Source organism: Indicator indicator, chromosome 1 (assembly GCF_027791375.1).
Source record: "Indicator indicator isolate 239-I01 chromosome 1, UM_Iind_1.1, whole genome shotgun sequence".
Lineage (NCBI taxonomy): Eukaryota > Metazoa > Chordata > Aves > Piciformes > Indicatoridae > Indicator > Indicator indicator.
The window spans coordinates 30,280,511-30,509,526 of record NC_072010.1 but is presented as its reverse complement, the minus strand read 5'-3'; the positions used below and the strand labels follow the sequence as shown (position 1 = coordinate 30,509,526).

Sequence of the window (229,016 nt, the reverse complement as noted above, 5' to 3'; positions counted from 1 at the left end):
GATGGGCTGGGAGCTTCTGCAGTGGCAGCCGAGGTCGGTCGCCGAGAAAAGGGCCAGGCCAGGCCCATCCTCCTCCTGCGCCTCCCACCTGCTGCCAGGGAGAAAAGAGAGAAAAGGGAGAAAAGAGAGAAAAGGGAGGTGGAGGACAAGCATCAGCAAGTGCTGCTGCACCTTCTCAGCACTGTCCCCCGGCCACCAGGGAAGTCCACAGGAGAGTCATTGTTGGGAAGAGGGGGCCCTGGGGGCTCAGCTCTCTGCCACCCAAGAGCGCTGGGGACAGAGCCGCAGCAGCCCCAGAGCAGCACAAGTGCTCGCCAGTGAGAGGAGGAGAGAAGGGCCCTCCTGCCCCTATCTTCTCCAAACTCACCATCCAAGCGGCCAAGGTCTCCTTCGCCACCGCTGGGGACAGGAGGGAGCCGCTGCTCTGTGCCGTCCTGCAAGCAATGAGCTGTGCTCAGCCAGCAGCCCCACAGCACAAAGGGCTCACTGCCAGCTGCATCGGCCCCTGGCCATGTGTGAGAGGTGGGCACAGCTGAGAGAGCAGCCCAAGCGCTCCTCACCTTTGCCTCGACCCCAATCAGCCTCTCCAGGCTGCTGCTGTGCAGTGTCAGGGCCTGTGCAAAGGGAAAAGGGCAGCAGGTGAGAAGCGATGCAGCTGAGGCTGGGCTGCAGCAGCCTCTGGGGACAGAGTGCAGACGGGAGGGACACTCACAGCATTGCGGCTGCTCAGCTCTTTCAGCAGCAGCTTGAGGGAGGGCAGCTGGGTGACCTGGGCTCCCTCCACTCCTTCTGGTGACCTGTGCATGGGGAAGGGGTAGAGAAAGAGCTGCGTGAGACACAAGCTGCCTCTTGGCTCTCCTGCCAGCCCGGGGAGCTCTTCCAAGCTGCCCTGAAGCAGCCTGCTACCACCCGCCAGTGGCAGTGCGGAGGCTGGAGCTGGCCACCAGTTGCTTGCACACAGCTGGCAAAAACCTCTCCACCAGAGCTGCCCATAGGCGTGGTGGCAGCTGTCCCAAAATGAGGTGCAGTATTGCTCCATGCCACAGCCGTGCCTGGAGCTTCCCCCCATGATGTGAGCACGAGTGCCCCGGGCTGCGGTGCCAGGCACAGCTTACCCACGCAGCGCGCTGACCCAGAGCTCCTTCACTGCCCGCGAGCTGCAGAAAGAGAGGAGAAACAGCCTGAGTGCCCAAGCCTCCCCAGCCTGAGGGCAGAGGCAGGCACTGGCACAGCTCTGCCCTGTGGGGACAGCCAGAGAGGCAGGATGAAGCCCCGTGGGGCAGGACAGAGGAGTACTCTGCCGAGCCCTGCCAGCTGGCATGGCACCCCAACCGACCTGAACGAGATGACACAGGAGCCAGAGGGCCAGACGAGGACAAGGCACTTGGTGGAATCATCTTCCTCCTCCTCGGCAGCATCTCCAGTCTCTGCCCCCTTGCCACTGCTCAGCACCATCAACTGGCCCAGGGCCAGGCAGAGCTGTGGGTGCAAGATGCTGCTACGTCTGTAGAGAGGAGAATCTGGCAGTGACCTGGAGCTGCCTGAGCCCGCTGGCTCCCCTCTAGCAGCCAGCTGCCATGGCTGCAGCCTTGAGTGCGTCCAGCACCAGGGGCCAAAGCAAGGCTGTCCCTGCCCTGCTGCCAGGGCCAGGGCTTGGGGAGAAAGGGAGCTGGGCTCTACGAGTCTTACTTGGCCTTGGCGATGAGCAAGGAGTCAGCGAAGAGGAGGAGCTCCCTTGTCCTCATCTTACGGCCCTGGCTCAGCCGCACACGCTGGCGGAGCAGTGGCTCGGGCAGTCCTGGGACAGGTGGGCACTGCTGCACGGGCTCAGGGTCATCCCTACAGAGCAGATGGCACGGGGCATCAGAAAGGTGGCTGCTGTGGGTCCCACTTGTGTCGACATGTCCCTGAGCCATGGGTGAAGCCTACCTGCAGCCACGACAGCAGTTTAACTGACCCATCCTGCCGACTCAAGGGGTGAAAGGGGCGGACTCCTGAGAGAGCACAGCTGCCCCAGGGAGGCTGCCAAGACGATCAGGGCGATGGGTAGTGGTGCTGGGCAAGAGCTTGGCTCTGCCAGTGCCACTCCAGTGCCGTCCCTGCAGGCACTGGACCGTTGCCAGGCAGCACTTTGTCAAGTCAACATACCCCAACGGTCACTGGCTGGGGGGAGGGGAGGAGGGTGGGCAGGGGGACAGAGGGGCACTGGAGGGCTCTCCCCACAATTCCCATGTCTCTCTCCTGCTGCTCTTAGCAGCACTGAGAGGTGAGAAGGGTCACCTTCATTCAGTTGCTTCACCCAAGGCACCGCTTCCTGCCTTTGGCCAAGGGCACCTTCTAGCTCCTGCTGAACCCAGACCCCCAGGGCCTTTCCTGCCCCCCTACTTTCCTGCAAGCTTCCCAAGCTGCTTTTGCTCACAAGCCTGGGTGGCTGTGATCCACGATGCTTCGTGCCAGTACCAGTGGCACCCACAGTCAGTTGCACTCTCTCTCCACAGCTCTCCTGCCTCCACTGCCATCAGGGCGACAAAGGCACGTTTGCTGCAGCCCAAGCAGAGGTCTGAGAGCAAAAGCTCTCTCTTCTCATGGGATGTTAGCGTTTGAGACTCAGCCATGGGCCCAGTTCCAACAGCCACAGAATCACAGAAACATTCAGGTTGGAAAAGACCCTCAGGATCACCGAGTCCAACTGAGAACCCTACCCTACAAAGTTCACCCCTAAACCATATCCCCAAGCACCATGTCTAAACGAGGGTTGGTGACTCAACCACCTCCCTGGGCAGCACATTCCAAAGCCTGACCTCTCTTTCTGTGAGTATTTTTTCCTAATGTCCTGTCTAAACCTACCCAGCCTCAGCTTGAGGTCATTCCCTCTTCTTCTATCACTAATTACCTGGGAGAAGGGACCAGCACCAGCCTTTCCACAACGTCCTTTCAGGCAGTTGTAGAGAGCAATGAGGTCCCCCCTCAGCCTCCTCTTTTCCAAACTAAACAGCCCAAGCTCCTTCAGTCTCTCTTCATAAGATTTATTCTCCAGGCCCTTCACAGCTTCGCTGCCCTCCTCTGCACTCTCCAGCACCTCCACATCTCTCTTGTGCTGAGGTGCCCAAACCTGGGCACAATACTCGAGGTGTGACCTCCCCAGAGCTGAGTACAAGGGGACTATCACCTCCCTACTCCTGCTGGACACAGCATTTTTGATACAAGCCAGGATGCCATTGGCTTTTTTGGCCACCTGGGCACACTGCTTGCACATAGAATCATAGAATCATAGAATCAAGAAGGTTGGAAGAGACCTCAAAGATGATCGATTCGCTTGCCCATCAATTAGAACCCCCAGGTCCCATTCTGCCAGACAGCTTTCCAGCCACGCTTCCACAAGCCTGTCGCATAACTTGAGGTTGTTGTGACCCAAGTGCAGGACCTGGCATTTGTCCTTCTTGAAGCTCATCCCATTAACATTGGCCCATCAAGCCAATCTATCCAAGTCCCTCTCTAGAGCCTCCCAGCCCTCGTGCAGATCAACACTCCAGGCCAACTTGGTGTCATCTGCAAACTTACTGATGACACACTCAATGTCTTCATCAAGGTTGTCAATCAAGATGTTAAAGAGAAGTGGTCCCAACACTGAGCCCTGAGGAGCACCACTTGTGACCGGCCGCCAGCTGGATGTAACTCCGTTGAGCACCACTCTTTGGGCCTGTTCCCCCAGCCAGTGCTTTATCCAGCAGAGTGTGCGCTCATCCAAGCCACGAGCAGCCAGTTTGCCCACGAGAGTTCTGTGGGAAACGGTGTCAAAGGTGTTTCAAGGAGAGAGATGGGGAGCAGACCACAAGAGTGTAGCCCATGGGGCTACCGCCTTGTGCTGCCCACTTGCCGCTCTCCCGGGATGCTATAGAAAGTTAGCAGAGAGAAGCAAGCTGTACAGGAGCCTGCTTGAGCCAGACCTGGTGTGCCTTTGGCTGCAACTGTGTGAGCAGACGATGGAAACGTTAAACCGGGCCCCCAGTCTGCTGTGGTGTGCCTGCCTGGGGTTTTGTGCAAGGAGAAGATGGAAAGTGCACGAGAGGGGCAGGAAGGGAAGAAGAGAAAAGAAAAGGGAGAGGAAGAGGGAGAGGGAGAGGGAGAGGGAGAGGGAGAGGGAGAGGGAAAGGGAAAGGGAAGGGAAGGGAAAGGGAAGGGAGAGGGAAGGGAAGGGAAAGGGAAAGGGAAAGGGAGAGGGAGAGGGAGAGGGAAAGGGAAAGGGAAAGGGAAAGGGAGAGGGAGAGGGAAAGGGAAAGGGAAAGGGAAAGGGAAAGGGAAAGGGAAAGGGAAAGGGAAAGGGAAAGGGAAAGGGAAAGGGAAAAGGAGCTGGCCCTAGAGTCAAGCCCCAAGGAACATTGCTGCTAACTGGCTGCCAGTCACATGGAGCCCTGTCCTCCATGAGAGCCCTTTGAGGCCTGCGGTTCAGCCAGGCCATCACCCAATGCACTCTGCACCTGCTCCTCTCACAGATGGACAGAGTTTCCTTAACTCCAAGTATTTATTGCCAACTCTTTTCTTCTTGCCATCCTGTCCAGCTAGATGGCGCTCTCCTGGAAAGCTTGAAAGGGGTTTGGCATTACCAGCTGCAGTGGATAGCACAGCTGTATAGCTGCCTTCTTGAGGCAGCAGCTGTCTGCATAACACCAGTGAAATGAACAATCACAGAGAAGAACTCCTTGTGGCTTTCCTGATAAAATGTTTATTGAAATAAATGATAATACTTGAACCACACAACATCTCGTAACGACCACAAAGTCTGTTGGGTTACATTAGACATAATGACGTGAGAGAAAATTAATTACCTAACATCCTGTGATAGAACATTCTCTGTGTGTGTATATATATGTATATGTATATGTATATATATGTAGGTATGTGTACATATATATAAAACCAGAAGTTACAAATTGTGGTTGTTATGTCCATTTGTTAAATTTCTCAGTGAAAGAGAAACCACAGTTCAAGGTGTTTGTTACCTTGCCATGTGAATATCGTACCTGTAACATTGTAAATGCAACTAAGTATGGAAGGCGTGGTCAGAGTTGCTTCTAGTCTGATAGAAACTACACGAATGATGTAGCAAAGGACCTTTCAAACTCTGTGGAAAATACAAGTATCCTTCTTTGTTGTGGGTGTTCGGTCCTGTTGGCACCTCACGCCGCCTCCGTTCCTCTGCCCTGCGCCAATGCCGCTGTTGCCATTGGGTGGGCGAGTGCTGCGGATGCCTCTCCTCCCCTCAGGGTGCTTCCCTTGGGCAGGGGGGGTGGTGGGTGCGAAGCAGCCCCCTCCTTGCAGCCCCCACCACATGGAGGGACGAGGCCAGAGATGCAGTGCAAGTCGTGACCGCCCTGCCACGAGCGGCCGTGCCTGGCGCTGCCGGTGTGTGGCCGCTGGTTCCCATCATGGCCATCAGCCTGGGCTGCCACTTCTCCATGGCTGCCAGAACATGAGACCACCACCAACCTCTGCCTGCCCAGCCTGACCAGCTCGCACTTCTTTGTGCTCCTGGGGCTGCCCTTCAGTCTCCACTGCCTCTGCTGCTCCTGGACTCGCATCTTTTGGCAGCTGCTGTGCCACCTCTCCAACGACTACCGCAGCAAGGCTGCACCTGCTGCACCATCTGCCACATAGCACCCTCAGGGGTTAGCACCACTTCACCTGGGCCTTCCCCCTCAACGACAACGTGGTTGTGATCAGCATCCCCTGGGCCTTCACCTTCCTCTCTCCTGCCTCCTTCTTCATTTCTGTAACTAGAACCAGAACAAGAACAACTCCAACTGGAACAGCTACAACTAGAACCTTAACAACTCGAACTCTTAACAACAGCTATCACTTGAACAGCAACTCTAAGAACTGGAACTGGAACACCTATCACTCAAACTGGAACAACTATCACTACGACCTTAACAACTCGAACTCTAACAACAACTACCACTTGAACAGCAACTCTAAGAACTGGAACTGGAACACCTATCACTCAAACTGGAACAACTATCACTACGACCTTAACAACTCGAACTCTAACAACAACTACCACTTGAACAGCAACTCTAAGAACTGGAACTGGAACAACTATCACTACAACCTTAACAACTAGAACTGTAACAAGTTGAACAGCGACTCTAATAACTAGAACTGGAACAACTATCACTACAACCTTAACATCTAGAACCGTAATAACAATACTCACTCAAACAGGAACTCTAATAACTAGAACTGGAACAACCACTCTAACTCTAATGTAGCAAGTAGAACTCTTAACACCTCTAGGAATAACTATAACTAACCCTAAAAACTATCAGTATAAAGCTAGAGAGAAACAACTCCCTTTGTGCTCAGAAGAATGTCCCGTGTGCCATTCAGATATTTGGGAACTGAGTCCAAGAGGTGACGTTTCTGCAGGAATCTCTTCAAGCTGCCCTCAGAAAGATGGGAAGAAGAAAAATGACAGCAGTTAGGGACAAGGGTGAGGGGAGGACGACAAGCAGCTTGTGCTTTGCTGTGAGATCCAGTGCCCATTTGTAGTAGTGCTCTGCAGAATTCCTTCTAGCTGGGGATTAGGCATTGGCCCTCTCTTCTAACAAGTGCTGAATGGAAATTCCCCATGCTGGGGTGATATTTCTCTCCTGACAGACATGTTCTCCCAAGGGCAGGTACATACGTCCTCTCGGGGGCCACCTCTGAGCACCTCACGAATGTTTCCTCTACCCCCAGCAGGCACCAAACTGGGCAGCAGGGCACCTGGGACTCTTACACAGCTGGCCTCCTTGTTGTTTTGCTCTACCTGGAACTGCTTAGTATCTCACCTTGGGATCTCCTTCCAGCTTTTGCCTTTTGTTGCCGGGCTGGCTGTCCCTCTCCTCTTTACAGCTCAGCTTTCTCTTCCTGCAGGAGCACTGCCGCGTGTCCCCAGAAGCTTTGGGTGACCTTTCCATTCAAAAGCATTGTTAGACAGGTAAAGGCATCATCAACGTGGAGCAGTTCTGCTCTTAATCAAAGCCAGCTCATTTTACCTTCTGTGCCCAGATGAGCTCTTTGGCTCTGTGCTTGCGGGAGCCACTGGAGGCACCTGCAGTGGAAATGGGGAAGTGAAGAGGTGGCAAGGACCTCCCTGCCCACTTGCTAGCTCAGAGCTGACAGGCAGATCCCATCAGCCTTCCTCTGCACTTCTGCAGAGCTGCAGCTTGGAGAATGACCTTGCTTGCCCTCTGGCAGCAATCCCACCTTGCGAGGGGGGAGCTTTTGTCCTCGTGCTCTTGGTGGACCTCACATACCTCTCCAGCTTCTAGTTCTCCTGGCCTCGCTGCTGCCACCTCCTCAGCCTCTGCAGCCTCGAGCCCAGTCACCTGCTCCTCTTCAAAGAGTTCCCCCTGATGGTCGATGAGGAACTCCACCAGCCGTGTCACCTGCACACAGAGAGCCATTGCTTCCTACTTAGGTGGCTGCAGCTGGGTCAAACAGCCTTCCCCGCTGCTAGCCCTGGCTTCTGCACACAGCGCTGCAGCTCTGGGGCTGCTCTTCCTGGCAGCTCCGCCACAAGGCTTTGCTGAAGAGAGGAGGCAGCCAGGTCCCTCTCAAGAGCAAAGCTCTGCTGGGCCCACAAGGCTGTAGCTGGCAAGCACAGCGTACCTGCTCTGTCACCTGCAACAGCATGTCCAGGGGCAGCGTGTGCTCCTCGGCTGGGCTCAGGAGATTTGGCCCCACGCAAATGGCCAGGTTGGCAGCAGTCATCCTGCTGGCGGCTGCATTGCTGCTGATGTTGTGCAGCAGGGCCAACAAGCGCTTCAGGAGGAGGAGGTTGGCCTGGGGCAATTTGCTGGCCACCCTGAAGCAAGAGGAACACAAGCTTACTAGAGTAGACGTGGCCGACACAGGTGTCCCAGCCTGACCTCACCCAAGCCCACACACAGGGGAGGCTCCCTAGCAAAGCCTGCTCTACAGCACAGGGACCATCTTCACTGGCATACGGCCAGCTGCCTCCCTCCCTGCCCTTCTGCCAACAGGCCCTTGCTGGAGCAACCCCCAAGGTCTGCAGCAAGTGCTCCCAGGCCAGCAATGCTTTGCTGTGCCTCTCACACCAACCCCCCACCCCACAGCAGCTAGAGGTGGCTGGCAGCAAACAGCTTTGCCAAGGAGGCCATTGCTTTGCAGGCAGCTCCTAACCTCTAGCAGTCCCTGAGGAGCAGGCAGGCTGCTCACCACACTTACTCTTTCAGCCCTGCCAGCCTCTCCTGCCTGCTGCTCTTCTGCAGGGCACTCATCCACTCCCCGTACAGCTCTGCTTGGAGGAGCTTGGAGGGGATCTTCCGCAGGAAGTCCTGCAAGGCCGAGGGCTGTGGGTGAGCCTTGGAGCACTGCTGCTGCCAGCAGCACAGGCAGTGTGCCTGGCACTCTGGCTCCCCAGCAGGCAGCTGCCTTTCAGCTCCTGCTCTCACAGGTGCCCCTCAGCACCGAGAGAGCCCACAGCTGCTGGGCTGCAGGGCAGCAGGCTTCACCTTCAAGACGGCAGCCAGCAGGTGCACAGGCTGGCTTTCCAGCTGGACCTCCACTCCCCTGTCCAGCGCCTCCCGCACCTCCCGCCAGGCATGCTCGCCGGCTGCCAGGCGGAAGATCCCCTCCGTGGATGGCCCTTGTGCATGCAGCAGAGCCAGCAGGTCCTGCAGGGGACAGAGCAAACCCGTTGCCTGCCTGAAGAATGTCTATGGGGCAGGTGAGCCTTCCTCAGGGGCTAGAGTGAGGGTGCCCCTCTCCAAAGCTCTCACTGGGGCATGAGGGAGGGCTGGCTGGAGGGTGGTGATAAGAGGAGGAGCTGGCTTTCTCCCCAAGCCACACCCACGCTCCCTGCGCTGGGTCCACCACCTCTCCACAGGAGCTGGTGGGCTGGACACCCTCTGGCCAGCCTTGCTTACCTGGATGGGCTGAGGCAGGGTGCCATCCTGGCTGCACACAGCTGCCAGGGGCTGGCCAAAGAGAAGCCCTTGGTCGCCACGGCCTGATGGGCTGGGAGCTTCTGCAGTGGCAGCCGAGGTCGGTCGCCGAGAAAAGGGCCAGGCCAGGCCCATCCTCCTCCTGCGCCTCCCACCTGCTGCCAGGGAGAAAAGAGAGAAAAGGGAGAAAAGAGAGAAAAGGGAGGTGGAGGACAAGCATCAGCAAGTGCTGCTGCACCTTCTCAGCACTGTCCCCCGGCCACCAGGGAAGTCCACAGGAGAGTCATTGTTGGGAAGAGGGGGCCCTGGGGGCTCAGCTCTCTGCCACCCAAGAGCGCTGGGGACAGAGCCGCAGCAGCCCCAGAGCAGCACAAGTGCTCGCCAGTGAGAGGAGGAGAGAAGGGCCCTCCTGCCCCTATCTTCTCCAAACTCACCATCCAAGCGGCCAAGGTCTCCTTCGCCACCGCTGGGGACAGGAGGGAGCCGCTGCTCTGTGCCGTCCTGCAAGCAATGAGCTGTGCTCAGCCAGCAGCCCCACAGCACAAAGGGCTCACTGCCAGCTGCATCGGCCCCTGGCCATGTGTGAGAGGTGGGCACAGCTGAGAGAGCAGCCCAAGCGCTCCTCACCTTTGCCTCGACCCCAATCAGCCTCTCCAGGCTGCTGCTGTGCAGTGTCAGGGCCTGTGCAAAGGGAAAAGGGCAGCAGGTGAGAAGCGATGCAGCTGAGGCTGGGCTGCAGCAGCCTCTGGGGACAGAGTGCAGACGGGAGGGACACTCACAGCATTGCGGCTGCTCAGCTCTTTCAGCAGCAGCTTGAGGGAGGGCAGCTGGGTGACCTGGGCTCCCTCCACTCCTTCTGGTGACCTGTGCATGGGGAAGGGGTAGAGAAAGAGCTGCGTGAGACACAAGCTGCCTCTTGGCTCTCCTGCCAGCCCGGGGAGCTCTTCCAAGCTGCCCTGAAGCAGCCTGCTACCACCCGCCAGTGGCAGTGCGGAGGCTGGAGCTGGCCACCAGTTGCTTGCACACAGCTGGCAAAAACCTCTCCACCAGAGCTGCCCATAGGCGTGGTGGCAGCTGTCCCAAAATGAGGTGCAGTATTGCTCCATGCCACAGCCGTGCCTGGAGCTTCCCCCCATGATGTGAGCACGAGTGCCCCGGGCTGCGGTGCCAGGCACAGCTTACCCACGCAGCGCGCTGACCCAGAGCTCCTTCACTGCCCGCGAGCTGCAGAAAGAGAGGAGAAACAGCCTGAGTGCCCAAGCCTCCCCAGCCTGAGGGCAGAGGCAGGCACTGGCACAGCTCTGCCCTGTGGGGACAGCCAGAGAGGCAGGATGAAGCCCCGTGGGGCAGGACAGAGGAGTACTCTGCCGAGCCCTGCCAGCTGGCATGGCACCCCAACCGACCTGAACGAGATGACACAGGAGCCAGAGGGCCAGACGAGGACAAGGCACTTGGTGGAATCATCTTCCTCCTCCTCGGCAGCATCTCCAGTCTCTGCCCCCTTGCCACTGCTCAGCACCATCAACTGGCCCAGGGCCAGGCAGAGCTGTGGGTGCAAGATGCTGCTACGTCTGTAGAGAGGAGAATCTGGCAGTGACCTGGAGCTGCCTGAGCCCGCTGGCTCCCCTCTAGCAGCCAGCTGCCATGGCTGCAGCCTTGAGTGCGTCCAGCACCAGGGGCCAAAGCATGGGGCTGCCGCGTGGCTGTCCCTGCCCTGCTGCCAGGGCCAGGGCTTGGGGAGAAAGGGAGCTGGGCTCTACGAGTCTTACTTGGCCTTGGCGATGAGCAAGGAGTCAGCGAAGAGGAGGAGCTCCCTTGTCCTCATCTTACGGCCCTGGCTCAGCCGCACACGCTGGCGGAGCAGTGGCTCGGGCAGTCCTGGGACAGGTGGGCACTGCTGCACGGGCTCAGGGTCATCCCTACAGAGCAGATGGCACGGGGCATCAGAAAGGTGGCTGCTGTGGGTCCCACTTGTGCCGACATGTCCCTGAGCCATGGGTGAAGCCTACCTGCAGCCACGACAGCAGTTTAACTGACCCATCCTGCCGACTCAAGGGGTGAAAGGGGTGGACTCCTGAGAGAGCACAGCTGCCCCAGGGAGGCTGCCAAGACGATCAGGGCGATGGGTAGTGGTGCTGGGCAAGAGCTTGGCTCTGCCAGTGCCACTCCAGTGCCGTCCCTGCAGGCACTGGACCGTTGCCAGGCAGCACTTTGTCAAGTCAACATACCCCAACGGTCACTGGCTGGGGGGAGGGGAGGAGGGTGGGCAGGGGGACAGAGGGGCACTGGAGGGCTCTCCCCACAATTCCCATGTCTCTCTCCTGCTGCTCTTAGCAGCACTGAGAGGTGAGAAGGGTCACCTTCATTCAGTTGCTTCACCCAAGGCACCGCTTCCTGCCTTTGGCCAAGGGCACCTTCTAGCTCCTGCTGAACCCAGACCCCCAGGGCCTTTCCTGCCCCCCTACTTTCCTGCAAGCTTCCCAAGCTGCTTTTGCTCACAAGCCTGGGTGGCTGTGATCCACGATGCTTCGTGCCAGTACCAGTGGCACCCACAGTCAGTTGCACTCTCTCTCCACAGCTCTCCTGCCTCCACTGCCATCAGGGCGACAAAGGCACGTTTGCTGCAGCCCAAGCAGAGGTCTGAGAGCAAAAGCTCTCTCTTCTCATGGGATGTTAGCGTTTGAGACTCAGCCATGGGCCCAGTTCCAACAGCCACAGAATCACAGAAACATTCAGGTTGGAAAAGACCCTCAGGATCACCGAGTCCAACTGAGAACCCTACCCTACAAAGTTCACCCCTAAACCATATCCCCAAGCACCATGTCTAAACGAGGGTTGGTGACTCAACCACCTCCCTGGGCAGCACATTCCAAAGCCTGACCTCTCTTTCTGTGAGTATTTTTTCCTAATGTCCTGTCTAAACCTACCCAGCCTCAGCTTGAGGTCATTCCCTCTTCTTCTATCACTAATTACCTGGGAGAAGGGACCAGCACCAGCCTTTCCACAACGTCCTTTCAGGCAGTTGTAGAGAGCAATGAGGTCCCCCCTCAGCCTCCTCTTTTCCAAACTAAACAGCCCAAGCTCCTTCAGTCTCTCTTCATAAGATTTATTCTCCAGGCCCTTCACAGCTTCGCTGCCCTCCTCTGCACTCTCCAGCACCTCCACATCTCTCTTGTGCTGAGGTGCCCAAACCTGGGCACAATACTCGAGGTGTGACCTCCCCAGAGCTGAGTACAAGGGGACTATCACCTCCCTACTCCTGCTGGACACAGCATTTTTGATACAAGCCAGGATGCCATTGGCTTTTTTGGCCACCTGGGCACACTGCTTGCACATAGAATCATAGAATCATAGAATCAAGAAGGTTGGAAGAGACCTCAAAGATGATCGATTCGCTTGCCCATCAATTAGAACCCCCAGGTCCCATTCTGCCAGACAGCTTTCCAGCCACGCTTCCACAAGCCTGTCGCATAACTTGAGGTTGTTGTGACCCAAGTGCAGGACCTGGCATTTGTCCTTCTTGAAGCTCATCCCATTAACATTGGCCCATCAAGCCAATCTATCCAAGTCCCTCTCTAGAGCCTCCCAGCCCTCGTGCAGATCAACACTCCAGGCCAACTTGGTGTCATCTGCAAACTTACTGATGACACACTCAATGTCTTCATCAAGGTTGTCAATCAAGATGTTAAAGAGAAGTGGTCCCAACACTGAGCCCTGAGGAGCACCACTTGTGACCGGCCGCCAGCTGGATGTAACTCCGTTGAGCACCACTCTTTGGGCCTGTTCCCCCAGCCAGTGCTTTATCCAGCAGAGTGTGCGCTCATCCAAGCCACGAGCAGCCAGTTTGCCCACGAGAGTTCTGTGGGAAACGGTGTCAAAGGTGTTTCAAGGAGAGAGATGGGGAGCAGACCACAAGAGTGTAGCCCATGGGGCTACCGCCTTGTGCTGCCCACTTGCCGCTCTCCCGGGATGCTATAGAAAGTTAGCAGAGAGAAGCAAGCTGTACAGGAGCCTGCTTGAGCCAGACCTGGTGTGCCTTTGGCTGCAACTGTGTGAGCAGACGATGGAAACGTTAAACCGGGCCCCCAGTCTGTTGTGGTGTGCCTGCCTGGGGTTTTGTGCAAGGAGAAGATGGAAAGTGCACGAGAGGGGCAGGAAGGGAAGAAGAGAAAAGAAAAGGGAGAGGGAGAGGGAGAGGGAGAGGGAGAGGGAGAGGGAGAGGGAGAGGGAGAGGGAGAGGGAGAGGGAGACGGAGAGGGAGAGGGAGAGGGAAGGGAAAGGGAAAGGGAAGGGAAGGGAGAGGGAAGGAAAGGGAAAGGGAAAGGGAAAGGGAAAGGGAAAGGGAAAGGGAAAGGGAAAGGGAAAGGAAAGGGAAAGGGAAAGGGAAAGGGAAAGGGAAAGGGAAAGGGAAAGGGAAAAGGAGCTGGCCCTAGAGTCAAGCCCCAAGGAACATTGCTGCTAACTGGCTGCCAGTCACATGGAGCCCTGTCCTCCATGAGAGCCCTTTGAGGCCTGCGGTTCAGCCAGGCCATCACCCAATGCACTCTGCACCTGCTCCTCTCACAGATGGACAGAGTTTCCTTAACTCCAAGTATTTATTGCCAACTCTTTTCTTCTTGCCATCCTGTCCAGCTAGATGGCGCTCTCCTGGAAAGCTTGAAAGGGGTTTGGCATTACCAGCTGCAGTGGATAGCACAGCTGTATAGCTGCCTTCTTGAGGCAGCAGCTGTCTGCATAACACCAGTGAAATGAACAATCACAGAGAAGAACTCCTTGTGGCTTTCCTGATAAAATGTTTATTGAAATAAATGATAATACTTGAACCACACAACATCTCGTAACGACCACAAAGTCTGTTGGGTTACATTAGACATAATGACGTGAGAGAAAATTAATTACCTAACATCCTGTGATAGAACATTCTCTGTGTGTGTATATATATGTATATGTATATGTATATATATGTAGGTATGTGTACATATATATAAAACCAGAAGTTACAAATTGTGGTTGTTATGTCCATTTGTTAAATTTCTCAGTGAAAGAGAAACCACAGTTCAAGGTGTTTGTTACCTTGCCATGTGAATATCGTACCTGTAACATTGTAAATGCAACTAAGTATGGAAGGCGTGGTCAGAGTTGCTTCTAGTCTGATAGAAACTACACGAATGATGTAGCAAAGGACCTTTCAAACTCTGTGGAAAATACAAGTATCCTTCTTTGTTGTGGGTGTTCGGTCCTGTTGGCACCTCACGCCGCCTCCGTTCCTCTGCCCTGCGCCAATGCCGCTGTTGCCATTGGGTGGGCGAGTGCTGCGGATGCCTCTCCTCCCCTCAGGGTGCTTCCCTTGGGCAGGGGGGGTGGTGGGTGCGAAGCAGCCCCCTCCTTGCAGCCCCCACCACATGGAGGGACGAGGCCAGAGATGCAGTGCAAGTCGTGACCGCCCTGCCACGAGCGGCCGTGCCTGGCGCTGCCGGTGTGTGGCCGCTGGTTCCCATCATGGCCATCAGCCTGGGCTGCCACTTCTCCATGGCTGCCAGAACATGAGACCACCACCAACCTCTGCCTGCCCAGCCTGACCAGCTCGCACTTCTTTGTGCTCCTGGGGCTGCCCTTCAGTCTCCACTGCCTCTGCTGCTCCTGGACTCGCATCTTTTGGCAGCTGCTGTGCCACCTCTCCAACGACTACCGCAGCAAGGCTGCACCTGCTGCACCATCTGCCACATAGCACCCTCAGGGGTTAGCACCACTTCACCTGGGCCTTCCCCCTCAACGACAACGTGGTTGTGATCAGCATCCCCTGGGCCTTCACCTTCCTCTCTCCTGCCTCCTTCTTCATTTCTGTAACTAGAACCAGAACAAGAACAACTCCAACTGGAACAGCTACAACTAGAACCTTAACAACTCGAACTCTTAACAACAGCTATCACTTGAACAGCAACTCTAAGAACTGGAACTGGAACACCTATCACTCAAACTGGAACAACTATCACTACGACCTTAACAACTCGAACTCTAACAACAACTACCACTTGAACAGCAACTCTAAGAACTGGAACTGGAACAACTATCACTACAACCTTAACAACTAGAACTGTAACAAGTTGAACAGCGACTCTAATAACTAGAACTGGAACAACTATCACTACAACCTTAACATCTAGAACCGTAACAACAATACTCACTCAAACAGGAACTCTAATAACTAGAACTGGAACAACCACTCTAACTCTAATGTAGCAAGTAGAACTCTTAACACCTCTAGGAATAACTATAACTAACCCTAAAAACTATCAGTATAAAGCTAGAGAGAAACAACTCCCTTTGTGCTCAGAAGAATGTCCCGTGTGCCATTCAGATATTTGGGAACTGAGTCCAAGAGGTGACGTTTCTGCAGGAATCTCTTCAAGCTGCCCTCAGAAAGATGGGAAGAAGAAAAATGACAGCAGTTAGGGACAAGGGTGAGGGGAGGACGACAAGCAGCTTGTGCTTTGCTGTGAGATCCAGTGCCCATTTGTAGTAGTGCTCTGCAGAATTCCTTCTAGCTGGGGATTAGGCATTGGCCCTCTCTTCTAACAAGTGCTGAATGGAAATTCCCCATGCTGGGGTGATATTTCTCTCCTGACAGACATGTTCTCCCAAGGGCAGGTACATACGTCCTCTCGGGGGCCACCTCTGAGCACCTCACGAATGTTTCCTCTACCCCCAGCAGGCACCAAACTGGGCAGCAGGGCACCTGGGACTCTTACACAGCTGGCCTCCTTGTTGTTTTGCTCTACCTGGAACTGCTTAGTATCTCACCTTGGGATCTCCTTCCAGCTTTTGCCTTTTGTTGCCGGGCTGGCTGTCCCTCTCCTCTTTACAGCTCAGCTTTCTCTTCCTGCAGGAGCACTGCCGCGTGTCCCCAGAAGCTTTGGGTGACCTTTCCATTCAAAAGCATTGTTAGACAGGTAAAGGCATCATCAACGTGGAGCAGTTCTGCTCTTAATCAAAGCCAGCTCATTTTACCTTCTGTGCCCAGATGAGCTCTTTGGCTCTGTGCTTGCGGGAGCCACTGGAGGCACCTGCAGTGGAAATGGGGAAGTGAAGAGGTGGCAAGGACCTCCCTGCCCACTTGCTAGCTCAGAGCTGACAGGCAGATCCCATCAGCCTTCCTCTGCACTTCTGCAGAGCTGCAGCTTGGAGAATGACCTTGCTTGCCCTCTGGCAGCAATCCCACCTTGCGAGGGGGGAGCTTTTGTCCTCGTGCTCTTGGTGGACCTCACATACCTCTCCAGCTTCTAGTTCTCCTGGCCTCGCTGCTGCCACCTCCTCAGCCTCTGCAGCCTCGAGCCCAGTCACCTGCTCCTCTTCAAAGAGTTCCCCCTGATGGTCGATGAGGAACTCCACCAGCCGTGTCACCTGCACACAGAGAGCCATTGCTTCCTACTTAGGTGGCTGCAGCTGGGTCAAACAGCCTTCCCCGCTGCTAGCCCTGGCTTCTGCACACAGCGCTGCAGCTCTGGGGCTGCTCTTCCTGGCAGCTCCGCCACAAGGCTTTGCTGAAGAGAGGAGGCAGCCAGGTCCCTCTCAAGAGCAAAGCTCTGCTGGGCCCACAAGGCTGTAGCTGGCAAGCACAGCGTACCTGCTCTGTCACCTGCAACAGCATGTCCAGGGGCAGCGTGTGCTCCTCGGCTGGGCTCAGGAGATTTGGCCCCACGCAAATGGCCAGGTTGGCAGCAGTCATCCTGCTGGCGGCTGCATTGCTGCTGATGTTGTGCAGCAGGGCCAACAAGCGCTTCAGGAGGAGGAGGTTGGCCTGGGGCAATTTGCTGGCCACCCTGAAGCAAGAGGAACACAAGCTTACTAGAGTAGACGTGGCCGACACAGGTGTCCCAGCCTGACCTCACCCAAGCCCACACACAGGGGAGGCTCCCTAGCAAAGCCTGCTCTACAGCACAGGGACCATCTTCACTGGCATACGGCCAGCTGCCTCCCTCCCTGCCCTTCTGCCAACAGGCCCTTGCTGGAGCAACCCCCAAGGCCTGCAGCAAGTGCTCCCAGGCCAGCAATGCTTTGCTGTGCCTCTCACACCAACCCCCCACCCCACAGCAGCTAGAGGTGGCTGGCAGCAAACAGCTTTGCCAAGGAGGCCATTGCTTTGCAGGCAGCTCCTAACCTCTAGCAGTCCCTGAGGAGCAGGCAGGCTGCTCACCACACTTACTCTTTCAGCCCTGCCAGCCTCTCCTGCCTGCTGCTCTTCTGCAGGGCACTCATCCACTCCCCGTACAGCTCTGCTTGGAGGAGCTTGGAGGGGATCTTCCGCAGGAAGTCCTGCAAGGCCGAGGGCTGTGGGTGAGCCTTGGAGCACTGCTGCTGCCAGCAGCACAGGCAGTGTGCCTGGCACTCTGGCTCCCCAGCAGGCAGCTGCCTTTCAGCTCCTGCTCTCACAGGTGCCCCTCAGCACCGAGAGAGCCCACAGCTGCTGGGCTGCAGGGCAGCAGGCTTCACCTTCAAGACGGCAGCCAGCAGGTGCACAGGCTGGCTTTCCAGCTGGACCTCCACTCCCCTGTCCAGCGCCTCCCGCACCTCCCGCCAGGCATGCTCGCCGGCTGCCAGGCGGAAGATCCCCTCCGTGGATGGCCCTTGTGCATGCAGCAGAGCCAGCAGGTCCTGCAGGGGACAGAGCAAACCCGTTGCCTGCCTGAAGAATGTCTATGGGGCAGGTGAGCCTTCCTCAGGGGCTAGAGTGAGGGTGCCCCTCTCCAAAGCTCTCACTGGGGCATGAGGGAGGGCTGGCTGGAGGGTGGTGATAAGAGGAGGAGCTGGCTTTCTCCCCAAGCCACACCCACGCTCCCTGCGCTGGGTCCACCACCTCTCCACAGGAGCTGGTGGGCTGGACACCCTCTGGCCAGCCTTGCTTACCTGGATGGGCTGAGGCAGGGTGCCATCCTGGCTGCACACAGCTGCCAGGGGCTGGCCAAAGAGAAGCCCTTGGTCGCCACAGCCTGATGGGCTGGGAGCTTCTGCAGTGGCAGCCGAGGTCGGTCGCCGAGAAAAGGGCCAGGCCAGGCCCATCCTCCTCCTGCGCCTCCCACCTGCTGCCAGGGAGAAAAGGGAGAAAAGAGAGAAAAGGGAGGTGGAGGACAAGCATCAGCAAGTGCTGCTGCACCTTCTCAGCACTGTCCCCCGGCCACCAGGGAAGTCCACAGGAGAGTCATTGTTGGGAAGAGGGGGCCCTGGGGGCTCAGCTCTCTGCCACCCAAGAGCGCTGGGGACAGAGCCGCAGCAGCCCCAGAGCAGCACAAGTGCTCGCCAGTGAGAGGAGGAGAGAAGGGCCCTCCTGCCCCTATCTTCTCCAAACTCACCATCCAAGCGGCCAAGGTCTCCTTCGCCACCGCTGGGGACAGGAGGGAGCCGCTGCTCTGTGCCGTCCTGCAAGCAATGAGCTGTGCTCAGCCAGCAGCCCCACAGCACAAAGGGCTCACTGCCAGCTGCATCGGCCCCTGGCCATGTGTGAGAGGTGGGCACAGCTGAGAGAGCAGCCCAAGCGCTCCTCACCTTTGCCTCGACCCCAATCAGCCTCTCCAGGCTGCTGCTGTGCAGTGTCAGGGCCTGTGCAAAGGGAAAAGGGCAGCAGGTGAGAAGCGATGCAGCTGAGGCTGGGCTGCAGCAGCCTCTGGGGACAGAGTGCAGACGGGAGGGACACTCACAGCATTGCGGCTGCTCAGCTCTTTCAGCAGCAGCTTGAGGGAGGGCAGCTGGGTGACCTGGGCTCCCTCCACTCCTTCTGGTGACCTGTGCATGGGGAAGGGGTAGAGAAAGAGCTGCGTGAGACACAAGCTGCCTCTTGGCTCTCCTGCCAGCCCGGGGAGCTCTTCCAAGCTGCCCTGAAGCAGCCTGCTACCACCCGCCAGTGGCAGTGCGGAGGCTGGAGCTGGCCACCAGTTGCTTGCACACAGCTGGCAAAAACCTCTCCACCAGAGCTGCCCATAGGCGTGGTGGCAGCTGTCCCAAAATGAGGTGCAGTATTGCTCCATGCCACAGCCGTGCCTGGAGCTTCCCCCCATGATGTGAGCACGAGTGCCCCGGGCTGCGGTGCCAGGCACAGCTTACCCACGCAGCGCGCTGACCCAGAGCTCCTTCACTGCCCGCGAGCTGCAGAAAGAGAGGAGAAACAGCCTGAGTGCCCAAGCCTCCCCAGCCTGAGGGCAGAGGCAGGCACTGGCACAGCTCTGCCCTGTGGGGACAGCCAGAGAGGCAGGATGAAGCCCCGTGGGGCAGGACAGAGGAGTACTCTGCCGAGCCCTGCCAGCTGGCATGGCACCCCAACCGACCTGAACGAGATGACACAGGAGCCAGAGGGCCAGACGAGGACAAGGCACTTGGTGGAATCATCTTCCTCCTCCTCGGCAGCATCTCCAGTCTCTGCCCCCTTGCCACTGCTCAGCACCATCAACTGGCCCAGGGCCAGGCAGAGCTGTGGGTGCAAGATGCTGCTACGTCTGTAGAGAGGAGAATCTGGCAGTGACCTGGAGCTGCCTGAGCCCGCTGGCTCCCCTCTAGCAGCCAGCTGCCATGGCTGCAGCCTTGAGTGCGTCCAGCACCAGGGGCCAAAGCATGGGGCTGCCGCGTGGCTGTCCCTGCCCTGCTGCCAGGGCCAGGGCTTGGGGAGAAAGGGAGCTGGGCTCTACGAGTCTTACTTGGCCTTGGCGATGAGCAAGGAGTCAGCGAAGAGGAGGAGCTCCCTTGTCCTCATCTTACGGCCCTGGCTCAGCCGCACACGCTGGCGGAGCAGTGGCTCGGGCAGTCCTGGGACAGGTGGGCACTGCTGCACGGGCTCAGGGTCATCCCTACAGAGCAGATGGCACGGGGCATCAGAAAGGTGGCTGCTGTGGGTCCCACTTGTGTCGACATGTCCCTGAGCCATGGGTGAAGCCTACCTGCAGCCACGACAGCAGTTTAACTGACCCATCCTGCCGACTCAAGGGGTGAAAGGGGTGGACTCCTGAGAGAGCACAGCTGCCCCAGGGAGGCTGCCAAGACGATCAGGGCGATGGGTAGTGGTGCTGGGCAAGAGCTTGGCTCTGCCAGTGCCACTCCAGTGCCGTCCCTGCAGGCACTGGACCGTTGCCAGGCAGCACTTTGTCAAGTCAACATACCCCAACGGTCACTGGCTGGGGGGAGGGGAGGAGGGTGGGCAGGGGGACAGAGGGGCACTGGAGGGCTCTCCCCACAATTCCCATGTCTCTCTCCTGCTGCTCTTAGCAGCACTGAGAGGTGAGAAGGGTCACCTTCATTCAGTTGCTTCACCCAAGGCACCGCTTCCTGCCTTTGGCCAAGGGCACCTTCTAGCTCCTGCTGAACCCAGACCCCCAGGGCCTTTCCTGCCCCCCTACTTTCCTGCAAGCTTCCCAAGCTGCTTTTGCTCACAAGCCTGGGTGGCTGTGATCCACGATGCTTCGTGCCAGTACCAGTGGCACCCACAGTCAGTTGCACTCTCTCTCCACAGCTCTCCTGCCTCCACTGCCATCAGGGCGACAAAGGCACGTTTGCTGCAGCCCAAGCAGAGGTCTGAGAGCAAAAGCTCTCTCTTCTCATGGGATGTTAGCGTTTGAGACTCAGCCATGGGCCCAGTTCCAACAGCCACAGAATCACAGAAACATTCAGGTTGGAAAAGACCCTCAGGATCACCGAGTCCAACTGAGAACCCTACCCTACAAAGTTCACCCCTAAACCATATCCCCAAGCACCATGTCTAAACGAGGGTTGGTGACTCAACCACCTCCCTGGGCAGCACATTCCAAAGCCTGACCTCTCTTTCTGTGAGTATTTTTTCCTAATGTCCTGTCTAAACCTACCCAGCCTCAGCTTGAGGTCATTCCCTCTTCTTCTATCACTAATTACCTGGGAGAAGGGACCAGCACCAGCCTTTCCACAACGTCCTTTCAGGCAGTTGTAGAGAGCAATGAGGTCCCCCCTCAGCCTCCTCTTTTCCAAACTAAACAGCCCAAGCTCCTTCAGTCTCTCTTCATAAGATTTATTCTCCAGGCCCTTCACAGCTTCGCTGCCCTCCTCTGCACTCTCCAGCACCTCCACATCTCTCTTGTGCTGAGGTGCCCAAACCTGGGCACAATACTCGAGGTGTGACCTCCCCAGAGCTGAGTACAAGGGGACTATCACCTCCCTACTCCTGCTGGACACAGCATTTTTGATACAAGCCAGGATGCCATTGGCTTTTTTGGCCACCTGGGCACACTGCTTGCACATAGAATCATAGAATCATAGAATCAAGAAGGTTGGAAGAGACCTCAAAGATGATCGATTCGCTTGCTCATCAATAAGGGAAAGGGAAAGGGAAAGGGAAAGGGAAAGGGAAAGGGAAAGGGAAAGGGAAAGGGAAAGGGAAAGGGAAAGGGAAAGGGAAAGGGAAAGGGAAAGGGAAAGGGAAAGGGAAAGGGAAAGGGAAAGGGAAAGGAGGTAGCCCTAGAGTTGACCCCAATGAACATTGCTGCTAACTGGTTGCCAGCCACATGGAGCCCTGTTCTCTGCATCTGGTCATCTCACAGCTGGACAACTTTTCCAAAATGCTACTGTGAGAGACAGTATTAAAAGCCTTACTAAAATCCGGAACAACTCTGTTCCCTGCTCCTTCAGATTTGCATAAATTGTGGTTAGACTAGGAGGTCTGTCACTGTTTCTGGTTCTTCCCTCATGTCCTGATAAGCTGCAATAAGATTGATTAGCTTCCAGGTAGCAGGGACCTCCACAGACTCCTAAGAACTTTGGTAGATGATTGAGAGGGGTTCTGTCATGACATTTGCCAACTCCTTCGGAACTCTGGGATGAATGTCACCGGGCCCCATGGACTTAGGAACATTCAGATGATACTTAAACTGCTCCCTTAGCATTTCAGAACTTTGGTGCTGACAGTAACAAACTCTTGAAGGTACCTTTAATAGCAGAGCAATGCTTTGTAACCCTCTGCTGTCACCTTCTATGTTTGAAGGCCTGCAGATCACTGCCATAGCTTTCCCCATAGTAGCCTCAACAGCTGTGCTCTGAGATGTTAGAAGGCGCAACACAAATTTCCTCCAGTTACTCTGTCACCTTGAACACAGAAACCAGCACAGTTTGATATGAAGAATCTCACTTTTTCACACAGAAACCAACACAGTTTTATATGAAGAATCTCACTTTTCCACATATAAACAGCCTTTTATATATTACACATTTTCATTCTGTAACCAGCATGCCTCTCTATAGGAATTACGTATTTATACACCAAAACTGCCAATGGAATACAAGGGGTTTCAACCTCACTGTCATATTTCAGACAAGTGCATTACAGACCCTTCCCCACCTTCATCTCACTTGTTCTTCTCTTCCAGTGAAGCCTGTATAAGTTTACCACAGAGGGTCCTCAGGACTTCAGCTTTTATAATTTTATTGCTGCTGTTGTTGGGTTTTGTGGAGATCTTAGGGCTCAAAGCCAACAGCTCTTGAGCACTGTCAGGTTAAGAAGTGATATTGCAATATACTTAACACCTAATAGGCATCTCATCATTCCAGAATCCCTGTCAAACAGGGAAGATCTCACAGCTTCCCTGTGACACATAGCTACACATACACCTTTTTTCCAGTGGAGTAAGGTAGACACCAATGACCAGCACTTCAGTAGTGATATATGCCCCATCCCTTGGATATTAATGCTGTGTGGCAACCATGTTAGTGTTTTCTATCAAGTTTCTCCAACCTGGAGAAAAATCACTTCAGACAAATGCAGCCCAGTTTACTACCTACATACTCACAGGAGGATCTTGCAAATCAATAGGTGCCTTTTACAGCATGTGTTATTTGGTGCAGTGATTGGAGCCTTTTTCGTGAAGGTCACGTTCTTGGTAGCAGCAGCATTCCAGGCTTTGGAATAAACAAGGTGCAGTCACAAAAAGGTGTGTTTGCACAGCATCACCTCATGTGGCTGGCATCACCCTTGGTGAGCCTCAGTACAGCAGCACCGCTTCTTCCCATTGGCTGGAATATAAGCCACTTGGTCAGCAGCTCAGAAGTGATATGTGGCACCAAAGTATTTTTCATGTCAGAAAGCAGTAATCAGAGTCAGAAAATACGACTGCTTTGGAAAGGTTGTACACAAGATCCTACCAATATACTGAAAGGGTTCTCAAAGACTGCAACAGGCTGCACAGGGAAGTGGTTGTATCACCATCCCTGGATGTATTGAAAAGCTATCTAGATATGGTGCTTAAGAGTATGGGATAGTAGTGACCCTGTAGAGTTAGATAATGGTTGGACTTGATGATCTTAGAGGTCTTTTCCACCCACAGTGATTCTATGTGTCATTCTGTGACTACTGGTCAGAATACTTGCCACTTGTTCACATGGAATTGATTCTAAGCTTTTGAGGGAAGGCGTCTCAGCTTTCTCCAGACTGCGTATTTACATACTGCTTCAAAGGAACAGGGAAGCATCTTGGAGAAATGCAGCTTCTGTTCATCCTCTACCTGAAAAAATGTCTGATTTTCTTAGCAGTCTTTTTAGCTCTCCGAGAAGTAAAGCCACTGTTTGCCCAAGCAGGCTGAAAACCAGCAGCTACACTCTTATGAGCCATTTGCAGACAAATCACATAATACCAAAGTGCTTCCTCCTGATGTAGGATGCTGTTAATTTTAGTCACACATTCATTAACCTAGTGTCAGCTATGAAAAGTTAGAGCTCACAGTCTGCCCTAGTGACTGATAAGAAAAAAAATTTTTAAAAATAAAAAAAAGAGGGGAAACAAAGAAAAAAACTAAACTACTGATTAAGGAGCATAAACTAAAATGCCCTGGTTATTTTTTTTCCTCTATCTTTAAAAATTATTTTTTTCATTCTACATGGGAGATTTCTTTCACTAAGGATGTAATCAGCTGGATGGAAATAGCATAGCACAAAAGAAATTAACTGGTAAGACCCAGAGAGTACATTTTGCCAACTTACTTGAGAAAGGTATTTACACTGGAGTAAGCACAAGGTTTTCCAAAAGAGACACCCATGGCTATGATCTCCTCAGAACCCAGACCAACTCCCCCTTATCTCTAAGAACCAGCAGCACTATGCTGGTGATATATTTCAGGCGTAAACATGCTTCGCCTATATCCCTTTCTTTTGAGCTCTGAGAAACACAAAGGATGCCCCATAAATGATTATTTATTTTACTTACATGCATTTATAGACATAAATATGACTACAATAACATGCTTATTGAATTGTTCCTCATCTAATTCTGCTAAGTCTCACCTGCAAGAGTATTTGTATTTGTTTGTATTGTCACAGATGTGACAAAAGACTAGAAGAGATGGAATCACCCAAGCTACACATCCATCCAGTCAAGTACCTTTCTTCAGCAGTAACTGTCTGGCAATACATGTAGGAGCTTCAACAGAAAAAAAAATCAGCAGACCAACTACACTGTAAGCCTTTATGTTAGCAACCATCCCTGGTGGTAAGCAACCAGACTGCAGAAAATGGTTACCTGCTGCACCAGGAGAAGCTTAGACCTTCACTGAAAGGGTTCTCAAACATTGGAATGGTCCTCCAGGGCAGTGGTAGAGTTACCATCCCTAGAGGTGTTTAAACAGCATGTGGACCCGGTACTTAGGGACACGGTTTAGTGTTGACATTGCAGTGGCTGGGTCGAAGGTTGGACTAGATGATCTTAAAGATCTCTTCCAACCAAAGATACTCTGTGATTCTGAGAATTCAGTAGGAGTCTGGGTGGCTGAGGTTCAGGCCTGATGTCTTGCAGCCCTTACATTCAGTAAGGTAAACACATTTAAGGAACAGCTTTGTTGAAAATGGAGCTGCTATGGGCTTCCACAGAAACACCTTTTCATATGCTGACATCTGGTTTCATATCACACACATGGCATTACAGATGCTGCAAGGAGAATATTTTGTTGTGTTTGATGTTATTAGTTGTTTGCATTTTTATCAGTAAACTGACCTCATGGTTTAGATGAAGATCTTCTCAGTAACCTTTCAGTCCAAAGACTTCACACTCAGACTTGATGTTATTCCCATTTTCATGGGTTTCCAACAATCCAATGCCATTATTTCTATATGGAACTTGCATTAGTTAGAAGAACTTGCAAAATCAGCCATGTAAAAATGAATTTACTGCACAACTGGAAAAGGTTAACTCTCTTAAGTATTGCATGTGTTATTTTGCCTTGTGGCTGTAGAGGTTCTGGTCTTTGTAATTTTCTGGTTGCTTTTCCACATTGGCATCATCATATTTATAAGCACCCAGGACAATGCTGTTCTCCCACTATTTAAATATATTCAGTCTGCAGCTTCTCTACCTGAGCACATCTATCAATCTAGTCCTGCATAGCCTTGTTTCAAGTAAGTACAGGAAAGTAGCCTAAAAGCTGCTGTTGCCACACAAACTGGAGAAAGGGCTTTCACAGTAAAAAAAGATGCTGGTGGCTACATAAAGACCAGTGCTAGCATAAGAAATTAGTACAGCACCAGCTTCCAAGACTGCAGCCCACACTTCTCCAGCTGTTGCCTGCAACAGAAGGGAACTTCCCTTACACAAGAGAGTCACAAAAGGATGGACATTTGTCAGGGCATGTTGTATTTTGTAACCATTTGTATTTTGAAATACCTTTATTTTTGTTGACAGAGCAAGCCTGCTAGTAGTGAGGAAGACATGTTATGTGTCAAAGATAATAGGAAATGCTGGAGTAAAGTGCCAGCGAAACTGTGGCTTTGGTTTATTACATGCTTTTCACTGCCTGTGTCCTGGGCAATTTCTATTATTTTCTCAAATCCATAATGTCAAGGACTGCAAAGGAGGAGGAAGTTTGAGGTTGTAGCTCTTCTTGGGTACAACTCCCAGCCAGCCTTTGCCATTTAAAAATGGGGGGGGACATGATGGTGTTTTTATTTTGTTTCAGTTGTGTGGGGTGTTTTGTTGTTGTTAATGGTTGTTTGTTTTTTTAAATAGGATTTTACAACAGTTTGTGTATTTATCTCAAATACATTTCACCACAGAGAACATTTCACACACCCTGATATTAAAAAAAAAAGTGGCAGAGACATTAAACACTTCACCACAGAGGCTCTAGTCAAACACCCATAGGTCATAGGAAGAGGTCTTGGTTTATATAGACGATGAAGCCCATCAGAACTAATTAATGAAGGCTGGTCCCTCTAGCTGCCAATGGTTAAAGTTGAATAAACTGCCTTAGTACAAACCCCAAATCCCTCAAAATCAGAAAGTAAAGTACAGTAGCTGAGACTCTGGTTCTTTCCCCAGCTACACCACTAGCAGCAGAACCACCTGTTGCAGAAAATAACTTCTTGGGACCACCTTCCAAGATAGCTGGCTTATCCACTAAATAGCTGCAACCTCATTGCTGAATTCTGAGGTTATATTTTGGCCACTATATGAGACAGTCAGAATTGCTTCCCAGTTAACAGTTGTTCAGAGAGCCAACACAACTCAAATGTCACAGTTTTACAGCAGTTCCTAGGAGTGAAGAGATAAGCAGCAGACAAACCATTAATTTTGCAGAGGCACAAAGTGGTACGTCAGTCTTGCGCTTCTACATGCTTCTGTCACACTTCCATTGCAGCACACAAATACTGAATCCTCCTCAGAGGGTAGAATATCATGTACAATTAAAGCTGTATCTGAGATAAGTGCAAAGAAATTAAATTATATTAAACATGGCATTTGAAAACTCACAACCATAACTTTCAGGGGAAAATTACTTTCACAAGCATATTTTTCCCCACACTGTTTCGCAGGCAAAGAGTCCAAACTTCAGGCCCAGCAGTTCTGAGACAGGGTGATACCACCCCTGCATTGATGCCCAGCTACTTCAGGAGCACCATCAAATGCATCCTGATCCAATCTTCTTGTAAACCTCACATGGGCAATTTAAGCGGCATTTTCAGATTTTCCTCCAGAGAGTCATTTTTAGCAGAGTTCCCAGAGAGGAGGGAAAAAAACCCTTCTGCCCTTGAATCCCACATGCATCACTTTAGGAAAACAATCTCTTCCCAGAGTAAAAGGAGAAACACAAGCAGCAAGACAAGTAGGGCTGTGCAGCAGATTTGCCTGCCAGTACCTCCTGTGTTCATCTCTCCACAGCATTAAGAAATTCAAGCAATGAAAACAAGACAAAAAGTTTGAGTGTCCTTCTGTGGGCACTGGGCTCATTCTGAGCACCTTCTCTAAGAGAATTACTTCCTAGAAAATTATTTGGACATTTTTCTTTTAATGGCTGCAACAAACAAGCGATTCTCCTCTTTTTCCTTCCACTGTCAAGAGCTCTTCTGGGACCATAAGACATCATGTACTTCCAACTAACACCTCAACCATTTTCAGGGCAGTATCACATACATACAGTTTGTGGATGAAGCAAATTCCTTGTATTAAGTTTCAAAATCTTAAATCTACTGCATATGCAGCCCCCTTTGTAATCAATACTTACCCCGTCAATTACAAGTTCTTCTCTTCATAGAAGAAAGCATATTTAATATCAAGTCTGGGTATATGCTAGTTTAACTTCCATTGACCAGTTAGCCCATGAACAGAGGCAGTCAAATTCTACCAAACTAGCTCATCTTGCAGGACCCCAATGTCTTGATATCCAAGAGACAAATATACCCTTAATTACTTATTCATATCAGGATTTAAAAACAAAACAAGAAATCATACAAACAACAAACCACCCCAAACAACAACAAAACGAAACCACAGAAAGAACCAAACAAAACTCAATCTTTTTCTGCTCTCTCCCGACCTTTCTCTCACCATGACCTTAGATAGTCAAAGTAGCAAATTCCAGAGCGTCTTTCCGAGTCTGAGCGTTGATTCATAAATGATGAAGAGTTCTGGTCTAGTCACAGCAGCCATAACACGTCAATAGAAGAAAAAAAAAATCATTTTCATAGCCCCCTCTGATACTCACAAGGCCTTGCTCATTCTCCTACAGAGATGTAATCACCATACGGCCAATGTCCACTGGAATAACAGAATTTCTACTAAGGAAACACCACCTGGGGAAGCTCTGCTCCTGTTCACCAGAGGAAGCAAGGTGCAGGGGTGGAAGGGTTAGCTTTGCCGGTGTAGTTTTTCTCTTGAAGAATAATTGTGCTGCAGCAATGACAGAAAAGAAGACAATTTTTTTCCACACTTAACCAAGGTACCTTAGCAAAACATTTAACAGGGCGGCACAAGAGAGATGATCTCAATCAAGAGAAAATCCAAGTGCTTTGCAAGCCGGCTACCGAAGAAATTTCCCTCCTGTGGAACAGAACGCTAACCCAGACCCGGGGTGCCCCTCTGATCCCTTTTTTGCCCACAGGCTTGGATTTTCCCCAGGAGGCCAGCGAGGACCAGGCCGGGATGAGGTCCCGAGCTGGAGTGCAGGGGACTAACTCACCCCCGACAGACGCCGCACCTCGGCGGGAAGGGGTCAGCACACCAGCAAGCATCGCCGTTACTCCCGCAGAGCGAAAAGCACTCAGAACAACGCCAGAGGCAGGCTGAGTTTCAGCGTTATAAGCCCGCTGCGGAGGGGTGGGCCGCTCCCAGCCCCGCACCGCCCCGTCAGGGAAAGCCCCACCCCCTGCTTCCCCTCCGCTTCCTATTGGTGGAGGCGCCCGCCCGTTAGAGGTAGTTGCTCCGCGGTCGTCCCCGCCGCGGCGACGCCCTGAGGGAGGAGCGGGTACGCCGTGGGGGCGGAGCCGGAGGGGCGGGGGGCAACGGCACCCGCACCCGGCAACCGGCACCCGGCACCCGGCACCCGCTCTGGCACCCATGCACGGCGCAGAGGAGGCGACAGCGGCGGCAGGGCCGCGGGTGAGCGCGGCGAGCACGCAGACCGACAGCATGGCCGGTGAGCGCCGCCCTTTGCCCGCCGTGGGGGTCTGGCAGCGGCGGGGCCGGCCCGTGCCCGGGCCTGCCAGGACCGTGAGGGGAACTGCGACCCCGCCGCGGCTGGGAGCGGGCGCTAGAGGCAGGCGGGGAGGCAGGAGGCGTTGCCGGCTTTTTCGCGGGTTTTTCCTCGCCCACCGGGTGCTCCGAGGTGTTTAACGAAGTGTCCGGAACGGTCCGGTTTGTCCTTTCCCCAGGGCGCTTCTGAGGCTGGTCCCGCCCGGGGTTGTTCAGGGAGCTCCTGCCTTATCCCTTCTGAACTGCTGTGTCTCGGAGTGCTCCTGCCCATTATGGGCAATGCAATAAAGTATCCCCCCTCCCCCTGCTTGCCTGCGCTCTTACTCGTACTGGCCTTTTAATAACATACACTTGTATTCTGCATCTCCCCCCTGTCAAAATGATCTCTTTTCCAGTTGTATACAATGTATATTTAAGGTGTACCCTAGAATAGCTTGAGTTGTAAGGGACCTAGATGATCTAGTTCCAACCCCTCTGCCATGGGCCAGGACACCTTCCACTAGACCAGATTGCCCAAAGCCCCATCCAATCTGGCCTTGAACACTTCCAGGGACGGGGCACCCACAACTTCTCTGGGCAACCTGTTCCAGTGTCTCACCACCTCCATAGTGAAGAACTTCTTCCTAATTTCTAATTTAAATCTACCCTCTTCCAGTTTGAAACTGTTATCCCTCATCCTATTCCTACACTGCCTGATAAAGAGTCCCTCTCTATCCTTCCTGTAGGTTCCTTTTAAGTACTGAAAGGCTGCTGTAAGGTCTCCCTGAGGCCTTCTCTTCTCCAGGCTAAATGACCCAACTCTTGCAGCCTCCCTCTTAGGAGAGGTACTGCAGCCCCTTGATCATTTTCCTCTCTATAAAATGTCATGTCCATAAAAATGCTTACCTTCTAAGGAGTGTTCTTCCTAACCCATGTAGCAGAGCCCATGTATGAATTTAGTAAAAGCAACTTTCTTGCAAGGCTGGGGATGCCCAGATGAAACACATTTTGATCAATTTTATATAGCCCATTGCTGCACTCCTAGGGGAGTGGTGTGTATATCCCATGGGCTGTATTTGCAGCTCTTAGTCTGAGGATCACAACAGAGCTGGCAGGTCTCCTTGATGAGTGAATGAGTTTTGTTTCATCCTAGTTTTACAAAAATCTTTCTTGAAAATACATGAAAATCCAATCTGAAAATGGTTTCTAGTTTCATTTTCCAAACAGGAGATTGATGTTGCTGTTCTCCTCCTCCTTGATGATGTCAAAGCTGGTTGGTTCCATGCCTATAAGACAACTTCATCCAAGCCTTTTAGACTTTGACCTAGGGACTCATACATTTCAACCATTCCATAATCCTGTATCTAAGCTATATCTGGATGGACAATGCCCTGATCCTTTTTGCTTGCAGATGCAAGAACAGCACGGTATTCAACACTGGCCTTCACAGCATGCTTTCCCTGAGCATACTGTACCTCTCTGGAGTGAGATCCCTAACCTGGTGGAAAAAAAAGTCTTACCTTTTAGTGAAGTAAAGAACCTGTGAGGACTTGGTGCACCTAAAAACAATGCTCTTTTCATATGCAGTTTTGGTCTCAGTAGCAAAGAACCTGATTCCTTTTCTTTCTCAGTCTGCTGTGGTTGCTTTAAGTTCTCTAAGATGTCTTATACCTTTCTTCCAAGCCACTTTAATGAGTATTCTCTTCACTGTGTTGAACCTAGGGGTGCATTTAAGTACCTAAGTAAATAAAGACGCAGATACATAGATATGGTAACTATGGCTACAGGTCTTTCCTTTTAAATCATAATATTCTGCTTCTCATTGTAAATTGATGTCAATTCGTAACAGCATTGTGAACCAAGACATTCTTCAGTTTTTCTGTGTGTTTCCCAGGTCACATTTGGGTTAGTTCCAAGAAAACAAACAGTGATTCAGACTTGTTTCTGGTGTGTCCTGTTTCAAGTCTACTCTGTGTGCCAAAGTAATCTATTTTAGAAAACATGGTGGCATACGTGTGAGTTGATATAAGGTGCATGGTTTATTTCAGCTTGCCTTTTGGGAAATGCATGTGTGAGTGCAGGGGGGTGAACAGGGGCCATAGTGTGAATGAACTCAGTGCTCATTTAAGAAAACAAATTCTATGTCTTTGGATGTGGCTTGTAGAATTACTTTTGCAGTTTAGTACAGGCGACAGCCACGTGCATTTCTAGCACATCTATCTGTGCTAGCCAGGTGCCCTTTGGCAGTGCTGGCAGTGGGGTAGTGTAGCAGGGCAGCGTAACAATTAGTGGACAGTGTGGCATCAGATGGTGCTTCTGAGAGATCTGTAGTTGCTTTCCAAAATTGTGCTTCTGTGTCAAAAAATCTGCTAAAATAAATTCCAGTTATGGATTGCACATGTTTATCTGCTATCCTAATTGAGTTCACAGACATGTCAGTAAACTAACCCTCTGCCCCACCAAAGCAACCTTAGTATTTGATTATATCTCTTCCAAACAGCTGGAACTACTTAAAGAAAGGTTTTCCTCTATGCTAATCTTGCCTCTTTCTGCTTCGCAAAAACTTTAATATTTGCAGGAAGGGATAAAACCAGATATAGTACTATTGTCAGACAGTAGATGTGAGACCTGCAGAGGAATCTGTGTTCATTACAGCTCTCTGTAAGCACCCCTGAAATAGGCACTGGAGCTTTCTTTCAGACTTCATTAACTTCCCGTCAAGTGTGAAGCAATACTGCTGTTCACTGGAATGGTTCAAGCATTATTGAGCAAAGGCAGTACCTCCTCTTTCATTTGTGGGACTCTCAGTAATGCTTGAGAGCTGGCCCTTGTAGGACAATGTCCAGATTTTGAGTAGAAGGGCAACACAGCACAGAGTGGTGGTCCAAGAAGGGGTTCTTTGCTATCTCTTTGCTTATTCAGTCAGAAGTGACAGCCTGAGCAACAGGTTTTTGTAAAAATCTAACCAAAATTTAAGCAGACTGTAAGAATGCAGAAGCAGGTTTCTTCAGAACTGATGTAACTGGACAGTTTCACAATGGCTCATCTACTTTTGCTGCAGGTGGCAATGTAAGATCATCGTACGTGCCTAGATATTTTTGCTCTCTTCTGTGGTGGGCCTGAAGCTGAATCACAAGATATGTCTCAAATTTCTGTGAATAATCTGAGTGCATTAAGTTATGTGGGATCTGATCTGTGACTTCCGCTCTTCATCTCTGAGTAGAATTAACTGACTGAATTTCAGTGACAGTGTCACAATTTCTTCTTCTTGCACAAATCTGATCTCTGCAACCAGATGTGAGCATTCTGAGTTGACAGCTACTGCCCTGAAGAGGACAGTGTGAATTTAGCTGCAGTAATAGCAATGTGGATGAACCGTCTATAGCAGTTGTGATATAAATCCAAAGACTTGGAAAATACTGTTCAACAATGTGAGGTTTTTTGTAAATATCCATTAATTGTTTTTGGTTTTGTTTTTGTTTTTCTTTCAATGACAGGTCAAATGCCAAGGCTTTCTAAGGTCAATCTTTTTACTTTGTTCAGTCTATGGATGGAGCTCTTTCCCTCGTCTGAGCAACAGAAAAAATCCCAGGTAAAAATGTCTACATTTACCATTAATTGGTTTTTCTGAACAGATGCTTATAGCTCCTGCAGTGAACTTAACCTAACTGCTCTTTACATGGCAGGTAGTCCAGAGAGAAGGGAAAAAAAAAAAGGCACCAGCTAAACATTTAAAAAATATTTCTTTGAAGTAGACAAAAGTCCACTGTTGGGGTAAAAAAAAATGCTTAAAATACTATGCTATTTCTGAAAAACTTTGAAAGGCAATTTATGCCCCCCACATGTGAATCACACAGTGAAAAATGGTGATGGGTATTTTAAAGAACATAACAAAGCAGGTATGGTGTATACTGTGCACGTCTCATACTAATTGTATATTAATTCTGTTTTTAAAACCAGTGTGTTTGATGGTGTAGAGATATTCTTTAAAATGTTGATGTTGATGGTTATAGAAGAGTTCTCTTATAGATTAGAAGTGCACAGAGTAACTTGAAACATTTGCTGATCAAGAAAGCATAGATAATTACCTTAGTGACAGTGAAAATAAAATGTCTTTGAGAATGGGTCTTCTAAATAGCTGCCAGTTGTCCCTTAATTAAGAGGAGCATTTTCGGAGTGTCCTGGAATGGGATGTCTCCTTTTTGATCAGAGTTCTTACTGTGCTCTTTGAAATGATCACGACTTTGTGCAGTGCATACCCATATGCCAACGTTCATGGCACCTGTATCAGCCTGGACAAGAAAAGATAGGAAAGCTGTGTCCAGTTGTGGGCTCCCCAGTTCAGGAGAGACAAGAATCTGCTGGAGAAAGTCTAACAGAGAGCTACAAGAGTGATTGCAGGACTTGAACATCTTTCCTATGAAGAAAGACTCAGAGAACTGAAGCTATTTAGTCTTGAGAGGAGAAGGCTGAGAGGGCATCTTATCAATGCCTATCTGGGAGGTGGGTGTCAAGATGAAGGTGATAGTCTCTTTTCTGTGGTTCCCAGTGATTGGACAAGGAACAAGCTAGAACACAGGAGTTTCCACTTCAAAAGAAGAGACGCTTCGTTACGGTGAGGGTGACAGAACATTGGAAGAGGCTATGCAGAGAGGTTGTGGAGTCTCCTTCTCTGGAGACGTGCACAACCGCCTGGGTACATTCCTGTGTGGCTTGCCCTAGGTGATCCTGCTTTGGCAGGGGGATTGGACTTGATGAGCTCTGGAGGTCCCTTCCAATCCCTAACATTCTGTGATTCTGTGTGGTTCTGAGTGACAATTAGGTCTAATTTTTAAAGCTTGGTATGTCCCAGATTAGATCTGAAAGACAGATGGGTGACTATTCACTATTAAGACTTCAAAAGTAGCTTTGAATTTAGTAATTCAGTTTAGAATGGCACCTGGGTTATACATAGGGCTTAGTGCAGCCTCCTTTCTGTAGCCAAAAAGAAACTGAATAATTTACACATCTAAGGCAGTAGTATTCTGGTAGCAGCTGGATTGCATAATGAGATTGGTTTCAGCAGCTTCATCAAACTAGCCTGAATCCAGTTTCCTCACAATACATGGGAATCCAGATGTGACAGCTCTTGTCCGTGATAAGCAGACTTGTTCCATGGAAGATTCTTTAGAACAGGATTCATTTCTATAAATGAAAAGACAGAAATAAAGCTACAGAAGCTGTTGCCTCCCAGGATAGCCAAATTTAAGATGGAAATTAAATCCATGAGCACTTCCAGATGTTGGATGATTCAGAGGGCTTTTAAGCTATAATTGACAGAATTTCCATGCTGCTTCTGGATTTTGTTATGGGCAAAACAATGATCAGAAATTTGGGACAAGTGCCTATAAGCAGGGACATGTAGAAAACACCAAAAAAAGCCCAACAAAAACATTTAGGGAAAACATAAGAGAGATTGTTTAATGATTCCTGCCTGACAAACCTGGTGGCCTTCTATAACAAGGTCACAACATTAATAGATGAAGGCCGAGCAACCGATATCATTTACCTGGACCTGAGCAAAGCCTTTGACACTGTCCCACACGACATCCTGGTCTCCACGCTGGTAAAGTCTGAGTTTGATGGATGGACCATTCAGTGGATAAAAAACTGGCTTGATGGATGCACCCAAAGAGTGTCTGTCAATGGCTCCATGTCCAAGTGAAGGCCAGTGACAAGTGGAGTCCCTCAGGGATCAGTCCTGGGACCAGTCTTGTTCAGCATCTTTGTTGGCCACATGGACAGTGCCATTGAGTGAACCCTCAGCAAGTTTGCTGATGACACCAAGCTGTGTGGTGCAACAGACACACTGGAGGGAAGGGATGGCATCCAGAGGGACCTTGACAGGCTCAGAGGTGGACCCATGACAACCTCATGAAGTTCAACAAGACCAAATGCAAGGTCCTGCATCTGGGTCAGGGCAATCCCAAGCACTGATAAAGGCTGGGCAGCGACTGGCTTGAGAGCAGCCCTGAAGCACCACTGACTTGGGGGTGCTGGTGGATGAGAAGCTCAAACTGAGCCACCAGTGTGCACCTGCAGCCCGGAAAGCCAACCACATCCTGGGCTGCATCAAGAGAAGCATAGCCAGCAGGTCAAGGGAGGTGATTCTCCCCCTCTACTCAGCTCTGGTGAGACCCCCCCTGGAGTACTGCGTCCAGTTCTGGAGCCCCTATTACACGAGGGATATGGACATGCTGGAAGGTGTCCAGAGAAGGGCCACCAGGATGATCAGAGGGCTGGAGCACCTCTCCTATGAGGACAGACTGAAAGAGTTGGGGCTGTTCAGTCTGGAGAAAAGGCGGCTCCAAGGTGACCTTCTTGTGGCCTTCCAGTATCTTAAGAGGGCCTACAAGAAAGCTGGGGAGGGACTTTTTAGGATGTCAGGTAGTGACAGGACTAGGGGGAATGGAGCAAAACTAGAAGTGGGTAGATTCAAATTGGATGCTAGGAAAAAGTTTTTCACCAGGAGGGTGGTGAGACACTGGAACAGGTTGCCCAGGGAGGTAGTAAAAGCCCCATCCCTGGAGGTTTTTAAGGCCAGGCTGGATGTGGCTCTGAGCAACCTGATCTAGTGTGAGGTGACCCTGCCCACGGCAGGGGTGTTGGAACTAGATGATCCTTGAGGTTCTTCCAACCCTAACAATTCTATAATTCATATCATGATTTGTACTGAAGATCTATATGCTCTGATCCTGGCTGATTACTGTTACCTGAGGAATAGCTTTAATATCTCTGTGGACTTGCTGTTGAAAAAGAAAGTAAAATAGTAAGTAACAAGAATGCATTTTTCTGTAGGTGAAGAAGAGTGGTCTAGTTGTGGTGAAAAACATGAAGATTATCGGTCTTCATTGTTCGAGTACAGACTTGCATGCTGGCCAGATTGCACTCATTAAACACGGATCGAGACTTAAAAACTGTGACCTGTATTTTTCCAGAAAGCCATGCTCAACTTGTTTAAAAATGATTGTAAACGGTAAGCAATGACTGTGGTAGAGCAAATGCTTGTGATCGATGGTGTCAGAAAGCCTCTGTTCTCTTTGGACTGTCCCATTGGTGAATAGCAGTCCCCAACTTGTGCATAGCCTGCACTGATACTCTCCACAAGGCTGAAAACAGTATTTAAGTGTGCATTTCCCAGAGCTGATGATTAAGAAACTAGAGTTCATTGCTGAGACTCTGTGCCACTGGCTGGGATGTGCTGCTGAGATTCTGACATACCTGTTGCACTTTGCAAGAGCAATCTTAAGCCTGATGACTAGGCCTAGACTGCTACAATTTTCCTTGCCCTCCCATTGCTTGTCTGTGGCATCAAAGGAAGGGTGTTTTTTATGCACAAGGAGTTACTTTATGGTCCCCTTTTCACAAATGAGTTGAAGGCAAGTTAGATTGTTCACTTCTTGAAATGCAATCTGTTGGTGCAACCTTTCTGCAAATACTGATTTTTTAATCTCAGCATCATCTTCTATTTGGGCTAATTTTTTGTCTGTGGTGGTAGTGTTATCTGTTTTAGGTGAGATGCAAAATTAGGCTGCCACAAATATAGTAGAACTTAGGAAGTTCCACATTTTTATGTAGGCTGATTATAAAGTCTGATAAGCTCTTGATACTCATATCTGCCAGCATTTTTGTCATACAGATGCCCCTTAAGTAGCAGTCAGGATGTTAAAGGAGTCAAACCAGAGTTAATCAATAGTGTGTTGATTATGAAGCTTATATTACATGATTCCTTTTGCTGCATCATCTTCTTTTCCAGCTGGGGTAAACAGAATTTCTTACTGGCCTGCAGATCCTGAAATCAGCTTGCAGAATGAGGCATCCAATCCCATGACTACTGAAGATGCAAAGCTAGATGCCAAAGCAGTAGAAAGACTGAAGTCAAATAGTCGTGCTCGTGTGTGTGTGTTGCTTCAGCCCTTGGTGTGCTATATGGTGCAATTTGTGGAAGAAACTTCCACCAAGTTTGATTTTATTCAAAAAATAGCAAAAACTCAACCAGACTCAAATACTGACTTTTATACTGCATGTAGACAAGAGAAAATAAAAGAGTATGAAAGTTTATTCCTAATTTCAAATGAGGAAACACACAAGCAAATATTGATGACAATAGGACTGGAGAACCTCTGTGAAAACCCATACTTCAGCAACCTTAGGCAAAATATGAAAGATCTTGTCTTGGTTTTGGCAACAGTGGCTGCCAGTGTCCCTGTCTTTGGGTGCTTTGGATTTTACAACAGTGAACCATGGGGAGCAAATGAAACAGACCATCAGTGTTTGCCCCAAGAAATTGCAAGGCACTGTATGATACAAGCCAGACTGCTTGAATATCGGACAGGTGAGTTGTTACAGTAGTAGAGAAAGAATGGGTCTCATGAATAGAACAAGTTCCTGATTTCAGTCTTACTTCTTCCAAATATTTCCTTCAGCAAGCTGCTGAATTCTGTTCTTGTATCTGTGACGTGGGAGAAGCAGTAGTAGGAGCAACTCGATGGTGGTGTAGAGTGAAAGCGCTGAGCTTTCCAAGAGAAAACCAGGGCAGGTATTTTACATACAGTGCTAGCAAAGTCTGCCCTGACAATGGGCTAACACCTATATGAAAACAGAATATGATGACATTTAAATTCTTCAAGCTAGTCTGAGGCACTTCTTTTTTCCTATGGAGGTTTCACAAGATATTCCTATTAGTAGGTAAGTGCCAGCATTTTATTATGTACACTTCTTCAGAAAGAGCAGTGAATAAATGCCTTTCCAGCAAAGCATTAGGTACAGTTATATTAAGTTCCCTAGTTCAAATCTTACTAGTAAAAGTGATTATATATCTGATGGTTTAGGGTTTGGTTTTGGTTTTGTTTTTTTTTGCAAAGATGGTGGTATTTTGATGTACAGGCTTTCAGGGTGGAAGAGCAGTTATTGACAATCTTTTGATACAGATGGCTTCTGTTAACTAATTTGTTCTGAGTAGCTATGCAATAAGCTGCTAAGTTCTTCCAGAGGACACAATACAAAGATTTTAAACTTGGCAGTACTCCCGAGTGATGTTCTTTTTATCTAGACAGGATAGTTGCTTTTTTAAAACCTTGTAAATAAAGATATAGTATGTATTTAAAGCTTGAAATAAAACTAATCCCCCAACACACACACAAAACCAACCTGTCGAGTCAGGTGCTGAATGTGCCTTTTGAGTTACTCAGTTTGTTATTTGTGAAGGTGAATCTTCATCTTTTATAACCTTTTAGTTTTTTGAATCAGGTTTGGGGGATATTTTTTGGGTGCCTTCTGCAGATTTGGTCACCAAAAGCTGCAGAGGAGTTTGCTTCTTTTAGAAGTAATGCAGAGATTTGCTGGAACCATTTGTGAGTTTTTTGTACAACTGTTGTTGTACAGAGCAAAATAGAATGACCAAGCTTAAGTACTCATTCTTGGAGCACCAAAATTTAGTTTTATTTGTGCTGTTCAGCTTGGACTCAGGTCTGGTTTTCGAGAAAATTCTTGTTCCTCTTTAGTGGAATTTAGTCCTCTAATGAAATTAAAATAAATAGCAGCTCTCTTGCATGCATTAAGATGCTTTACATTATTATATAGGCAGATATAAGGGCAGAAAGACCATAGGATGTTTTCTGTGGTGGCTTAATATACATCAGTGACTAGTAAATACACAGAATATAGTCAGCCCTCATAAAAAATACCTGTGGCAAGAAAGACCCTCTTTGAGTGATTGAATATGGTAATGAAACTTTGGATTATGGAAATTATTAAGTGAAACAGCATCTTTTGCAATACTAATCACTGGAAGCCTAGAACATTTTTTTTCTCATTTATATACTCTGTTTTAACTGGTAAAGACTCTCATCAGTAGCTACTGGGGAAGATTTCAAAGTTTCATAGAAATCTTCTAAGTCACACAATGAAAGTTCTCTTCCAGTTTTCCTGTGGTGGTGAAATGAAACACCCCCCAAAATATGACCACAGAACTATAAATTTAAGGAGTGTCAGAAATGAAGTAATTAAGTAATAAGCAATTAGAAAGTTTTTTAGCAGTTTGCAATCTCACATCAGCAAACTTGTCCACATGTATTCTTGGCACACACTTTCTTATCTGATGTACGTATTGGTAGCTTGTTAGCACCTATTAACGAATGTATGTAGCAAAGTCTTAGAACAGGTGGCCTTGCAATTAAGGAACACCCAGCTTTTGCAATAGACTCATAGGACTTCATAGTTCTTGATAGAACTTGAAGTTCCTGATCTTTCTGCAGTTCTTTGTTCCTATCCACAAAGCAGTAACAAATGTTATTCCATCCATAGGATGTCATATCTTAATGTATGGGTAACCCAGAAATACTTTGTTTGTTACTTACTGATAAAATATTATGTATTTCAGAGGATCATAAAACAGGAGTTGGAGCTATTATTTGGGCAGAAGAAAAATCAGTAAGTATTGGGAAAAGTTACATTTTCTTGCACTCAAAATTGACACACTTGTATCTGCATTGAGCTTGTTACTTTGCTTTAAGGTTGCATGCGTGTGTTTTTCATGCACATGCACAGCACTCTAAAAATCTTGTGCTGCTCACCCTTTAAGTCACTGAGTTAATGACTGCTTCATTCTTATGTTGTCACTGTGAAGGGGAAGCGTCAGTTTAGTACAAGTGAGTTTAGTAAGTGCTGCAGTGTTTCTGCCTAGCTTTTCAGCGTGCCTGCTTCCCTAATCATTGTCAGTTATTCCAGGTGTCCTGGCTACAGTTTTGCCACAGCTGCTGCTTCAGCAGCATGTGCCTACACTGCATGGTTCCCTTTGCAGCTCTTTTTGGAGAGGTCTCAGTGCAGTCATAGTCCGACAATCTCTTGAGGATGTTTTTGTGTGTGATTGAAAGGCTCTGTACTGGCTTTAGCACATTCCTTTTGGGATCAAAATGATTTTTTTTCTAAAATGCTGTTACTGTGCTTTTTCCCATCCAAGCATAAAGGCTTTATTTCTTTATGTCTCTGATTATGCATATTACCAATCGCAGGAAGCCTCACTCTTCATGCAGCTGCCACATACTCTTAATTTGTTTTTAGCACTTCAATCACCAGCTGCTTATTGATGTTTTGTTTCTCATCGAGGTTTCAATTGCAGATTGCTACTTGGTCAACCCACTGGTCGCTGGGTCTGTTGAGACAGATGAAACACGGTCTCTGGCACATCATAGGCTAACTCCAGCTGTCTTTTAATTTTGTGCATTGCAGAAAGGCTCAAGGACTAAATCCTCCAGAGTTTTTGTTCCTGCTGTCAGTGTTACTTGCTAAAAGGAAAGAAACTAAAGCCCTGTGCAGTGTGTCCTCTGTAGTTGTAATAATTTATTAATTTATAATTAAGATATGACAAATATGAATATTAATTAAAATATTATTAACTTTTTCTTAAAATGAAAAGTTGCCCAAAACTTGTTAAACAGGTTTGATGTACGGTTAGAATATATCTTTACAGTGGGAATGTACAGTATTTAGGCAAATATAACAATTTTAACAATTTCAAGAAACCAGGAGGAAATAACGGAAAGAGAGAATCCCCAGGAGCAATATGGCACTTGACCACAGCAGGGGGAGACTCGACAAGAACTGTTCAGCCAGAGAGGCAATGAATTAATTACTCACAGTTGATTCCACCCAAGTGGGGAGTGCTGCTGCTGTGTATTAGCCGTTGAGGCTTTTTGGGGTGCTCTCCCGCACTAGGCACGGCAAGCTGCCAGCAGGAATGCCACACGGTCTCAGGGCTGGTCTGGCTTCAGCAGACGGTGGGCTGTATGATGCTATTACCGTGATGGGCTCTTGCTTTGTCCTGGGTAAACTGAGGCATAGCAAAATTCTAGTTGCAAGGGGAAACGAGGCTTGGCTCCGGCTCCTAAAGCTTGTGGCTTCTATCCCAAGCTCTGGACCAGGCAACTTGAGGCAAGGCAGGTTCAAGCAAGGCAAGAGTGACTAGCAATCAGCCTGCTTATATATCTTGCCCAAGATTCAATTGGGCCAATAGAGCAACTGAAGCCAGCAAACAGTTACCCAATGAAAAGGGATTCTGCCAGGCTGTGGCCATAAAAGGTGGAAACACAGGCCTGGTTGGGGAGAAGCAGTGGTCAGTACACATGCTCTTACCCCAAAAGGAGACTTGTTTAGCAGACACATTAGGTCCTGTCCCTTTGTTCCTTTTCCCATGTTACCCTGACTTCTGCAAGAAGGAGGGGGGGAGAGGGGTACCATGTCTAGACACATCACGGCCTGTCTGGGTTTGTGCTGGGCCCATTTGGCCCTACCTCCACAGTAGTGCTACTGTTTGCCTGTGTGGCCCCTATGGAGCTTGGTGGAAAAGCTTCAGACAGGCATGGAACAGTTAGCAAGATCAGAGTTCTCTTTTAACAGCTGTAACTTGACACAAACTGATATTGTGAAAAGTATCCATTGTACAGCACTCTTAGTCTTCAGTTTAAATGTCTCCAAATGTGATGCTTTGCTTTCTGTTGCAGAGAAGCTGTGATGGAACAGGAGCAATGTATTTTGTAGGCTGTGGTTACAATGCCTTTCCTGTTGGATCTGAATATGCTGATTTTCCACACATGGATGATAAGCAAAAGGATCGGGAAATCAGAAAGTTCAGGTACATCATCCATGCAGAGCAGAATGCCTTGACATTCAGGTAATGGATTTATGTTTATCACAGGAAATAATGAGACAGTTCAGAAACAATCATATGACAGAGGCATGGGGTCACTGTGATGAAGTATGGATTGCAGTCACAGTCTTGTTTATGCCTATGACGCAGAACTTGAACACGTATGGACATAGTTGGCTCTTGGGATTTCTTCAGACTTCTTAAGTAAGCTCTGTTTTTAAAGGATATTCCAATATGGCTCCAATACATGGCAGCTATCCTTCAGAAACAAGCCACTGCCTCTGCTTCCTGCTAGGACCATGCTATAACCTGAAATGTGGAAGTGTGGTAATTGTTGAGGCTTCCAACAGTGATTTTGTGGGGTGTTGGGATGAGTATTTTGTTCACAGACAGTAAAGCCAAACCAGGTGTCATTGTGTACTTGTGTACTTGAGTAGGAATAAGTTGCTTCTGAGAGCAGATAATACAGCACTTCTTTGCTTGCTCTTGTGAGATACCAGGTTTGTCACCATTCAAAACTATCACGTTATAAACTCTGAAACTCTGCTGTCTGACTCCTTGTAGGTGCCGAGAAATAAAGCCTGATGAGAGAAGTATGATCTTTGTCACGAAATGTCCATGTGATGAATGTGTGCCTTTAATCAAAGGGGCTGGGATCAAACAGATCTATGCAGGAGATGTTGATGCTGGAAAAAAGAAAGCAGACATATCCTATATGAAGTTTGGTGAACTTGAGGGTGTAAGCAAATTTACAGTAAGTGTCAAAATATATGCTAAAAACTCTGGGCAGGACTGGAGGGGAGGAAAGTGAGCAGTTGTTTGCAGCCAGCCTTACAGGAGTGTTTTCCTATGCTATTGAGTCATGTGAGTGGAATTGAGGGGTTGCTTTGTCACAACACTGAGGACAAGTGCTGTGTCATATTCCAGGTGGTAGGGGCAAATCATTTCATTGCAGATTTCCCTCTAATTCGTTGCTGTTGTTTGAGGTGGTCTCTTCCCACTCTGAAGTTCTCTCCAAGCCTCCCTGTCACAGTATGGCAGCTGATGTAGGAGATGAGTATGTGGTTTTGAAGGTGGCCAAGTGCATTTGTGCTCAGATTGCTCACTGTGGCAAACTGCATCACTGTTGGTTTGAGTGGGCTCGTTTCTTCTTCTCAAGGGAGTAAATGGCCACACATCCCTTAACAGCTTCTTGTCCTCAAAGCAAACATGTGTTGGAGGGGAGCCCTTCATTTCCCATCTCACCGCTAGTCATGCCTTGCAGTGAAGGACTGTAGGGTACTTTTTCTTTCTCCTTCTGATCTGTTTTCTGCAATAAGTGAAGCTTTTTTCTTCTTTTCCAGTGGCAACTAAATCCATTGCACATTAATGCCCTCGAATTCCATGACCCAACAGCCAGGGAAAGTAAGTATTTTCTCATTAGTTCATTTTATGGCTGAAGAAGTAAGTGAGATCACATTTCAAACACACCTGAATATCTCTGGGATTTATTAGTCTTGATTAATCTGGACTAGTTAAATTTTGCTATGAAAACTTCTCTGAGTTTTTTTAATAGATGAACTATTGTTAAGTTAAAAACTTGAGCTTGTTTAGCACATGCTTGGCATCGCAAACATTACAAAATCTAGTAGTGCTTTTAACGAGGTCAACAATGTGATAGTTTGCACATGGATTATTTCAGGCTATTGTGTCTTAAATTTTGCTCTATAAAGACTTCTTATATTGTGTTCTATAAAGGGTGCTGTTCTTTTTCTAGAAAAATGGGACTCCCTCCATGCCATTTAAATATGTTCTGCAGAATGTTTTGGTTCTTCTTTTATGAAGTAGAATCTATGCCAATGCTTTTCAACTGACATTTTTATTTGTGTGTCCATAATATAAAGACCACAAAATCCTTGTCAACCTGCACCCTTGTAGAAAGAGAGCTGTCAAAATCATAGATTCACAGATTCACAGAATGATTTGGATTGGAAGGGAACTGGAAGTTCATCTGCTCCCAACCCCCTGCTGTGGGCACAGGGACACCCTCCCCTAGACCAGATTGCTCAAGGCCTCATCCAACCTGGCCTTGAACACCTCCAGGGAGAGGGCATCCATGACATCCCTGGGCAACCTGTTCCACTGTCTCACCAGCCACACTGTAAAGAATTTCTTCCTATTATCTGGTCTAAATCTGTCCTGCTCAAGCTTCAGTCCATTCCCTCTCATCTTCCACTACAATCCCTTTAAATTCCTGGCTTTCTTGTAGGCCCTTTTCAGGCATTGGAAGGCTACTGTAAAGTCTACCCAGAGCCTTCTTTTCTCCAGGCTGAAAACAGAGTTTTATGTTTTATGAGTCTTATGTTGAACATTTTATTAGAGATGACATGCTTGCCTTTTCCACACTGAACTGTTTTAAATTGCTGAGTTTCCTTACTGTGTTTCTTTCCTATGGTTATTGCATGTTCCTCTGAATGGAGAGAAGACAAGTTCCCTACCTCAAACCCCTACCCAGTGTTATTCCAGTATGCCTGTATGTGTTGAGTACTTAAAACTCTGCTTTACTACTGTATTAATGTTTCACACCTTTTTTTTTTTCTCTCCTTAGATGGGGTTCAGAAAACAAAATCATTAGATGACCAGCAGCACCAAAACAAGAAACTGTGTCTGGGTCACTGCTGAATAATGAAGCACTACTGCAGTCTTGCTTTGTACTTTTTATAATGCAGCCTCTTTGCACTTTCAACTAAGGGAGAGTTTTATTTATTGTTTGGAAAGTGATTTTTAGAATAAGTTTATTTATGATGTCTTAAATGTTTTCCAGAATTACCTGCAGGTCTTTTTAATTTAGAAGTTCCTGGGGGAAAAAAATGCTGCTTGTATTTTCTATGAAAGTAACCGGGTGGCTAAATATTAACATATTTTTAAAAACACTGAAAGTTTATTGCTGATAGATCAGCAATAATAAAATGGTACCTGGCTTGCTTTATGGATTGAGGGAATGGACTTCCAAATTCTGGGCTGTCAGAATGCAGAAATAAACTCTGCTTCTGAAAGTTACTATCGTTAAGGGAATCTTCTAGAAAATGGTAGATAAATAATCACGACCGATTATTCCTGCTCCTGGAAGTGGCTTTTGCTTCTCAGTCTGCTTGTATAAAAGAGTCAAAGCCATTGAGATGCCAGTCGTTGCTAAGTGAGTGATTTGGAGATCAAGCTTGTCTCTCTTAGATAACCTCTTCCAACTACCGCAGCAGCAGAGCTGTTTTGTTTCATGATAACTTGCATTGGTGCTCTGTGTGCTTCCTCAAGTGCAGACCATCTGAATTAATGTAGACAAAGACTAGCTTTGTTTTTTCTCAGCTTCTGGATGCAGGCCTAAAAGAATCTGGCTGTGTACATCTTACTGGCACCTAGATACTATGTGAAGGTAGTGATAGCTAACATTTAGGTTCTGTTAGGAATAGGCTTCTAGGGCTACAGAAGCTAATAAAGTACCAGGTGCCCTGTTGTTTCTTAGACAGGATGACCTGTACCAGTGGAATAGCCCAAATCTTTTTGGGTGCCCATCTATGGGGTAACTACACATGAAGCAAGGGTGACATTAAAACCACCAGTGAAACTGCAGTCTAATGTGGTAGCTAGTTTTGAGGAAGTGCTGTGTAGGTAACACATAACTGGAACAGAGAGTTGTACCCAGCATCTTTTGAGAGGTCACTCTGCTTACTTCTGTTGGTTTGCTGCTTTGTATATGACCTCAAGATCTTTGTTTTAGCAGAACTTCCAAGATTCATGCTCACTCTTCTACTGAGCTCTCAAGTGCAAACACCTTAAACCTTTTCCTGCTGCAGCTGGTAAGATATATAAATGGCCTTTCCCCAGTTCTTTCATGCATCTTGTCTTTGCTGCCCTACTTAAGGCCTGGAAGGGGAATTAAGTCTTAAGATGCTGCTGTAGGTTCTGTTTGTTTATTTCAGGCTTTGGAAAAGGTTGAAACTAGACAGCAAAGCTGTGATTAGATAGCATCCAAATCATCCTTAACATGGCATTAATTACATGGAGTCTGTTCTCACCCAGTTTGGTTACTGGTCCTGTAACTCACGGTACAGTTCTTGATGCTTAGAGCTGCAACAATGGGCTGTGACTTCCCCATGGCACACAGTATAATTTCATTCTTGAGAAGCTGGACTTTAGAACTGGAGAATGCTCATATCCTCTTACCAGCATGAAAATTCACTTGAGCTGGAGCTGGGGAAGCTGCTGTTTCTCTGAGCCTAGTTAGACTGAAGGTTACTCTAGGGCTGCTGGTTGAGTGCGGTACATGCAGTTAGCAGCAGAAATCTTATCAGGCCTCCTGCACCACTGCTGTCTTGCTAAGCAGGGTGCATACATCATTTCAGAGGACCAGGTAGTGAATGAAAATCTGACCCTGTTTTGTCAGCTCTGGGAAGGACAGTGAAATCCATTTCTGTGTCACACCACAGAAGAGAGCTGTTTCACAGTAGCTCATGAGAAAATGGCTGATCTGACACTTCACCAGGTCTTGTAGTGTGGGGGAACCAGGGTCCTGAAGTTAGGACCAGCTGAAGGAGCTATATGCTTCACCTGTCAGACTGAGTCCAGGGCCTGGAGATTACGTTAGTGGTCCAGATGCTGTACAAACCTCAGAAAGACCTTTTTTTTCCCTCTCACCAAGGATTAGAGAATTTTCACTGTTTGTAACTTCCGTATGAAGTTAAAGTCAAATGTTGGTATTTCATAAACAAGATTATAATCTGGTTTTAAAGCATAAATATTTGGCATATTTTCCCTCCACATCTTGTAAGCATCTTGTGTTAGACTAATTGGTCTTGGCTTTTTCTATAGATCAGAAAGAGACTCTTCAGAACAGAGCAAAAAATCTGCCCCACTCCACCCACTGAAACCTTGTTTCCATAATCCTTTGCAATGCTCTTCCATTTGAAGTAGAAGCAGAGGAAAAAACAGGGGCAGACCTCTTGAAGATTTATACTGATCAATCAGCTGGTACCAAAATCAGTAAAGAAGTCTATGTCTTTGTAGCAACAGCTGAAATATCCTGAAATGTCCCTGAAACATCCTAGATGGCCTGGGTACATGGAAAAGTAAATCAAAAAAGAAGTCAAATATCACACACATTAAGTAACTGTATTGCAGCAAATGCTGCTGGTAACCTGCACTTCATAAGGAGTTAAGATTTTACTTTTACTTTTTATAATTTCTTTTAAAAAGAGAATTTTGGAATTGCTTGTAAGGCATTCCTGTAGAGGCTCACAAATTTCTGTAGAGTCTGATTATCACTATAACCCTACTCCTTTAATTGTTCCTGGGATTACAAAATAGGGTCCTTATCCAGGACAACAGGAATGTTAATTTTCTGCCTTGCAGCAAAACATGTTTTCTGCTAATAAATCAGTCTAACAGTAAGTACTAGAGTGTATTTTTAAGTGCTTTGGTTATTAGAAACATTACAGAGTGCTTTGAAATGCTTTACCAGCCCAGTGCTGTCCTTGCTTCTACAGTCCCCACTGTTGCTGAGCTACATCACCTCCCTCTGCTCAGTCTGAAGAATTTGTGCTTCCTGCCAGCCCCAGGGAAGGAAGGGCTGGGATCCGCTCCCTCTGCCCTACAAGGAGCATTAAGGAACACTAATTCTCTCTTCCTGGGAGAGTAAGGACTGCCTCAGGGACCACTGCATGAGCTGCCACCTGTGCAGCCTGTTTCTTGATTGGATGGGATAGAAGTGGGCAAAGCTTTGACCTTCAAGCCCTAGAAGTGGTCCTTCTTCTGCCTGCTGCCTGGATTGCCTGTACAGGCATGCACAGGCATCATGATTCATAGTCACCACAGAGGGGAGCGATTGGAGCCAACATCTAGGCTGGTCAGCAGTGTGGCTGAAGAGGAGTGAGTCTGTAGCTTGACCAGGTGATGCTGAAGGCCTGACCCATCAAGGGTTTTACATCCACCTGTCTCTAGCCTGGGCATGTGGACTGAAGGCCTGTTTGCCAGCAGAGTGCATTAGGGCTATGCCTATAGATTGTTTTCTTGTTTAACTTCATCTGGATGGAATCTGATCAATGCACTCCAAGACCAGCTTGTGTCACGGAGCCACGCACAGCAAGCAGGGACAGGTGAGAGGTGCATTTCAGAAGTGCTGTTGTACTGAAATGTCATTGTAGACACAGTGTGCAGCCAGTGGGACATAGCCAGCCAGCCTGGCAATGGGACAGGCTTCCCAGAGCCATGTTTAATGTGGGGATTACTCTGAAGAGCTTTGAAGTCCTCTAAACAGATTTGTTTTGTTTTGTTTTGGCCATTGTGCCTGCGAACCAGACTTCAAATATTTGTTTGGCTTTAATTTGTTAGAATCAGTAAGTTACATTGCTTAGAGACTAGAAAAGCAAAGAAGGCAGTTTTGTAATCAATCTGGATTTCCATATCACTAATGAAGATGGACACAGTGCCAAACAGGTGGAGCTGAATTCCATTCCACACAGAAAGGTAATTGCAGAGAACTGTTGTTGACCACTTTGCCGATCTTCCTGGGGAGCCTTCCGTTTTCCAGGCCTGCATAACTGTCCACTGACATGCCAGCTTTGTGTGCTGCGCACATACACACAGGCAACACCTAGTCTTAAACTTTTTAAAGTATCGGGCAGAATGTGCTGCTCAGTGCTTTGCAGCTTTGTTCCCTTTCTGAAGGGGAAAGGGGCTTGCAAGCACAGGACATCTTAGAATCATAGAATTGATCTTTTCCAACCCAAACCATTCTATGACTATGAATCTAATATCCCATCTGAATCTTCCCTGGTGCAACTTGAAGCCATTATTTCCTCTTCTGTCACTTGTTACTAGGGAGAAGGGACCGAACCCCACCTCGCTACAACTTCATTTCAGGTAGTTGTAGAGAGCAAGACAGTCTCAGCTTCCTTTTCTCTGTCTCCTGGGATAATGGGGTGGATACAAGTAGAGCCAAGATAGGAGTCGTTACCTTTGTGACATACCAAACCAGTCGCTTGAAATTCAGAGCAGTGATGTGCCTTGGTGACACTGAGTGCTGATGACTCCAGCAGCTAGGAACTGATCCTAAGACAAGGAACAATTGGTTCAAAGTAGAACATAGAAGGTTTCACCTCAACATGAGGAGAAACTTCTTTACACTGAAGGTGGCAGAGCACTGGAACAGGCTGCCCAGGGGGCTTGTGGAGTCTCCTTCAAAACCCACCTGGATGCATCCCTGTGTGGACTACACTAAGTGATCCTGCTCTGGCAGGGGGGTTGGACCTAATGATCTCTTGAGGTCCCTTCCAACCTCTGATATACTGTGATCCTGCAGCCCCTGGGTGAGCAGGTAGGGTGCAGCACTGCTGCTGGGAGAGAAGAGGCAAGAATCTGCTGTGCTGGTTCTGAGTCTGCCTTTTGGCAGTGAGAGCAGACTCCTCAGTATGAGTCCTTAGCTATAAACAGAGGCTATTCTGCCTTGGCTGCGGCAGGAAAGAATCAAAACCAAGCTCCCGTCCGTGATCAGCGGTAAGAAAGGGGCTGCGGGGTGCAGGGCTGGAGTGCGGTCGTTGGGGGGCGCTGTTCGCAGGGAAATGAACCCCGCTGGAGGACCCCACGTACATACCCCGGTCTCAGCAAGCCTCCTGCATTCTAGGCCCGGGCGGCGGCGGCCGTGTCTGTACCTCTGCCACGGCAGGGATGTGCTTTACCATAAATACCACACGGGGCACACCAAGACTCCTGCTGCTGCCGCAGAGACCAAAAAGCCAAGGTGTGCTGATGTGCACTGTAAGCACCTCAAAAAAACTCTTAACAGCAAGGGAGACAAAATGAGGTTGGCATGACTGTCACCGAGGTGCCCGGCACTGCCTGCCTCCCAACGGCACCGGCTGGGCAAGGAGTAGGCATGCAGCAGAAAGCGCTGAGCACAGCCTTTTCCCTGGAGTATTTTGCAGCGTGACATTTATTTTCTGCTCTCCAAATATAATCTGTTTGTACCTGAAATTTTCCACTTGGCTTTTCTGAGGAGCCAGGCTCTGCCTCGGCACTGAGTGTCTTCCTGAAGCTACAGGACCACTGTCTGTTCCTGCCACTGCTGAAAGGATGAGTCTGTTCCAGCTTTAATGTAGATGTTACTTGGGCAATGTGTTAATCCCTGGCACTAAAGTGGTATAGTAACAGCAATGAAGCCTTTGCAGCCTTTTTTCCTCCTGTGCCTCCATTGCTCAACTGTCTTTACTTTGGTGAGATCACCTCACTGCTTTGCCAGTAGATTTTTCTCCCAGGGCAGCTAAATCTCTAACTTGGAAGAAAAATAAAGGGTTTAAGAGGCCTGGGGAAACCATGAAGTATTTGAACAATAACTTCAGCAAGAGCCAGGCCTTATGGACAAATGCCATCATAGATACATTGCTCCCCTCCCCAGTGTCCTTTCAGAAACACCTGAAAGATGTATGTGAGATAGTATGAATGCCAGTACAACCACCTGCAGTTAGTCTTTCATTCCCATTGTGGAGCAAGACAGATTTAGCTAAAGAAAACAAAACCCAGTAGAAGGAGAGGAGCTTAGCTGCATGGATAGGAGTGGTATGTATTAGCAGGAGAGATGGATCTTTTGTTGGAATGAACAAATGTCTCTCCTCCCATTGCAGTGCCTGCCACCCCTGGGACATACTGCTTTCTTGCCTGCCAGCAGGCCTGTCCCCAGTGTCACTTTCCTTTGAGCCTTTGACAGGAAGCATGAGCCATTGCTGTCAGCCCACATTGTGAGTGTGCTGTATCCCATGAGCTAATTGTGGCTCTGCTCTTGACACTCCTTGGGGCACAAGGCATGCTTGTCTATGAATATAATTTTTTTCCCCCACACCCAGCTTTAAGATGGGGAGGAGGTACCTTTCTCCACTTCTTTCTTCATGAGAGATTTTGAGCTCTGCTCCCTGCAGGTTCCTGCTTGTCCTATGCACACAGAGCCTGTTGGGCATCTGACCATCTGCCTGAGTAAATGAGGGGCTGGTTTGCTCCCTGCCAGGTCGGGGCTGTGTCTGGGTGTGCCACCTGCTGAGAAGCTAGCCCTGATGGTGTGTTCACACAAAGCTCTGAGCAGATGCAATGGGCTCTGCTCTGACACAGGTATTTTTAAATCATCTCCAAACCCTTGTCAAGCTGGCTGTTCTGCAAGCAAGTTGAAGGGCATTACCAAAGCTGTGTGTTAGTAGACAGAATGTACCAGGAATATGGAACTAAAAGGTCTCTATTCATAAGAGTCAAGCAAGGCACTTCACGGTCCCACAGACACTGTCCTGTCTTCTCTGTGCCCACAGAAGAAATAATTGCATTCATTAGCAGACCAGTATTGGGGAGTTGGGTGAGTTTTCCCACCAGAGTCAGCTGCAAGGAGCTAGGCTACAGTGCCATGACTGGGCTCGTGCCTGGAAAGCAGCCAAAAGACTCTTTTGGTACCTGTCACCTTGGTGGTCAGGTGCTTGTTGTGCCCAAATACTTGCAAAAATCTCACCATGCTGGAGGTGCCTGCTGGAACAGTGTGACAGTTAAAACACATGCTACAAGTTTAGCCATAGGACAACGAGGCTTCATTCCCAAATCTGCACTTGGGGGAGAGGATCAGAAGAAGAACAGACACCATCTCATAGCCCTCTGAGCATCACCACCAAGGAGCAAAACATGCACACCAGGGGAGGGAGGTGGTTGAGGTGGCATGGGACACACAGTGGGCCATGCCTCATGTGCTGCATCACAGCAGGTATCTGCAGTCTCACGGATGTTCAGAGCAGTGTGATGCTTTCCTGAGGCCAAGGCTCAGTAGCAAAGCTCCCCCCAGCTGTGGCCAGTGCTGCACAGTGACGAAAACCAGCCATGGGGTTCTTGTAGGCAGTGGCCAACTACAGTGTTCAGCTGCATTCTGCAAGGCAGGCTGCTACATGATCTGCTGGGGCAACTCCTGTCCCCATACCCAGTACAGCAGTCAACAGTATGCCAGATGGGTGTGGGTGTTTGGGGGTGGCAGGAGCCACCTCCCTACTGTGGTATGGCTGGGCATGGGCATGGCTGAGCTGGTGCTGCACTCCGGTCGCAGGCTTTCCCCTGGCTGCCACGTGCTGTGACACAGCCTGAGGAGGAGAAGGCTACTTTTACTGTGGTTTTGCAAAGCCACTCACAAGTGGTGCCATAGGAAGAGGGTTGGTTAATTGGTTGGTTGATTGTTTTTCCTACTTTCACATTCCTGGAAAGGGGAGCCAGCCCAAGGCAGGCGCTGGGGAGCAGGAACATGAGTCAGGAGGGTTGGGCTCACTGCCTGCCTCTCCCTGGGGCTCTCTGGGAAGCCAGGCCAAGTCATAGCCCTGTGAGATGCTTGGCTTACAACCACACAGCCAAAACTGCAGACCTTGTCCTGGGTTTTTCCTTAGTCTTCTCCCGCATTGCTTGTCCAGCACCAACCATGCTGAGAGGTGGCTTGGACCGCTGCTACTTTGTGGCCTCACACACCACAAACTGAGGGACTGGAGCCTTTGCTGGAGGCAAGGCTCCTCTTCAGCATGGGCTGGGGCGGCCAGGACGTTAGCTCTTGCTCTTCCTCAGGCCACACCAGTTCTTGACAGCAGGACTGGCTCGCTCTCTCTCTCTCCTTCTGGGGTTGGACTTCCAAGTAGAGGTTCTGGGACACCTCACACCCAGACTTAATAGCTTGTGCTGCTGCACTGTATGGAATACAGTGTGTGCAGCAGACCTAAGTTTGTCACTCAGTGAGAGAAGAGCTCTGGGTTTGCTTTGAACAGAACAAAAAACTGGCTGAGCTCTGTTAAGGTGCTGGCTTGGAAAAGGGAACATGTCAGTTCCAGAGGCTGGGCCTGCATTTACACCAAAAACTGATATATACCAACAGCTCCAGGACTTGGGTTGCAGCAGTGAAGATCCTTAAAAGCCTGCATCTTTCACTGGGCATCGGTGAGTGCTGGGTATCTCCTGCTCAGACCCCCAGGAGCCCTGCAGGTTGGCAGGATTTCCACCACCTCTCTGCTCTGACAGGAAAACAAGTGGCCACTTCAGGTCCGTCAGTGCGAGAGCTATGAAGTGGGCTTTCATTTCTTGGTAGCAAATGCCACAAATCCTAGTGGTCTATATAATCCCTCACTTGCTTGGTGCTGCTCAGCTGCCAGGCAGAGTGTAAAAGTCCAGTGGGTGATGCTCAAGGCAAATGCAGCATGATCTCCACGTAGGTAAAGTGACAGGTGCCAAAATGCAAGTCCAAGACCAATGGAAGGCCATAGATTTTTACACAAGAGTCTTTCATCAGGAAGAGGGAGAGCTGGGTGCAATTCTCTTTAGTGCCATATCTCCTCTGACTCATAATGACCTTCACTGCCAGCCATAAGATGTTCTGCAGGGAGGTGCTTCTAGCCAAAATGAAATGCTTCTACTTCAGAGAAAAAGAATGAAGCACTTGCTGGCCCGGAGAAAAAAAAAAAAAAAAACCCTCTCCACTGACCAAACATCACAGCAGCCTTTGGAAAGAAGCCTGGGCCCTCTTAGCCCTGCTCCAATTTCACAGACTAGGGCAAAGCACGCAGTAGAGAATAAATGGGATTCACATCTCCTCTCCCTCATGCAACTGCTTTTATCATTAGATTACAAGGTCCAAGTCATCCTTTCCTTCTCATCTGATCTTGTCCCAGGAGCAGGCAGATTAAGAGGCTCAAGTGGTTTTAATGCCTACATTTCTTGAAGGCCAGAGTCCTACATCCTCCTCCTGGGCTCACACCTGCTGGCATGCCTGCCACCATTACAGACCAGGGAGTCTGTTGATGCCTCTCATCAAACCTTTTCCTTAGTAGCACAAGCTGCCAAAATCCTAGGACAGAAGCTTATGGTTCAAAGATTCCTGGCACTCTGCTGTATCAAACAAGGTTTTACGTACGGGATCGTACATTGCATGGCCACCCTGAATGCTGGGTGGGGATTGGAACAGACAGGCTGCAGCCCAAGCATCCTCCAGCTTTGTTCTTCCCTCAGACTACAATCTTCTCCCCTGTCCTCGCTCTGATGAACTGTGTCCTGTACTCACATAGCCTCCCAGATATTAATTCCAGAGAAATCGTGAGCTTCTGGTGGGAACAGTTGCTCAGGCAGGACAACCATCTTGACAGAATGCACCAAAGAAAATTAGGAGTTCCATCATTATGTCCAAGTTGCATTAGAAAAGACCAAATTTTCATTTAATTAGGGATGTGTGTGTGCCCTGTCATGAAATGTTATTATGGTGCTTAATTTAACTTAACTTTTTTTTTTTTTTTTTACTTTTTCTTCTAGATGGGGCTGGATGTGGCTCTGAGCAACCTGATCTGGTGTGAGATGTCCCTGCCCATAGCAGGGCGGTTGTGAGCAGATGATCCTTGAAGTCCTTTCCAACCCTGACAAATCCATGATTCTTTCAGAGAGCTAAGCAAGTTCAGTTTAGAGAAGACTCAATTACTTCGAGGTGGCAACATCTACTCAGGACTGCATTCTTGGTCCTGATCAGCTGCAAGGGGCCTGGCACACATCATTTTACTCTAAGTCTACTCCTCTTTGTTCCACCTCTCTGGCATTACAGAAGCATGCACACAGACCCCTTTTTCACAGGCCCTCCTTACCACTTAGTGTGTGGTCTGATGTGTGCTGGGAAAGGCAGCCTCCACAGGGATGGGGCCCATTGCTCTGTTCCCTGTTGGCCTCCCACATCTCTGCCTGCACAAGCACTGCAGCGTGGGTGGAACCTTGGCCCTCAGGTTTTGATGTCTTGAAGCACTACTCTGTGCCTGGATCACACAGACAAGAGCAGCTCACAGTGCTGAGCAGCCTCAGAGATGCAGTGGGCACCTGCGCCTGGGTTACACTCAGGTTGTCAAGGGCAGGCATTCCCCAGCCACACAGCATTAGGCACTTTTTCCAAGGGCAGGCGGGGAGCCCAGGGTTCTCATGTGACTCGAGAGGCTGAGGCAACGGACATGTGGCCCTGTGTTAATCGAGCCCTGGAGACCAGCCCCACCCCAAGAACTCATAGCACAGCCAAGTGCCCTTTGGTTTCAGGCTTCAAATCTCAAGGGAGCAGACTTAAATGATTAGCTTTGAGGACTGCAATTCTGAAGATGGTCCTTCATCGACCCACAAGCTTCTACAGATAGTGTGAGTGCTACCCATGGGGCTGAAGGTGAAGAACACAGTCAGGCTATGCTGGGCTGCAGCCTGGGTTGCCAGATGCCCCCACTGCCAGCCTGGGCTGCAAATGTGATGCTCGCAGTGTGTTAGCTCTAAAGGCAATGCTTGTTTCTCTCCACCTGCTGAAAATGATTGACAAAGGACAGGAAGAATTTAGCACCATGCAGAGTCCAGTCATCCAGATGGGCAAGAGGCAAAAAACAGTGACAGAAATAAAGTGTTCAGTAATCATGCCTTTAATAGCTTGTAAATATATAATTATTTTCTTTTAATCCCAGGCAACTAAGAAGTACATTTGTTGTGTATATCTGACATCTGAAAAAACCACGAGTCCACAATCTGTTCTGTTTCATCCCTTTTCTAAAGCACATGAAGTATCAGTCACCCCAATATATAACATTTTAATGAAGGAAAAGATCTTGTTCTGTTTTTACAATTCAGTGTCACCTTTTAATCTGAGGCATTGGCTAGAGTTTTAGCTAGACAACTCTCTTACAACAAATAAGAAAACTCAGAACTTAGGCTGTTCAGAAAAATTCAGGAAATTTCCACTCCCTGCACTCAAACTCCACTTCCTATTAAAGCATCAGTGTAACATTTTCATTTCCCAATAGAAAATGAAAAGACCCCAAAACCACTTCAAACACACCTAGGAAACGCTTTTTGGACCACAGCTTATTAAATCTAAATCATTAACGGTGCAACAATTTCCCCTTCTACAACTTCTGCACAAAACCTGAACTCACACTGGGATGAACAAGGCTAGAAAACACCAGACTAGACTACAAGTAGCCTCTCGTGCCTGGGGCTGCTAAATGGCCTCCCATGTTTGACTTAGGAATCCATTAAATGCTCTCAGCTTTGGGAGCACCTGCAGACTGAAGAACCCCAGGCCACTCAGGGGTTCAGGCTGAGGCCATTTCAGCATCCCCTTGCTGAACTCAGCTCAACCCCATCTTGCACAGCCGGGATTTAAAACCAGGTGGGAAGACACTCAGGACCCTCCTCTTGCACTAGTGCTGGGGCTCAGCACTTGACACAATTCAGCCATGTAGCTCTGGCCACCACCCAATATTATTTCTGATGAAACTGGGAACAGACTTCTTACTGATTTTGATAGGTGCAGGATGACTTTATCAGCAATGTGGCATGAGCCTTGACAGAGAGGGGTTGCTCTTGCTTCCTTCCCATTGAGGGGTTCGTGGGCACTGTGTACCTGGGGCAGCTCCTCATCACTCTGCTTGAGAGCTGGTGGGGACAGCCTGTGCTCTAGCACAAAGGTTGATCACATACAGGAAAATGGGAGGCAGGCAGAAACAGCTCATCTAGCTGATGTCTTCATCCATTCCCTAGCACTGAACAGAAAACCTCTAATCTAGCAGAAACAAAAACTTAAGGTGATAGAACACAGAAATAAAGCAAAAATGTGACCTTTACTGCTTTTTCATCTCCTGCTGCTTTAACTAAAGAACCCTGTCTGTAAGTGCAGCTAACTCCAGAGACAAATGTTCTCTTTCACAGTCTTGTGTGTGTGCAGCACTGGAACAAAGTCACAATTACAGGTGCAAAGGAGCAATGTTACAGTCCTCAGAAGACCTGCTCTGTGCACTCACCACCAGCTTGAGTTTGCTGATAAAGTTAGGCAAAGAGGCTCATTCCTCTTGAGCACAAATTAAAATCCATCAAACCAGCTTCTATTACAGATTCTAAACTGACATAAATAAGTATAGTCTTGATTAAAACCAATATATTATTCTAGATTTTTGTGGGTTTGTTTTTGTTTTTTAGTTTTCATGTAAAACCCCTATACTCTTGACATCTAGAAACAAAGACAAAATAAAACCCAGGCACTTGCTGTGCCTTCTCAAGCACTATTGTGGTGTTTAAGGGACACAGAGGAACTTAACAGATGAGATTAATGCCTACAGTGGAAAACGAAAGGAGCTCTTCATGCTGTTGGCTTTTTCAAGTCTCGGATTTGCTTAATCAGGTAGTTCTTCTCATCAGTGAATTGTTCATCATCTGTCCTCTCTTTCTGGAAATTGCTCAGAAACTCAATTAGCTTGGGTTGGTTTTTCAACAGGATCTCCACAATTGGCTGTGTTTTGTTTGGACTGGCCACAAAAACCTAGCATGCAAACAAACCAAGGGAGACGGAGAAAGAAAAAGAGAGAGAGAGAGAGAACAAGCAATATCAGTCACAATATCACTGGAAGTTATTTCCTAACAGGTCAGCTGAAGAAGGCTGGCAGGCAGATACTCTGCCACTAGACACCTTGTCCGAAGGCACAGAGAGACAGAAGTTATAAACAGGCTGTTGGGACAGCAAATTGAAGCAAAGCCATGGCTGTGTGCATTGCTTCCCTTTAATTTTGTCCCTTGTTGATAAACGTGTTTGATTGTAAACCCAGCTGTTGAGAGGGAGCCATCAACTCTCAGCCTCTTCCATGTGCAAGACTTAAATACACAGAAATTAATTATCAGGAGAACGGAAAAGCTTTGTGTCAGTATTGATATCATTTCCATACTAAACCAGGCCTAAAATTAGACTTGCCAGCTTTGTTTTGGTTTGGAAAAATATGTCAGAGGCTCCACTTCCCTCTGCCTAATCCATTCATGAGAGCGTGGAAATTTCCAGCAGCAGGAACAGGAGTGCCATGGCAAACCCAGCACCTTTGCTGCCCTCACGGAGCAGAGGAGGGTGACAGGGCAGGGAGGAACAGGAGAGACAGATACTCACCTGGCACAGGCAGCCAAGCACTGCGGTCTTCTCAAACAGGCGTTTTAAGAAATAAATTTAACCACACTCTGGTATTTCCTCCTGCAGTGCCTAAAAGCTGCAGAGTTTTCCAGCTCTGTACATGACCCCCCAGGCCACAACACTGTTTCTTTAACATTTTCTCTGCCTTGAGCACCGTCTGACAACAGGAAACTTAAGGCTGGTTGTAAAGGCCAGAGGTGACAAGCTCCTCCCAGGGACCGCAGGACGGCGCAGGGATGCAGGCTCTGCAGATGTCAGTCACAGGGGGCAGACGGGCGGGGGGCTGCAGTGGGAACACAGGAGCAGCACACCCCTGGCCACCCTGGGAGGAGCTCTCCCATCTGGCCCGCTCCGAGGTTACCATGGCTGGTCAACAAAACACTGCCCAAGTGCTTGTGCAGCAACATAAATAGCTCGAGTTATTCTCTACCCGATGAGAAGAAATTAAGGATGGACAGGACTGGAAAATGTGCAGTTTTCCTCTAAGCTTGTTCAAATCACACTGAAAACAAACATTTGCTGATAGTACAGAATGGCATGTTGCAGGTGGCACCACCACTTGCCTGGCCCCCAGAGCTGCTGGCTCCAGACCTGGGGCTCTTCTGCAGGTTCATTTATCTCCACTGAGATTGTGCCCACACGGAAATTGAGGCCAACTGTGCAGGGAGCTGCATGTCATATGATGGGGAACATGTGCATCGACCTGGAGGGCTGCATTACAGCCTCTTGCCCCAGAAATAACACCTGGTAAAGCCTGGGACAGGATCTGCCTGCAGGTCAGACCCTTTGTTAAGCTTCATACTCCCCAGTTAGGGGATGTTATACAGGTGGTGTGGGAATTGCAACACATGGGGAACAGAGGGAAGGCATAGGGCTCAGCACACATGAACAATGCCACATTAAGTTCTTCTGCCCAGACAAGGAGGAAAGACTTGTTTTTAATGATTATTACTCCCTAAAGGTGAGGCAAAGCAGCTCATGTTAAACCCTGGTGTCGTGATGCAGTAAGAGCCCTATAATCCCTGCCTATGCTTTTGTCTCCTCCAGATCCCTCTTCCTCAGGTTACTCCTAGGAGTTCCTGCTTCAAGATACTTTTCTCTTTGCTCTGGGTAAACAGCTGTGGCCTCTGCCATGCTGGGTGAATGCTCCCAGACCTGAAGTCTCTTACAAAGTTTTCCTTGATCTAGTGGCCAGGCTGTGGTCCCTGTGACATAATAGTATCTGCAGTTATTCACAGCATCTTTGCACAGGCCTCCACATCACCTTTCTCTGCTTTACTAAATTCTTTTTTTGTCTACTTGCCACCTAGAACTTCTTGAGAGTAGCACCAACAGCCCCAACTCTCAAGGATCCCTTCAGAGCAGCCACTCTAAAATAGTATCTTGCTTGAATGATTCTCCAAGCACTCAAAGTGCAACCTCTGACCAGGGACACATCAATCAGTGGGTCAGACAGTTCACAGCTCTCACTACACTACATGGACTGTTGATAGCTGATTGTTCTCTCACTACCTGCACCATCTGAAAGCAACATCCCCTCCTTTGCAATAACTGTCATATGCTGCCATGGATGCACTGGTTTCCCTCAGACCAGGAAATAAAGGGTTTGGGGATGTAAATCACTACTGAATGTATTTTACAGCTTTCCAGTCTCTGCCTTATCTAGGGAACAGAAATCTTGAAATCTCAAGAGTATGAATGTTTAGCCCTGTCTGAGACTGCAGCAATTCATGGTCTCTATGCCAGCAGCCCCACATTGCAGCTTCCCATGTGTTGACCTATGGCAGGTCACCACACTGATGGAGGCTGGATACTTCCAGGATTTGGACTGTGCTAAGTCCCCAGTCACCTGGACAAACTTTAAGAAAAGCAGTAAGTAAGGCTACTGGCAGCAATGAGGAAAGTAATCATGACAGATCTTCATTGGAAACTTTGGAGTGTGGTTTCCTCTTTGTGAACAAGAGATGAAAACCATCAAGTACACTTGCAGGACCTGCATTTTCAGAAATAATCTGATTATGGTGCACATGGGAGCCATTAGAGAAGGCCTGACCCTGAAGTGCTGAAGGCCACCTTATAAAGATAGGCAAAGGCTTCCTCTCAAAATGGAGAGAATTGAATCATTCTTGTAATAGCCACCTGGTCTGCAAACAGAACTGGAAGGTTTTAGTGGTAAACCTAGTAAAAACAACAGCATTTCGTTTTGGCCCTACCACTGGTATTGCCATAGCAAATCACTAAAAAACTCAGTTTAATAGAAGACATTGCATCCTGTTTAACTTCCTGCTCCATTATTTATAGATTATAATATTTGCCTTGCGAAACTGTTGAGCTGAACATTCAAACAGAGATCATCTTGACTGCCAGTCTTGCTCAGTGTCAACTGGAGCTTGTAAGGAAAGAATGGTAAAGGAACAGAAAATTCTTGAAATGTCATCCAATGCTTTGCATTAAGCAAAGCAAACAAAATCAATTCTGCCAGTATCAACTAATCAGCTTCACAAAGCCCAGGATTAGGATCACTGTAAGATTTTACTTTTAAAAGAGCTCCCTTCATTTAGAACTCTGCTAGTTTCATAAAGGAGGAGATAAATCCCTGAGAACAGAAATAATTTTACCACTATGTGGAACATTTCTACTAAAATTAAGCTGAACTGAAGCTAACTTCATGACAAGTGCTTCAGTGAAGTATTTTGTTTCACCTGTGGTTTCATTATGAAAGGCTCCATGTTCTAGAGCACTTAATTCAGATAGATGAGAGAGACTCAAAATCAAGAGAGGATTCATATTAAAATTCCAATTCCAAAAATAGCCTTTTCAGTAGTTTCATTTTGTGAATATTTGTGAAATGCTTGGAATGAAAATCAACTCTGAAGCTTCAGAAGTTGTCCAAAGTAGAACTGTGGCTCTCTTCTCTATTTGTCTCTTGACACAAATATCAACATCATTTGATTAGAGAATCTGACCTTGTTTCCTTGCAATTAATAACCAGGTATCACCACTGTCTGGGACTACAGCAGAGGAAAAGCAGTTACAGAGGTTGGATACCCTGGATTTGGTCACACACAATCTTACTGTGTCAGGAAACTGTACATGGAAGTGCCTTATGGTTCATCTTGCTTATAGTGCAGTGCTTCATATAACACCCATTAAACTCTCCAGCTAAGAAGCAGAGCGCCCCACAGATGTGGTTTCAGCTTTGTACCAAAAGGAAAGTGTCAGTATGGTCAAATTACGTGAGACCATTTTCAGAGCAAGGTGCTGGAGGTAGCTCTGTAATGTGCATGAAAGAGAATGGAAAAATGAAACTAAGGTCACAAAACACAGTGTACCCATGCTATTTTTAGATTTAAACAGTAAAATTTATCTTGCAAAATGTCTGCTTCAGAACAAGAAAGTTGCATAACCCAAATTCACCACTACAGGATGTTTTCCTCAAAATAATCTGTTTACATGAAAGCCAAGAGAGCTTGTTACTAGCCTTTATTTGCAAATGTGTAAGGTCACCACATCAAAGTACATCTGAGAGTCTCCCCTACAGGCAAACTCAAAGCAAGTTGCACAGCTAACTGTCACCTTGAGTATTGCATCCAGTTCTGGAGCCCCTATTACAAGAGGGATATGGACATGCTGGAACATGTCCAGAGAAGGGTCACCAGGATGATCAGAGGGCTGGAGCACCTCTCCTATGAGGACAGACTGAAAGAGTTGGGGCTGTTCAGTCTGGAGAAAAGAAGGCTCTGAGGTGACCTTCCTGTGGCCTTCCAGTATCTGAAGGGGGCCTACAAGAAAGCTGGGGAGGCACTTTTTAGGATGTCAGGTAGTGACAGGACTAGGGGGAATGGAACAAAGCTGAAAGTAGGGAGATTCAGACTGGATGTTAGGAAGAAGTTCTTCACCATGAGGGTGGTGAGACACTGGAACAGGTTGCCCAGGGAGGTGGCAGAAGCCCCATCCCTGGAGGTTTTTAAGGCCAGGCTGGATGTGGCTCTGAGCAACCTGATCTAGTGTGAGGTGACCCTGCCCATGGCAGGGGAGTTGGAACTAGATGTCTTCAATATCCCACCCAAAGTGTCCTGGATGAGTGAAATCTTCTTAGAGCTTGTAGAGCTACTGGCATTTTAAGCCACAAAATGTCCCTGCAAAGGATTTTCACAGCAGAGGTGTTCATCATTTGCATCTCTACTTTACAGTTTTGAATCTTTAGTAATGAGAAATTGCCTCAGGGAGGTAGGAGTCATATGTCTTTTTTTTGGGGGGGGGGTCACCTGGAGCATGGGAGTGTTGGAATCTGGATGCTTACAAAACAAGCACTTTTTTCATTTCAACTGTGTCTAACTAATGAAACATCTAAATCAGGTAATTTAAACCCAAATCTTTTGGCAGCTCAGGCAGAGCAACAAATATCCACTTTTCAGCAAACCTTTGATTTCAAGTCTCTCTAGTTAGTCTACTGTAATTTCAACCAAGACTGTGGGGGTATTTTGCAAGCACAATTTCAAAATGCAGGCACAATTTAAAATTTATGAGATTAAAAGCTGAGGAGAAGATCCCCCTCCCAGTTACATTCGCATGAAATTATGATAGCTGGACAAAAGGACCAGGCTGAAGGACACAAACCCAGAAACAGGAGGTGGGAACACAGCAGAACAGGGCACAAAAACCCAGTAGTGTTTTCCCTCATTCTCTTAAATATGTAAGGACTTGGAGTGAAAGCAGAGGAAAATGATCTTCTGTGACTCACTCTACACAAAGATAATTCACAATGCAATTTTATGTAACACACCCTATAGCTGCCCTCCCCACTGGGGAGAAGCTGAACATTAGGAAAAATTTTTTTGCAGAAAGAGTGGTCAGGCATTGGAGTGTGGGAGGTGGTCGAGTCACCAACCCTGGATGTGTTTAAGGGTTGTTTGGATGTGGTGCTTGGGGATATGGTTTAGGGGTGAACCTTGTAGAGTAGGGTTATGAGTTGGACTTGGTGATCCTGAGGGGCTTTCCCAACCTGAATGTTTCTGTGATTCTGTGAAGGTTTCTACGTTCAGCTAACCCAGATCCTCACTGAGGGCCCAAAAGAGGAGCTCTGCTGCACCTCTAATTACTACAGTGTGCTGCTGGTCGTTATTAAAAAACCAAGCTGTTTCCAGCTGATCAGTTTCTGCTCTGAGTCTGCAATTTCCTGACAATAAGCACTATGTTTGAGTGACAGCATGAAGAATGCTATGGGACTGCTTAAATGCTGCTGACTGGGTACCACTGGAACAAAACCAACATCCCATGGAGGTTAGTACCTAAGGACAGAGTCTGCATTACCACCATGCAGTGTTTGCTTTGCTGGAATCCTCAAGGCCTCAGCATTACACCCACATGGCAGCAATTTCAAGTGGTCAAGCAAGGCTTAGCCCACAGTATCTTCACTCTCACTGGAAATGGGACACAAAATATTGGAAAAGGAAAGGAAGAGAGGCATGGGAAAGCAGAACAGGAGCCATAGCAAAGTGTTACATTGCTATATAACACCAGAATCCTCTTGAGTTATTCCAAATCCTTTCAAATATCTCTTAAATGAAGTGAAATCAGCTGTTCCCCAGGTCTGGCCTAAGTCTGTCATTCATTTAGTAACAGCAGCTTGTGTTTCATACAGAAAAATCTGGCATTTATTCACAGAATGGCTAAGAAAGCCCAGTCTTCTGATCCCTTCCACCCATAGGCATCTCAAAGGCTGCAAGTGTTTGCAGCCTGACTGCTCTCTTATCTTGGAGCCACATACCTCCTGATAAGGAGGAGGAATAGAAGTTACTCATATTGCTTCAGCTGGCTATGGAGGAAGTCAAGAAGGGAACAGCTACCAAGCTGCTTATTTCAGGAAGGACTTTTTAAAATCCTTCTTGAAGCTTTTTTTTTTTTTTTTTTTTAACTAAAAGCTTTTTGGAGAAGCTTCACACCCTCTGGGACTCCACAATGAAAATCTAAAATCTTCTTTCCAAATCTGAAATGGCAGAAGTACAAAACTCAACAAGCCACCCTGAATTTGTGCAGGGTGATGTAACCTTTTTCAAATAGCATTTTGATGTGATCTGGTATCTTTCTTAACCATCTTGGGGAAGGATATCCTTACGGGCTCAATAGTTCTCTTCTGAAAATCATTAACAACTCTATTTACATAGTTTGAAATTAAAGTGTTCATTCCAAATTAAAGGTAGTTTTGCATAACAGCAACCCAATTCACCCTCTGTCCCAGAGCAGAGAACATTTTTGATAGGAGTCACAGAATGGTTTGGGTTGGAAAGGACCTCCAAAGGTCATCTAGTCCAACCCCCATGCAGTTAGCAGGGACATCCTCCACTAGATCAGGCTGCTCAGAGCCTTGTCCAGCCTGACCTTGAATGTCTCCAGGGATGGGGCCTCAACTACCTCCCTGGACAACCTGTTCCAGTGTTCCAACACCCTCACGCTAAATAACTTGTTCCTAACATCCAGTCTAAATCTGCTCTGCTCTGATTTCAACCCATTAAAATGGATTGAGGAAAATAGTAAACTTTTCACTTACTAACATTAATCATAATAAAAACAAGAGACACTGTTTGGGTCCAGTAATTAAGACTGCATTAATGATTGTTGCCAAAGGATGGAAGGATTAAAGTAATTTGAAGCTCAAATTTACCATATGTTTTAAATACCTTTAAAAGCAAATTGCATTCACACTGATGCACAGTGCCAGGACCATCTACTTTTACTCACTGTAGAGTTTTAAGACTTTAAAAAAAAAAAAAAACAAAACACAAACCTTTACCCAGAACCACATGAAAAAATGACCTAAAAGCTGGGAGAAGGCATCCTGGGTACCTCCTAGAAGCTGTGTACTTTGTTACCTGTAGCAATCACCTCATTGCTACTTGACTGAATACCTTCAGCCCAAACAAAAGTGATGCTGCTTTAGATCTCACCTGAAGCAAGGCAAACAGAAATAAGAGGCTGAATGACAGAAAGGTTTTCAGTTAAGACATTCTCCAATGCTGGAAGTGGCTGTAAACCTTAACTTTTGTCTTAACCACAGAAACATTCAGGTTGGAAAAGCCCCTCAGGATCACCGAGTCCAACCAATAACCCTACTCTACAAGGTTCACCCCTAAGCCATATCCCCAAGCACCACATCCAAACAACCCTTAAACACATCCAGGGTTGGTGACTCAACCACCTCCCTGGGCAGCCAATTCCAATGCCATTCTAATGTTCTGGGCTTTCTCTTGACCACCTTGAAAGACACTACTACGAGGATAAAAAACCCTCTGCCACCTCTACAGCTCATACTAGCTCACCTTGAACACATGGAATGCTTCGAACTGAATGTTGGGGCTCTTATCTCGCAGCAAGTTCATCATTAACTTCAGATTTTCTGGTTTGCTGATGTATTTTGTCATGATGGCAAAATTGTGTCGATCCAAAATCAATTCACCCAGCAACTATAGAGAGAAATACCAAAAAAAAAAAAAATTTTCAGCTTACCACATTGTTTTTAAATGCAAAGAAAGCAGGAATGTATTTTAATGCTTGCCTAAGAGGTACCCTTTAAAAAAAAAAGGTAACTAGACTTGTTACCATGCAGTGAGTTACTTAATGCCCAGTAGTGCCCATCTTCTAAACACTACAGAGAGGGATCCCACATATGAGCTGGGTTTAGTAGGAGCTGGTGTGAGCCAGCTAGAACAGAAGCAAGTATAGTACAGCTGTCCCACAAAGACACCTTCAAGTCATTCAGGTATTACCTTAACACACCTATCTGGAGCCATCTGCAGGTCATGTCAGACTTGGGGCTATAGCAGCAAGCAGCACCAGAGAGAGACTATCATGCTACTTTTAAGTTCATTTTAAGCTACATTCAGAAACCAAAGTATAAATTTGAGGGCAGAGGAGAAATGATAGTGCTTGTTGCATAGGAAGAGCCCAGTGCTTCACCAGAGATCCAGGAAATGCTCTTGCACATTGTAAGAGCATCCCAAGTCCTCATTTATTTTTGTTGGAAAGCACCTGGCTGCTCTGCTGCCATGCATGCATCTTGATATTCTACATAATGTGGAGTTCAAATTTAGAAGGAGAGTGCTGGGAGGCTTTACCTTCAAAGATTGTCTCTTTGTTACGTAGTTTTCAGAATGGAGGAGTTTTTCATAATCTTCAAAGATCTAGAGTAACAAGAAACATAAATGCACCTGATTCATATCCATCCTTCACCCTCCAAAGGAGCAGCATAGCCCACAGCAGTGCCACCCTCTAACACTTGACTGCAGTGCCAGGCCCAGGCTCTCATGGTCTTTTTTTCTTGGCAGGTTTTAATGCAGTGAATTAATGCCCAGGAACACTTCTCTTCCAAATACTGCAGAGGGGGATACCACATATGGACTGGATGTAACAGGAGCTGGTGTGAGCCAAATAGGACAGAAGTAAGCCACTGTCTGTACAGCCTTCTCTTACAGGAGAGTGAATCTGCTGCCAGGATGTGTGGGTACAGCACATAATGTCCACTTCCTCATATCGTGGCCATGACTTGCTCTGTGATTAAATCCAATACCCCAAATTGGTGACAGTGCATCCCATACTGGCACATGCCAAAAGCTCCTTTTGTGAGATGCCACCTTATCTGCATTCAGCACCCAAATTGTTAAAACTGTTTGCACAATGCTTGTCACTAGGACCTGAGAGCATGCTGGCTTTTACTGGATTGGGCCAAGGGAATCTTGTGGTCAAGAAGACTGAGAGATAAGGCTACAGTATGTTCAAACCATCTACCAAACAACCAAAAAGCCCCAACACTGCTGCACAGGAATCATCTTAAAAAAAAATGCTCACTTCCACAATTTATACTTAAAAAATGTTAAATGTTATGTAAATGTAGAATGGAGACTGTTCCAGTGCAGCACTTCAGTATTAAGAAGAAAGATTAGCAGACACTAATTTTGCTCCAGCTAAGCTGCATGCGTGACTCAGCAATAATCTTGATCTTTATTTAACCTTTTTGGCAGCTTGAGAATGAAATAAATAGCCTTTAGCCTTTTCACTTTGGCAATGAAATAAAGAATATCTCAGGTAACATGAGAACATAACCCGTAGTCCTACTCCATGATCTGTATCAATCCAATCTTAGGTTATTCCAGTGGAATTTTTCTGACCCACATTTAGTTCAAAACCAAGCCAAAAAATCAGCATGAAAAATGGCAGCAAACCAATGGACTAATTGTCTTAGGATGGTAAGGGGAATGCTCACACCTCAGTCCCCTATTTAGGTAAAACAGAATTTCCAATAATGCTAAAACTTCTTCCAGTAACTCTTCTCCTCTGTCCTAAAGTATTATAAATAACACTGGTACGGCCTTACCAGTGCTGAAATATCACAAAAACTGTTTCAAAACATGCAGTTTTTCCCCCATGATCTATTTACATACAAATTTTACAATTCCATTCACATCTGAGAAGATAACAATGCATGCAGAGAGGAATAAAATCATAGAATCATAGAATTAGTCAGGGTTGGAAGGGATGACAAGGATCATCTAGTTCCAACCCCCCTGCCATGGGAAGGGACACCTCACAACCTGCATTTGAACTAAGAGTTCTTCTGAAACCTTGGCAGGTGTTCCCAGGTGTGTGTAGGTACTTCAAATACCACATGAGGATTCTGCTTTAGTAAAAGAAATACTTAACCCTGCAGTCCCATGCAACTATTTCATGTGGTACACAAAACCCTCTGCTAATCAAAGTGCACTTTTTCTAGCTAAGTACAGATTATATATATATATATATATATACACACACAGACATATATATACACACAGACACACTCTTCCAACATTTATACTTACCACATCATAATTTTGTTCCAGAAATTCTGCTACCAATGATTTGTGTCGCGTTAACAGGTCCTGGGAAAGAATGGCAGAAGGTTACCTGCAGAACATGCTCATTTGATTGTCCCTTGATTCTCAAATGTATTTTAGCATTTTTCACCAGGTCATCTTTTAGAAAGTATTTCTGACATGATTTCTATAGACAAAGCATTTAAAACCAGTACTGCATTGTGTGTTTAGCGGGATTTTAAGGAGAACTTGGTTAATAGAATCAACATAAAACTACTCTAACACTATTTCTTTATACTACGTTTCCCTTTCACCTTTACTGATGGTCATTGGTCATAGTTTACAGTACTTACCACAACCTGGAGTAGGGGAAGGGAATAAAATAAATGAACCCTCTGCAGAGGGACCAGCTATAGTCCCAAAGTCAAAAGTGATCTCTGTACTGGAAAAATAATGTGCTAAAATGAAATCAACTGCTGCTGCTCATCTCCAAGAACAGAACCGGAGAACCATAGAATCATTTAAGCCAGACAAGAACTTTAAGATCATTGAGTCTAGCCATTAACCTAACACTACCAAGTCCACTGCTAAACCACATCCCTAAGCACCACATCTGGACCTTTTAAATACCTCCAGGAATGATGATTCAAGCACTTCCCTGGGCAGCCTGTTCCAGGGCTTGACAACCCTTTACAATACAGGGTTATATAAGGAATACAACATGGAAGACAAATTCAACCACTGTATATATACAGTTATTTATTTAAAGCCTAAAATTTAGGGACCAGTCTAAATCTGCTACCCAGGCTCCCTCTACAGCCACTCCTTCCCCAGAAAGGGGTCCCAAGTCAGTTGGGATGAATCCCTTCTGCTTTTACTGACACAAGCAGTCACAGATCTTTTAGCCATCTGGATGAGATGCTTCCCATGCTAAAAGGCCAACTAATTAAAATTTAAATTAAGAGCAACCTCTTCCACAGATTGGGAATGCTGGTGCTCAGTGACAGAGATGCAAATCTTCAGCTTCAGTAGAAATCAGTTCTTTTTGCTGGATGAATAGGTATGAAATTAAGTGGCCAGTTTGAGGCGTTTAAGTTTAGTTTTTATCTTAATGCCTCCTTTAAATCACTATAAGTGATCACTATAAATGCCTGATGAGGTCCCTTCAAGTTGATATTTTTTCAGCGAATCTGTTTCTGCTGTCTTTTCTATTATCTTTTCCTTGGTTTCTTTACCCTTGGTTTCTTTCTAGCTGATGAGTAGCTGAAGCAGATGCACAGACACATCCTCTACAGCATCACAAATAAACCCTTTACATACTAATTCTTTATTTTTACCATCAGTTATAAGGGAAAAGCAGAGTGCTATAAAATCCAGGACGTGTTTAATACATTCCTTTATTTAGTAGGACTGCAATGACACTGGTTCAAGAGGCTGACTGCAACAAACATGATGCACAAGTTTTTATTGCAGGGTACTTAGGAGGCAAGTGCAACATTTTTCCATAGGAGGCACAACCGGAATATAATCCCAATTGAGTTTTTCACAGAAAATCATGACAGGGTGTGGAGCAGCAGTAGTCAATCAGCACTCTTTCCAACTGCTGCTGCCACCCTTCACAGCTGACTGTATCTGCGTTTTTAGCAGCCCTGTTTCCTCTCTGCAGTGGACCTGGCTGAATTTAATCAAGAAGTACACCTCCAATCATTAGAAATTCTAATACTTTCCTTACTATAAATATCCTCAGACTTTAATGCACATTTGATTAGCCCTCCTCTGGTGCACAGACTATCCAAGACTTTCAGCTCTGAACCAGACACTCCGCTGGCAACACTACAAACCCAACATGGGGGAAACACAACTGCAAACATGAGTTCAGTAATCCAGCCAGCAAGCAACCATAGAATTTATTTTTACAGTATTAAAAAAGAGGTAGCTCCATATTTCATTATTCAGTTGCTTCCATGTCACTTCTCGCTGTTCCAGCTTTTCAAAGTAAGAGAGAAATAGGAGCTGAGATGAACAGCTGGTTTATTTCCAGAACTGACCATGCATCATATCAAGAATTTTTTTGTAAAATGCTGTTTATAGATTTTTCCCCCAAGCATTTTAAAAGGCACTTTCTGCCCTGTGTCTGAGGATGAACTGCCCCCATACTTCTCTCTTTCTAGTGCACGTGAGGATGTAGAATCCTATTTTCAAACCCTGCTAAAAATACACTCAGATCACAGAGGACAGAAGTTAAGTTCCACAGCTGCAGATCTGTGAACGACATGAATCCCTCTTTTCTGGGGAGAGTTGTGGCAGCCTGCAGTTCTTGCCACAGCTTAACCGACCCATGTCCCCATCCTGCCTCCTGGTGGGGCTGAAGACTGCCCATCATTAGCAACCACACATTCTGCTGTCCTGCTCAAAACAAGTCCTGTGGAGAAGATGCAAATCTTTTCTGACAAGCTGGGAACAGGGTCCAGGAGCCCTTTTGCTGATCAGAGACAAACACTCTTCTGAGCACAGGGTAAAATGCCAGAAGATTTAAGTATCTCAGTTATGTTGCATTTTTATACAATCTGACACTGTATTTTTACTTGTGTATATTTCTGTGCTACCTCCACTCTCATAACACATACCTAATGAACACCAGGATAACACAGCCTAAAGAAATGAAAAGGCTGCTATTGATTAACTGGTGGTTTGAATCACTAATCCTGCTCATTACTGAAGAATGCAACTTTATCTCCATTATGCAAATCTTTACCCCATTCAGTAGGTCAGTAAAACCCGAGGCCAGGTTTCAGTGTGCATTGAAATGCTGAGATGAACTCTAGCATTCCTTACAGTTATTCCTAAGGTCTACCTAATCATGTTTCTAATTAGCTTTGAGAGGAAAGAGCGAACAACTCGTTTCTATGACAGCAAGGAACTCAGTGACAGAAGAAAAAAGGAGTTATGTCTATATTTAGAAGAGGCTTTACCTAAAAAGAATTTTCTCCAGCTTGCTTAAATTATTTTTTTAGAAATAAACTAATTCCTCTATACATTAAGCTCATCAGCACACAGTTTGGCTCAAAGACTACACACCATACTGGCACACTGCAGGAAAGATGATGGTCACATACAAACTCCAGGAAGTTCAGCAAGCTTTGCCCAACTTCACCTTTAATACAACAGAGATTGATTCTACATAGGAACTACGCAGTGCTTTCACCTACTTTCCTCTTAGCAGAATGGTCCTTACACAGAGACATGGGTCTCAAAAGTAAGCACATGCAAACACTGCAAAAAATGAGCAGCATGGCACAGTGTTGATCTAAACCTGACTGCCGCAGTCAGAAGGGACAACAAAATTCCCAAGGATTTCAAAAGTGAGTTTTAAATGATTCCTTCTATTTACTGCCTGTGGTCATGATGGGTAGTGGGTTTGTCTCCAGAGGAAGCTAGGGAGAGGAAAAGGTCATGCATTTTACAAGAACTGTATGTAATACATGATTAATTTGAGTCTTAAATGGTTGAATAATAGACCTTGGGTTATCAAAACAAGGAACATTAGTGAAGCGTGAATCTGTATTTAATTAAAGATTCTTTGCAGACTTCACCACTGTTATGAATCCTGTTACAGACAGACTAAGGATTAATTATATCCTTTACTGAAAAACAAAAAAAGTTTAAAGGTGACACAATACTCAGTGATGACTACTAATGGAGTGCCATTTCGATACAACACTATGACACAGGTATAGAGTAATTTACCTTGAATGTAGCAAAGGCATCAGAAGCTATATCAAATGTTGACAATTCCACATATTTAAAAAAGTCTCTAAACTGTTCCGAAAAAAGTATGATTTTGGCCAAGGGTTCATGCCGGATGCACTCTCTCAGCATAATTCCACAGCGTAAGGCAATATTTGGGGATTCATAGCTGAAGAACAAAAAGAAACAGAAAAGATCAGAACACAGAAGAACAAAGATAAACAGGCACTTTTCCAGCAATGGGGAGCTTTGTAGCACAGGGAATGTGCATGCCAGAAGGGACACAATACATGGACAGCAGCTCCCAGCTGCACCACTGCCCCCCGGCTTCGGGACCTCAGCTCAGAGCTAAGGAGCAGACATGCAGAGAAGGCTGCCAGTGTTTCCTATCGCAAACATCTGTCTTCCCAAGCCAAAATACATTTCAGTGTGAATGTGTCTTACACCTCCTCTCTGCAGAAAGACTGTGGGGAGTGCATAATGTTTCAGCAGAGCTCCTTTATCCTTCTGAATTGATGAGAAAGTAAAGCCCATACGATATAACAATGTCCCTTTTCAGATTTAATTTTGAGCTCCTCCATTTATCCAGGAAAGAAATAACACTTCACAACCATCCATCAGCTCCCAGTCCTCTTCTAGAGAACATCACTCTACAATATTCATGTCTAACAAGGAAGGTAGGAAGTCTCTCCAGGCAGTCTACAGAGGATTAAGTTTTCTGTAGCTCTGAAGATATTTTTTTTTTTTTGCAGTTTAGGAGGAATTCTACTCAATCTCTCCTCTGCTACAACTTTGTCTGGGAGACAAATTATTTGTTCCTCAAGTTCCAATCCCATTACAGCATAGGCATTACAATAGTCAGGAGCCAGCACACTTCTTGACCTTGTAAAGGGAGGGAAGGGGCAGGCAATTCAGACCATTTTCTATTTCTATAAAGTTTTGATTTCTTTAAAGCTGAAATTAATCTGAAACAAAACTGTTAGAAATACAATTAAAAACCAAACCAAAACCAAACAGTAACAATCCCTCCCAACATCCCCCCCCAAATAAACACAACCAAAAACAACCAACAAAAAAAACCCCAAACAAAATAAGAACAAAAACCCAACAGTCAGGAAGGACTTAAAATGAACTTCTTCCAACAATATACAGTCATGTGAAAGTGATGAAGTCCATGGGACAGAAAGTACACTCTGTTTCAATAAGCTGGCTATACTATATCAGAACTGTGTATTATCACTCAGAGCTTATCAGCATCAGTTTTCCTTTGCACAATTAATTCCTATCACTAGGCCAAAAGAGAAGAAAAAAGAAGGAAAACACAAAATGCCATCTGTGCTGTGAGTGGGCCCTCAAATTTACCACCAGCTTGCAATTTAAAAGAATGGTAGTGTTTCATGAGCATACCAGAGCTGCATACTTCAAACTGATGTCAACAATAGCTGGCTTGATGAAAAATGAACTACTATTCCAAACAGGCGAGCGAAACTTCCCACCCTCAAGGAACTGCAAGCACTCAAGACCCTGTTTGTTTCCTTTTGGGACTCATTTGCATCATGAATTTATGACTCTTTAGGCCATGGAGATTTGCTGATGTTTCCCATTGAGGCATACCTCTTCCCAACTCCATTAACAGGAATATTAGAGGCGGAGTTGCTCCTAGGACTGCAGCCAGGAAAATATTTAATAGTTGGCTGAGGAATATTTTGATTGGAATAAAAGCAAATTACATTGTTTCCAGCACAATAAGTTTTTAAAACTTGAGTATCGACAGAATAATTCTTAGTCAAATCTTCCATTATCTGGAAGTGGGTTATGGACCTTAGGCTGGTCACAGAAGTGAGGAAAGTTGGGTTTGGCTCTTACAACTTCTTGGAAGACATTTACAGGCTGCCCTGTCATAACTGGCATGTTCCCTGCACCCACACTTACATGCAAAGCCACCACGCAGGAATGATAGAAATGTCTTTCAGAAATCACTTCTAACAAGCCATTAGTGCTGTATATCAACATATCCTGGCAGCAGGAAAAAACATTGAGTTCCTCTCTGCTCAGATAAACTTACATCTGAAGAAATCCCCACATACTGGCTACAGAAAAAAAGCAAATAATGGGCTTGAAATATTTCAAAACATATACTGTGAAAGCTGAAAGAGGCAAGACTGAAAGTAGAGATCACCTCAGTGCAAAGGGAATCACGCTTGTCTAGTGTAGAAGATGGTACAAGGTAAGGAGCTCAGGCAGGAAGGCATCGAGCCTGAGAGACACAAGGATTTGACAAACAGCTATATTCTGATCTAATTTTACAGTAACTTATATAGCCTGAGTTTATCCTTGTATGAACTCAAGAGGAGTTTTGCAACTTCAGCCAATCCACCATTAAAGCTTTAACTCCACTGTGATATGAAGAGATCATCACAAAACAAATCAGGGCAGTGACTAAGTATGTTAGAGATAGCATATGGCATGAGAGAGATATATATAAGGAATTTATAAATTAGTTACACAAACTTCAAGGCCTCTACAGTCACTGTGAAAGAGAAGAAATATTTTAAATTACAAAGGACCAAAGTTATTTCCAGGCTAATGCAATATGCTGACAACAAAGAGGGGAAAAAGAAAAAAAAAAAAAGAAAATGGTACTTTCTATACACCAAATGTTGTACTCATCTGAAATCCTACCCATTATACAAAGCCAGCTCTCCCAAAAAGTAAAACAGTATTAAAGCAAGTCATCATGCAGCAGGAAGGTCAATTAACCTACAAAGGAAAAAGAAGAAAAAGTAGTGAACTACGTGCTGTAAATTTCTCTGAAGCTGAGAAGCTGGAAGGAAGCAGCCACCAAGTAAAATTAAGCCTAAAAGGTATGAAGAGTTATCTCAAGCTGGCAGTGCCGCTGGAGTATTAGGCAGGAAACACTGGGTGGGAGCTCTGATTCAGGATCCTTCCCACTCAGTAGAGCTTATATTATTCAGTGAAAAAGTAACCTTTTGTTGATGCTGTTGGGAATTGACTGTCAGGGAGCAGAGGAAATTTTGCATCCAATACAAGTACAACAATGACAAGCCTTCACAATGGTCCCAAGGTGTCTCTTCTACAGTCATGCTAGAAATGTTACACAATTTTCTTCCTCTCCAAATGTCATGTAACTAACACTGAATGGTGCAAGCCAGCCAAATCCACTTTCCTTCCCTTTGAGCAGATTTTGATTTCATGTATTTTATTTAGCACTAAGCAAATAGGAAAATATGTCCTTAAGTCACGTTTTCAAGTGGTGGTCTCTAACCTGAACACGTTTCCCAGTCTCATAGCTGACTGCACACAAGCACCACACACTCAAGCTGCATGTTCAGAGCCCTACCCTTACAGCAGGCACATATTTTAAGTACTGTTTTTAGACAGTCACAGCAGCAAGACAGAGGCAGGTAGGGCAGCATCGTGTTCTGCAGCAGCTGCTCAGATACCATCAGGGCTGGAGAGGACTGTCTTATGGCCTGCTGTGGGTGAAATCAACAGTACTTTCTAACAAGAAACTTCAGAAGTGGCAATTCTGATACAGTGCAGTGCTTTGGGGAGATAATCAAGAAATCAAGGACGAGGAGCCTGAAGGACCAAACTAACACAGACACACTGCTGCACAAACAGAAACCTCCAAAAAAAGCACCTAAATGATGCCACCACCCACTGGCTCAGGTCACCTACAGTAAAATGTCTGTCAGCAGCACATAGGCATAAAATCTTTACTATCATCTTAATATTATTGCTTGTTACAGATGCCAAAGAATATCTGGGACAAGATCCAAATATATTTCTTAGCTTTAAATAAAGCCCAGACATATGGTAGCAATACATGCACAATGTGTCAGGGAAAAAATAAAAAAAACAAAGGCAGAGAAGAGGGAAGAAAATTACTGTATCTACATATGAAATTGAAAACAGTTGTACAACTTAATGAGTACTGAGAGAAATAACACTGTCCTGAAACAACTAGCTTGAAGTTTATATAAATGGTGAATTTTAATGCACAAATGAATCCATTTAACTAGCTTACTGGTTTCCTTTCTGAGGAAGCTGGCATTTAGTAAGACAAAACAAGTCAAGAGCTTCAAAACTGAAGCTAAATGACAACAAATCTCTATACTTGTAAAAGTACCATCACATGCCCAGCTACTCACTGCCCTGCAAGGAAGGTGGAGGATCTGCATCGCCTCTCGTCACAGCAACCAAAGCTTTGCCACCACATTCAACCACAAGCCCCCAGTTCTGGAAATCCCTGGTACTCTGTGGTATTCTCAGTCACTTTTTACCCTCCTACTCCGCTGTTCTAGGATGTGGCCAATTTTGAAGGAAATAACTATTTTAGAGGACTCTTATGCCTATCCCTCTCCTGACCCAAGAGAGAGCAATAGGCTGTCAGAAGGATATCACCTTAGATGGTGCTTAAGTATTTTCCTAACTCTGGCTGTTAAGCAAATGGTTAAAATGCAAATCTTCAACCCCAAGAGCAAAAAAGACACACAAAAAAATTAATTCCCTTAAAACAATTTGTTTAAAAGGCTTACACCATGTTCTGAATGGATATAAATTACAGCACAGGAGGTTCCACCTCAACATGAGGAGGAACTTCTTCACTCTGAGGGTCACAGAGCACTGGAACAGGCTGCCCAGAGTGGTTGTGGAGTCTCCTTCTCTGGAGACTTTCAAGACCCATCTGGATGTGTTCCTGTGTGACCTGTGCTATATTCTATGGTCCTGCTCTGGCAGGGGGGTTGGACTCAATGATCTCCAGAAGTCCCTTCCAACCCCTAACATCCTGTGATCAGTTGTTACTACTGTGACCATACAACTGCCATGCTAGTCCATGTTGTTTCAAACTGATCAGCTAACAAATGCACTTACTTCTACATCAGTTATTTAATCCAAACCACATATAGTCTCTTTTCCTTAGACAAAAATAAACAAAATCCTAAAGCCAAAGAGAACTGAGCAGAAATCTTCAGACTCTGAGGACTGGAAAAGCAAATCTTGCTAAACAGAAGGTGCTTTCAGTCAGAAGTAAAGGGGACAGAAACCTCAAGAGTTTTAGGCCAACACTTGTGCGCTCCTGAACGCAGCTACAGCTGATGTTCTCTCCACACAGCATTCTACTCCCCCCTCCTTGGCCAATTTACCTTGGGAACCACCAGATTACAGCTAAGCACTGACTTCCTCAAAGGTTAAAAGACAAACCCCCCAAAGATTTAATGCTGAAAGTTGGGGAGTTCATTACAGAATTAAAGTTGAAGTTCACATGCAGCTACAAGCTTTGGGAAAGTCTGTCCTACAGACACAACTATTCTTTTTATGCATTTTTTTCTCCTCTCTGTTCTACCACATAGTGGTCCAGTTTTGCTCCAGTTGTTTACAGACACCATTATAAGTCAGTCCAGCAAAAATGTCTAAATTAAAACTCAGCAGTCGTCAACAATGCTGCACAAGAGTTCAGGGCAAGAACTGAAGTACACATCACATGGGGAGCAGTCAAAAACAATTAGCACACAATTATTCCAACATGTTGGAATTATTCCAGCAAAGTTTGGTGAAATAAAAGATAACAGTCAAATAAAAGAATCCAGTAATGAAAAAATATACATTTAAGTAGAAAGAAGTAAAATAAGAACTCTGGAAGAAAATCTGTTTTTATAAAACAAACAAACAAACCCAAACTAAAATGAGAACATAGATCAACTGCAATGTCAGCATTTTCCAGGCAATGCTCTTCAATGAAAATTACATTAGAGCACCTACCCTTTTAGAAGCATGAATAGGATATGTGGATGGGCACTGATGTATTCCACAGTAGGGCTGCGTGTGCCAATCTGTCTTCTCAAGATATTGTTAAATATCTGGGAAACGTCCTTTTTGCCCTGTTAAAGAAGAAAAATAGAGCTTCAACTGGACAAACATGAACAGATGACCTTTAAGTATAAGCTCTACTTAAAGTAGAAATGAAATTGAAACCAAGCCAGTCTCCTTTTATGAGGTCTCCACAGTCACACAACCTCTTACCTGTTTCTTCAGTGACACACTGAAGGATTCCTCCATCTGGTGGCTCTGAAGACTACTGATCCTCCTCACTCCCATTTACACTTTCCTGGGTTTTTTTTACATGAAGATGCTCGTCTCCCCTATTCTGTCAAGCAAATCAGCACCTTGCTATCTTAAACAGCAACACGGAAGTACCAAAAAGCCAGCCATACCTTAAGCTGAGCATGGTTTTTGCAGTGTGTACTATTGCTCCTGCAGCACCCAAATTTGAGTTGTCAAGCTAGTACTGTGTACACTGCCCCCCAACCCAGATTTACAAAGTGAAAGCTTTTCATTATACAAATGCAATCAATGCAAAGTGTGACTACATGTTTGAAAATCAGGGTTAAACTTAAAATTGCCCATTATTTCACCATGAAGAATGAAATAATTACTACTGATAAAATGGCTGTGCCACACTTCTGCTTTATTCACAACCAAGATCCATCACTTTCTCCTACTTTTCTCCTGTACACGTGTCTCAGGTTTGTCTTTGAATGCTTCCCTGTGCAAAGAGCTTTTAAGGTCTTTCCAAATTATGTCTTATTTAACCACAGAGTTTGCCAATACATCTTACATTAGATGTCCTCTTCCTCCCCCACCACTTTCTCCCCTGGCCACAGGAGACAAATTGACATGTGAAATAAATGGAGGAAGGAGACTGCTCACTAATGACCAGTAACCAAGACACTGAGTCAACAAGAAGTCACTATGCACAGGGCAAGCTAAAGCAAAAGGTTACTTGTAATCTGTACATGCTCATTGATCTGTCTTGAGAGGACAAACATTCCTTGGCGGGGAACTTATTGAACATCTGAAGCCAAGGAGCAGATAGTTTCATACAGAAGGAAATTCCCTGGTTTCACCTCTACAAATAAATCACTGCTGAGAAACACAAAATATTCTGCTTTCCAACCCAGCTGGCTTGGAGACTCAGGGAATTAAATAGAAGAATCAAATCAGAGCAGGCCAGTCCATCTACCTTTGTCTACAACACTTTTGACTCTTGAACATTTTCTTAATTAGCCTAATTCTGTATAAAGTCATCCTATTCTACCCTATCTTTACAACACCCATAACATATGCCTGGAATCCTGTGATCCCCAGTGGCTTCAGCAGATATTCCAAGATGAAAACAACCCAGATAGAGAAAAGCTGTTGACAGGGGGAGGTGAAAACAGCCAAAAACTGACATCTGCTCTGCTATGCAAAATTTAATATTAGTTACTTAAAATCAGGTACACTGCAGCACTATCTATATCTCCTACTCTACTATTATCTATAGAGATATACCTATATAGAGAGATATATCTACTTATCTCCAACTATATCCAATTTTCTAGAGATCAGTGACAGCAAAAGCCAGAGAAGTTGGTCTCTCTGGATTCTCCTGGAGGGAATGGAGGCAGATAGGAGGGAACCAGTGCAGAATTCCCTCACCATTAGACACTTCTAAAAGTTATAGAAATACTACAGTGTTTCTTACTTGGATCTGCAATTTGGTTTTGCCTTATAATGAAATACACATGACCACTGGAGCACAAGATAAGGCAGCATGGAGATAAAGCAGCTAGAGAAAGACAAAAACACTACAAAGGATGCCATTACATCAATAAGAAATAGTACCTATACCATCATTTAGCTGCTGTTTCAAGCCAAAGGGAAAGCTTCTAACAATACCAGTCCTGGTCTTGTGGCTATATACTGCCTCTTTTAGTGCCATTACATCTTGTGAACTACTAGACCTACCCACAGTAATGTCTATGCTTTCAGGTGACTTCTTCTGTATGTGCACTACTTTCCTCAGTTCTTTGAAGTTCAACGATAAATTTCATGTTTTAAATTCCAAAAAATCCAGTCTGATCTTGACTCAGGGCTCCTGCCCAAACCCAACTTTAGTGCTTTACAACAATACCATCAACAAAATTATATCTAGAGTGTCAGAAGCAATAAATTTGTGTTTTCTGTAGACTTGTGATGGATGTGTGCAAGTCTCCCATTCACACATGTCCACCCCCAGCCACACATGCTGTAATTGTACTGGCAAGTGAAACACAAAGGAGACAGGACTTGAGTCTGTGCTTCTGCGTTTTTCTCAGTGAGGACATTAATTCTAATGTTGCTCCTCCAAACAGCTGTCAGGTTCCATGAAGTCTTGAAAATCCATCTTCAAAGGAAAGTACAGTTGTGCAAAATTGTGATTAAAGTGGGCAGCAGTGTTGGTGAGGAGAAAACAAGTAACCTACATAAATACTACTGACTTATAGAGTGATGAAATCACTTCTTCAGCAAAGAAACCTAAATGCCAACTATAGCCACCAATACAGAATCATAGAATTGTCAGGGCTGGAAAGGACCTCACAGATCATCTAGTTCCAACCCCCCTGCCATGGGCAGAGACATTTCCCACTAGATCAGGTTGCGCAGAGCCACATCCAGCCAGGCTTTAAAAGCTTCCAGGGATGAGGCTTCCACCACCTCTTTGGGCAACTGGATCCAGTGTCTCACCACCCTTATGATGAGGATGTCTAATCTAAATCTACCCTTCTCTACCTGGGATCCATTCCCCCTAGTCCTAGGTCACTATGCATAGGATAAGCTAAACCAAAAGGTTACTTATCATCAGTACATGCTAGGACTACGGGGAGTCCATTTATATGAATTTCCTATTAATGCAAACTGCAAATGTTGCCTCTTGTCCTTCTGCTGTGAGAAGAGTCTGGTCTCATAACCACTTCTACATCATGAACACAGCAGTTGACTCTCCTAAACAGCTTTTTCTTTTTTAGGATGAACGAACTCTTATTCATATAACAAAACGGAACCAGAAAATTTAGTAAACTGAAAAAGTCAATGGAAATATGAAGATAAAGCAGCATGTCCTCTTACTACCTTCTTGTTTCAATAATATTTTGTTTCTACTGTTTTATCAAAAAAAAAAAAAGGTATGTATAACACTTTTGCTAAATGACTGAAAAGGTTTTATCATGGCAAAAAATCTGTTTTGCAATGCGATTTATTAGACTTGTTTGCATTAACAGTAATTCCACAACAGATGAGGTGTTTCCTTCAGTGCTTGCACTTGAAGACTGTGGGTTCAACACGCCTACACAGATTTTTTTGTCTGACAAAAGCAATACAGACTGTCAGGTGACTAAAAAAATGGCAGCAGTTTCCCTTCTCTGTTGTATTTGCTACGAGTGTATTCTCTTTCTCCTTTTTTCTTAAACAAACAAATTACTGGATTTTTAGGGGTGTAGGTTGTAGGGGTGTGATTTTTTTGTGTGTGAGGGGTGTTTGAAATTAAGACATTTAACAGTAACCAGAAGTAGCAGGAAGAGGACAAATGAAAGCAACTCAATACATTCTAGCATTAAGAACCCCCTTCCTGAACTGAAGAACTCCACTAACAACATTTTAAAGAAGTAATACAAAACAAATTAACTAGTCCCTTGAATCCTGGCTTTACTGGAAGAAAGGGGGCAGGGGGGAAGAAAACATGAATCTCCCACTGTTCCTCCCTTTCATTTATTTACAAAATGGAATGAAAAGTAACAACAAACAACTTCAATAAGGGTTGAAAACTTCCACAAGAAAGGAACTCCTTCAAAAAGCAGCACTGACAGCATCAGATGATCTCTCCAGGGAAACGGTTCTTAAATTGAGCAGCTGCCCTGCCCTATGCTTTGGGTACTGCTCCTGCTTCAGACCTCAGTGGTCCTTATTTATAAGGAATTATAAGTGCAATTTTCTTAGTAGTTGTCTACTAAGCTCTTGGCTTTAAAAACTGAACTTGTGAGGAGTTTTTTGGAATATACAACTTTACATATAAATATATAAAATTAAGTCATATTTATATACATAAATATTAATATTTCTGCTTTAAAAAAAATGTTATATTCCTTTCTTTTATTCCAAATAATTAAGTGGGGGCAACTCAATTTACCTTGTGTACTGGTTTTAGGGCTATGCTTTTAAAATTTTTCACAGATCTTGTGCAGAAAGTAGTAAGAATGTAAATAAAATATTGGGTGTAAAAAAGGAAAATCATGATTATTCTAAACAATTCCATTAGAGGAATAGCTCCCTTAAGATTTAGTTCTCAAAACAATACTGTGCAACAATTCTGTTGCAGCAGTCTGGCAGGGTGTTTCAGCACTTCTCTTGCTTCCTTCACTGGGGAGGTAAGACTGTCATACTGACCTTGGCTAAATTCTAACATAATCTCTGCTTGTTTTCTCTCTTTCTTCCATTTGAACAGGGGAGGGGGAGGAGGGGAGAGGCAGAGAGCCAGATTTCCTAGCTTTGACCAGGAAGGTTTTGTGCTGTTTTTGTTAATTCTAAATATCTGTAAATATTGTAAATACTGTATATTTGTATATATTCATTGCATTCCGTTGTAGACTGTAGTTTTACCTGTAAATATAGCTCCATTTGCTTCCAAACTGAGCTACTCTGGTGAAGTTAATATTGGGAGGGGAATTTCAACCCACCACAGCTTGCAACCTACTGTCAGTTTTTAACTCCTTTTTCAACTCCTTTCCTCTGAACAAAACCATTCTAGGTTTTTTCAGTCTTTTTCACATGAGATTTTCCCATGCTTCTAATTATTTTTGTTCCATGTCCCTGGACCCCTTCTAAATTGGATATACTCTTCAGAGACGATGGCTGGCTCTGGTTGCACTATCCCAGAGTAAGAGGTTCATCACTACAACTTGCAAGGTTGGTCATAGACAGTATTCTCACCATCATTTCCTATCCTGTTTGGATATACACAGCAACATTTCTTTTATTAGCTTTGTTTTAATAAAAAGAAATAAAATGAGATGCACTGCATTTCCTTTCAATATATAAGCATGTTGTACTGGTGTAACACAGTCTGTTCTCACACAAAAGCCCTCTCTTTCTTCCCCCCTCCCCCCAGATTGGAAGGGAAAGTAACACAAACAGCCCTGGGTAGCGATAAGGAGTTTAATGGAAATAATGCAATGTGCAATTACCTTAGCCTATTTCACAGCAAAAGCAGAAGCAGCAGCAGAAGGCAGCGATTAAATGATCCCTCCCACTCCCAAAAGCCTGCATCCAGCCCAGCAGAAAAGACCAATACCAGCAAGCAGCAACTTGAAACAGGAAGCTTCTCATGTTACCATCCAAACTACAAGCCCCACAATACTTTGCTCCATCCAGCACTTTCATTTTTAAGCTGGCATGATGGCAGCATGATATTGAATACTCATCAGCAGATTCAACAGGCTAAACCCATGACATGTGTCTACCAGGACATTGATCTACAGCAGATACTTCCTTCAGCATGTGAAAAAGTTACAAATACAATAAAATTATTTAGACTTCAGAAAAACACATCCCTACTCACTGATAACACTCAGACCAAGGAGTTGAAAGGTTCATGGAAGCTCACCTACCTCAAAATCTATCAGCTGCAGGTTGGCAATGAGTGTCACTAGAAGGCCACTGTTGTATAACTCTTGTGCCAGCTGAGCCACAATTTCTGTAGGTGGCTCTTTGTCTGTGGTCCCACAGAGAATTTCCTTCATTGCTTGCAGAGATTTTGACACTTCTTCTGATGCCTGTTCACCAGCAAATAAGGGTTTTGTTTAAAAAATGAAAACAGAAAAAAAAAAACAAAAGTGGTTCATTATTAAAGAGAAGCAGTTCAAAACAAAAGCTTCTAACTACCAATGATGATTATTTATCTATTGCAAAATGGTTTTAATAACTTTATGTAATCACTGAGGCTGGAACACCCACACTGGATCCTGCAGGTTCTATAGAAACACACAGATATATTCCATTTAAAAATGGCAGACCATGACTTACAGACCACAGGCATAAAATTGGGTCAGGAATGCAACAGGCATCAACAAGACCCTTTTTGGGAATGGAGGCAGGCACTGCCCCACCGGGGCAGCAGCACTTTCACCATCACTCCACTCATCCTCCCCAATGGGGTCGATCAGCACATATGGGGAAAGAGGTTGGAGGCACTGAACCAGCCAGCTCCTCCCCTTAGCAGGGTGGCCACTGTGCTGCTTCCCCACCAACTGCTTCTTGGACAGCTCTGGCTCCTCTACTGGTTACACAAATAAATATTTGTACCACCTATTTCTCAACATCACCTGTGGTTTAAGCCAGCATCTTCTGAAAGGGATTTTCCTTCTCAGCCTGCAGGCGCTTCAGTCCCAGCTTGGGAAATTAATTAAATGAAACCATTTAGTTTAGTAAAGCTCCACAGCTGCCACCAGGGAAACTAAACTGTCTTTCATCTTATGCTCCTACTTTGTGCATCCTAACTCTATGCAGTGTTTACGGTACCTAATGTAGAGGACAAATCAGGAATTACTTTACAAAGTATCTTGACCAGAAAGCTGACAGGGAAAATTAAAGAGAAACATGTATAAATAGGTAAAAGCTTGGTGTTGGTGGCAGTCAGCAGGTTTAAACCAGATGTGAAGGGTAATGTCCCCCTTCTCAAGCAAAATGGCTGATGGCTACAGCATGGCAGTTCTGCCTCGTGCTCTCCTCCTAGGTTTGCTCCACTTTGTATAAGCAAAGACTCCATGGAACAAAGATGTTATTTCTTCACATGAGTGAGAACCTGCCTGGATGTGTTCCTGTGTGATCTGCTCTAGGTGATCCTGCTCTGGCAGGGGGGTTGTACTGGATGATCTTTCGAGGTTCCTTCCAACCACTAACATTCTGTGTGTGCATTTTAAATGCACACACACACATGTTAAGCTGTGGAGACAACATCTCTTTCTGGGTGAGGGTGCATTAACACACACATAACCCACAGGGAGGGAAAGGAATTAAAGGACAAGTTTGAAAGCAAAGCTGAGAATGACAAGAAAGTGCTAGACAAGGTGGTTTAGTGTACTGAAGATAGGACATCATTTCATGTCTACATTGAAAAATATTTATTTGAAATGAGCATTTTGTTAGCAAACAAACAGAAAATCTAAGAGTCATTTGTAAAAGCTAAGTGGACATTAATGGATGTTCAAAGCCAGATCAACAATTTCAATACATCACTCATAAAGTGAAAGATGCATGAAATAACTCCAGAGTGATCCAGAAAGGCATCTCAACTACTGCTGATATCCCAACATTCTATCAATTATTTAAAACCACAGGTTATTCACAGTAGTGAATAAAAATCCTTTAAAGAGCATAAAAATCCCCCCAAAAAGATCAATAAAAAGCCACTTTCACATTGCATCTGCCTGGAAGATTCCAGCACTGATCTTGCACAGCATAAAGATATATTCTCCCTCAGTCTGCTTGTACCTACTCTCAGTTTTCTGCTAGTTGAGATAGGTCAGCCTGAGCAGTATGTAAATACATGAGACTATGTGTTAGCTTCAGCCACAACAGAGGTCTTGTTGTTCCTTACCATCGCTCAGCGAAAGAGCCTATTTTTACCTCAGATGTTACTGGTATGCCACTAGAGATATCCCACAGAGTACAGATGGGTTAACAACAGGGGTGCTGTCTTGGAAACTAAAGCTCTAAATCTTTAAGAAAGCTGTGCAAATATTTTCCTATTGAAGGAAAAACCCATACATTTTTGGCTTTTCACCTATTCTGCTGGGCAGGGTGTAAATGTCTCTGGCATTTTGTGGTTAAAAAGAAATAATTAATACCTTCCCTTTTAAGTCATTTCTGATACATAGAAAAATGTCTGCAAAACTCAGCTTTAGGTTTACCTTCAAAAAAGGAGGCCAAAAAGTAATGTGCTGCAGGGAAAAATGAAACTACAGAACACTGTGGTGTTGATGAGCACTACTGGGCACCACAGCTGTATTTCTCTAATCATCTGCCATCCCACCCACTCATCTTCTCAGCTTTTCTAAATGCAATTTATATTTTTTTATTTTAACTTCCTCCCTCTTCATATCTTCTGGGTATGAGGTCAAACCACCACCAAAAGCTATTCCTGGTCAAATTTAAGGACTGCTCTTCTGTGCCTATCCCTCATAATCTATCTGGAGGAAAACCATAATCCTGAACACAGATTTTTAAATTAACAGCCACTTCTAGCCTTCACTTTGACATTTCCGCTTAATCTTACAGCACTTTCAGAATAATACCCTAAACATATAAGCACTGTTTCTGAGATGGAAACTTGCTCAAGACTCAGAAAAGAGAGAAAATAGATTAAAAAAAAAAAAAAGGAGGAGAGAAGGAAAAAAAAAAAAAAAAGACATTCCAAGATCCAAAGACCCAAGATCTATCCAAAACAAACAACACAGCAAATGCATTCACTTGAATACGTGGAAAATGCAAGACAACAAAAATGTAGCTGCAGAATAGTTTGTAAGAATGTGAACTGGTCCCAACACTCTTGAAGAAAATTTGCAAAAAACAATAAAACCAACAAGAACCAAAAATCTCAAGACATCCTTGCCCAAAACAATGCCACAAACAGAATTTCAGTGACAAAAAGAGAGAGAAAGATTTGCTAGAAACTCCAAAGTCTAATATGACTTTTATACAACTTTTTATTTTCCATCAGTGGCGACACCAGTAACAAGAAACTCACTTCAGCAGAAGTTTGAGAACAAAAGGAGAAGTTTTATGAAATTAAATATCTAAGCATTTTAAGTAATTTGCCTCAGTCTTACAATTAAGCACAATCCTATTTCCAGCAGATTTTCTTTTTGCCCTCTAGGTACAAGTCCTTTATGTCACAACTGAATTTATGCCATTATATTTAGAGAAGCTGGTGTGAACCAAGGAGAAGAAGTGGGAGAGGAGAAAATGATGCAAAGAATCCTAAGCAGAACAGTTGACATGTATTACATACAAATATAAAAAATGGGATACGCTGAACGTGGGACAGTTAAGATTGCAGACAGTAACAAAGCAGAAGATGAAATACAAGCTGATTCCCATCATAGACCTCAATTTTGCAACTGCACTGCTGTCACTGCCCAGATGTCAGGACCTTGATCTTTTAAAGCAACCTGCAGGTTTCTATCTACAGGCATCTCAGTTCGCAATGTCCAAACTTGGGAGGATCCAATTTCATCACAGAACATTAAAATTCAGGGTGGATACATGGGTAAGTCTCTTAACGAGTTACAGGGTTGATTTGCAATAGCTGTGTAAGGGGAGTGAAGGAGAGCACAACCTATATCCACCTGTGCAATGAATGGCCATTTCTTCTCTTCTTTCACCCAACACAGGACTGACAAGTCATTTCCAACAAGAAATAACTCTTTATTCACAGAACATAGTTTAAAGTGACCAGCAACACACAAGAGGTTTCTGGGTCCATTTTGAAACAAAACATTTTGTGTAAATGTTGAAATCTGACAATCCTTGGATTACTCTGCTAACCCCACTGGACTAGATGATGGAGCTGAAAGCCTGAAAATATAGACAAGCCTATGTAATTTCTCTAAGTTAAATTATGAATGTGTTGAACTTCCAGTGCTTCTGAAGTTGACTTTCTGTCAGCATTAACACATCTTTCCAAACCTACCAACAACTTCAACAAGAGTCGGAAACTTTGAGCTGAAGATACTTGTCTCAACCTTGTTTTCCTCATAGATTCACATCTTGTCATTAACTTAACAGGATCAAAACATAAAGGAGCTTATCAAGAAACCATTCCCTGAAATTCTAGATTAAAAAAAAAAAAATTAAAAAAATCTTCCCTGAAAGACCTCAAGACCCTCCTTTCAGCAGGCTAATACATGTGAGGACCAGCCAATTTTGTTGCAAAGGTCAGGTCTTTATTACAGAATGGCTATCACTACTATCCCTATATTGAAAGATCTTCACGCTCCAGTGTTGATCTTGCTTTCCCAAAGTGCTTATATTGGGTTCTTGAATTTAACTTGCTTTGTCAGGTCTAGAAGACAATTTCTGAGTTGTACCTATTAGGTTTTGGCTGATGTCAACAGGAGGACTAAAGTGCATGAAAATGTTCTTAGGGTAGTATTCTAGATTATTAAGGAATGGTGCAAAAGAGTTATTTTATTTTTTTTTCCTGTATATTACACAATTCTACCAGAGAGGTGATTCTGCCACTTTGCTCTGGTGAGACCTCACCTGGAGTACTGCCCTCAATATAGGAAGGACATAAAACTGATGGAGAGGGTTCAGAGGAGGGCCATGAAAGTGATCAGGGGGTTGGAATACCTCTGCTGTGAAGACAGGCTGAGGAAGCTGGGGTGGTTCAGCCTGGAGAAGAGAGGCTCCAGTGAGACCTAACAGCAGCCTTCCAAGCACCTGAAAGAGGCCTACAAGAAGGATGGAGAGAGACTGTATACAAAGGCCTTTGGTGATAGGACAGAGGACAATGATTTCATATTAGAGAAGAGCAGATTTAGGTTGGATGTTAGGAACAGATTCTTTACCATGAGGGTAGTGTAACACTGGAACAGGTTGCCCGGGGAGGTGGTTGAGGCCCCATCCCTGGAGATACTCAAAGTGAGGCTTGACATGACTGTGGGCTACCTGATGTAGTTGAGGATGCCCCTGCGTACTGCAAAGGGAGTTGGACTAGATGACCTTTAGAGGTCCCTTCCAAGATAGTTCAATATGGAGTTTCTTGTTTGTTTGTTTGCTTGGTTTTTTTAAGGGATTACAAAGAAATCCTCCAAGTACTAATTTTTTTTGTTCATCTAAAATCTTCCAGAGAGATTTTGAAGAGTGGCATGGAAGGCTGAAAGAAAGGTCTTATCTGTTGTTTCTGCAGAAAGCTGAATTTTTATTTCTGTAATTACGTGAGTTGGGACTTTCTATACTCAAAGGCTAAGCTGTTTTATCAGCAACACTGCCTGTGCGTGATACAGCAAAATGAACAACAAAGACCTTCTGGTTTAGAAATCAAAATTTCATACAGGCAGCTTTTTAAAAACCTCATAGCACACCACAGAGATACTTTACCAAGATTTTCCCAACTCCTGCAACTCAAATTTCCAGCTTTTCCAACAGCCTAATAAAAATACCCTCTAACTAAACTCGTCCTTTCCCCTCCTTAGCTACTTACAGCAATTTCACATTTATCTCAAAAGTGCCATATTAAGTGCTCATGATCCAGACCCATTATGCTTGTCAAAGGGAAAGAGATGGATCTCCTGTTATGTATGCAGAACCACTGCATCTTTTTACTCTTTTGCAAGGAACATTACAAAAACCGTAAGGGGAAAAGTATCAGGCCTTGAACAATCAACAAGCTCCTAGACTTGAACAGCAACTTTTCAAAGCTTTTTGTGGGTTTTCTCTATTTTACCTCCAAGGGGTTGGAGGCTTTACATACATGTATATATGTTATAGGTCAGAAGGGCTTATTCTTATAAATATCATATTAATCCATGGGCTTAATACAATATTTATGACCAGTCATAACAGTGAAGGAAAACCAGATTGCATTAACTTTTTCCACCTTTCCAAACTCAAATATACTTAAGAAAAATACAGGATGCCTGACACCTGGTATCTGCATAGCAATCAGAAAATCCTCAATTGCTCATAAAAATATAGTGCCTAGAAACATATAGATTCTGTGTGTGCACCTAGCATATTTTCAGGGCAAAAATATCTTTCTAAATTGTTGCTTTCTTGCACAGTAACAGACAGTAACACACACAGATGCCTGTTAAACACCCTCATGTGTCATTCAGTGAATCATCAGTACTTCCTGTTATTTATTACAACCAAAAGCATAAACCTCCTTGGTTTGGCTTTACCTTGTTTAGAAATATTCACACTGTATGAATCAAACTAATTTTTCTCCTAAAAGAGAAGAATAGTGCCAATGCATCTCTCCCTACATGCAGCTATAAGGCCTGCAAAGAAGAGCCATTAGCTCAATCTGAATCCAACGTCTTATGTAGTTTTGTGATCATCCCAACTGATTTACTCTTGGTACAATTTCATGCTAAACAGATATATAGGAACAAGTGAATGTTTTGGATCAGGAGGCTTTAACTCTATCATTTAGAAAAACATTACAGCCTAGTACTCAAGGAAGCTGGCAAAGATAACTTGGCCAAGCAGGTGCAACGGGGAAACGCCTTTTAAAAGGATGTATGATTAAATAGAAGAGATACAGGTTTGCCCGGCCTGGACATAAATTCCTTACATGTCTTAAGACAGAACTAAAGGTTGTAAGGTCCTAAAAAAACCCAACCCAACCCAAACCAAACAAACAACCAGAAGACACAGGGCTTAAACTCTTGGCACCAGTACCTGATAGTATCTGGATTTTCTTCCATCTCTAGAGCAGTAACAGGCCTAAGCAAAACGGGGAAGCTGAAACATGGAACACTCCACAAAACCTTAGGTCATGCAAAGCTGGAAGAAAGGGGTGCCAAGCCCTTCCTAGCTCATTCTCTAGGTTTCAGTGTGCAGCAGCGAATTCGAAGGCAATTTTGCAACTGAGACTGGCAGCTGCAGACTTGCACCTATGGGTATTGGCGCTCACAGTAGTCACGCAACCGTTCTTCCATGCAAATGCACATCACGCTCTCTGCATGCACCTCACCTCACACGCCAATCCCCAGATACTTTATCAATGCAGGAGCAAGCAAGATGAACAGGATCTGACTGGCTGCATTGTTTCTATGTAAAAAAAGCAGGATTTATTTATATAAATAATTGTTCCAGAAATCTTGAAGTCTTAACTGTAGCCTTTATAAAATGCTGCTCTCCTGACTCTTCTGAGCAGCACCCAGTTTGTTACAGCACGTGGAGATGAAACAGAGGGCAGATAGCAGTGACCTACCCAAACAAGCAGTCTCTTTAGATATATTTAAGCGAAAGGGGCAGAAGCTACACACTTCACTTTATTTCACATCTAGCATCACTGTATTTTTGAACACTAAAAGCAGCCTGTGGTTCTGCCTGCCAGGAAAGCACCCATCATGGTGTCCTACACCACCTTGAACTCACTTGGGTTCCTCTTCTGTGACAAAGCCAAGTCTTGGACCAGCTATGCCAGAAACTGCAAATCTTGTACCCCATCTAGGTCAAGCACAAAGATTAGGCCAAGTTTCAACTGACCCCAGATCTGCTTACTGTATTCAATTAAAAGCTTGACCACTTTGAAAGCTTTTGCTGCAGGACAGGTTCAGAAAATGTTACCAAACCCATAGCCATCAGAGATGACACTGAGAAAAAGGTGCCACGCTCAAAGGTGTTTGGTTAGCAACGAGAGGCTGATGTGTTCAAAGACATCCTTCAGTAACACTGGATACCACCTGCACTGCTTTGTTCTGACCAGACTCAGCAGCTGAACGCAAGACTTCAAGAAGTCACCTCCCCCTTTTCTTGTGAGATGGGTGAGGCATCATAGAATCAACCAGGTTGGAAGAGACCTCCAAGATCATCCAGTCCAACCTATCACCCAGCCCTATCCCATCAACTAGACCATGGCACTAAGTGCCTCATCCAGGCTTCTCTTGAATGTCTCCAGTGATGGGAACTCCACCACCTCCCTGGGCAGCCCATTCCAATGGGTAATCACTCTCTCTGTGAAGAACTTCCTCCCAACATCCAGCCTACACTTCCCCTGGCACGACTTGAGACTGTGTCCTCTTGTTCTGCTTCTGGTTGCCTGGGAGAAGAGACCAACCCCCACCTGGCTACAACCTCCCTTCAGGTAGTTGTAGACAGCAACGAGGTCACCCCTGAGCCTCCTCTTCTCCAGGCTAAACTACCCCAGCTCCCTCAGCCTCTCCTCATAGGGTTTGTGTTCCATGCCCCTCACCAGCTTTATTGCCCTTCTCTGGACACGTTCCAGTACCTCAACATCTCTCTTGAATTGAGGGGCCCAGAACTGGACACAGTACTCAAGGTGTAGCCTGACCACTGCTGAGTACAGGGGAAGAATAACCTCCCTTGTCCTGCTGGCCACACTAGTCCTGATACAGGCCAGGATGCCATTGGCTCTCCTGGCCACCTGGGCACATTGCTGGCTCATGTTCAGCCTACTATTGACCAGTATGCCCAGGTCCCTCTCTGCCTGGCTGCTCTCCAGCCACTCTGTCCCCAGCCTGTAGTGCTGCATGGGGTTGTTGTTGCCAAAGTGTAGAACCCTGCATTTAGCCTTGTTAAATTTCATCCCATTGGCCTCTGTCCATCCATTGAGCCTGTCCAGGTCCCTCTGAAGGGCCCTCCTACCCTCTAACATATCCACACCTGCTTCTAACTTGGCGTCATCTGCAAACTTACTGATGATGGACTCAATTCCCTCATCCAGATCATCAATAAAGATATTGAATAGGATGGGGCCCAGCATTTGTCAACAAAAGACATGGCAGCGTATCAGTAATAAATGAAGCGGTACAAGCACTGTGTCATATGCTGCCTCTTCCTCAGGTTCAGCAGATATGTCCACTTGATATCAAGGTCCTTCCTCTCTTGATCCCTTTTTTTATGTGCATCCTCTGAACACTACAGGAGTTCGTACAAGAAAGAAGCAATAGAGATCTGAAGGCTCCATATTCTAGGTATTCTGCTTTTCTAGTTAATTCCAGAATAGGTATTTCTCATTAAATCCAAGCACAGTTTGGTTTTACATGGCTGAGACTAACTTTTTATGGCATATAAAAATTCTGTAATAAAATGTAACTAATCGTTCTTCAGCACATCAAAGCCTGAACAGGATGTCAGCAATTGTATGTGCCACAAGAACACCTTATTTACTTCAGATGCTGGAAGAGAAGAGAATGGGTGATAAAGAAGGCTGTAGCCCACTTTTCAGGGGTGTTTTATCCTAACTTAATCTCTCAACTGTTACATTATATTTGCTAGTGCTGCAATGCCTTCCTTGAAAAAGATGTGATTTTAAAAATAAAATAAAACCAATGTATCACAGTACTTGAGAAGTAGAGAAGCCACATGTGGTGGCAATTCCCAACTCGTGGTCTATCAAAGGTCAGAGTATGTCTGAGAAAATGGCAGGTTTAAGCATACATCCATCCATGCAAGAATACAGAAAACCCCATTGATAAAAGAAAGGACCACACAGTCAAACTTAGCCTATTTTTCAGTTGAGGGTGTTTAAAAAGCATTATGGTAATGCACATCACTGCTGACACATCAGTAGTTTAAAAAAAAGACACATGGAGGAATTGTGTCAAATTCAATCTTTACTGAAGAAGGCAGATTCTAATAGAGTCAACAGAGTTCAAAGTCTGACTGGGTCCTATTCTATGACTAATAAAAAATATTATTAAGAAGGAGCGTAAACTTCTGTATAATATTTGTGTACATGGAAAAGTATCCTGGGAAAGATGTATAATTGCCTTTATACTTACAAGAGGCTTCTCTGCATCCTGTCTATAAAGCTGTGTTCCTCCTTCTTCCCATTACTCTAAGGCTTAACTGATCTGCTGTAAAGCTCCCTCTACGTGTGCACTGCATAGCTGGTAGGAAAGCTCCTATCTGCATTATGTAAAAACAGCCCCTCCTGAGGCACAGATGGAAGTCACACAAAGTTGTTTTAGAAGTGTCAAGTCTCTCCCTGTCCAACCCCCACCCCCAGTTGCCCAGGGCATCTTCACCTCATACTTAGAATTTCTCAAGTGGGAAAGGAAACGAGGAGGTTCTCTGCTAGCCCTACAGTTAATGTAGGCTTTGCCACACTTCTCTGCCAATTCTGGCTGTATTGGCATCCTTTAGCTGTCTCAGCCCACATACCACACTGGCTGTGGTACAATAACAGTTCGGTTGTCACAGGATAAATCTTCTTGTTTAAACATCTGAGGCAAGTCCTAGTTGGAGACTGTCCTGCACACGAGCAAAACCAGGAATGCTCTGTAGTCATATCCCAGAAGTCCTGGGAACCTCAGTTCTATGGTGAGGCAAAATGCCACCTCTCCAGTTCACACAAGAGACAACAAGGAGACAGAAAAATCTGAAAAATTGGAGCACGGTGATTCCAAAATTTCTATGTCCACAGGGTCCAAAAATCAGCTCTGGGAGATCCAGAGTCTGTGCCTCTTGCAGAAGTCAGGTCTCTGGGCCTTTTTATGAATGTTTGAAACTTTTCATCTCCCTTTGGGAATCCAGTTGGAGGTAAATTTAGAAACCTTGCCAGGTTTTGAAGAGCACAGAGCACATTGCTGTGCTTTGTTTATTTTTACTTTTGTTTTCAATTAAATGTATCTAATCATACTCATGAAGAGATGTTATTCATTAGTATTACTAAATAAGCTTAGAAAACCTATGTACCATGCAAAGTCTCATCATTACCTTTTCTTCTCCAATTAAAAACACAAACAACACTTAAACACAGTTTTACTACAGCCACCAACCTCTTACTACACACAGTAAGAGATGTGATGTGGTGATTGGTTAATTTTCTTGCCATTTTTAAAGTTTATCATTGTCACAGTACTAAGGATATTACGATTTACTTCTCTAAACTCAGGAGAATGAATCTGGCTAAGTTTCTTTAATAGGTATTTGTTTCAGGACAGCTGAATTCTAGATGCAATTCTAGATGAAAGGCAGTGTTACTGAGGAGTCTCACATCTTCCCCTCTGAAAGGAGAAGGTCCTCTATGCTTCATTTCCATTCCAGTGCACAGTCCTAAGTCAACAAGCCACGTAAAACACATGAATAAATGCTTTCAAAAAAAAGACTTCTTTCTTCACTTTCTGCTTTGCTGCTGAAGCATCTGCCTTGTTCCCTTGTCCCCTCACCTTATTCTCGCCCAATCACCCACATTCACCCCAGGAACAGCCTCCATGCCATAGTGATAAAATACACCAGAAAACACTGAAAGCCAGCCTCCTCCTGTAAAACAAGCATTGTCATTGAACTCAAGCTGTTTCCATTTTAATACACTGGGGAAATGCTCCCATATCTTTTAGTTTGTGGGAAAAACATACACCAGCTGTTCTAACTTTCATGAAAATTCTACATTGAATTTCTAAGAAGTCTGAATTTCTCCTCCTTTGTCACTTGATGCCCAAATAAACAAACCATCTCAAAGCCAAAAATCCTCAAAACCACAACCCAGAGGAGTCATGCTGCAATGCAATGCAAATCGAAAAGAAACCCAAGTCTAAAGCTTCTGCTCTGAATGTCTTCTTTAATCAGGCTCCCAAGGATGAATTCAGCAGGGGAGGGTACACTCTGTTGGTTTATTTAGTTACTTATTTTAAGTTTTAATTCAGAGTCAAGTTCTCTCAGTGTTTTTCAGTTAACTGAAGGTATTTCAGCATGTGACATCAAATACCAGAGGCCTCTTTGAAATCTGTGTGACTGATCTTACACGATTAACACGCTCTGAGCTACTTGCTTTGAACCAAAAAGTTTCAAGTGGGTTTCACTAAAGGCACAAAGAGCACCATGATTATTTTTTGGGTTGGGTTTCCAACACAAACTTCTGCACCAGATGGGGGAAAAACAACATGCACACACCTCAGTTGCACAAACACTGTGTTAGTATCACTTATCAGCTATTTCTGTTTCCACTAACATTCACTTTTAGCCCAAAATTAGCTTGTTGTTAACTAAAATCATATGCCTCTATTACACTAATAATATAGAGGACCAGTGTCTCAGTCACCAAAAATTATTTTTTTTTTTTATTTTACGTAAGCACAAATACCTAATTGGGAGTATTTTTTACACTGGAGTTCATCTTCTCAACTAGCCACTGGAAGCGTGACAAAGTAAATTTGACTGTCAAAGAGTTAGAAGTAGTACTACAACAGTACTAGCAAAACCCTAGCACTGTAATTAGAATAGGAATAGCACAGATCATTTAGGAATCACTAGCACACAGAAGACTTGAAAGCACTGATAGAGTAAGATCTCTTTTGTATACATCTGAATAGAATCACAAAATCAACCAGGCTGGAAGAAACCTTCAAGATCATCAAGTCCAACGAACCACCCAACCCTAACTAATCAACTAGACCATGGCACTAAGTGCCTCATCCAGTCTTTTCTTAAACACCTCCAGGGATGTCAACCCACCACCTCCCTGCCCCATTCCAGTGGGCAATCACTCTTTCTGTGGAGAACTTCTTTCTGAGATCAAGCCTAAACTTCCCCCTGCACAGCTCGAGACTGTGATCTCTTGTTCTGCTGGCCTGGGAGAAGAGACATACAATGTTCATCAGAAGTAAGTTTTGCTCTGTAGGTACATACACATAATTGGCATCCTCATCTGTCAGCCTGCTAAAACAATTAACAGTGTAATAGTTTTCAAATAGCCTTCCAGGTTGTATTGTTAGATGCATTACTATTTGAAGTAGTAGGACATCACCCTTCATTTTGGCTGAGGCTCCTGGATCTCAGCATTTTCTATTTCACCACAGATCTGTTGTACTTTAATTATGCAAAAGCCCCCTGACTTCAGAGGGCCACTCAAACATGAAGCTACTTACATGTGCAAGCAGTTGCAGAACCATGGCAATGAGCAAACAATTTTCTTCCCTTGATTTTACCATTTCCCCAGCATAAAAACCTTACTGCTCTTCTACAACATTACCTCATACCTTGTCTGTCTTTTTTTCTTGTTTTTCCAATATGGCCATGTTTTCTTTCAGAATTTTCACAATCTCAGCAGGATTTTTGTGTGATTTACTAAACAAAGGCATGGTTTTTCTTCACCTGGGTTTCTTCGTCCGGATAGAAGAGGACCACCTTAAATCAATTGAGAAACAAAAACAGCCTTTAAGATTTGTATGAAAATGCAATTAAAAAACACAAAGACATTCAGGGCAAGAAGTTATGCCTCAGGCACTGCATTTTCTTCAGCTACTCAGCAGAGCAGTAAAAAACTCTCAGATACAGTTATTGCAAGTTCATCCAGGATTCACAAGCCACCACAAGCACATTGAACTACTCAGCACCTGCGCAGGAGCTGGAGGCTTCCTAAAGCTCCTGACCTACAGGTCTGTGCTCCAGAGAGTCTATGTCTATGTCCAAAGTTTTCTGGACACTGCACATCTGGCAGGCTCCAACTAGACTTCTGATAGGGGTTTCTGCCAAACTTGACTGGCTTCACCATGATTCTGATAACTAACTGTAGACACCAGCATAAAAAAAGTGTCCTTTGTTTAAAGCGGTGCAAGATAAGGTTCCAGCTTCTCCACCATAGCTCCTCCTTCTTCAGCTGCTTTTCTTTTTCAGCCTAAAGCTTCTTGAAGTGAAGCAGTTTAAGCTATCCCCTATGTCTGACAGAATTCAAGAATCTGTGGGTCAGATCTGACTTGTGTAAAACATTGCCTGAATTAAATAAGTAACAGAGGATCAAGCCCAAGTGTGGGAACAAGTGTTTTCATGACATTTAAATGAAGGACTGAGCATTTGAATGATTATTGTTTTGTTTAATTTAAAACATTCTTCCTCCAAATGGTTAGAAAGGCAAATACCACATCACAGTACTTATACGTGAAAGAAACCAAGTAGCTTAATTTCTGATTCTACATAGCATTAAATTGTGAATACCTGTGGGCTTTGCTGAGGGTTCAATACAAAAACCTACTGAAATCAATGAACAGGCTACAGAAGGGTATATGTTCTGGTCAAGGCAGCACCACTTTCTAGGGAGTGCCCAGCACCATTCTGGACTGCATTTCCAGTTTGTACAGTAACAAAGAAGAGGTAAAAAAATAAACAAAAAGCAAATATAATCTCAAACTTCCATCTCTTTCCACAGCAAAAGACAACCATCGCTATCCCTACACACACATTTGCAAGATTATTTATGAAAACACAAATGTACACACAGAATACAATTCGATCTCCCATTCTTCTTCAACTTTCACAATTTAAACAAAAGCTTTATACAAGACATTTTAAAGGAGAGAATGAAACAAGCACAATACACACAATATGAAGAGGATGACAGCATGGTATAATGTTTCACCAGTGATCCCAAAGAACCCATTCCTCTCGTGCTTTGTTGGTACCACTGACACACTACAGAGTCCATCAGGAAGTCTGACCCCATTTGTGCCACACATCCATGTGTTACTAATCCCTACACATCCTATGGAATTATTACCCAGATTAGATATACATTCTATTACAACTATAAAAAGCAACCACGTAAAACAGCCAAGGACAAAATTCAAGGCACAGAGGAATACTTAAAAAATTTAAGAAATATCTATACGGTCTTATTTAAAAACATTTCAAAATCTTTTTTGCAGATTATCTTTACAATAACAATTTCTATGAAATGCAGGAAATATTTTTAAATGCCTTGTTTGAACAAGAAGTTCCTTTATAGTGTTCAGAGTAGATGAATTTGTAATAGCTTCTCATTTGCTGCTAGGTCAGTTTTACAGGAATATTTTCATCAAGGTCTGAAAGCTCTCCTCTTTCAGATTTCCCTCTTCAAGCTCCTCACAGTTCATTTCAAACTCCTCACAGTTCATTTCAAACTCATTTTTATTTGTGCATTTTTGGCTGTGACCTTCAATCCTTGGCTGAGCTCTCAACTGCAGAGCTTGGCTCCAAGGGAGCTCACAACTGCAAGCTTTGGCTGCACCATCTGACCAGCAGCAGAGCAGAGTCACACCTCAACCTGACAAGGTGTAAGACTGAAGACAGAATATACTAATGACTACCTCACCTGGACACATTCAGCTACATACAAGTACTGGAAAACACCGGGATGCTGCTTGTTTAAACACTGCCAGCAAGCGTCAAATATCCCATAACCCTACACAAGCAGCAATTAGAAGATTAGTAATTCACAACACGCTTCAAGAAAGACTTGATTTTGCACATTTTTATTATCCATGAAGACACAGCAAGAGGATGTGATGATGCAAGAGAGAGAGTCTGAGACCGGAAGCTTAAGAGGCATGCTGCATTTCAGAAAAGGAGTATTTTCATCCGAAGTGGAGTAGGTTTATTCATATTGCTGAAGACATCCTGACATATTCCTCTTTTAGAAGTCTCCAACACGAGGAAAAGCAAAGGGGGAAATAATTTAATTTTTAAATTGAAGAACTCCTGAGACAGAGGTTCTGGTATGTTAAAACACCTCTCCTACAAAGACAGGATGAGGGAGCTGGGGTTGTTCAGCCTGGAGAAGAAAAGGCTCCAGGGAAATCTAGTAACAAACTTCCAGTACATGAAGGGGGCCTACAAGAAGGGTGGAGAGAGACTGTTTACAACAGCCTGTAGTGATAGGATAAGAGGCGATGGTTTCAAACTAGAGAAGAGCAGATATAGATGGATGTTAGGAACAAGTTCTTTACTATGAGGGTGGTGGAACACTGGAACATGTTGCCCAGAGAGGTGATTGAGGCCCCATCCCTGGAGATAGTCAAGTTGAAGCTCAACAGGGCTCTGGGCTACCTGATCTACTTGAGGATACTCCTGCTCACTGAAGAGAAGGTTGGACTAAATGACCTTTAGAGGTCCCTTCCAACCCAAGCCATTCTATGATTCTATGAAAAAAAAAAAAAAATTTCACATTTCTAACTGAAATGTTGACTAGGAATTATAAAAAAACATTTCCTCCTTAAAAAGTAACCTACATAACTGTGTAGAGTATGTTGTCTGTATTTAAACAATCACTAATTCTGCTATGAAAACTCCAATAGCCAGGCTAGCACTTTTCCACTGTATAGTTTCAGCCTCACCACCAAGTCACCACAGCACTGCTCAGTGATAAAATACTGTTTCTCTTCACTTCATACACTACCAGTGTGCTAATTGCAGCAGCGGAATCACTGATAACAGGACAGGAAGGGACTTAAGAAACTTGTTTAGTTCATCCCTCTGCTGAACAAAGCCTCTGCTTTGCTTCATTTACTATCTTAGAAACAAAGCAAAGCATCCACTGTATGCAAGCAGAGAGAGACAAAGGGGATCTAAATACTTCAGAATACAGTTTGCAAACCATAAGCACCTGGCAAAAGATGATGCACCACTTCAGAAAATGCATACTGGCAGTTGGCAGCTTATTTCAGCAGCTCTGCTCACTGGCAGCCCTTTTGCTTCTCAATGCAGCAATCTCATAAGGGGCACATGCTATTGACATTACAGGGAGAAGTAAACAGGAGTAAAGTCACTTTAGTGATATTTAGGAGTTGTGCTCCTTAGTCCTATGGCTGGCTATTCCATAAGGCACTCCTTCAGCTCTGCTCCTCATGACTGGATTCTCCAGCATCAAAGAAAGCATGAACTCTTGCTAAAGCTCTGAACACTGCTGAGCAATGCAGCCCTGTCCTCTTTGGATCAGCTCTCTGCTCTCTAAAATTTACTTGGAAAGTCTTCTCTTTTATAGAGGCACTACTCCTTTCATCATCTTTTTTTTTTTTCTCCCCAGTTTTTGGAACTCTCTATTTTTTCAGGCATCTAGTCCTCTGTCAAGATGGCTTGAAACTGGCCAGTAAGCTCAAAGATTGGGAAAAGAAGTAGGGTAAGAGATGGACAGTGTAAGCACATAAGTATCATTTTCCTCAATAAAGTAGTCTAAAAATAACTGAAATATAAATATGAATGACAACTTAAAAGAATGCAACACAGCCTTACCAAAGGTAGCTCATACTACAACCCTTTCTGCATATATTTTTAGACAGAGAAAACACATCAGAACTCATGCATATAACATGGAATTGCAGTAAATTGAATATAGTAGAAAATAAACAAGTTGAAGGAGAGTTATGTAAGAGGGGATTGATTGTCTGAGGGGGTAGGAGCAATTTAGGGATGGAATTGGATTTAAAGAGGCACAGGAACTAAGAGTCCACCCAAAAATTGTGGTGTCTCAAAACAGGAAGGTGTTATCAACACATAAGAGGATTGGAATATCATTACCTGAGAAACTGGATTGCCTCAAGATAATAAAAATGAGATAAAAATTAAGAGTAGAAAGTGTCAGATAATACTAACAGCAGAATAGACAACAGGATTTGTGTATGTCCCATCTTTGGAAGAGATCACAGAATCACAGAATTCCAGGTTGGAAGGGATCACAAGGATCATCTGGTCCAATCTTTCTAGGTGATAAGGTAGTTTAAATGAGATGAGCTAGCACCGCATCAAGCTGAGTCTTAAAACTGACCTATATAGAAGAATCCATTACTCTTGGGAGACTATTCCAGTGTCTAACTGTTCTCATTGTGAAAAATTTTCTTCTGGAGTCCAATTGGAATCTCCCCAGGATTGGCTTGTACCCATTACCCCTTGTCTTTTCCATGTGACTCTTTGTAAAAAGGGAGCTTTCCATCCTTCTGGTAGCTGCCCTTTATGTACTGGTATATGGGAATAAGGTGTCTCCTGAGCCTTCCTTTCTCAAGGCTGAACAAACCTAATGGGTCTATAATTACCTGAGTCCTTCTTGAAACCCTTCTTATAGATGAGGGTGATATTAGCCTTCTTCCAGTCTTCAGGGATGTCTCCTGATCTCCATGACTTCTCATAGATTATGGAGGGCAGCCTCACAATATCAACCAGCTCTCTTAGCAGCCTTGGGTGGACAGCAGCCAGGCTCATCAGGATGGAGCTCTGAGCAACCTGATCTAGTTGAAGATGTCCCTGCTCATGGCAGGGGATTGGACTAGATGACCTTTTAGAAGCCCCTTCCAACCCAAACCATTCTATGAATACCTGCTTAAAGCTGAGGACTTGCAATGAGAAATGACAAAGACAGACACCTGGTGACTACACTCATATTTTACAGACAGGAAAGAGACAAACACAAATCTGATGAATTAAGAAATACAAAGGTATTCAGATCTTTGTACAAAGTCTTGATGGAACTTCATACAGAATATTGCACACAATCCTGAACACCTGCAGCCAAATAAAATCAAGAGAAATTAGAGCAGGTGCAGAGAAGAAGCCCAGGCTGGCTGGAAAGATGGGAAGATGAGCATGTCTAGGAGACTAAAAGTGCTTGCCTTGGTAAGCTTAGAACAGAAATAAAGGAAAGCCAAAGAAGTTGTTTCAGCTCAAATAGCAGGAACACTTCATTTATGCAGAAGCAAATGGCTATAAACTGATGATGAATAAACTTAAGCTGAAAATGTAAAGGTTTCCAACCACAGGAGCTTTGAGAGTTTTGAAATGATCTGCTCTACCAGGAACACTACAGAGCATCTGTTCATAAGTTTTTGACACCACTGTCTGGCAGCAAGGGGAGCTGAATGAGCTCCTTTCTCTCCTACTTTCTAGGAAAACTTTTTCCATCTCATGGTTATTCAACATATGTTTTTATAAAAGCAGAAAGATTGTGGACACTCGTGAATATATAAAGGGGGACCAGTTCTGAAACATTTAATTGTCATGATGTTCCTCAAACAGTACTCTTATGAGGAGTTTATGAGACTGAGGAAATACACAGCTCTGTCTCACTGGACTGACTCTCTCAGCCTTAAAGGTTGTCTCGCTTGGTCATGGGGAATATGTCCCAGGACAGTGCTGTAGAAGGAATGGTGGTTTCCAAAGCCTGCTGCTGCCATTAGTATTAAAAGGACATTTCAGCCACCAGAGCTGCAGTGTCCAGCACATTTTATGAGCCCTGCTGTTACAAAAATACTTTCAAGGAATATAATTCTGTGTTTGTTTGGGAGAAAAAACTGGCACTGATTTTATTTAAGCTAAGTGCCAGTTTTAAAGCACCACTTTCTACATGTTTGGCTGTTCCTGTCTGAGTCAGAAAAAAATAAGTAAAAAAATTAATGAAAAAAAAAATCACACAAACTAAAGCAGTGAGTTGAAGCCACAGGTGGCAGAAGTTTACAAGATGTGAGTTTTAGGGTATTCAGTAGGCTGTCAAAAGCAATATAACATCCCTTTGTCCTCAGGGCATGCCTTACCTCAGAAGGCTCCAACTCTGCAAACACTTAACCAATACAGACTCACTCCCAAAAACCCTATAAACCTGCTGTTATGCTGTCCCCTCTGCAAAGGCTGAGGATGAAGCACAGAAGGATTAGAAGACTCACCCAAAGCCCCAATAGAATGGCCATGTCAGGAACGAAACTTAGATCGGTTGACACCAAAGTCTATGCTTTATCCATGTATCTGCTCATAAAGGGGTGATGTATCAAAAGCCAAAAACAGTGTAACTCAAGCTGTTTAATACAGCTATAAAGCACAATATGAGATTCAGTTCCATTTATAGGCACTTTTCCAGCATTCCTGTTCTCTTAACCATATCCTTTCTAAAAAGGCTACGGTGCAGCTGAGCTTGTAAGCACAATGAAGGAAAAACACAGACAGCAACATCACTCTATTCATCAGCCCATTATGATTTAACTCAGTTAAGAAGCTCCCTACCAACTGCTTCCACTTGCCCATGAAGACAAGAATGGGAGAGAGGATGTAAACCCATCAATGCACTTTTGAGACGCTCCTCTGGACAAGCCACTTGGTCTTCAAAAATGAATGAGTGAAAAAATTTTCTTCAAGTATCAGACATCTGTCTCATTTTAGTTCCTAACCTTCATCAACTTACTGATAAGAACTAAAATATTTCACTAACTCATATGGGGTGAGAGTTTCTTGAATGGAAAAAACAAAGACCTTAATTTTTCATTCACCCCAATGCATCTAAAACCCTTACATTTGGGGCCTGAATTAGCACACTTCCTCCATGATTTTGCCTAATCCAGTCCCTGCATAATGGAAGGGATGCTTTGTTCTCTCCTCTTTCTCCCTCCTGCCATATTGGGAGAGTTGCTGCAATTACAGAGTCATGTACTCAAACCACGGAATGGAAGGTCCCATATGGGATGATCACCTGGAGAAGTCCAATCCATCCTCCCTCATGCAGTCCCTTCACATGACCCACATCTTCTTCAATACTCAGAAGCAATCAGAGCTACACAACAAGTAACTTCTTTGCAAATCCACAATGAGTTGCAGATTTTGGAAGGTACCTTGCAAATGGGACAAAAGATTAACAGGAGAGAGGACAGTTTTATGGTTAGGATAAATGAATGTTATCTCTGCCTGGTAATGAAATTATTCCAAAAACTCAGGAATTTACTCATCATGCCTTGCTGTTGACTACTTGTTGCATTACCTGGAATGAAGGTGGATATTGGCTGAAACTTCACCTGAACACACAAAACATTGATCACCTCTGCAGAATGAGAATAATAGTATCACATAGTTGTTCAACACTGTCATGAAACTGAAGGCATCTGTGGTGATACTTCACTCAAGTACTGTGGTGTAGCTCCATGCAAGCACTTGAAGAAATTAATAATTCTATTTTTAATTGAGTGCTTGAATGCCCATTCAATGAAAAACAAAACGCTTGTATAGTCTCTCACCAAACACAGGGGATAAAATGAAACACCAAATAGCTATGTGGTCGCTGAGGCCACAGTTTGACAAACACTTAATTCTGTGAGAGTGTCACCCTGCTCCATGTCTATTCACATCCCTAAAGTTCTGTTGGAGTGGTATAGCTGTTTGCAGAGCCATGTGGTGAGCCATGTCAGAGAACTGACTCAGGTTAACAAAAAATAGTCTGCTGGAGGAAAAAAGAAAAAGGTCACATGGGTTTCTAGTCCAGTTCTCCCCACAGTTTTACAAAGAGCTGTACCAGCACAAGGGGGGAAGAAGGGGATGGAAGAAGATTAGAGAAGACAGGGCTGCCGGAACACATGCTGTAGCTTATGTGTTCACCAGTCAAGCCCAAAATGTGGCAGTGATGATGAGAAAGGGGTGTAAATGTGTGATGAGACAAGCTTAACAAAAGTATCCTGAGTCGGAGACAGAGAATAGACTACACTGGCATGGATAAATGCCAGCAGTAACATTGGGAACTCCTTGAGTGTTTGACTTTGCTACCTAGAGTCCTTTTATTGCAGCAAGACTTATCCCACCACATCTATTATTATAATATTATAATTATTGTTATTATTATTCAGCATTTGCACATTGCAATGCCAGGTAACATTCATATTGTGAACCCATGCAGAAGCTAACACCCTGTGGCCCTATTCTCACACCAGCATCAGCCACCTCTCTATGACAGAATTACACAGGCTCTCCCACTCATGTTAATGAACCAGCTAGAAGTAGCAGGTTACTACTTTACATTGAATAAAACTAAAAATAAATCAGGTTTTATGGGTACCAAATTTGCAGGATTGATGAGTTAGGAATATTTGAGATGCTTATTTCCATTTCTCACCACGGAGGTCTTTCAAACCTAAAAAAATTAAGAATTCAGTTCCATAACTAACTGTAGTCTACAAGAAAACTCCCACAAGATCAGTCATGCAGAAAGAGGTCTCCTAACTATTGCCTCTGAAGTATACACAATTTTAACAGAACAGCCTTTAATAGCTTTTCATTTACTTAAGTAAAAGAGAAACCAAGTTCAGTTTCCAGGGCTAGTAGTAATAATAACTGTAGAAATAGTGGAAACCTGTAATATAATTTAAACAACATAGGCAGCAGCCAGGAGGGAATAGGACTTCCTCTAAATCCATTAGTGAGGAACATGAACACTATTTTTGCTTTTTAATACTACTGAAAGGTTACCTCTCTACACAGCATTCACCAGACTATGTTCTTAGCAAGCCTGCTCTGTTACTTTTAATAGCTTTGTAACACATTAAAATAATTTTCTATAGCAGTAATTTCACTTTATTGCTAATACTGGCCCAAGAAAGAGTCTTTGCTCAGAAAACAAACAAACTTCCTTTAAGCATAATGAAAGTTCTGCCTTGATAATGACTTCATGAACAGCCCATTGTACAGAATTAGCATTTCAGGTTGACAAGACTTACTGCCTTAAGTAATGAGATGGTTAATTTACACACGCCGTTTCTTGTGACAATTCACATGCACTCATCTTCCCTTCATCTCTAAGCGTCTCTACTGCCTTATGCAAGTGACCATAGTCTCATTCCTCTGCATCTCAAGAGCCAGTCTGCAGCTGCAGGCAGACAGCAGAGAGGAGCAAGAGAAATGATATATTGCAGATATTTTATTTTTGGAAACCTCACTGTAAATAAAGCCATTTCCAGAGATATTCCATGGACACAGAGCACTTGGTCGCTGAGCCAGTGCCTTATGTAACAGGAGGAGTATTGTTTAGGGTTGCCTGCTTTAAAAAGCCACTCCTGGTAACACAGTTTACAAAGCTATAAAAAGCTAACAGTGTAAGTACCGAGAACAAGCAGGCAAGTGTGCTATTATGAAAAGGCTGGTGCTAACTGGAAAAACAAAAGTTTTGTGAAATTATTTAACTTTCTGTCACTGGGAGGATATAATTTTGGCTGACACTTACTGCGTGCAGAAAGGTGGGGGCTCCTAGGCAGCCCCGCGCAGCCCCATGGCCAGGTGCTGAAGACAGCTCTGCCTCCTCCCCGCAGCCCACGCTGCCAGCAGCCACCTTCAGTTATCTTCCATTTAATTCTGCTTTATTCCCCACTGCTGATTAACGACACGTGGCAGAGACAAGGGATCCCGCGACTCTGCGTCCTGCTCTTCTGCCGAGCCACCGGCAGCCTCTGGAAAAGCGTGAACAGAAAGGATCGCTTCAACACGCACAGGCGCTCACAAGCAGCTGTAAATTTCCACTCCCCGCTGCCCGTGGCCGGACTCCTGGCCTCGCTCCGGCTCCTCGCCGTTCCTGCTCCCACTAGCTCCGTGACCGGGTGTGCATTTTCCCTCCCTAGTGCCCTCCCGCTTCCCACTCCCTCGCTTGTCTTGCTCGCAGGCTCACACGCACCCCCCCCCCCAAGCTCCACGTCAGAGGAACGCGTGGAAAAGCAAAGGAAGAAGCGATCGCTCCCCCGAGAGGTTTCTCCGGGGTTAAGGGAGGAGATGTGAGGATTTCACATCACTTCTGTAAGTTTCCATTCCCTCCGAAGTCTGTGGGTGCTGGGGAGGCATCACTGATGGGTCCTTGCACCATCACGTGGCAGAGGCTGCTGCAATTAAATTATTCACCTTGTCATCCTGCTGAGAATGCAAATGAGGGAGCCCAACGGCGAGCTGCTGTCACAAGATAATCATAAAATCAACAAGCTTGTGTACCATGTCTTTCAGCAGAGTCCTGCCCAGAGAAACCAAAGTTAAGCTGCTTCCTGCCTGACTGTGTAACATAAAGATTCAAATACTTCTCTACAATAATACTGGAGGGGGAAAAAACTCAACCCCTGCAGTATACTCTAAGCAAAATTTGAATCACACTGAAGAAGAATATTAGCATAGAGTATTTTTTCTAATGATGGAGGGGGGGACAAACCCACAATCATACAATTTATCAAGCAGATAAATACAGCAAAATGCAATTACAGAAATTTTTAATGCTTCACTTTTCTCCCTTGGCAGCTACTGCTCAGCAAGCACTACAAATCCCCAAATGGAATGGCAAGTGTCTCTCCCTCACCCCATCTGTCCAACAGGCACTGAGAGCAAGGAAAGCAGGATGCTTTACCAGCCACTGCAGACACAGCAGGACGGGATTTAAATCCCATGGGATTTAAATCCCATCCTCACCCAGATCTCAGCTGAGCCCCAGCAGGGATGAGAGCTCAGCATGTATTTCTGCTGAGCTCACTAGCTTGGGGGGAGATTTCACTTCCTGTCCCCTCTTCCTCAGGGCAAAGCCCAGCCAAATCCTACATTATTAACAATAATTCCATATGCTACATGTGCTTGTGGACAAAATCCCAACCCTCACTACATACCAGTGCTACAGTTGCATCAGATCTCAATTGAGGGCTCACCTGCAGTAGTTATTCACAGCTCTACATTAAAGGCAATCAAAAAACCATGAGAAACCTCATTTCTAAGGAATACAGATAAACCAGCCACCTTTAAAGGGCTAACATCCTCTGCCAGCAATCCCAGCTCCTAATTGAGGCAAATCAAAGTTTTCCAAATCCTCACACTGAAGAGCCAAGAACCAGCAACCTGCCCATCTGTCCTGAGTTCAGAGGCAGAAATCATCCCTGCTCCCTCAGCCTCCCTGCCTTTGCTCTTGGGTTTGCATGGGAGGCACCAAGCCAACTTCAGAGCAGCAGATTTATTCTCTCCGCTTATCTGTAAAAGTGCACCTCTGTTTGTGCTCACACTTTACCTGACAGACATCAAGATACCTCAGCACCATGTTTTTGGACTGTCCCAAACATTACTGGTAACATGCTCTAGTGCTGCTCCCACTGTGCTCAAAAGCACTGCAACAAGTGACACCAAGTGGCAATTCCTGCTCCAAACCTGTAGTGAAATATTCCTCCAAGACAGGCTTCACATTAAACACCCTGGTCACGTTTCCTCTCTAGACCACCTCCACAGACAGTTGAGCAAAGGATGCTGTGGATGCAAAGCTCAGGGCAGGTCAAACCACCCTCCAAAGCAGCATCTTTCTCAATAAAGCTTAGTGGGCACAAGGACAACCAGTACAAGGTAACATTGCACAGCAAGAAGGACTTTGGGGAAAAACTGGCACCAGGCATAATTTCATTGGCACCTTGCTCTGTCCCAGCTTGCTTCCTTACCAAGGGAGCCCTGAGGAAAGGAGCACTGTGTCCTGCGGCACCTTACACCCACACTGAGGCTGGCCCTTTCTTTTTTATCAGACACTGCAGTGTTTGGGTAAACGTCATAGCAAAAGTCAAATGATAAAAACTCTGCCCTTGGGCTACCACTGAAGGTACTGGCTTTTCCTACGGCCACACAAACATTGAAGTATGCCATATCATTCATTTCCACCGTATGTTTAAGAGAGTAACTTGTTTTCCTCCAGCTCTCCTGAGAGAAATTATATCATATCCTCTCCACAGTGCATCCATCACCATTTCAACAGGTAAAAAGACACCCTTCTGCTGACCTGTGGAGTTCAATGTTGGTGGGTGCTACTTTGCAGTTGACTAATCACAAAAAAATTGGTTTAGTTGCACATTAATAGCCCCCACTGGATAATCTATTTATCACTGAGCTCCCTGAAGTAATCACAGACCATTCCAAGTAAGCAGCTCTTTGGAAGCATTAAAAAAGAAAATGTATCTAGAAAATTACAACCCTCTGTTTCAGACTAAGTATATTTATTTTCCTGGTTCTGAGGAATAAATTGAATGTACACTCAATTTACAGTTCAACTCTGCCATTCTTCTATCTGAGGAAATACTTTTGGCCTTTAATAGGAGCGCTCGACACACCAGCAGAGCAAGAAACATGCCTGCCCCATCCATGTATTGCAGTAGGAGAAACAGTGTTGAAAAATTAAAAAAAAACCACCTATTCCAATAATCTGTTTAATTTTCAGTGCAGTTAATTCTCAGATGACAGGAAAATGCCCTTAATTATCCAACTGGAATTAATCCGTAATTACTTAGTGCTCTTACCTGTAAGATGTAGCCAGCTTAAACCTGGAGTGATCTAATTATAAATAGATGACAATACTTTATAGTCTCAAAATACACTGAAGGAAAAAAAAAAAAATCTCTGTGCACTGCTAAAGGACTCCATCAGCCACATATTTAAATTCCATTATATTTGTTTCCTTTAAAGTAAGCAGAGTCCTCAGGCTAAAGCATCGTTAGAGTACTTCTGAGAAATGTTTGTCCTTGCTTTTGTAACTTAAAATCATTCCATCTACTAAAGACCACAAGAATAGAACCCCAGTCCATTATTCCTGCCCTTTCCATTTATTTTCTGAAGTGGAAAAGAGAAATTAGGGAATTTGAACCATGACTATAAATTAGCAATAAATTGGAGCAAATGATAAACACGCAGTACTTACACGTTAATTCTGCTCATTTAATCACCCATGTCCACCCCCTCCAAGATGACTTTCAGCATTCCAAAGCCCTCTGCAGATTATTAAAAATTATTAATAAATTATTCATTAAAATAGTAATAAAAAATTCCTTCCCCCCAAATTGTTCAATGCCAAGGCCCCAAGCCATCAAAACTCAGTTCAACACAGCAACAGGTTTAGTTGTGTGATAGTGGATATCAAGAGGAGAAACTTCAGAATACTGAAAAGATTCCTCCACTCACCAAAACCTGAAAACTAAAGAACCCCCCCACCCTAGGATTTCATCCTACATCTACCAACATTGTGGCAGCTTAGCAAATTGGAGAACGAAAACCAAATTACTTACATTATCTACATCGTAAAGCTGTTACACTTTAACTCAAGGCATTTAGCTTTACAACAAAGCAGTATAAAACCCGTGCCAAACAACACTTCTAAAACCTCATAAAATGAGAGATTCTACAGTAACTTTGTGCCTCTATACTACTCTAAAAGCTTGTATTTTTCTCAGATCCCCTGCAAGAGCAATGTTGACACTCCAAATTACTGCCATAAAAACTCTTTTTCATCTAATCAATTCTTAACACGATCAGACACCAACATCCCCACTTCCTTTCTCCCTCATATAATGTCAGAGGGAGACAAGGTCAGAACTGAGCCATCAGCACGGAAAGGCAAATTAACATTTGGCTGCTTATCCAAATACAAAACAAGGCAAAAAAAGGGGGACCATCTCTACAGGGAAGCAGGAGATTTTCCTTATGGTCATTTAAAAACCAGTAGAGCTTTTGGTGTCTCTCTCAGGACTAGAAAACAGAAATTTCTTTAGTGAAATGTGGGGAAACAGAGGGCAGCCAGCAGCAGTGGCCAATCTGTGGCTGCATTTTAGCTGAAGGAAGCAAGAAGATTTAAATGGGTGCTTGGTGAAAGCTATTCCTAACAATGCAAACATGTCTTCAACCGTTTTCCCCTCCTCTTCCCCCTGGCTCCCTCTAGCGCTTTTAAGTACATACTGCCTTTCCCTTCCCACTTTGTTTAATGCAAATTTAAACAGTTGTTTAACAGAATTTTTTTTCTTTAAGGAGCCACACTTTATGTCTTATAAACTGCTCAGGAGATTTTACTGATCTTATTATTCACATGTACATCACTCCAGCAATCACACATTAACACTGTCCTTTCTACCACAAACCTTTATGTATTAAATACTTCATGTACAGGCCACTGTATTTAAATTTTACTCCTTTTAAAGGCATCCATCAGCTTTATCCTTAGAGAAAGTCAGCTAAAATGAATCCCTTTTCTTGCACATTACCACCCCTAAACAGGAATTATCTAAGCAGAAGGTTACTAAAGCCTAACAGCTAAAAACTAAAACAGATTAAAATTTTATACAGGCTTTAAAGAGCCACTTATAAAATGTTAATTGCATCCCTTATCTACTGTTTTATGTCCCAACATAAAACACAGTTAAGGACCATACCTACACTCCCACTTTTATGAATGGAGGAACAGTGTACTCATGACAACATCATGTATTTTACCTGTGGATGTACGTAAAAAAAACCCAAACCAAAACAAAACCTAAGTCCTCAAAAATTACTAACTCTCTGAAGAGTTGAGCAGGTATGTTTAATATAATTAAAGCCTTCATTTCTCCAAACTGTTTTTATCCCATCTCTGTATAGTCAAGCAATTCAGTGGCCACGTTTGTTTGTGGTGCAGTCACAGAATTAAAATGTGAAAAAGAAAGCTCTTTTCAGATGGAATAATGGAACTTCAGCAAGCAATTTTCTTAATGTTTGGCTTAAGTTAGTGAGACAGCATGGAGTACAGTATGTCAAGACATCCCCTTCCAACACGCTCACGTGAAAAACCTCTATGTTCCCTACAACTTCCATGATGGTGAAAGACAAAGGAGCTCCCCCAACCAGAACTTTAAAATTCCCAATATTGCTTGAAGCTAAAAGGTGCATTAGTGGTTATTCTTCTCACTAATGCTAATGGGCAATGAAAATACTAGGCAGATCAGCTGGCTTTTGATGACAATAATTTCTTCATATATAATGTCTTGCTCTGTTTCTACCAAGGTGGAAGGCACTTCAGGATTAAGACTTTTCCTCTATTGACCACTACTGCAGAAGTCTAAAGCCTTTTTCATCAGGGACTCTCAAGAAGACTTACAAACAAACAAATTAAGCTTAATTTGAAACACAAGTTAAACATTCCTGTGAGGCACTCACCATAACATCCATTTTAGTATGAGGAAACTGAAGTGGCACCAAACACCCAAGGATGTTCAGTCTAAAATGTACTGTTAAAGAATGCCAGTAGATGGGAAATGTCGTTCTGGATCAGACAAAGCTCTGTCAAATCCCATCTCCAAAGGTAGCTGACACCAAGTGTAAAGCAGAAAAAGAAATATATACCAGAAGAAGGGTCATTCTATTCTTCTTCCACTTCTAGCAATTGGCACACGAGGTTTCCTCAAGTGTCATCCAAAATCACCATGCTACCTACAAATGGCTCCACATACGTTTATTTTACAGATCCTAAAAGCGTAACTGTTTCTCTTCTTGGGGGGGGTTGAAAACATATCTGCAATACTTAGATACAAAAGATTGCTCCAGATCATTTCTGATGCTCAAGATTGAGTAGCCAAGAGACTGAGCTCTAGATGATTTTCCTTAAGTGAGGGATCAAACAAGAAATCAGCATCATCCATAATATATTGCATTCCAGTTAGATATTTCTTCAGGGCAGCAAAGGCCAGGATTTAATTGCAGAACCATTTTAGATTTTCAAGGATTGCCCCAGACAAGAGTACAATTACTACCAGAAAGTCACATACAGAAGCAGGGTGCTGTACTGATGAAGAAATGAGTCCAGATCAAAGAAACCAAAAGCCAGTTCCTATTTGTGTCATACCTTTCTGTGTGATCTTGAACAAGCCACTTAGTTTACCCATGGGAAAGGGAATGCATTCAAGACTATAAAGTACTTTGACAATACAGTGATAGAACCCAAACAAACATACTGGCAGTACCCAGCTTGCAGTGTCCTTTTCTTGCAGACTAGGACAACAATAGTCTGTTTGTGTGATGCAGGGTCTCCAGAAATCCTACCTAAAGACAGAACAACCTTCTAAGTCTATTCTCATGCAAATTAAGAATCCTGCTAATGCAGAATGGTTGAACCAAACCCAGGATAACATTAGGTTAAAAACAGTCTAAGATGCTGCTTTCAGGTGAAGAATTACATAAAACTGAAGTATTATTATAGTGCATGAAAAATGCATTTAATTATTAAGCAAGTGTTTCTTTATTCTGGCTTGTGCAGTCACACAAGAAAATCTCAAGAATTCATCGAGGTGAAGTTGCACAGAGAAGCACTGTCTTCACAAGTACCCTAAAGTCATTCCTCCTGACAAACAATTCACTGTATTTGTCACTTGTCAGATTGCAAATATATTTACCTTAATGTAAGATACATGGTCAGTCAATGCAACACTGGATGCTTGCACTTTCTGTCCCACAATAAAGATCATAACATAACTCTAATGTGATGATCCTACCTGTCATGTAATGATTGGTCCCTGTTATCACAAATCCTCTATCACAGATTTTAGTCATGTATTCTTCTGATCCCAGAATGGAGCCTCCAGTGACTCTCTAGAGATCTATATAGTCCACTCTGGTCAAAAGCTCACTATATTGAGTCACTTAACCTGCACGGCATTCTATGAACCCCAACACTTGTAGTTCCCCAGTGAGGTAAAGCTAACCATGCACATTCCCACTCTTCTAAAAAGCCATCAGCTTTTACCCCTGTCTGTGTTGCCCAACAGTGAACATTACAAATTCATTATTATGTGGATGATCAGAGGGCTGGAGCACCTCTCTTATGAGTAGAGACTGAAAGAGTTGGGGCTGTTCAGTCTGGAGAAAAGAAGGCTCCGAGGTGACCTTCTTGTGGCCTTCCAGTGTCTGAAGGGGGCCTAGAAGAAAGCTGGGGAGGGACTTTTTAGGATATCAGGGAGTGACAGGACTAGGGGGAATGGAATAAAGCTGGAAGTGGGGAGATTCAGACTGGATGTGAGGAAGAAGTTCTTCCCCATGAGAGTGGTGAGAGCCTGGAATGGGTTGTCCAGGGAGGTGGTTGAGGCCCCATCCCTGGAGGTGTTTAAGGCCAGGGTGGATGAGGCTCTGGCCAGCCTGATGTAGTGTGAGGTGTCCCTGCCCATGGTAGGGGGGTTGGAACCAGATGAACCAGATGATCCTTGTGGTCCCTTCCAGCCCTGACTGATTCTATGATTCTGTGTCAGACACATGCAACCACAAAGTGCCCAATGAGTTCCTTATATTTTAACTAATAAGCAAAGATCATTCCCTGAATTCCTTAAATGGCAGCAGGCAGGCCCCAGGCTGGCCTTTTTAGCACAGGAAGTCTATCCTGAACAAAACCCAACATGTACCAGTGTGCTTCACGATGATCATTGCTTTGGAGGGAGAGTAGCTGAGGTACCTGAGTATGCTGTGATTCAACTCTACTCTTGGGTAGCCTCAACAATGAAAATCTCTGAAAGGTTGTGGGTACCTGGAATAACTTGCTACATGACATAAATGGGACGCTCTCGATACATAGGTCTTATCAGGTTAAACATACTGCTCGAAATCTTCTTGGCAAACATCACTCCTCTACATAGACCTGGTGAGACCACACCTGGAATACTGTGTTCAGTTTTGGGTCCCCCAGTTCAAGAGAGACAGAGGACTGCTGGAGAGAATCCAACAGAGAGCCATGAGGATGATTAGGGGACTTGAGCATCTCCCCTCTGAAGAGAGACTGAGATCCCTGGGGCTGTTTAGTCTTGAGAAGAGAAGACTGAGAGGGAATCTGATCAATGTCTATAAATATCTGAGGGGTGGGTGTCAAGTGGAGGGGGTCAGGCTCTTTTTGGTGGTTCACAGTGATAAGACAAGGAACAATGGGTTCAAACCTGAACATAGAAGATTTCACCTCAACATGAGGAGAAACTTCTTTACAGTGAGGGTGACAGAGCACTGGAACAGGCTGCCCAGTCCTTGTCTGGAGACTTTCAAAACCCACCTGGATGCATTCCTGTGCGGACTACCCCAAGTGATCTTGCTCTGGCAGGGGCGTTGGACCTGATCTCTTGAGGTCCCTTCCAACCTCTGATATACTGTGATCTCTCAATGAAATCTGACAGTTCCTTTATTACACAGCATGCACAGATCTATACTTACAAACACTGTCATGCCCTCTGGAAATAGCTCAAGAAATGACAGTTTTCTAATGCTACTGGTAGTCTGCTATCTGCTCTCTTCTTAAGCAACTGATTATTTTTCTCCTATGTGTATGGTTTTGCAGTGTGTATACACAAAATAACTTTATCTGCCATCAAAATCTGTACTTCTGAAGAGTAAAAGACTGTCCAAATTAAAAAAAAAAAAAAGTCAGGATCAGCACTGAGAGTGAGATGTACCCCCTCACAAATTAAAAAAAAAAAAAAAAGCCTTAAGCTGTATCAGTTCAGACATGAGAAGTTATCTAATATCTTGGTGGGGGGGAGGGATGGGACACCCACACAAAAAAAACAAAATAGAAATACCTCAACAAACCACAAACATATCACAGTCAGAACCCATCCAAGTCCAAGCACCTGCAGAACACATTTTCTAATATCATAGATACTGTGATATGTGTTCAGGAACTCAGTTCCCTCTCTCACATGACATTCCTCAATGGCACGTCCAAGTCTAAGGTCACAAGCAAACAAAATTTTGTATCTGCTAAGTCAAGCAGAGACTAACAAAACTAAAGATTCAGAGCTGTAGACTTGATAGCAGAATTGAGAAAGAGAAGTTCCAAAATAATTTATTTCAAAACAGCAGTGCTCATAAGGACATAAAATTATGTCTGGCATTATTGCTGATTTTGGAGTTTCCACACAAGTATGAGTGAAAAGAAATAGCTTGTTTTTTGAGAGCAGCCAGAATCCTGAGAGAAGGTCACCTAGCAAGAGTCATAGCAGTTCAGCTTTCCATGACCACTGCAAGAGAGTCTCTACTAGCTGTCACCATGGGATTAAATTACTTTCACAACCGTAAGAACTGCCACTAAAAGATTTCAGCACAGAAAGACCTGTATCCAAACAGCTGTATATCAGCCAAGAAACCAACAATGTAAACATAAGCTATTTAATTTGCCACCATTTAACCCAATAACCACCCTATCTCTTTAAATAGTTTTCCATTTGAAGGATTATTACAGGTTTAGGACCAGTGTCCTATTAAAGTTTTCCAGAACATTCCAGAATACCAGGGGGCTGGATGGTCCCCAGGGGGTTGGACAGTACAAAATATTTTTATCCCGTCCCATCCCATCCTCCTGCAAATCTCTACATAATCTGAAGTTACAGCTTGTTCTTTTTCTTTTTTTTTCTGCCTTTTGCTCTTCTGCACTTTGCTCTTGCTTAATATTGTTTGGGTTTGCTGTGTGGGAGGTAAGGCCTAGTGCGACGGGGACAGGGTGAGAGAAATTTCATCTGCACAACACAGCCTTCGAGCTTGGTCCTGGGGGGAACTGGGCCATTGTCGGGTTATATGTGTATTTATTTATTTATTTCCTTATATTTAGTCTGCTTTTATAAATATTCTTTTCATTTAACTTCCAAATTCTGTATAAGTGTTGTTATTTACTCCTTTAGGGTAAATCCTACATTCTGTCTGGTGCGAAACCAGCACAAGGAGGAGGAGGAGAAAAAATAAAAAAGACACAGTTAGGAAGTTTAAAAGTAACAAAAGTATGTGACAGTTTGCACAATTGTCTTATCTTTCAAAATTGAAGGCAGGTTCTATATGCTTTCTATAGACTTAAGAAATAAGACCTTATGTGAAAAAAAAAAGTTTGCAACAGATATTATCCTCTTCTGAAAACAAGGAATTAATGTTGTTACTACGAACAAAGGAATTAAGAAATGCAAAGATGTATTATGGTTCTCACAAAGCATGAATTATTGTCTGATGCAGCTCAACAGTTTCTTGAGCAAGAGCAGTTTTTTTAAAAGATCTTGGATCTTGAATTTAAATTCAAGTGCTAGAGAATCTAGGAAGTCCATCAATATGTTAGTGCAATAGTAAACTAGTTACCACTTCAAATATTTTTCCTTCCTTTTATGCAAGTTCATACTTTTACTTTCTGCTTCCTGCTGCTGTGACTCTTTCATTTGCAAATGTATGCTCTTTGAAGGCTCTCCATTTTGTTCATGCATGGGTACATGATCAAGTAACTTCAACTCAGAATTTACTTCATCATCACGATCTACATTAAGTATATAGATAGATCTTTACATCATCTACAACCAATACTGACTTTAGTTTAAAAATATATCTTGAAGTGAACCTATCAAACCTGATTCTACTCCAGAAGTGAGGTCAGAAGAGAGGTAAGGAAATCTCCCATTCTGAATTCTGTCTATTCAACTATCAGCTCCTGGCTACTGCTAATCTACAGGGAACGTTTTGTCCACTGCCTGTTGCCCTCAATACCCTGCAGTACTGGGTTTTTAGATACGGACTCATCCTTAAGATGTGTCCAGCCTCTTTTCATGGTGATTGACTTCCCAAAGGTTTGAGTTCATCTTTCAAAAGTGTCTTTAATGTGCTCTTTAATTCAAGTGAACACACAAGGCTATGCTAACATTTATCACTTTTTCTACTCTACATGGCCTAGATAAAACTGTCAGGAAAGATTTTGCATTTTCTTCCAACTCCGTTTTCCTTAGAGGTTGGGGGTTTTTTGCAAACAAACACCCAGCAACTGAACATCACAGAATTTTATCTTAATTCAATGAATCTTCATCAAATATAACATTTTCAGGAGCAGGTTGCTTGAACACACCATATCAAACCCTTACTCTAACTGATGCACTAGATATTTTATAATACCTGTTTTCTGTTAACTGTCTTAAATAGCATTTGCTACATGACAATCCTCAAAATTTTGGTTAGTGTGATGGTTTTGACTGTCTTTAATTTTTTTTCTCACAAAGTTCGAGCAGAGAAAGTGAAAGAATGTAAATAAATCACTATTGGGTATAAGAAAGCAAAATAATGATTATTCTAAACACTTCCATTGGAGAGATAGAAATGCTTAAGAATCACTACTCAAAGTGTCTCAGTCTCAGCTTGCTCCGCTTCTGTCTGCCTGCTTCTTCTTTTCTGGCTGAAGAACACACACCCGCATACTGGCCTTGACAAACTAAGTCTAACAGCCTCTCTGCTTCCTGACTCTCTGCCTTTTGCCAGGGGAGTCTGGGGGGAGTCCTTCTGGCTGGGGGGAGGAGGGGGGGGAAAGAGGTGGGGGGAGGCCCCTTGGGGAAAGGCCCCTTGGGGAAGAAGCACAGCCCCTCAAGGGGAGGGGGAGGCCAAGGGGCTTTGTTGTGTTTTTCTGTTGATTGTACATATTTGTAAATGTTGTGAATAGTGTATATTTGTACATATTCATTGCATTTCATCATAGATTGTAGTTTTGTCTGTAAAATAAAGCTTCATTTGCTTCCAGACTGCACTGGCCTGGTTATTGTCAGTGTGGGAGGGGGATTTCAGCTCTCACACTGTTACATCAAGAAACCAGAATTGCATGAGGATATCTCAGGAAATCTTCCCTTCCCTGGCAAACAGGTGAAACAGAGATGAATTGCAGGGGCATGTATCTCCTTACATTAATGCTGGTTTTCTTTGAAGGGAAATATCTTTTCCAAACAACAGACAATCTAAAGACTACCAAACCAATCCAACCTCAGAGTTCATTCAAACTGCCTCTGACCAAAAGCGCTTTGTCTTTTACTTTCATGTTTTGCCTAGGGTTGTGTGACGCACTTGCAATAGATGTCACAGGCAGTTACAGACCTTAAATATGGATTGTCATGTAAAAGACATGATCTATTAATGGCCTGCAGATAAGGAGGAGACAAGACCAAAGGTAAACAAAAGTTTCAGTATGACAAGCTTGTGTTTAGAAGATTCACCCTTACTTAGCTTATTTGCATAAGCCAGTTTGTAAAAAACAAAAAAAAATCCACAAAATCCAAAACCAACCAACCACAACCCAGAAAAATCAAACAAAAATTATCTAATAAATTCCCAAACCACCAACTTTTCCCAGCGATTATATGATATACAGAGAATATGCCTTTACAGAAGACTAGAACCACCCTGCAGTCCTGCCGTCACCCTATAAAGCTCTATTTGGCACCTCAATCATATATTGCAGAAAGTTTCTCCTTTATCCAAAAGCAACAGGTAGTGAACAATCACCATGAATTGGTAGTATTTTGCCTGTTTACAGAAGTGAAGGACAGCTGCCTGGCTGCCGATGAATTGCAGGAAGTGAAAGTCACAGTTGAAAGGTACACTTGAGGAGGGAAAACTGATACAGCCGCGCCTCCCTGCTGACATACAACAAAGGCGTCACAGCGAGCTGAACGTTACCTGTTGCTTGAAACACTACAGCTGCAGGGAGTGAAATAATTTTCCCACATAGTTTTAATCTCTCTGCATTCAGCAATTTCCAGTGCCCTTATTTTAAAAGCCCCACCCACCTTCCCTCACACACTTAAGACCAAATGAATTGCATCCTTTGTTCCAATAAGTACAAATGCCTTTGAGCTAGACTGATGTGGGAACGTTAACATTACCCAATCCAAGAGCTGTCACTCAACCGTCCCTACATTTCAAAGTTCAATTATGCAGCAGTACTTTCTTCTACCTCAACTGTCTCTTGCAAGAGGACCACAAGTCACAAATATTACTGAGGTATCTTTAAAAAAAACAAACCCTCATACTGTAAAATAATTTAAACATGTTGTTTCACAATTAAGTTGCTCTAAGATTGCCAAAAAGGGAAGTCTATCTCTTACTGTCATCACCTCCCTTGCAGCAATTCCATGAATGGCATGACCACAAAGGGAGCCAGATCAGCCTGCTGGGCACCCTGAAAACTTAACAGCTGGGGGAAAAAAATTCTCTTGATTCCCTTAAAAATGCAGCTTTTGGAGAAGTGAAAGGAACTATGGATGGACTTTCCAAGTGTAACTTGCCTGAAATTCTTGAACCTACCTTTACTAGTCATTTCTGAAACAGACAATCCAGGCTACAATGCAAAAATGAGCAAAAGGAAAGAAAAAAAAATCCATCCACCCATGAGTACTTTTTTGGAGAAAGGGAGGGTGCAATTTTAAAATATTTCTACAACACGTGGTGGCAAAACCAGTTTCTTCTTCCTCATTCCTACACCCAGGCTGCAACCACACATCCTGATCTGCTTATGCACATGTAACCCCGGCACTGACCTTGCCATGAATTCATTAATAGAATTAATTAAACTTTTAAACTAATCCTTCAGTTAAAACTTATGCTATCAAACCACAACTCATGTAACTGGTTCATCATAAACTTGACACATTTGCATGCTACAGTGAGATAACTATCAGTACTGAGTGGTTTTTTGTTTGTTTGGGGGGTTTGTTTGTGTTTTTTGGTTTGCTTTGTTTTAGTTTCATTGGTTGGTTGGGTTTTTTTTGGCAGATACACATGAAATCTGTCTAGCAGCACTCAGTCTTAGTAGTGTTTGGGGTTTGTTTGCTTGTTTTTAAATGCCACCCTGCACACAATCTAAATTGATTTGTACAATTTGTAAAAATCAGCATATGTATCCACTTCTTTGAAAAGAGTGATAAATTCATACATTACAGTCATTTAAGTAACCTTTCTTATGAAAATGGGATGCAAAAGTTTGGGCCCACAGCTCACTTCAGTTATTCAGTGCTGCCTCACTCATTTTCAACATAGCTTCTTTGGCTCCGCAGTCATTCAAAAAGTAATAACAAAGTTAAATTCAGTTGCCCCTAAGAAGACCTCCGTGGTTGGCAGGTCAACGGAGGTGATTCTATCATGCTACTCCACTCTGGTGAGACCACACCTAGAGTACGTTGTCCAGTTCTGAAGCTCTCAGCAGAAGGACATGAACCTGCTGGAGCAGGTCCAGACAAGGCCCACAAAAATGATCAGAGTAATGGGACACCTTTCTATGAAGAAAGGCTAAAGGAGTTGGGGTTCTTCAGCTTGGAGAAGAGAAGGCTCCAGTGAGACCTTATTGAAGCCTTTCAGTACTTAAAGGGAGCCTACAAGAAAGATAGGAACAGTCTTTTTAGCAGTCCCTGTTGTGACAGGAGAAGGGGTAATAGTTTTAAACTAAAAGAGGGGACATTTAAACTAGATATAAGGAAGACATTTTTTTACAATGACAGTGGTGAAACACTGGAATACATTTCCCAGAGGTGATAGATGCCCTATACGTGGAAACATTCTAGTTCAGGTTGGAAGGGACTCTTGGCAATCCTGTCTAGTCAAAGATGTCCCTGCTCACTGCAAGAGGATTGGATAAGATAACCTTTAAAGATCCCTTCTAACCCAAACCATTCTATGATTCAATGAAACCCATCCATCTCCATTATCTGTAAAAAGGAGTGGTTTTTTTGCCCTGCACAACTGAGAATGCAGAGAGGTCCAGGCTTAGCGTAGTCTGTGGTGCGATGAAGACAGCAAGACAACAATAACCCAAATACAGTAAGTGCTCTGCCCATACCAGCACTTTGCTCATACTAAAGAAGTAGTTGCACAAACACGTTAAATAGGGATAAATGACACTGACAATAAAATTTGAAACCAATCCATTTCCAAACGCTCTTTTTGCCCCTAGGCTGTGCCTAATTTCCTAAGGGAATAATAAATACCTAGTGGATGCACACCAAATTCAGATAAAATTAGCTGAGCCAAGTAACTTTTTTTTTTTTTAAATCCCAACCAGTTCCCCGAGCAATGACACAAATAAACAGAAGGCTGAGATGCACAGGCAGAACAGAACCATTTTTTTTCTTTGCCAGTGCCAATTTAAAATGTTCAGGGAACTGTGAACTCCCCATCCCTTCATAATGCTTATTAACAAAACCAAACACAAAAAATATTAATCACGCCAAACCAACTGCTGATGCAGCACAGTGAACTGGATGAGGAGAAACAAACAGCTAAAAAAACCAGTGTTGATCTTCAACTAAACAAGTTTTCCCATAGGAGGCTATGAGTAAGGACTATTTAGTCCATAATATTCTTTTAAGAGTTTTACCTCTACCCCATGACATGTATTTCTGTTTTCCATGGTGGTAGTCACATTCCTTTATTTCAAAACTTATAGGTTTAAAGTGCTTATTCCATCCACAAGTAACAATGACTTCAACTGCCGTATGACTCCTTTTGATAGCTTTTACTTGGACGGGTCCAATTCTATACCAGGCACTCACTCACCTTTGTACAGTTCCTACCAAGACTAGCACTAACTAATCAACCTTATGTCAGCCAGTATCAGGAGAGCTTCCTCTACACATTGATTTAAAAAACAAAAGACAAAAAAGAAGTTGTGGAGCACTCCACAGAACATCTCTCAAGAATAGGAATGCTGCATATTCACCAAATCTTGATTGATTCATTAGAAATTTTTGTCTGCTACATCACTTTAGGAAGTACTTTTTGCACATACTTGAATCTCTGCATACAAACCCACAAACAGAGCTCATCAAAAGGGTCAGAATACTTTACAAGCACTAGGTTTGCTTCAGAAAATACCAATGAAAAATTATTTCAGATAAAGATATAGCTGTGTTCACATGGAGAAATGAAGATTTTTAAAAAATGTTTTCACCATCTATCTATTCTGGGCTCCTTTCATCATATGCATCTACTGCCTGGTTTCCAGAGATCTCAGGTCCTTTCAAAGTGCAACTGTGATCACAGACTTTCAGATCTTCTTGTCCAAGTCATCCAAATTTAGAGGATGCAGTTTTAGGTCTTGATTAGCATAGTGCGGTGGGGCTGTGGCACAGCAAAGACAACACATGCTGCTCAACTTGGTCTGACATTATCTAATAATTTAAACCAGTCCTTGCTTTCTGTATTCATGCAATTGTCTGGCATCTAGGTTGGCAACCAGCACTGAAACTACAACTGAAAACTACTACATAAACAGTCTATAAAGATGAAATCCATTGAATTACCAGTCTTCAAATGCAAACCTTGAAGGGTAAGCCAGATAGTGGATGGTTAAGAGCTTCCGCATGTTGGGCCTGACTCCAAAGCCCTCAAGCCAGTTGGTAATTAACAGACATCTAGGTCCTCATATGAAAGAAGTCTATTGTTTAAACAGTGACACAATTTTTCCCTTTCCTTTTCCTAGCTAGTCTCTGCCTGTGTTTTAAGGCTCCCTTAGGGCCATAACAGTTTATGATTTTAGAAGCTCCACTTCTCAGACAGACAATTGGTTTGACTTTTAGTTGCCAGAAATGCAATTGTGCTGACATCACAGGTAAAACAAAACTATTTTAAAGGCTTCTCAGAACCCCTAAATCTCCCCTTTCTTTAATAGCTGGAAAAATTAATATTCAAACAACCTAATTAAAATCTAACATAACTACAATAGGAATAGAATTACAAAACACAGTAACAAAACATAAACATACTGAGAGCCTTTAAGTAGTCTGTGGTAAGTCCAATTAGTAAGCAACATACCTACAGGGAACATCAGTCTGTGTTTTCATAAACGTGTTACAGCAAAACCAAAGGACACCCTACTGAGTCCATTTTGTAAAGAAGCAATGATCTATGATATGTGTAAAATTGCCCTGTTCTCTGATCTGTTATTTTACTTGAGACAGATTAGACATATGAAAAGAGAAGACACAATGTACAAATTGTACTTAAATTAATCAATGTAATTAAAGAGAATACTATGTTAAAATTGCATTTTGAAAGAATGAGTTATGCACACTTATCTGTAAATGAGCAAGTTAAATCACCAAGATTAACAGGGAGGATGTGACAGAGAAGGAGCTGGCAGAAGTACTCAGTTGACATATAGATACATGAATTAAGTCAATAAAACAAAGAGCCAGTCCCAACAGAAAAGGACAAAAAGCTAAATGAGAGTTATAAAACATTTTTCAAACTCTCATTTCTTTCCAAAGTCTATGGCTTTGACTTGCTATTTTCTGAAGCCTGACTGGTGCCTCTGTACCTTACCCAAGCCTATCTGGCTGCATGAAGGAAACACCCAAATTCCTACATTCAAGATGATAAAAAACATCCCTGGAGAACTGGATGAGACAGTTCCTTTTGGACCAGCTTCATGTCCTCCCACTCAAAGCAGCCATTTGTGGTCTGCCCATCTATGCAATTTTTCATCTGAAGTCTCTAAATACGACCAGAACTATGTAACACAAAAGTGTAATTCAGCAACTCAGTCAACAGCACCATTCACCAGACAGTCAACCCTTTCATTCTCACCCTAACAAAGGTGCGACCAAATACGTAAGCATGTGGAACAAGTTGTCCTCACCTCTAAGCGTAGTCAGTCAATCCAGCTCTAGACCACAGAGCCCCAAAAAACTCACGCTGCTTGGGCAGGTTACTGGGATGTCAGATCAGCTTAGCTTGTGAGCTTCTGCCACCTAACAAGGTTGGAAAGAACTGAGCTTACCGGCTCACTGGCAGAATTTGCTGTGTTGCAGGAAGCCTGTCTTGCAGTTCTGCATAAAAGCAAAACCAAGCAAACTCAGGTGTGTTTCAAAACTGCCTCCTTATAGTCATTAATTTTTGTTTAAGACATATTTCCCATTCTTTTCGTTTCAGGTAACAAGCAAAATAAATTACTAGTTTCTCTTTTGCCTGAGGCATGCCTTCATGTGCTTCCAGCTTCTTCCACCGCTCCCAGCTGCTAATGAAAGCTTTTGAGTGCAGATTACACCAGTGTTACCTCTTCACTGCATGTTAACATTCACTTCCCAAAATATGGAAAACTGCATTTCCAATCACACTGCCATAAAGCACATTTACATATGCATGAATGCAAAAGTCAGATTTCAGTCAATCCTATATTTCATTTCAGTAAATTCCTTGTATTAGCCTCCAAAGATAGCATCAGCACTCCCCCACTCTCCTTTCTCAGGGTAGGCCTTACTGTGAGTGACCACGATGAACTGCAGCAGTGTGCGCCCACTGACAAGTGCCAGGCGAAACAGAATGCCATCCTGCTATGGCAGATAGAATAAGCTCCAGCAGCTTGCTCAGACCAAAAGGGCTGCCTCTCTCTCCTCAGTGCTGCAGTATAATGCCACTGACTGATTTCAAGGAAACCCATCATCATGGTCAGATTCCTACTACTTATATTTCCATTAATTATTGCTCAAAAAAGGCTCAAGCTCATTTCCTGGTCATGACCACAAAGCCCATGCCAACTTCATCATCACAAAACCCCAGTGAAACCATCCACTTTGATCATATCAGGCAAGCAGACACACCGAACCCTGTTATCTGACCATAAATATAATTATGCATCAACACTCATTGTTTATGAGATTGATGTATCATCTCCATATTACTGATTGCTTAGCACATGGTCTCAAAACAAGCAGGTAAACATAGGAAGCCATTTAGAAGGCACTTAAGGAAGGAAAACTACACAAGGAAGTAGTATTTTAAACTAACTTCTAATTAGTACAATCATCACAATGCTGGGCTCCATTTTCTCTGCATTTCATATACTCTTTGTATCCAGTTTGCAGTGCCACAAGTTTCCTAACGCTCAATATTCACTTGCACATGCACAGAGATCACCAATTCAGTAAAACGAAACTACTTCAGCTGCAATCATCTCATAATGTAGTATATTCCAAGTGCAAGCTCTAAATCAATTTTAAAATAAATAAGGAGACAGAAATATTTCATTTTAATACATAACTTGCTATTTTTATTGGGAGATTAGTAATATTATGCATACTAGTAAGACATAGACACCCCATTCCCAACACTCTGTTAGATGTCTTTTCTCTCTTGAGTTAGGCAGTGCTCATGGGCTAATCAGTGGACTTCAGAAAGGCAAAGATCTGGGCATGCTTACATAAATATTTAAAAGGTTTTATAAAGCACAAAGCAGATGGACATCAAAATCTTTTGAAGGATCCAGGGTCTGACCAGGGCTCTAAGCCATGTAAACACAGTATTCCTCCATAGCTAAACCAAATTTGTACTCCCTAAGTGAATAAATGCTTTTCATCTATTTTCCACAAGATTGGAAATGCTCTGACAATTATCTGAGTATATCATCTCCAGAGTTTAAAGTGGTGGTAAACAGAGAAGTGACAAAAAAGTGCCGACAAGCCACCATCTCCACCTTTTATGAGCGAGTTCATTTCTGCTTCTCTTTTACACAGCTATGACGCAGACACTTGTGAAATTACACTGATGAAAAATTTTAAGGACAATGTAAACTCATTTTCACATCTTGAATCATAAAGGCAGTAGTAATTTAGCACTTCATAGGCACAGCAGCAACCAGCAAAGGCACATGGCAGAAACCAACAATAACCAAATTACCAAATATTTTAACTTGCTGAACAGAAATAAAAAGATCAAATGCCCCTCAGTAACACGCTTTTATTCTACCCCGTTTCCCAACTCTGTGCTCAGCCCCACTGAGCTCAACCAGCTGCCAGAACCCCTTTACCCAAAACAACTTTCCTACAGGGGTCTAGGGACAGCTAACCTCTATGTCAGCCGTGGGAAGCCCCACAAGTGTGGGAAAGCCCAGCGGGTTGCCTCATTCACGCCACACACTAAGAAACACCACGTCCCCTACTACCTCGGGCCAGGTAGGCCCCACCAGGCCCAAAACAGCCGCCGAGCTATTCCTCCAGCCTAACACTCACTCTAGCAGACCAGCTGCCTAACCCAGACCTTGCTCCTCGCCCTCCCCGACCAGGTGGTGCTGTGCAGAAACGGCGGCACTCCCACAGTACCCAATCCGTATCGCCGTGACCACCGCCACCAAGGGGGTTACGACAACCCTCCCCTCACCCCGCGCCCCAACATGCCGAACACAGCTCAAGCCTCCCGACTTTCCCCGCGCGCCCACTGCCTCCCTGGGCCACACCCACCCCGTCCCCCCCTTCGAGCGCAGCCCCATTGGCCAGCGCCCCGCGTACCGGCCCCCCCGATCGCAGCCAATAGCAAGAAACAAAGGCTTTGCGTTCTTACGTGCGACCCACCTCCTGCGTACAGCCATTCGCTTCTGCCGCCCGGCCCCGCCTTGACCTTACGTAGAGAGAGGAGACGCTGGCGTAGTTATAACTTGAAGGTTTCGTCGTCCAATCATTAAGGATTTGCCTACTTGCGGTGCCTATCAGGGTCGCCTGTGCCGCAGGGGTGGGCCGCAGCCTATGCGCATGTGCTCTCGCACTAGCCCGGCGTGGAGAGGGGTGGCCTCGCTGGTGGTGGGGCAGTGCCCCCTGGCGGCCACCAACACTGGTGCAGTGAGAGGTTGCGGCCTTGGAGCGCGCTTGGGTGTGCGGGCGAGCGCGGCGCGGCCGAGTCCGGCCGTGCGACTCCCACAGGTACCGTTAAACAGAGGCGGGCTCGGGGGCGAACGAGGAAGGGGGTGGCTGGCAGGCAGGACCCTGGCCTCCGGCTTTGTTGTGGCCGCGCCGTCCCTCAGGAATGCTCTCTGGCGTTGCGGTGGTAAATAATGCCGGGTGCGAAGCTGTATGGGACCTGTCACCCGAGGGGAGAGATCGGCCCGACCGCCCCCAGGGCTCAGCCCATTGCTTTCTACACCCCGGGAAACGCGTGCCTGAGAGAGTAGGGAGGGAAGGGTCTGTGTCGCCTTTTGTCGGCGCCGCGCGACTTTAATTTTTCTCTCAGTCTCTAGATCAGATGAGTGATGTTGTCTAGAGGCGGTTGGAAGTTACTGGGGCGAGGCCTCAAGTGCGAGTGTCCCAGAGCCAACCCAGGGTGGCCCCTGACCATAAGCTCGCTCCCACTACGGGCTCGCTCCCACGAGACGTTCTTCCGCCCTACAGGTGCACTTCATGGTCCGCCGCTGGCAAGCGCTGGTGCAGCACTCCCGGCCCGAGTGGGTGCCCGGCTCCTTTCTGCAGGCCCCACGCATTGACCCTGCAGTGGTGTTGGAGGACAGGGAGAACAACGCACCATTGCCTACCTGAGCTGGGCTCGGCTGTAGTGATACTTCCGAGAGTGTAACAACCCTCCAGGCAGCTGCCTCAGAAGATGGAAGAGAAAAGAAGTAAGCTTAAAAAAGGTAAAATAAATGTTTTGAGCAGTCATTAGGCAGATCTCGTGAGAAACTTTTCTAAATTTTCATTTAACCTATTTTTCCAGTCAATCAAATGAAATTTCTTGAAAAGTTTTTTCAGAGTAAGTAGCTACCTTAGAAATAAGGTATGCTTTATCTCTGTCGTCAGTGGTGCTAGTCAGAAATTTGCTATTTTCCACGTTGTCTAAGAATGCTGCCTTGTATCACCATAGTGCTATTACAGTGGAGATGACTTGCTTTATCTTGCATTTGTTAAGAAACAGATTCAGTAATTTTTTTTTTACCTTGTTTACCTAAAAAGCTTTAATTTTTGCTACATAAATTAGTTTATTTCTGGTACTGCTGTACTGACAGCATTAATGAAATTTTAAAAAAATTAAACCCAGAGAAACGTTAGGTAATAGGAAGGTAATGTTAGGTAATATGTAGGATCAGCTGAAAATGCTGGAAAATATGGCTTCATCTTCTGAGAATTTCATACTTGAGGAATAATAAGAAATGACCTATGCAAATAAAACTTCCTTACATGACTTGTTTCATTTGAGTGTTTTTTAGCCAGGTGTGGATGAAACATGGGAGGCCTCTTTGGAAGGAGGATGACAGTTTTCTCATGCTGTGTTCAGTGATGGCTGCTGTAGTATTTACTTGTATAAATTTTGAAAAAACTAAGTAGCTACAACCATTTTTAATTTCTCACCTGATCTCTCACTTGGTCATTCTGCACCTCTTGCAGTACCGTGGGACTGCGTGGAAGTGGAGGACCTTGCCAGTTCCAGGGAGGACAGGATTGAAGGTAGTACAGTGTGGATTTATGAAGAGAAAGGGGAAGGTAGTATATATTTTTGGCATTACTTCTGGTGTGAAAATGATAACCAGAAGACAATAGTTGTGGCTTTCTTGTATGGCATGTGTGTAAGATGTTAGCCAGCAGCATTACAGATCCTTTATAGGAAACACACAAGTGTTTTTCTGGTATTTGGCACGAGGAGCCCTGTGTCTGCTTATTTCTCTCCTCCTGAATGGGGTTGACAAAAGCAGCATTAACACTGTAAAGATTGGTGATGTGGACATCTGTCTTTTCTGAAATGAGAATTATATGATGTATGTCATATGCCACTTTTGCTTCTCCAGGCAAAACCAAATTTTTGCTTCTAGAGTTTTGGGGCACTGCAGCATGGTCTTTGGGGAAGTAATTCCAAGGTGAATGAGTAGTTTGATCACTACATGTTTTATTTCCATTTGGCTTGCACAAGATTATAACTGATAACCCAGAAATTAAAAACTGTGTTCTTCCACTCATCCTGTGGAGTAATCTATCCACCAGTGCTATCCAGACTTAGTAAATATATTGAAATACCTGAAATTAGGTGAGCGATCAAGAGAGCGGCTTTACTCTGCGGTGGGGGAATTTCCTACTAAAATTTTGGAATGTATATTTTTAAACATAGATATTAAATATACTAATTTCTTGATATTTTGTATTTGTGATACCATTTACAAAACGTGGTTTGGGTATTTTTTTCTAATGGGGCTGTGATCTTTTCATACTTCTAAAAAATGTCTTTGATTATAAAAGCTCATGAAATAATGTTGAAAGCACCAAATCAGTGTTTTACAAGACAAAGTGCTTTCAATTTTGCTTTTTTCAAGAGGTCAGGTAAGAGCTACTTGTGGTTTTAGATTCCCTGAAAGCTTTATGGACTTGTAAACAGAAATTTGCATTACAGGTGATTTGAAGACATTTTGGACACAAATGGGGGATGGAAGAGTGGACATCATATTTGAGCAGGTGCAAAATGTGCTGCTGTTGCTAAAGCAAAAGATCAAGAATGGAACTGCCACAGACCAAGGTTTGAAATCCTTGTAATGGTTATGCTGGACTGCAAGGCATCTGTGGCCTGCTTTGTGCAGGACTGTGTGATAACTGCCACAATTCAGATATCTCCAAATTTAGTTTATGTAGTAGTTGGCATTTTTAAGCACTTTCAAAAATATAGCTACTATAAAAGGTACATGATAAAAACTCTACAATTAATCTTAAAAAAGACTAATAATTTTGGGTGTACTTTGCCATTTTCTCATTTTATCTGTGTACTTTTTCAAACAACATGGCTCTTAAGCAGATCAAGAATCAAGAATCAAGAAGGTTGGAAGAGACCTCAAGGATCATTGAGTCCAACCTGTCACCCTACACCTCATGCCTATCTAAACCATGGCACCAAGTGCCACGTCCAGTCCCCTCTTGAACACCTCCAGGGATGGTGACTCCACCACCTCCCTGGGCAGCCCATTCCAATGGCCAACCACTCTCTCTGTGAAGAACTTTCTCCTCACCTCCAGCCTAAACCTCCCCTGGCGCAGCTTGAGACTGTGTCCTCTTGTTCTGGTGCTGGTTGCCTGGGAGAAGAGACCAAACCCCTCCTGGCTACAACCTCCCTTCAGGTAGTTGTAGACAGCAATGAGGTCTCCCCTGAGCCTTCTCTTCTCCAGGCTAAACAGTCCCAGCTCCCTCAGCCTCTCCTCATAGGGCTTGTGCTCAAGGCCTCTCACCAGCCTCGTTGCCCTTCTCTGGACATGCTCCAGCAATTCAACATCTTTCCTAAACTGAGGGGCCCAGAACTGGACACAGTACTCAAGGTGTGGCCTAACCAGTGCCGTGTACAGGGGTACAATGACCTCCCTGCTCCTGCTGGCCAAACTATGCCTGATGCAGGCCAGGATGCCATTGGCTCTCTTGGCCACCTGGGCACACTGCTGGCTCATGTTCAGACAGCTGTCACCCAGTACCCCCAGGTCCCTTTCCACCTGGCTGCTCTCCAGCCACTCTGACCCCAGCCTGTAGCTCTGCATGGGGTTGTTGTGGCCGAAGTGCAGCACCCGGCACTTGGACTTGTTGAATGCCATCATGTTGGACTCTGCCCATCTGTCCAGCCTGTCAAGGTCCCTCTGCAGAGCCCTTCTACCTTCTAACAGATCAACACCTGCTCCCAGCTTGGTGTCATCTGCAGATTTACTGATGATGGACTCAATCCCCTCATCCAGATCATCAATAAAGATATTGAACAGGATGGGGCCCAGCACTGATCCCTGGGGGACACCACTAGTGACAGGCTGCCAGCTGGATGTGGCACCATTCACCACCACTCTCTGGGCTCGGCCCTCCAGCCAGTTCCTAACCCAGCGCAGAGTGCTGCTGTCCAAGCCACAAGATGAAACTGAAATGCTTGTTCTTAAGTAATGAAATACCAGCAGTGTCTTGTATTTTGTTTGTCATGAGAAATTTTAGCCTTTCAGGGTGATATCAGTGAACTGATTGGTTTTGGGGTGTGATTATAATCATACAAGTATTATTTAATGCTGGAGACTGTTATAAATTGAAACATTAGGAGACAAATTTGACAGCAGTGCATTTAACTTACTTCAATCAAGAACAATCTTTTCTTTGTCTAGATCAAACTACAAAGTATGGCAAGACTGGAGCAGTACACAGGTTTCTTTTGGTTTATTTAATTCAGAAAAAGCACTTTTTAAAAATTAAGTCTGTTTTTCTGTGATCTGTTTTTCTTACTGCTTTTTTTGTGCAAGAAAATGTGCAGTAGTGTGAGATACTTTGAAACTGGTATAGCCACACCCACTGCATTGTACCAGTTGCTGTAAATTGGTAGGATTTTTTTTTGTGTTCCTGAGCTCTCACATCTTGATTTTTACAACAAAATATTACAGCAGTGCATAGATAGAAGCTGAACTTGAATCCCCAGATGACATGGTAAATCTGTGACAGTTAAATTTGAATTTTGCTGTGCTTTATCCTGTAAAAATGTTGAATGAAAGTATTCACATGGATTTTGCTGACATTTGTGTATTACCTTGTGATGTTTGTTGCATGGGGTAAGAGGTCGAGATCTCTTTCCCCATGTGAGGTTGGTCTCTTTATGTTCATGTTATCTGAAGGCTATTTCTACCAGTGGCAGTAACATTAATTTGGCCTGCCAAGATCCACCCCTTCTTAGCTGGAAGATGTCTAATCTGATGACAGAGTAAAGAGAAATTTACTCTAAATTGTGTTCACATATTACTGTCACTGGAGGCTGCTGGTTTGTGTCTGTTTGGAAACATTCCAGCAGCTTTCCAAAAGATGGAGGATATTCAATACTGATTCATAACTACTAACAAGAGTTGCAATTTTATTGTAATTTGTAGATGTGTCTATTAAGGACTGTGGTGCAAAAGGTTTCCATTAGTTTCAGTCTTGCAATGCTCTCGATTAGCATATGAAGGAAACAAGCATCTCTGGAGGACTTGCACTTTGTTTCCCTATTGCCGTTGTCCCTATTATCTTAAATTACACTTCATACCTGTTTTGTTTTGGTTTTTTTTTGCATAGAATGCTGGCAGGCCTGGGCACTGGTGAATGAAGCTAATCTAGGTGATCTCTTAACAAATGGTATGTGCATCTCAATTTTATTTATTTGGTATATGGATTTAATTTGTCACGTTTTACTTACCAGGAGCTTATTTCCTTTCACTGAAATCAATAAAATGGATCTAAGAAGGCTGTTAGCATTACAAGGTAAAAAAAATGTAATTATTAGATCCATCAGGTACTGGACTGTGGACTTTCACCTGGCTCATACCAAGTGAAAAGAGTTTGAACTAGTAAGCAGAGTTGTCTGGTGTGTGGCTCCACTAGCTGTAATACCCTAACATCATTTTACCTCAAATAATGAGGAGAAATCTCTGTGTTTCAAATGCTCGTTTGTCTTTATGCACATAAAAGATTTTCATGTGCAAATCTCCTGGTGGTCTGTGAAAACAGTAAACCTCTATAATACATTTCTGCATTGTCAAGTTTGTCATTGCACACCTAAATTTACCCTCTTTGGGGAAGGGGAAGGAAAGGAAAGGAGGAATTGGAGCAAAAGTGCAAGAGTGTGTGTTATGTGTCAGCTAGTAACTCACACACCTATATGCAAGCACCTGACTTTTGTGTAAGTTTTATAAAAAGCAGCTTCTCTTTTTAGTAGACACTTGCTAGCATGTTCTTTAACTGTAGTTCATAGCAAGTCACTGGGTTTAATGTATTTTGGCAATAAACCTCTTTAGTAACTATAAAGTTCCATTACTAATCAAAATGTGGGTTGCTGAAGTTTTTTCTTACATTCATTTTTTTTCAGTAAGTGATGTGTTTGATGGAGATGGCATAGAGGGAACCAAACCCAAGTTGCAGCATCTTACAGATGACAACACTGTAAACTCTGTTGAAGGTTCTCATAGGTCAGTGCATCTACCATTTTTTTCCAATTCCTTATTTGACATTCATTCTTCCATGCATTTGAGAGAGATTTTGTTATCTGTCTTGTATTTATAAATTCAATGTTTTAAATTCAGATTGAACCATGCCAGTTTTCAAAAGCAATAATATTTTTAACTTGATCTGCATGGAAATCTTGAGGTTTTCAGTAGACAGTACACTTTATGGGAATGTTGCAGATAAAACAGGTTACTAGATCGTGAATAAATATCCATGAGGATTAGCAAGGTTAGGGATTAACAATTTTTTTAGTTCAGTTCTCGGGCTTTCACAGACTGCAGATTGTCAGGCACGTAACTTAGCTTCTTAGAATCATAGAATCATTTCAGTTGGAAAAGACCTCGAAGATCATGGAGTCCAGTAGTCAACCTAACAAACCACATCCCAAAGTGCTATGTCTACACATTTCTTGAACACTTCCAGGGAGGGCAACTCTACCACTTCCCTGACCTACCTATTCCAATGCCTGACAAACTCTTTCGGGAAAGAAATGTTTCCTAATATCCAACCTAAACCTCCCCTGTCACAGTTTCAGGCCATTTCATCCCATCCTATCACCAGATAGTAGTGGGAAGAGACCAACCCCTACCACACTGCAACCTGCATTCAGGGAGTTGTAGAGAGCAATGAGGTCTCACCTCAGCCTGCTCCTCTCCTGACTAAACAATTCCAGTTCCCTCAGCTGCTCCTCATCATGCCCTTTGTGTTTTAACTATATAAATGCTCTCTGGGAAGAATCTGTTGCCTTTTTTAATTTTCTGTTTTAATGCCATTGAATATGACTTTATATGATGTTAGGACAGTAACACATGCAAACAGTTATTCAGTGAAACCCTTGGCCTTCTAGAAATGGACTGTTTCTTTCCTGTGATAATAATATTGAACCACTAAAAACCTGAGTGTTTTACTGGTTATCTAAGATACTGCTATTTTTTTTCATTATTTATTTACTTACTTTTTTTTTTTTTTTTTAATTCCTAATAGTAGAAAGGAGGAGATGGCAAAAACGGGTTCAAGGAGTAAAGAGGAGTCTAGTAAATGTCAAGATTCACCTTTAAACCTGAAGTATCAGAATCATCAGTGCTCTAGTGCTTGTCTTGCCAACAAAGCAGCAGGTTCCTTCAAGGGCGAAAATCCTCTTAAGATACCAATCCTGTTTCACTTTCAAAGACGCCACGCAAAAGCAGACTGCCTTTCTAAATCACTGGATGTGACCTATAAAGCTCCTTGTGGTCGGAGTCTGAGAAGCTTTCAAGATGTGCAAAATTATTTGTTTGAAACAGGGTGCAATTTCTTATTTGTTGATCACTTCTCTTTCAACACATACGTACTGTTGGGCAGGAACACCAGGAATCCTGAACCCCTCGTGTTTGATTTTGACATTAGCAATGGGGCTGAGATTGTGCCCATTTCCTTCTGTAACGATCTTGACCGTGCAAGATTACCTTATTTCAAATACCGGAGGGCATCGTGGCCACGTGGATACTATCTCAACAATTTCTCCAGCATGTTTGTTGATTCATGTGACTGTACAGATGGCTGCATTGATAGGTAGGTAGATAAATCTAATCCCAGACAAAATGATGCATGGTGCCTCAATAGCAGGGTGTTGGTGTTAGCATGAAGGTGCACAGTACTAAACAGTGTCAAGTTACAACAGGCCAATGCTCCTGGAAGATCTGTGGCCATATCTAAGGCCATGCTCTCTGTTGACTTACACCACTCTGGAGCTGGCTAGAAGACCTCTCTTTTTGGGAAAAGGAGTGGGGAAGGAACAGTCTTGTGCCAGCAGTGGAAGGCTTGTTTTCTTGGCAGGCAGGGAAGGATCCTGCATGACAACTGCTGCTGCAGCTCCTGCTGTGGCATGGTATCCTAGATATGAGATGCAACAGCCTGGAGAGATCACATTATTTGGAAGTTAGAAAGTTACTGAGCACAACCTCTATATTCCATCCTTCCTCTTCTCTAAACAGAAACTATGAAACCCTGTGGTCACAGAACACATTTATAGAATCATAGAATTGTTAGGGTTGGAAGGGACTTCAAGGATAATCTAGTTCCAACCCCCCTGCCATGGGCAGGGACACCTCACACTAAATCAGGTTGCTCAAGGCCACATCCAGCTTGGCCTTAAAACCCTCCAGGGATGGGGCTTCTGCCACCTCACTAGGCAACATGTTGCAGTGTCTCATCACCCTCAATGGTGAAGAATTTCTTCCTAACCTCCAATCTGAATCTACCTATTTCTATTTTTGCTCTGCTCTCCTGTTCTGAACGGTTCAAATGGTGTGGCTCATTGCTGCCTTTTTCTAAAGCTTGGTACCTCTGGGCTGTGTGTTGCTTTGTGAGAATCTGCCACAGTTAGTGTCTGCCTTTTTTGAAGGGTATTTGTCTTTGGTCTGATCTCTGCCTGTAGGTGCCATCTGGTGTTGAATCTATTTTATACTATAGATAGCTAGAGCAGTCGCATGTGCTGATGGGCAGTATAATTGCCCATGACCTACAAAAGGTTGAAATTACAAGCCTAGAGTAAGGAAGCTTCAGCAATTTAGGTTACTTAGATTCAGCTGGACAGTGGGGAACAGAAAGTACACAGCATGCTGGTTCTTTGCACTGAGCTCTCCCAAGAGTCAAATGCTTTTGATGTGCAGTTGGAGGTTGAGGATTTGGACCATTGCTCTTTGCACAAATGCTGTGGGGGTTTGGAGTTGTGAAGTTGCTCAAATTTTCACTCCTCAGCCGAAATTCTTCAGTTCTCTGGGGCCAGGGTGGGAGGAAGGTAACAAAGTAGTGGCTAAAAAGCCAGAATACTGTGCCAGAACTGTGTCATAAATTCATTCAATCCATTTGACAGTTCCCTGTTTATAATAATTTCTGTTGTACTTCAGCCATTTGCATATACCTTTTAAGGAGCTTGACAGAAGAATGGGGTTGGGGTGGAGAGGTCATGATTATTAGAAAGGACACATAACAAGGCAAGTAAAAGGGGTGTGTGTGTGTGAGCAGTATTGGTGTAGATGCTTGTGTGTGTGTGTATAGTCATCAAGTACATTTTAAATTATCTAGATTTGTTTGATGTGCACTACCCCAAATACATTCTGAGATGTTTTACTGTTACTTTTCAGGTCAAAATGTGCATGCCTACAGCTAACTGCAAGAGGCTGTAGTAAAATTTCTCTACTTCTAAGTAGTAAAACATCCCATGGGTACAGTTACAAACGACTGGAGGGACCTGTGCCTAGTGGGTAAGAAAGACCAAGCTATTAACTGTTATTTATATGCTCTTATTTTACTCCTGTAGTGTTAAGTGCTACAGGCCTAAAACCCTGCAGTTTCTGTCACAATTTTTTGTCACATTTTTGTCACAATTTTACTGACAGGGCAGGATGATAAAGAATAAGTTATGTGCTTGAATAATAGCAGTGAAAACATGCTTTTGTACTGCAGCTTGTTTCAAGGTCCAGGAAGAGTGTGAAGAGTAACATAGTATTAGTTGATCCAGGAGCTCTGGCCGTATCTGGCCCATGTACTCATTCATTCCGGCATGCAGAAGGAAGAAGGGAGAGGGCAAGGAAGCCTGCCACAAGGGAAGGAGGTCTGTCGTAAGACCATCACAGTGTATATTAACCAAAGAAGTGGGTAGCAGTAGCCACCCTTGAGTTTTGCCCTGTATCTTGTCCACTCATTTTCTCTGTAGGACCAGAGTCCCAAAGAAATAACCTGCCAGCTGCTGTTGCCAAGACTTGGTGATGTGTGTTTCTTTTAAGAATCTCCAAAGCCATTGCAGTGCTGCAAGTGTGCCCTTTCCCTTTTTTCTTTGCCATGGATTAATATGTGGCCTAGGGAAGGTGCCAATAACCTTGGATTTTTGGAGCCCCTTTCAGTCCCTTGTCACTGTGTGATGTTTATGGTTGATGTACAGAATTAAAGCTGCTAATGAACCCAGAAGCAAATGGGGGGGGGGGGGGGGGGGGAGGGGGGGACAGGGCAGAGGGAAGGGAGAAGGCAGAATTGTGAGTTCTTATAGAAATATTTTGTTAAATACCAAACTCATGACAGTTGCAGTGAGGTCCAGGCAGAAGACAGGTTGTCTTTGCTAAAATCTGTTCCAGCGTAGAATGAAGTACTTACATGGATTTCTGCATCTGTTTGATTTGCTCCTGTAAAACAGAAAGATAGCATTTATATTTTCTTGTCTACTTATACCACAATCTGACAGACTCTTAAGTTTGATGAGTCAGCAATCAAGAATAACATGAGACTCAGAGCCAGTGTCTTTATCTTTTCCAGTCAGCTGCCTTATTAATGCTCTGGAAGGAAATTAATAATGACAACTTTGTTTTGGTAATGCATTCTTTTGTATTGTGTTTTGTTTTGCTGCCCCTTGACAGAATTTATGAGTGTAGTGTGTTGTGTGGGTGTGACAAGATGATGTGTCAGAACAGAGTTGTACAGCATGGCATTCAAGTCAGGTTGCAAGTGTTCAACACAGAGAAGAAAGGCTGGGGCGTCCGCTGCCTAGATGATATCGACAAGGGGACGTTTGTTTGCACTTACTCAGGTAACAGAAGATGAAGATGTATAGCATAATTCTCCCTCTCCTGTAGCCTATGCCCTGATTTTTATTTTTTTTTTAAAGAAGCAAACAGTGAAATGTAAGGTTGGAAAAGTAGTGCGTCAGTATAATCTTAACTTACAAGACGATCAACCAGACAGAGAGCCTTGAAGAACTCCTCAGTGTGAGGGTGCCAGACAAACAATCAAAATGTTCTGGAGTAAAGCCTATCTTAGACTGTTGATTTTTCCCACACAGGTTTGTACATCCTGTGCTGGGGTAGGTCTTCCTTCAGTATAATTCTCTTCTTACTTTGCTTCCCCAAATAATGTTCTTGTATTTTTTAAAATGTAAGTTTGAGGTGCTATAGTGGGTATGACCCATCTTAGAATACAAACAAACAATCTTCTTGTTTTCTTCCAGGCAGATTAATGAGCAAAGCTGAAGATCAAGTATTGAGACATACTGGTCAAGAGCTGAAAGAGAAGCATGCTGTGAATGACAGAGGCCATGGGTTTTCTTCCAAAAAAAGGAAATTTGACACTGATCTTTCAGACTCTGAAACTGAACTGGTGCAGACTGGCAAAAGTGACATTCTTGAGAAGGAGGAACCTCTGTCTCAGATAGTGGATAACAAAAAAAAATCAATTCTGTAAGTTTACCAAAGCAAATTTAAACATAGCAAAGTTAATATTCTGCTATTCTAGAAAGTACTTTATAAAACTTAAGAGGAGAACTGAATGTCCTCAGCTGGGTGTGTTGGTTTTTACTTTCTCAACTTTTTTGTTAATTCCTGATTACTTCTTCTAGTGGGACAGAATTTTTCCTCTATTAATTTTACTTACTGTGTGTACCACTTGGCATTTTCTGAAAATCAAATTTATCTTCTGGATGTACTTATCTGCTGAGGGCATTATTTGCCATGCTACTTTGAAAGAGTTAATGAAAGGTACTTGAGATAAATGATTTAAAGATACCTGTTTGGTTTGATGAAGGAGTTGATAACAAATTAGCCACTAACTGTCTTATCCGTCGCTCCCAGTCTCTAAACCTCTTGTTCTTTGTAACATAACCTTTTGTGGTAGGAGTCTTAACCTTTCCCATTAGGAGGCTGACAACACCTTACTTTTGCAGGGAATTATGCAAAAGTTCTGGTACTGTTTTCATTTTAGTCAGGACCTCATAGTCTATCAGGATTCTTGAAATAAAATTACTACAAAACAGCTGTGTGGCTTTGTCAGTAGCATGCTGCAGTCTTTTCAAAAGGAAGTTGGGAGCTTGTTTACTTAAACTTTGTTCTTTGCTCTGTCACACTACTTTGTAAACACTTTCTTTGTACTAGTCATAAATGATGGCAAATTCTTGCTCACTGCATAGTCACAAACCATGGTGGATCTTTGAGAAGCACTATGAAATTGCAAATGGCAACTTTTAAAAACAGCTGCTAGTATATTCTCACTTGCATTTCAGTATCTTGTGAACCTAATTTTGTAAATTGCATAATTACTGGCAATCAGCTGGATTTTACTTTTAGTAAATGCTGTTACTGATGATTGCATGCAAGCACAATTTTGAAGCTGTGTTTACTGCACTGCTACCTTAAATCTCATAAATTTTCTTTCCTGAGAATAAAAGTGATTGAGATGTGGCTTGTATAAAAAAATGACAAAATACCCCAGTTAATTCTGTCTCAAGAAATGACAATACAGCTGAACTGAGAAACCTTTGAGAGGACTTCAGTGTGCTAAGCATGATCATGTCAGTCATCCAAAGGGGTTGCCTTTATAAGGACAAACAGGTTAATAATGTCACAACTTCTTGTGGCTACTTGCACCTTTTGAATTACAGAGGGCTTTAAATCTTAAGAAAGCCTTGAAGAGTATCATTTGTTGCTGTTGTCAGTAGCCCAAAGAAGTACCATGATGGTTTGTTGTGTTAAGAAGACATATATATATACGTTGGACCTTTTTTTGAGTAAGAGTTACAGAGTTGTTGCTAGATGTTGTACAGATGATTAGTTTCAAAACTTTTCTACTGCACTTAGGCATAATCCAAATGAATATGATTTTAGGTGTTTTAAATGTATATGCCAAAAACTCTTTTCTGTCCTTCCTGTACCTTCTTCTGTGAGATTCCTTTGTGCTTGAGTTTTTTCTATTTCTGCTATATGGTGTAGTCAATTATGTATGAACTAGAGACTTTTAAAGAAATGTGTGTTGTCAGATTTACTTACGGCTTTTTTTTGTCTTCTATAATTTTCTTTTGATCTTTCTGTACAGAGTTCATCGAAGGAATTCAAGTGTCACAACCACAAAGCTTGGAACTAGAACAGTTGCTTTTCATGACCACCAGCTTAAAATGGTAATAATAATAAAAAATGGCTTTAACATACTAATTTTTCACTGAGTTGAATAGATATGTTAATTTTGACCTTTTGAACTTACACATTTAAATAGTTACAATGATCTTCATGAGGTTGTGTCACACTGAGCTAAGCTGGCATGCTGGAAGCTATACCCATCCTATCCCTTCTCCGTTATCAATCTTTCAACATGTTCCCTGAAATCAGCACTAACTGTTCTTACAGCATTCCCCTTCTCCACCCTTTACTTACACCCCGGCCTTGAGACTCTTAAGGAACTATTCTTCCCCTTCACCCCCTGTTGTAACTAATTTCAGGGTTAGGGAGCCAGATGTCTCCCTGAAGAGTAACATAGCAGGGAGAAAAGAAAATCCCAGAAGCTGGATGCATTTTTGTCATGCAGTGGCACAGTTGGGAGAATTTAAGCTGACCTGGGTGTGAAGTGCTGCCTACAAATACACGCAGAGGAGGGAAATTGGGGTGAACTTACTCTGTGGGTTTCATTGCACTGAAGAAATGCATGCTAACATTTGGCCATGCTGTCTGTTCTGGAGCTCCCATAACTTAATTGCCTTTTTATGGTGGAAGAGGGGAAATCTGCTGCATCTCATTCTATTAAAACTCTTTGGGCTTTGGTTCAGCAACTTACACAATGTTAAAATTCTGGTGAAATTGTTGGCACTTAAGCACTTATTTAAATGTTTTATTGAGAGGGGACCTACTTCTGGTTTTTTCTGATGGTTAATTTGAAAGTAAGGTAAGTGATGTATTTCAGTAAATGTATGGACATTTGAAACTTGGCCACAGCCGTATGTTGCAGTAGGTTTGAAAATTTAACCCTGGAGTACTGAAAGCCACTTGCTATCCTGTGTTGACCCAGAGCTGCATATAGGAACAGTACATCACAGCCTTTTCATTGTCTTTTATTCTGTTCGAAGGAAATTGATACACTGTTGCACAGTGCCAGCTCAGATGAAGATAATAGTTCTCGGATTCATCAGTCAAGCAAAGCAAAACTAACCAGTGGAACAAAGAAAGGAAAAGAAAGTAGGTTTGCAGAGCTATAAATACTGCACTTCTAGTACAATTATGTCCCAACAGGTGATAGAATTAAAATGTAGAAACTGATCTTTGGATCTGAGTCTATTCTCAGAGTAGAATGATGCCTACATAATGCTTAAGCTGTCTTAAGAGAGATCAGTAGAACAGAAAATATTGCTGTCCTGCATAGTACAGTACAATAACTGGTACAGGCCAGTCTTTTGTCCGCAGAGTTGATCCTGGAACATGTTTAGACAGTCCTGGGAGCAGCTTCTCAAGTACAGTGCAACTGTGTGAAAGTCAGGCATGCAAATCTTACTGTGTCACACCCAATACGTGTTCCAGCCAAGGAAAATTGAACATGAGGTAATGCAGGAGTGGGGGGACCTCAAGTTGGAGACATAGTGTGAAACTGATACTATTGGCACATGCATCTTGTTTCTGTCTTAAGTGTGTGATTCTCTCAAGAATTAATGTGGAGAATGGTGATAAAAAGCATGTGGAAGAAATAAATCTGGTGTGGGATTTTAGAAAACTGAGAGACTGTCTCTCTCACAATAGGCTTGAGCAAGTGTTTTAGGCATTACAGCCAGAAGCGGCCATTTATGGAAGGATTGAGAGAGGCCTGGAAAAGGGCAGTTGTGTTACAGACTTGTAAATAGCAAAGAAACTGTGTACGTTTTGGAGAACTAAGGGTGGGTGGATAAGAGTTCAGAGCCAAACAAAGGAAATGCTTTGGCTTTACACTGGTGTTGAAAAATAACTTCTGTGTGCATTGACAGAATCCGATCAGCAGGAGAAGGAAGAGCATCTGATAGAAATTGGAAGAACTGAATCTGCTGATGTGGACAAAGCAGAATGCAAAAGAAAGAGTCTGTCTCTGCAGGGTGGTGATTGTGGCAAGTCAGGTGTGCTGGGTGACACATGTGTTGTGAGGCCATCCAAAAACGTACCGCTAAAAATTGACTGCAAGGAGGAAAATCACAGGTGGTCAAAACACGCTACAATTTGTGAGGAGTCTGGTAAGGACAGGATGCTTCTGGAGAACACTAATGAAAAGAATATTTATATACTGGATGCCACAAAAGAAGGAAACGTGGGTCGTTTCCTCAACGTAAGTAAAAAGTTCCGTGTTTCTCTTAGTTATCTTACTTAAATAAAAAAATAGAAAGCTTTTGTACAAAACCCATTTATGTGATAGGCACATAACTACACAGGCTTTGTGGTGCTCCCTGAAATCCAAGTGACCCAACAGCACGTTGGGTCACACCAGCTGTTAGTGCCTCCATAAGGTGATGTATGCTACGTACTACTTGTAGTTTTTTGGCACCCCCAGGATTCCTGAGCTAAGTACTCTCCTGTAATGAGATGTCTTTCTCCTGAATCTTTTTTTAACAGCCTTTTTAGGAGTGCAGAGTGTAAATGCCACATTTTGTTAAATCACAAGCCTTCTCCCAGTCTTTTTTTTTTTTTTTTTTGTTCATCAACCATTGTAAATTCTAGCTTGTTCTCATTTAGGATAAGTGTTCTGTACTGCTCAAGAAGTGGTCTGTCATACATATGTCCTAAGAACATACATACACAAGAAATAGTAGTGAGATACCAAGTATCTGCAGCTAAGACAAATGTTTTGTAGACACAACTGCATGTACTCTGCAAGGAACTTCTCTTCATTAGCATGAATATGTGTCTTAAAGCAAAATCCTTGCATGTGTTTAAGCTGCTCTTTATTGCAGGGGTAATACAGTGTTACAATTAGTAGTGCATCTTCTGTATCCATGTGTTTCTATGTGAATGATCTTTCATATCTTGTATCTCTTTGCCAACATATGTAATAATTTCATCTATATTTGCTCCTTAGCACTGCTGCCCTGGCTGACAGCAAGATGTATCTGTCACTTGCTAATTATTTGTGGTGTGTCCTGAATCAAAGATTAATTCTCACCATAAATTTCTGGAGGAAAACTTGATAAAAGAACTTGGTTTTCCTAGGCAACAGTACTTTCACAATGCAATGGAAATAATACTTTAAAAGAGACATACTTACTGCAGAAATGTCAGTGGCACTGAGTGGGCTGGAGAAGGGAAGGAAGAAACTACCTTTAGTAATAATGATACATACCTGACACGAAATGGATTCTTCAGCCAGCGATGAGGTGTTTCACCTTTTCTAAGCCAAATATTCTGTTTTACAGCACAGCTGCTGCCCAAATCTCTTTGCACAAAGCGTCTTTGTAGAGACTCACAACAGAAGTTTCCCATGGGTGGCGTTCTTCACAAACAGGTGGATTTTTGGAATTTTAATGTTCTTCGTTCAGGACACTAGGAGGAAAAGCAGTGCTTAGTTACTAAGAAATAATTATGTGAAGGAGGGGCAGATGCTTAGATCATGAAACCATAAAACTGCCTTCTTATTGGTGACCTCATTGTGCATAACGACTGAAGGAATACAGCTGTTGATTACCACTAATGAGTTTTTCTTCAGTTTTGCACTGAAATGTAAAGTGGAAAAGCTTAATTCTGATGTGCCCATTTGAGTGATAATATTCAGTGGAAAAACTGGCTTAACTCAGCATAGTCATTCTGAAAGTAGAGATTCACTGATCCCAGTGTTGTGTCTGGGTTCCACACAGCAGGATTGGATCCTGCAGGGTCTTAAGGATGAGACACTTTGTGAGCCAAACTGGCTACAGGCCCTTTCATCACAGCTATCAAGAGAAGTGGGAATCTATGTAGCTCAACATGTCCTAGGGAGGTGGCATTAGGATACTAAGAGTTAAAAACTTGCTCTGAAAGCAAAGGATACAGGTCTTCCATTAGAAGATGACAGAAAGGGAGATACTGAGAGAGAGCTGGTGCCAGTGAGACACAAGAATGCAGCAGTTTTTGCCAAGAGAGAGACGACAAACTGTGTAAATGAAGCTAACTGAATGCATGTGACACCAGTAGTATTAGCTGAAAACTTACTATAGAGAGGAGCGAATATATTACAGACAAAGTGACCCCAGGGAACACTGATCCTCTGTGGAACCTTGCACAGGGTTGCACAGTCCACACTGACACAGATACTGTAGATTGCACTGAGGAGGGCTTCCAAGAACTGTGAAGACAAGGTTTTGAAATATATCAGAAAAAAATTTTGGTTTAGCTAGGCTTTCTTGCTGAAGTACTCTGTAAAGAAACATGTAATGGGGATTGAGGCCAGTGGAGAGAGGTAATCATGATCAGCAGAAGGTATTTGGGGAAGAAGGAATATTCCCCTGGCTGTCTCTCTTGCTTTCTGGCAATCACCCCTTAACAGCTTCTCTACATTAAGAACTGCCTCTAGACCATCAAGCTTAGTTGTGTATTTTCCATTAAATTGCCCAGTCACCTTTTTTATTTATTCTACATTTCTGGCTTCCAGAACATCCTAAAGCAGCAAGTACAATTGCAGTTATGTGTTGTTTGAAGAGTCCTCATTTTGTTCTCAGTTTGCTGCTTGGTAGTTCATTGGACATACTTTATATCATATCTAGTGAGAAATACTGTATGAGTATGACAAAGAAGGAAGTAATTATGTTTTATTTTCCTTCAGTTGTCCCTCAGCATCTTAGTCTAAAGTATTTAAATTGCCATTCACTTTGGGCAACTAATTTCCTACACCTTAGAAATTTCTTCTCTTTTGTGTACTGTCAGAGAAGCTGGTTCATGAGGAGTATGTGTTTAATTCTGAGTCTTAGGCTTGGTGCACATAGTGCAATTTCATTAAAACACAGTTTGTCAGATCAAACATGATAGTCTTCATCACCAGTGCATCTAGAGATCTGTTCAAACCTCAGTGATACACTGTACATAACAAAAATTAACAAAACTGGACGTGTTCTCATTTGGTTATATTCACTTAGGTGTTTTCTCTCTTTTGTTGTTGTTTCATTTTTGTTTCCTAGATTTAGCCTCAGAGTTAGAGCAGGTTGTTTAGACTCAGACCCCTTCACATTTCTCAATGATTTTTTTTTTTCACTGAGGTGTGGGTGTTTGCACTCTCCATAGCCCTGCTAGGCAAAGCAGAATGTGTGTGCCAGAAATACTGGGTTTTCTCCTGACAAGCTGCCCCCTAAAGTTTTGGGGGTTGTATGTGTGTGACTGGTGACTAATTGTAAGCACAGTACTCTTTCCCATAGCTCAAAGAACTTGACTCAGTGTTTTATTTCTTAGGCTTGTGAAAGCTGGAACTGAACTCACATGGGATTATGGTTATGAAGCTGGAAGCATGCCAGGGACAGAGATTTCCTGCCACTGCGGAGTTCAGAAGTGCAGGAAAAAAACGTTGTAGGCAAGGCTTTCCTACTGTCAACATGTCTTGTATCTGGAGTTGTATATGCTGGAAGGGGCTACTAAACAGTTAAGTGGTGCTAATTACATTAAACTAAAATGCCTTTCACCTGATTATTTTGTAAATTTATATTTAAATGTCACTTTTGTACTTTACAGAATTGGAACTGTTTGTCTTTTGCTGTAAGAACAGACATCAAATGTTTCCTAGGTAATTTCTGTGCTCCTAGTTTTCCCCCTCCACCATTTTCAGAGTGTACTGAAAGAATAATGCTTCTGTGCCATCTGCAGGATTGACATGAGTGATACCAGACCAACAGTTAATTGATGTTTTCTGTGTCCTTCCATAGTGCTGAGTTAGGAGAACTCAGTTTTGTGAAAACCATTATGAATGCCAGTCTGCCTGTTTTGGGGGCTAAGAATTATTAAAATATACCTAAGCCTGATGGATCCAGTGGGACAGGTCATCTTGAACAGAAATGAGATTAACTGGAACACTTGCAGGGCTGTGCTCATGCTGTACAGTGAACCATGGAAGTCCCACTGCTGCAGGAGAGAAAGGATTGGAATTTTGTTGGGTTGCTTTCCTTTCCATGTTTGTAATGCACAAAGAAGTCCTTGAGTGTGCCTCACTTCAGTGCCATATGTTACTGTGTGAGACAAGTGGACCACAGAAGTCCTTGCCATGTGATTTCTTGGTAAGAGACAAGCTACATTAGGTGACACTGAGCATAGATGCAGGAGGTGGCTCTGAAATGGAGCAAGAGATGAGTGTGCAGGTGTGCAGCTTTTGAATATGTCGGAGCCTTGTGCAAAGAAGGTGGTATTGCAGGTAGGCAATTGGGACTGCTTGAAGAACCATCACCAAAAATCAGTAAAAATGGGTTTATTGAAGTAAAATGTCAAAGTGAGACTTGCAAGGTTCACTGTAACTGCAGACGATACTGACAGAATCATAGAATTCTTTAGGCTGGAAAAGACCTTTATTGTCATTGAGTCCAACCATTAACCTAATACTACCAAGTCTGCTGCTAAACCATGTCCTTGATCATCACATCTTTTAAATACCACCAGGGATGAATTAGCTACTCCTCTGTAATAACGATTCGAAGTTAACCAATACAAAATCCAGTGTACTATAATACAAAGTTATGTGGGATGCCCATCACTTACCAATCATCTGCAGTTGGTAAGGGGTCTCAGCCTCAAGGAGTAACCTTGAAAAGCATCCCAGCTCAAGAGGAGGTCATGCTGTGCAACAGGCTGCTTCTTAGTAGGCAGAGCTCTAAGGCAGCTCACTTAGGCTGTCATGCTTACAAAATAATTGTCTTATCAAATTACCTGCAGTGGGAAAGGTAAGCATGAGACTCCTTGTACCTGCAACTTTGTTTGTTCCTTGATAAATGAGTCTTGGAAGAACCACCTGCTATCAAGGTGTTACATGTTCCAGTTTCCAAGTCCATATGCATTAGTGATTACTGTGTCACCTTGCTCCTGTGTGGGTTTTCAGAGAACAGGTTGGAACTAGAGCGTTTTTTGGCCCAGTTATAGTCAAGGCCTTTGTTTGCTTCCTTCGGAGTCTTAAGTGTTTGGTCAAGGAATCGGGTGTCTCCGTCACAGGTGGGTTTAAAGCTGGCTCTGCAGTTCACCTTCACTTCCTCAGTTTGTGGAAGGCATGCATGGCAGATGATGCAGAGTTGTCTGTTGGTGTTTGCTCAACTATTAGCAGATTTTTCTTTGGATTTCCTGCTTTACAGAGCTGAGAGGGGTATTGTTTGCAAGAGTTGGTGATGATTTAGGCAATTGGGAATGAAGCATTCCTATGGAGAGATTGCCATAGCCATGGAGTAGAGAGTTCAAGCCTGCAGCCATACTGCAAAATGAAAGAGAAGCAGGAAACGTTTCTCAGCCTTGCAGCCAAGACACAACCGGTATGTCCACGTGGCTTAGGGTTAGTCCTTTTTTAATTGTGTTGCATCTCTGCTGTGTAACTATGACCAAACACGGTACCTGTGGCCCTGAGTTGTATTTTGAGTTTGTTTTCATAGAATGGTCTCGGTTGGAAGGGACCTCTAAAGTTAATCTAGTCCAACCTCCTCTTTAGTAAGCAGGGGCATCCTCAACTAGATCAGGTTGCCCAGAGCCCTGTCAAGCCTCACCTTGAATATCTCCAGAGATGGGGCCCCAACCACCTCCCTGGGCAACCTGTTCCACTACCCTCATGGTAAAGAACTTGTTCCTAACATCCCATCTAAATCTGCTCTTCTCTTGTTTGAAGCCATTGCCCCTCCTCCTATCACGACAGGCCTTTGTAAACAGTCCCTCTCCCTGCTTCTTGTAGGCCCCCTTCAGGTACTGGAAGGCTGCTATTAGGTCTCCCTGAAGCTTCCTCTTCTCCAGGCTGAACAACCCTAGCTCCCTCAGACTGTCTTCATAGCAGAGGTGCTCCAACCCCCGATCATTTTCGTGGCCCTCCTCTGGACCTGCTTCTGGACCCATTTTGGGTGCTTTAAGTTTAAACAACATGGGATTGTGCTGCAATGCAGGATGATCTTGGAATTCTCAACAATGTCAGCAAGCATAAGTTTAAACTTGTTAAAAATGGACCTTTAGTAGAGATAACAGACCTTAAACAGAGATAACCAGTTCTGCTCACAATGAAACCTCAGTTCGCTCCCACAGCCCTGTTTGAGAGATTGACCTACTGATCGAGCAAAATCTTCCTCAGTTTTCATGCCAGTCATTACACTATGGATTTGTGTATGATTTCATTGTGCACCTTCAGGGCTAAATGCAGAAGAGCAGGGTGCAGCACCCTTTCAAAGGATCAGAGCCACCCACTCTTGCCCTGGTCAATCCCCCTCCATCCCTCTGTCACTGAGGAGCACCACTGTGTTAGAAGCAGTCAGCATTCAACTCAGTTGCTTCTTGCTTCACTGAAGATTTGTTTCTACTCAAAGGGATTGTGCCTTAGGCTAACATCAGGCAATGTCAAAACCTCCAGAGACAAGCTCAACTGCCTGGCAAGCCCACTCTTGATGCAGCTCTGGTATAAACATTTGTTGCATTTAGTGATGGATACATTTGTTAAGAGATGAATCCTCTTGCATTCTTGCTGGCCCTCGGAGGTTAGAGGGGCTAAGGGCTGCTGGACTTACCTCTTAATAGATAGGCCAGCTGTTGCTGTGACTATAGGTCTGACACTAGAGACATTTGAAAAGCATCCAGGAGCACAACAATTCAGTTTACTCACAGAATCACAGAATTTTAGAGATTGGAAGGGGCCTCAAAAGATCATCTAGTACAACCTCCCTACTAGAGTAGGTCACACAAGAATGTGTCTGGGGGGTTTTGAATGTCTCTGAAGCAGAAAACGAAAGAGGCAGCTTTCCGCTGTACCCTGAAACGAGACTCGAACTCTGATGTGTTACTCTGAACAGCACTTTAGTGTGAGGCGTTAGCAGAAACAGCAGCGTTGGGTCACCTCCTCAGAGAGTGACCAAGAATCAGAGTACAACTATCTCTATATATATGATTCTATCAGAGCATACATGATCTTCGGAATTCTTAGAACTTTTGACAGAATTTCATAAACATTCAGTCTGTTCTCATTTGTTCTTCTTTCTTGTCAGGTTTCGAAACAACTTCTTTCTTTCTTGACCTTCCAAAACTGCATACTTTTTAAGTTGAGTGAGAGCTCAATGGCCACAGGCAATGGTTATTCTTCAATGTTCCCCCTGTCTCATTTTTTATCTATAGTTCAGTAGTCTAACAAGTAAAACTTTTACTCTACAAAGCAAGCAAGCTCTCGGGTGACCACATTTGTAATCTTGGGTTGGGGCTATACAGAGGTCATGAGCAGCTGAAAGTACATACCTAGAAACCTTAAATCTATTCCCTTCTACAGTCCCCCATTTTCTTTTGGTAATTTCCCAATTACTTATACCTATAATGATATTGCTGTCGACTAACAAGATTACAACAGAGACAAAAAACAGTACCATGATAACTATAATGGTAAATACAATAATCAAAATCTTCTTGACTATGGTTCCAAAGTTTGGCATCCAGGATGTCATCCAGCTCCATAGTTCGGACACTCCTCATGATGTGTCATCCTTCTGCACTTGTTGCATAATTCTGCTCATTTCCCAAATCTTCCCTACTTCAGTCACAAGTTGTTTGCTCTTATCAATGTACATGCAACAGCTGGAATTAAACATTGTACAAACACCACCTTGAGAAGCTAGTAGAATGTCCAGGGCCGTTCGGTTCTGCAACACTATCTGTGACAAATTTTTCAACTCTGATTGTATCAACATTAGTCCATTTGCAGTAGCATTAGCCAATTTTTCAACTTCCCCTGGTACATTTAGAATTGCCTTTTCCAATTCACTCACTCCAAGTCCTGGTATAAACCATCTTACAAAGGCATGAAATCTAGATGGTCTCTCTATTAATGGATTTGGGATTGATCGTCTCGTCTATGAAATATATAACCTGTGCCAAATCAAATCTGTAAGATTCAGAGGGAATATCTCAATATCAGGGGTAACAACTCCAAGGGTACACTTCCCAGCCCATTTGAATGGCAAAGCTTTATAAGCCTTATCTCCGCACAACCAGAAGACTCCTGGAACATTCACAACACTATATCCTTCACTTTCTTCTTCTATTTTGGTAGTATTATCACAAGATAATGTCCAATTTCCAACATACTGGCTAATATTCTGGGGACTGCAACTAACCGAATCACGTCTGCTAATACACTCAATATATGTTCCATTGTGAATTCTAGTCTGGCCAAGGTAATCATATGCATGTTTGTGTTGTCAACATGCAAGGTTTTATTCCACAGATATCCCAGCGTGGTGTTTACTGGAATGGGAATGCCTATCAAATTGACTCCATGATGAACTGATCTGGGCATTGCTGAACATAACCAACAATCAGAAACATTCAGATTAGCAACAAATCGTTGCATCAAAGTGACATGTGAATTATCCTGCCAATGTTTAAAATGACCCAATTCGTATGTTGAGGTGGTTTGAACAGATCTTTTAACCCGGCGTCTCCATTGCCATCCTCTCAAATAGTCAATGGTTAAGGTAAAGGGTTTATCTGTTAAGTTCAAGGAGAATTTCTAACAACATGGGTTACTGGAGTAATTCCTGTTATGGTAACCCAGGCACCAAATTCCAATCCCACTCTCTGGTTCACTAAGACGAATGTGATTTTGACAAAAGAAATCAGATCGCTTGTGGACAATCCTCGGAATAGGATTAAATGTGTCTGAGTCCGAATTACGGTAAAATCTAGGGTGGATACAAAATTCAAAATCAGCTCAAATTGGGCTTGGGTTATACCAGAAAAGTGAATCGTAAAACATCTGTAAGCTTCGCCATCCAGGCCGGCAATTTGGACATGTGTAGAGTTTTCCATTCCTATCATATATTGATGGGCTAATAAAGGTTAAACGTGAGCTATTCGCAAAATGCCAAGAGGTTTTATAGGTCTCAGTTCGATTAGATAATTCAGAAAATGAGAGAGACTAAATTGATAATAATGACAGATCGCCCCTCCAAAGGTTAATAACAGAACAATTGAAATACAAAACATTTCTTCAGTCAAGCTCTTCTAACCTGTGAATGGTGGATCCAGGCCTCCTTTCCTTCGATTTTCACTGCATAAAAAGAGGTCAACAAAACATAATAAGGGCCCTCCCATTTAGGTTCCAATCGATTCTTCCTCTTGAAAACTTGTACCAGTACATATAATTCCGAATACGGCTAAAACTGTTCTAAAGGTACAGCAAATACTGCGTCACAGCCTCCTCCCCTTCCAAAAGAGCAGTTTTAGCCGACAAATATGTACTTGGTACAGCCAAAATTCGTCCAAAGAGGACCTCAGCTGTACTGATCTTTGTTTTGGCATGAGGAGTAGTACGTAAGTCCCATAAGACTAATGGTAAAGCTTCTGGCCACTTTAACCTGGTCTCTGCCATAACCTTAGCTAATTTATCTTTTATAGTACAATTCATCCATTCCACCTGTCCTGAAGACTGAGGGTGATAGGGTGTATGAAAGTCTGCTTTTATACCCAAAGCGACATACACCTGTGTTAGAATTGCGGCAGTAAAGTGCGGGCCCCTGTCTGAATCAATTACTTCTGGAATGCCGTACCTCGGGATTATGTCTCGTAACAAAGCTTTCACCACAGTCTTGGAATCGTTTTTCCTCGCTGGAAATGCTTCCACCCAGTACGAGAGTTGGTCCACAATCACTAACAGGTACTTATACCCCATCGCAGAGGGTAATTCTGCAAAATCAATCTGCGATCTTTGAAAAGGGACATAGGCAGGGGGTCTCTTTCCGGGTACTACAGCTGGCTTAGTAGTCCCATATTTTTTGCAAAGCACAGAAGAGTCAGTAAGGCGTTTAGCTGCACTGTATACCCCAGGAGCGGCCTGGGGTATATTAGATTCAGGCTGTGGTGTATTAGATTCAGGCTGGTACTTCTTTCTTCTCCTTCTCCATGCAAGGATACACTAGTGTCAAGGGTTAGGCCTGAGCTGGTTGCTACGTGGGTGACAGATAGTATCCATTACACCCTCTCCCTTCCCAAAGGGAGAAAGGGAACATGGGAGAAAAACTTGGGGATTGAAGAAAACTAAAACTACTTTAATAAAAATAATAACAGTAAAATGAAATACATACAGAAATAATACCAAACTCAAACACCCTCACAGCACATACATCATTGTCACTGTCACCGCTGAGGCTGGGGGCAGGCACTGGGGGAATCCCAGAGTGAACTCAGTGACAGATGGGAATTAGATACAGGAGCTGGATTCTGGATCAAATGCAGAATGAAGTGAGCCTTCCTCAAACACCAGCCACTGAAGAAGAGAGCTTGACCCTCATGATCCCTTAGCTTTATACTGTGAATAGGATGTATATAGAATGGATTACTTCCTTGGACAGTTTAGGGTCACCTGAACTGAGTTTCCTAGGTTAAATCTTATGTACTTGTGAGGGTGCTTGAATTCAGTTGACTCATTTATGAGTACCATCTAGATAAGAGAGTGAGGAACTGGTGTAGCACTATTTGGCTAATAGATGCAACCTAATTGCAAGCCTGGACGCAGGGGCTTCTTAGCTCTGAGATGCTGCATCTTGGGCAGGTGCAAAGGGATTTGGGAAACTAGCTGAAACGATGCTGGCAGTACAGAAAAAAACAGGGAATGAAACTGGCCAGTAAATGCAACCATGTTGCATTTGATGTGGCCTCCTGATAGGCCAGAATGTGTCTGTTACTAGCTGGTGAGCTTTATGAGGATGGAAACCTAGGGTTTAATTACCTCACACAGCACAGAGGAACTTCAGGTAGGCCTAAGCCTTGGTCCCACAGGCACGATTTTGCCTTTAGCCTTGACTAACTGTTGTTCAAAGAGCTTGCATAATCATTGCATCTTATAATGCAGGAAGAGGGAGTCTCTCAGAGGTCTGTGTTGAGACCTGCAGAGCAGTGAGCTTCTCCCAGGGTTGTGTTGGGGTTTGCAGTTTGCTAACATACGCTTGTCATCTGCTTACACAGGCAGCGCGTAGCTGGAAAGGATCAGCCTAAGAACCATCAGGTTTACAAACAGGGAAGCACCAGCAAAGCTCTGCACCTGGCACAATAGAAAATCGTACATCCCCAGCTGCCCGAGGACAAACCTGTGTTCGACCTCACAACCAATGACAGTGACTGGCAGCACAGTCCTTCGTGTGCTGGGTGAGCACCACTACAGTTGGGTATGGAGCTAGTGCACTGCAGCTGCCACCTTCACCAGGGAGAGACTGAGCGAGCAAAAGCGTATGATGGTTGTGGGGTTCGTATCACCTTGTCCAGATCTGTCTGACTCCTCTCTTGAATCAGCTGTTTAGTCAGATGTCACTCTGCCAGCCCCATGGTGGGCACCGATATGGCCTCCCTGTCCCATCGGGCTCCTCACCTGCCGGCCGCCTGTCCTGGTTAATGGACGTGCAAAAAATGAACGGGGGCAATGGGAAGGTGCAAGATGTTCCCTTCCTCGTGAGGAAATCCCTTAAGAAATAGCTGCCCGACAGCGGCCACTGGGAGCGCTGGGCGTGGGCAGCGAACAGTCGATCCCCGACCACCCGGCACGCCAGCGCGGGGGGAAACGCTCATCTCCCCTACCAGGTGACAGGCAGCGGCGCGCCCCAACCCCAAGCTCTCCTCCGCGCCGGAGCCGCAGCCAATCAGCAGCGGGGAGGAGGCACCAATCGGAACCATGCTCCTTGTGACCCGGGCGCGTGCGCCCTGAGCGGGCTCCGCGCCGGCGGCGGCCACGCCTATTGCCGCGCGGGAGAGCTGGGTGGGGGGAAGGGAAAGAGCAGGAACGGCTGAGGAAGTGGCGGCGGGAGCGGGCCGGGCCGTGAGGACGCGGCTGGATTTATTGCATCGCGGTAAGTCTCACTGCGAGACCGGGGAAGGAGGAGCCGAAGCCACCCTAGGCTTCGCCTCCTCGCCCGGCGTCTTGATAAATGGGTCCGGCTGGGGGAGGGGCTGTACGGACGCCGCCACATTTCCCTCAGAAATGGTGGCCGTTTTCACGGGAGGTCTCCCGCCACCGGGCCTCCATGGGAGGATGTTCAGACAGAGCCACCGCTGGGAGAGTCTGGGCCGACCCAGAAGACTGAAGACTGAGTCACTAGGTCGCAACGCGCCCTGCTAGGCCTTGAAGCATTGGAGCCTGAAGGAAGACCTCATCCCAGCTCTGCCTCAGTGTCTAGGTGCAGAGTCGATCAAAATCCTTCTTCTTCCAAGTTCTGCTGTGTAGCATTTAGAAGGTTTAGCGAGACAGGAATCGTAAGTCTCTTAAAACCGATAAAGTTTTGTTTAAAATGCTAGAAGCAGCACGTTCTAGAGGGCAAGGTGTTACTCTAAGAATAATATCAGGGAGTGACTGAGGACCTCTAACAATGTAAGTTCAGACGTCTCCTACCTCGAGTATTGCATCCAGCTCTGGGGTCCCCAGTACAAGACAGACACAGAGTGTCCAGAGATGGGCCATGAGAATGGTCAGAAAGGTGGGATGACTCTTCTCTGAAGAAAGGCTAAGAGAGTTGAGATGGTTCAGCCCGGAAAAGAGAAAGCTCAGGGGGGACCTTTTATGGCCTTTCAATATATGGAGGTGCATTATAATACAGACAGAAACTTTTTCTCAGGTCCTGTTGTGACAGGACAAGGGGCAATGATTTTGTACTGAAAGAGGATTGATTTAGATTGTACATAAGGAAGGAATTGATTTTTTTTTTTAATTTTTTTTCTATGTTGAGGGTGGTGAGACCCTGGCACCAGTTGCCCAGAGAGGTTGTGGATGCTCCATCCCTGGATGTGTCTTAGGTCAGTTTGGATGGGGCTTTGAGCAATCTGATCTAGTCAAAACTGCCTGGGCCAATGGCAGGGAGGTTGGACTAGATGATCTTCAAAGGTTCCTTCTAACCTCAGGCATTCTATGATTCTGTGATTTTGAAAATAGGTGAGAGTTAAGATCTAATGAGGAGCCCTCCAGTTAACAGCCATCATTTGAATCTACCTTTCTAAAGAAATTAATTTTTAATAGTCTTGCCCTATAGCAAGTGAAAGATGATCAGAAAGACAGATTTCTTTGGTGTTCTTACGAAAAACCTTGCAAAGCCTGGATGTGTTTATGCTGCTAATTTCAGGGAATCTTGGATGAGTGTAGGGGGTGGGCTTGTGTAACTTGGCCAGCTAAGATATGACCAGCAGTGCTTCTTTCCCCACAAAGCGCAAATGGAGAACACAGTGAGTGTAAGGTAACACGTTTCCTTCTTTCTCACTGCTTCAATAGATCAAATCTTTCAATATACTGGAGTGAAGAGGAGAACAGGAGCTATGGCAGTGGGTTTCAGTAGCACACTGGAAGTCAAACGACTTGAGTTCTTTTCCATACTCTCCTATGGATATGCAGAGTGACATTCTGTGTCTTAGTTTCCTCCTATGTAAAACGTGTTTACATGCAGGGATGCTTTCAAAATTGGCTCTGTATAGGAAAAACAAAGACAAACTGGTCATATTTCATCAAGATGTATTTGAAGTTGGAATATCCCTGCACACTTGTGAGTGATGTTCTTGTCCCATTTTACTTTCTGTTTCGTTTCCTCCTTTTTCATTTTGTTGCTGTTTGTGATGGACTAAGAACGAAGTGTTCTTGTAGAAAAGAGCACAGATACTGAAGAAGCAGACAGGGGCATGTGACACTTTCTTCCCCTTACCTGCTTCTCTTTGTCTTCTATTTTGCAGCTTTATTTGCCTTGTCGTTAGCGAGGGCAGTGGAAGAGATGTTACAGATGAATTAGTGGCCTTAGGTTCCTGCAGTCTGCTTCTGTGGCAGTGAAAATGAAAGCTGGCTGTGAAGAGTTGCAGAAGGACTTTGTGACAGCGAGTGATTTGACTATAAAATAGCAGGTGAAAACGATGCATGTGTCAGAGCAACAATCATAATGCTGATGCCCTGTCTGATAACTGCTTAGGAAAAAGATCTGGGGGACTATTATAGGTAATTCTATGAAAGTATCAGTTCTGTGTTCAGAAACAGTCTAAAAGGATGTTGAAATACTAAGAGTTATTAAAACAACAACACAGAGTGCCGTTGTAACTTTGTGAATCATAGCCCACCCTCTTGAAAGTTTTTTGCTCTTCTGGGAACATAGCAGGAGTAGAGAAGTGGTTGACAAGACGGGTCAAAGATGTGGAGTGGCTTCTGTATGAGGAGCAGTTAAATGTTTCAGATTCATCAACTGGAAGTAGAGACAGTAGAGCAGATCTGTGTTGTCACAAGTGTTACTGGAGGAGCCTTGTCAGACAGATTCTGGAGATTCTGGAGTGTCAAGTGGAGTGTATGACTGGTGGTCTTAAGACCTGTGAAAGCAAGGAGCTTTTTAGTCAAGATGTAATTAAGCTATTAAACTGGAACCTTGCCCTTAGTCTTTCCCCTCCTTACTTGAGAGAAGCCAGCCAGATCCATTGCCCTATTTAGCTCAGTATCCTTTCCCTGACAGTAATCTGTAGCAGAAAGAGCAGAGAGCCAAAGCAATACCCCTGTGGGGGACAGAGTGCTGAGCTAAACAGGGCAGTGGTTGCAGGCTGGCTGCTTCTGCAGTAAGGAATGACCAAGAGCTGTCTTCCTCCTGCTTCAGAGTTCCTGCAAAGGTGCTGGAGTAACCCCAAGGCAGACCTTGTTGGAGTGTCCTCTTGTTCTTCCACAGCACCAGGATTTCTCTTGAGCTTGTGAGAACACCAGGGACTATACACTCCACCTTTAGTCTCTTCCTCAAAAAGTTTCTAGAGCTGGATCTTCTGATCAGATCTGACCAGGGATTATGCATCTGCATTGATTTCAGGTGCAGGGAACTTTTCCTGCATTCTAGACAATGCAAACCTTAGCTCATTCTGCTTTTAATTTCTTTCTGCCTTTGTTTTCTTTTTTATTTCTAATATATCTATTTCTATACATTTCTATTTGTATTTCTGTTTGTTTATATCATATTTATTGCTTAAGCTCTGAGACTCATCTGATAGTTGTGATATGGGTGGATATTGGGAATTAGTCCCTACCCTACCTTGCTTGCAAGAGATAGAAGGGTGGGGAGTTGGAGGAGGAACCTGGATTTGTGTAGAGGCAAAGCAACTTGCTGCAATTGAATAAATTCTCAGTGCCAAGAGAGCCAGGCACCTGAGACTGCCTGCTCTGTCTTATGGAAGGGATATGAGAAGGAATGAAACCAGAGGCTGGCCACACAATGGTTGTGGGGTTTGCTGAACTGTGAGACTGAGACTTCCTACATGTTTTGTACTTGTATCTTGCTGCTTCTCTCTCAGTAGAGTAAGTTTACTTCAAGTCTTCTTATTTCTTGGAAGTAAGAGCAGACTTTTCTTACCTTTGTACTACAGAGTTTGTGCTATCAGAGGTGACATCTCCAGCAAAGAGCAGTTTGAAGTATCTCATCTTGTAGGAGTGGGAAGTTGTTGAAGATACCTGCAGTGGACTTGAACAGAAACCACAGACAAAGTAAAACTTCTACTCCTGTGTGGTGTCATGCTCTAAACTGTGAGCAAAGAGTGAGGGTAAAGGCTGATCCAGAAGCATTTAGACTGTTTTGTGAAGCAGCTAGCTAACCTTAGTTTTGCAGCTGCTGGGGGAAAAGAGAGACTGTGAAGATGAGCAATTAAGATTTGAGTGGATATGGCCAGAAAGAGCAAATCCTAGGGTGTAGTGAAAATCCTCACTCATCTTAGCGCTCCACTTCATTGACAGAGAATGTACAAATCTCATTTTGACTCTTGCACCCCATTTTCCTTGCAAGCCTCTCTATGCTTCTTTACTATAGCCTTTTTACAGTAGGAATGTGTATTTCTTCCTTGTTTTTTGTGAACTCCTGGAATGCACTGGAGAAGTGTGGGGACAGATATTTTTCTCTCTTCGGTTGACTTGGATACCCACATGTGGCAGATCTAGCTTAAAGAAAACACTGCTGTGAACAATTGACCTCCCCCAAATAAAAGGGATTTCACATCTAGGACATGACTTGCTGGCCTACTCTTGGGCCTATTGTTGGAGCAGGTATTGCTGAGCAAGCTTGAAAACTCTTTTATTACCCCTTATAACTTGTTAGTGACAACTGCTGGAGCTCACAAGACCTGATTTCCACCCCACTGCTGTCCCAAGAGCAGGCTTTGCATTTTCTACCAGTAGTTGTTTCTGGAGGATTGAAGCACCAAGGTTCAGCGGATGTAGGTGAAGGAGCAGTTAGAGAGCAATTCATGCTGCTTGATGTGTGATAGTTGTATTAATTGCCTTGTGTTTTGTCCCAGTTTTTCTGCTCTAGGTTTTCCAGATAATGGCAAAGATGGTGAGAAGAACGTGTGCATTTTGCCCAGATGGGGAGTCTGGTTCTGTTATGTATATTGCCAAGGACCGAAGTATTGCAGCACATCAGAATTGTCTGGTGAGTGGCTTTTAGTTGACTGGTACCTAAGAGAAATGGACAAGGGCTAAAGGGGAAGTTTCCACTGATTGTCTGTTTTTGAGTGTCTGAATTAAAAAGTTGATTACTTGAACCAGCAAATTTACATTAGGTTGGGAAGCTATAGAAAGCAACAGGGCTTGCGAGAAAGCAACAGAGTTTTTGCGAGGAAGGACTTGGCTGCACAGTTGGGCAAGTTGGTCTGTGGTGCTTTTGTGTGTCTGTTGCTGAGCAGTGGTTCTAAACATGCATGCAGGCTACCAGTAGAATAGATTTTCTTCAGACCCTAAATTGAATGACGCTTCTCAGACCACAGAAATTTGTGCAGTTATGTAGACCTTTGCAGGAAAATACTCCTATCACTTGTTATATCAAGGCTGTGCCTATGTCGCAGTCCACTCAGTGGACACGTGATGGTTTGTTTTCTGTGGTCTTGAAGTGCAAAGGGGGCTTGCTTCAATCGAACACTGAAGCTTTGTTGTTTTGCCCATAAAGTGGCATGACATAGGCAGAAAGGGTGACAGGCAAAGGAGAGAGGTAAGGTAAAGAGAGGTGAGAGACTGGTAGCTACCACCAGTGGTCCAAGACATCCCTATGGTCTGAAGCAGAAAACGAAAGAGGCAGCTTCCTGCTGTACCCTGAAACGAGACTCGAACTCTGATGTGTTACTCTGAACAGCACTTTATTGTGAGGGGTTAGCAGGAAGGGCACCGTTGGGTCACCTCCTCAGAGAGTGACAAAGAATCAGAGTACAACTATCTCTATATGTATGATTCTATCAGAGCATACATAATCTTCGGAATTCTTAGAACTTTTGACAGAATTTCATAAACATTCAGTCTGTTCTCATTTGTTCTTCTTTCTTGTCAGGTTTCGAAACAACTTCTTTCTTTCTTGACCTTCCAAAACTGCATACTTTTTAAGTCGAGTGAGAGCTCAATGGCCACAGGCAATGGTTATTCTGTCTCATTTTTTATCTATAGTTCAGTAGTCTAACAAGTAAAACTTTTACTCTACAAAGTAAGCAAGCTCTCGGGTGACCACATTCGTGATCTTGGGTTGGGGCTATACAGAGGTCATGAGCAGCTGAAAGTACGTACCTAGAAACCTTAAATCTATTCCCTTCCACATGGTCCCAGGTCCCGGCAGGGTCCTGCTGGTTGTCTTCCAATTGTCATGGTTCTTGGTGGGGGAAGCTTCCAAAGTTCAGTTGCTAAGAAGCTCTCTTATGCTCTGCAACACACCCTGCCCATGAGTCTCTGCCAGTCTCTGCCCTTCTCGGGTGAGGCTTCCATGCATGCCCAGGGAGGAGTGTCTGAGGCATGGTCTGCCTTGGAGGTGGGTAGCTTTTGACCAGGAGGTCTGTTTCTGTATTATAATGAGCAAAATTCATCTGAAGTTCACAATTTCTTCATCCATGCCAAGATAGCTGTCATCATCAATCCTCTTGGACAGCAGCTGTAAGAATATATCCTATATATATAACTACATATATATGTATATATGTCCTATATATGAAATAGAGATAGATATAGATATATAGATACATAGATATGTATCGTGTAGTTACACAGTTTGTTGGCAACAGAGGTGCTCTTGGTAGCAGGCAACTCCCCCTCCCAGAACATTTGTGCCTGTGTATCTGTAGAGACTGCATTCTGTGACTACATTCCATTCTTGGAATCAGTAACTGCCTCTCAGGCAGGCCACTGCAAACTCATGTCAAGACGTTAGCCTACGTTTTGGGCTACCTTATTGTCCCAGTTTCTGATGGCAAGGTTTGAGACAATGTGCTGTCCGACTCTTATGGCCTTACATAAATAAGGAATAAAATATCAGAAGCTGATTATATAAAATGATTTGTGAAGCTCTTAGTGTGCCTTCTCTTTATTCTGGGATCTTAGTGGAGCTGGTTCTTGGCGTGCAGAATCAGTTACACATGCTATGTTCTCCCTTCAGCGAGGGTCACTTCAGGTAGGAGGTGTCTGCTGCTGGAACAGCTTTCTGGCTTTCACTATTCCAGCCTTCCTGGGTTTTATGTTTACTTCTTTATTTTTCTACTACTTTTTTTTTTTTTTTTTTAGCAGACTGTTTCAGAAACATTTTGATATTTCATACCTATTTTACAGTGTTACTTGTACAGGTTTTATTTGAAACAGGTTTTTTTAGGGTTATAACATTACTCTAGTGCTGAAACTTACTTTTTTTTTCCCCACCTCTACAATAACTTTACTGATTTCTCTGCCTTAAGCTTCTCTGTGCTCTTTGAGTTTTTTGCAGTTAGCTGTCACCTTCTGAGTAGACAGACTGTGTCAACTGGCATAAAGGTAGCTCACTTGTTTGGAATGAGCCCTATAGAAAAAAGTTACAAAGAATTTCCCCTTCCTCACTTACGGTCATGACTCAACACTTTGATGAGAATTCAAGTGGCCCAGATATTCCTGTAAGCATTTTTGTGGGTTTCTGCTGGGTTTTGTATGATGTTCTGTTTCTCATGCAGTCAGCTGTTCTCAGCATTGGACTGTAGGGAAATTTTATTAGAGAGAAATGTTGCATCCAATGCAACAATGGCTGGGCAGATAACAATATGTTTGAAGTGTGGAGGTCTGTCAGCTGAAGAGCTTCTCCTTTGTGCAGCTTGGACTTTGAGACTTTCTTCATTCACACTTCTTATTAAATTGATTTTCTCACCTTATTATGTTTTCTTAGTTCACTTTCAGATCACGTGAAATCTGATGGGAAGTTCTTTTGATTAGGGAAAGGTTTAAGCACAGCTCGTTCCTTGTAGGTGAAACATCTTAAAAACAGAAAAATCAGCTTTACCTCTTAGGTAGGACAAGTGCAAGAAGAAAAGCTGTAGTTCACTCCTTTCTGCACTGGTCACTGAATTTCTCTTTTAATTCTTAATATCACCTTTTATTTTTAGTTATTTTCCTCAGGATTTGTGGAATCTGAAGAATATAACCCAGATAATCTGGATATAAGGTTTGATGTGGCATCAGTGTTGAAAGAACTCAAGAGAGGAAGGCGGCTGGTAAGGACTTTCTTTCTGAATCTGCACATAGTCCTGTCCCGTAGTACTGAAGGCTGTCTGGTCTATTGTGTGCTTGGAAAAAAAAATCAGAAGAGTGCTTGGTCATTCTGTTCTACTAAGATTAGGGAAATTAAGAGATAGAAACACTGATCTAACTTCATATTTGGTTAATTTCATATGAAAACGTGTTGGTCTTTTATTGTTGTTCTGTTTGGGGTTTTGTGGGGTTTTGTTTGTTTTCTTTGTTTTGTTTGTGGGGTTTTTTTGTTTAGTTGGTGGGTTTTGGTTTTATTGTTTTGGGTTTGTTGGAGTTTTGGGGGGGGGGGGGGGCGGGGCGCACAGGTGTTGTTTGGGGGATTTTTTGCCTTTAAGTCCTTAGTCTGTTTCCTAAGTCTTTGCTAAAGGAATAAGGCAGTACCTGAAACAATTATATAATCCATAAATGTAAAGGGAAATGTCTTCTAGTTTTAGCAGAAGGAAGGTTATTTATATGAGCTTTTTTTACTGGCTTTGTCTTTAGCTGTCCTTATCCCTTACATCCTGAGTGGAACTCTTCATTACAAAGTTAGCCTGTAAAACATAAATATACTAATACCTATAGGTATTGAAATAACTTGAGCAAGATTTAGGAGAGGAGGGGGAAGTTGCCCAGTGCCCTCACATGGCTCTTACTAGTTCATCAGTATGAAATAGAAGTAACATGACAAAACCCACATCTGAAATAATGACCAGGATAAGAGTTTGCAGGAGTGGACTTGCCTGATGAGTTAGTTGTACAGAGGCAAATTGCAATGAAGGCTTTAATTTTCCCACAGAGGATGGCATTTGCCTCAGATGGGAAGATTCTGAGTAGGTGTAGTGGTGGTTTGATCTTGCACCATGTTGGAATTTACCCCAAGGAGTAAGTTACTGCACTACACAGAATTTGGAAGTAAAAAGAAATTATTTGCTAAAGCAAACTAAATATAAAAGGACAAAAGGTAATAAATAAACATATACAAAAAATATATATATATGTTGAATTATATATATATATATATGTATATATATATGTAATTCAACAACAACACAGCACTCCTCTGGACAATAGTCCAGACCCCACTGTATGCTGCAGCCTGAAGGCCAATGTTGCCTTACCTCCCCCACTGCAATCACCCAAACAGTTGGTCAGTGGAGAGAAGTAAAAGCAAAGCTCAGAAAGGAGCAAAGAGGGAAAAGAGGAGAGATCAAAGAACACACTATGACCCATATATATAGTAATTGCAGGCGAATGGGATGGGATGAACATGTTTTTCATAGTATCTTGTCCAGCCTCCTATATTCTGGAATTCTCTGGAAAACTTTGTTTCTCTCATAATATTCAAACTCTTTAACAGTAGGTGTCTGTAATCATACAATCATAGAATTGTTAGGGTAGGAAGGGACCTCAAGGATCATCTAGTTCTGACCCCCTGCCATGGGCAGGGACACCTCAGACTGGATCAATGCTCACCTGCTGAACCTCTCACCCTGTTCTAGGTGTGCAGCTTCTGTCGCAAGAAAGGAGCCACTGTGGGATGTGAAGAGCGAGCCTGCCGCCGAAGTTACCACTACTTCTGTGCGCTCTGTGATGATGCAGCAATAGAAACAGATCAAGCAAAAGGAATCTACCGGTACTGAACCAACTAATTATTGTCAAGGTTGTGGTGGTGGTGTCAGGAACAGAGTTTACAACTGTGTGTATTTTAAAGGGTTTGTTTTAAAAGAAAATACGTTCTCCTCTCAAGTGATGCTTGATCCTCTGTTCGCAAGCAACAGGGTCATGTTTTCCTTTCACAGGAAAACATCACAGCGTTGGGAAGGAATCTGTTCAGTGTTTGAGCCTGTAACACACCTGAGTGATCACTAGGCCAAAACTGAGAAAGATCAAGTCCTTACTTGTCTTCAAGGACCAAATTTTTATTAATGTTGCTCAAATTCTCAGTTTTTATTGCTTCAGAAGCTTCATTAAATGTGATCTGAGCACAGAGCAGGCTATAGTACTTCTGGATCTGTTTATATTAGGTGAATTCTTGTAATTTTATCTCCATGTGCTAGCAGGAAGTTTTGTGCTCCCACCAAAGACTTAGTATTTCAAGTTATGTTGCTAGCATTAACACAATTAGACTAAGTAAATTTTAAACCAGAGAGATTCCAGGCAATATTAATGATCAGATGATCTACCACATTAATCTACTTCCTTCAGGAAGAGGAGTTGGACTGGCACAGCCTTCAGTAGCAGTGAAGGATGGGTCCTTTTGTGTCAAGACACTTGCACTCCTGGCTCCTTCAGTGGGGCTCTCTGCCCAATATAGATACATCTTTCTGCATGTCTGTAAGCCTAGCTGTATAGTGAAGATACGTTTAGTTAATGATTACAAAATATATGGCAGAGCTCATCAAAGTGAGCAAGAGGCTCTCATCATAGCTGTAGGAAGGATACCTTAAGCTGAAGAAGGCTGAAATCAAGACCTTGAGAAATGAACATGATTGATAAAGGTCTAGATACAAACTGGTAAAGAAGTGGTTAAATACATAGCTTGATTTGGTGTTTTTCTGAGCTCATTGCTTTAGAAATTTGGAAGAGGGACCTTTATAAATGCCTTATACTAAGTCCCCATGTGAGACTAGCTGCTTGTCCTATATAGAAATACAAGAATCTGTAGCAGCCTGTATTGGAGATGAATAAGGCCTGAATTAGAGAAAGATGGTGAGGCAGGTTTCAGGGATTTGAACCCAGAGACTATTGTACAGTATAAATGGCATAATTAAAGCATAACATTTGTAGCTAGCCTGAAATTACTGGAGAAAAGACAAACAAGGCTTGAAAAACAGTGACTGTGGATTGACAGCCTTCTGCACTTTATCATGGTGAAACATAACTCACAGAAGTGTATCAAAAGAGAAAATTCCTTAGAGGGAGAGGTGGTAGGTTTTTAATTCTGAGTTGCCATCATTGTGATGATGAGCAGTGATTATCAAAACATAGAGCTGAAAAGAAAGAGGGAAAGGCTACCCTGCTATGGAAGTGGCTGCTATTAAGAGTAGAGATGGGGAAACAAGTTTAATTTGTACTGCTGTCTTGCAAAATATAGTCTATTCTTTATAAGTTTACTTATAAAGGCTGTTTTTAATTGGGAAATAATAGACTTATAGAGAGGGGAGGGGAAAAAAACCCCAAACCTCCAAAGGGTAATATTAGAAGTTCAGGGACATAAATAAGGTGCATCCAGTACTGATCTTTCTGCTTGAATTGTTAGGTGTGCATAAATCTGGGGGGCTTGTGCATCAAAATTTCATTGAAAAAAACTTGGCTTGTCAAGGAAACAGACTGCGTTTCTAAGGTTGTGATTCTATTTTGTTAAAATAAAAGAATGACAATAGTTTAAAAGTGGCCTAGTTAAGTGCAGTTGCCTTTCAAAGGTTGCTTCCTAACACTTGGCAAATAGATTTGTAAAGTAGAGATCAGCTAAACCACAACTCCTGACCATGCAGTTTTCCTTTAAAAAAGTTATTTGGGATCCTTCTGTAAGAAAGGCATATTTTAGATAACCAGTTCACATTCCCAGACTTAAGGACTTAAGGAAAGCTTCCAGCTGTGTTCATCACATTTTGCCACTTCCAGTGATCTCCTATTGCTCTCTTTGACCTCGAGAAAATATTCCCATCTCGCATAATACTAAAGTCTTTAAGGAATGTATGGATTGAGCAGCTTTAAGCTACTGGATCTCAAACAGGGTTGCCCCACTACTTCAGGATTTGGGGACCACTTTATCAGCACTAGGCAGCAAAAAGAGAGGGACACAGATCTCCAAGCACGTAACTCGTACTGTGCATGGTGGTGCACTGCCCTGTGACTCTGCTAGTGCATCATGCAGGGTTTGTAAATTCAAGCTGACTGGTGAGCAGATATGTGTAAAGGGGTTCTGAGCCTGGCTTGAGTGGTACAGGGTAAGGGGGCAGGACTGCAGTAGCTACAGTCAAGCAGTATTAGTGCTGTGTTACCTCATCTTGACAGCATTTATCTCATTTTAGAAAGGCATTTCGATAAGAGTACCTCTGACACAATGATCACCACACCAGATGAAATGCGTCTGACTCAGGATTAAAACAGTGAACAAGTCCAAACAGAGCAGAGCAATGCAAATGGCAATTTAGAGATGTTCAGAGGCCTGAAACTCTAAAAGTACAGACAAAAGTTCCTGTATATATGTGACTTTACAGGAGGTGCTTTCCTAGGTGGGTAATGTGGAGCAAAAATCCTGGGAACTTTGGAAGTGTTTTTCAGTTTACATTTGATGAGAAGAGGGGGAAACATTTGTTAAAATCAGTCACCATAACTCTGTTTACATATTTATTAATACTTGTTCTCTTTTTCTTAAAATTGAACTTAAATTTTAGAGTGTTCTGCCCAAAACATGACCCAGGCAATAGGACCAATAACTATGGTGAGTTTCTTTTAATGACTTCATTCATTTCATTTGTTTTGCAGTCAATAACTCATTTGAACAAAATAAATGCTGCTCCACCTCTGTAGTGAATGGTGGATTTCTAACCTTGCAGGAGTGGTTTGGTTGAGATCCATGTGTATACACAAAAATCAAGAGGATTTTTTGATGAAGTATGCAGTGTTTATATTTGGTCTTCCCCAGATCTCCCTCAGAACTGACTCAAAATATTATGGATGTGATCTTTTATGGAATTATTCTCACTCTGTGCAGGCAGGTAGGCTTAAGCAGCCTGTAAAATCCATGTTCATGAGGGGTGCACAAGCTTTCACTTGGTGAGCAGAAAGGGCTGGTACAAGAGTGGGCATCTTGGGATTTTTGTTGGTAGATATGTTGAAGCATTCACATTTGCATCTTCTGTATTCACTGGTAGCAGTAGGGCCTTTCGTTCTGAAGGATCCCAAAGAGCTTTTTTGAGCCTAACAAAAGGGTTGTACAACCCCTGTTTAAGGATGGCTTCCTTTGTTACAGAAACGCAGCTTCATTTGACAGTCCTGGTCCTGGCTGGTTCAGAGGTAGTCAGGAATCTCACTGAATTAACTAAAGCTGTGACTTTAACCTAATGCAGATGTTCTTACTCAGAACAGAGTGGGTCTGGGACCAGCCTTCACTTTGAAGTTCATCTCAGTCAGACTGTGCACACTACTGGCTTACCCTTAGTGGTGTGCTCCCAGTGAAGTGTGGCAAACTTTGGCTAATCTTGACCAAGTCTGGCTCTATCCTGATGCCACACAAGGAGTGGGTTAGGTGATTATTATTTAAACTTCTACTTGTAGAACCAGTCTGGAACTTAGAACAGAACAGACATATAGTCTCTTTAACATCTGGTATTGCTATGGTTCACTAATCAAATGCAGCTTCTTATTTCATTGAGTAGTTTTTCTTTTAGTTTACCCTCAGTTCTGAGTCCTGGCATTCCCTCCTTGTGCAGGGAACTCATTTATATAAGTTCTGTACTCTAACAGTTGTCAGGCTGTTGGATCTGTCTGTGGTCCAGGGTAGTCTCCTGCCCAAGTGCTAGACAGGGCCAGGATTGCTTTGTTTCCACTTTAAGATGAGAGTGTGAGGCATTAGGTCCAGCCCTGTAGGCCACCTCGTTCATAAGGAAGACTTAAATAATAGGAGGCTGAAGGCCTTAGTGACTTCAAGTGCTGCATATACAATGCATAGTCTCTTCTCTGGAAGATCACCTCTGGAGACACCTAATTTGTAGACCCTCTGTTTATGAGGAGCAAACGAGTTCTGCTGGCAGTGTCTGCTCTGCCTTCTCAATGTGCTTCTCCCACCTCTGTCTGAGAGAGCAGCTGTACCCCAGGAAGTGAGGGGCAGTTGTGAGAGTTAGGTAAATGACACTTGGTTCCCCAAGCCCAATGTCTTCTGCCTCTGAGTAGCTCTCAGAAGCACACATGGCACTCAGAATAGGCAGGAGTGTCTGCTGGTGAGTTGGCTGAAGTAGCAGGTACTATCATAGAATCAACCAGGTTGGAAGAGACCTCCAAGATCATCCAGTCCAACCTATCACCCAGCCCTATCCAATCAACTAGACCATGGCACTAAGTGCCTCATCCAGGCTTCTCTTGAACATCTCTAGGGATGGTGACTCCACCACCTCCCTGGGCAGCCCATTCCAATGGCAAATCACTCTCTCTGTGAAGAACTTCCTCCTAACATCCAGCCTACACCTCCCCTGGCACGACTTGAGACTGTGTCCTCTTGTTCTGCTTCTGGTTGCCTGGGAGAAGAGACCAACCCCCACCTGGCTACAGCCTCCCTTCAGGTAGTTGTAGACAGCAATGAGGTCACCCCTGAGCCTCCTCTTCTCCAGGCTAAACAATCCCAGCTCCCTCAGCCTCTCCTCATAGGGTTTGTGCTCCATGCCCCTCACCAGCTTCATTGCCCTTCTCTGGACACGTTCCAGTACCTCAACATCTCTCTTGAATTGAGGAGCCCAGAACTGGACACAGTACTCAAGGTGTGGCCTAACCAGTGCTGAGTGCAGGGGAAGAATAACCTCCCTTGTCCTGCTGGCCACACTAGTCCTGATACAGGCCAGGATGCCATTGGCCCTCCTGGCCACCTGGGCACACTGCTGGCTCATGTTCAGCCTACTATCAACCAGCACCCCCAGGTCCCTTCCTGCGTGGCTGCTCTCCAGCCACTCTGTCCCCAGCCTGTAGTGCTGCTTGGGGTTGTTGTAGCCAAAGTGTAGAACCCTGCACTTAGCCTTGTTAAATCTCATCCCATTGGCCTCTGCCCACCCAACCAGCCTGTCAAGGTCCCTCTGCAGGGCCCTCCTACCCTCCAACAGATCGACACCTGCTCCTAACTTGGTGTCATCTGCAAACTTACTGATGATGGACTCAATCCCCTTGTCCAGATCATCAGTGAAGAGATTGGGCCCACTTCTGGCCCATCTGGGCAGGCAGAGGATACCTGCATTGAGGGCATTTGCACATCTACACAGGGCAGGGAGGGAGATGGGCTGAGATGGAAGTGCTGTGGTTCCATGGTAGAGTTTTGACTTTCAGGATCCGTCTTGGTTGAAGTAGTTCAGCTGTTCCTCTGGTGCAGGCTGAGCCAGTGCTGGGCGCTGTGGGGGCAGGAGCTTGTACAAAAAGGCTTCCTCTCCAGGCTTGTTTTCCATGGTAGCTTGGAGAAAATGAGGTCAAGGAACATCGCCTTGTTCTTGGTCCAGGAAACGTTCCTGTGCTGAAGCACCAGGTCTCTGCTGTACAGTTGGAAGGGGATGGGGTGCTTTAGGGGCCAAGAGCTCTCCTTGCAACTCTGCAGCAGGGATGGGAGAGAAGTTTCCCCTTGAAATCAGGATCCAACTTCTGCTTAACTGGAAATGTTGGAGGTGCCCAGAGTAAAGGGTGACAAATAGAAGAGTAGAGAGCACTGTGGGGAGCAGGAAGAGTTGGGCTGCTCTTCAGACTGTGTTCCTCTGCTTTTGTAAGGCATCCCCTAAAGCAAACATCAGGAAGGGGTGAGAAAATGCTACCACAAGTCAAAGATGTTGTAGACAGCAAGAAACACTTTGTGTCTGCACCAGTGTCTCCTGAAGTGCTCCAAATTAGGCTGTGCAGCCTTTATTTTGGGCAAAGTATGAGGCCACGAAAAATGCAAATGTACATTTGGATACCAGTACCCAAAGCCCCAACTTGTTTCAAGAGCCTTCCTTTACCAACACTAGCTCCTCATTGCTCTTAGTGAGGATGATTTCTAACAGGAAAAACCTTCCTGAGTGTTGTCCAGAGGGTGTAGAGTTAAATGGGAAGGGTGCTGTCATGGTTTAACCTCAGCTGGCAGCAAAGCACCATGCAGCTTCTCACTTACACCCTGCACACACTGGGATGGGGGGAGAGAGTTGGAGAGGTGGGGAGGAAAGTAAAACTCATTGAGATAAAGATGGTTTAACAGGACGGACAAGAAAGACGATGATAATAATAAAATAACAACAATAATAATTACAAAATTGGAACACAAAACCCAAATGATTCACAATGCAATTCCTCATCACTGCTGACCAGTGCCCAGCCACTGGTGCCAGTGCCAGTTCCCAGGCACTGGTGTCTCCTGGCCAAGTTCCCACAATTTATATGCTGGGCATGATGTCATACAACATGGAATATATTGCCTTTGGTTCATTTGGGTCAAATGTCCTTGCTTTGCTCCCAGCTTCTTGTGTCCATCGGTTTCTACTGGCAGGGCAGTATGAGAAGCTGAAAAGTCCTTAACTTACTGAAAGCACTGCTTAGTAACAACTAAAACATCAGCGTGTTTTCAACATTGATCTCTGACGAAGTACAAAACACAGCACTGGACCAGCTACTAGGAAGAAAATGAACTTTATCCCAGCTGAAATCAGGACAGGGCCATATAACTCCACTGTATTTGAAACCCTCAGGTTTTGGTGAGTGGTTAAGTTCTGTAGCTTTCTCTGCTCTTGCCATGTCATCTTTGCCAGAGTTATCCTTCTCTGCTTGTGATGCTGCAGCTGTTTTCAGCAGCCGCCAATTAAGACGTTGGAGAGAGGCTGGCACATGCTGATGGAAAGGACAGAGTGAAAGCAGATATTTTTGTGGAGATACCATACCACGTCAGAAGAGACACTTCATAGCATAAGTAATACTAAAGTTCAAATTGCTTCTGGAGGTTTTCTAGGAGAATCATTGTATAAGTGAAAAACCTAATGCCATCTGTGTGTCTTTGGGGTACCTAAACCAGTTCTTTATGTAACTTTACATTTTACTCCTTTGAGGATGTATTAACATAAGAATTGAATGAAGAACAACCAGTCATCTTTCATAAATTTGCCTGAAGTTTTTACTACCTGGAGGCAGTGCTGCTGCTGGGGAGAATAAATCCACTCTGCCACAACCAAAGATCCTTATGTTAAAACCTGGGATTTGCTTTACGCTGAGTTTAAAAGGCAAAGTGATATCCCTAATGCTACAGTGATTTGCACTTCTTCCCAGTGGTTCCCACTTACAATTATTCTCGCATGGGAGTAATGTGAATTCCACTGAAGTGTCAGGTGTTTGGGAAAGAAGCTGAAACACTATTGCCTTGCCACCCAAAGTGCCTCACTTTTGTAGCTTCTTGGGAAGAGAGAATTTGAATGATATGAAATTGTTAGTCTGATGCATTTGTTACTTTGTTTCTTGATTCACAGATGCAGCTAACAAGAGAAGACGACATGCATTGAATTCTTCCTCCATCATGAATCAAATGGTAATGAATTTAAGTAATTCTAGAGCAGGAACCCATGTCTACTATGGCAGAGGACTCCTTTAGTGAAATTTTTTGACGCTGTATTCAGAAAAAGACTTCCTCACAGAAGCAATAACTTTTCCATTACAGCTGCTTTGTTTTGATCTTATCATTCTGTCAAAACTGCACTTGGACCTGCCTGAGGCAGAGCCAATTCTGCCTTCAGGTAATGTGGCACAAATGCAGTAAGACTTACAAACCAGATTGACTCAGTGGCTTTGATCTTGACATAACCAGAAAGAGCTTCCCTTTGGGGGCTTCTCTTCTTTGGAAGTACTGTGGCCCTCAGATTTGCTTAGGGCTTGACAAAGTTTCCATTAAAAATGCTTTTGATGAGTTATTTGGCCTTCCAAACTAGTACTTACTTGTTTGTGAGCCTGTGCTGTTGGTAAGTGTGGCAGATTTTCATTGCAAATCAGGCAGTTTTCAGTTCTGCTGGTGAAGATGCCTTCCTGAGGGCTGGGGAGCAATCAAGCAGAGCATTATTGCTGGGGCAGTTGTTTTAGAAGCTGTGTTAGAAGAACAGTAAATGAATCTTATTTAAAGTTTTGAGGTGATTCTCTTGGCTCCATGGAAGTATGCATAGGAACTCCCATTGACTTTTGGTGGGGAAGGATTTCTCCATTCAATAAGAATTATCATCCAAGTTTCCTTAGGAAGAAATTCTACGTTTTCCACATCTTGAGAATAAAAGGGAGTTCATTTGCAGGGACATGGGTGTTCTTTACATCTTTTTGTGTATTATTCTCATAAAGGTAGGTTGTCTCCAAGAATTTTTTCAGCTGTAAATTCATTTATATTCCTGGACACCCTGGCCTCTATCAAAAACAGTGTGTCCAGCAGGAATAGGAAAGTGATTGTGCCCCTGTACTCGGCTCTGGTGAGGCCACAGCTTGAGTACTGTGTTCAGTTCTGGGTACCACAGTAGAAGAAATACATTGAGGTCCTGAAGAATGTCCAGAAAAGAGCAGTGAGACTGGTGAGGGTTTGGAGCTGTTTAGTCTGGAGAAGAGATTAAGAGGGGATCTTATCGCTCTCCACAACTACCTGAAAGGAGGCTGTAGTGAGGGTGGTGTTGGTATCTTCTCCCAAGTCACTAGTGATAGGACAACAGGAAATGGGCTTAACTTGTGCCAGGGGAAGATACTCGGAAATATTTCTGAAAGAGTGGTGAGACATTGGAACAGACTGCCCAGGGAAGCAGTGGAATCACTGCCCCTGGAGATGTTCAAGAAGTTTGTAGATGTGGTTCTTCAGGATATAGTTTAGTGGTTGTGGTAGTTGGGTTATGGTTGGACTCTAATCTGAAAGATCTTTTCCAACCTTAATGATTCTATGATTCTCTTGTGCTGTTATTGCACTGCTGCTCTCCAGCACTAGCCACTTCAGTAACCAATGCAGACACCACAGCTAAGAAGCTAAGGGTCTCCAGGATTTATCACTGCAGGATAAATTGTTTATCATCACGTAAGCAATGCATTTTTACACCGGTGGAGTTTTGTGACTGAGCTTAAGAATTATTTGTAGTACTGTGCTGATGTGGAACAGCAGAGAGGGACTGAGTCCTGTCCAAAGGAAAAGAAAAATACTCCCCTTCTCCTTTCAAACCCTTTCTAGAGTTACATCAGGTCTGCAGAACTAAGCACTGTTTGCACTGGGTTAGGAGTAGGCATTTGTTAACATCTGGGCTATTTGCAAATGCAGTGGTTAAGAAGGGTGGTGTCCAAGGCTTTCCTTAAAGAGTTTTTGCTTTGAAGCAATTTTGGCTTCACTTTTGAAACACCAAACATCTGGAGAAGACAATCACTGGCTGTGTAGAGAAGCTCACCATATTCACAGAAATACAGGCTGCTTTTTATCTTTCTACTAATACAGAGGTAAAATAATGAAAACAAAGCAGTAAACGCCAGTATGATGTACAACTATGTTGTTTTGATTTTCTTGCAGGGCACAGAGGAGACAGCAGAAGAAAGCAGTTTACGAATACTGAAAAGGAAAAACAACAGGCATCAAGGTGCGACTCACTTTATAGAACAGCTGAGAGATCCTGTGGTCTGTTGTGTTGAGGGACAGAGCTAGGAGATGGCTGACAGCAGTGGTGCTGCAAATGTTTCTTTATTATACTCCTGAGAAGAGTGACACTCCGGGCTCTGGCAAGGTAGCAGCAGTCCAGTTTGCAGAGTGGCCAGTTTGCAGAGTGGCCGTGCAAGTTTAATAGTTGTGCAGCAAACAAATCTCTGTGCTTTTGGCTGAGACTTGGTATGTGCTGTGAGCTGGTGAATTCACCTGGGAATGCCCCTGCTCTGGCTGGCCACTGTGTGCAGCTGTGTGCCTTCAGCAAACGGCAGTGCCCCTGCCTGACCCCCTCCTCAATATCAATGCAGTTAAATTTGAAGGGGAATCAGTCCTCCCTCACCTCAGGCTCCTTGTGCTATGAATGTCTCTTGAAGGAGAGGGGTGCAGTTCTGTCAGGTGGAACTCTGGAGCTGGGTTAGCAGAGGAGGTGCTGTGAGGGCGGTTGAGCAGTAACCCAGCAGTGAGAGAGGAGTTCAGCACACCTTGAACAGGAGTTCACTGGGTAGGAGTTGGGCTCACTAAATGCTGGTATTGCTGCCACCACAGCTTGTCTTTATCTTTTGAACCCTAGGTGTACACAGGGTGCTTCACACAACATAGTATTTTACTGTGTAAGTATGATATTACAACAGTGAAATCAACCACTGGACCCAGTTCTGCAGTTTTCATATTGCCCCAAAGGTCCTGCTGCAATTGCTTGTCAGGTTTATGCTGTTGCTTGGAAGTTTAGAAGACTTAGTGGTGATTGTTTGCTTTCCTGTGGCTGTGCTTAGTGTATGTGCATTGTATTGCAACAAAAGGTGACTGCCTAATGTCTTTTTGTGAATCTTTACTACAACTATAAAGAAACAAGGAACTTGTAAAATATCCTGGAATACTTGTAGGGCATGTAGTGTAAGGGAAGTGACGTTGCTTTCCTCCAGTAAAAAGCAACACTGCTCATAATGGAGGCTGGCAGCCTTCTGTGAGCTGTCTGATAGCTCTTTCCTTTTGAACAGCCTGCTAAATTGATCTTGACTGAAAGCTGTTGCTGACCTGCTGCTCTGAGATGAAGAAACAATAGGTAGCTGTTTCCCTAGGAATCTAAGGTTGGCAAAGCAGACCTATAAACTGGGCTATAATAAACAAGTTCAATGCCAGGCTTACTAGGAATAAAAGTAGCCTGAATTCTTTTAACGAATAATGATTCGCCTCTTGCAGTTTTCTGTCCTTTGGCCTGTACAGGTCCATAGTGTGGTTCTGAGGACTGGAATTAGGGGGGAAAAAAATAAACAAAAAACAAACAAACAAAAAAACACCCAAAGCCACACACACGCAAAAACCTAACCAAACAAAACAAAAAAACCCACAAACAAAACAAACAAAGAGACAAATGACTTGCTTTCCTGTGCTGAGGGCTATTGAGAGGGTTTTGGACTAGTACATTTGGAGTTGTAGAGATGCTTGCTTTTGATGAATGAAGCCAGCTTTAGAGCTTAGTTAATTTTACATCCAGCACAGTGCTTATGTTTGCCTGACCACATTTTTGTTCCCACTGAAAGGAGCTGAGTAGGTAGTTGGGGGAGCCAGGGATTTGCCTAAGCACTTGTTACTGGAAGAGGGGGACTTTAGCCAAAGTTTGGTTTCTGAAGCGAGCCAGTGAAGCCCCCTTTTAGAGAGAACTTCTGTGTAAGAGTGTGGTTTTCTGTTTTAACAGTCCAGATAGACTTTGTTAGGAAATGCAAGCAAGCTGGGCTACTGGATGACATCTTTGAAGAAATGCTGGACACCCTTCACCTGGCACAGGAGAAACTGATGGATGACAACACTTCAGAAACAGGTATGGAGATGGGGGACTGTGTCGGTGTGAGCTGAAATTCCCCCCCCACCGACAATAACCAGGCTAGCCCAGTCTGGAAGCAAATGAAAAGCTGTATTTACAAGCAGAGTCTAAAATCTACAATGAAATGCAATGAATATGTACAAATATACAAAATTCACAACATTCATAAATATATACAATCAACAGAAAAAGCACAACCGATCTCCCTTTGCTTCCCCCCAAGGGGACCCTCCCAAAGGGGCCTCTCTCTCCCAGGAGCTTCCCCCCCAGACCCCCCTGGACAGAGAAGCACAGTTAGTTAAGCAGAAAGTTGTTAACTTAGCTGCCAAGGTCAGTGTGTTATCTTCAGCCAGAAGAGAAGAAGAAACAGCAGCCAGACAGCCCAGCAACTGCCCCCACTGCCGAACGCAGAATGTGCAGAATGCCTACTTTGTTTTGGGTAATAGTTCTTAAACATTTCTATCTATCCAATGGAAGTGTTTAGAACAATCGTTATTTTGCTTTCTTACACCCAATAGTGACTTATTTACATTCTTTCACTTTCTCTGTTCTGAACTTTGCAAGGAAAAATTAAAAAGACAGTTTCAAACCACCACAGTCCACCCCTTCTAAACAATTCCATTGGCTGCTACTATCATTTATCTAATCTAAAATAATATCTACAACAATAGGTGAATAAAGACCATAGTCCATTCCGGCTATCTCAGACGTAGATGATTCAAAAGAGTCAAATCACAGGAAAAACAGCAAACAGCTTGTTTCCTCGCAAATGGAGCGAAGGAAGGAACAGGGACTCTCAGGTGACTCAGGGCTCTCAGGGTTCGTGCACCATAGATCTCATGGACTCTCCTCTTGGGCGCGATGCTGTATCTGCGCAACACTCTGAATTTAACCTCTCTCAGCCAAAGTTAGATTTCTTTGTGGAATACACTGAATTTCACCATTTTCTTGCATTACCCAATAGGTGTGACCAGGACCTTCAGCAGAAACCACCCCTCGGACAGGTTTGGCCTCTCCTGAAGGAGAAAATACCCAAACAGTTTTGCCTAACAGATTCTTTTCTCTGATAACAGGAACTCTATCACCTTCCTCCTTTCGCAACAAATCTGATTGGGCAGGTCCAGCTCGATTCACTGAACCTCTACTATTCACCAACCAGGTTGCTTGTGCTAAATGTTTCTCCCAGTTTTTCAAAGATCCACCCCCCATGGCTTTGAGAGTGGTTTTCAGCAAACCGTTGTAGCGTTCGATCTTCCCTGCAGCTGGTGCATAGTAGGGAATGTGGAATATCCACTCGATGCCGTGCTCTTTGGCCCAGTTTTTTACAAGATTGTTCTTGAAATGAGTTCCGTTGTCTGACTCAATCCTCTCTGGAGTTCCGTGTCTCCACAGGATTTGTCTTTCCAGACCAAGAATGGTGTTACGTGCAGTTGCATGAGGAACTGGATAAGTTTCCAGCCATCCAGTGCTTGCCTCCACCATAGTCAGCACATACTGCTTACCAGATGGAGAACGAGGTAGAGTGATGTAGTCAATCTGCCAGGCTTCACCATACTTGTACTTGGACCATCGGTCACCGTACCACAAGGGCTTGATCCGCTTTGCCTGCTTAATAGCAGCACAAATGTCACAGTCATGGATGACTTGTGTGATAGCATCCATGGAAATGTCAATGGATCTGTCACGAGCCCATCGGTAGGTTGCATCTCTGCCTTGATGTCCTGACGAGTCATGGGCCCACCGAGCTAAGAACAGCTCACCTCGGTGTTTCCAGTCAAGATCAGGATCAGAGTTTGTGTCCACCTGGGAAACTCTTGCAGCTAGATCTGCCTGATGGTTGTGTTGTTGTTCTTCAGTAGCTTTGCTCTTAGGAATGTGAGCATCGATGTGTCTCACTTTCACTGGGATTCTCTCAATGCGAGCAGCAATGTCTTGCCACAGATCTGCAGCCCAGATTGGCTTTCCTTTCCTCTGCCAGCCATTCTTCTTCCAGTCTTTCAGCCAACCCCACAAGGCATTGGCTACCATCCACGAGTCGGTGTAGAGATAAAGCTTTGGCCATCTCTCACGTTCAGCTATGTTAAGAGCTAGCTGGACAGCTTTTACCTCTGCGAATTGACTGGATTCTCCTTCTCCATCTCTCGCTTCTGCAACTCTGCGCGTTGGACTCCACACTGCAGATTTCCATCTCCGCTTGTTCCCAACAAGACGACAGGAACCGTCTGTGAACAAAGCATATCTCTTTTCATCATCAGACAGATCACTGTAAGGAGGAGCTTCCTCAGCACGAGTTACTCTCCTCTGGAGGTTTAGCACAGCTTGTGCCTTCTGGCCAGTTTGTGATCACCTCCACCAAACCAGGCCTTTCGAGATTTCCCATTCGAGCTCTCTGTGTTATCAGAGCCATCCACTTAGACCAGGTAGCATCTGTTGCATGATGTGGTGAAGAACCTTTGCCTTTGAACATCCAATTCAGAACTGGCAATCTAGGAGCTAGAAGAAGTTGTGACTCAGTTCCAATCACTTCAGAAGCAGCTTTCACTCCTTCATAAGCAGCTAAAATCTCTTTCTCTGTTGGAGTGTAGTTTGCCTCTGAGCCTCTGTAGCCACGACCCCAGAAACCAAGAGGACGTCCTCGTGTCTCCCCTGGAGCTCTTTGCCATAAGCACCAGGTTGGACCATTGTCACTCGCGGCCGTGTACAGAATGTTCTTAATGTCTGGACCAGTTCGGACAGGTCCCAGACCCATCGCTTGGACTACCTCTCGCTTGATCTGGTCAAAGGCTGCTTGTTGCTCAGGACCCCATTGGAAACTGTTTCTCTTTCGAGTCACATCATAGAGAGGTTTCACAATCTGACTGTATCCAGGAATGTGCAGTCTCCAAAATCCCACTATGCCTAAGAAACGCAGAGTTTCTTTCTTGTTGGTGGGATTTGCCATGGTGGAGACTCTGTTTATCACATCCATTGGGATGTGACGGCGACCATCTTGCCACCGCACTCCCAGAAACTGGATTTCTCTGGCAGGTCCTTTCACCTTGTCTCGCTTGATAGCGAAACCAGCTTGCAAGAGAATGTCAATGATTTTGTTACCTTTCTCGAAGACTTCTTCAGCAGTCTCACCCCAGACGATGATGTCATCGATGAACTGAATGTGTTCTGGAGCTCCACCTTTCTCCAAAGCATCATGGATCACTGCATGGCAGATGGTTGAACTGTGAATCCACCCCTGGGGCAAACGATTGAATGTGTACTGAATGCCTCTCCAGGTGAAAGCAAACTGAGGCCTGCATTCCTCTGCTATGGGAATAGAGAAGAAAGCATTAGCAATGTCTATGGTAGCATACCATTTGGCCTGCTTGGATTCCAGCTCATATTGGAGTTCCATCATGTCTGGTACAGCTGCACTCATGGGTGGAGTTACTTCATTCAAGGCACGGAAATCAACTGTCAGACGCCACTCTCCATTCTGCTTTCGCACAGGCCAGACTGGACTGTTGAAAGGTGGATGAGTTTTGCTGATGACCTTCTGACTCTCCAACTGACGAATCAAGTTTTGAATGGGCACCAAAGAGTCACGGTTGGTTCTGTATTGTCTGTGATGCACAGTTTGAGAAGCAACCGGCAGCTTTACATCCTCTATCTCATGTTGTCCCACAACTGCAGATTCATCTGAAAGCTCAGGTCTAATGGACAACTTCAATTTTCCTCCATCAATTTCTACAGTTGCTATTCCAAAAGCCCATTTGTAACCCTTAGGGTCTTTAAAACGCCCTTCTCTCAGAAAATCAATTCCCAAAATACAAGGTGCATTAGGACCTGTTACAATAGTATGTTTCTTCCACTGCTTCCCAGTTAAACTTATATCAACCTCTATCTTAAACAACTATTGAGATCCACCAGTGACTCCCTGAATAGTTATAGATTCTCCCCCTTGATAATTTGATGGTATTATGGTGCACTGAGCTCCTGTGTCAATCAAGGCCCTGTACTTCTGAAATTTTGAAGTGCCAGGCCACTGGATGTACACATCCCAATAGATTCTGTTATCTCCATTATCCCTTACCTCCCCCTGGCGGAAGGCAGGGCACCCCTAATGGTGGGGATTACCTCCACATGTACAGCTGGCACAACGTCCAGCACCAGAATTAGGATCACTGTTGGAGCTATCAGAGCTGTTCTGGGAAACTGAGGAAGCGACAGCTACCCTCCTGGTATTGCTACCTCGGGATCTGCCCCTCTGCAGCTCCCGTAACCTCTTGAAAAGATCAGAAGTTGGTTGACCATCCCATCTGTTCATGTTCTCACCAAACTGATCACGCAGAGTTATCCAGATACTGCCACGTGATTGCCTCTGCTGTCTGTTTTGGTTTGACCTATTCTGGAATGGCCTTCTTGGAGCACGTCTGTTTCTGACAGCTGAAACTTGTATCCATCTGGAGGAAGAGGAATTAGAATCATCCCCCTTCATCAAGTTGGATATGGAGGTTTTAAGTTCCTCCTTCAGCTCTTTCATGCAATTCTTCATTTCTCCAGACAAAGTTTCAATGGCTGAAACCAAAGAAGTACGTGCAAGACTATCCTCCAACTGCCTCATTTGGTCAGTGAAATGGCCAACAGTGGGAGGTGCTCCACCATAATTTCTTGCCACAATCCTGCTTGCCAGAATAGTGGCATAATTAGGAGGAGCAAGCTTAATGAGCTTTTTGGCAAGGCCTGTTCCAACAGGAATTTCATCAGGATTCAGAGTCTTGTGATCTCCATACATTACTTCTCTCACAGCAAACTCTCTCAGACGCTTGATTCCCTCAGCTATTGTGGTCCAAGGCTTAGGGTTCCATGGTAAATCATCTCTGCTGGGGTACCTCAGCGAGACTGCCAGTAGGAGGCGTGCCCACAGAGAAGCTTTACCAATGCACTTGCCTAGGTGCCTGTCTATGCCTGTATCCTTTGAGAGCATCCCCAACTGAGAGGCCGACTTGTCGCCTACCACCAATGCTGGGGCTCCCATATCAAAACACCTGGCTAGCCAAGACAGGACTGGCTCATTATCTCCTCTGATGTAATCCTTCCTCACATGTCTAATTTCCTGTCTGGGTGCATTAGCTGACTGTATGTCATCCTCATCATCATCATCATCATCATCATCCTGAGGTCGCTGTCCCCATAATCCTATTTTAATCCTCCGTTGAATTTCTTTGAGTTCAGAGGCACTACCAGCAGTTGCTAATCTACTAGGGTCTACATCCTGACCTACATCTCCATCATCCATGTGGGGTCTCAAGAGGTCTACCAGAGTTTTAAGGCTAACCCTCTCTTCCTCATCAGAAAGATCTTTCTTAACAGAGGGACCCTGAGTAGAAGGACCCTCATCTCCATCTGCACCATCTCCTGCAGCATCTGCAGCTCCTTTACGCTTTCTGGTTACAGTGGCGATCAAATTTACTGGCTTGGTTTTCACATTCACAGCAGAGTTGGAAGAGCAAGTAGCCTTATGTCTTTCTTGATACAGTGCTATCAGTAGCCATATGATTATTCCAAGAAGCAACAAAATTAAGATTAAGGCTAGTACAAGATATCTAGGGTACCACTGGTTACAAAGACCCTCTGTAGTTGTAAGAGGAGTAACAAACTCATATGTGTCTGCTAGCAGATCCATAGTTGAGTTACCATAGCTTCTTAGCCCAATAAGACCATAACAGAATTCACCAACATTCAGTAACTTGTTCTTAACCCAAAGAAACGACTTATATGCCACATATCTCACAATCTTGTCTATCATGCAGGAAACAGCCCATCTGTAGACAATCACACTGATAACAGAGGAAATAAAATTACTCAAAATCCAAAACAGCTTCATTTTGCTTCCTAATCTGAGCAGAAATAAATCACAAGCAATCGAGCCCCGAGTTGGAGCGCCAAAAATAAAAAGTGTGTCGGTGTGAGCTGAAATTCCCCCCCCACCGACAATAACCAGGCTAGCCCAGTCTGGAAGCAAATGAAAAGCTGTATTTACAAGCAGAGTCTAAAATCTACAATGAAATGCAATGAATATGTACAAATATACAAAATTCACAACATTCATAAATATATACAATCAACAGAAAAAGCACAACCGATCTCCCTTTGCTTCCCCCCAAGGGGACCCTCCCAAAGGGGCCTCTCTCTCCCAGGAGCTTCCCCCCCAGACCCCCCTGGACAGAGAAGCACAGTTAGTTAAGCAGAAAGTTGTTAACTTAGCTGCCAAGGTCAGTGTGTTATCTTCAGCCAGAAGAGAAGAAGAAACAGCAGCCAGACAGCCCAGCAACTGCCCCCACTGCCGAACGCAGAATGTGCAGAATGCCTACTTTGTTTTGGGTAATAGTTCTTAAACATTTCTATCTATCCAATGGAAGTGTTTAGAACAATCGTTATTTTGCTTTCTTACACCCAATAGTGACTTATTTACATTCTTTCACTTTCTCTGTTCTGAACTTTGCAAGGAAAAATTAAAAAGACAGTTTCAAACCACCACAGGGACTTAGCTCTTAGAGCAGAAGTGCTGATCTGAGTGCCAGGCACTTGGCTGTGGGTCACTTCTGTAGTGCCAGATAGCTGGGTTGTGTCTTATTTCTGCAGCTACACAGCTGGTGGAGAGTATTTTTCGCTATACCTCTACCAACTCAGCATTAAGGCCTTCTAACTTGGCATTTTTGAAGCCACCTTTTACCTGCTGGTGTAAGCATATATGGATTTAGCCTGACCTCTTCTCCCAGGCACTGAAGAGAGATCCTGAAGAAAACTGTAAGGTCTTATTTGGATCGTAAGTCTGTGCCTTTCTTACAGCCTCACAGAGGGACCAGCTATCTGTTAATATCAGCACTCACTTTTGAGGGGAAAAATCCCTGTGTGTTGAAATGTGCGTTTTAAATCTTTTTGAATGATTAGTTAGAACTTGTCTACTGTTAGTAGAGTGTATTTGAGGGTTTCATCAGTTCAGGTATTGGTTTGCGTGAAGGCCTTCACTCTTAGAGGAGTTTAATGCTGGTTTCTCCACAACGCAATTGAGAGAGAAAATTTCAGTTCTTCCTCTCCGATTTGTGTTACCAGCTTTACAGAGTTAAGAATAATACCTTTGGATATGGAATGCTAATTTGTGCAAAGTATCTGAAAGTACATGAACTTGGAAGTTAAATGTCCCACCTGGCTGAATCTTCCTCCCAGAGCAGCAGCTGCTAGAATCAGTAATCAAGTCCAGGGCACACATTAGTGTTCAAAGTCTTCACCATTAAGCAAAGCACTGAACTCTTTAGGTGTTTTGTTTCAATGGAAGGCATAATTCTGGGCTGTTTTTTAGCATTAAACAGTGATAGCACTGCCCCAAGCCATGGGATCTGTCAAGAGGAATTGGAATGGTCAGCCCTGCTGTTATACATGCAGACCTGACATGATGGAATCAATATGACTTTGTAATATATTGCTTATTTTCAAATGGACCCAAAAAGGGAATTGTAGGTTCCCTTTCCTGTTTTCTGTATGAAGATAAAAAAAAAAAAAGTAGAATTGACCAAGTGAACCTTCTTTCTCAGGCTAGATTATGTGAGAAGGAAGATATCTTAAAACCTGAAGCAGTCATTATGATACAAAATAAGTAATTACTGTTTTGCGGTACTTCAAAGGTGGAGTTTGATGTTAATGCAAGGGTTCTGTAAAGCTTTACTCTCGAGTATTAAGTCAAATTAACTTTTCCTGCAGAGTATGAAGAGACAGTGATGTCACTCTTTGACTGTGGACTGTTTGAAAACGTACTCACAAATATTCATTCAGGTATGTCAAAAAAGCCACGACAGCAGTGGCAGTCGGTATGGGTTTGGGCACAGAGTTTATTGCTCTGAACATTTTGATAACAATGACTGTTGAAAATGAAAATTCCAAGGAATTTTTTCTCAGCATCATGTAAACAATTGAGTAAAAGCCATTGCTACCTGCGTCGTTAGAAATACAGGATGTCACATCTGGCTGGCTGACCGGAAGGGGGAGGCAAGTCACAGTTACACAGCTTTAGAAGACCAAAGAGTTTCTGCCCCAGAAAGCAGGAATTTCCCTCTCAATAAGGGTGCTCTCATGTCCTGTTTCTGCAGCTTATTTCCTGCCCTCTGCAGTCTCCCTTCAGCAGTTTGCCTGCATCACAGCTTTGCTCCTGTCTGATGAATGCTGTTCAGACCAGATGCTGTATTTCAATTAAAAGCATTAAACACTATGAGCAGAGCTTACCTGGACCTAGTGACAATTGTGAAGTGCTTTGAAAAACAAGCTGAGATGCTCAGAGTAAAATGAAAATGAAGGCAGGAGCAGTTGCTTAGGACCAGCAGTGTGGAAAGACATTCTGGGGCTTGGACTCCAGTCTTAGCTATTATAAACAAGGTTAATGCTGAGACAGAGTGGAAAATAAGGGCTAGAGATTTGCCTAACGGCAACCTTGCTCTAACTTGTGATTTACTTTATCCCTATGAAAAAGGAAATGGGTTTTAATTAGCTGATGTTGAGGTTCTTTTTTTCTGATACCATTGGCCTGCTTTTAGTTTCAAGGTCAGTAACAGAAACACCTCAAGGCTGGTTCCAAAGCTGATTAAAGAGGAGCTTTTAAAATGAATCTGTGCAAAGGAAATGAAAACCATGTTAGTTACAAGTGAAACTGTAGGGAGGGGGAAGGAAATTAACCACCTTTTTTCTGCCATCTGTAGGTCACCCTCTTATGAAGGAGACAGAGCAACCAGGAGAGTTATAAAAAGAAACCTGGATTTTATTTACAATTAGATCTGTTCTCCTTCCACTATAATAAAAATTACAAATTTGGTTGTTGGTTGAGAAATTCTGTTACAGTGGGTCAGATTATAAATTACTTGGAGTATTACAGTATTTGGAAAGATGAACCAAAACTCACTGTGCACTCAACTTATAAAAGGAAAAAGTCTCCCCGAGGACCCAGCAATCTCCTCCCCAAAAGCCGGTTTGCAGAGGGGTGAGATTCCTTTAAACTCCCGTTTTAGCAGGGATTTTTCCTGACTACTAGAAACTGCTTCCATGTGGAGAGAGAGCGCAAAAGAAATGGGGACAAACTCTCTGCAGTACCCTGCTTTCCCTTCTGCTTCGAGTTTGAACATGTGGCCACAGTCATTAGAGAGCACTTCAAGCCAACAAAAGAGGCAATAGAAGGCACTGGTATCTGATAAGGATCTTTCTGGCTGGCCCCCTTTCTTGCCCCTCAGCAGGGGCCTTTGCCTTACTGCACCTGCCATCAGCATGCAGTTCTGGGCATGGGGCACCAGTGTCTGTGAATGCAGCAGGGGAGGAGGTGTCTCTCCCACTGCCCTCCAGCCCAGCTTCTCAGGGGCGTGGGGAGCGTATGATCGAATCTGCCACAATCTACCCTGGTGACCATAGTCACAACTTGACTGGGCTCTTTTAAGACTCCTTGACTGGGCAGTCACCTCTTGCCTCCAAAGTTAAAAGGGGTACAGTCCCTGTGAGATTTTGTGCTCATTTCCCATACTGAATTCAAGAACAATCTTAACGTAGGACTTCTGTGCAATACACTTAATGAACTGCTATAAGGCAGAGACAATGCCCATCACAATCCCAAGTAACAATGTACCCCAAACTTTTCATAACCAGTTCAATCCTGGTAGAGCAACACTTGCTCTGAGTGCTTTGCCTGAAGTAACATACATTCAGGATGCATACACAGGGTTAGCAGTGGTGGTCTGCATCTCCACCCCATGACACAAATTTGTCACTCTTCAGGGTGAGTCTTCATTGTCCTAGGTTCTGACTCTCACTACCAACAAAGTTTCAAGGGGGTGTCCTCTGTCCTGTAAGGAGACAAAGAACTGGCCTCAGTGGAGAAACCAGACTTCACAGTTAGAACCTGGGGACTATCCTCATGCAGAGTGCTTTCCCGTTCCCATCCAAGGCTTCCCAGGCTTGTAAGCCTCTGGGGTTTGCCCACATCATGGGCACAATGCCAATGGATGGTAACTTCATGAGTATAGGTTGGTCCACCTCTATTTGTGGTAGGGATTTACCGCTTTGTCCATCTGGTACGTGGCCAGTACCCATTACTGGTTCCATGGAACAAAATGCTTGTATCTAGGGGCTTCCATATGTTCCCCATCAACTGCTGACAGTAAAAACTGCTTCTGCCAACTATGTGTCCCAGCTGTGTCTTGTGACATCAGCATGTCTTTTAATCAGACCATTGGTCCATTAGACTGTATCATTAGCCTGAGGATAATATGGGGTAGGGAACACCAGTTTAATTCCTTCTTCTTGCACCCAGTCTTGCAATGTGGTTGCTGTGATGTGTAATCCACTGTCACTCTGGATACAATCAGGCATAGTTAGGATCCTGAACCATTGCTTCAGAGTTTCAATTGTTTGAGCTTCTGTGGCAGTACTGGTAGCCATGGCCATGTTTAATCCTGAAAACACTTCTACCAGAATGTACCTTTTCCTGTGAGAAGGTTTCAAACATAATCAGTTTGCCTTGTGCTCCAGAATCTTGTTGCATCTGATACATTGGGGCTTGATTTGGGTAGCTGGCCTTAAGCCTTGTCTGACACTGGTCAAGCTGTAAGAATTGTTTCATGTGTTTTCATGGAAGCTGGCCATCCTCAAGACCAACATACAGAGATGTCTTCCCTGAGTGCCCTCTTTTAATGTGCAGCCACTCAGCCAATCTTTCCCTTCGTTGTTCACAACATTAATTTTTGCTAGGTAATCTGCCTGCTGGTTCCATTTTGCAGCAGGTATTCCATTCTTTGAATGGCCTTTTACCCATCCTACCTTTAAGGCTCTCAACTGGCCTATTTCTAATAATTGTTGCCAATCTCCAGCCCTCCAGACTTTGGTGTGGCCTGCTTCCCACTGATTAGATTCCCACTGATACATCCATTCAGTGGCACCCTTGTAGATTGCATAGGAATCAGTGTAGTAAATAGCAGTAGTGCCATTTTCTGCTGCCAGCATGAGTGCCCACAATTCACAGACTCACAGAATGTTAGGGATTGGAAGGGACCTCAAAAGATCATTTAGTCCAACTGCCCTGCAAGAGCACGATCACCTATACCAGGTCACACAGGAACTCATTGAGGTGGGTTTTGAATATCTCCAGAGAGGGATACTCCATAACCCCCTGGGCAGCCTGTTCTCTCACTCTCACAGTGAAAAACTTTTTTCCTCATGTTCACATGGAACTTCCTATGCCTCAACTTCCACCCATTGTCCCTTGTCCTGTCATTGGGCATCACGGAGAAGAGCCTGGCTCCATCCTCTTGGCACTCACCCTTCACATATTTATAAACATGAATGAGGTCACCCCTTAGTCTCTTCCTCTTTAAGCTGAAGAGCCCCAGCTCCCTCAGTCTCTCATCATAAGGAGGATGTTCCATTCCCTTAATCATTTTTGTGGCTCTGTACTGGACTCTTTCAAGCAGTTCCCTGTCCTTGAACTGAGGGGCCCAGAACTGGACACAATATTCTAGATGTGGCCTCACCAGGGCAGAGTGGGAGGAGAACCTCCCAGTACCACACCCCTTCTAATACACCCCAGAATGGCATTGGCCTTCTTGGCCGTAAGAGCACATTGCTGGCTCGTGGTCCACCTCCCATCCACTAGGACCCCTGGTCCTTTTCTCCTTAGGTGTGCATTATCTTCACCTTCCTCTGTAACAGTCTTCCCAGTACCAATCTCCAATGCTGCAGCTTTGTAGTGCCACTTGAATCCACACAGTGGGCAGATGCATCTGTGAACCACTCAGTGTTTGAGTCAGTGGTTAACTCAGGTGCTTCCTTAATTGGAGAAGGTTTATAGGGCTGACCTAACAGAACTGCATCTGGATTTGCAAGCTGTTGTGGTTTGGAAACTTGAGTTGGACCCTCCCTCAGTTACAGTAGCTGTCCAATTCCTTCCAGGTAGGCATAGCACTTTTCTTACTGTGGCTTTTTTGGGCTACTCCCTCAGGAGATGATCCCTTGAAGATTGAATTTAGTGGAGGGAAAGGGTCTTGCACTACAATGTCTTGTGACACGTGCAGCTTCTCTGCTTCCTTGACCGCTCTGGTTAGTGACATGAGTCGTTTTTCCCCCTCTAAATACAGTTGTTCAGTTTCCTTAAAAGAAATGGAAGAAAAGAGTAAAGGTGGTCTGGTTGGGCCTTTTGGTTCCTTCTGGAATATTCCACAGTAGGATGCATGCTTGGAAAAATCCCCATTCTACCCTTAAGGCATCTTGTGGGTGTAGCGGACCCAGCCTTTGATAAGCCTTAAGCTCATCTTTTAAGACATTAAGACTCTTGGTATGCTGTGAAGTCCAGTCCTGTGTTCTGTGTTTCTTGAGCAAATCATATGAGGGACAAGCAACCACTGAAAATCCAGGTATGCGTTTCCTCCAATACCCCCATGTACCCAACAGTTGCTGTAATTCTTACTGGTTTTTATTTGCCCTTTTTCAGTAGCTGACAGCTACTGAACCAGGTACTGCAGGCATTAGCAGGTGCTGCATTGTCACCAGCTGTCCACCAGGCTCCCAGCAATTTAATCTCTTGAACTGTGCCTTGACATTTGGAAGGTGGAATGTCTAGCCCAGTCTCGGTTAGTAAATTCCAGATGGCTTCAGCTACTAGGCCAACTTGTTCCTGATTGTCTCCACCCACCAGTATGTGATCTATACACTGGTATATGTGGATACTTGCTGGAAGTTCAACTAAGGTGTTGTGGGCAATGGGGGGGGGGGGTCTGACTGAATCTGCCACACCCCCATATGCAGTAACACAATCATCATGTTTGCTCTTTATTTCTGACAATTTATTAATTCATGTCCAAATATTCTCCAAGAGTTTTTTCACCAGTTCCCACTTGTACATCTCCAGATTTTTCTTCAAATACATGCCTGCTAGTTCTTTGAACTACAGAGCCTTGATACCTAATAGAAAGGCCATGGAGGCTGCCTGTGGCAAGCCCTGAAGACAAAGGTTTCCATTGCAGTCTGGCTGACTGTTGCACTGACACTGTGAAACAGTGGATAGAGACGATGGTGACCTGTGTGCTCAGCACAGGATGTGCTGTCAAACATAACTGATGCACAACTGCAGAGGAAGGCAGAGAAAAGAGGGGTCATCTGCTTTTTCTCAGTGCAAGATGTCAAGGCCCTCTTTAATGACCCACTCCCTAGACTTTTCAGCACTCAGTGGGATGACCATCTTCCTGGCTTCCCATTTCAACATCCACACTCATCCTTACTGGATAATGTATTTAAAAACGTGTTACAAAAATATGTGCACATAACCTTCCATGTGCACGCACAAACAGCAGCAGCAAGGGGGTTTCTGCACTGAGAAGCAGCAGCAGAAAAAAGCTACTCTTTTTTCTGTTGTTTGGTTTTGTGGATTTTTTTTTTTCAATCACAGTTAAGGGTGTGTTATGGTTTGAGGCTAGATGCCTTTAAGAACTACAGAGTGAAAGACCTCCAGGAGGTCTGGAAGGGTCCAGAGATGGACTGGAAAGTGTAAATTGTTTATTCTATCCCACAATTCTGCTATCTCTTCATAAGCAAGTTGTACTATCAACTGATTCTCTTTTCCCTCTCCTCCTGGGAAGGCGTGAGTACTTATCAGGCATGGGGGAGGATTTTGGGTCTCACTGTGGCCTTGAGAGGCCTGGGTAATTTTCCATTTGCAGTTTTGCCCTATTTGGGCCTAATGTAGGGGACATATGGGAGGGGGGAGGAGGGGATGGAGAAAAGAGTACTAAGGCTTGAGTATTAAGGCATGGATGGGAGGGAAGGTTTTTCTTGGTATGTAGTAGATAGTATGGAGTTATATATTCTGTATTATGGATTCATACATTCTGTATTATATATATTTTTTTTAATATAAGTCTGTATTTCTTTCCAATTCTGTGAGAGCGTTTTATTTTGCTCCCTGCCGGGGTGGGAAAGCAAGATTCTGTCTTGCTCTTAAACCAAGACAGGATGGTTCAGGCTCTGTAATTCAGAATGAACAGGAGTAAATGGCTGGAGCTACTTTCCCCACTCTACAACTTTGGAGAACGCCTTCAATGTCTTCCCCCATAAAAAGCAAAAAGTATATTCAGAGTTAAAAAAAAGGCAACATTTTGGTTTTTAACTAAAACTTTAACTCTTGCGTTCCCACACACTGTGAGGAAAACTTGTTTGTTCACTACGCCTCTGTCACAGACACCTCTGGTGCTCTGTTACTGAACAATGCAAGTGCTTCATTTAAAATTTGTGGTTAGCAGTATAAGGTTGTGGTAATGCTTCTGAATTCTAGCGAGGCGAGTTCTCAGTCACTGAAATAGTCTTGGACATGTGGAAGGTGTATGCAGTAAAGGGAAGCAGAAATGCAGGCAGGGACTTGCAAATAAAGGACTCGAGTTGCATGTTTTAATACAATTGTCCAAGCCATCTCTTTTTAATTTTTGTTGTTGGCTAAAATCCATCAGGTTTGTAAATTTGCTTTAAATGTGTAATTCAGAGATGTTACCTGTAAATATGCAAAATGTGTATTTCCCTCTACAAATGGATTCTGAAAATGGAACTGTTAAAGCTCATATGCCAAGTACCACTGGGTTAATAAATATAATTTTCATATTTGCTGTGATGGTTTACATGAAACCTGTGCTATTTTCAGATTACAGTACATGGCTCAGAGTGTGTAACTCTACTGCTTTGTGTTTTGACTCTGATATTTCACCTAGTCTCTTTCCTACAACACACAGCTCTTCAGGAGGAGACCAAACATACAGGGTGTTATCGTAGGTTAAACTAAGCATTGGTGGCCTCTGCAGAGTTAATAAATATATAAGATGGATTTTGAATTAGTAGTAGTTACATATGAATAAAAGCTTTTATCCCTTTCTTTTTCTGAATAGGAACAGAGTTAAAAATCCAGGAACTTCTGGAAAGCAGAAAAAGACTGGATAACAAGATTGAGCTACTGCAGGACTTAAAAGAGGTCGTCCTTCCTCCCCCAGAGAGCACCGCTAGTACATCTAGTACAGCGTCTGAATAACCCTTTCTGTAATGGTGTCGATATTTTTCTAATGATAGAACCCATTGAGCACATCTGGTTGGTGTCTTCAGTAATTCTTCTCCTCTCCTGCCAAGGACACAAGCAAGGACTGGGTGTTCTACTCATTTTTATACCTCACAGTTGCAATAATTTTAAGTTGTCCCTTAAAATTTAACAATGGATCAGTGATTGTTATACACCAATTCTGGCTTTTTTTTAAAGCCCAGCAAGACTTTTATTCTCAAAGATAAGGGAGCATCAGCTGCCACACAACACTTGCTAAAGTCAGTTTAACTATGGGAGCACTTTTCTGACTGGGCAGGTTTTAACGACCACAATGCTGCTTTGGCTTTCCAAAGAAGATAAATTAGTGGAACTTGCACTTAATTCGGAAGGCTTCTGAAGTATGAACGGGATTTTTTTGTTGTTGTTGTTGTTGATTCGTGATTGACTGCTTCATGTATAACTAGTTCTGCTGTAATGGCAGTGATGAAACAGTGTTTGCAGGCAGACCAGAAATGGTTGAGCATCATACTCTATACAACACGTAAAATGGATCGAACAGCGGACTGCATCTTCCTTTCTCCATTAAGAAATGATACCACTTCCATGTGTTTTGTCTTAGAAAAAAATTTTGAATACAAAAAAAGCATTGTTTAGCTACAAAAGGGTAAGTTAACAAAATACACAGCTTTTTTAAAAACATTTTATTTGGTCATGCTCACTAGCACCACTGTTGCACAGGGTAGGGTGGAGGAGGGGGTGTGCTGTCACACAGAATCACAGAATGTTAGAGGGTGGAAGGGACCTCCAGAGATTATTGAGTCCCACCCCTCCCACCCCCCCTCAACCCCCCACCAAAAACAGGATCACCTAGGGCAGTCTACACAGGAACACATCCAGGTGGGTTTTGAAAGTCTGCAGAGAAGGAGACTCCACTATCTCTGGGCAGCCTTTTCCAGTGCTCTGTCACTCTCACCATAAAGCAATTTCTCCTCATGTTGAGGTGAAACCTTCTATGTTCAAGTTTGTATCCACTGTTCCTTGTCTTACTACTCAAAATGAGCTTGGCCCCTCCACTTGACATCCACCCCTCAGATATTTATAGACATTGATCAGATCCCCTCTCAGTCTTCTCAAGACTCTCAGCCTTTCTTCATAGGGGAGATGCTCAAGTCCCCTAATCATCCTCATGGCTCTCTGTTGGATTCTCTCCAGCAGGTCTCTGTCTCTCTTGAACTGTACCCCAAAACTGGACGCAGTACTCCAGGTGTGGTCTCACCAGGGCAGAGTAGAGGGGAAGAAGAACCTCCCTAGCCCTGCTGGACACACTTTTCTTGATGCACCCCAGGCTACCATTGGCTCTCTTGGCCACAAGGGCACATTGTTGTTCCATGAACTTGCTGTCCACCAGCACTGCACTCTGTGGAGCTGCTTTCCAGCAGGGCAGCCCCTAACCTGTACTGGTGCCTGTTATTTCACCCCAGATGTAGGACCCTGCACTTGTCCTTATTAAACTTCATGAGGTTTGCCTGTACCCAGCTCCCCAGCCTGTCCAGGTCACGTTGGATGGCAGCACAGCCTGACAGGTGTCAGCCAACCCCCCAGTTTTGTATCATCAGTGAACTTGCTGAGGGTGCACTCAGTGACCTCATCCATGTCATTGATAAAGATATTTAACAAAACTGGACCCAGTACTGATCCCTGGAGAACACTACTGGTCACAAGGCCTCCAAGTTGACTCTGTCCACAACCCTCTGAACTCTGTTGTCAAGCCAGTTTGCAGTCCACCTCACTGACCAATCATCTGTGCCACATTTCTTGAGCTTTTCTACAAGGATGTTATGGGAGACTATCAAAAGCCTTACTGAATCAAGGTATATGACATCCACAACTCTTCCCTCGTCTACCCATTTGGTCATGGTTTCACAGAAGGTGATTAGAATAGTCACACAACATCTCCCCTTGGTAAATTCATGTTGGCTACTCCTGATAACCCTCTTTTCTTGTGGTTAGAGATGACCTCCAGAATGAGCTGCTCTATCATCTTTCTACCATTAACTGCACCTTGCCTCGGCTGCAAGCAGAGTGAGCCATTCTCCTAATCAACATCAAACACAGCTTCTCATGACAGGATGCAGTCCCACCCTGTTAAAGCAGGTGTATTCTCCCTGACTAGTAAATATTCATAACTATCAAACAACAACTTCCAGAACATAAGATCTTGAGGTAGAACTGTTAGCTTTACCTATAGAACACAACATGAGTATTTCTACCTGATTATACAGTTCAGGCCTATTGACTGTGCAGGACTAGAAACACAACCAGTTTACTGCCTAAGCCAAGAACTCACATGCCACTCAGTCATTCAGCCTAGAAAACTCCCACCTAAACCAAAACTGTATTGACATGAAGCATGGATTAACCTGTTGTTAGGGAACAAAGAAAGATGCAAATCTACTGTCATGGGAAAGACATAAAAGCTCATGTGAGCTCTTTTTTCTGTGCAGCAACAAAATGAATTACTGAAAAGCTTCAGAGAAGCTTTGAGGACAAGTCCTGAACATTTCTGTTCTAACCCCTGCCAAGCTAGACCTTTAGCCTAGAGTTTGCAATCCAAACCAAGCTGTTTATCAGAAATATTGATGACACGTTTGGAAGTGTTTTGTCAGACTATCCTAGACTGAACTCCTAATGTTGTGCCACAGAAGCTCCCTGGCCTCAATCAACAAGACAAAATTCCAGGCTTTGGCAGACTTAGAGAAGTCATAACCCCCAAATTAAACCTAACAGTTAACCTGCAGTTAAACCTAAACTTCAAGTCTGAAGTTCCAAGGTTTGCTGCTCAACTCTATATTTGGTGCAGCTGTAAAACCAATACAAGTAGTAGGTTTGGCCGTACTTACCTGCTCTAAGATTGCAGTCACATAGGGATGGCTTAGTGAAAGGAACCCAAATCCATAGGTGGTAATGACTGGGGTCTAAATCAGTGCCAACACAGAAATTTGTTCTTTTCTGAAAGTGAGTCCATGGGTATTTGTCAAGCACAGTGAAATGAATAAGACTCAATAATACACAATCTGTAGGGTTGGACTGGGGTTTGGTTTTTGTTGGGTTTTGTGGTTTTTTTTAAAGCATTTTACATGCTGTATTCAACATATAAAGCCTGCAATTTTCTGAAGAGTCCAAAGAAGTTTGCTAGTGAAAAAGTATTTAAAAAGTGAATTTTATTACACATACTTTAAATTTTTACAACATTTGAAAGCAACCCCCTCACTTTCAGAACAGTGTATCCCTTCCCTTCCAAGGGAACCTACGTCATCTGCAGTCAATGAAGAGGGAATTTTCTCCATTAGCCATTATGAATATGCTTAAACAGAATATGCTTACACAAAGTACACATTACAACTTAATTTAAAGTATAGCCAAATACAAAGATTTACTTCCAATTAGATTTGCTAGTTACCCCTTCAGAGCTACTTGCGTAGACAAGGATATATTATTTTTGCACTCTTCTAAGCACCGACTACACTTGGTTAATTACACACAGCAAATGGCAAATTCATTCACAACCATGCAAATGCAGTAAGATATCCATGCCATTTGCTCTTCTGTAATCACAGGGAGTTAATGATTTAAGTGACATGATTCAGTGGCTCAGGTCAGACTATTCTCCAACCCCCAAAAGTAAACTGAAAATATTAAGAGGTGGTGCTAGAACCAGGATTTCCTAGGCTAAAAAGGTAAGTCCTCAACACCAGCTGGTATCCTTTGCACAGTGCAGTGTTTCCTCTCTCCATCTGAAATCTGGAACTGGTTCCACCATCCAGGTTTGCTAAAAGCAAGTTGGTATTTTGCCTAACATTTTTACAACAGTTCACTCTTGAGCAGAAAAGATGTTCATTTTCACTGTGGCCTTTCACATCTGATACAAGAGACCAGGTAATACTTGCTTTTGCCAGTACAATTATGACACCCTATAATAACTGCAAAAACCCCTACCAGCACCTGTAACTTACAGCCTCATTTCAGTTCTTAAAGGCTCCACATTTACTGGCTTTAGCAATGAATTCCTTTAGCAGGGGACCATCCATTTGCCAAAATGCTGTAGTTTGCGTCACTTCCGTCAAATGATTGACACAAAACTTAAAGCAGAACTCCTCTAAGTCCTAAACAGAAAAGAAAAAATAAAACAAAAAAAATCTTATTATCTTTGCTTTCATCACAGATGCTTACATTCAGGCACAAATGCCTGTATGTGCTTTATTTTTGCAGAGAATTAGGCAAACACATTAACCCAATGGCTTTCAATGTTCCACACACAAAGAGAAAATAATTCTATCCATGTAACATGGTTACAAGGGGGAAAGTAATTACAATCTTTTCTCACTATACAGCTGCAGTCACAAAAAAAAAAAGCTGTTCCAAGCAATACATACATAGAAAGTTTTTCGACTTTGGTTTCATCTGCATTCACTGACAGCCGTTAAAACCCAATACAAGTAATGATACCCCAAAGACTCTGGATTTAGGAAACCCAGCCAATTTGTTCCAAAACAGAAACTCTGTATGTAAGGTTGGTTGACTTTCTGCTTAGTTAAGGTCTTAGCTAAAGCCTTGAAGTTACATATCATCATGCTCAATGCAAGCACGTACCAACTGTTTTTAGTTTAAACTGTTTTAAGTTTAAAGCAGAGTTTAGGCAGAAGGCCTTTCTGTGCATTAGAAACACATTCAGTGTTACACAGTATTTCACAAAGGTCCCCAGAATGATTCCAAAAGAAGTGCTGTAGCACAACACAGCATAGTAATTCTTTCAGAAAGGGGACTCCAGATATTTTAGTCTATTTGGAAGTGCTTTCCATTTAACAATTAGGAAAGCCTCACAACCATCACTGCACCTGCATGATGTCATAGAGAAAGGACGTCTAAAAAAACCCAAGGTACAGGCATTGTCAAGGTAAGGTTGACCATAAAATGCTTCCCACTCATTGTTTCCAGCTCCTCTTTGGAGGAGGAAATTTACTTTTTGTAGCGTAGATCTAAGCTGCCATAAGGAGGCTGCTGCAGCCCTCACAAAATAGCAGCTGCCCACTCTGTTCTCATTTCTTTATTCCGAGTTTGTAGACTAGCTGCTCAGCAGAAGTGGGCACTGCAGTAAAGCATAACCAATTTGCAGAGCTCTTTAAGCCACATGAGGTGTGAAAGACTGATTAATACTCATGTTTTCACTTAAGGTCAATATTGAAAGCTAGAGCAACTGTGTGCCAGTGAGAGTTCTTGACACAGCAACAATATTAAATATATCCTGGCCTAAAACCAGGCATTCTGAAGCTGCAGATCTTGACTTGTGTGGCATCTGTGCAACGAAAAAAGACAAGCCTATTAGAACTGAACACTGATGCGTTTCTTTTCTTTTTTTCTTAAGTAACAGAACAAACTAATAAACAAAATTACATCATACACATTACAATATTTTGCACTGCTTTATTTTTTTTTAAATTATATTCCAAGTCAATGCAACAGAAGCATACAATAAACAGAAATATTGTAGTATTAGTAAGTGACTTAGGAAAATTTTAAGTTCTGAATAAAAAAAAGGCTGAATTTCATCTGCAATGGATGCACTCCCAGCAAACTGTATCTAGTATCGACTTCAGTGAATAAAGGCACAAAGCACATCCAATCATTATTTTGAATGCTACAATAAGAAGACAGACCTGACCTAATTCTAGGCACTTCAGTCACCAAAAGAAAGTATAGGAGATTTTAATGTGGTGAAGGTATTTTAAATTGATGAAGCAGCTTAACTGTTGCCTCCCAGACACACAGTCCTTCAAATGAGCTACATCACCCAAGCAATGTCGAGCTCCCATCCAGTGTCACTGCATGTACGACCCACTTTTTACTAAAAATCAACCCCTCATTCTCACCGTTCTCTCTCTGATGTAGTATTCACACCTAGGGTTCTAACTATTTCTAATTCCACTTAGTTATAGCTAAGGTATAGTAACTGGCTTTCCTCCACCCTTTACATGCAGAATCAACCACACACTGAAGACCCACTAGGCAAGCAATCTTTTAAGGCTAAAATACGGTAATCTTCCTATTTTCCATTAACTCCCACTTGAAGAGATTGTTATTCACAATAGAACTGAAGCCACAATTCAGACACTAATACAGACTTTTGGGTAAAGTATATCAAACAAGCAACACACTACAAGGCTCTAAAACAAGTTAGGGCACCCATATGACAATTTCTGGATATTAAATACAAGAAAAAAAACAGTAAGTTGATCTACTGAGAACCAAAACTGCTTTGTAAGCATAAGCAGCAAGTTAAAAACTAACCAATCACAAAGTTACAAACATGATGCACAGATACTATGCCAAATACAAACAGCCAAAGCAAAGCCAGGAGCATTTCCCTATTAGTTCACAAAGCAGCATGTTAAGTGACCTAGTAGTAAGGCCAGAGACTGTGCAGCAGACAAATTTCACTAGCCTTCCCTCTTTTCACACACAGTTTGTCCTCAACGTTTATTAGGACGATAAAGCAGGTCCTATTAGCATACCTTAAAGACTGAAAGTGTACTTCACTGTAGCTAAAACAAACCAAAAAAAGCCAACAAAAAAACCACCCTGCCAACCAAAAAAAAAAAAAAACAAACTCAAGTGCACTCAATCCTCAAACCTACCATCATATGGCATTACACACAACACACAATCTTGAAAACATGTAACTTAAGGCTGATGAGACTGCTTTCCACGATGTTATGGGATTTGTTTTATAACCCTTGTTTCAGAGTTAGTGTTTGCATCTTTCAGAAACTTTTTGTTACTTTTTTTGTTTTCCTCCACAGAAATAGGAATTCATGAAGCTTGGCAAAGCATCATAACCTTTTACCACAAAATCAAGCAAGGCAAACATTTACAGATACCAAGTCTCAGCCTGGGACTAAAGTAGTCTTTAGATATCTGTGTAGTAGTTCACCTTCCCAGTACTGGTTTATGAGGTTAGGGAGAAGAGGGAGAGAAGGAGAAAAAAATATCTATTTATCTATTTACCTCTCATGGCAAATACAGTCCAACATTCTAAAATTCTAAAAGTGGGAAACAGTATTATCTGCTAGTAAGTGAGACCTTGTATGAAAATGTAACAGTCCACTTTTCTCCACTGTTTGTCAGAAAGCAGCCACCTATTTAAGGCACTGAAGTTTAGAAGTTTACCTCTGCATCATATCTGACAGCAGCAGAGAGCAATGAAAATGCATTTTCCACAGTAATTCCTCTCTTGATAATGTGTTGACACAGTTTTTTCAATCTATTTTCACAGTACGAAGTAGCCAAGTCCAAAAGCCCTGCAATTAAAACACTGTCTTATTAGCCAGTTTTAACAATCTCTGTTCCTTCAACAACAGTTTATGCTCTTGGACTACAGATTGCAGCTGTATTCTATATGCACTGTTCTATAACATGCTTTTTGCAAGAAGGTCACCATTCAGGAAAATGTATTTCACCATTACACAGGAAGAAAGGCCTTTTATTACCTCATGCTGCAATCATGTTAATCCCTGCAAACAGGCAAGCTGTTCCATCAAGTTGCTTGCAAGTGTGCTACTGTCACACAACAACTGCCACAACACAAGCAAAAACTGCCATTATAAAAATTCCTGCTTGAATTATTTTGTGCTTTGCTATCCAAGTTTCCTGTATTAGATCTCCAGGGATTCTTTGAATTATCCTAAACAATAGACTCAATTTAGTAAAATACGTAAGTATTTCAACCCACAGAAATAGTTCCTCTCCCAAGTTTGAAAACACTCCTCATAGCTTATTTCTATGCAACGTTTCTGCTGTAGTTTGCCACAACAGTTATTTTAAAGACAGCTTAATCAATCACCAGTAAAACACATTACAGGCTAGACTAGAAGCCAATATTAATAGACTTATACTGAGTCCCCCGGTCAGTTTTTGGATGCTGCTTTCTAACATAAGTGGACCATAAGCAATACCTATTGCATCTTCAGGCGGAAGGTCAACACTGTCTGTATACAAGTACTCAAGAAAGGCACGATACACAGGGTAAGAAAACTGGTCTATTTCTATCACTTCCTTCATATCCTCATTCCAGTATGACTGGAACATGGTTCTGAAGTGTTCACACCTAAGAGACAAAGACATCATCTGGAACACCATTATATGAACACATGAATGTTACATTACAGCCCCCATGAAATATGTATTTGGGGAACTCTGCAATATTCACAAATATTTTGCCATACCCCATCACAGCCAGTGGTCCATATTTCAGTTTCTAATACTGTGGGCAGCATTATCCTTAGGCAGAAAGATAAAATCCTTGATTTGATCTATGCTACAGAAACATCTGTGTATACATTGCAATCAGACACACTTAGCAGAATATACTATTATCCTGGGAACAACAAATAGGCTTAGTGAAAATTGAATATGGACCATTTTAAGATACAACTTTCAATGCAACTCCTTTCACAATCCATTCAAAGTGATTGTGGATGCTACATATTACAGGTTTAGGGGTTCCTCCCTATCCTTCACTTTCTCCTTCCCCCCTTAGATGTGATACTAAAAGGTTATTCTGTATAAACAAGAGCCGTGAAACGTGACCACTACCTGATTTTCAAAACAGCTTTGTGGACATGAATGTACTTTCCATCCACACGGAACTTCAGGTCTGAGGTTTCTGGACTGTCAAACTCTTTCTTCAGAGACTCTGCTACCGTTAAAAAATCTTCATGTTCTACAATTTTAAAACAAACAAAAAATTCCAAATATATTAAACATCTTAAAGGGAACACACACATATCAATAACTAAAGCTAGCAGATCAACTAAGAGCATGTCAAAGAAAATGGGTCAGCTCCATTGGCTTAAATGGTAAAATGGTAAGAATTAATTAATCCAATACCATTTCCTGTTGGCAAGGACTGCTCCACAAAAGCTAAAGGCAGCAGTGGCCAGCAGTTCCCATTTCACGAGGATGAGCCATGAGGATTAGGGGACTTCAGCATCTCCCTTGTGAAGAGAGACTGAGAAACCTGGGGCTGTTTAGTCTTGAGAAGACTGAGAGGGGATCTGATCATTGTCTATAAATATCTGAGGGGTGGGTGTCAAGTGGAGGAGGCCAATCTTTTTTCAGCAGTGCACAGTAGTAAGACAAGGAACAATGGATGCAAACTTGAACATAGGTTGACCTCAACATGAAGAGAAACTTCTTTACAGTGAGGGTGACAGAGCACTGGAACAGGCTGCCCAGGGGTGTTGTGGAGTCTCCTTCTCTGGAGACTTTCAAAACCCACCTGGATGCATTCCTGTGCGGACTACCCTAAGTGATCCTGCTCTGGCAGGGGGGTTGGACCTGATGATCTCTGGAAGTCCCTTCCAACCTCTAACATTCTGCGATTCTGTGTGATTCAGGTCACTGCACAGAGGTAGCAGAGCACCAAACACAGTACCTAGAGAACTTTCTTTCTCATGTTCCTCCTGGGCACCATCTGTGAAATTGCCAGCCTCCTGGCAGCTCAGCACTAGTGCTGGGTCAGCTCAGGTCTGGAACCTCAACCTGCTAACTAGTCTCTGCAGCTAACCGGCGACTGCTGGTAATGGGAGTGAGTCTACAGCATCACCTGCAACTCACTTGAGACATGGTGTACAGTACTTCAGCCACACTGACACAGTGTGATCTGAGCCTAAAGAATAAGAAAACATGTCACCAGCTGGCCGCTTTCTTCTGCTGACAGACAGGGTTGTCAATTAAGGTCTTTGCTATGGCTCACTACCATGAACTATCACTCATGCCACTATAGTCAGTCAGTTTACTAGTCAGTTACAACAACACAAAATCCAATAGCAGTGCTGATGAAGATGAAAGACAGATATGTGGGTTTGGTACAAACAAGGACACGGGACCTTAGCAGTTTCAGAAGTGGATTAAAGATGAGATATCACAGCTCTTTGGCAGTTTTTTATATTAAGAGCTATGGCACTGGTCCTACAGAGGTCCCATTCTGTGCCACTGGAAGTCTCACAAGAGTTGCAGCAGAAGCAGGGTAAGGCTTCTGGTAAAACAAGAACTCTGAAGTTTTAGAAAGTTTAATTTAACCCGCTATTTGAAGCTTCTGTTGTTGCATCTTAAAAGTGTGTTTCAAAACACATTTCTGGCTTCTAAGAAGCAATGTATGGAAAAGAAAAATAAATGGATTTCCACTATACCAGGATGTCTCCTGTGTCCCACAGGACCACATATTGTTCATCTATATACAATCCATAAATTACTCTTCACCATTACAGACAGATGAATTAGTTGGCACTTAAAGAATACTGCTATAGCAAACCGCTGTAACAGACATACCATGTTTGTGCCACAAAAGACCATACACTTCTCTAATTTATGGATCATTCACATGTGTCTCATCAGGGCTAATTAAACCATGCTCTAATCCCCATCCATTTGCTCATGTGATTTTTTTTTCTAGGTCATCAGCTTAACTTAAGCTATGCAGTAGATCAACTTTCACTCCGAATACCTTACGTTCATTCCTCAAAAAAGACTGCAGATTTGTACTTCACCACAGCCAATCCTGAGTGATTCTTTTTTTTTTTTTTTGGCAGAGCAATCATAACTGGAAGTAGAACAATAACCTTTATGAAGAGTTAGCCCTCACCAAGAAAAAACAGGCAACAAAACCCCCCAAAAATCCCAAGACCCATAAAAAGAAAAAAGGGGGGGTTTTAAACCTATACAAACAAAAAAAGACAGAGAAGGAAAAAATGTGTATGAAAAATGGACATCAAAAGTGCCCCTGAAAATTAATGCTTTTGAATCAATATTCAATAAGTAGAATTACGAGAGGAAGAGGGGAAGAACTCCCAAAGGCATAAGAGGAATTAAAATGCAGGTACAAAATTCACATATCTTGTTCTACTCACTTTGCAAATACATCATAAAAATCAAGAACCTGAAAGGTACTTAAACTGGGGAGATGTCATTCAAACACCCTTCACTACTAGCAAAAGGCAACAGACTGGAAAACCATCAGACCTCTATAGAGGGCAAGAGTAACACATATCACAGAGGACTAGAGAATGGAGAAAGTGGGATAAAACAAGACTTGGATTTACCCAGAAGCAGATCACTCCAGGCTAATCTCTCTCTTTAGTAAAACTATCCAGTTTTCCTCTATAGACAAGATGCTGTTACCTGGGCCTCTATAAATGTGATAACATGCTAAATGAGAAGTTAAGATGGAGAAGCTGGGTTAGAAAAAGGCACATGTAAAAATAAAGTCTTGAGTCTGAAGAAAGATTACTTATGATATGATTCCTCCACAAAAGCAATGTTGTACAAGGACAAACAAAATGAGGATCTGTTGTTGATAAGAAAACAGATTAGATCTCCTAAATGATCTTGAGAATTGACGCAGCAAATCTACAATTCAAACATCGTCATGTTTTGAACAACAAATCACCTTACTTTTTCAAGAAAGTGCAAGCTAAGCACTTCATAGCATAGTTGGGGTCAAATAAGAACTAGGAGCATCCAAATCAATCAATCAAGAAGAAAGACTTGGGCTTATTTGTTGGTCAGAGACAGTGCATCTCAAGTGTTATCCAAGTCAGTAAAAGAAGAGTTGCAACAGAGAAAATTATATTACAGTCTTATTTTACAGGGACTATTATTAACAAATCTACCTGTCCTTGGGGAAAGTCAAACTAAATCAAGTTGAGAGAAATCATCTCACAAAATGAGAACTTGGAATTCTGTTACTTTACTTTCCCAACATGAAACACAGAAGAGATTCACTTTGGAAGGGCAAATATTAAGGTGGGAAAGCTTGAGACAAGACTTATAATTCAAAGTTGTTAGATACCAAAATAACATGTATTAGAAGCAGTCTTCCACATAGGAACAGTTTTACACAGAATGTTAGAATCACAGAATGTTAGTTTTAAGAGGAAAAAAAATTGTTTAAAATATCTTGGAGTCCTTCCCAATCCCAAGCTGGAGCTCGAACAATAAAAATATAGGAAATACCAATATTCACAGTGCAATGGTAAAACTGGATTCTCTCCAGATGAATAATGGTAAACAAAAACAATCTAGTTAACCCTATTCTAGATCCTTAGCTGCTGAAGTAGGCTGCTTTCTTAAGATGAAAAAAAAGCCCTAGGTAAAAGAACTAGTTTTAATTGTTGGTTCTCCTTAAAGCAAGAACCATCCTGTCACAGGAGTAAAATACTGCACTAATCACTACAAAGGTACACAGAGATGACAGCACCACCTGCTACACTGAACTTGTTCTCACCTACTGACAGAAGACGCCACATAACAGCAGGGGTAGCAAAGCAAGCAAACACATCGTCGGTGCAGGCAAAGTGAGTGAGGTGGGGCAGGATCACCAACTGCCCACGGCACTGGCCCCACATGTACACCTGGCCACTCTGGGTCTTGGCAGCTGACGTGTGAGCAGAGTGGCAGGCTGCTATCTCCACAACCCTGCAAACAGAAGACACGGGTACAGAATAAAATGACTTTCCCAAGGCCTCATCAAAATAACAACCAAACTATGCATCTACATTTCTGTACTGCTTTGTCTTGCATGAATGTGATACTGAATGTGAATGCTTGTAGATTTTACTGTAATCAGATATTGCTTCAATTACGTCATTATCATCAGCTGAAATTCCTCCTTTTCCTCTGTATCCACGGGTAAAAAAAGTTTTGGGTCTCCCCTTTAAAAGCAATGCACACCACACGCTCTCAAGAAGTAGTTATAGAGCTTATGAAACTTCCAATTAGGGAACAGACAGGAAAATTTTACTACTAAAATTTTTGTAGAGCATTTTTCAGAACTTCTTTCAAACAGAGGTTGTAAAAATTCTCTCCTTTTGAGACTAAGTTCCTACATATTTTTCAATAAACCCTTTATCAGGAAATCCTTCTAGTCCCCTTTTAATCTGTTTTTTATATATATACAGAGATCTTCTTGTATTTCTGATTTTTATTTTGCTATTAGTTACCTTTCCTCAACAATGAAATTCATCATGGAACATGGACAGTGCTTCATTTGCGGAAAGGTGAATACACACACGGAAGCCCACATTCTTGAAGAGCTATGCTTGTTCTTCAAATAAACACCTCATATATTACTCACAATATTAGAGCTTCTGATTCATACTTATCTGTTCCATTCTCCCACTACTCAGACCATCCCTATCTTGCTATCTGAAACATTACAAGAACCAAGAAGAAGAACGCTTCCATTAAAAGAAGCGGGACATTTACAATCTCTGTTCACACAATATGCAAAAACCAGAGGAAGTTCCAGCATTAGTTCAAAAACAAAAGCTATGCTTTCCTGTTTATTCTCCATGCTAAAAATGCATCAGAGGATTTCTTGCTTTTATGCCAGAAACAGATCAACTGGGGCAAATAAATATCTTTCCAAGCAATCTGAGAATATACATATCAGAATGTTTGTTCCTTTATAGAACAATATGAATGAAGAGTTCGCCTTTTAGGCAATAAGATTTTTTAACACAAAGCCCATATCTTAAGTCCACGAATTATTTCAAAGTGAAACACAGAAATAATTTACAATCATTTTCAGTACACATATCAATAATTTCTGGCAGATAAAAGACAAACAGGCTGCTTTACACCATTATCAATTTACTAACTTCTATGCAACACTAACATTTTTCAGCATCTCAGCAAGAGGCATCACAAAGCAGTTATTTTACAGATACCTAGACTACTTCCTTCCCCAAACTCTCTTTCCTTAGCAGAACAGATCCTTATTTTCAGAGTAACTATACTATACTTAAGAAGTATAGTAGAACATAGACGATAACACATGTATAGTACATGTACAATATACTTACAGCACATGTACAGGATAACATGTTAAGCATACACTTAACATCAAAATTCAGGAAGCTGACCTTTGCCTCCAAGCTAACACAAAATGAAGTCTCTAAAATTTCCTTACAAGCCATATGTGCAATATTCACCACCATCATTCAAGGAACTATCACCAACATTACATATAAATGACAAAAGAGTTACATAAATTAAAAGAGCAGGAAAAGCAGCATTAATATGCTTCATTGGAAGTGACAGCTCATTCACTTACATCACTGTCTCCAAGGGAGGCAGCTTGAGCAAGATGAGTAAATTCAAGAGACTTATTCCTCCTCTAGATTCCAAGCAGAAGTTCTATGATATTTTCTCCCTCCTTTAGTCATTGAACAGATGCCAGGTTTATTATAATCCCATGCTTGAGTTCAGACATAACTCTAAGTGTAACAGCTCTCCTTAATTCTCTCAAGAAATAAATCACTAAGGAGACAAAGTTGATGTATTTGCAAACACACACGTTTCTCTTTCAGTAGTTTTTTTAAGAGTATTTAATTTTGCTTTGCTTGTGTCAGTTCCCTCACAAACAAGCCAGCCTCACCTCAGTGGTTTGTATTGTGATGATTTCTTTGTCCTTTCCCCCCCCCCCACTTTTAAAAATCTTAAATAATCTCAGTACCGCTCAGCTATTAATTTAAGTGTGAAAAACAGGAAAAAGAGAGGAATGACTTCCCAGACAGTTCAAAAATGGAGGAGAAATCTAAACCACAAGCATTTCCCAGTTAAGAGGAGATTACATAGTAAGAGATTTACAGATTAAGAGGTTTATAGACTAAGAGGTTTCCAAATTGAGGTACATTAAGCTGTAGGTATACACATGGACCCAGAAAATGGGACTGAGGTCCAAGTTTGCAGGTAAACAGCAGAAGAGTCATCCCAAATATGAGAATGACAAGGGCACTGAAATAGAGTAGACAAGACTTAGTGTTATTCTTTTATGAGACCAGGAAACTATGAAACTACGGAAACTGGTAATACCAGTAAAAGTGGTACTAGCTGCCCTTAGCTCTAACAAACTTGCAAATGCAGTTCTGTTTACGGGGTTGATTATTATCAGCCTTTCAGAAAATGTTTGGGTTTTTTTTTCTTTACATGTCACTTCTTACAAAGGGGATGCTTTCTTCCTCACCTTTTTTTAAAACTATTTTTCTTTTCTTCAGTGTAGACCTCAATACAGCTTAAAAGCTTGCCTTACTTATTTCCTACCTCCAAATTCATAATCAAAGGAATCATATTTAGAATAGCCTAACACTTACTCATTATCTTTCAGTATCAGGTAAACACAAAGTATATTTACTTTCAGTAATCGTTACAGACATGAAAAAGCACACAGTCTACAAGAAAACAATTAACTTACCATCCTTTCTTATGCTTTTAACATTAGCAATAGGAAAACAATTCAACAAGGCCTACACACACATGCTTCCAGTGCTAGAGACTGCATAACACTTATCAATCCATAAACAGCTTCAGCAAGATTACCTTTCTTTTTCCATCATGATCTGCACCGGGCTTAGCTGGTTACTTTTATTGCCAGTTCCCAGCTGCCCATAAGTGTTAGCTCCCCAGGCATAGAGCAAACCCTCATCTGTTAGTGCTAACGTATGCGCATAGCCACAGGCAATCTGTAAGTAAATGTATAAGCATTACTACTAAACAAAACAGAGACAAGAAACAAAACCATCCCACATAGTACTTTACTATAGCTGATGTTAAATATCTCAGGCATTCTTCACTGTAGCACTACAGTGTGTTATTTCTCAGTACTTAAAAGTAACACAAAATACATTAACTACAAATACTGGAAAAGTCCCAACTTCATTAATTCAGTGTTCATTGATTACTCTTAAATAATATACTGCACTCTTACAAAGTTGCTCTAGCCTTTATGTGCTTTCAGTTGAAAATTCTTCATGCAAAGAACAATGAATTTCATCGTCATGTTTTGCAACTCTGAAATATTTTCAGAAATTGCAATTTTGAATACTTCAGAAACTATGGGAGCTGTAATTCAAGAGCCAACAACTTTATAACTCAAGTTATCACACGAAACTCCACACCACCTTATTAAAAACCCAGGAAAACCCAAATTTTAATTTTGTTCTTAGGTGGGAAAAAAAAATCTAAAATAAATAATTTAACGAACCTCAACCACCAAACAACCAAACCCCCATCCATGACTCTCCACTCACTTCTGAAGGGCTAATTAAAATATTGCTGTAGGATCCATTTTGAACCCCCTTTTATTTCTTGTGTTTGCCTCGTGCATTTAATTCGTTCAGTTTTGTAACAAAGATGTCATTTTATCCAAAGCATAGTTTACTTATAGTTACACTAGCTTACTTAAAATCAATCAGAATATTTACAAAGGCAAGTATCTTACAGTTGAACTGCACCTTTTTATAAGCCTAACATAATTTACAAGAGCTAAAGAAGTTCAGTATTTGAACTGTGAAATCTGGAAGTAGGTATAAGATTCTAAAGATACAGCTGTAGCAGATGCTAACAACATTAATGCAAATGCATGTTCATCTCTATGTTAGCCATACCTGTAGTACACACACAGCATGTAATGCTGCCACTCTGCATGGTGTTAGCTGATTGCCATTATTTCCAAGTCCTAGCTGACCATTACCATTATAACCCCAGCCATAAACCTGATTGCAAAAGGAAACAAAATTAAGCCACTCCTCTCAAGATGTGTAGAACACTTAAGACTTAGCATCAAGTACAAGTCAAAAAGTACATCTTATTAAAAAAGTATGCTATTTCAAGAGCAAATATAAAGAAGACTGAAAGGTATCAAATATACTGCTGCGACCAACTGCACCGAACTTTTCAACTTTCCATTTACTTTTCTAATATGTTTGTCTTTGAAGTACTACAAATTTTGCAATAAATTTACGATATACCAAAATCTTTCCCATAGTGTCAAAATTTTAGTTGACTTTTACACCTTTTTTTTTTTTTTGTAAGAAAATAAGAAATTCAATATTCTGATGAGCTGATACTGGCTTAGTTTAAACTGAAGTTACCTATTTAGCTTTCTTTTTTCCATTAGCTTTGTTATGGTGGATATGACAAGATGAAAGTGTGTACAATAAAAGCTCATCTCAATCTCAGGGTCTTCTATAGTCCCTCGAGTCACAATAAAATGCTTGTTTAAAAGTAGTAAAATTTGTGAAATGTAATAAAATTTAGGTTACAGATCATACCTGGGAACAAGACAAGACAACACCATAAACTTGTATGAAACAAAGCAGTTGCACAATACAGGGAAATGTTCAAGAGTTTGGTTTGGTTTTGTTGCTGGCAATTAACCAATATGTTTAAGAGCCCATATCGATCAGTGTATTCTTGCAGAATAAATATAATGGTGCACACTTTCCAAAAATCTAATTAAGACATATGTTGAGCAATCTATTGAAATATGAAGGCAGACATGCTTAATACAACTGTTTGAATTCTTGCAGTTGGAATCTCAGTAAGAATTATCTCCCAATACAGTCTCCACCATAAGAAGGAATGCTTAAAAGACACTACTTCCAGTTAATTACAGAGTTTTATTACAGTCATCTCACAGAAGTTATCAATATCTCTGATACAACTCTATCAGTACAAGTCTATAACTTGAGAACTCCATGTCAACACAACTCCATGTTCAGACATTAACCTTCTAAGTTGGGGTAACAGAATGTAAGAATGCAGCAAAGCTTACCTCACCATTGTTTACTACAGCCATGGAGGAGGTCTGACCACAAGCAATGCCAACTACCATTTTACCCTGTAAACAGTTGGAAACTCTACGAGGAGTTGGCTGGTTTGCTGTAGATCCAGATCCAACTTGTCCACAGTTATTGTAGCCCCAAGCATACAGCTGTCCATAAAAACAAACAAAAAACTACATCTGAAGCCTTAATAACAGTACTGATAATAAATGCTAACCTAGCTATAGTGAACATCAGTGCATAAACTATTTAAGAATCTAAAATGCTTTAAATTAATTTTCAACACAGAAAAGGGGCTGATTTAGCAAATATGAACATAGCACTTTTTTCAGCTTCTTGCTACAGAATCAGAGCATCTGAATACAATAGGAAAGAAAAGGCAAATATTTCCATATTAAATATGTTGAACTATAAGACAAAGCGGATAGTGATGCGCTGTCTTAATATTTTCATAATATTGGAAAGAAATACAGGCCAGAATGTCATTTGTTTCCCAAAGATGCTGAACTCCTCAATTTACAGCTAATCAGTTTTCTTCATAGAACTCTAAACCAGGTTATAGCTGAACACTCATCCTACCTTTCTTTGTCTTTGAATAGCTATGAAAGAAAGAAGATGGTTTTGTCAACCTTTGTTCCAAAGCAGCAAAACCTTCTTGTAAAATGGCATTGACCAAAAAAAAATTGCACCATCTCTGACAGTTCAAGTTTGCCAGTAGCAAACTAATAATGAAAAAAAAATAATGGCTCCTTTCATTTAGAAATACAGAAGACAGGGAAGTAGTTTGCTGTAAAAAATACTTATAGTTTGGTGTTTTCAGTTTTTTGTTATGTGCATACACACCCATAGTTTGGCATAAAAATATCTCTGGTAGTTCATTCCCTGATGCTTCACCCAGTTCAAAAGTTTGTCCTCTTGGACAACCCAGCCACAGTCATGCTAGCCAGTAAAAGCACTCTGATAGATACCCTAATGTAGAGTCTGTGTATTCTGTCATCCCTGACCAAAAGTCAGCCGTTTGAAACAAACACCTCCCCCATCACCAAAAACAAAATCACACCAACACAACTAATTTTCTCTGTCCAGTATGAACAAAAGAAAGCATTGGTCCTTTACTATTTGTTACTTGTATTTTCCTGGTCTTTGACTCCTACTGAATATTTGAAGATGCTCTATAAAATATCTTCATTTCAGTAACAGAGAAAAATTGAGGTAGAAAATCTCAGAAGGTAATCAAAATGCCAAAGAGCTAATCAGTTTCCTCTCTGAGAAGCACAAATGTCTGTAGTCCTTTAAGTGTATTATCTTTTTTTTAATTTTGCACCGCATTAAAATTACACTGAACCAACTGTACAAATCAATTATGCCAAGTATTTCCATGAATACTTCCAATTTCAATGCCTCTCTTAAACTCTAGATATATCATCACAATATTTTTGCAGACAAATCTTTCTGTAAATAAAACTCTACTTAACACAATTTTGCTGCTTTTAGTATAATCAATCCTGGCTGAGATAAAAATCCAGAGCACAGATAGAGCAAGCTACTGTAAAGTACACTAGGGATGGATTTATAGTACATTAACTAGCCACAATGGCAAGCAAGCTGCATATATCGACTCCATGGTAAATACAAAGAAACATCTCTGCTTCCATTGAGATTTGAAGCACATTAAGTTTGTCACAAGAGACAGCATGGCCACGACAGGCAGCTAACATGCAGCAGCTGGTCACTAGTTCAGCTAATACATGAACACGCTCTCCTTCCCACATATACACCAAATTTTTGAGTTCAACCAAGTCAAATTTGACAACATTAAGATCTTCCTTAAGTGTGGGCTCAGATACAACACAGATCACTTAAGTCAATGACTATATACCAAGCTCAAAATGCTGATTTGCTCCTTTTTATTACTGTTGTATTATGACTCCATACTGAAGCAGAACACAGACATGTTCAGGATGGAAAGCACTGTAGTTTCCATTTTCATTGTTAGGAAAGTTTTAAAATTATAACCCCTTTTTTGTTGAAGCAAAGCAGAAATCAGGCTTTCCTCCGTGCAGTAACATGCAACTCAAACCAGATACACACGAATTGGTCAAATTTGACTAACTGGAAAGTAATTGTACATGCTTCCCATGACACACAGCCTCAAGCCATGTAAACAAATAGCATAAAGCAGGCTTATATATAAACCAAGTCTGTCATTAGTTACACACAAAGGTATTTAGAGGTGTGCAGAGCAACATTCTTTCATAATACCAGTGTGGAAATCATGAAGACTACAAGAAACAGACTAAGCACTAACCAGCGAATACAAACAACTCGATATACCCCTTAATAAAAAGAACTGCAAGCCAACAACAACGTTCCATTTTGCACCTTACAAACCATTTTTCCACCTGTAAGTGACACAAGCTTTCTGGACTCATCCCTGTGAGACATACAATAAATGAAAGACACAGGGCTTTATTCCCTTGTTTATGTGGTTGGGTTGGTTGGGGTTTTTGTTGAGGTTTGCAGGTAATGATTTTTTGAGTTGTCTTCAAGTCTGCTTTGAAGAACAGGACATCTTAGTTTGAGGCAGCAATAAAAAAGGTTATGTTGCAACTACACTACAGAGAAAGAACTAGCAAGGTCACATGTGGTATTCACTTCAAGAAGGAGATTAAGAGATTTGAACACGTTTCAACTTACATCTCCATCAAACGACAGCGCCATGGAATGATGAGAGCCACAAGCTACTTCCACTACTTTCTTTACTAACAGATTTGTGCAAACTTGAACAGGAGTAATGCCCTGATTGGTTGTGCCATTCCCAAGCTGGCTGTAACCATTATGTCCCCAAGCATACACTTCACCATCTGCAAAAATATTTAAGTTTGTGATAAAACCCACAAAAAAATCCAAAGAGGTTAAGATAGACAGAATTCTAAGAAATTAGCAAATGCCAACATGAAAGTGAGAGGACATTAACAAATGGTGAAGCTGTTACAAGAATCACCTGCACACTAAATAATTATACATTTGTATATAACTATTTTACACAAATATATCACAGCATAACCTCTAGATTTTTTGTGGAAGTACATGAAGGTGCACAGGTAAGACTGAGTAGGTCATAAATTACAAGAGTAAAACTCCACAGTTTCAACATAATGGAAATCAAAACTTACTTTACCTATTACAGAATATATTTAGTTCCACTCAAGACTGATGAGAATTTCTTAGTGCACATTACCCAGTTAATAAGCAAATACAATTACACCTTAATCGATTCTTGTTAAATGTAAGTGGAATTTAAAATCTGTTTCTGTGCTAAATGTTAATTTTCTACCTTCAGTGCAAAGTACAACATGGGGTCCACTTCCATAACTGAGACTAGAAATCTTCTTTCCACATAAGGCTTCTAATTTCTTTGGTATTATTGTGCTCTGGTTATCTCCAGTTCCCAAACAATTACTGCAATTCAGTCCAAAAACAAATACCTGAAAAACAGAGGAATATTCATTTCAAGTGATTTAAACTTATGTAGGTACAGATATGGTAATGTTCAGGTCTTCATAAAGCCAGGACAGAGTTTTGCCATGGACTCTCAAGGGCCAGAGACTTCCCTCATGGAAGTTAACAACCTCAAAAATCAGGACAGGAACACTTTGGAATTTAAATGATGAATCTGAATTCTTCAGATCCAAGCAGGCCTGGAAGCTAGGCTTCTCATTTGCAGGAAGAGTATTACAGAAGTATTAAACTATAAGTTGGAAGACACCATCTTCTTGTAAAAGCTGTTTGTAAAGAGTAGTCACAGCTGTACCACATGTGGGAGCCTCATCCTACTGGCAGCTTTGATAGGACTTGAGGGGAAAAAAAAATCCTATTCTATCCAGTCTTACAAAAAAATTCTTCCACTAATATATCCCAGAATATCTGGCTTGTTTTCTTTCATCCTCACAATGCTAACTTGCATGGATTTCCTGAACCATCAAAAACCCACAGATAATCTTCCACTGTATTGTACTTTGCAAGCCATAACCTAATTTAAATCTTCATACCTGGAATACTTGCACTTAATTTCAAGCTACCTCAACTTTTGAATCCTGACTGCCTTCAAAAGTGCATGTAATCTACCCTGGCCTTGCCATTTGCAAGTTTCCTAAACTTGCAAATTTGCAAGTATTCAGCAGACTCTGAAAACACCTAATTGTAGCCTACATGTTCCACTTGATTCCAGCCTTACCTCATCATTGTGCGTTATGTATATCGCTTCATTGGCTGAGGTACCAAATACACATGCTTTCCGAATAGAAGCTAATTCCTGAGGTGACAGTAAGGTAAATATTGGCCACTTGCCTACATCCACCATGATGCTGCTGTGGGTCATGATGTTTCTACAAGTAAGATGACATTGCTGTAAAAAAAACAGAAGTGTATTAAAAAATTTATATTTGCGCTTCCATCAACATGCCATAAAATAATTTCCTTTAAATGAGTGAAAAAAACCCACGTATTTCCACGTATTAAGGTGAACCAATAGGAAATTTAAGAAACTATTCAGCGCAACTGAATGTCTGCTGTTCTACAATTGTGATCTAGAAAATATCCATGGGTGGCAGAGTAGATTTCTGAGGGAATTTCAGCTGGAATTCATGTTTATAAAATTTTCACTTGTGAATTATTTTATTTATAGTCTTACAACTTATATATGCCATGTAAGCAAGCTGTTGATACTCATGAGAAACCTGAAAATAAAACAAAGCCGGGGCTGTTAAGCACATGACCTGAATCTGCCGTTTCATGCATAATTAAAAGCTGCTGTTATGGTCAAAAGGTTATTTCTGAGAGCACAAAGCATGAGATAAACTCATGTGTTTGTACAATTAAGCAGTGAAGCACATCAGAGGAAAAGTGATTAAGTAAAATTGTCATCATTGGTAAAATATGAAAAGCAGGTGGAGAATTTCACAGAATATCACTGATATCATACAAATCACAATAAACCATAAAAAACCCCAAACAAACAAAAAAAAAACCCCAAGTAAGAAAAGTAGTCTCTATCCAGATGCCATTCTCCCTATCAACATTCAGCTCTTCCCTTCTCATTTGTTTGCTCCAGTCCTATCCCATTCCTGTATTTGTTCTGATGCCTTCAAGTCAGGCTTCTTGATGATTCCTGGGTATCGGGTAGGGACATCAATAAAAACAAAAAAACACAAGAGAGCCTCTTTCCTTTGCTTTTGATGCTTGGTTCTCAACACTGTGCTGACAGCCAAGACATGACTTCAGACACCAATTCAAGACCAGCAGTCAATACTAAAATATAGGTTGTTCAGTGCAGATGTTTTTGGGAGAGAAGTTTTGGGGGTTGGTTTTTTTGTTGTGGGTTTTTTTTTTTGGGGGGGGGGAGTTGGGTTTGGATTGTTTTTTTGTTTGGTTTGGGTTTTTTTCTGGTTGGTTGGTTTGGGTTTTTTTAAGACGTGCTGAGGTCACACTACAAGTATGTGTACAAAAAACCCAATGCCGCTAATACCCAGACTGGTCTCCTTATCAGATTTCATAACCTTGCTCCAACAAACCCAGCTCTGCTCTGCAGGCACTTCTCTCACTAAAAGCCTAACTTCGCTCTGTTTCACACTTGAAGCAGGTCTTGAAAACATCCAAAGTCTCCAGATTGCACATCCATAATAAATCTTTTTGTAGAACAGCTTTTGAAAGTCTACCTGATGCCAAGGCTATGGAGCATTCTACACAGCTAAACATATTTGAATGCATCTAAGCCTTCTTCATTTCTAGTCCAGTTACCAACTCAGGCTAGTTAGCTGGTAAGTTTCTTACTTCACTTTTGGCAAATCTTGTTCTTTTGAGCACAGTGATTAGTAGCCCCTTCTATGTCCAGGAAAGCAGGGCACATCATGCGTTAACAGTTACTTGGGAAGCAAAAATGGCATCACTCTGAATGTCCCTGCCCTTCTTCTTCCTCACCCCCAGCTTTATATGCTAAGCATGATGTCATATGGTATGGGATCTCTCTTTGGTCAGTTGAGGTCAGCTGCCCTCGCTGTGCCACCTCCCAACTTCTTGTGCACTCCCAGCCTACTCAATGGTGTGGTGGTGTGAGAACCAGAAAAGGCCCTGACTGTGTACTTCTTAGCAGTAACAAAAACATACCTGTGCTTTCAGCAGAAATACCAACCACAGCCCCATAACCTCTGCTATGAAGAAAATTAACGCCAGCCCAGCTAAAACCAGTACAAAGGTAATCAGTTAACCTTCATTTTCTGATCCTTGCATTAGGTCTTTAATCGACTACTGTATAGCTCAGTTAAACACTCTGACAAAATCTTTCCAAAGACTTCCAAGACCTATGCAAGTTATGCTGCATTTCCTGTAGCTCAACTGGACATCTTGTCTGTGGTGAACTGACTCTGGCTGGATTCTGGGGGTACACTGAAGCCGCTCTATCACTCCCCTCCTCAGCTGGACAGGGGAAAGAAAATATAACAAAAAGCTCATGGGTCGAGCTAAGGACAGGGAGATCACTTGCCAATTACCACCACTGGGAAAACATATTTAACACAGTGAAAATTAATTTATTACCCATGAAATCTGAGTAGGATAATGAGAAAAGCAAATTTTAAAACACCTTCACCCCATCCCCCTCTATTCTTCCCAGGCTCTCTCCCAATTTTCTCCACCTCCCTCCCAGTCCATGGTATTGAGGGATAGGGACTGGCAGTCAGTTCATCACATCTCTACTGCTCCTTCTTCCTCAGATGCAGACTCCTCACATTCTTCCCCTGCTCCAGTGTGGGGTCCCTCCCACACGACACAGCTCTTCACAAACTTCTCCAATGTGAGTTCTCCCCATGGGCTGTAGCTTTTCATAAACTGCTCCAGTGTGAGTCCTTCAGGAATGGAGTACTCCAGTGTGGGTCCCCTCACAGAGTCACAAGTCCCACCAGCAAACCTGCTCCAGCATGAGCTTCTGTCTCCACAGGCCCTTGTGCTCCAGCATGGACTTCCCACAAGATCACAGACTCTTTTGTGCTCCAGTGTGGGGTCTTCCACAGGCTGCAGGAGGTTATCTGCTCCTCTATTAACCTCCATGGGATGCAGAGGGACAGCCTGCCTCACCATAGTCTTCACCACAGACTGCAGGAGAATCTCTGTTCCAGTGGCTGAAGGACCTCCTCCCCCTCCTTCACTGACCCTGGTGTCTGCAGAGCTGTTTTCTCACATATTCTCACTCCTTTCTGGACACAGTTGCAGAGTTTTCTCTTACTCCTTCTTAAATATATTATCACAGAGGCACCACAACCATTGCTGATGGGCTCAGCCTTGGCCAGCAGCAGGTCTATCGTGGAGCTGGCTGGCATTTGCTCTATCAGACATAGGAGAAGCTTCTTGCAGCTTCTTACACAAGTCACCACTAAAACTACCAAAACCTTGCCACACAAACCCAATACAATTGTCACACAAACTAATACCAGCAGATAAAAGAAAAGCTTCCAAGCGCACAAGACGTACCAGCAGATTGAAGACATGAGCAAATCACTTCATCGACAGCAGACCTCTCACACAAATCACACTCAAACTTTACCCTTGTGTAAGATTTGTCTAATCATGAGGGCAGACTGTCCTCTAGGAAAATCCTTGCTATGGAAGGCTGATCTAGGAGCTTCAGTCATATCACTGCAAGTAGTGGCACAAAGAAACAGAGTCCTTCACTCATCCTTCTTTTATTGCATCAATAAGAGAGCTAAGGTTATTGTTTACTTTTTCCTGATAATCGCACAGAAGCCTGGACCCTGTTACTAAGCAATCACTGTACCCTAGCTGAAAGTTTGTGAGAGGAACATAGTGGTAAATGTAACAGATGAAGTAAAAAGTAATGAAGTTACTTTAATCTGTACACAAACAGTTGCCTCAATATACCGCCTCTCAAGCTGTTGTATAAATTCTGTATGCAACACGGCAGCAGCCCTTCTAAGGATTCTCTGTCGCCTACGTAACATTTAGATTTTAAATTCATTACTAGTATAAAAGTCGTAAGTTCAAACTTGGTGCTCTGGTATATAGTGGCTTTAGAAACACTGAATGTCACTGCTTTTAACTGCCTTTTCATTTTTGCTGCATGATTCAGTGATAAGCAACTCTGCACCACACAGCTTTATTTCCACTGCAGAATTAACCATCAGAGGGATCTTATATGAACAATATAGCTTCTAGCTGCTTGGACATCTTTGAAATTATCCAACAATATCAATACACAAACAGGAACAGAAACCAAGGTGATTGTTTGAATTTCAGTGAGGCTAAAAACAAGCAAGAAAGGATGACATATAGAGAGGAAAAATGAACTGGCCATATATTGTCATAAAAAGAAACCGAACTCAAAAAAGTCACCAACATTAGGGGACAAAAATCTAGGTATGCTAGGAATTACGAAAAGCCACATGCTTTCAGAGACATAAGCCCTTTAAAAAATCTGTGCTGAATTGCTGCCTATACATTCAACTTTTCACTAATTTGCTTTCTAAACAAAGCATGCAGGCCAATTCTCAGCAATACGTGTAGGTAAACATGAATCCCTTCCTTACCCCCCAGGAAAATTAAAATAAAATAAAAAAACCCACGTGTTTACAAAATGGTTTGCTAAACGATTTGAGATAAAGTTTAACAGAGTTTGTAGTTCAGCCAAACAAACCTTTGCTGGAGAGAACAATAGCACCTAACACAACATCCTACGAGGGAAACAGTACCAATTGTCATTGCAACAAAAAAACTATAGTTAACTCCTCAAAGATTATCTCCCGATTTGCAAAGACTATTTGAATACAATTACATGTTTGTTTGCTTCACTTTTTCCTCAGACTCCAGTGTTGCAGTTTATTCTAGCTGGGCAGACTTACACAGAAAGAAAACGCAGGCTCAGGCCTTCAATTCTCCCAATTGTCTACAGGAATTATAAACAGCACTGAGAACACAAAAGCCGGGACATCTGGCTTTAGAACAACACAAAGTGACTAGTACACTTGATCCCTTTTTAATTACACCTCAGCCAAAAAAAAAAAAAAAAATCTATATATAACACCAATCTCCATCATGTTTTCTCCACTTCGTTTTTTTAATCTCATATTTCATCACTGAGAAAAAGCATAGGAACAATACATACTATTGACATTGATCAGAGGCATGAACCAAGTGATATTCCTGTAGCTTTCTCCCTGTCAACAAGAAGATCTTGCAACGTCTTAACTTACATAAGGCATGATTTCTATGACAAAATCTGTGTTCAAACCTCTGCATGATTTATTTTTTGATGCGTTTTATGAGCAACACAGGGAAAGAAAAATCTGCTGGTCTAAGAACTGACAACCAGATCTATTTGCTTTGAGAAACCAACCGAGAGATAGAAGCAAGCAAAACACACCACACACAGGAATACCATTGAACACAAAGCTGGTTTAGCCATGCCAAAAAGTAGGATGTAGTCATCCACCAACCGTAACAAGACAGTAATTACAGAACCATTACTGCAACTTATTAAAGTAATTCACTCAGAATAAGATACCTCCTAAAACAATACCTATATTTCAGTCTGAGACATACAGAGATAAGCAAAGGAAAGTATTCATGTTAAGGCTCTAAATACTTACTGCATCTTCCAAACATCGTTCTTCCTAAAAGATGTTGTGCTCCAATGTTTAGCATCTCTTTCTCATAATTCCACCCCAGCTTTAATTACTGAAGTCCCTTTTACCTTTTGCCAATAGATGACAACGTGCTTCCCAAAAGAGGTCACTTAAAGTGTCTAAACTGGAACTGTGAAAGTTCCTTTCAAAGAGTAGATATTCCTTATTAATTTTATTTAATAGAGCTGTATTGAAAACTGAAGAAAAGCTATTCACAAAAAGCCCTGTGAATTAAAAAACACGTCTGAGAGCTTCTTCGATAAACTAGATCTCAGTCCTCAGGAAGCTGACAACAAAGGGAAGGATGAAATGAAACACCACGAATCAGAAAAACAAACAAACAAACACCAACTGTAAGAGCACACTTAGCTACACCAAGCAGGAAGAGAGACTTCCAGCTGCGGGGGAGAAATTCACAGGCGGACCAATAAAAAGCTTCGCCAAGTCACTCGATGAGGATCCCCAACCAAGCCCGGCTTAGATGAAAAAGACCCTTTCCTCCTTCGGATGGATAGCACCCAGCCTTACATACCCTCCCTAGGGTCTCTGCGGTGCCCCCAGTCCAGCTGCCCCCTCTGCCCACTGCTCCCGCCCACGCCAAACCTCAGCCTAACGGAAATGCAAGGAGCGGGAGGAGCCCGAAGCAGGGGACACCCAGCTACTGCACCAACCGCTCCTCCCCCAGCCCCGGCAGCATCCTTCGGCGGGCCGGGAGCTCCCGCTGCCTCCCAAGGACCCTGGGTAGAGCCACTACCGTTACAGCCGTCAGGAGCCTTGTGGTCGCGCGCGCCGCACGTCAAAGGACCGAAGGACTGCGCGGGGTGCGCAGCGCGCGCGCCGGCACCGCGCACGTGACCGCGGCGAGCCCGGGAGGAGGCGAGGCCGAGGGAGGGGAGGGGGCGGGGAGGGGGAGGGGGCGAGGGGGGTGCAGAGAAGTGCGTCACGTGACGCAAAGCCCCAGGAGGGCCTCCTCCCGCTTGACCGTTCGCGCGCGCCCTGACGTAACCGGCAGTAGGTGGATCTCCCTCCCTTTCCTCACCGCTTATTGGAAGCTGTAAACGTCGCCACGTGACACCACCCTTACTCGTGCCCTCTTGCCCGCTGCCCTTCTCTTCTCCCTTCTCCCCCTCCCACCTATTGGCGTACTCAGAGCGCGGAGACCCTGCTGGAGTGGCCTCTGCCCTTTTCGTGAGGTGGGGAGGGAGTGTTGCTGAGGCTTGCCCTAACAGATCACAGGCCCTTTCTGACCCTTCAGTTGCGGCTTCTCTCCTGGCACAGCTTCCCCTGCCTCGGCTGGCGTCCACACAGGCGCTGAAATGCGCCCGGGGGCTTGTCCCGTGGCGAGCTCGTATGAGGCCTCGGGGCGGGGCACCGTGGCCGACAGGGCCTGGCCAGCAGCTCCACGGCTTGGTTTCGCACCGAGGGGTTGTGGCAGGGGCAGGCCGATGGCACCATTCTGCCCCCCACGTCGTCGTCGAAGTTCCCCTGCAGCCATCCCTGCTTGCAGTCAAACGGAATCTCACAGGTCTGTGGCAGGATCCGTGGTGGTTGTACTTCAGGCTAGCGTCTGAAAGCAGCTGCATCTTAGGGGTTGTGTTAGCGGTCTTCTGACAGTCACAATAAAGTCTTCTGTCGATTCAAAGGAGTTTAGCCAGTATATAAGTACTCGATAGAATTTAGCATTGACATAATCGTGTCTCTTCTCAGGTCTGTGTCTGTACCTGCAGGTCAAGTAGGGGACACAGCTGTGGAGGCGGATCCAGGAAAGAGAAGATTGGAGAGCAGCAGTCCCAAGAGACTTTTGTTGCACAGTGTTACCAGGAAGTGGCTTCTGCTTTTCTTAAAATGTGCTTAATTTCCTGGCTGTGGACAGGGTCAGAATGCAACTGAGATTTGCAGTAAACACAGAGAAGTAGGGATATGAACAATCTGGAACAAAGCAGTAGCATAGAGCCCACTGGAAGTGTCACTCTGGTTTTGGGGGTAGTAAATCTAGTAGAAAATTATTTTACGAATAAAAAAGGGAAAAGAAACCTCAATGTCAGTACCCAGGAATCAAAGTGTGGATGGGTTGCTCTGAGAGGGAATCAGTGATGCTGAAGGAATTCTCCCCTGGAATATGAGACATGGAAAGCACAGCAGTAGGTCCAGAGCAAAATGAGATTTTTCCCTGCCAAGTTCCTGCTTACTCTGCTGTTGAGTAACTTTAGCTGTCATCAGGAAGGGACTGCTGAATAGGCTGTGCAAATTCTGGACCAAGACAAAGAGAAGGCATAAATGAGAAGATATGTGGACAAGTGTCATTAGAGTCTCCATGGGAAGCTCTAAAAGAGCCAGAATGGGGACATAACATTTTCAGCTTGTGTGGGTGGATCTGCAAAGGAACGATCTGTCAAGGACAACTGCCTTTCCTGGCATTGCTAGGAAATAATGCGAAGGTGAAGCTGTGTAAACATAAGTTTGATGCCATTTAGTAATGTAGAACAGACTTTGTTAGTTACATTATACAGAAACCTAGTTGTTGTATCAGAACACAAGCACCCAGTCAGGTTTTTAATCACATGCATTTAAGTTTCTTTTTATTAGTTATCACTAATTCATTTTTACCATGTGCAGTACATTTGTAAACAGTGGTTGCAGGCAGTTTATACTGTGCCTGAGCTTTAGAATCAGCTGAAAGTTTTAAAAGTGCTCTCTATGAAGCAGAAGTAATTTTATAATCTTATGAATATGTAGTTTAATTTCTTTGTCTGGCTTTTTGCAAAAGCCAACAATAGCAAAAGGCAATCTTCATCTTTTTTTCTAGAAGGAAAAGAGATATGAAATCTTGTATCTGTCTTGGAAAAACTATGATAAATTGAAAATGCTATTAAAGCTTTAAATAGGCTGAGCAGGTGAAACAATGATATTCAGAGAAAAACAGAATAAAAGAAATTATTGCTTGGGAAGTTATGCAGATAATGCATGTTAACTTGTTTCTGACTTTGCTGGATTAGCTCAGATGCTGGTCTCACTCTCTTATGCTGATAGTCTCAGTTTGCACCTTTTTTGATAGCAGTAAGAGGTGACTACGAAGCATTTTTCTCAAGTGACCAAGCTGGGAATATCTGAGATTCAAAATGGACAATAGCATGGCATGGAATTACACCCCAAATCCTAAAGCAACCTGAATCAGCAGTTTCATTTCTAAGCATATGTTGTTGAAGCTGGAGATAAGGTGTGTATAGTCATAGATAAATCCAATCTCAGGAGAATTTATAGTCTTGGCAATTATAGATTATAAAGTCCATTCTGTATCTGCAGCTCTATAGGTGACCAGAGTGAAGCGTTGTGATGGCAGTTATCAGTGACCTGTTAAAGGATATTAAAAGAAAAAAAACTCTTCAGAGTGTTTCTGTCTTCATTCAGCATTATTTTTTCCATCCCTCAGCTAACTCTTTTCATTCAAACTGCAGAGACCTGGGGTATGATGCCAGCTAAATCTAATCTGAAAACAATCCAGAGCTAAATGTCACCTGCAAGTAGCACGCATTTTATTGAGTTCTATCCTGCAGTCCTCACCATCAGCTTTCTATGTTGTGAAAGAACAGGTACACAAAAGATAGCTACAGCCGCGGTGTGTTGTTCAGCAAAACCTGTTTCAAAGCAAACCAACCGCAAAAGGGTGCCAAAGGCCTGAGGGCTCTATAGAGGAAAGTCCTCTCCTAATCAAAGCAGGAGCTCTGATCTCTCTGGTTTGGCAGGGGCTGTTTGATTTCTATGGAGATGGGCTCGCCATTTGAGGAACGTGCGGGACGACAGTGACACTCGGTGGCCAGCCAGATAAAATGCAATTTCTGAATATTCACAATTTGGTGGTTGGTTTTGTTTGTTTTAGTTTTGGGGGTTTGTTTGTTTGCTTGCTTGCTTTTAATCTTTTTTACCAGATAGGTAGTAAAGATCAGTTTGTAGCTTTTGTTCTTGTTGATAATTTCTGGTATCTTTTAAAATACATTTAGTTTATGTTATAAAATGTCCCAAACACATAAGCTAAGACAAAATCTAAGAGCAAATGATCAGGCAAAATCTTGCATCCAAACCCTTCAACTCTGAGGGCTAAGAGTGACACTTCATTGTTGCTCTGGCACTTGGCAAGTTGTACAAAGCACATTTTCAGGACCAAGCTTACATTGTCATTTTAATAACATTTCTTCCTCTGGAACTGAAATGAGGGAAGGTCCCTTAAGGGGAACTGGATTTGTATATTGCAAAGCAGAATTCCTTCCGGGCTAATCTGAAGAGATGAACTTCATCAGTGAACCTCCAAGCTGTAGTTTTTACTTCCCATAGAAGTAACAGATAAGGTATCACTTATATTTCACATAGTGCGAGTAGGCAGTGTAGTTAAGCATCTGCAGGGCTTCCTTTTGATAGCAACAGAAACACTATTCAAACAAACAAACAAACAGTCCTTGCTTCATAGCTTTTACATTCAACAGATGGAGGAACAAATACTGGAGTATGTGAGAGGACAGAGTAAAAGTAGGGGGGGTTTGGTACACATAACATTGATACTTTTGTAAGTGTACTCTTTTGCCTTTTTTTGGGGTGGGTTTTTTAATTATTTATTATTCCTTTTCAACTAGCAACATTAATGCAATAACAGATATTAAGGCATTTCAAGCTGCATTTTAACTAGTTTCTAAGATGAAAACAGGATGTATGGAGTAATATACCACAGATGAATGTATCAACTAAACTGGGATAGAGACCAACTATCAGAGCAAGAGGTAATGAGTAGTCTCAGAAAAGGGAATAGTTATACTAGGATAGGTCAGGAAGCTCAAGAAGCTTCAGAGCTCACCCTGTTTTAGTGTATGGCATCACAGCCATGAAGACTATCTTGACAACCATGCTAGAAGTGTCAAGGTCTAACGCTGAGACAACATGATCTCTTTAGGAAACCATCGACTACTGGCTTGTTCTCCAAAGGCTGCAGGTCACAGAATCACGGACTCATGGAATGGCTTGGATTGGAAGGAACCTTTAAAGATCATCTAGTCTAACCCCTCTGCCATCAGCAGGGGTATCTTTCACTAGATCAGGTTGCTCAAAGCCCCATCCAACCTGGCCTTGAATGCTTCCAGCAATGGGGCATCCACAATTTCTCTGGGCAACTTCTGCCAGTGTCTCACCACCTTTATTGTAAAAGATTTCCTCCTAAATCTACCTTCTTTCAGTTTAAAGTGTCATTCTTCTTCCTGCCTGTGTCCCATGGAGTAAACCAAGTGCTTTGATAGTGAATGTGGTGACTATGACAAAATTCCAGTTACTGGAATATTTAGGACATGGAGAGGAGGGAGGATTCTCTCCTATAGTAGTAGCCCTGATTATTGCTCTTTGTGATGAATACCTAGGAAACAGGGGAATACATGCCTAATAAACAAATACATTCAGTGAAATTCTGTGAAATTATAAATGGAATTAGTGGCCACTGGCTTTGCTCCTGTGAATTTGGAGACAAGAAACACATAGCAGGAATATTTTTCTACCCATGTAACATGTAGCTGGAGTAGTGGGCTGTCCTCATCTCTCAGCACAATTCCTGAATTATTTAGCATCCAGCCTCCTTGCTCCAGCAATAGGCTCGCTCAGAGCTCATCTCATCTGCTTTTACTTTCTTTTCTTTCATTCTTTCTTAAATAGCCTCGCAATTGCTCCCCATGTATTATTTATTGGAAATACTCTGCTTTTATAACATGGCTGTGGGTGGAACAGACTCTGTAGGCGCAGTCTGCACCACAGATTTAGAATAATTGACAGGAAGAAAGAAGATAGGCTGCACTATAATACATAGAATATGAGAATGTAAAAAAAAAAAAAAAAAGAAATTATACATATATATATATATATACACACACACTGGCATCTATTTGCCCGTTAATCACTCTACCTCGATCTTAGAGTGCAATGCAATATGAAGGGGAAGGTTTTCCCAAATGGAGAACAAGCAGATTAAGGAGGCAGATGACAATTTAACTTACTTTTCAAGTGAAGGACTCAGACAAATGGGTAACCCTCAGGCAGCAGCAGGCACTGCAGAGCGTGCAAACAGTTCTGCTGGACATCACAGTTCTCTCTTTTTTTTTTTTAATATATGTATCCATTTAGAGAGCTTCCTGCTCTTTTCGCATTTATTGACTGATTTCATAAAAGATCACACATGAACATAGAGTGCATGATTTATCACATAATGGTGTATTTGCATTAACTCTGCAACAACTGCTGTAAATAAGCATTAGCTTTTGAATCAACCTAAAGCCTGACAATAGCAACGCATTTTACATACCCACAAGCTCCACAAAACTCGTGGAGGCTCTTGGTATCGACCAGCTCTGTGGGTTAACTATGCAAGAGACACAGGTCACAGAAACATCTTGCAAAACATAGTCTGTAGGACCCTTTGCGATCCTGTGCAGCCTGTCTGGCTGGACTCAGTGTTTTGTTTCTCATTCATCTTCCTTTCTTTTAAAGATGGAAAATTGACACACCTCACCCCTGAGGTAAGAACTATGCTGCTCCCTAGCCACCTGACCTGGTCACTGACCAGACCATCCCTGCTATGTGCTGAACTTCACCCCTGGCAATGCCATCTTACAACATGAAGGTGTTATGCAGAGATTATTGCAGAGGGCACTATACCTCCTGCAAGTGCATGGAAGTCCTTCTTTATCCTCAAATAATAGTAGCTGGAAAGCAGGTCTGCTTTAATGCCATGACATGCAATTTACAGCTGCATTCAGTTCTGCTTGCTTCTGAACAGCCTTTTAGGAGTGGAACCTAACCAATAAAGAAGGCAAATACTGGCATTGCTGGGACTACTTGGCTGCCTTCAGCTCTTGCACAAGTGACTCTGCGAGCTGTTTCAGCAGCACATTTTTGTCTCTTGCGTGTAAAGTTCAAGTGGTGCTGTCTTGTTAAACATTTTTTCCTTCTTTTAAGGATTTTTTCCCCCACACTCAGTCACAGAGAACTGACTTTCCTTAATTTACAAAAGTTATAATGTAGTAAATACTTTGATGTAAAGAATTTAATAGATTTTTCACCCCAGGGAAGGCATTTTGAGTAGCTGTATTTCAATGAGACATTAAAAAAAACCCAAACCATGCTTAGGTGCATTTTGTTAAGTTGTTGTCATTACTGTCTGCGTGACAGCTCGTAAATGGTGATGCTTCAGAGATCGGTTTTGTACTTTTTAACATAAGACTTGCAGAAAAATTGTCAGTTGTTTTGTTGCTCCTGTTTAAAACCACACCCTCAAGCTGTGATTCAGCAAATTCCCAGAGCAACCCTGCTGTGAAACCCAGGTTCCTCCTTGTCCTGTCCTGCTGGGGGTGGATTTCCCCTACAGAAGCCAATGAACAAAAGCTCATTTATTGCTGTACGTGGTGAGGAGGAAACATGCTCCACCATCTCTCCACCTCTTCCTGCACAATAGTTGTGCTCTTTTGCACCAGTCGCTTCAGGTTGCAAATGCAAATGGAAGCGAGCGGCAGCGGAGCTGGGATATAGAAATTGTTGTTTTGAGCGGTGCTCCCTGGCTCTGCTCCACAACTCATAAATAACAGCTCTCAGCTCACTTTAGCTACGAAGAGAAGCAAAAGCACGCTGCCTGTGTCTTTCTTCAACAAACCTAAGGTGGAGAGGCAGGACTGAGCACTCTCCTATTAACTGATATGAACTGACACTTGCTTGCTATTTTTTTGGATGCAATTTTTTTGGATGCATTTTTTTTTTAATGCATTTTTTTGCCACGGTTGAGGCAGCATCTTGATGGGGAAGCTGATATCCAAAGGCCATCGCAAAAGAGACGCTCGAGTTGTAATGCTGGGGCTTGACTTTGCTGGCAAATCCACCCTCCTGTACAAACTAAAGAGGGGCCAGGCTGTGGAGACCTGCCCGACAGTGGGCTTCAATGTGGAGTCTCTGCAAACACCCTGCCGCATATCCTTCAACCTCTGGGATGTTGGTGGACAAGTCAGCCTGCGAGCAAGCTGGTCTGACTACCTGGAAGACATCAACATCCTCATCTTTGTGCTTGACAGCGCAGACACAGCCCGGCTGCCTGAAGCGATGGCAGCTCTGGAGGAAGCCCTGAGCCACCCCAGCATGGTTGGCGTCCCTGTCCTGCTCCTGGCCAACAAGCAGGAGATTCCAGGAGCACTGTCTCCCACCAAGTTGGGGGAAAGGCTGCAGCAGGGGCGGCTGGTGGACCACCGGTGGGTGCTCCAGGGGTGCAGCGCTTACACTGGCCAGGGACTGCAGGAAGCCCTGGCAAGCCTGGGAGAGCTGCTGCGAGACCTGGGGCAGAGCTCCCCATCCCAAGAGCAGCCCCTCACAGGGTCAGCAGGGAGGAGGCAAGCTCCAGAGCAAACCTGAACCTGAAATGGACTCTTCCCACTTGTTGCAGAGGATCTCAGCCTCCAGGCGCCCCCCCAGAATGAGCAATTTGCACTAGGCATGTGCCACGAAACACCCAGCCACTCATCACTGAAACCCACCAGGAAGAACCCTGAGCAGAACTCCCACCCTGAAGCATTTTTGGCCCTGTCTCTTGGACTGCATCTTGGACTGCTGTTGCCAAGCTCTGCTCATCCATTGCATGTGTGTCCAGTGATTCAGCAGGGATGCTTTTTGCTAGAGCAATATATATTATAACAGAGATCTGCACAAGGGACAGAAGATGTTTTCATCTCTCTGTAGCTGCTAGCCCAGATGCAGCTATCCTGATGGAGTGATCCTCACAGCGAGGTGTTCAAACATGCCCTGTTCATCAGCTGAAAAAGCAGCAGCTGCTAAAGGATAATGGCTGAACTGGGGCAGTGTAAGCACAGGACTTTAAATAGCCAAGAGCTCATTGGATATAGTTTGGCATCTATGGGTATAATCTTCAAACCAGTTAGGATTTGATGGTGTAATGCAGGGTCAAGGATGTTTATGTATTTATTTCTGCATTTCTTGGTTTGGATCTTTCTTTTCCATTCATAGTTTCTATCAAATGCTGGTTTTGTGAAAATCATACCTAATTTTCCTTGGATTATATTTAAATAGAAAGTAATGAAACTTGACTTCTAGATGCTTGGAAACACATCTGTGTGGCCAGTCAGTATCTCAGTATCTCTAAATATCCTTGTGGTGGCCTTACCAGCAAAGGTAGAATCATAGAATCATAATCAGTCAGGGCTGGAAGGGACCACAAGGATCATCCAGTTCCAACCCCCCTGCCATGGGCAGGGACACCTCACACTACATCAGGCTGGTCAGAGCCTCATCCAGCCTGGCTGCAAACACCTCCAGGGATGGGGCCTCAACCACCTCCCTGGACAACCCATTCCAGGCTCTCACCACTCTCATGGGGAAGAACTTCTTCCTCACGTCCAGCCTGAATCTCCCCACTTCCAGCTTTATTCCATTCCCCCTAATCCTATCAATACCTGATAGCCTAAAAAGTCCCTCCCCAGCTTTCTTGTAGGCCCCCTTCAGATACTGGAAGGCCACAAGAAGGTCACCTCGGAGCCTTCTCTTTTCCAGGCTGAACAGCCCCAACTTTCTCAGTCTCTCCTCATAAGAGAGGTGCTCCAGCCCTCTGATCATCCACATAATAATGAATTTGTAATGTTCACTGTTGGGCAACACAGACAGGGGTAAGAGCTGATGGCTTTTTAGAAGAGTGGGAATGTGCATGGTTAGGTTTTCCTCACTGGGGAACTACAAGTGTCGGGGTTCATAGAATGCCGTGCAGGTTAAGTGACTCAATATAGTGAGATTTTGACCAGAGTGGACTATATAGATCTTTAGGGAGTCTCTGATCATCATGGTGGTCCTTCTCTGGACACATTCCAGCATGTCTGTATCCCTCTTGTAATAGGGGCTCCAGAACTGGACACAGTACTCCAGGTGGGGTCTCCCCAGAGCTGAGTAGAGGGGGAGAATCACCTCCCTTGACCTGCTGGCCACACTTCTCTTGATGCAGCCCAGGATCTGGTTGGCTTTCTGGGCTGCAAGTGCACATTGACAGCTCATGTTGAGCTTCTCGTCCACCAGCACCCCCAAGTCCCTCTCCTCAGGGCTGCTTTCCAGCCAGTCACTGCCCAGCCTGTACTTGTGCTTGGGGTTGCCTCGACCCAGATGCAGGACCCTGCACTTGTTCTTGTTGAACGTCATGAGGTTGGCTTGTGCCCACCTCTCCAGCCTGTCAAGGTCCCTCTGGATGCCATCCCTTCCCTCCAGTGTGTCTGCTGCACCACACAGCTTGGTGTCATCAGCAAACTTGCTGAGGGTGCACTCAATGCCTCTGTCCATGTCACCAACAAAGATGTTGAACAAGACTGGTCCCAGGACTGAGCCCTGAGGGACTCTGCTTGTCACTGGCCTCCACTGGGACATGGAGCCATTGACAGCCACTCTTTGGGTGCAGCCATCAAGCCAGTTCTTTATCCATCTCGTGGTCCACCCATCAAACCCATGTGTCACCAGTTTGGAGACCAGGATGTGGTGTGGGACAGTGTTGAAGGCTTTACTCAGGTCCAGGTAAATGACATCAGTTGCTCAGCCTTCATCTTTTAATGTTGTGACCTTGTCATAGAAGGCCATCACCAGAGGCAATGTAGGCCTACTGCTGAATGAGGTGGGTGTCTTGGTGGCAGAGGATACAAAGAAGGCAGAGTTACTAAATGCCTATGAGTGTTTTTTAAGCCCTTTCAAGAGAAAAAAATGGCAGCAAATAGAGGTAACCACCACCCTTTATTTAATACCACCAATTAAAAATTAAAATAGTGAGGTAGGAAGTATGGAAGAAGAGGCCTGAATGCCTGAAACTGATGAAGCAACATCCTGGTTACTGAAAGTGTTCTCACTTCCCCTGAAGCAGTAATTTGGCAAAATACCCCATCTCATGGGGCATCATGTGATTTGCCACCCTTGTTTTCTGGAATAAGGCTTTTCTAGATGTTCAGTCACTGAGCTTATTTATGCCATTGTTAGAGACGCTCAAAACAACACCATGTCAGAATATTTGAAACAGCAGCACGGAGTTTACTTTTAATAATAATAATAATAATAATTATTATTATTTTCACCTATGTTGGCAAGTGTGTTAAAACAAGTCAGTCTAGTGAGCTCTGCACTGCTCTAATCAAATGGTTGAAGGCTGTTCACCCAACAGTACTTAAATGTTTCACTGTCAAAATTCCTGCCCCGTTCAAAGGGAGCAGCATGGAGGTTTGCAGGAAGAAGCCCCTCTAAGGAGGGAAGTTTGTTACCTCTTTCTCTTGGTAATTCTACAGGAGAGCTGCTGCCATACAGAATGATAGTATTTAATCCTTTAAACATCTGTGCTTTGGGACTCCAGCCAGGAGGGCACCCTCAGAATTTCCATCTTCCTGAGCATGTGACAGATGTCACAGCCCCTGCACAGATTTCTAAAATAACACAGCTTCCCTCTTAATATCAGGCAAAAGAAAAATCCTTAGGATACCTCCTTGGTTTAGGTTCCTCACAAATTTGAAGTATCATTTGGATTTTTGGCCCCAGAGCACACTCTGGTTGCTTAAGATTGCTTTTCAGCAACTTCTCTGGTTGCTAAGTTTATCAGCTTGCTATCCCCGATGCTGCCTGTCTCGAAGCCAAAAGGAGAAGTTTGGAAGAGCAAGATGTTTCTCTTTTATTTCCTTTTTGGTTCTTATTTTTTTTCCCCCTTCTTTTTCTTTTCAGCAACAAGTATTTATTTGGCTCTCTTTACAAAGGAAAGGTATCGCTTGTGAATAGTTTCACTGCTAGTTTCCCCCCCTCCAACTGTTGTTATAACTTGCATCTTGCCTCCAGACACTGCTAGTAGCTTCCTACAGTTTCATCAGCTCTCCTTAACTGACGTGGTCAGTATTTAATTGTTAATGTGTTCTGCTTTTCCATGATCTTGAATTTAGTGGTTATCAGCTAAATGTATTGGCAAAAGTGGCCAACTCATAGGATAGTGAGGCTTTGAAAGGACATCTGGTCCAAAACTCTGATTAACTTAGGTTTCTCAAGGCTGGATGCAGCAGTTTTGAATGCCTCCAAGGCTGGAGGTTCAACAGCTCAACACCTTTAGAAGCACTTGGCTATGTATTTACCTTTACAGTAATGTAATTGGAATCCATAATTGTGCATTAATCTTCCCTTTTCACCATTCTACTGAAAAAAAAAGCCATACTGGTAAGTATCTGTCCTTGTTTGGAGCTGTCAGAGTGATCTCCTTGCTCAGGGCCATCAGCTCTTCCAGCCCCAGGCCCTTCCATCCCTTCTCTGCTTTGCAGTGAGAACTGCCTCTGGGTCCTGCTGCCTCTTTCAAGGACACTGAGACACTTCAGTCATCTTTCACACTGTTATGAAAGGGCATAGCTAATTCCTCACTGATTTACTAACCTTTCTGGTTTATTAAGTAGCTTCAGCAAACCCTTTTTATGACTTTGAACTCTGCACAGATTTAATTTTTTAAATTTCTGACAAGAAATTTTCCATCATGCTCAGAAAGAAGGAAAGCAGC

The 229,016-nt window shown here is 43.5% G+C and overlaps 7 protein-coding genes across 8 annotated transcripts; 3 read left to right on the top strand and 4 right to left on the bottom strand.

Moving 5' to 3' along the window:
* Window positions 1–6,221: 6,221 nt before the first annotated feature.
* On the bottom strand, window positions 6,222–9,038 carry LOC128980765 (T-cell activation Rho GTPase-activating protein-like; the record flags this gene model as incomplete). The annotated part of the gene is made up of 8 exons (XM_054399310.1): window positions 6,222–6,439; window positions 6,831–6,951; window positions 7,038–7,093; window positions 7,299–7,430; window positions 7,654–7,849; window positions 8,233–8,342; window positions 8,520–8,681; window positions 8,934–9,038. Coding segments are annotated over 8 exons (999 nt in total), but the record flags the coding sequence as incomplete, so codon positions are not given.
* A 5,454-nt stretch (window positions 9,039–14,492) lies between these two features.
* LOC128980676 (T-cell activation Rho GTPase-activating protein-like) lies at window positions 14,493–17,881 on the bottom strand. The gene is made up of 8 exons (XM_054399184.1): window positions 17,856–17,881; window positions 17,442–17,634; window positions 17,155–17,306; window positions 16,576–16,771; window positions 16,221–16,352; window positions 15,960–16,015; window positions 15,753–15,873; window positions 14,493–15,361 (listed from the first exon to the last, which is right to left on the bottom strand). The coding sequence occupies exons 1-8, from the start codon at window positions 17,879–17,881 to the stop codon at window positions 15,245–15,247; spliced, it is 993 nt and encodes a 330-aa protein (XP_054255159.1). The 3' UTR covers window positions 14,493–15,244.
* Window positions 17,882–28,767: 10,886 nt separating this feature from the next.
* CDADC1 (cytidine and dCMP deaminase domain containing 1) lies at window positions 28,768–44,268 on the top strand. Its single transcript, XM_054386582.1, has 9 exons — window positions 28,768–28,846; window positions 32,379–32,473; window positions 35,719–35,896; window positions 36,677–37,255; window positions 39,302–39,351; window positions 41,421–41,590; window positions 42,131–42,320; window positions 42,910–42,970; window positions 44,154–44,268. The coding sequence occupies exons 1-9, from the start codon at window positions 28,768–28,770 to the stop codon at window positions 44,225–44,227; spliced, it is 1,476 nt and encodes a 491-aa protein (XP_054242557.1). The 3' UTR covers window positions 44,228–44,268.
* A 10,750-nt stretch (window positions 44,269–55,018) lies between these two features.
* On the bottom strand, window positions 55,019–123,390 carry CAB39L (calcium binding protein 39 like). Of its 2 annotated transcripts, none has more exons than XM_054380987.1 (9): window positions 123,369–123,390; window positions 95,692–95,839; window positions 82,624–82,788; window positions 76,922–77,040; window positions 71,135–71,303; window positions 67,394–67,453; window positions 65,654–65,719; window positions 64,859–65,002; window positions 55,019–56,906 (listed from the first exon to the last, which is right to left on the bottom strand). In XM_054380987.1, the coding sequence occupies exons 2-9, from the start codon at window positions 95,791–95,793 to the stop codon at window positions 56,727–56,729; spliced, it is 1,005 nt and encodes a 334-aa protein (XP_054236962.1). In that variant the 5' UTR covers window positions 95,794–95,839; window positions 123,369–123,390; the 3' UTR covers window positions 55,019–56,726. The 2 variants fall into 2 exon arrangements, with proteins under 2 accessions (XP_054236962.1, XP_054236954.1); XM_054380979.1 differs by lacking the exon at window positions 123,369–123,390 and adding an exon at window positions 105,420–105,456.
* Window positions 123,391–126,975: 3,585 nt separating this feature from the next.
* Window positions 126,976–189,666, top strand: SETDB2 (SET domain bifurcated histone lysine methyltransferase 2). The gene is made up of 23 exons (XM_054398898.1): window positions 126,976–127,124; window positions 127,873–127,932; window positions 128,867–128,989; window positions 131,524–131,583; window positions 132,314–132,413; window positions 133,435–134,001; window positions 135,576–135,695; window positions 136,842–137,011; window positions 137,429–137,657; window positions 139,285–139,366; window positions 140,306–140,414; window positions 141,191–141,522; window positions 152,823–153,102; window positions 155,465–155,703; window positions 157,640–157,759; window positions 160,704–160,811; window positions 162,330–162,463; window positions 165,231–165,277; window positions 170,013–170,071; window positions 172,058–172,124; window positions 173,883–174,005; window positions 181,743–181,814; window positions 188,936–189,666. The coding sequence occupies exons 1-23, from the start codon at window positions 127,094–127,096 to the stop codon at window positions 189,073–189,075; spliced, it is 3,372 nt and encodes a 1,123-aa protein (XP_054254873.1). The 5' UTR covers window positions 126,976–127,093; the 3' UTR covers window positions 189,076–189,666.
* Window positions 189,667–192,348: 2,682 nt separating this feature from the next.
* Window positions 192,349–211,143, bottom strand: RCBTB1 (RCC1 and BTB domain containing protein 1). The gene is made up of 11 exons (XM_054399815.1): window positions 211,000–211,143; window positions 210,100–210,250; window positions 209,460–209,626; window positions 206,753–206,911; window positions 205,584–205,691; window positions 204,517–204,659; window positions 201,422–201,612; window positions 197,731–197,857; window positions 197,091–197,242; window positions 196,306–196,436; window positions 192,349–193,244 (listed from the first exon to the last, which is right to left on the bottom strand). Exons 1-11 carry the CDS (start codon window positions 211,141–211,143, stop codon window positions 193,104–193,106), a joined length of 1,614 nt encoding a protein of 537 aa, XP_054255790.1. The 3' UTR covers window positions 192,349–193,103.
* Window positions 211,144–224,266: 13,123 nt separating this feature from the next.
* ARL11 (ADP ribosylation factor like GTPase 11) lies at window positions 224,267–224,872 on the top strand. Its single transcript, XM_054388957.1, has one exon. The coding sequence runs from the start codon at window positions 224,267–224,269 to the stop codon at window positions 224,870–224,872; it is 606 nt and encodes a 201-aa protein (XP_054244932.1).
* The last annotated feature ends 4,144 nt before the right edge of the window (window positions 224,873–229,016 follow it).

Coding starts and splice junctions, on each gene's coding strand:
- ARL11 (XM_054388957.1), top strand. CDS start 224,267: ATGGGGAAGCTGATATCCAAAGGCCATCGCAAAAGAGACGCTCGAGTT.
- CDADC1 (XM_054386582.1), top strand. CDS start 28,768: ATGCACGGCGCAGAGGAGGCGACAGCGGCGGCAGGGCCGCGGGTGAGC. Junction 35,897..36,676: donor TTTAAAAATGATTGTAAACG/GTAAGCAATGAC, acceptor CTTCTTTTCCAG/CTGGGGTAAACAGAATTTCT. Junction 42,321..42,909: donor AGGGTGTAAGCAAATTTACA/GTAAGTGTCAAA, acceptor CTTCTTTTCCAG/TGGCAACTAAATCCATTGCA.
- CAB39L (XM_054380987.1), bottom strand. CDS start 95,793: ATGCCTTTGTTTAGTAAATCACACAAAAATCCTGCTGAGATTGTGAAA. Junction 67,454..71,134: donor ATGCCTTTGCTACATTCAAG/GTAAATTACTCT, acceptor ATTCTTTCCCAG/GACCTGTTAACGCGACACAA. Junction 56,907..64,858: donor AAGCATTCCATGTGTTCAAG/GTGAGCTAGTAT, acceptor TTTGCATGCTAG/GTTTTTGTGGCCAGTCCAAA.
- RCBTB1 (XM_054399815.1), bottom strand. CDS start 211,143: ATGACCCACAGCAGCATCATGGTGGATGTAGGCAAGTGGCCAATATTT. Junction 210,251..210,999: donor ACATAACGCACAATGATGAG/GTAAGGCTGGAA, acceptor TCTGTTTTTCAG/GTATTTGTTTTTGGACTGAA. Junction 206,912..209,459: donor CGCTGTCGTTTGATGGAGAT/GTAAGTTGAAAC, acceptor TTTTATGGACAG/CTGTATGCTTGGGGCTACAA.
- SETDB2 (XM_054398898.1), top strand. CDS start 127,094: ATGGAAGAGAAAAGAAGTAAGCTTAAAAAAG. Junction 137,012..137,428: donor GTTTGTTTGCACTTACTCAG/GTAACAGAAGAT, acceptor GTTTTCTTCCAG/GCAGATTAATGAGCAAAGCT. Junction 181,815..188,935: donor ACTCACAAATATTCATTCAG/GTATGTCAAAAA, acceptor TTTTCTGAATAG/GAACAGAGTTAAAAATCCAG.
- LOC128980676 (XM_054399184.1), bottom strand. CDS start 17,881: ATGGCACCCTGCCTCAGCCCATCCAG. Junction 17,307..17,441: donor TGCTGGCTGCCGTCTTGAAG/GTGAAGCCTGCT, acceptor TGCTGCTGGCAG/CAGCAGTGCTCCAAGGCTCA. Junction 16,016..16,220: donor GAGAACTAGAAGCTGGAGAG/GTATGTGAGGTC, acceptor TTTCCACTGCAG/GTGCCTCCAGTGGCTCCCGC.